General features: G+C 33.1%; 14 protein-coding genes and 1 non-coding gene across 31 annotated transcripts; 7 read left to right on the top strand and 8 right to left on the bottom strand.

Annotated features, from left to right (window-relative positions):
• Window positions 1–13399: 13399 nt before the first annotated feature.
• Window positions 13400–18234, bottom strand: LOC133192160 (quinone oxidoreductase-like). Of its 2 annotated transcripts, none has more exons than XM_061328104.1 (9): window positions 18179–18234; window positions 17525–17645; window positions 16889–17041; window positions 15069–15232; window positions 14827–14878; window positions 14512–14661; window positions 14281–14382; window positions 13866–13961; window positions 13400–13672 (listed from the first exon to the last, which is right to left on the bottom strand). In XM_061328104.1, the coding sequence occupies exons 2-9, from the start codon at window positions 17642–17644 to the stop codon at window positions 13505–13507; spliced, it is 1005 nt and encodes a 334-aa protein (XP_061184088.1). In that variant the 5' UTR covers window position 17645; window positions 18179–18234; the 3' UTR covers window positions 13400–13504. The 2 variants fall into 2 exon arrangements, with proteins under 2 accessions (XP_061184088.1, XP_061184089.1); XM_061328105.1 differs by lacking the exon at window positions 18179–18234 and adding an exon at window positions 18102–18167.
• A 3869-nt stretch (window positions 18235–22103) lies between these two features.
• Window positions 22104–36374, top strand: LOC133192159 (uncharacterized). Its single transcript, XM_061328103.1, has 8 exons — window positions 22104–22219; window positions 23572–23706; window positions 28995–29421; window positions 29977–30233; window positions 30374–30648; window positions 32410–32631; window positions 32990–33287; window positions 33375–36374. Exons 1-8 carry the CDS (start codon window positions 22159–22161, stop codon window positions 33698–33700), a joined length of 2001 nt encoding a protein of 666 aa, XP_061184087.1. The 5' UTR covers window positions 22104–22158; the 3' UTR covers window positions 33701–36374.
• Window positions 36375–47104: 10730 nt separating this feature from the next.
• On the top strand, window positions 47105–53486 carry LOC133192950 (uncharacterized). The gene is made up of 6 exons (XM_061328952.1): window positions 47105–47367; window positions 47779–48032; window positions 48199–48473; window positions 48809–49030; window positions 51195–51483; window positions 53167–53486. Exons 1-6 carry the CDS (start codon window positions 47105–47107, stop codon window positions 53484–53486), a joined length of 1623 nt encoding a protein of 540 aa, XP_061184936.1.
• Window positions 53487–57378: 3892 nt separating this feature from the next.
• On the top strand, window positions 57379–64065 carry LOC133192949 (uncharacterized). Its single transcript, XM_061328951.1, has 9 exons — window positions 57379–57394; window positions 58421–58537; window positions 58747–58922; window positions 59310–59667; window positions 60082–60387; window positions 60548–60816; window positions 61525–61752; window positions 63170–63452; window positions 63782–64065. The coding sequence occupies exons 1-9, from the start codon at window positions 57379–57381 to the stop codon at window positions 64063–64065; spliced, it is 2037 nt and encodes a 678-aa protein (XP_061184935.1).
• Window positions 64066–65847: 1782 nt separating this feature from the next.
• Window positions 65848–74810, bottom strand: LOC133192151 (calcium-activated chloride channel regulator 4-like). Its single transcript, XM_061328042.1, has 12 exons — window positions 74625–74810; window positions 73948–74239; window positions 73086–73296; window positions 71614–71873; window positions 70873–71168; window positions 69839–70084; window positions 68987–69211; window positions 68644–68816; window positions 67389–67585; window positions 67044–67208; window positions 66685–66933; window positions 65848–66116 (listed from the first exon to the last, which is right to left on the bottom strand). Exons 1-12 carry the CDS (start codon window positions 74790–74792, stop codon window positions 65863–65865), a joined length of 2736 nt encoding a protein of 911 aa, XP_061184026.1. The 5' UTR covers window positions 74793–74810; the 3' UTR covers window positions 65848–65862.
• Window positions 74811–78845: 4035 nt separating this feature from the next.
• On the bottom strand, window positions 78846–96978 carry LOC133192150 (probable deoxyhypusine synthase). Of its 3 annotated transcripts, none has more exons than XM_061328039.1 (9): window positions 96860–96978; window positions 91555–91751; window positions 90917–91081; window positions 90184–90402; window positions 89767–89853; window positions 89485–89590; window positions 88896–88999; window positions 83645–83770; window positions 78869–79078 (listed from the first exon to the last, which is right to left on the bottom strand). In XM_061328039.1, the coding sequence occupies exons 1-9, from the start codon at window positions 96903–96905 to the stop codon at window positions 78995–78997; spliced, it is 1134 nt and encodes a 377-aa protein (XP_061184023.1). In that variant the 5' UTR covers window positions 96906–96978; the 3' UTR covers window positions 78869–78994. The 3 variants fall into 3 exon arrangements, with proteins under 3 accessions (XP_061184025.1, XP_061184023.1, XP_061184022.1); XM_061328038.1 differs by lacking the exon at window positions 78869–79078 and adding an exon at window positions 82309–83398; XM_061328041.1 differs by lacking the exons at window positions 83645–83770; window positions 88896–88999 and adding an exon at window positions 79332–79513 and having other exon boundaries at window positions 78846–79078.
• LOC133193048 (small nucleolar RNA U54) lies at window positions 90649–90716 on the bottom strand. Its single transcript, XR_009721876.1, has one exon. It is a non-coding gene; the product is annotated as a small nucleolar RNA U54 (small nucleolar RNA).
• A 163-nt stretch (window positions 96979–97141) lies between the features above and the next one.
• Window positions 97142–112085, top strand: LOC133192149 (protein SCAI-like). Its single transcript, XM_061328037.1, has 15 exons — window positions 97142–97339; window positions 100341–100436; window positions 101522–101608; window positions 104625–104723; window positions 105202–105298; window positions 105724–105822; window positions 105953–106105; window positions 106449–106571; window positions 108035–108215; window positions 108348–108444; window positions 108575–108656; window positions 108923–108995; window positions 109904–110077; window positions 110439–110539; window positions 110777–112085. The coding sequence occupies exons 1-15, from the start codon at window positions 97230–97232 to the stop codon at window positions 110933–110935; spliced, it is 1731 nt and encodes a 576-aa protein (XP_061184021.1). The 5' UTR covers window positions 97142–97229; the 3' UTR covers window positions 110936–112085.
• Window positions 112086–113569: 1484 nt separating this feature from the next.
• LOC133192147 (folylpolyglutamate synthase, mitochondrial-like) lies at window positions 113570–134141 on the bottom strand. 3 transcript variants are annotated; one of them, XM_061328034.1, is made up of 14 exons: window positions 133993–134141; window positions 132651–132668; window positions 128079–128210; window positions 127445–127563; window positions 127240–127354; window positions 126793–127035; window positions 126087–126164; window positions 122477–122708; window positions 121897–121994; window positions 118822–118874; window positions 116803–116878; window positions 114899–114962; window positions 114457–114474; window positions 113570–114019 (listed from the first exon to the last, which is right to left on the bottom strand). In XM_061328034.1, exons 1-14 carry the CDS (start codon window positions 134059–134061, stop codon window positions 113589–113591), a joined length of 1746 nt encoding a protein of 581 aa, XP_061184018.1. In that variant the 5' UTR covers window positions 134062–134141; the 3' UTR covers window positions 113570–113588. The 3 variants fall into 3 exon arrangements, with proteins under 3 accessions (XP_061184018.1, XP_061184020.1, XP_061184019.1); XM_061328036.1 differs by lacking the exon at window positions 114457–114474; XM_061328035.1 differs by lacking the exon at window positions 132651–132668 and having other exon boundaries at window positions 133993–134134.
• A 751-nt stretch (window positions 134142–134892) lies between these two features.
• Window positions 134893–146448, top strand: LOC133192146 (dual specificity mitogen-activated protein kinase kinase 7-like). Its single transcript, XM_061328033.1, has 13 exons — window positions 134893–135089; window positions 137239–137350; window positions 137702–137768; window positions 138221–138334; window positions 138809–138928; window positions 139159–139266; window positions 139513–139564; window positions 139888–140015; window positions 140390–140470; window positions 140961–141103; window positions 141349–141394; window positions 143786–143885; window positions 144209–146448. The coding sequence occupies exons 1-12, from the start codon at window positions 134912–134914 to the stop codon at window positions 143879–143881; spliced, it is 1245 nt and encodes a 414-aa protein (XP_061184017.1). The 5' UTR covers window positions 134893–134911; the 3' UTR covers window positions 143882–143885; window positions 144209–146448.
• A 7583-nt stretch (window positions 146449–154031) lies between these two features.
• On the top strand, window positions 154032–161638 carry LOC133192145 (dopamine beta-hydroxylase-like). The gene is made up of 12 exons (XM_061328032.1): window positions 154032–154391; window positions 155179–155325; window positions 155885–156055; window positions 158630–158713; window positions 158883–159062; window positions 159301–159403; window positions 159739–159905; window positions 160289–160471; window positions 160558–160617; window positions 160850–160977; window positions 161284–161422; window positions 161534–161638. The coding sequence occupies exons 1-12, from the start codon at window positions 154116–154118 to the stop codon at window positions 161621–161623; spliced, it is 1728 nt and encodes a 575-aa protein (XP_061184016.1). The 5' UTR covers window positions 154032–154115; the 3' UTR covers window positions 161624–161638.
• A 3487-nt stretch (window positions 161639–165125) lies between these two features.
• On the bottom strand, window positions 165126–201865 carry LOC133192143 (voltage-dependent L-type calcium channel subunit beta-1-like). Of its 8 annotated transcripts, none has more exons than XM_061328029.1 (12): window positions 201607–201865; window positions 199884–199967; window positions 178740–178853; window positions 174386–174511; window positions 173495–173622; window positions 172918–172967; window positions 169813–169934; window positions 169315–169454; window positions 168973–169082; window positions 168604–168755; window positions 168318–168413; window positions 165126–168084 (listed from the first exon to the last, which is right to left on the bottom strand). In XM_061328029.1, the coding sequence occupies exons 1-12, from the start codon at window positions 201616–201618 to the stop codon at window positions 167557–167559; spliced, it is 1662 nt and encodes a 553-aa protein (XP_061184013.1). In that variant the 5' UTR covers window positions 201619–201865; the 3' UTR covers window positions 165126–167556. The 8 variants fall into 8 exon arrangements, with proteins under 8 accessions (XP_061184013.1, XP_061184008.1, XP_061184014.1 ...); XM_061328024.1 differs by having other exon boundaries at window positions 172879–172967; window positions 173504–173622; XM_061328030.1 differs by having other exon boundaries at window positions 173504–173622.
• A 6290-nt stretch (window positions 201866–208155) lies between these two features.
• On the top strand, window positions 208156–217950 carry LOC133192142 (kinesin-like protein KIF9). The gene is made up of 19 exons (XM_061328022.1): window positions 208156–208260; window positions 208547–208735; window positions 208953–209118; window positions 209281–209434; window positions 209888–210080; window positions 210222–210305; window positions 210415–210507; window positions 210690–210902; window positions 211440–211586; window positions 211704–211808; window positions 211918–211973; window positions 212889–212979; window positions 214244–214416; window positions 214760–214927; window positions 215219–215427; window positions 215900–216079; window positions 216203–216318; window positions 216794–216898; window positions 217319–217950. Exons 2-19 carry the CDS (start codon window positions 208559–208561, stop codon window positions 217430–217432), a joined length of 2544 nt encoding a protein of 847 aa, XP_061184006.1. The 5' UTR covers window positions 208156–208260; window positions 208547–208558; the 3' UTR covers window positions 217433–217950.
• Window positions 217951–219670: 1720 nt separating this feature from the next.
• Window positions 219671–231327, bottom strand: LOC133192708 (angio-associated migratory cell protein-like). Of its 2 annotated transcripts, XM_061328708.1 has the most exons (12): window positions 231202–231327; window positions 226088–226207; window positions 225457–225576; window positions 225043–225182; window positions 224533–224677; window positions 224108–224191; window positions 221952–222043; window positions 221763–221786; window positions 221131–221207; window positions 220951–221044; window positions 220026–220180; window positions 219671–219785 (listed from the first exon to the last, which is right to left on the bottom strand). In XM_061328708.1, the coding sequence occupies exons 1-12, from the start codon at window positions 231287–231289 to the stop codon at window positions 219710–219712; spliced, it is 1215 nt and encodes a 404-aa protein (XP_061184692.1). In that variant the 5' UTR covers window positions 231290–231327; the 3' UTR covers window positions 219671–219709. The 2 variants fall into 2 exon arrangements, with proteins under 2 accessions (XP_061184692.1, XP_061184691.1); XM_061328707.1 differs by lacking the exon at window positions 221763–221786 and having other exon boundaries at window positions 221928–222043.
• A 4606-nt stretch (window positions 231328–235933) lies between these two features.
• On the bottom strand, window positions 235934–244093 carry LOC133192707 (BAG family molecular chaperone regulator 1-like). 4 transcript variants are annotated; one of them, XM_061328705.1, is made up of 8 exons: window positions 243980–244093; window positions 242911–243036; window positions 242510–242595; window positions 241140–241253; window positions 240391–240561; window positions 237904–237959; window positions 237287–237338; window positions 235934–237034 (listed from the first exon to the last, which is right to left on the bottom strand). In XM_061328705.1, exons 1-7 carry the CDS (start codon window positions 244029–244031, stop codon window positions 237335–237337), a joined length of 609 nt encoding a protein of 202 aa, XP_061184689.1. In that variant the 5' UTR covers window positions 244032–244093; the 3' UTR covers window positions 235934–237034; window positions 237287–237334. The 4 variants fall into 4 exon arrangements, with proteins under 4 accessions (XP_061184689.1, XP_061184688.1, XP_061184687.1 ...); XM_061328704.1 differs by having other exon boundaries at window positions 235934–237338; XM_061328703.1 differs by lacking the exon at window positions 237287–237338.
• Between the last annotated feature and the right edge of the window lie 418 nt (window positions 244094–244511).

Genomic DNA, 244511 nt, shown 5'->3' with positions numbered 1-244511 from the left:
AGTTTCTTCTTATTTCCTACTAGATGAAAAACTTATCTCTCCTACTACACAGGAAATATACACTGTATATCAAAACAGTTAATGTGAAAATAATGCAAACGTGAGAGCTTCAAAATAAGGTATTGTTTAGTAAAAATATGCATGTAAAATACAACATTCGTTGATGTCAGGCTTTAGCAAAAAAGAATGATACAAAGGTTGAATTGATGCAAAAGAAGTATCGGTGAATCCAGTGCGCATCTAAAAGAGTTGTGAAAAAAATATACTTTTTTTATTTAATAGCACATCATCTAATTTCTAATTAACAGTCAAGTCTGACGTTTCTATCTATTTTTACCGAAGGTGAAACGCTGTAGCGGTATTGTCAAACGACAGTGTGCTTGTCATATTAATTTGGAAACTGCTCGAAAACACCATTTTTCGTACATGCTGTTTCCATAAGGAAGAAATGTCAAAGTTAACGAATACATAGATGGGGATGGGGAGCCGGGCATTGGATATTAACGTCAATAACCGCTGATTCACAAAATTTAGTGTAGCTGTACATGATGGTTTTAGTAAAGACAAAAGAACCATGTGTATTGTTGCATAAATGAAAACAATATCTCAAATTGAAGACAACGTATACGTTGGATCAAACCTATTGTTGTCAAGGTTGTTCTTGCATACTAGGCCTAGTTGACTGGGAAATCAGGATGTCAGTGCTAAATTAAGGATCTCAACGACAGAGTTCAACATTTCATTTATCTACCATCAAATAGAAGGTAGAATAAAATAGAGATTTAGTTATACAACACTTGAAAACTGCTAAGCATAAGTAATGAAAGACAATAAAATATCGAGACATGATAGGGAAAGATATTACAAATGATGAATCATTTATATATTCCGATGCAGTATTCAGGGTTTATGAGGTCAAGTGACATGGACAACATAATATATATACATGTATGAGGATTTTAAAAGTCAGTTATATTAGATAGTCTGAAGAACAAACCTACAAAGTGCAAAAAGACACCAAAATGCTCTCCAAGTAAGAGAAATTCTGTTTGCCAGATTAAAGTACATGAGATCAAAAAACATTTCAACTTTTCGATAACTAAGAATTTTAATAATACAGCACGTGCGGTACTAAGAGAAAAGAAATTATTTTTAAAAAGATGATAATAAATTATTCGGATTAAAATTTAACATACTACAACCATTTTTGAAACTTACTATAACCATTTTTGAATAATACCTTTTCGTTTATTTCATGATTAAATTAAATAACTTCATCTTTCTTCCAGAATTCCAACAAAGAACTTGATATATTGGCATAATTTTTTCGGTATTGCATTAATAAGGAAGTGGCTGAAAAGTTGGCTAACAAATACAGTGTGCTAAAGACCAAATAAGATATGCTGTTGCGTTATTTATCGTCGGTATGGTGAACTTTTTCCAAACACAATATGGTATTATCTATTAGAAACAAAATATTGTCGGAAAGACATGTACATTTGAAAGAAAAAAAGACCTTGTTAGATAAAATGTGTAAATTGTAAGGAAAGGTGTCACCGATTCATTTGCTCCTATCTCCTTAAAAACTATAGGAATGTTTAATGGCCTTCGTTTTTTTTAATTGCTTCATAAGCCTTTCTCAGAAAACATGTGATCTATGTCTATTTTGTTTACGCATGAAAAAATCTTTTTGTCACTTGTAAAGTTGTTTACAAATAAGACTCTTCAGGGAATTTCAAGGCAATCATGCTTGGAAATCTACAGCTAACTTCCTATACAAAAAGGAGTTAACGTTCATATTTCATTGAACAACGTTCTGGAGTGAACGTGCAGAATCTTGACTAAAAACAGTAAAAAATGACTGTTGTCATATTTTTAACCGATTAAATTCCGCACTGGAGAAAATGACACTTAACAATCAGTATGTAAGATTGCACAATTCGATGTATACTTACGAAGTTTCAAAATGAAATGCATAAAGAACTTAAGCTCTTAATGTCTTCAAGGTATGTGTGCAATTCGTATAATATGCTTTAAACATACCGGAGATTTACAATAGTAGAGGCAGGGGAAATCAAAACCTAAGGAAATTTATTTTCTCTCTCTATGCTAAATGCAATTTCTTTGAACGGTGGAATCAAAGTCGATGCAACGTGCAACTCTAAAAAGACACTTGTTACAAGAGAGAGTCACTCAATGGCAAGATGCTTAACCCTTCAACTATGGCTAGCTTGTAATGACTAATTAAGAGTGAAAAATAATTCTCACGTAAACGTGAAACTTTATACAATTCAATCAATAAATCAGTATTAGCATATTTTTGTGAAATCAAATCTATATATTTTATTTATACAGGAAAATCATAAACATGATTACATTTAACTGTTTCAGAGATCATCTAAACACTATTTTCTTCAAAATTCTTCCATAAGCAAAGGCGATTTTAATTCTGCAAATGAAAACATACAAAAGTGACTAAAGGAATGATTGCTCAGCTAGCTGACTGAACAGAAAGAAGCTAAATTGTCAGCTGAATTCAAAACTAAAGGTGTTTGCTGCCTTATAAATTAAATAAATGTTATGCATCACTTTCATTATTCCAGATTCCTTTGTTTTGGTAAATCAACATATTTTAATGAGATAAGTTCACTCAAAATGACCTATCATGTAGTAAAATTTGAATTTACAGGGTTGGGATCAATTTAAAATATATGCAACATAATAACATCTTTTACACTGGTAATTAACAATAAGCTACTTCCATTCATATGTCGACTCGATATATCCCAGTGAACTTGAAATAAAAGATACCAGAGTCTGACACATCTGTTACATATTTGGATATTTTAAAAGAAAAAGACGTTAATGATAACCTAACAACCAAACTTTATGATAAACTGATGACTTTAACTTTTCTATCGTCAAATTCCCTTACTTTTGTATCAATATACCCTTGTCAAATGCATGTGGGGTTTATATCCCCCAGTTGATTCGATACGCAAGAGCATGGTCCACGTACGAACAATTTCTAAATCAAGGCAAGCTATTGACAAACAAGTTGACGAAACAAGCATATCAACAGACTCGTTTAAAGTCATCATTTTGCAAGTTCTATAGTCGATATAATGCCAATGTCAGCAATCTATCATTAAGTCGAATGCTGACTGACCCAAATGTTACGCCATTATTCAAACACTGAATTGTCTACGGATTTTTCCGTTTGCACGGTCGTGACAATGAGCGCATGGCGGTGTAGCCGGTCGACAGGAGATGCTTACTCCTCCATGGCGCCTGGTCCCACCTCTGGTATTTTTTAAAGATCCTGTTTGCTCTGCTTACGATTTGTGTTGATTCAATTGACTTTTGAGCTTGATTACTGTTTGTTATCTCCATATTCCACTGATCACAAATTCTTTATATTTTTTTCTTTTATAGAATTTTTAGATAGAACATAATCTTTCTTTGTAGCAAAAGATGTTAATGTCACTCACAAAACCATATAATTCTTTGCATATTATAAATTCAATCAAACTCTCATGAAAAGAAACATTCTAGGATAACACTGTTGAAAAATGGCTTTGGTTAACACTATTTCACTATCACAGAACTTTGAATATTAGACGTTCTTGTGCACCCTTGTTGTTGATGATGTCTTCATGTACCTGATCTAGTGCATAAACCTTTCCTATGTGTGGTTTTATCCATCCATCCCTCATCCCTGCAGCTACAGCAGCATCAATCTCATCCATTTCACTTTGTTTATGTATATTTGTACATATAGATTTTTGCAGATATCAAATTCTGTGCAATATTTACAATTCTTAAAATTTGGGGGGAGGGTCATTTTTCTTTCTCTCATCGCAAAACAGAAAAATCTTGTATTGATAGTTTAGAAGTGAGAGTTAAACTTGCATAAATGATTTTTAAATGAAATTGAAAGAGAATTTTCTAATGCCATCTTACCTGTGATTCATTATAGAGAAGCATTCCCGTTACAATACATTCCTTCTGCATGGCCAAGCACGGGGTTATCTCGACAGAACCTCTGCTACCTACAACCTATAGACGAACAAAATATACTGGTAGAAAGTTTGTTTATTTTTTGTAAACGAAATAGGTGCCTCTCAAAGTTGTCAATCATCAATTTAAAAAGTTTTTTTTTATTTTTTTCTTGTTTAAGTAAACAATATATATATATATATACATTTTAAAAAATAACTTTTGCAAATAAGCTTAACATAAATAACTGAAATGCATGTAATATATATATGTATAAATTAAATTTAAGAATACAATTGTTACATCTCTTTCAAGATATACATTTGCCAACATTTCTATGATAATATGAGGCCCAGTAGTACCTATGGCTTCCTAAGTAACGGATAAAAAAACTGTGTATCAGAATAATTAAAAAACTTTGCTTATCTTATTTATCAAGTGTAAGAAGAGTACTGGAAAAAAAACATAAATTGCAGAATTTAAAATTAAAAGAATAAGTTCAAGAACTGAATTTTAACTCAAAAATAAAAAAAATGAAGATAGCGAACAGTTATCAAAGTTATAAAAACCTATAAACAATACAGATTTGTGAACACAGTATAAAGCACGGACCCCCGGTAATTCCAGAGGTGGACTCTGGTGTGCAGGAGGCGTAAGCATCCCTATCATGCCCGCAGTGAGCCCTTTACATTGACTGGTAGACGAATATTCCGTCTTTACTTAGTATAAGAACAAAGGCCTAACAATCGGTATGAAATATGTCAGTCAAAATATTTGACCCAATGATAGGTTATACATGTATTTGCAGACAAGGTCATTATAACAACCATAAAAATTACGAAATGCAAACATTAAACGAGGTTGTTGAAATCCCTTTAACTTCAACTCATCTGAAGAATGGTTGTATAAAGTTTAGAAAAGATATACGTTTTGATGTTAATGACTTTTGAAAAATTTGATGATTTTAAATTTTCTAAGAGTAAAGGGGCTTGGTAGAACATTTGCTGGGCCCGACAATGTATCTTTCATTCTAAGGATTTTTAAGAAATTTAGGAATTCAGTATAAGTAGGGTAGAGCGAACTCACCTTCGAGGATTGTTAAAAGTATTTAAGACTGAAATGTGATTTTGATAAATTTCATCCTTAGAAAGTGAACTGTGAATATGAGTTGGATTTCCAGTTGTAGAATTAAATCCAAGTTCTTCTAAAATACAGTATAATAATAAGCCGTACAAATAAAGACAAGCCTTATCTCTTGGAAGCATAACATATTGTTCATATAGTCTTTCTTATCCTTTTATCACCTCCAATTTAGTGAAAACAGAGGGCTAAATGGTTTGCATATTGCCTTTTATCTTTCTTACATGATTCCTTAAATATTTGTAAAACACTTAATTCATTCTGACAAAATGTTCAGGTCTTCCTCTTTATATTTCACCCAGCGTTTGGTATAATCTTCGACAGAATTCATAATAGAAATAAAGTTCTGCTGCCAATTGAAAGATCGGGGCTCCCCTATAATTAAGACCTTCTAAAATGATTGCCTTTAGATCGTCATTTTCAACTAAATGAATATTAGCATCACCAGTAATGACGTATCCAGTAGGTCTATAAAGTTGAAAGAAGAGGAATAGAAGAAGAATTGCAAGAACGCTTAAGAGTATTTTGTTTTATCTAAAACATAGGCACTGTAAGGATTGTAAATAATTGAAAAACTTAGAAGCAACAGTTTGGGAATATCTGTAGGAAATGCAGGGTGTAGACTTGAAATATGCTGGAATACAATATACTGAACTTTTTTGTTGAAGATTTAAAAGAATAAATTAATTGTTCCTACCATAATTTTGTTGCATATTCCTCATCTCTGTGGCAAAAAAAAAAACAGCGTCACATCCGTTTCGTGTGATCAGGTCAAAGCCAGCCTGACTTCCAGCTGTTCCTACAACCCGCAGTCCAGAATGTGCAATCTGCACACAAGCCAAACAGACCTGTTTATATTTTCAGAGATTAAAGTAATGCAGTCTTGGTTATAGAAAATACCAGACAAAAACGCTGAAGCATTTAATTTTAGTAAAATTTGGGTAAATTAATCAGAGAACATACTAAGTCTTGGAAAAGTTTATAATCAAACTAAGAAATCGTAGCGCAATATAACACGTACCGCACCACTAGCTCCGTGTATCAGGACTGTTTCCCCAAGTTTAGCCCCTCCTCTGTCGAAATAAAGAGGATGATCATTCTATCTCAATCTGACTGACAAACTTAAGAATTTCCTAGTTTTCCCTAACAATAAAATGCTATAGTAAACTATAGTTAACTACAGTTTACTATAGTTAACTATAGTGATAACTTTGATACTATATAAAAACTATAGTTAACTATAGTGATAACTTTGACAACTTAGGAATTTACCACAGTGATCATGATGACACTATAAAGAAAATTTTGAAAACTTTTACTATAGTGATCACTATGACTTTGATTTACTAAAGTTATCACTCAAATGTACTTTATATCCTTGTGTATAAGACGAAAACTATATACATCTTGTTTGATGTACTTAATGACATTTATATACTGTGGCTTACCAAAATAAAAAAAGAACAAGAGGCCCATGGGCCACATCGCTCACCTGAGTAACTTTGGCTATGCTGTTCTTTACCAGATTTCCCCCCTTTTAATATATCTATTGTGGCCCCGCCCTACCCCCGGGGGTCATGATTTGAACAATTTAGAATCTACACTACCTCAGGATGCTTCCAAATAAGCTTTATTGGTCCAGTGGTTCTTGAACAGAAGATTTTTAAAGATTTTTCTCATATATTCAAATGTAAAACTTGGATTCCCTATTGTGGCCCCGCCCTACCCCCGGGGGTCATGATTTGAACAATTTAGAATCTACACTACCCCAGGATGCTTCCATATAAGTTTCAGCTTTTCTAGCCCAGTGGTTCTTGAGAAGAAGATTTGTAAAGATTTTTCTTATATATTTCAATGTAAAACTTGGATTCCCTATTGTGGCCCCGCCCTACCCCCGGGGGTCATGATTGAACAATTTAGAATCTACACTACCTCAGGATGCTTCCATATAAGTTTCAGCTTTTCTGGCCCAGTGGTTCTTGAGAAGAAGATTTTTTAATGACCCCACCCTATTTTTGTCTTTTCTTGATTATCTCCCCTTATAAGGGGACTTGGCCCTTTATTTTAACAATTTACACTCCCCTTTACCCAAGAATACTTTGTATCAAGTTTGGTTAAAATTGGCCCAGTGGTTCTTGAGAAGAAGTTGAAAATGTGAAAAGTTTACAGACGGACGGACAGACGGACGGACGGACAGACGGACGGACGACGGACAATGGGTGATCAGAAAAGCTCACTTGAGCTTTCAGCTCAGGTGAGCTAACAATTAAAATGAGAGACAAACATTCTTCATTTTGGAAATGTTTTGCCAGTACCAGTCATTGAAAAACATAAGGTTTCAAAAAAGTATCAAACTAAATTTTAAAATGCACCGTCAGAAGGACCAAATTACAACTGATTACTATTGGCTAACCGAAAAAAAATAACTAAAACCGACAACTTTACCTTGACGTTTTTTTGTGGATCTTTGTTATATTTTAGTTTTCCCCAATCGGAAAAAATATTATATTGTTTACCGTGATTATTTTCAAATTGATTTGCAAAAAAACATTTCATTTCAATAAACTCGACACATTTATATCTGACCTTCATAATATACTTTATTTTATCAAATGATTAACATAGAGTACATAAGACTATAAGACTGAACTGGATTTTCTTTTCTTGAATATATATTAAATAGATCGGAATGGCTACTACATGGCCGACGGTCCTTTTTTGAGAATAAATAAACCAGAAAGGTAAAGAAATAAAGATTTCATGCGCTACAGCGCTTTTTACAAGTGTATTTAGGATGATTCTTCAGATCTACATGCCCATTATTCATCACGTAAAGTGCAATTTGTTTACATATACACGTTCATGTATCTTATCCGTTCTATTCAACATATTTTTTTCATCTATGGTTTCTCGGGGGGGGGGGGGATCTGCTACATATCAATTCCGAGGGAAAACGTGACACAGGTTGAGAGAAATAGTGTGTTATATGAAACCGAACGAGTACAATAATACAAGTATAATACTTCAAAGTAATGCTCCAGTATAATTCTTAATTTGGTATTATAATTTTCTTTTACCGTCCTTCGCTTTGAGGAATAAAATTGTATTTATATCCGTGCCAAAATTAAATTAATCAACCAGCTGTTTTGACATCTTATTTCCTATGATAATATAAGAATATCTTTCAAATCGAGAAAGTAAACATGTGTGTACTAGTATTAAGGTCCGTAAACATACACACAATTTTTAGAAAAATCAGAAAAAGAGTACTTAGATAAAAACATCACTGAATACAGGATAACGATTTTATTAATTAGTCCTTTTATTTCAATTTGATACGGATCGTGTTTTTCCTTTAGAAAATTACATGTAAAGCGGTATTGTAACATACTACATCATGAATTATGAATTATTAATAGTGTTTTCGGTGGTCCTACAAAAGAGGTGTATTGGCTCTAATACCCTAAATGGCAAGATTATTGGCCTTGCATCAAATGAAAAATTATATTCTAGCATATGAATACATTCTAAAGAAGTCAAAATGCCATGACTATTTTATTTCCTTAATTAATAAATACAGTAACGTAAAAATTGTAAAAAATACTAATACCATGTGTTTCAATTTGTCATACTTTATTCATCAACAAAATGGTGTAACAGTTATAAATTTTTATCACCATACAAATCGGACATAAACGGGAATATCTTCGTTGAAAATCTTACGGGCGTATACTCAGGTTGAATTTTAAGTCTAAAAATGTCTTAATTGCAAATAATTACTAAAAATGAGTGTTAAACACTTTGTAAAATGAATGAAATTCTTTTTTCCTGTAATTTAATCGAGGGACTGTAACGAAAGACGTATTCATTGTTATTATATTCTTTAAACAAAGAAAAATATTTATATAAACATAGTGTCTTTTTTTTCAAAATTAAGAGATCCTTGAACTGTAAATATTCTTTTGACGGAAATAAATACATGAATACTTAATAAATGTTGCACAGTCATTAGACTATGAACACTGACTTCCTTGAGTCTTTCATGTCACAAATTTGTGATAAATATAAGTTATTCTAAACATGTATTTTTTATTCCATGTTTCCGTTTCTATCCTTTGTTTTCACTTTTATTTAATGACTGTAGTTTTGACACCAGTAAGCATCACCATATGGAGAGACATCATATAATTTCAGGTGCCTTAGCCACCTGTAATTAAATAATACCTGATCGTTAGAATGTTTTTGCACGGGACTATTAGTTTCAAGTTTTAAAACCTCTGGGCCTCCAAACTCTGTCACTGGTATGGCTCGCATTCTTGTATTTACAACAAGCTGAAATAAGAAAATTATTGTATTAAAAGTAAATATAGCTTAAAAGTGCTGTTGTAATACTTGATTCATTTATTAAGCCTAATGATGAAGTGACTTTAATACATGTACCTCTGTGCACACGTGCCCTTAGGGACCGGAGATTACGTATCGACTAAGTTGGGAGAAATAAGCACCAAATGCATAACTTCATAAATAAGGAAATTAGAGGACGGAAAAATCATCTCATTTGTCATACACTTTTGTTGTTAGATTGCCTCTATCGTCTTTAGTCAGTCAAACATCCAAATATGAAACAGATGTGGCAGGCTCTATGGTGTCTTTTATTTTGAGTTCGATGGGCTATATCGAGTCGATATATGAATGCAATTAATGATTTCTTAAGTTAAGTTTTCATCAGAAAACTATATTTAATGGTTGTAATACATGCATATTTACAAATGCTAAATCATATGCATCTGTCAGTGAATAATTTAATCGTTTATGATAATTGAATAGTTTTGTTGATAAATACTCATTTGTAAACTATAATCCACATTGGTAAGCTGTTAACTCTGTTAAGAGTTGTTAATCATAGTTTCTTTATCATTAAACTTTAACAGATTCCTTAACTATACATTGTAGTTTAAAGTCGTCAACTAATCTTGAAACTGTATTTATCTGACAAACAATGTTTATATACTTGCATATAACTCTTTTTACAGTTAATGACAAATAATTCAAACAAACTTTCTTTAAAAATCATGAATTCAAAAATAACAACTCACTTAAGTTATCTTTATATACGTGAAATGAATAAGCTAAGCCCCACAGAGTTTTAGTTTTCTTTCCAAGGATTACAATAATGTCCTATAAAGAGAAAAAAAGTTATATTGATTTATAAGGACAAAAAGGTAAAATTTTGAACATTAGAGAAAGTTTATAATTCGTAATATTTTAGAAATTTGATACATGTATTTGCGCCATTTTCAACCAAAATAGGTTCAGACTTCAATGCAGACATCCATTTTTATTCGTAGCATCTGTCCTAAAGTATTGGTTACCTTTACAATATAAACTAAGGCGTAGACTATGGTTTAGAGATGTTAATTATAGATTAACGTCGTTAACTAGAGTTAACGCTTTCCTCACTACAGTTTACAATTTTACAATTGATGAACGTAGTTTATCAACAGTAAAACTGCATGCATATCTAGTTCATTTTTGTGCATTTGGCGTATTTAGAATTCAATAAAGATTCAAAGGTCCTCATTAAAAAAATCTTTAAGGACGTGTAAAAAAAATTTTTTTTTTTTGGGGGGGGGGATTTCAGTGCAATCATGCGCGAAAATTAACAGCTAATTTTTTAAACAAAAACTGTTTGTAATTCAGTGAATGTAAATATTCCACAATAAATGTAAACTGCAGAAAGAAATAACATTGTGTCATTTGCAAATGTAGTGTTGTCAAAACAAAATCAGTTTTATTAATTATTCTAGGCACTCTAATTCATATCCAGAAACTCAATACGTTTCGTGAACGCGTAGGAATTTGACCACAGCATTTAAAAATTTATAATTTTTATCCAATTATTTTATATATAAGAATTAGACATTTTGGAGAAAACAACACATGTTTACAATTAGATACTTTTCAAGATTGAATCACTTTCTTCACTTTAACATACCAGGTTTTCAAAATGAACTACCTGTAGTATTTCAAGGCAATTGTGCACTTCGTACAATATGCGTTTAAGGTTTCACTAAAGGCAAAATTTGTTTGTAGAAACAGTTTAAACTATGGCAAAATTGTTTTATTGTTATACCCCTCGCTTGAAAAGCGGGGGTGTAGTGAAGGGGGTGTTCGTTTGTACGTTTGACTTTGGGGTACCGATCTCTTATCCGCAACTCCTCTTATACCACTGAATAAAATTTAATGTGACTTTCATAGATTCTTTGTTACATAGGCCATTGTGTTCCTCTTCTTTTACTTTTTTCAGTGGACATAAATTTCGGGATTCCCATAGCAAAGCATAGACACTGCCATTCTTTCTATAATATTGGAGGTATCCATCTCTTATTTTCAACTCCTTCTATACCACAGAATAAAATTTAATGATGCTTTCACACAATCTTTATTACACAGTGCACCTCCTACTTAACGTTTTGATTGGACAGATATGTTTGCTTTCCAATAGGAAGAACGGTCATTTGTCAATTATATATATATATATATATATATATATATATATATATATATATATATATATATATATATATATATATATATATATATATAATTTAATTTTAGTTGTAACACGTCATTTGATTGGATAAAATATTTCGTTTATATCGTATAACATAAGTTGCCCACGTCACAATGAGTTACGTCAAAAACGTATTACTCTGCTTGACGTTACTTTTAAAATATGCTCAATTTGAAGCCATCATTGGAGGAAAAAATGTCTTATTGTCTACACTTAAATTAAATTATAAGGAATGGAGCTTATTTTAACCTATGTTATACGATATAACATAACTTAGGCAGTTTACCCTTTTTTATAAACCGCTTCGCAGTTTATAAAGCGTAAACTGCCCCAAGTTATGTTATATCGTATAAGTTAAAATAAGCTTCATTCCTTATATATATATATATATATATATATATATATATATATATATATATATATATATATATATATATATATATATATATATATAATTTTTATTCCCCCGGGGGTATAAGCGGGGGTATATAGTGAGGGGGTGTCCGTCCATACGTTCGTCCGTTACACTTGGGATAGAAATCTATTAGCTTTTAACTCCTCTTACACCACTGAATGCAATGTAATGAAATTTTAACAAAATCTTTACTGCATAGTGTCATTGAGCATCTTATATTTTTTTTCTCGATTAGACACATACATGTATTTAATGTTTCCTATAGCAAAACGAGGAAATCCCCTTCTTTTTTTATATACATGTATTATCTTGGGTACACAACTCTTATCCGCAACTCCTATACCACCTACAATGTATTAAAATTTAATGAAACTTTCAAACAATCTTTATTACCTGTACATTGTGCTATAGTGCAACTCCTATTTTTCGTTATTTGGGGTTTCCCATAGCAAAATATAAAACTGCCATTATACTCATATGGGGAGTATCACTTTTAGAGGTCACTGCTCACTTTGCCTATAGTTAGTCCTCAAACAAGAATTGCACTTCAAAAGGATGAGGCTTTAAAAAGAGACACTCAATGTTATGCTAGGTGCTGGCAGAATTAAGTCTTTCTGTGGCTTGAATCCACACCATAGGTCTAAATATGACACTTCACCTTTAGCCGGTAACGTCTCAATTGGAGCTAGTAAAAAAAATCCCACATGGACGTTAAGCTTAATTAATACAATCTAATCAACAAATCAGTATTTATATGTATCTGTGATATAACATCCATGCATTTTATTTATTTTGAGCCTTACGTACAATAAAAATCAGAAATATGAGTATCTGTTGAAAAGAATCATTTAATTTCTTCCTTTTTTTCATTCCACCTCTAAGAAAAGCAATATCTTCTCTGCAAAATACATTACATACGAATTTGTTAAATTGAAGAACTTTAAGCAGAGTGACTGTACTAAAAGATGTAAGAGTTTGTGGTCAGTTCGTCAGCTGTAACAAAGAGTGTTTGCTGTCTTATTAAAAAGTATCGTGCATCACCTGAATTTTTCCACATTTTCAAATGAAAGAGTGGCACAAAAACGTTACATTCATAAATCATGTAAATTTCGAATTTATTGGATGGTGTTAAAAATTTACAAGATAACTTCCAGTTTACTGGTCAAACTATCTGAATGTCTTTTTCCTTAAATAGAATACTTGGGATAGAAAATATCTAACTTTAATTAACATAAGTTAACTTTATAAGAAAACATGTTAAGAGCTACTCATAAAATCATACAATTTCTTTACATGCTTTTATTTCAATCAAACTCTCATACAATGAAGCATTCTAGGATAACAAAGATGAATCAAAGTGGTTTCACACCACCTAACTATGAGGAAACTTTGAATATGAGACGTCCCTGTGCACCTTTGTTGTTTATGACGTCTTCGTGTGCCGTTGGTGCCTGATCTAATGTATAAACCTTTCCTATGTGTGGCTTTATCCATCCATCCCTCATCCCTGCAGCTACAGCAGCATCAATTTCGTCCATTTCACCCTGTTTATTAATTTTTGTTCAAATATTTTTTATAGAAGTCAAACTCTGTGTTACATTTACAATTCTGGAAAATGTCACAAAATTCTGGAAAAACACACTTTTTTGTAAATTTCATTCCATTAACTTAAATGGTATGTAAAACTTCCAAGATAGCTTCACAAATATTTGAAGAGAATTTTCGAATTCGGCTTACCTGTGAAGCGTTAAACAGAAGCATTCCCGTTACAATGCATTCCTTCTGCATGGCCAACCGCGGAGTGATCTCCACAGAGCCTCTGTTACCTACCACCTACACACAAACAAAAACAGAAATCTGAAAGTTTGACATTAAAGCACTTTTTCTTTTAATACTTCACTGTCTTTGGACATTTTCCTGGAGACAGGTACCATATGTTGAAAATGAACTAGATAAACCCAATATATGTACAACTTTATACAATACTATTTTCTTGAAGTCCAAGAAAAAAAAACAAAAACATTTTTTCAGTAGTGTTTACAGCTTCCTTAACCAACAATGTATTCATATTTTGAAAAGTAAATTTTGTAAATAATTTAGATATAAATAATTGGGATACTTGTAACATATTTTAAATAAATTTTAAGAATACCACAATTCGTCCTTTCTTTGCAATCATTGTTAGATCTCTTTCCAGATTTACATTTGCCAACATTTCTATGATGATATGTGGGCCAATACTACTTGTAGCTTCCTTAAAAAAGAGTAAAACGTATTAGAATAAGTTATAAACTTTGCTTTTTTTGTAATGTAATTGGTCATGAAAAGTTCAAGTACTGAAAACAAAAGCAGATTTTAAAGAAATATAAGGAAGAACTTCTACCATGATTTTTGTTGCATATCCTTCGTCTCTGTGACAGAAAACAGCGTCACATCCGTTCCGTGTGATTAAGTCGAGGCCAGCCTGACTTCCAGCTGTTCCTAAGACACGCAGTCCCCTGGAATGTGCAATCTGCACACAAGCTAAACCAACCTGTAATCGGTTTCAAGGATGAAAGGCATGCATAAAGATACCAGACGAAAACGTTGAAACATGCAAATCAACTCAAGAAAATTAATCTGAAGAACCTAAAAAAATTTCCTTAATAAAAACTGCACTTTTACTCAAATTGAGAAGTCATTGCGTCATAACACATACCGCGCCACTAGCTCCATGTATTAGGACTGTTTCTCCGGGTTTAGCTCTTCCTCTGTCGGAATATAAAGGAGGATCATTCTATCAAAATCTGACGAATGAAGAACTTACCGTTTTGAAGCCAGTATTTTATAGTTCTAGCTAATATACATTTTCTATAGCCTTAGATTATGACTTGAATAATTATGATTATACTAAACTGATTAAATATTAACTTCGTTTATAATAACTTGACATAAACTAACACGATCATAAGAGCTCTGTATGCTGTATAGTAGGGAACCCCAATACCAGCTCCCTGCTCATACGTCAGGTTACTATGGAGAAGTTTGGTGTCAGCGGACGCTGCTGTGCAATACTCAGCATAACCACCAGAGGTCGCTGACATAGTGTACACCCTGTCTCCTTTCTGTCAAAATACGCGTCAATTATTTAAATTAGTGCTCGTGCGAGGTGAGAACTTACTGAATTATTCTGAACAAAAAGTAATATACAGGTGTAAAAGTAATTATGATTATTTATTGGAGTGAACTGTAAATTTTATTTCACAAATTTGCTTTTTTAAAAGCCAATTCGAAAAAATCAGAAAACGATCATAGAAATGAAAAAGATGAAGATAGCGAACATTGATCGATCTGAAAAAAAAAATCTTCAAAAGAAGGCAATGTAATGTTTTGTTCAAAAAATGAAAAAAAAAAAAATAAGCAAGATTTCAAAAGGAAATCACTGTAAAGAATCGTTCAGTTCATTATGGAAACACTGTGCATAGGTTCTGCCTTTTTTCCCTGTTGGACGATAATTTTTGAGATTCGGTCTAAAATAGTTTGGTCTCTTAGACGCTAATTTGTCTTTTTCTTGACTTTCTATTCTTCAGATCAGAAGAAGATATCAAATACAGGATCAACAGTTCTTTCCTTGAGAATACATGAACCAGAAAGGTCATAAACCAGCAAGATAAAGAAATGAAGGTATATATAGGATGATAATTCAGATATCCTATCCCATTATTCATCATGTAAAGTGCAATTTGTTTACTAACACAAATACATGTTAAGGTTTTGCCAAAGGTCAACGTGTCCAAAAATTTATTTTTACAATAGCTCCAAAACTATGTGGTTTATAAAGTTCAAACTTTTACAGTTTATAAATATATCACTGATTAACAGATAGAAAGTATCACTTGATAACAAATACTTAAAGAAAGTATTTATCGAGAAAAATTCTTTTCAAAAAATGCATATATTTTTTTTAAAATACACCTAATTAATTCCGTACTTTTAGTGAAAGCCATCATTGCAGAAACAATATATGTTTATCAATGAAAGTTACAGAATTAAGCAGGTGCATTTTTTTAAATATGCAAATTTTTTGAAATTGTTTTTTCTCAAAAAATATATTTTTTTAAATATTTGTTTTTAAGTGATACTTTCTATCTCTTAATCAATGATATATTTATAAACTGTAAAAGTTTTAACTTTATACCTCACACAGTTTTGGAGCTGTTGTAAAAATAAATTTTTGGGCATGTTGACCTTTGGTAAAACCTTAATGTATCTTATCCGTTCTATTTAACATGTTGGGTTTTTTTCCTCCCTCACTTTTTGATAGGTCGATCTTAAATTTTACGGTATGTAACAAATGAAATGTACATCAAAGGTTACGGCAAGCAGTGTGTGATTATTTTAGTACATGTATTCGAAAATTGTTTTACTACAGTGCATTTGGTGTATTATAATAAATTTTCAGTTATTTAAGTCAGGAAAACGTTCACAAAAAAAGATGCTGGCATTATCTTCCAACACTTGATTTTGGTAAAGCACCAAATTTTGAATTTGAAGAATAAAATCGGATTTATTTTTTGCCAAATTTGAATTTATCAACCAGCATTTTTGACATTTACATGTAGTTTCCTATGATAAATACGTTTTTAATTATGATCATTGCAAAGTTTATACATTGTATATTTATACATTATACATGATGCACTGAAATAAAAAGTTTAAATTGTAATAAAAAGATTAGATTTATATGGTATCATACATGAATATTTATAAACCCGCCCTACCTTCAAGTGTCTAACATTGGATCCCACATCCTCCACAACCCCTGCAACATCTTTCCCGGGGGTGTAAGGCAGGGTAGGCTTTGCAGCATATGTCCCTGATCTTATATATGTATCTACTGGATTAATTCCAGCAGCATGGACTTTTATTAGAACCTTGAATATGTGCAAAATGAATTAAAAAATAGAATTAGTTAAACTTCGTGGATTTTACTAATCTGTAGATCTGGTGTTTTTTAAAAATGTTGAAAACATATAATAATCAGTACTGTGTTATTCACTGTTATATACCGGTACTGAACAAAGAGAATCTAAACAACTTTAAAACTGGTTCACAGAATTGATTTACGGGTTAATCACGCATGGACTACAAATAGTTCATGGCGCTGAAAGATGAAACGCAGTCATGATATCGGACTTAGTAAGAAATAAATACTCACCAGTCAGTAAAATTTGCACAAACATTGAAAATTGTGATAAATAATACATGTATTCTAGATAATGAATCTGGGCTCTCTTTTATTCCGTTTCAATTTCTATGGTCTGCTTTCAATTTTATTCCATGACTGAAAATTTATTACCAATACCTCTCTCCTATTGAAAGACAGAACCATAAAATCATGTAAATAAATGTAATACCTGATCGTTGGAAGGTTTTGGCACGGAAACGTTTGTTTCAAGTTTTAAAACCTCTGGGCTTCCAAACTCTGTCACTCGTATTGCTCGCATTATCGCTTTTACAAAAGATCGTGCGGACATGCTGAAATAGGAAAAAATTAAAATATCTTAAAGAGATTGGTCTTGTGATTCTTGTTTCATAATTTTTAAATCCAAAAAATAAAATGACTTTAATATTACTGTTTATGAAAACAAGTTCTCATAATGATCATTCATGAGCGTGCTTGGGTTTTCCCTGTTGAGGCATTTCATGTATTTTTGTTACTTATCCTGTGCCGTAGTTAGATATATACAAACAATATTGTAGTAGAATGTAGATCAAACTATTTTTAAACTTAGATAACATTTTAAAGATGTCCGAACCGCAATTAAAACAAGTAAAGGCGTTAAGAGTCTAATAGGACTGAAAAATCGAGGATAGAGATAAGGTTACCTGCACGCCCTGCCATACACAGTGAATCAAAGCACATAAAAATATTTATATTGCAGCGCTAGGAACATATGCACACAGCGAAATGATGTAGAAATTTTTACCCACCATAAGCTGTTTCCATCCACCTAAACGACTTAGATCGTGATAACACCAAATATATCATAAAATGAATACACTATAACCTGTCTCCGTTTAAATGTTTTGATTCCTCATTTCTTGAAACACATACTTTTGCGTGGCTGACAAAAATTTGCTACACTTAGTATCCACGAACAGAAAAAGGGTGGTTGTTATTATGTAAATATTGCATGTAGTTGAGTGTAACATTGAAAATTTTCACCCCAAGAAAACCATTGTCAACCGAGGGCAGGCGCAGCCTTTGTCTTGAAATGGTCGAGTTTTCTTTTTAAAAGAGGGTGCTACCGCACCCAACGTAACCATCCCCGTTCTGACGGTCTTGCCTTGCAAATGTTGGACATTTTAAAAACATGTGCTGGTCAATTTTAACTGCCTTAGTTGTCATATTTCCTAAAACAGCCTATCAATCTAATATGTTTATACCCCCCAAATTTTTTTTTAGTTATTTCACTTTAAATCGACTATCACCATTGTTACATATACATTAAACAACATTTCTTCACTTTCCAAAACTTAAACTAGAGGTTAGGTGAGCACTGAGCTCACAAAATGATACCTCCGCTCCCATATGAATATATGTACATGACAAAGTCCATTTTTCGCTATGGGAGAGCCCAAATACCCTTCCGACCAAAATATAAAGTAGGAGGTGCACAATGGTACTTTATACATTTAATGCAGATTCTGTGAAAGTTTCATCAGATTTTATTCAGTGGTATTAGAGTTGCGGATTAGAGATTGATACCCACAATGTTATCATGACTATAAAGACATGTTTTGATACCGGAAACCCAAAATATGTGTCCGATCAAAAAATTAAATTTAAAACAAAAAACCGTGATTTTTTAGGATTTTGCAAAGTTTTAAATAGGCCGTAGTCCATTGTTCCCCATTTTAAAAGAGATAGTTTGTGTAATCATATCCGGAGACTTTCGGTGTTCGGCTCTTATCAATACTAGATTAAACGTAACCATTCATTTTGTAAATAATGAAGGAAGTGTCTATCGGCACGACGGTCGTGCCGATTATTTTCGTTATTCGCACGACGGTCGTGCGTATTACAGTTCTTATCCGCACGACACAAGAGAGATAACTCTATAGTACATTATATACACTTTTCACCAAAAATTTAATACAAAGTAAAAGAGATGCACAGTAGAACTAATTATAACATTCGGTTAAGTAAAATTTGCTTACGGTGAATTTTCTTCGTGAATCGTCGTGACAAAGTATAATAAGAATTAATTTTTTATTCGTCCTTTATATCATCTCTTGAGTATGTAACGTACTTCAGACGTTGATTGGAAATTTAAAAAAAATATAGCTATCTATTTTCAATAATTTTCTTTCGTTTTTATGGTGTTTATATTCTCTTTCCATAATTTTCCATTTTTCTGGATGGTTTTAATAATTTAATAATCTCTCTCTCTCTCCCTCTCTCCTTCAATACAACCTTCAACCTTCCAGTATACTGTAGACGTATTTTTATTTATCAAGGGGATTAATTAATAACGCTATATGTGAAGATTTATCACAACGTACAAATTTAAAAATCTTTAAGAGTGCAAAGGCAATCAAAAATTCAAATAATTTTATATCCGCGAATTGAACAGAGTTTGCGATTCCATGGAATTGTGACCCCGTAAAAAAATAACGTTCACATTACTTCACATAGCTATTATAAAATGATTAAAATATTCTGTCGTATTTCCCCTATTTATTTTATTTTAAAATAAATTTTATGTTAAACAGTAAATCAATCAATTTCAAATATATTCATAGAGGATTTTTTTAAGATTTATGCATTATTATATACTTTGATAGTGAACATATATAGTTTCATCTAAACGTTTTCTCATTTAAGTACGTTGATCAAACTTGTTTGGAGTTTTTCAAATATACAGGAACATTTAAATTCATTCAAAAATTCTTTAAAATTAACATGATACGATATAATCCATGTCCATAAAAGAAAAGATTGATTTTAATTTCAGAGTAGTAAATATAAATATTTAAAAAAAGCATGGGATAGATTCACATCTAGTCTACTTTATTGCAATACTGAGACCGTGATCTTGATTCCGATATAATAATTCACGATCCGCACATGTGTATCATAGGACGCAGACTACCAATTATTTTGCCATAATGTACTCCTTTATAACAAAAAAATTAATTTAAAGAATTTCACTGCCTCAACTCACCTGGAAAATCAGGAAAATTCGTAGTGTACAAGCCATGCTGTGACACTTCAAATAGCCCCTACACTGCACGTATTTCAAATTCCCTTAAAATTTGAGAAGCAGATTAAAAAAGTCTTTTTTCATACCCTTCCTAAAAAGCAAAGATTCCAAGACTGTAATTTTAAAAAAAAATTCCAGACATTTTTTTTCTATCTAAAATCAACCCACTCCACCCCATACACATTCCAGAGGATTTTAAAGGAAGAAAACCCGGCACCACTTGCACAGAATGGGGCAAATTAACCATCAGTGTCGGACTGTCCGGAAGCTTTTTTTTTCTAATATATAAAACTGAAATTTGAGTGTCGTATTTCGAAAAAAGGCCGTTGTTTTCTTTTTGAAAAATCGTAATCTGAATTATGCCGCGGCAAACATTCTAGCACTTGAATGAACTAGGAATTTCTGAAGAGTTAGGGATAAGTTCACTTTTTGTGTCCGTCTAATGTTAAATTCGCTTTGAGTTTCTGCACACAATAGCAAAACACCGAGTAAAAATTTATTTATATAAATAAAGTATATGCAAATATAAATAATATAAAGTTATGTAATGTTTTTGTTTTTAATATATAAATATTTTATTGTTATAGATAAAAGATGAATTGAATTTTTGCTGTGTGAAAGGCCCTAACCATGGAGCCTGATTAGTGCCCTAATCTTGGAGCCTAATTAGCGTCCTAATTATGGCGCCTAACAGATGTTCTAAATGTATAAGGTGTCTTGACACCTAACATTGGTGCAGCGGCCCTATACTTGGAGCCTAATGCCCTAACGGGTGCCCTAATCATGGAGCCTAATGCCCTAACAGGTGCCCTAACTATGGAGCTTATTGCCCTAATGGGTGCCCTAATGACGTTAGGTGTCAGACAGAGTATATATTTAAGGATCGAGAGAGAGAGAGAGAGAGTCTCAGAGAGTGAGTGAACACGCAGATAGCTTGTACTTGATATGTAAACTGCGTTTGGATATTATTATACTCGTTGAATCAAAACTCTGCTGTTGTTGTTTTGTTATTAGATCTATAGTTCCTAACTTAAACACAGGATCCACAATATTTTGTGACACAGGGACGTTGTGAATATAGTCACTTCTTAAGGACTGGTTCTTAGAGCTACTGTCCGGAACCCCCCCCCCCCCCCGAAAAAAAAAAGTCACAGTTATAAACAAAAAATTACAAATAAAGTATATGCAAATATAAATAGTATAAAGTTATAAACAAAAAAAATTATAAAATTGTTTCAAAGTTTGTCGTGCGAATAGCCTCCGTAATCGGCACGACCGTCGTGCGGATAACAACAGTAATCGGCACGACCGTCGTGCGGATAACACCGGTAATTAGCACGACCGTCGTGCGGATAGCCTCGGCCAATAATGAAACGAAAGTAGTCTTAGTAGACTTTTTAAAATGACAGGGAAAGTAGGTAAGTTAAAAAAAGAAACAAATATAATTATTATATCTTTCTGAGTTCTTTATAACTTTGAACTTCCGACATTTAACCATTGTTTTAAAGTGTACAACAAATTACGTTTGTAAATGATACTGCGAAAGTTGGGATCGACGAAACACCTATTGTTATACAGCCATTTTAAATGTTGGTAGTGATTTAATTCTGTTCAGATGAGTTAACTTTTATATCTGTTATGAGTTGTTATGTTTAGGTTTTAGAGGAAGAAAAAAATGAAGACAAAATAAATCTCTCATTTTTTTTATTTGACATTTAACAGGGTTACTATATGTAAAGAACACAAAAACGTTTCAACCGCTATCAAATGAGATAAAATCTATGATTGAGGAAAAGAAAAGAGTGGTTGATGCGGGCATTGAAGAGGACAAAATAAAACCAGGTAATAATGTTGCTGTGCAGTTTAAACTTAATAGGACTGGGATCATTGAGGTGAAAACATGGTCAAGAAGGTAGAATTCTTGAATTATTGCTTTACAGAGAGGATAATACTTTTCATTGGGCCTATATTTTCACTGTAAAATCACATCAGATTTAGATACTATACCCTTTTTTTTAAATTCTATGTAAGACATGTACCTGTGTACCAGCCTCATATAGTGCACAGGCCTCTGAATTTCTATCAATAAGCCGTTACATGATTGATTAGAGTAATATATATATACCCCCTCTATATATAAATATAGAGGGGTATATATATATTACTCTAATCAATCATGTAAGGGCTTATTGATAGAAATTCAGAGGCCTGTGTATAGTGAGACTTCTCCCTTGGAAAGCTGGCTATAGTGAGTTTTCCCCAGTGAAGCCTCAAGGGAAGAGTGGCTATCCTCCAATTAACCAACAATATTGCACATGGCTTCTCCCCTACATTCTTAGTTTGGATTTTATTCAGTGGCATGTCTTTGATATATACATTTGCATCAAATCCTACACTGGATTCTATTTTCCCTTGGGGAGGGGCTACTCTGACAGTTATTAATTATATGGAGTCAGTGAGAGTGTAATTTCCCCAGTGCCAATTTCCTCACCATTAAAGTATTATTCATTTAATATCCAAAAGCACAGTTTCTGTTTATATGAGAATTAAAACTAGTCTATGGAATAACAATGTCTAAGACTCCTCTACTGGGTTGATATTGTAGAGGGAAAACAAATTAAATTTTTAAAGGTGGCCTAATATCTATTGAAAAATTTATGACATATACAGGCACCACTGTGCAGCGCCACGAGAGGTGTTGACTTGAGACATTGAATTTTATCACTGATTGCAATTTCTTTTGAGAGTCAATTTTGAGTTTAAACTCTATGATTTAATTTGAAAGATATTTTGAAAGATATTTTTAGAATTTATATTTAAGATGAACAATTTATGAGTCGAAAACACTCAATTTTCCATTAAAATAACTAGTTGACTTTCATATAAACTTTAGCCGAAGTATTGTTGCTGTGGATTATAATGGCCCTGAGAGCTAAAATTTAGTGTTTATAAGGTTGGGGGAAATCGTACTCTTGGGGGGGGGGGGGAAAAAAGGAAAGGGAAGTGTGGCTCTAGTGTGAAATTTCTGCTGGGGGAGAATCCTGTTTTAGAGTACAGATATACTGGGGAGGGGGGAGGGGAAAGCTGCATGACTATGGGGGAATTCCTTCTATACAACACCAATACATGTACATGATACTGTATATAGCATTGTCATTTGAAAATTATTTTTAAATTACAATATAATTTTTCAGGAAATCTCACTTCAATTGCAAAGCACATTGGTAAAAATCTGAAGTCAGTAACCTCACTGATTGTAATCACAGACAATGTTTTCTGGGAGACATTTTGGAAAGAGCAATCAAATAAAATCCACAACAAACTGGAAGGTAAAATATCTTACAATATTTCTGATGTATACATGAGTCACATGGAACATGGTTAGATTTCATTCAATCAAGCATTAAATTGGGAGAATATGGTATGTTTTACAACTTACAATTGATGCAGCTGCAATGAGTTGTGCATACTAGAGGTGATGCTGTTTTTAGGGTTTACATTTTTAAAAATATTTTGTGCATAAATTATTGTTCTAGTCACAACTTGAAATGTATAAATGTTAGATTTGATTGATTGATTGTGTTTTGTTTTATGTCCCGTTCGAGAATTTTTCCCTCATATAGAGACGTCACCATATACCGATGAAGGGCTTCAAATTTAGACCTTTACTTGGCACTAAGGGCCATTGAGCAGTGAGGGTTCTTTATCGTGCCAATGCCTACCGTGACACGTAGCCTTGGTTTTTAAGGTCTCATCCGAAAGACCCACAACTTTAGCTCCAATGTGCAATTGGTGAAGGAACAGTTGCTACCTATTTTTTATCGACTTAGGTCAGTCTCGGCTGTGATTCGAACACACAACCTTTCGATTATGGAGCAAGTGCTCTACCAACTGAGCTACTGTGAGGGTGTTATAAATGTTAGAAGCTTATACACGTATATACTCAAGACAAATGTTGTGACTGGAGGGTATGTCATGACCTTAACCCAGATTAATTTGGACAAGGTCAAGTCACAGGTTGTTTAAATGTATCTTCACCATAAGTTTCAAAGTACAAATAATGTTGGTGACCAGAGAGTGTAACAACCCTACACTATGGTCAGTTGGACAAGGACAAGGTCACTGAGTTTGAAGTATAAAATTCTTTGTTTCATAATTTGTAAGGGAATAATATAAAGAGGATCATACTTGGCCTGAGGGTTCATTATGAACATAGGATGCGTCACAACCTTAAATAAAGGTCATTAAGACTAGGTCAAGGTCACAGGTTCAGAAGTGACAAAATTTGAAGGACTTGGAAATGCAAGGAGAGCATATTTGGTCATAGACTCATAGTCGACATGAAGATTGGTTATGACCAAGAGGTCTGTCATGATTCATGGCTGTTTGCATAAACTCAAGGTCACATGGCTGAGACGTTCTTGGGACAATGATACCATATATTTAGCAGTGTGCTAACTTATTTTAGTGGTTTTAAGTAGCCCGCAAAAATTATCACTAAATTTGCACCGTTGTGTATAAGTACTGAATAGGAGAACATAATTAACTTCGATCAGTCTGCTGTTAAACAATACACTTTCATCTGATGTTGATTTTAACTCAAACTCTCGTCTAAATCAGTATTCAAACGTAAATTCAACATACTTAAACTCATCTAGAAGGTGAACTTCCTTTCTTTTACAACCTTATGTAACTGAGTGTCTGCCAAAAAAGTTTCTCCAAAATTATTGGCATACCTTTGAGCAAGCAAAATGCCAAATTTTACACCCACTAAAGAAACCCACTGTATGGTATATAAATGCTAGGATTGTGAAAGGTCATAGTTTATATTCAACACAAAGGATGCTCAAGACCAGAATTGTTATAACCTTGAAATGATTACATTTCAGCAAGATGCAAGACACAGTTGCATAGCTTTTTTAGGTCACTTAAGTCACTCAGGTGACCTATTGCTATCCCTTTTTGTCCGTTGTCGTGGGTTGTGCATCTTGCGTAGTGTGTTACCATTTGAACATTTTCAGCTTCTTCTCTGGAACTGCTGAACCAATACTTGATATTGCGATTACTTTATTTAATGGAACTCTTTCTCGGTGAAGGTAGGAAATGTCTGTTAACTGGGGGCAATGTGCTGTTCCATACAACGTGATATCTAGCCTGGTTCCCTGGCTCATCCTTGCCAAGGCAGTATCGCGGAGTATACGAGGCATAACAGGGACAGAGAACCAGGCTATGCGAGATAAGCATTGTGGATTTTTAAAGGACAGATATGAAAGAATCTTGCAGAACATTCCCTGTACCACACTTATAAATTTTAAGAGAACCTAGTCCTCATGTGTTAATTTTTTTTGATACTTTTTCAGTAAGCCAACTCTTCTAATTAAATTCAACCATTTCTTTCTGATTATCGCTACTTTTGGAAGCTGATAAAAAAAAATTTAAACATTCCAAATTAGACAACCTACTATTAGAAGTTCATCCCTTTGCAATACATAGTACTTTCGGCATACTAATTGTTCAAATCATTTGATTGTCACTAACGCAAGTAATTCATGCCCCTGAATAACTGTGAGGTAATTGCGATACAAAGTATTTCAACATTTTTGGCATATAGCATGTATGAGTGAAGGAGGACAAAAATTCTGAATTTCATGGTCTCTGCCCCCCTGGTGCCTGAGGGGTGGGGCTAAAACCACCAAAATTAATGCAATCCTTAAAAATCTTCTTTACTCCCCGACAACAAGCAGTCAAACTGTTGGCATTCATGATTGTAATAAGCACTGAATCCTCTACCAAAATTGTGAAATTCATGGCCCCAGGGTCAGGGGTTCTGGTTCTAGGGTGGGGCTATGTAGATTATATAGTGAAAATGCTTTATTTCTTTGAAAATCTTCTTCTCTGCTCCTGTGTATTAAACAAACTAACTAAGTACATAGTTATGATGAGCAAGGGTGCCTCTTCTAAAATTTTGAAATTTCTGGCCCCAGGATGAGGGGGTTCTGCGAAGGGGGGGGGGGGTGGCTGGCTCTATTGATTATATTTTGTTTGTTTGTTTTAATGTCTCACCCAAGAATTTTTCACTTATATGGAGACTCCACCACTTGCCAGTGGAGGGCTGCAAATTTATACCAATACTTGGCACTCAGGGCCATTGAGCATTGAGGGATCTTTTTTGTGCCAACACCTTCTGCAAGTTGGCACCTGGGTTTATATGGTCTCATCCCAAGGACCGATCTCCACTTCCTGCAGTGGATTTGAACCCACGACGTAAGGATAAGCTCCTTACTCTGCGACTCATGAGCAGATGCTCTAACCACTGCGCCATGTGGGTGACCTATTGATTATATAATGAAAGTGCATTAATTCTTTGAAAATCTTCTCTGCTCCTATCTATCAAACAAACAAACCAAGTATATAGTTATGATGAGTAAGGATGCCTCTTCCAAAATTGTGAATTTCATGGCCCCTGGGTCAGGGGTCCTGTTGTTGGAAGGGTGCTCTATTGAAAATATAGTGAAAATGCATTAATTCTTTGAAAATCTTCTTCTCTGCTCCTATGTATTATGTAAACAAACTAAAGGCATGGTTATGATAACAAGGATGCCTCTTCAAAAATTGTGAAATTCCTGCACATGGTCGGGGGTTCTGGTGAAAGGGGGGGGCTCTTTTGATTATATAGTGAAAATGCATAATTTCTTTGAAAATATTCTTTTAAGCTCCTGGTTATAAAACAAATAAACTAAGTGTATAGTTATGATGAGCAAGGGGTTTCTTCCAGAAATGCGAGGGTTTTTTTTATTTATGTAATTGCAAAACATATACACCTCTCTCTCCCACTCTCATACCTGTTGGACAGATACATACACATACATATATATGTATATATATACATACACATGCAAATAAACATAAATACCTGATTTACAATACATATTCATTCATAATATTAAGAGTTACTATTAGACACATTAAAAAGACATTTCCACTTGGACCATCTATTTTTATAAAATGTATTTTCTGACATTTTTTCCTCTAAAGTATAGTAATTGTTTAAATATTTTGAAATTTCATTAAAGACAATATTATTGTTTTTTCTTGATTGTTGAAATAAGTATTTCTTCACCAACAGGATTATCAAATTTATTACCATGTGATCTTTTTCCAGATAACCAAAAATAACAGTTTTCACATCAAATTCAATTCTTTTACCAGACTTTTGAAAAATCCAATCTGACAATTCTAGCCATTAAATCATAGAAACCTGTGGACAGTAGAAAAATATATGCTTAATTGATTCTGGTTCTAATTTACATATTGAACAAAGTGTTCAATTTTTAATTTTAGACAAATATAAGTACTTATTAGTACCTAATATTCTATGAATAATTCTATAATTAAACCACATAAGTCCCGAGTCTTTCGTTATCAATTTAAAGTTTGCATAAACATGTTTCCAGTTGAAATTTGACTCTTAACTTTAGATCAGTAGCCCATTTGTTTTCACAAATTGGTTTGTGCTGTATTTTTGACATTAAATAATCATAAATATTTCTGGATCCTTTTTTGTTCTTACAAAGTATTTTTATAAATTCAGGTTGATATGGTTTGACAGTAGTATTATATGACAATTGCTTGATATTTGGCCATGCACTCAAAATACTTTGCTTCAGACCCTCATGTGTGGTAAATGGTAATTTTACTAAATAATATTTTGTGATACTTTCATAGCTAATAAAATTACCTTCTATATTGAATAAGTCATGTACTATGTGGAACCCTTTATCAAACATTTGCTTACAAAATACATATTTATTTTGAATCTTTATTTTATTATTATACCACAGTGGTTCACACAATGAATTTAAATTAAAACTTTCTAATAATTCTTTAAAAGAAATGTGAGTTTCATTGCCCCTGAATCAGATGTTCTGGTGTAAGGGTGGGATCTATTGATACCTGTAATATAGTGAAAATGTGTTAATTTTTTTATTCTTTGAAAATCTCCAACTAACTGCATATAAATATGATGTGAGAGGTTATAGTTTACATGGTGATAGTGATAAATGGGGGCAAGAGGAACTTATACTTTATGAGCTGTTACTGTTACTAGACTAATTATTTTGTGGATCATCCTATTTTTCTTGCTTTTGGATAATAAAGTTTCATCTATCAATTTATTTCATACTTCTATGGATCCTCTAAATTGTTGTATTATATGCAGGTGACTGTAAAGGCCCTTGAGCCTCTTGTTTCAAAATGGCAGACTTATTTTTAAGTGTTTTTAAGATCATTCTTTCTTAAATTGTCTTTTCAGGGGTGTTTTTAAGATTATTCTTTCCTAAGTTGTCTTTTAAAGAGACTGGGGGGTTGTGGCCATTTTTAGACTATATTGATCTCCTTTAGAGGAAGAGCTCCATATGAAGATATAGAAAATGATCAATTTTTAAAACTAAAATTTTTGAAAATTTTCTTTGCCAAATGATAGTTGACAGCTTAAGATATCATATCTAAAAAATTAAGTTAAATCTGGTGGTTAATTTGTGGTTAATTTGTTGACCCCCCAGCCTCCTTAAAGGATGTTTTTCATATATGACATATCTAATTTTGTTTTCATATTCAGAGCTGTTGGATGATGATGAAGAAGATGATGGAATTGAGTTCACTTTGGTTGTGGTTTGTAACATAAACCAGCACCTTCTGACTTCTTTTCCTTCTTTCACCTCAAAAGCCACTGTGATAAGTGAAGATGAAAAATACCTTGAACATGGATCAAAAACATGTCACATGGTTGTTACAATGGAAAACAACAATCAAGAAAGCATCGAAACCCTAGCCAAACAAATTGTGGACAAATTCAACAATCAAAATTGTTCCAGTAGCTCAAAAGACCAAGTAGATACTGTTACCCCTGTTCAGACTCCAACAGAGAACAAAGAACCACAGTTTCTAAAAGTTGAGGTTTTGGAAAATTTCAATCAAGGGAAAGCTCCAGACCTTTCTACAAAACCAAATGATGAAGATGAAATCTCAAAGGAATCTGGCATTAAGTATGAGTTCCTTTTTCAATTTATATAGAACTTCTAATTAGATGTAGAATATCTCAGGATCTGGCCATTAAATTTATACCTTAAAAGATTGTTGGTCCAAGATATTTTCAAGAAATGTGAAGGATAAATTATAGATAATTACAGTGTTTTTACCTCTTTGTTAGATCTTTTAGCTCTTCCTATTCTTGTTTAAAAAGTCTGTATAGATTCAGACATGGAAGGTTCTGCCACTGCTTCAATGCTGCATAGAATCATACTCTGGGCCATTTTAAAATAATTTTTGTTTGCCCTCTACCGATTCAGGGTTAAAAAAAAAATTGGGTCAGTAGGTAGGTTGGAAAAAAAAATTTCCTAGAAAGTTTCAACATCAATGCTGAATTTTCAAAATATGAAGGGATGAGAAAAATTCGAAATGAAAAGGAAAAAAATATAATTTCCTGGAGATAAATCAGTCAGATAATGAGTCAGACTATTTTTAGCCAGTCGGTCAGGAGAGGGCAAACAAACAATTTTTTAAAGATGGCCTTGCATAATTTTTCATTTTGTATTGCATAGCTTTGTCGCCGGAACAAACACTGATGACAAAGTGGAGGAGGATAACAGTTATCCCCTTAAAAATCCTGGCCTGTGTCTCTACATTGGTTTATTGGAATTTGATGCCGATTCTGAAAAAGCTGAGGTGTCTTTAGAGAACAGGCATTCTTCTTCAAAGGAATTTCAGAAGATGAAGGATAGTTTTGAAAACTTGGGATGTTTTGTGAAAAAGAAACTTAATCCAACTGCTGAACAAGCAATACAATTTTTACAAGAAGGTAATTGCTACTTTTTCTATTTATAATCTAGTTTATAACTAGTCAGATTTATTGATACTTTACTCCAGTCTTTTTCATTATACTATGATTTACATAATTATACATGTGAATATTTCATTTTTTTTTTTGACATGACATAGGAATAAATTGGTGTAAGAAACTGAAGCCCAGCTTCTTTGTACTAATCATCAGTACACACGGACAGGAAGTACCCATGGTTATTAAAGAGGATAACAAAGAGCCCCATGAGCAGCACCCATCTGGGATCACAGTTCAAAAGAAACCTAGGACTGAAATGGTACATCAGTTGTTCTTCCATAATGGAAAGTCTCTTTTAACAAGAGACATTATCAGAATGTTTGACCAACACAATTGTTCGGCTCTTGAAGGCAAACCCTGTCTTTTTTTTATTCAGGTAATATTTTTATTTATTTAATCCTGTTGCTTTGCCATTATGTATACTGTGAAACCTGTCTAATCTGACATGCACTGGGAGACACATTTTGTGTTGGGATTAGCAGGGTGTTGGATTACCCAGTGTAAAGACCATTATTAAAATGGAATTAAAATAAAGGTCGTAATTTACAGTGAAATGAATTTCACAGGTGTCGGATAAGACAGTTTTTACTGCACATGTATTTAATAACCCTCATTCAAGATATATTCCCATGCACTTCTTCAAGCCAAAACTTGCATTCTGTCTAGTGTTAAATACTTAAATCTTAAATCTGTGTAAATTTAAGGATAAATTGTGTTTTGAATGATTTTTGTTTTTCACTTACCTCAGTGAAGTTGGGGGAGATTATATAATACCCTAAATGTCTTCAGCGCCGGCATCCCAAGTTAAAGTATTTGGAGCAAGTACTTTCACACCCTATATTGATAAGAGATGCATAGATGATGCTTCTAGTATGTTTCATTGTACCAGTCAGTTTTCAGAAGGTGAATTTTCGGCCAAAGAATAACCAGCTTAATGTTTTTTGAGCAGGTTTATGTTTTTGGACCAGGCAAAAGTTTTTAGAGCAGGTCTCATTTCCAAACTTGCATGGATGATACATCTGAGAATGCACACTACAAAACTTAATTAAGATGCTGGATCTGACCTTCATTTTCTGAGTGAGCAGGTCTTATTAATCAGGTTAAAGTCTTTGAAGCCATTCTCATTTTCAAATAACTATAACCCCTACATTGACCAAACTTGCATTTGATGATACATCTAAGGATGCACACTATCAGAATTGCTTCAGAAGCTGTATCTGACCTACATTTTTTGGATGGTTCATTTTAAAATAATGTAAGCTTTAAAATAACATTTTAGATAAACTGTAAGCCTCGTGTGACCAAAACTGCATAGATTATACATCTTTTAATACACACTACCAGACTTGCTTCATATGCTGGATTTGACCTGTATTTCCAGATGAGTGACCAGGTTTTAGTTTTTTGAGCAGGTTGATTTCAGTGTTACTTCAAGCCCTATCTGGACCAAACTTGCATGGATGATGTATCCAAGAATGCACACTACCAGACTTGCTTCAGAAGCTGGGTTTGGCTTGAATTTTCTGGAGGAGTGACCAGGTTAATGATTTTGGAGCACGTTCATTCAAGTGTAATTTTAAGCCCTACCTGGACCAATCTTAGATTTATGATGCATCTAGTACACTACTGGACATGTTTCGGATCCTGGATCTGACATTCGTTTTCTGGATGAGTGACCAGGTTAATTTTTTAGCAGGTCCAATTGCAAGTATTTATAAAGCCTTCCTGAACCAAACATGTATGGATTATGCATCAAGGAATATGACTTCCAAACTTGATTTTGATGCTAGGTCTGGTCTGTATTTTCTGGATGAGTGACCATATTAAAGTTTTTCGAGCAAGTCCATTTCCAAGTAACTGCAAGCCCTTCCTGCACAAAATTTGCATAAATGTTGCATCTAGGGATGGATAATACTAGATTATTTGTTAGGTCTGGACTGTGCCTTACTTAAGGATAATATCCATTGAGATGAGCTACATAATCTCTGACTACCTATGTTTTAGAGAAGCATATATAAAATTCTCATTTTTCTGAGCAAGAATTATTATCATTCTCTCATGTATTTAACAACTTTGTGAAGAAAATATATATTTCTTGAACAGTTGTTAAAAGTCCAATAAATATTTTTTTTTTCAGTCATGCAGGAGTCGATTTGGTTTAGATGGACATGAGAACTTTGATCCTGGAGTGATGGTTAATGTTTTGACAGCAGAAAATGATATTAGGGCTGGTCTAAAGAGCCCTGATTCTGTAGATGCCTCAAGCGATACTTCACATCAGGATACAACAGATGCCAAGCGAAGTACAACGAAGCAGACAGAAGAAGATAAAGAGGCCAGATTAAAGCAAATCCAGGAGGCAAGTATAAAATTTAGTGAAATCAACATTGTTCATGGGGACCAATGTTTGTGGATTTTGTGGATCATCCTAACCCTGGAATTTACATCCCTACGAACGATAACTTCCACATAATGTTCACATATCGGTTCATTGAATCTTCTGTAAACAAGAATCACCCATGAAATTACATTACAAGAATTAGTAAAATTTTGAAATACATTAAAATTAAAATACATATTAATGAAAAAGATTATATAATTAATTACTGATTTAATATTCTGGCATTGTTTAATGTTGTGGATGTTCAGTTTCATAATTTGAGTTTTGTTCATGGTTGTGAGGGGATTCAAAACAAGATAAAATCTTTCTTTTACAGTGGAATAAAAAAGCAAAGCTTGCAGTGCTGCACAGACATATTTTGGATTACAACAAATATCTCATGGAACATAGAACCATTTCACTGCTGGAAGCACAGGGAACAGACAATGAGATAGCCATCAAATTATTTGAGACTTTACTTTCAGAAGGCCTCACAATTGATCAGATAAATGAAATAAAGGAGGAATGTAAAGGATTTGAACAAGAGATTCTGGATTTCTTTTTCCCAGAGCCTATAATAAGTGATCCGCCACCTTGTGTCAATGATGCTTTAGTCATGTTTGCCTCTGCTCCAGGTATTTGTTTATACAAGTAATAAACATTCAGCGTGTGGATATTGCTTAATATCTTTTAATAAATAATAATTGATTCTATATTTTCAGGAAAAGAGGCTTACAATAGAGATAAACAAGGAGGGTGGCTGATTACAAACCTGGAGACTCAGCTGAAAGAAACTTTGGAGACAAAACCAGAAAAAATTGATCTACTGGCGGAGCTAACAAAGGTCTCTGGGAGAATAGCTTATAAATATGAGACAGATACAGGCACCAGTGAGAGCAGTGGTCATAAGTCAGTACCCTGTCTGTATCACAAGCTCAGTAGGGATGTCATTATATGGCCAGAGGAGATAAAAAATGCCAAAGAACTTTATGAGGGAGACCCGGATGGAGAATTGAAGGACTTTTTGAAATGGATTAGGAACCAGTAAACAAAGAAGACCCCTAAAAACATCAAAATGCAAATATGAAAATTTGTATGAAATATTAATTTCTGATGAGTAGAATTATTTTTTTTATTTCCCGTTTTTTAACTTTTTTAAAAAGATTTTTTCCCATTTATTGCACATTCAATAATTATATCCCCTGCAAACTCAGTTTGTTGGGTATTATTACATAGAGATCACCTATTCCACCTTGTCTGTCTGTCTTCCATCTGTTTGTGCATATATAAATATAGGTAGCTAGAACTTTGTAATGGACAATCAAAGTTTTACATAGGAATAGAAATAAATCTTTAAAATCGATATCTACTTCTCAAGAACAGGAAAGCCATGATTAGTCCTAATTATATGGAAGCATCCTCAGGTAGTGTAGATTAAAGTGTGTTCAAATCATGACCCCCGTAGGTAGGCTGGTGCTACAATTGGTGATCAAAGTTTTACAAAGGAATATATAGGAAAAGAATGTTGTTGAAGAAGAAAGGCCAAAGCTACTCAGGTAAGCATTGCGGCCCATGGGTATCTTGTTTATGAATAAACACTTCACACAAATATTACTTATGTCTGAAAGGTGTGTCATGACTTTCAACCAGGGTCATTCTGGCAATTTCAAGAACACTGGCAAAAAATATAAAATTTTTGCTGGAAGTTAAAACTTCAAACAATAATTATTCATGAGTTAAAAGTATGTCATAACCTTGACCCAAAGTCATTGTGGTGAGTTCAAAGTCACTGGCAGAAAAAGTGTAAAATTCATATGTCAGGTCTGTAAATTCCTACTGGAGAAACATTGGATGCCTATGTTTCACTAAACGATTACGTATGACTCAAGGATGTGTCATTATTTTTTAATCAAGATCATTTTGGCAAGTTTAAGGTGAATGGGCACTTTTAAAAAAAAAATTGCAGCAGGGGTATTAATTTGTGAGCTTGCTTATAGTAATTCTAATTATTCTTAACAAGTTTTGATAATTTAGTCAATGTAATTCTTGAGAAGAATATTGACTTTTTAATTTTTATGCTTGCAAAATTGAAAACTATTAGTTAGGCCTGTCTGCCTTGTGCCTCTGTCTATTTACTTGTCCACAACTTTATATACAATGTATTAATCTCAAACACCATTTCTGAAGTGAAGAACACGAAAATTTCATACATAGTGTAAATGTACTAGAGGGTGTGTATTACCCCGACTTATGGTTATTTAAAATGTCAAGGTCACAGGAGTTTTAAATGTGAACTAATGACTGTAATTTAGAAATATGTCCTTTAATTCACAGTGGAAAGATATGATCAGGGGGTGTGCAATGACCTTGACATAATGACAATTGTCAAAAGCTATGATCCCGTTTTGAAAGTGTAAAAGTTTTGTCTGGCCCATAATTTTGATAGGGTGGAATGTTAGCAATTTTTACTAGCACGCAGCTAGGTTATTATCAGGGAATGTAAATGGCTCCTTACTTCTCTGAATAAAGTTAAATTTTGCCCCATTATTAATTGACCAAGCCTTGGGGATATTGGAGAGTTACAAACACATCTAGTTTTTATTACTTCTGCCACCCCCCCCCCCCCGAAAAAAAAAATAAACTTCATCTCTTAATATTTTTGCAATTAAATAAGCAATATAGTCACTTGTTTATTTTTTTTCTCATTTATAGTCTGATTCCGTTTTCCTTCATTGAGGATGGGCATTTTACAACCCATTGTCAGTAAATACCTCTAACTTTCAATTAATTGTGTCAGAAAGCAAGTCATTACAGTTTATTCTAACACCAAGGTGTATATAAACACTTTTCTCCAATACTTGTTTAATTCCCAGTCAATCTGAACTGCACCCACTGATTTTTACACATGTTGCCAAATATTTATCTGGAAAGAAAATCAAATACATTGCAATTCACACTTGTTGAATCAGAATTTCTTCTTACTTTTGTATGTACAATTGTTTTAAATAAGTTATATTTAACAATTTCAGTATATGTATCATTTATTAAGCATCATTCACTGACATTCTTTTCTTATTATTGAATACGAGATTACCTAGAACTCTTACAAGACTAGCACTAGTTCTCTTGTCTTTGATTTCAGTCACCGCTGCTAGAAGGTACAAAAGTTTTTTGTTTTTTTTTCCAGAGAATTCATAAGTGTAATTAGCTTCAGGGTACCAGTCTATTACACTGAAGACTTCTGATTCTTAGGTACAAATTTTATACAAATTTTGTAAAGTTGGTGTCAGAGATAAGTTTACTTATCAAATAAGTACTTCAATCAATAAAAGAGTACACGTATAGCTGTCAAACATATACATGGTTGCTTTTCTTGCTCAAGGTGTGATCTCATAATCTGAACTCATTATGCCGTATAGGTACTAGTTATAAAGCTCTTTTTCTGTCAGCATTTGCTGATTGGGTATATATTCCATGTCTTGTTATAATTACATATATTTAAGTGTTCAAGTTTTGATCTCTTTTTCTTTGTTCATGATGCAATTTATATGCCAGTCTAAAATATGTTTTAGTGATATTAATGAATAACAACAGAATGTGTATTTATTAATTGTTAATATCTTATATCACTTTTCATGTTAACTGTTCTCTTTTAATACATCGTTTACTAATACCTACCTGTGATCATTATTTAAATATGCTTATATTTTTTTCAATTTATTCTTGACATTTTATGCTCAATATATACATTAAATGATTATATAATCCTCTGAATTAATTTTAGTTATATGCAGAGTAAATTTCTTGAATTACATTCTGGTGATAATGAATGACTCGTTTGAAGAGCATGATAAAGTACACTTTAGTTAATGAAAACGGTTCACCAAATAAGTATATAAAATGATAAAACCTCATTCATACTAAAATCGGTAGTGTTAGGTAGAGGTTGGATTCAGTGAGTTTTCTATGGAAAATGACATATACATGTATTGGTGCTTATCAAGGTAGACGAGTTATCTAAATATAGTTTTTTCACCGAGTCTTTTTGCAGGATAAATTAAACACCGGATTCGGAACAAAATTAATTCATTACGTGTCTCATATGCATAGAACAAAAAACCTAGAAAATATAAATTAATTATATGCTTATTTGCTGTTAAAAACGATATTTATTAAAAGAAAAAATGCGTGTGCATAAATATTATAACTATATGAACAGAAGCTTACCAGGAATCCAGAATATTTGTGAAAAGTAATATTTTAAATAATACTTTTTTTTCAATATGATTGGTTCAGTCTTCTACCGTAAAGACAAAAAGAGTTGACGTCCAGAATTGATGGATTTAATGCTTATATACTAGGTAAACATTAACTTCTATGAACCTCGACCAGTTTTAGGGTACAACTATAAATCTCAAGTTGATGGTACATGCAAAGAAATTGGAGCACATATTAGATTACCTGGCATCAATTATTTGCCTACTTTTCCGTACGAATGGTCTAAAATAGCACTTCGGTCAATATTGTATCCACTACATATCTAAGACGTACATATGGCAGCACTTACTTGAACATAGCCATGGCTGGTGTTCCTTTTATGAAGCTGGTAAGTTTTTACATGCAAAGGTGTAAAATTACGCCATGCGTCTATTTTATATAATATATGATGTGGTTTGGATACTTTCACTACTTTTCACCCAAGGGTGTCGTAAACTATAGGTGCAAATGAACTTCTTGGCTCAATTAAATTCATGACGTTAAGTGTTCAGTAGTAGATTTGGTCAAAATTATTTCTGTACACTTTATATATGTAACCAGAAAGGAGAAAGTGCAACGGATCAGAACAGGTTCAAACATACATTGCACATTTTGGTGCCGTGACCAGGATTTTGAAAAGAAACTTTGACTTCGCTAGATCCAGTTTTTGATAGCGTAAGAAGAGCTACATAAGCCCTAGAGTTGATAGATTAAGTTCTAGTCAAGGTGCTAGACATAAGTTTATATCAAGAATCAATAAGACTTTTGAGTGAGAATGAGATGACCGAAAGTGCTCTAGATACTAGCATGAGTTCATAGATTTCAGATTTAGAAAAAAAATGCTTCAGGAGAGAAAAATGCGGAGCAGACCAGGATTCGAACCCGGGCACCCTCAATCTCTAGTCAGGTGTTCTACCAACTGAACTATCTGGCCACCAGCTATCGAACCCATCTGACTGTCACATCACTCCCTCCTTAAAGGTTTTCACGCCCAAAACACCAACCCAGGTTCTTTCCTGGTAGGTTTTTTACCTGTCATTCTCAGGGAATGGGTATGGCACCAAATTAAACAGAAGAGAGAAAAATGCGAGACAAGACCGGGATTCGAATTCGGGCCTGGTCCGTCGCAGTTTTCTCCTTCCTTTCCTGTTACATTTTGTGCTGTGACTATGCCCTGGAATTAACAGGTGAAATTCATATAAAGTATCACGAATTTAAGACTTAATCAGGTAGTGGTAAATTTGCTCATTTTCAACACCAGGTCAGACCTGCTCTACGCCCAAACTTTCCTTAACATTTCAAAAGGTCTGAAATCCCCACACCCAAAAAATAAAATTTTCGAGTTAGAATTTTCGAGGCCTCCCTTTCAAAAACGATGCTACGTCCCTACATGGGAATATTAAGTGGTAAAAGTTTTTGAAAATCTGAATAAGAACAACACGGTTAAAGTCATTAAAGTTACTCAGGTGAGTATTGTGGCCCATGATCTTCGTTATTCAAATGTTTTTGAAATTATTTCTTATGTTTGATGTTGTATCTCTATCAAATCTGCAATAGTTGACTTGTATCTAAAGCATGAAAAAATGTTCCGACATTATAGCTCCTTTACTTCCTGTTAAATCTTTCACTTTACAATGTTCAACTCCCATGAGTACTTTCAGTACTTTGATTTTCCCTAGAATCGACCTGCCTCCAAGGATAGATATTAACAAATATGGGCCTTACATTGACAAAATCTAGTGTCTTGCGGCGGTAAAACACAGATATAAACTTTTATTATTGAGAACATTAGTTTTACAAACTTTTGGATTAAATTAAATACTGCATGTTTTAAGAATTATTAATCCTTAGTAGATTGTTCTCTAAGATATATTCTTTGTTGTAGATCAAATCCTTGGGATTTCGGCATTTGGCTTTCATCCAGTCTGATTAAAATCATACATTGACAATCAATATGAAAAAAAAACAGAGGTAATAGAGGTATGATTTTTAATCAGACTGGCTTTTATCTATACTAAATTTGGTAACTTATGTCATGATGTGCCTAAAATATAATTACGTATAGGTAAATAATGAAACGAAAGTAGGCTATACATGTATACACAAAATGACGAGGAAAGTAGGTAAGTTGTAAAGGAAAATACAATTATAATTATGATATGTTAAAAAGTTCTTTATAGTTTTGAACTTCCGTTTATTTTCCGATACTTTAAAACATACGTTTGTTAAATGTATCACTAAGTATTACTAAGCCCCTATTTCCAGAAAACTTGAATGGATTGCAGTCTGTTTTGTTTGCCGTCGTGGTCGTGTAGCAGTCGTATGTATTTTCACTTTCTTCACTGCAATGACTAAACAATACTTCTGATTTAAACCCTTTATGAGTAAAGGGTAACAAAAATGGTGAATTTCGTTTTACCCTACGGTTTGAAGAATACGGTAAAAATCATCAAAACTAATGCAATCAACAAAAATCTTTTCTTTTCTTTTTTTTTTTTACTTCTGATATCAATCAATCGAACTGTTGGCATCATTATAATAAACACGTAGCCCTCAATATTGAAGCCCCTAGCCTGCATGATTCAGGCTCCGTTATTGGTAATATATGTAAATGTTTTTAAAAAGGTATCATTACATAGCTTCTTTTAAAATCCCTTTTTTCTCTAATCATAAAATATTTAAGGGCAAACCATTTAAGGCCATTTAAAGACCATTTAAGAGAAAAATGTAGCTGTCTACAAAAACTGAAATCTTAAAATATTTTTTTTTTCAATATTTTCTATTCCTAATAATATAGGAACCAACTCCACGAATAGGATAGTGAATATACAGTCTTCATTAATTTATAAAATTTATGTACATGAGTTAAGAGTTCTAGTTTCCGGTGGGGTTGACTCAGAAACCCATGATACTCAGGTGTCCGTCAAGGCCCCTGGGCCCCTTGTTAACGTTCACAGTCGTTTCATGTATTGTGAACTTCGGTACTTTAAGACACAGGCACCTGAAGAATGGACGTTGAAATCCCCTACCAACCCTCTAAAAAATTTATTAGAACGGATATTTATAAAAAATACATGAATTCTAAGCCTATCATACCTATATCCCAATATTTCCATTTTTGTGAAGTTTTAGAGATTGGCCCTTTACGGTATGTAGTATTTTTGAACATGTATACCGTAAAGGGTCAATCTCTAAAACTGAACAAAAATGGAAAATGACATCAGATATCGGAATATAAGCATGACAGGCTAGGAATTCATGTATTTTTGTTAAGTAATCGCGTCTAATAATTATTTTTTTATTTTTGCGGAAGGTTGGGGGAAGGGGAGTTACAATGTACACCATCCATTCGTCAGGTGCTTTGTGGTTTAAGGATGTCCGATCCTCAGCCAGGAAGGAGAACTCTTAAATTTATTATTTTATTTAAAAAGTCTCAAAATGAAGCTTAAAACTGAGATCTTTTCGTGCAACAATTTTCAATTTATGCATCTCAATATGATTCAAGCTTCTCTACAAGTCTTACAAAAGGTCTTTTAAAGAAGTTGACATTTGTACCCCATAAAAGAAAAAAAAAATCATTTTTAGAGAAATCGAATTTCCTTTAATTTAGCTTTCGATACCAATGCTTATTAGCATGATATGAAATTAGACGTTATCTGTGATGTCTAGCAATGAAAACACAAGCATTGTATACTATGAATTATATAACGACTGAAGTAAATAGAAGAACTAAAATATTGTATAAGCATAAAAAAGATGCAATTTTCTCCAAATGCCTGGATACCTATATTTTTTTATTCTAAAATATATTTGTTGATCAATTTTCAAATAGAAAATGCATAGCTGGTGTTTTTATTCGCATTTCCTGAAAATATATTTAAGATTTGATAATTTCCCCCATATAATATGATTAACTTTAATGATGAACTTTGAAGAAATACCATGGGTAAATTCACGTTACTCTGTGAAATCAGAGGAATTTTTGTGAGCATTTTCAATTACTTGAAAGCTGATTTTCAGATCCTGAGAATCGGACTACCTTAACACTATTGATATCAGTTTTCAATATCTGATATGTTTAAATAAAGATTTTGAATTTTAATTTTGACATTTTTAGGGTTACTTTATGTAAAAAACACAGAAACGTTACAACCGCTATCACAGGAAATAAAATCGTTAATTGGGGAAAAGCAAAAAGTGATTGATGTTGGCATTGAAGAAGACCAGATTAAAAAAGGTAATTATCTGGATGTGAGCAGATTTAAACAAATGGTAAAATATGGACCACGGATGGGGGTAAAACATGATTAAGGCAACAGATTCTTGATTTATAAATGCTTAAATTCCTTCACTGCAAAAAAAAATACCAGTAAAAAATAAAACTTCATTATAGGACGTTTCGAACGATGCCGTAAGCTTAACCTAATCGAAGAAAACGGTATTTGCACCGACCAAACTCAATGAATTTAACCCGACTTCCCTTTGCTATGGATAGCTTGGCATGGCATGTCAACGCCTACAGAAAGTCCAAATTATTGCTAAATTTATTTCAAATTTTCAAAAAAAATATTCCTATAGATACTTATTAATTTATCTTTGTGCCATACATGTAGCAGTCCTCAGCTATATATTTAATGTTGATTTTTGTCAGAATGAATAAAGATTAGAGTGACAAGGGTATTTAAAATAATAATGAAAAATAAGCAAGATGTGTTTGTGAAACACTGATGCTCCCGTATGGCAACTTATAGCGAAGGTTAAACTTTCTCAAATGCAAATCAAATATGCTGGTACCCCAAGTAAGGTCTTGTACCGAGAAATATACCTGTGAAATATGATAGCTCTAGCAGCAACCATTGAAAAGATATGTAAAAGTTTAAAAGTTTTTCAAAAGTAAGTCAAACATCAAGGTCAAGGTCAAATGGTTAAAATTAATGGTGCCCAAGGAAAGGACTACTCACAAGAAATACACATGTGAAATATGAAAACCCTAGCACCAACCGTTTAAAAGATATGGCCAAGATTAAAGTTTTTCAAAAGTAGGTCAAACTCCAAAGTCACGGTCAAAGGGTCAAAGTTGTTGGTATCCAAAGTAAGGTCTTGTCACAAGGATTGCATATGTGAAGTATGAAAGCCCTAGAACCAACTGTTCAAAAGAAATGGCCAAGGTTAAAGTTTTCCAAAAGTAGGTCAAACTCCAAGGTCAATAGGCTATAATTGTTGGTATCTAAAGGAGGGGCTTGTAATATGGATTACACAAGTGAAGAATGAAAGCCCTAGCACCAACTGTTCAAAAGATATGGCCAATGTTAAAATTTCCGAAAGTAAGTCAAACTCCAAGGTCAAAGGGTCAAAGTTGTTGGTATCCAAAGGAAGGTCTTGTCACAAGGATTGCACATGTGAAGAATGAAAGCCCTAGAACCAACTGTTCAAAATAAATGGCCAATGTAAAAGTTTTTCAAAAGTAGGTCAAACTCCAAGATCAAGGTCAAAGGGTCAAAGTTGTTGGTATTCAAAGGAAAGACTTGTCACATGGATTACAAATGTGAAGTATGAAAGCCCTAGCATCAACCGTTCAAAAGTTATGACCAAGGTTAAAGTTGGGTAAAATTTTGTAAAACTTGATCAAACTCCAAGGTCAAATATGATGGTACCCAAAGAAAGGTCTTGTCACATGGAATACACATGTGAAATATGAAAACGCCATAGCTCCAACCAATCAAAAGTTATGAGCAATGTTAAAGTTTTTGCTGACAAACAGACAGACAGACGGACGGATAGGGCAAAAACTATATACCCCCGAATCTTCGATACGGGGACATAATGGTTAGTATCTTTATGAAAAGAGCATACATTATTTAAACGGAAACACAACAGAACAGTAGAACTAATAAAATCACAGAAAACCACAGAGCAAAATTAAAGAATGTGATCCGTTCTGCGCAGAAGCAATGTATAATTCCAACATTACAAATAAAAACACAATTTATATACGATAACATTCTTTTTAAAGAAATGATAAAGAAATTACATGATAAATATAATTGACAATAATACTTCAGAAGTATAGACTCTAATTAATTCAAGAAAAAGAATTTGTCATTCGAAGAAGGACCTGTTTGTGTATATTTGTGTAAAAAAGCCGAAGAGGGAATAGGCGTAGGCATATGAAATTTATATTACTTCCAGGAAAATTTAAAATCGTTTTATGTTAAATTTGATAACTAAGACGTAATACACGTAAACCGATATTCAAAAACTGAAAATTTGTTTTGGAGAGCAATTTTGACTCCAACCTTACTTAATTGATAATATATCTTGAATAGATAGTATGCAATGATCAGATAAATTAAAATTTACAATATAATATTGCAGAAAAACTCACTTCAGTTGCGAAGTCCATTGGAAAGGAGCTTAAGCATGTAACTTCTCTGATTGTCATCACAGACAATGTTTTCTGGGACACATTGTGGAATGAGCCATCAAATAAAATCCAAAACAAACTGGAAGGTAAAATTTCTTAGTATATTTATGACGTGTACATTTATGAGGGTCATTCAAAAAGTTCGTAGACTTTTGTCATAACATTTTCTATTTACTGTCATATTGTAACCAAATTTGGTAGATATACTTTGACAAAAAATCCATGTAATTTGAATTAAAACATTCAACTATATCATGATAAATATTAAAATTATTTAAAATTTAAATATGCGAAAACAGGATTATAGAGCACGGTCAAAATTGAGAAATTCTGTAACAATACACTTAATTATGTCTATAGTTATATCTCTAACAAATGGCTCTTAAACGAAATAAAATTGAAAGTTCAAATACACCTTTGTTTTATAATTTTAAGTACCAAATTGTAATGTAATACAATGATTCATAATAGAGAGAAATCAGTTTAAGAACACAGAAAGTCTTCTTTGAAAAGAGCGAAAAAGAAGGTGACGTTAAAGAACGTCAAGGAGCAGCGAGTAGCCATTTAATCTTATTTCACACTCAGGAAATTAAACCTCTAAAACAAACTCTGAAAATGATGGAGGAACCAAGAAATATATCAGAAGGGATTCGTGTATTAGTATATTAATGGTAAAGACAGTGTTTGAGTGGTAGAGATTTTTTGAATCGGACGATGCACAGTCTGTGAGGAAACAGACTTATATTTAAAATCTGGTCAAACGATTAGGTAACATTTTGGAAAGTGATATATGTCGCTTCATTGTTGTGGAACTTATAAAAGCGGAGTTATGCGGTAAATAATTTAAAAAAAACACTGAGAAACTAACTTATGCTACTCAAACAATTATAAGCAAACCATGTCTCAAATATTATGGAGACCTTTTTCATGAGTTAATAAGGCGCTACAAACCTGCGAGAAATAAAGAGGGAAAGTATAATTGTGAGCAACTTTCACGACGTTGTTTTTGACGTTCCAATGTAGTTAAGAGTGCTCCGTGGTGACAAAACATGTTGAATTTAAAATTAAGTAACATCAGTTCCATTTAATCAATTGGAATGAAACTTCACACAAGGACAAAGTAAATGCTTCTGCACTTTACAATGTGCTGATCATAAATCTTGTAAAAATAATACTAGTATTATGAAGAGCTATGTTTTCTTCTTCTTTTTTATTTCTTTCTTTCTTTTTTTTTTTTTTTTTTTTTTTTTTTTTTTTTTTTTTTTTTTTTTTGAATGACCATCGTATATATGAGTCAAAATAAATATGTTCAGATTCCTTTTTTTCATTAAGCATAAAAGGAATATGTTTTACAAAAAAAAATGATTGGTTCAGCTGCGATGAATTGTGCATACTAAGTAAATGAAGTAAATGAGGTGATCAATATACAAAAAAATGCCGTTCTAAGATGTATTATGTGCATATATATTGTTTACCATAATCTTATTGACTTTTGAAAAAAAATATAATTTACTTTTTTCTTTCTTACACAATGCATTAAATTGTGAGCATGATTCCTTTGGTTTCTAGGTTTATAGAGTGCGAACAGTAACGATTCGTTAACTATAATTTTCATTTGTAAAACTATATTTAACGGTTGTAAACTGTAATTCATGAATGATAATTTAAGTTTATCCTTATGTAAAATAAAATAGATTTTCATTTGTAAACTATAATTTACAATCGTTAATTATAGTTAAGAGTTTCTTTCATTTTAATTTCACAAATCAAGAAACTATATTATCAGATAAACACAGTTTTACATTCGTTTATTATAGATTTCGGTCATAAACTGTAGTTAATATATTTGTTATTTATGCACATAATCTGTATTTAACAGACGTAAACTATAATTAACGATAGTAGACTATAGTTTTGAGACATAAACTAAGATTCACATTTCAATGATAGTTTATCGTTCATAAACTATTTTTCACTCGTAAACTATAATATTTAAAAGTTGTTACATATAGTTTATGAATCGAAACAACTGTTAACTCCTAACCATAGTTTTCAATTCAAAATCTCACAAGAGGCAACAAAAAATGTGTATCATTAACGTATAAAAAGAAAATCAAATTCTGCATAACAAAAGTAGATTTAATTACTGGAGTAATTCCTCTACTTGATAATCTTAAATAATTATCTTTAGTTTAGAATTGTTAACCATAACTATGTGTTGCAATCTCAAATGATTTTTTTCAGTGTTAAGTATAGTTTACACTGTGAAATATAGATTAAGGCTTTAACTATGGTTTGGACTAAGAGAGTTTTTAGTGGTTTTTAAAAAGTTTATATGATTTTAAAATATGATGAGTAAGTGTCAAATTCGTGTCTGCGTGATATATATATATATATATATATATATATATATATATATATATATATATATATATATATATATATATATATATATATATATATATATATATGGCAGAGTTTTCGAAAATATGTTACACTTTGCCCTCTGATAAGTTGTACAGCTGGGATATTCTTTCCATTAAGGTCAGACGACTCTTCCTCGAAAATATATATTTTTTTTCCCAAGAATTTGTCATTGAAATAAAGCTACTTAAGGTACTCCGATCCTCAGGTTCTGAAAATCAGCTTTTAAGTAATTGAAAATGCTCATAAAAATGTCTCTGACTTCACATAGTAACGTGAAATTACCCATGGAATTTCTTCAAAGTTCATCATTATGGTTAATCATATTATACAGGGAAAATTATCAAATCTCAAATATATTTTCAGGAAATGCGAATAAAAATACCAGCTATGCATTTTCTATTTGAAAATTGATTAACAAATATAATTTAGGATAAAAAGATATAGGTATCCAGGCATTTGGTGAAAATTGCATCTTTTTTTATGCTTATACAGTAGTTTAGTTCTTCTTTTTACTTAAATTGTTATATAATACATAATATAAAAAAGCTTGTGCTATCATTGCTAGACATCACATATCACACATAATTTTATATCATGCTAATAAACTGTGGTATCTAATGCTAGACAAAAGAAAATTCGATTTCTCTGAAAATGAATTCATTTTTTTTTTTTTTTTTTTTTTTTTTTTTTTTTTTTTGTTTCATGGGGTACAAATGTCAACTTTTTACAAGATCGTTTCTAAGACTTCAAAGAATCTTGAAACATATTAAGATGCATAAAATAAAAATTGTTGCACGAAAAGATCTCAATTTCAAACTTCATTTTGAGACTTTTTAAATTAATAATAAATTTAAGAGTTATACTTCCTAGCTGAGGATCGGATATCCCTAAACGAGTTTCTTCACCAAAAATTGGGGTTGTTACCAGGCATTTTGGCAAGATACCAGAGGGTTATATTTCTTATATAATCCTTATGGGTAATCTTTTGAATTGCCAATGTCAATGTTTTGGTGTAATTATTTTTTTTTAAAAAACATATTGAAAACAATTTAGAAATCATAAGAGAATGACAATTATGAATATTTTTTGATATAATATAAATGTATACAAAACTTATTTTTAAGGTACATGTCGTCTGACCTTAAGGCGATTTTAGTTTTATTATTTTATGCAGAACTGTTGGGTGATGATGATGAAGATGATGGAATTGAGTTCCTTTTGCTCGTTGGTTGTAATATAAATCGGCACCTACTTCTGACCTGTTTTCCTTCTTCTTTCGCCTCAACAGCCACTGTTTATACTGAAGATTTAAAATACCTTGAACTTGGACCAAAAACATGTCACATGGTTGTATCTATGGACAACAACACTCAGGAGAGTATCAAAAGATTAGCCAAAGAAACTGTGGACAATTTCAACAATCAGTATTGTTGTAGTGCCTCTAAAGATGAAGTAGATACTGTTACCCCTGTACAGACTCCAATACAGAGTATAAAACCAAAGTTTCCAAAAGTTGAATATGTGGAAAATTTAAATCAAGAGAAAGCTTCAGATTTGTCTACAAAACCAGGTGAAGAAGGAGAAAATTCTGAGGATTTTGACATTGAGTATGGAATCCTTATTGCTTAGAACTATTTCAACTGTTGATCATTAACTTTAAAACTTAAAAAAGGACTTTTAATGTCAAAGCATTCTTTTACAAAATAGATGGGCAAATGAAAGATAAATAATTTTTCCCTATATAGTAATTTTTAAGCTCTTCTTATATATTTGGTAATAAAAGTTGAATTTTCTTTGTGTGATATATATATATATATATATATATATATATATATATATATATATATATATATATATATATATATATATATATATATATATATATATATATGTATGTATGTATGTATGTATGTATGTATTCCTATAAATCCCATAGATATCTTTGCAGTTTCAACAATTGATAGAATTATGCATGGTTCCATACTGTTCGTATATTTTGTCATCTCTATTTTGCAAAGAATAAATGCTGTCACATCCGACTCTGATGACAAAGTCGAAGAGGCTAATACTTATCCCCTTAAAAGACCAGGACTCTGTCTCTATATTGGTGTATTTGAATATGAAACTAAGGAAGCTGGGGTATCATTAGAGAAAAGGCGTTTTTCAGTGAACGAATTTAAAATGATGAGAAACTGTTTTGAAGAGCTAGGATGTTTCGTAAAAAGGAAACTAAATCCAACTGCTCAAGAAGCAGAACAATTTTTACAAGAAGGTTAGAGTTACAAATTTCATTTATGTTTTATGCCTTATATGTTTTTTAACAAGTATAAATTCTGCCTTAAAATGATTTTCTCGAGCACAGACAGAAAAATTCAGATTAAACTTCTTATATTAGTATAGTCTTTTGTGAATTTTTCCTTTTCTCCGAAATACTGTAGGAGTTAAATGGTGTAAGAAGCTGAAGCCAAGCTACGTTGTACTGATTATCAGTACACATGGACAGGAAGTACCCATGGTTATTCAAGAGGATAACAAAGAGCCCCCTGAGCAGCACCCATCTAGGATCACAGGTCAAAAGAAACCTAAGACCGAAATGGTACATCAGTTGTTCTTCCATGATGGAAAGTCTCTTTTAACAAGAGACATTATCAGAATGTTCGACCAGCACAAATGTTCGGCTCTTAAAGGCAAACCCTGCTTTTTCTTCATTCAGGTATTAGGTTCTCCTTGTCTTATTGCAGTGCTCTGTTATTACATGCACATGCATGTTTAACTTTATTCAAGATTTACTTTTCTTCAAACCCAGATTTACTTCTCCTTGGAGTTAAATCTTAAATGGTTGTGTAAATTCTAGGGTAGATTTTTTTTTTTTTCACAAAGATCCTAAGATATTTAGAGTTTGGTGATGATTTAGAAATATTTGTAATATAGAGAATATTTTAGGAGGCATTTTCTGAAGAAATATCCTTGATATTTTTTTTTTGCAAGAATTTAACGAGTTTGTAAAGAAAATATATATGTGTGTGTGAAGCTGGTGTATTTTTTCAGTCATGCAGAAGCCGATTTGGTTTAGATGGACATAAGAACTTTGATCCCGGAGTGATGGTCAATGTGTTGACAGTAGAAAGAGATATAAGGGCTGGTATAGAGAGCCCTGATACTGTAGACGCCTCAAGAGGTACCTCACATGAGGATACATCAGACGCCAAGAAAAGTACAACAAAGCTGACAAAGGAAGATAAAGAGGCCAGATTAAAGCAAATCCAGGAGGCAAGTAGTATAAAAGTAAACTACTACATAGTTAATAAATGATTGTTGTACTGGTACCTAGGCATTATTAGTAACAATTAAGGACTCTCTATACATTGATGGAAAATGTTTTTTGGACTTTGAGAAAATTATATAATGTAAAGGATGATGTTTTGAAATAAACTAATTCATTTTTAATATAGGGAGCGTGTCTTTTTTATCCAGGAAAAATTTTCAAAGATAATGAAGTAATTGTAAATAAAATTCGCTTTTACGTACTCAAATGGAGAAAATACAAGCAAATAAAGTTTTCGACTACTCTATCTTGATCTAATAAAATGTTTAGAATACTTGAATTTATTTTAAATAATGTCATACAGTGCAGATTACAATTTATTCTCTTTCTATATCAAATGATCAAAAGGTCAATCTAACTACACAAAAGGACCCTGAAATTAGGGTGGAGTGTAGAGAGGGTCCTTAAGAAACACACAAGAAATAAATCTGTTATTATTTTTCAGTCTTCAAAACAAAAATACAAATTTTAAAATATGTGTACATATTATATTGTACATATATTGTAAATATATCAGTTTTGAAATATACATGTAGCCTGCAGGCATGGGGTAATCGCAATCGAGTAATCGTAATCGATTGTAATGATTACTTTTTTCAAGTAATCGACAGTAATCTGTAATCGAAGAGATTTTCGATTACTTGTAATCGTAATTTAATTGATTACAGATAAAATGTTCAATGAAAACGGATGTTATTTTGAAGAATTATTTCCAGTCATTCACAAATAAATATCAAATACAAACCACCTAGTGATATGTTTTGATTTCCTAACTTTTATTATCATAAGTTTAATAATGTTCTCAATAAAATTTGCATTATAGGCCTACTGGTTTAGCATTAAAGAAATTAGAAGTGTATTTCAACCATTTATTAATAAAATATACAGATTTTTGGTGTGCATTTTACATTTGACCCACTGTCCTCTTACTGCATGTCCTTTTTCATATTTCAAAATGAATATTTGAAAAACATAATATTAGAAAATTATAAATAGCAAAAACAGATTTAAAGTGCTGTATTAAATATAAATAATTTGGTAAATAAACTACATTGTACTTGTAAGAAAGAAGATGGAAGTACTTATTATTTTCATTTCTGAAAATGTTTAAACAACTTCAAACTTTTAAAATTTGCAAAATCATTCTCATATTTTCATTCAGAATTGTAAGGGTTTTTTTGTCAGTGAGAGGTTATAAGAGTGTATTTTTAAGAGAAGGAGTAAGTGTCACCGTGTTTGCTTATCATGGCTAATTAATTGACTGAGACATCCCTGACTTACAGATGAGGTGTAAACTGTGAACTACCTAGTGTTTAACTTTTATAATTGATAGTTCCATTGAAGACAAACACTATTATTAAAACAATTAATAGTTCTCAAAACACTTATTTCAAATGAAATTGTGCTATTACCTTTACTTAAAGGCACATTTAAATTACATGTTTATTACTAAAAGTTCTTATTTACTTATTTTTTTGAAAGAAGACACAGGAATGTTTTATGTGTACTGCCTACATGCAGGCAGTCCAAATACTTCTAATTCACAAGAAAATATTAAATGATTTCTGCAATTAAATTCCATAAATATGGAGGTTCAGATCCAAGGTTGAAAGGAATAATTAATTCCTTGGCATATTTTATTGTAGGAACCATGTCTCCACTTTCCATGGTAGAGAATCCCTCATTTGGGCATTTACTGAGAATGCAAGGTCTAAAATATGAAATTAAACCAGAATAAAACTTTAAAAGACTGCAGGAACACATTCGATCTTCAGCTCGTGTTTATCATCAACTTACTATTTAACATTTAAATATTACATTAATATTTGAGGGGATAAAAACTTGGAAGTAATCGATTATTAATCGATTACGCCTTCCAAAGTAATGGATTACAATCGATTACAGGACAAAAATGAGTGTAATCGATTAATAATCGATTACACAAAATTCCTCTAAGTAATCGATTATTAATCGATTACATTTTTCAGTAATGGTGCCCATGCCTGGTACCCTGCAATTGTTTTTTATAGTTATGACAGTTTTGTATTCTGTGTTTTATTCACAGTTGATTATAAGCCAATTATAAACAAGTTAAAATTTCTTTTACAGTGGATTGAAGGGGAAAATCTTCTCACAAAAATTTTAGATTACAAAACATATCTTGTGAAGAATCCAACCATCTCAACACAGGAAGCACCGAGAAGAGACGACAAGATAGCCACCAATTTATCTGAGACTTTACTTGCTGAAGGCCTAAAATTTGATCAAGTGAAAGAACTTGGGGAAAAATGTAAAGGATTTGAACAAGAGATTATGGATTTCTTTTTCCCAGAGCCTATAATAAGTGATCCGCCCCCTTGTGTCAATAATGCTTTAGTCATGTTTGCCTCTGCTCCAGGTAGGATATTACATATGTTCATGGTTCTCCACGAATTGTTACTGTGTACAATAGCCACAATATTATCAACAGTGAAATATTTAGCGCCACAGTAAATGTTTTTGTGCCACAGTAAAAATAGTTCTCTTCGCCACTTGTGCAGTAAAATATACCGTGCCTCATTAAGACCAAGGGTTTGCTTGGAGGACAGGGATAGTTATTCATAACAAGAGGCCCAAGGGCCTTAACGGTCACTTGAGTATAATGTATCACTGTTGCGGATCTATAGATTGAATAAAACAAAATAAGCTGACAAATGCAGCTATGTTGCCCAAAAGCAACAGAAATAGGATGATTTAAGGGATCTGCAAATTAATTAATATAGTGCTCAGGAACAAATCTATTTAGTTGCCTGTACTTGCCCCCATTTTCACTATCCCCATGTGGATTAAACAAAACAATAGTTCTTGAGCATTTTATTAAACGCATCTCATTTCCTCTCACACTGGCCTCTCTTTAGTCTTCAAAGAACATTGGAAAATTGGACAAAAATACCCATTTTTATACATTAAATGTTCTTCGAGAGTTCAACCCGGGCTGGGGTTGAACTCTCGACCAACGGAACCTGTCTCCTAGCAGTACAGGGACTGCGCGCTAGACCGCTCGGCTACCGAGGCAAGTCAAAAATCTTGCTTTCGATGCCGATGGAATTCTCGCTGCGCTGCCCTACACTACACGGTCATTGAGAATGGACGTGAGATACAGTTATTTGGACATTAGTTTTATTAGAGGATCGTTACCAATACACGCTGTAATGAAATTAATTTTTATTTATAAAGCACATTTTACAACAACTCTTAAACTAACATAACTGCCCTAAGTGAAGAATTATTAATATAGAAAGCACAAAGAAATTCACTTTTTATAAGGATACCCACTTCCGCCCCAGCCCGGGGTTGAACTCTCGACCAACAGAACCTGTCTCCTAGCAGTACAGGGACAGCGCGCTAGACCGCTCGGCTATCTAGGCAAGTCAAAAAACTTGCTTTGCTTTCGATGCCGATGGAATTCTCGCAGCGCTACCCCACACTACACGGTCATTGAGAATGGAAGTTATGGAGTATATATATATATATATATATATATATATATATATATATATATATATATATATATATATATATATATATATATATATATAAGAAAATAGAATTAAATTCTTCTCAAAAACAGCAGGACCATGTATATATATATAAGAAAATAGAATTAAATTCTTCTCAAAAACAGCAGGACCATGATTAGTCAAATTAATATGCCAACATCCTCATGTAATGCAGATTCAAAATTCTTCAAATTATATGGCTCCTGTGTATGGAGTGGGGCCACAGTAGGAATGTAGATTTGGCACTGGGATATTTAGGAAAAAATCTTTTAAGAATCTCAAGATCAGATTATGTTTTATGTTAGAGTAGATTCAAGTTTGTTCAAATTATGTCCCTAAGGGGTATGGTGGAGCCACAATTTAGAGTCAAAAATTTCTTAAGAAAATAAAGGGGAAATAATCTATCAAAATTTTAAGAAAAGCATGGCCATGGTAACTCATGCGGGTTTTTTATCCGTTAGACTGATATATTTAAAGAATATCAAAATTTTGTTATGTTATAGAAATAGTTTATATGCTGCAGCAATTGACTCTGTTTTCAGGGAAGGAAGCTTATAACAGAGCAAGTCAAGGAGGGTGGCTGATCACAAATCTAGAGACTCAGCTGAAAGAAACTTTGAGTACGGATCCAGAAAAAATTGATTTACTGGCGGAGCTAACCAAGGTCTCTTGGAGAATAGCTTATAAATACGAAACAGATACAAACACAATTGAAAGCAGTGGTCACAAGTCAGTACCCTGTCTGTATCACAAGCTCAGCAGGGATGTCATTATATGGCCAGAGGAGATAAAAAATGCCAAAAAATTTTGCAAGGAAGATGAAAAATTAAAGGACTTTTTAAAATGGATTGAGAACACTTAAACAATGAAGAACCCTCAAAACCTTAAAACGCAAATATAAAAAATTATGTGAAATATTAATTAAATTGATTTTTTTCCTTTTAAATGCCCCTTTCTTTTTATTTATTATATTTGTATTTTCTCCATTTCCTTTTGAGCATTCAGTATTTTTTTTTTTAAATCATTATTTCGTTAATTAAGTTTCTGAGAAAAAATAATTTCTATTACATATTTTTTTTCTTTTTTTATCCTTGCAAAATTGAAGACTGGGTACGTATAATTTTGGTGGGTTTATATGTTTCTATCTAATTGCTTTCTGTAAATTTAGTTGCAATCATCACTTCTGAAGGAAAAATACATCGCACAAATATACCTAATGGCCAGAGAATGTGCATTACCCTAACTCAAGGTTATTTGAGAAAGATCAAGGTCACAAGGGTTTAAAATAAGTTATTCCACGACTCTTTAATTGAGAAATATTAGTTCATATTGTATATGATCAGGGGTTTTGTAATGACCTTAATATAAGGACATCTGGAGAAGTTAAGATCCCATGTTCTAATAGTGTAATACGTTATTTCGTACGGTTGGAATGTTGACAAATTTAACTTGGCAAAAAGTAGGTTATTATCAGAGGGTGCAATATGGCCCAGATCAAGGTCATTGAACAAAATCAAGTTTGACCCCAATATATGTTGATCAAGCCTGGATATCATTGATATGTTACAAATACATAAAGCTTATTTCCCATTAATCAAACATTGCCAGCCCTATATATTTTTGTAATTACAGTATGCAAAAAGTTTTTCAAATCATTTTTTTTCTTCATATTCTATCTTTATTCCCCTCTTTTCATCTTGAGTGATTGTACTTACCGGCATCTTTTTCCATTTTTGTTTAATTTCTATCTTAATTATTTTTAATGTTACTCTTTTTTTCTTTAATGATTGAATTCAACGATATATGGAACTCTTACAAGACAAGCACTGGCTCTCTGACCATGATCTCAGTAACAACTGTTAAAGGGGCATAGACACAGATTTGGAGTTAATATTTTCTCAAATTTCTGTATACTATCATGACATATGTTGCTATTATATAGCATTTCACACGGAAATATAATTTTTAAAAAAAACTTATTTTATCTGGAAATTATTGTAAGTACGAATTTCAGGACGCATTTGATTGACACATTCTTGCACTTTCACAAAGTAAAATTTATCCTTGATACTTAAGATTTGTTGTGTATTAATGAAAAATATTAAAACTATAATTTAGAGTAGAAATGTGAGGAAGCAAAAACCAACTCACCAGTATGGTCAGTCCGTGCTCAGTGATGTGTGCAGAGTTTAACGAATTAAACACAACCGGCCGCGGTGGAACGTAAACTGATTTGTAAACAGGGCACGGGCTTTGTTATTGTTTATGTTTCACCGGGTGTGTTCATTTTATTAGACTCTGCACACATCACTGAACACGAACTGACAATAAAATTTCTACTTTTCTCAAGTATTAAAGATAAAGTTTACTTTGTGAAAGTGAAAGGCTGTGTCAAGCAAACGCGTTCCGAAATTAGTAGTTTCAATAATTTCCAGATAAAATACGTTTTTTAAATTATATTTCCGTGTGAAATGCTATAGCAACATATAAGTCATGATATTATACAGAAAATTCGAGAAAATATTAACTTCAAATCTGTTTCTATGTCGCTTTAAAAAGATACTTTTTTAAGATAACTGCTGATTGTAACTACTTTCAGTTGTATCAGTTTATTACAAGAGTTTTCTAATTGTTATACACGGGTTAAGTTTTTTTAGGATGTAAATCTTATACGGTACCAAATTGATGCACCAGGTTCTCAGTTTTAAGGCCAGTCAATGTTCAGTGCTTTATATTTTTTCCATGTATATTTTTATGTACTGGTATCAGGGAAAAATTAACTTATTAGTATATCAAATAAAAGAGGTGTTAAGGCAACAGAAGTGTGTAACTGGCAAATACATTACCGGTTTCCTTGTTCAAAGTCTGATCTCATAAATGAACCTCATAATGTCACATATGTACCAGATGAATTTTTTCCTGTTAACATTTGCTGGTTCTATATTTACCTAACAGATAAATCAATGTCATGTTGTTATTATTTAATTTTTCAAGTTTTGATCTCATTTTCTTTGCTCATGATACATTCACCAGGTATATGTCTGTGATATGTCTTCGTAACTGATATTGTTGAATGACATTGAGAAGTGTAAATTAAATGTTAGATTTATCACCCTCAGGTTAATTACACTCTTTTAACATTTATCTATATTTCAATGTGATCATCATTTGACATATGATTGTATTATTTTGATATATACATGTATATATGAAAAAAGCTCAATATAAACATTACATTATTATATAAATCTTTTGAATTAGTGTAAGTTATATATAGTTCTGGGTTTACATTCTGCTTTGCATGAACAATATGATAACGTCCTTGGAACACCGACATAGGGAAAGATACTTTAATTAGTGATCGAAAACATGGTTGAAAAATTGGATCATTAAGTACATGTAGTAGAAAAAGTTCACGCAGACTAAACTCACTGGTAATGTTAGGTATAATTTGGATTTAGTGGATTTCTATGGAATTTGAATAACGTATCTATCAAGTAGGATATATCATAACATTTCTTAGAAGCTAAAATTTTCTCAACGTATCTTATAGAATTGTGTAAAGATACCTTAATGAATGGGTAAAAACATGGTTTTAAAATACTCAGTACATGTGTAGTGGAAAAAGGTTGGTATCCGAATATCATTTTAGAAACTGAAATTTTCTCAGATGTGTGTTGGATTGGAAAAGGGAACAAAGTTTTACGATCATTTACGATTTTATTGTTTAAATCAAACTATAGTTAAGTTCTCTGAATCTCGACCAGCTTAATGCATATGCGAGGCAATTCGAAAATATCTTGGCTTACCTGGTAACAACTAAAAGTTTTATTCCCTAGTATTCATGTAAGTACCATCATCTAGCTGTACTTTAAAAAAAATAGTTCCCAAGTTGATGAAACAAGTATATCAACAGTCTCGTTTAAAGTCATCATTTCGCAAGTTCTATAGTCCCTGAGTCCTCGCACAGGTATCCCTGTAGATGTACAGTTGTGCCCTAAATAGTAAGCTGGTGTTCTTCAGATGTAGTTGTCATGCAAAGGATTGGTAGAACATCTCATTTGTGTATTCTTTTGCTATAAGATGGTGGGGTTTGCATCTTTCTTCATGCAGTTTAGGAAATTGGCCCTTTTACTGCAATCAAGTGGACAAAGTATGTACAGGACATTATATATATATATATATATATATATATATATATATATATATATATATATATATATATATATATATATATATATATATATATATATATATATATAATTTTGTAAAATTTACAGAGTGTTCGAGGTTGTGCTTGAAAACACCCAGGAAAACTGGACAATCTTTTATAATAGGATAAGGATTTGTATAAAATGTCTTTATCTTTGTGAATCTTTCTCAATTATCATTTGAAAAAAGAAAAGAATTCAAAAAAATTGCAAGATGGGTCTTTTATTCATCATCTCCGTTTGCCACAATGTTAAACGCTGTATTCACTACTTTTCACTCCATGTCGTTCCTGCTTCAACAATCAGGCTTATTCATTTTCCCACAGATGTCAAGAGTTTAGTAGACGTATCATTGCCCAAGTTATTTCTGTACACTCAATTTGTATCTTTTCCCGGAAATTATAAAATTTTCAATGTGATTTTGTTTATTAAAAATTGATTTATTTAAAATATGTGTGAAAGGGTTTATGCACTCCCTAGCTATAGATCCACAATTAACTTCCTGAAAGAAACGAATAGAAAATTGTTTTGCCTACAGACAAAATGACAGATAAAATAGGTAAGTATGTGTTTTAAATAACATATTTTTCTTTTTTAGGCAACGAAAATGATACTGTAGACTGAGGAAAAGAATTTTCTATAAAATGTGTAAATAATTTGCCAGGTATTGAAAGTATCAACCATTTCAAGAATTCGTAAGCCGTGTCGTTTCATATCACATTCTCATTGTTAAATATGTTGTAACCTCATTTTCAATGAAACGCCGATAAAAATGTTAGTGCAATGTATGTACTAATCATATTAACATTAATAAGTCAAGGAGAAGAAAAATGCTTCCTAATAAGTTTCACCAAGTGTGTCCATTTTAGTGCTTTGTCTGGTGAAAGCAAATATATCGAAATGCTAGTTGTTTTCTCAATGGAAATTATTACCATGCAAGATATGCTTTCACTCAATACGCTTCCTTTCGCCCAGACAGATTTTCAGATTCTTGTATTGTAACCTCATAAAACATACCTCTATATTCCCGATTTGAAAGACTTTCTTTGAGATTGGAAGTTGAATTTTCTTCCGCCACAAGAATTTATAATAAGTAGGAATTTAGGATGGCAATTTACCGTGTATGATTTCGGGCGATAATCCGTTGCTCATCCTTCTATCATTCATTATTTACATACTGAATTGTCTACGGATTTTTCCGTTTGCCCGATCATGACAAGGAGCACACGGCGGGCATGACCGGTCAACAGGGGATGCTTACTCTTCCATGGCACCTGATCTGATCATCTGATGCTTTCAGAGGTCTGTGTTTGCTCTGCTCACGATTAGTATTGTTTCAATGGACTTTTGAGCCTGCAGATTACTGTTCGTTATCTCCATATTTCAGCTATATATATATATATATATATATATATATATATATATATATATATATATATATATATATATATATATTAGCACGTATCTTAATGCATTAGGTTCTCTATACCAAAAAAGACATTCTCTAAATATCATTAACAATCATAACTAATATAATAGCTGGCATTATGTGTAATAAATATTTTAACATGTCTCTTCCATGCAGGTTTACTTTATGTGAGGAATAAAAACACGGTCCAATGTTTAGTAGAGGACATCACCAGTAAACTCGGAAAGCAGCATGTGGTTGACGCAGGCATCGAGGAAGCATTCATACTGAACAGTAAAATTAGCTTTGTCAGGGTTTTTTTATGACGCCAAAGATTAAAAAAGTTCTTTTTATATTACTGTATCGTTGCTCTTTCTAAACTTTTCCAGTAACATTTTCATTTTCTGATGGACTTCTTGAATAAATGCATTCTTAATAAAGATTAAGGTAGGACTTAAAAAAACGAGCATCACTTGGATGAAAATTAAATGCCTGTCTTTCAGAGAAACTAACTTCCATTGGAATGAGATTTGGTGAAAGTCTCAAGAGATGCAAGTCTCTCATAGTCATTACAGATAACGCCTATTGGGACAGCTTATGGAATGAGGGTTCAAAGAAAATCCACAATAAACTAGACGGTATAGCAAAGCGTTTCCACCATAGGGAATGTTTCAATGTGGCATGATTTCTTTATATTTCTGTCAAAAAATCGTGACCCATGCAGAGTCTTAAGGTTAGAAACGGCGGATAGGGTGGATTCAAAGCATGTTATACCAAGTGTATAACCGCCTTGACTCTGAGTCACATCACAAAATTCAGTCAGAGGACTGGGAAAACACTAAGTTTTATGTTTCAACCAATGAGCAATGTTTTAAATTTCATAACCTGTAAAAGTTGTTTTATAAAGTACTCTGTTTTGAGGGAATTCTTTCTATTATCATACAAAACAAATCGTTAAAGGAGGTGCTTCTGCTTAATCCGGACATATTTATTATATCAACGCAAGCTTAGGAGACATAAATGTATTAAATTTTAATGTTCGGGGTTTTTTGTTTTCACTTTAGAGCTGCTTGAGGATGAAGAAGATGACATAGTAAGATTTCAAATCGAGAGCATCCTGTTCGTTGGTTGTAATATAAGCCAGGAATTACAGCAGGAATTCTTTCCAAAACCTATTCGCAATGAACCGTACTTCATCAGTGATGAGCACCTTACGGAATATCCGCCTAGAAAAACTCACAAACACAAAGCATCTCAAATGATTCTTTCTTTAAATGAAAATGCACCAGATACTTTTGAAAGATTAGCAGGACAAATTTTTGACGAGATCGCAAAACACGGATTTCCTAACACGAACTTTACACAAGATTTTTTGACGTATCCCCCTCCTGCAACAAACAATCTAAAGCAGTCAATGTCTACGAGTAAGTCGCAATATTGTAGATCACTATATTTTCTAGACACCTTATTTTTCGCGAGAAAAATATCTGGTATTTATTAGCGAGACAGAACTTTTGCGAGTAGTTGTGATTACTGTATATACTAGTAATCCTTAACAATATAAATATATGCGAGAATAAAATTTTTGCGAGGGGACAGATTCGCGTTATTAGCCGAATATAAAGTTTTCGCGAATAAAAAGTGATTTACAGTATTATACATGTATCTGCTAAGCAAGTAGAAAAGTTCATTATTATTCATTTTAAACTATCTCTTTAGTAACGTGTAATTCAAATTTTAACTTTTTTGAGCATATATATAAAGCAGAAAGATTTTATATTTCTGCTGGATCATGAAATATAAAGGCTTCATCGTATAAACTTTTGTAATTGAGAAAGGGAAGTTATATTACCCCAGAAATATAATTCCTCGTAATAATGTCCGTTGTACATATATCATTTCCTCCACAGATAAAGATGATGGAGCTGAAGAAGGCAACTATTATCCTTTTGAGAGTCCTGGACTGTGTCTTTACATAGGTGTACTAGAGTTTGATCAAGAGAACTCTGAAATATCTTTAGAGAATAGACATTCCGCATGTATGGAATACGAAAAGATTAAAAGAACTTTTGAACGTCTTGGGTGTATTTTTGAAAAGAAAACAAATCCAACAGACCAAGAGGCACTAGAATTTTTAAAAGAAGGTAAGACGAAAATTGTGTTTATTCATGTGACAGTTTTCATTCTCTTATGACTTCTGTTGTCAAATGAATCTCTGTAGTAAGGCGTAAAATTAACACTCCCAATAGATGTTTACTCTAGTTTGCATGATAATATATACCATCTTTGTGAAATACTCTGTAGGAATAGAAAGGTGTAATAAAATGAAACCCAGCTATTTTGTACTGGTTATCAGTACTCACGGACAAGAGGTACCTATGGTGATAAAAGAGGACAAGCAAACTGAAGAACATCCATTTGGAAACGTACAAAAAGAATATTCTCAGACTGAAATGGTGCATCAGCTTTTCTTCTATAATGGAAAGTCTCTTTTAACCAGGGACATTATCAAAATGTTTGATCACCAGAGTTGTCCAACTCTTAAAAGCAAACCCTGCTTTTTCTTTATTCAGGTAATAAAGTGCTCTCTTAATTTTACATGTACTTTTAAGTCAAGAAAGCTACTTTAACTTTAGGAGTTTTTTAATTGTGCTATTTTAAGCAAATTTAGGAAAAGAGTTTGCTATATATATTTTGCATGTTATGTTCGTGGATTGATTGATTGATTGTATATTGTATTACGTCCCATTCGAAAATTTTTCACTCAGAGACGTCAAACATAATTATACCGGTGAAGGGCTTCAAATTTTGACCTTTACTAGGCAATCAGGGCCATTGAGCAGATAGGGTTCTTTATCGTACCAACGACTACAGTGACACGGGGCTTCGGTTATTAAGGTTTCATCCAAAGGACCCGCAACTCTCACTTCAAAGTGCCGAGCGCTTGGCGAAGGAACAAGTGCTACCTATTTTTTATTGACTTAAGTCAGTCGCGGCTGTGATTCGAACACACGACTTTCCGATCACGGAGCGAGCGCTCTACCGACTGAGCTACCGTGACGGTCTATGTTCGTGGAAGTGTCATGAAGGTTTTTTTAAAGAATCAGTTTCTGATGTTAAATGTTCAATTATTTTTTACTACTCTGGTTCTCAGGTCTGCTATAAATTTCTCTAAAATGATAAGTTTCCCTGATACAAAATTCTCTAAACCATAACGGAAAATATTTAAAAATGATTCTAAATTTAGTGCAATGAAAGTATTCACATTATTTGTATTTTAGGCTTGCAGAAGCCGCTTTGGATTAGATGGTCATAAAAATTTTGATCCTGGAGTTTTTGTGAATGTGTTTACCCCAGTGGGGGAAATTGTAGACATTCAGGAGCTCGAGGGCCCCGACTGTAACGATGCCTCTGGGGAACCCCGACAGCTGGATAAATCAGACGCCAAGCGAAGTAAAATGAATCAGACTGAAGAGGAACAAAAAACCAGATTAAAACAAATTCATGAGGTATTACTAAGTAAATATAAAGTGCTACATACTTATTTAAAATAAAAGCCTATCTGCAGGGGAGTTGAAATTGCTTTCATTTCAAAGTTAATAATTCGTTATTTGTATTAAAAGAAATATGACTGTTATAAGTGTGAATTCGCTATATCCGAGTTCAGCATTAACACATTACTGTATCCAACTTGTAGTCACGAGTCATACAGAACAAGATCTTAGACATTTATGTATAGTTTCCCCAAGTGTCATCTGCCAAACTTGCAATAAGCTGCAAGATAATACAAGGGAAAGTTATGACTCTGGAATTTGATTATCAAACCATACAAATATCATTTTTTGCTCTTAAATTCAGAGGTAACAATTTTAAGGAGGTTGGATCCTACCATCAAAAGTAATGAGAATTTTTTATCAAGTATATTTTTAGAATTTATACACATAGCTTTATTAAAAATCAAAACAAAAAATGGGGGTCAATGCGCTTCTTTTGGCGCTACAGAGCATTTAGTTTGACCTTTTTGCACTGTAAATACGTCTTACATATAAATCAATTTTTAAAGTTTTTCCTTCAATATTTTTTGTTCAAATAAATTATGGTGAACAAACACAGTCTTATTTCATCTTAAATAGACACATTAAAATTTGTAACAACGAAGAAATTTTCGAATTACTCCACATGTTCAATTATTTGACCTTTTTGCACTCAAACATTCTCATTTTTCTGGCATTAAAATTTAACAAGCAAAAAAATCATTTGAAAGTAATGACATTTTACTGAATTTAAGAAGAATGGTTAAAAGTATCGTATATATTCAGAAAAGAAAATTAAAAGTGGGGGTCTGTGATGTTAATTTTTAGATATTACTAAAATAGTGCTAATTTTAAGCTTAAATTAGGGCTATTTTTTTCTTCATTTCCACAATATATTTGCTATATTTATCAAATATGATGATAGAATCCATGACAGTTTATTTAATAGATAATTTAGTACCAGTATAAAACAGTCCACTGCACAAAATAACTATGTGTGCAGCCTGCATGTAAAAATAGGAATCCAAACTTAACATACTTTAAATACTTCGAAAGAGAAAAAATGATCATTTTCTTCTAAAAAACCTTCCGCCACAAAATATAGTTCCTCACTCAATGCTTTTGGTATGGAATTTAATCATGGAGTTTTAACTGAATATAGTTAAATTGGCATTGTAGAATCCAAATTTATTGTGAGAATTAAAACATTATGCAGAATTTTTGAAATATAGGTTAAGATAAAAATCTGCTCAAAAGCTCAGGAGCGAACCTCGTTAAACTAGTCATTTTCATGTTATGTTTTCTTCAGAGATTTCATAATGTGAGCATTTATTTTGAATACTTATGAAATTATGAGCAAGCTTAATAATGAATTTTTGATTTCCGTTTGCAGTGGAAAATTGCAGTACTACATAGACATATCTTGGATTACAGAACATATCTGTCAAACGACCTCACAGTTTCAGCACAGGAAGCACAGAAGACAGATGAAACAGCCACTAAATTAAATGAGACTTTACGTGCAGAGGGTTTCACAGAAGATCAGGTGAAAGAACTAGGGAATAAATGTCAAGGGTTTGAACAAGAGATTCTGGATTTCTTTTTCCCAGAGCCTATAATAAGTGATCCACCACCTTGTGTCAATGACGCTTTAGTCATGTTTGCCTCTGCTCCAGGTAAAATATCAGAATATGCTAAAGAATTCAAAGTCTCCATTCATGTATTAAAAAAAGATCATTATCTTACAGTTCAAAATTTCAATGTTGTTCAGGTAGTTCCAAAATTATATTCTACTGTTAAAGGAAAATCAAAAGTCCACTTTGCAATGTTCTTACTGTGGTAAAATAAAAATGATTGCAACATATGATTTGAAAGGAGGGGGGTAAAAGCTTACAGATTGCTCAAGGATTCATTTAAATGAAAAAAAGCTAGAGGTCAAGGAATTCTTAGAACTTTGAAGTAAAAGAAGAGTTAGAGCAATAAAAGTAAATTACTTCGTCTTTAGGAAAGGAGGCTTACAACAGAGATAAACAAGGAGGATGGCTGATCACAAACCTGGTAGCTCAGCTCAACGAAACGCTGGACACAGAGTCTGAGAAGATAGATCTGCTGGCGGAGCTGACAAAGGTCTCTGGGAGAATAGCTTATAGATATGAGACAGATACAGACACCGTTGAAAGCAGTGGTCACAAGTCAGTGCCCTGTCTGTATCACAAGCTCAGCAGGGATGTTATTATATGGCCGAACAAGATTAAAAATGCAAGAGAACTATGCGATTTAGAGATGTAAAATGGAGGGAATTTCTGCAATGAAAAACAATTTGAAACTGATTTTAATGATTGTATTGATCATTGATGCCATATAAGCAAATCTTACCAAGCATTTGTTTCATATGGATAAAGTATTTTTAGAAATAGTAAAAGGTGCAACTCATCGCCCTAACAACCCCCCCCCCCCCGATCTTTAAAGATCTCTGTGTAAGAGCACAGTAACCATAGATTGCAATACATGGTTACCAAAACTCCCAGTAGCTAGAATACAAAATAAATGAAAAAGTAACTTAGTCTTTTAGACAGATTCAATAATTTCAAAATACATGAATGGAGTAACAAAAACCATTTATGTTTATCGTCAAAGTTCAAACATGCAAGATAAGCTATTTTTGTATAAAGATACAAATGTACATAAACGGGAAACTAAACAAAGATCAGAGCAAAACATTGAAAAGTATATAATGATGGGTCATAACAAACACAGTTTGTCAAAGGGACAAACAAACAATGGCACATTTTCAGTTCATCCTCCTAAATCATAACTTTACACGAATTTTTTAAAATATTTCATATCATTTTGAGACGTTTTATTTCTTTCATATCTGGACATGTTCCAGTAGAAGATCGAAAGAAAACTAACACACCTACCGCCCTTTCTCTCCCTTTAGTAATTATTGTTCGTTTGAATTTAATTGCGCAGGCATGAAAAACTTGTCCATAGTTCCAGCTTGACAACACACGATGTGATATGCAAAAAAATTGGATATCACCGTAATAAATAGATTGCAGTGAGACTCTTTAATATTATTTATGCATAATTAATTTTAAAATTTGGAAATTAAAAAAAACAATAGACGCAAGCAAGCGCAGAATAAAAATTATGACATGCCAAAACCGATAGTCCTTTATCTACACATAACTTTATATGCTGACGAAATGCAAATTCGGTTTCCCTTCTCCATTTGGTGCAATCAATCAATCAATCAATATATATATATATATATATATATATATATATATATATATATATATATATATATATATATAGGTTTATTTTTCAAAAATAAATTGAATACTCTCGTATTTTGTTTGATGTAGTTATTATCCTTCACTCGTGTTATCAAAAGTAACCCATAACCAAATTATATATTTTATTCAAAAAAGATTCAGCAAATGTTATCATGTTAATTAGACACACGGCTCATTTAAGTCAAAATGAGTCTTATTAGTACATTTTGTCCAAAGCCAGGGAGATATCTAAAATATATGGTAAAAGACCTGCGTAACAGAAATTTTGAAATGGCAAATTATAGCACAGTATAGAAAATATGTTTATACTAGTATCCCTCAAAATGTATTCAAAAATACATTTTTAAATGCTACTGTAACATGTATCTTAACTTATTAGCTAGTATTGTTGACTGAAGTTGATTTAATATCGAACCGCGGTACTTAAAATATTTATAGTTGAACAACAATTGCTTGATATAAAACTCATACCGTCTGATTTTAAGACATTCATTTATTCCATGAATCTGATGAGTTTAAAACAATCGTGTTATTCATCTTAAAAAAATGTAGAATCACTGAAATTCATAAGAATTGATGAAAGAATGGGTGAAATCAAGATTCATATCACAGTGCAATATATGGCATCGGAGTGATGAAGACTCTTGCACTTTGAAAGCATTTCTTTTCATCTTTCGTACTTTCCTTCAATAATTCATTTTATACAAGAGTTCTGCTATCTGTATACAAGAAAAACTGTCTTTTTTTTCTTGAGTTCTTATTCTTTTTCCCTTCAAACAGTCACTCACAACTCGAAGAACGTTGTTACCATATTTGAGAAGTCTCCCACATTGATGCTTTTATCAACCGATCTTAACATAATGGCCACCCATTTCATGGTCCGCGGAAACTGTACAGCTACATGTTCAATTTGACCAGCCTCTCTTGGTCTGTCCAAACTCCCCATTAAAACATCCACCTTCTTCACTAACTCCGCATCCTCAGGGGAGTGAAGAAGTGCTGTACCATTGGTATGGTATCGAATTTCATAGAAAGATGCTAAAAAATACAATTTTCTAATGTTCCTCAATTGACTGTACAATTTTTGACGATATTTAGAGTCACATAGTCAATAATCATAATGTTTTTAAATTCTGAACATGTGACTTGCTGCAATATGGTACAATATGCGTTTTAAAAAATAAAAGACTTTCTGTAAATTCATCGATACATCATGGAATGCATTACAAGAGAATGTTCATATAATATACAAAGAGTTCATTAATACCTAAAATAAGATGACTCCAAGTGACACAGTTAAAAAGAAAACAAAAATTTGCTGGATCCCCAGACTTCTGTGTAGAGTGAGATTTACTTTGGGGGGTTGAAATCTCGACTATATTTGTTCTGCTCATGCCCAAACCATGTTTAATTTTTTTCAAAGACAAATTGGGGTTCACCAATCTGACATTCAGCGTTCAAATTCAATATAAGATCCGGGATTTTAAACTATCTCAATTTTCATTACAAAATATTACATTTAGAAAATATACATTTTGAAAGCAAAGTATTATTGATTCTCTTTTGGGAGTTTCAGATAATGTTTCTTTCATTAAATGAAACAAACCTCGTCCAGTATCCAGATCCTCGCCCGTTGACGTCCAAGACAAGTATACTACTCTATTTTTCCTATCCACTTTATCGACTGTTAAGTCAATGATTCTGGCAGGTGGATACTGGTCCGTCTGAGGTTTTAGATCCCACCGGTGATCTATATCAAACTGTCCCGATGACGTTGACCTTTTCAGACCATGATTGAGTTTTACTTTTTCAGTCTGATGTTCTAGTCTTGGCGCATGAAACATATCAAGGTCATCTGCAAGGAATGTATTATATCAAACGAGTCAATGATTGCCAAATACATGTTTTGGTAATTTTTCCCGTTTTTCTTGCTCATGCATTAACTGACGACTTCCAGATGTTTACCTGGTGAGATTCCTTCTTCTCCTGGGATTTGAATTTCGTAGGTTTTGTGGATCTCTGATTGTTTATAAGCATCCTCTATTACAACCTCCACGTAATGGCTTCCATGAGAGTCCATTTCCGTGAAAAAGTTGGAATAAATGCCATCCTCTTTCATAATATCAACACCTGGAAAAAGTATCAAAAATCTATGCTCAACGTATTTGATAGTATACATCATCAAAATCTCTACCATAATGATTGAAATTTTAACAATGTTCGAATTGAATAGCTACCAAACAATGATACGTGCACATTGCTGTCCGAACTCATGATAAAGTGATAACACCAAAGAAAAAAAATTATTACCACCACCGGTATCTCTTAGAGGAATAACAACCACTTTTCTGTTGTTTTGGAACACATGTGCCGTGACGTTCGCATTCACTACTGGGTGACCCCCGTACATGACCTCAGCATACACGCCAATACGCGGTGGTGAATACTCGTGAAACACTTTTACCCAAGCGTTTGTTCGAATAGGAACCTCATCCTCCCGCACACGGGGTCTAAATATGACCATCGTATGTACAGATTCTTTATCTGGCGAGTTGTTGGAAATTGCAAACGACCATTTCCCATGCTTTAACAGTAAATTTTATTGGATGAAAACCAAAGAAAAATTAATCGTTTGAGATCACGATATAAACTTATATTAAAAGAATATCCAAAAAAAGAAAATGTACCTCATTGTCAAAAATGGGGATGGCCAGTCGGATGTATTTCAGTTTCGTGTCGATTGATTGTAATCCACATTCTGATCCATTAGGAGCTAGAACATGGAGAGAAGGTGCTGAGGAATTGTAATGTATCCGTATCACTAATTCTCCTTGGAGGGTTTCGTCCAGTATAAAGTTTCCATAGTGTGTTTTTTCTCTGTCAATTTCTAGATTCTCATTCGAAATCTATTATTATATAACATAACTGATTTAGCAGAAATATTCATTAACCCATTGTGTTATCTTTACGCAAGATTACGCCTTCTAGAGACAACCACTGTTGTAAAATCTACTGAATGATTATATAATTACTAATTATATAATCATTCAGTAGATTTTACAACATTATTAATTAGTAAAATAGCATTATTGCAGACATTAATTAGCATTCATACGTGAAGTATTTGTATTAATTTAACTTAATTAAATGAGATTGCACTCATTCAAAGCAAAACTCATATGGTTTGTGGATAACATCGCCAGGACTATCTTTACTAATGGATAACACGGAGCTTGATTAATGATACTGTATGCAAATGCGCGACCATCCTATGCTTCATCTTTTCATTTGGGGATATTATAGCAATAGTTGTTTAATACAGTTATGCCTTTGTATCAAACCTGTACTATCTGGTCTTTTTCATCATGTAACTTCTCCAATAGACGATGTATAGCATGGAAAATGGATCGATGACCTTTCGATTCAACAATACCACCTGCAAAGTTTGATGAAAAAAAAATAATACCATTCCTCATAAATCGAAAAATGATACGCTGTAATTTCAAAACATGTTACAAGAATTTTTCGTCATTTTCAAGCCTTTGTCTTGCCTTGTTGTGTTGCTACTTCTTCCAAATGTTTTATTCCATCATCACCACAGTGAATGATATGAGGAGTAATATCAAGATCAGCTAAATTCTGCAGGTCTCTTTCTTCGACATTTGATTGGTTGTCACAAGTGATCCAAATCAGATGCTGCTCCATCCCGGAAGTGGTTAAATTACTTTTCCTTAGTAACTAAGGGAGGGAAGATATTTTATAAAAGGTACAAAATATAGATAAATTGGATAAATTACTATTCCTTAGTATGCAAAGGATGAAAGATATTTTGTTGAAGTTGTCAAAGATAAGTTCGTTTTTATCAGCGAATTACCTTATGCCAAATATTGAATTTTCTTTACGTTTACCTGCACACCTCTTTGTATCCGAGATCGTGTCTTTGAAAATGAAGGAGAGAAATGATCAATGTTTTGTAGAACAGACTTGATAACAGAGGATCTCCTGCTCCTTAGTCTTCTTGGTTTCACACTGTTGGCATCATTATGGATAATGGCTACTCTAGTGTCTGTGTTGAATCCCTCACGAAGAAAATGGTCGACTGCTTGGTGAAGTCTCATTCTTTTGTGAATCTCCTTTTAGTAAATAAAATATCCGTTATATAGTATATTCATTTATTTTTACCTCAGTAATACTATTCATGTTTCATTATATAAGCTTTTGGGCCTTAACGGTCAGGACAGCTGAAGAGCAATCAAGGGACTTTCAATCTTTTCCAACCTATACCCAATGTGGAAAGACTGATGCTATATGGTGGCAGTGTGGTACTCAGAATTGTTCAATATTCATATTTCACGATTTTTGTATCTTGACATATTTTCAGATCTAGCATGTCCAGGACACATTACTTTAGTTAGATGATAAGAATTTTGAGAAATAGGAATAATTAATGTTAAATCTTGGGATAATGGCTCTGAAAATTACACACATAGAGGGGTTCATTAATATTATAAATTAGCGTAAAATGTTGAAACTTATCGTGTATTATTCTGTGTCAATTTGTTTCAAAGATTTACGTTTTAGCATTATTTACATATATTCCGCTTGCCTACTTTGGACTTAGTTATTGCTTTGGTAACCTCTTTGGTGCCCAAACTGACTTTACACAAAAAATTCCCTTCCCACAAAGACATCAAAATTAATACTTTGTTAAAGTTATAAAGGCAGGCAAAAATGATCGACAACCTTAACGAATTTCTTACCTGTGGAGAATCCAGTACCACAGCTAACCGTCTCCGCCGTCGATGAGGTGCCCTAAAGATGATGAACTGTGGGGTCAGCTGCGAGTCTGACAGAGTTGTTGGGGAATTGGCGCTCTTGAAGTCCGGTGTGTTACTGATGACGTCCCACGTACTGCGGTGGCTGCAAAGTCGGTTGTGGCGATTAGGTGGCTCCACATTGTGGCTGAAATGCCCTGGTGTATGGTCGTCATCGCAAAAATCTTGTATCTGGAAATACCATGATGTTTAGGCTTCGTCTAGATTATTGTGATTTTAACTTATATGAAGACCTTCTTTATTAGCCAATATGTTTAAATGTAATTTCTTCAGTTACATCGTAATCTGCAATAAAATATGTACAAACAATTTAAATGTGTATTTACTAGATGTTTACACTGATGTTATATGCAACTCAAAATTCTTGCCATATCACGTGACAGTCAAACCCGGTAAGTCTGGAATATATGACCATAACGCCAGAGATGACAAGAGAATACTAACCATCACCATTAATTAGTACATTACCTACAGATCTGTAGCTCAATAGTCCAGAAATATTTGGGATGGATGACCAGCAATGGTCGACGATCCCATTTTTTCCGTTCTTGAACTTCTGCAGATTCACTAATACAGGTATAATCGCACTGTATACCAGGAATTATAAAGACGAACTCTACATATCATCATACACTAAATAAACTATACATGCAATGCCAAAAGAATAACGACGTACTAGTATACGTTGTAAATGAAGACAAACCCTATAGAGTCCATGAACCATATACCATAGTCAAATACATCTACATCAATTATTAGTTATACAAGTATCATATGAAAATTATCAGGAACCTGATAAACAAATACGTGTAAATGTAAACTGTACATGTAGCAAACTTCACCGGATTATCCGACGGATATTTTATTCTGAATCTGTAAATGGACATGCTGTATGCTCAGGACTAAAACATTACTGTTTTCTACTTTTTTGATACACTATTGCCTTGTCCACCGTTTACCTCTTGGATATACGAGTAGTCCATCATGGACGCAGTGCCTTTGTTGTGAGAGGGGTACGGATAATAAGAACAGCCCTCCGGGAATTCCCCTGTCACAGGGTCTACAGTGTCATAAGAACAAATTTGGATTCCACTGGAGGTCCTCTTCACGATTCTTCCGATCAATCCAGTGGTACATCGTACGGGATCAGCCCTCCCAAAGGTGGTGGAGAAGTAAAACTGGTTCTCCCCCGGGTTAGGATACTCTTCAAACACCCCATACCTATACTTGGCGAATTCATGGACCAAAAACTTCTCTGAAAGAAAAAAAAAAAAAAAGAAAAAATTCATATTGCAGGTGTTACTCGTTTTCCTAGGCTCGGTTGTTCGATTTGGAAAGGGGGGCAAGAAATAGTATTGTACAGGCTGAGGCAAAAAACTATCATTTCATAAATAAATGCAAAGCAGAAATGAGGATGCAGTAAAGGACTCTTATTCAGATAGAAAAAATAATGCCATGTACATCCTCAAAACATCCAAACGGAGATCTTTCTATTTTGTTAACATTAAAATATATAACATTTCTTTTAATTTATCCCTTTCTTAAAAAAAACTGTTTTTGTAAAATTATCGGTACGTGATCGTCACTTTACTACTTTAATTAATCATTTGATGGCATAACAGATCCTCTCACTAAATGAAAATTAATGTAAATATGACGATATTCGTCATTAGTGATCTACTACAATATACTCAATGTACCTGGTTTGTGTTGGACAAGTGGGTGACCATTATTCAATAAAACATCCGTTCTGAGCTGGATATGAATTCCTGGGTGTCCACACCCTGCATAGCTTCTGGTACGGCGATAACTTCTTTTTGTTACTGCGGAGGGATTTGATAATATTATGTCAGCTTCCTGCAGGTTGACACTGGTAGAATCTCGGTCCGCCAGACTACTGGACCAGGTGCTGGGAATTAATATGAACACCTTACGGAAGAACGCACGGTGTCTTGTAGCGGTATACAAAACCTTCGAGGCATCTGAGATTATTTTCTGAAAAAAATGTTAAATGTTCTACATGGAGCTCAGTTGATATCAACGATCGATAAAGTTAAATAATTTTCTGTTTATAGTAAGATAATTTTATTCTTAACTTTCAGTATAAAATAAAATACTCATTTTGTTTCAACATATTTTTTCAGTGTTGTTCGTTTTCTAGAATATTTTGTACTAATATTCTGGACTGAAGAATTTAGTTTTTACAATAAAGAAATAACATGTTATATCAATTTGAAATCGTGTCATCAGAATTAACATTAATACATACCTTCAAATTGGTGAGCACTTGTGAACTTTCTTTGACACTATCATGTAAAGCAACCACAACTAATTCGTATCCATTGTTTCTTATCCTTATATGTGTTGCTGATGTGTGTGAAACGATAGTGCAACAAATGCACAGAAAACGCAAAAAATCCATATTATACTTAACCTTAGCACTCTCTGACTTTGTTGTTTATGACATGTTTGGTTCCGGGACTCTAGATTTCTGATCTTCATAGCAACTCGGGCATCTGCATTCCATTGTTTGTGAAAATTCCGTATACAACGCAGTTACCTCTGTGCACTACTTTTCACCGGCTTTATTTTAATTTTTTTCACTAAATAAATTATACAGTATTTCTTTCTCAAATAAAATTAGTCTTTTACGTTATATTATTGGATTAGGCGTCACAGGAAAGTTTTATACAGATATTTAGCATAATCGCCTTTGTCCCTCAGTTTTTTAATAGCACCGAAGATGAAACATGACAGTTGTGATGTGCTGGTAAAACTTTTATAAAAATATCGATAAAAGCGGGGATGTTAAACCATAAAACTTTGAAATATTTCACATAACTCTCAAATACACTTCTTGTTGAAAAAAAAAAATTCTGAAAATTTATAAAGCTTACGAAATCAGGAAACAAGCATTCTATCATGTTGAATGCAAAATTTATCACCAAGTTGTAAATTTTGCATTTACATGATAGTTCATCCATTTTCAGCTAACTATACATGTATTGTGCAATAAATTTAGTGCAGATGTAACTTTTTTTTAAAAAAGATTTCTTTTAAATCATATACTGTTATTTTAAGGACTTATGTTGTGATTACCTCTCTGATATACTGGTGGTCCATCATTGACGCCGTTCCACTTGCTCTGTAGGGATAAGGCATATAATGGCATCCTGGAGGGAATTCCCCAGTTTCCGGATCAATGGAAGTGAAAAGACAGTATCCCTTCGAACTTTTAATGATACCACGAAGTCCAACAGTGCATCGAACCGGATCTAGTCTTCCATACGCTGTCGAAAAGTAAAATTCGTTTTCTCCGGGATTTGGATATTCTTCGAACACACCATATCGAAGTGTGGCAAACTCGTGGATTATGTATTTCTCTGGAAAATACAAGCAAAGTGGGAAAGTGATACTTCAAGAATGCCAATCATAAGCAATTGTCATTGTTTCACATATACAAAATTGCTTAGTTTCTGTATTTTGCCAATAGTCGTGCATGATGAACACACCAGGGAAGAAGGTACATGTACAAAAGGGAATTATCTTACGAGTTGATAAGAAATTATAAAGCAAACCGAGATGTCCAATGACCTCATTGATGTACGTACAACTATACATGTATTTTATACACTGAAATACATGTATATAACTGTGAAGTCACTAAAATTCGTTGGGGTTTAATTTTCGCTGTTTTCGAGGTATGAAAAAACCTACGAATCCATGTCTACCATGCACGAAATGTAAAATGTCAAATGCCTAACTAATAAACAATTCTTCATCCACGAAATCAAATCCCCACGAACCCATAGCCCCCCCCCCCCCCCCCAAAAAAAAAACAAAAAAAAAAACGTGATTTTACATTACATATATGAAAATGATTAGAAATTTCAAATTCAGAGACATCTCGCCATTTTTCTCTGAATTTATTATCATTAATTTGGTTATCACTTCTACAGAGAAAAATTGAATGTAATTCCCCTTGCCCCACGCAGGAAAAGATTTGGATACGCTTTTATTAAAGCATGTGTTACCAGGGGAAGACTGTGCAAGTGGATGATTGCTATTCAGAACATCTGTTGTCAGTTGGGTATGGAACGCCTGATGGCCACAACCCACATAAGATCTCGTATGAGAAAAACTTCTTCTTGTGGCACCTCTGGGCGCTGAGAATATTATATCTGCCCCTGTTAATGTAACCGAGGTGGACGGCTTGTACTCTGGACGGCTTGCCCACGAACTGGGCAGAATAAAGAAAATTTTCTTGAAGTATGCTCTCTTTCTTGTTGCAGTATACAGTACTTTGGATGCCTTTGTAAAAATTGTCTGAAAGAGAAATCCTTCCATTATGCAAGAAGCAATTACGTTAGTCAAAAAGTCTAAATTGTTTTTGCATAAAGGTATATTGCAAAGGTATAGTGAATGAAAGGTGCCTACAGGTTTCTCAAATTCTTTAATGACACTACTAAAGCTTTGTCAAATTAGGTGTATTATTTCGGCAAACACAACGCAAAACATTTTCTAAACTGTCTTTTTCAACGAAAATGAAGAAAACCAAATGATAAAAGTAGTCTTGAAATTTAGAAAGTATACCTTGACATCACTGATCAAACATAAGCATGGTTATTGTTTAAGAATCAGACACTTCTTTAAATCTACATAATTATCATTACAAGCATCAACCCAAAAGTTAAAAAACAATGTTATATACCTTGAGTTTTTGTAAGGTAGCGGGATTGTCTGGAACGCTGTCATGAACCCCCACCACCAGCAGCTCATATCCATTGTTAGAAATCCTCAAATGACTCTGACTTTCCAACGAAAAAACATAGGTCATCGTATAGAGAAATGCTGCAAGCTTTAACCAACCCATACCCATACAGAATTATTAGTAAAATGATAAAGAAATATAGTTGCCAAAAGACAATAATTACGTAAAAAACAGGTTAAAATACTTCTTGTTCCTAGCCACGTTGGTACGTTCCCAGATTTCAATACCTGAACTGTTGTACTTAATGACCACATATTTTGAAAATAGCTACAATGGAAATGGTTACATATTTTACATACATTATTAGCTATCGGGTTTTTTTCTAACATTCCCTGCACAAAGAATCATAAATTGAGAATATTCCCCGACATCATAACAACAATTAGTTAGAAAGATTGCTGTACGGTCTCAGATTACTCTATGCCCACAGTATTAAGGGGACGACCACTTGATTCTGAAGGGGGGTGGCAAATTGTGTCGTCATGTTATTTTTTTACGCTTTCATAGGACAGAATATTTTTCCCAAAATGACCAGCCATATAATTTTTTTTCTCACTATAAAAAGGAAACTGCCAAAATAACTCCATTTCGGGGAGGGGGCTGGTGACTGCCAAAAATCTTAGCGGCGGATGCAAAAAAAACTCTTTCGGGGAAGGGGTAGCATTAATGTTAGATTATGTATCTTCTTACAGTGCATGGGGGACAGATTATTCATGTCTAGCACTCTTTAACTAAAAATAAGGGCAAATTTAGAGATAAATTTAAAAAAAAAAAAAAAATTAGAAGTGTCGTAACGCCACGAATGCCCCCGCAGCCAGTCAAAATTTCAAATTGTAAATTGCACATTTGTAGCCGAGACAATGATAAGAAATTGTGAATTTTTAAATCTTTTCCAAGTTCAAGGGGGATAACTGTCAAAAATCATCGGACCAGGACCAAATTCGAACTTGACCTGAATTTTCTGGTAAAATAGCGCATATGCAACTAAATTCCAACCTTATTCAGTTAAGAGAGCGGAAACTGAAAATTTCTTCTTTTTTTTTCTAAGTTTCAGAGGGATAACTCTGTCAAAAATCACCAGACCACGACCGAATTCGATCTTGACCTGTAATTTCTAGTAAAATTCCTACATATGCAATTTCAACCTTATACATACATCCCTACAAAGTAAGAGAGCAGAAACTGAAAATTTAATTCTTATTTTTTCTAAGTTCAAGAGGGATAACTCTGTCCAAAATCATCAGACCAAAACCAAATTCAAAGTTGACCCGTATCTTCTAGTAAAATACCTGCATATGCAGATTTCAACCTTATACATACATCCCTACAAAGTTTGAGAGCGGAAACTGAAAATTTCTTATTTTTCCAAGTTCAAGAGGGATAACCGTTAAAAAAATCAGACCACGACCAAATTCGAACTTGACCTGTATTTTCTACTAAAATACCTGCATATTTAATTTCAACCTTTTTCATACATCCCTACTCGCCCTACAAAAGTTAGAGAGCGGAAACTGAAAATTTCTTCTTTTTTCCGTAAGTTCAAGAGGGATTACTCTTATCTATGAAAAATCATCAGACTACAATCAAATTCGAATATGAACTGTATTTTCTAGTGAAATATTTTTAACCTTATACTTACATGTATCCCTACAAAAGTTGGAGAGCGGAAACTGAAAATTTCTTCTTTTTTTAAAAGTTCAAGAGGGATAACTCTGTGAAAAATCATCGGACCACCACCAAAGTACTTAACCTGTATTTTCTAGTAAAATACTTGCAAATGCAATTTCAACCGTATACATACATCCCTACAAAGTTTGAGAGCGAAACTGAAAATTTCTTATTTTTCCAAGTTCAAGAGGGATAACCGTTAAAAAAATCAGACCACGACCAAATTCGAACTTGACCTGTATTTTCTAGTAAAATACCAGCATATTTAATTTCAACCTTTTTCATTCATCCCTACTCGCCCTACAAAAGTTAGAGAGCGGAAACTGAAAATTTCTTCTTTTTTTTCTAAGTTCAAGAGGGATAACTCTGTCAAAAATCACCAAACCACAATCAAATTCGAACTTGAACTGTATTTTCTAGTGAAATACCTGCATATGCAATTTTAACCTTATACTTACATTCCTACAAAAGTTAGAGAGAGGAAACTGAAAATTTATCATTTTTTTTTCTAAGATTAATAGGGATATCTCTGTCAAAAATCATCGGACCCAACCAAATTCAAACTTGGCCTGTATTTTCTAGTAAAATACCTGCATATGCAAATTTCAACGTTATACATTCCTACAAAAGTTAAAGAGTGGAAACTGAAATTTTCTTATTTTTTCTAAGTTCAAGAGGGATAACTCTGCCAAAAATCATCAGACAACAACCAAATTCGAACTTGACCTGCGTTTTCGGAATTCCTATGACGTATCCATATGTCATATATGAGTTGAATGTGTACAACTGTTGCCGAGATAATGAACAGAAAGTCAATGATGACAGAATGACGGAACAGGGTAACACTATATGCCCCCGGCCATTTTATGGCAGGGGCATAAAAAGAGAGCTATTTTCATGCTCAAATTACTGGGAATTTTAGTTTTAAGTCAGTTTAAAACATGGATATGGACTTACCTTCGTAAATCTGACAATAATATGTATAAACTCATAAAAATATTTTAAGTACAGGAAGGCCTCTTGACTCTGGTCAAATGGCTTTCACTGCAAACTACATTAGAAATTTAGAACACATTTTGAATGAATGCATTTTCAAACTTGCTAAAGTAGAAATATTTAAAAAAGAAATAGGAATTGACATGAACAGTTAAGGCTTTTTTAAGGATTTCCCATTAAATTCAACATTTATTTTAGGGTTTTAGCGAAACTAAAAAAAAATTTTTTTTTTGAATTTTAGGGCCACTGGCCAGCCTGCATGGATGAATAGCTGCCAATGCTGTGGGCACTGAGCTTCTCAATCTAGACAACTCATTCAAGTGAGAAAGAAGTGGACTTTACCCTCTTAAACATTTTAAATACCTCCTGGTATTGAAATGCATTTTATCCTGAAAAATTTAATAATTACTTTTTTAAAATGTGCACATAACTCCAACATATCTGTTATTTACACGTCTGACTAAGTACATGCATATGTAAAACTCAACATTTTAAAATTTGATTTTTTTTTCAACAAGTACAAATAAAATATAAAAATATCACATTGCACAATTCAAAATTCATAAATATACATGTAACAAAACAAATTTGCATTTTGGTAACATAAAGATCAAAAGCAAATGAAGTTACAAGTACTTAAACAAAGTCATGTAAGACATGCAAATTTGCATAGTAAAACAAGGCAAGCAAATCATCTTCTTGTACAGGTACATACGAGTACATGTATTTATTAGCAAAGTCACAACACATATGCTCCTTGCATTTAAAACAAAATCTTCATATATGATTAAAGGAATTATACATTCTTTAGATTGGGATCACCAAAAATTTCTGTTCCCTGTTGATCTTCAATTAGGACAGAATGAAGTTAGTTCTGCTAGCTTTATAATAGAATATCTCCATTCATAGTATGTGACAGTAATTTTCTGAATTTTTTTCACCATTGCTGAAAGACCAATCCGGGATTTCAACGATCACTCTTTAAATTCAAATTAAACAAGCATTCTGAGAGTATTGCATTAGCAATACTAGTCCCCTACCGGCAAGTGTAATCTGGTTCCCTTTAAGAATTGAAAATGCCATAATTCCGTCAAAAATCAATGAAGCGTGACGAAATGCAAACTTGATCTATAACTAATCAAGGTAAAGTAACATACCAAAAATCAGCTCAATATCTGAAAGCGTTTAGAAGAAAATTGCGGAAAACCCTTAAAAATTGAAAAGGCCGTAATTCCGTCAAAAATCAATGAAGCGGAACGAAATGAAAACTTAATCTGTAACTCATCAAGATACACTCACATACCAAAAATCAGCTCAATATCTGCAAGTGTTTAGGAAAAAAGTGCGGAAAACCAAGTGGGACAGACAGACAGAGGGACAGACAGACAGATGGACGGACAGACTCAGAGGAAACCTATAGTCCCCTCCGGTTTCACCGGTAGGGGACTAATAAAAAACATACAAATACTATAAATTTCCAGGCTTTAATTCATTTATCACTTTTACTCAATACTATCACAAGGTTACTGAAAAAAAGTCTCAATACAGAGCCATGAGGATGATCTGCAGATTTGTCCCAGATAGTCAAAAACTTCCTCTCATTGTACGACACAGCTTGGAATGTTGACAAAGAGTACTTTTATTTCTTATTCTTTCTGTGATGTGATCTTTCTCCTGGCAAAAGTTTCTGCCACCAACAGAGGGAAAATCAATGTAGCCTCACCATAAACCTGGTTACAAAATAGAATACAGTATTAGTAAGGTGTTCATTTGTCTTAATTAAATGAAAATTTATCATTCAAAATTATTAAATGATATTACATTTGACACAGGCATATTAAGTTGCAAAAAATATTCCAACTATTTGTAAGTACATGCAGTCTAAATGAACCTTTTTTTTACAATCTGCTTTTTCCCTCCACAAAATATAATTATGAATGATAGATTCTGAAAAGATAAAGCTCAATAAAGGATTACACTGACTTTTGCAGGTTTGGCCATTTTCTTGATTTTTCCCCTGGACACCTCTTCATGAGGATCACTGATTGGCATTACATAATTGACATAATTGGCATTACAGATGTGATGCTTGATGACTCCGCCTCCCAGTATAATCATTCCTGTGTTGACAGCATACACGGCCTGACTGTTTACCCGTCGGATGTCTGGAGAAAAGTGGAAAAGAATGCACAAATAAGGGCTTTGAACATATCATTTTTTTTATTGTATTCATTGACTGACAAGAAATTCTTTGCATATCTTTGATCAGATAATTCACAATTGTGATCAAATTTAGTGACACAAGAAAAGTGTGAATATAAAGAGAAGTGTTGTAAATTGTAGTGACACAATCCCAGAAAAAAATAAATCAGCATTTGGGGAATCTTTAAACCGATTTCTGTTACACAAAAGCTCAGTATAGCGTATAGAATTAAACATAATTGATTCTTTTACAGTTGTGTCATCATGGCTTTTGTGTAAATTGGTATCAATGAAATGTTTCTCGTTCTTATACAAAACAGAGAATAGAGATTTTCATGAGAAAATGTGTGACTTAAAAATTGAAAGAAAATCAGTAAAATTGCTGCACACACTTAACAGAAGTCATGTTCTAAACTTCTTGTACCTTCAACAATGTCCAACACCAGTCCTGGGTTTTTAAAGGAATGGAAGTGAATCATGTCTCCAATAGATCTGTCATTTAGAGTTGGACAGGATAATGGAGTGTTGTTCTGAAATATTAAAACATTCCCTATATAAAATTATAATAGACCATTAGATGTAAATAATTCCCTAGAAATTTCTGTGAATGGACTAATCCCCGTTTTATCATGCATTAGTCAGGTGAACTTATCGCAAGTTAATTCCTGGTTATGTGTAATCCTTTAGATATAGGTATGTATGGGTATTATAAAACAGTTCAAACGTATATCATTGAGGGAGTTAACAAGATTCCAGTTCCCCTCTACCCAGAACTAATTCCCAAGGCTCACCTCAGGAAATAGTCCTGCCCTTTGGGAACTGGAATCCTGCTAACTCCCTAAATGATATACTTTAAATGTATATTATACCGTCATATAAAAAAAGGCAACTTAAAACCACAAGATAGAGGATTGAATTAAATCTGCTTATAATTATATTTTTTGCAGAATTTCAATTTGTGAAAAGAATAATGTACGTCTGTTTCACATATCATGAAGCCACAAGGTCTACCTTATAAGCCCAGTAATTGACAGAGTCTGGGTTGTCAATCTCCTTTCCTAGTCTAGCTATCATCTTGCTGGGGGTCCAGACTGGGGTCCATACAACATTCTTGAAAAATTTAACATGGAAGCATTTTATACAACTCTTTCTTATGGACTTTTGACAAATCAAATCAATGAATTTACTTGCACAAAAGCTCAGTATAGCATATAAAAGTAAACATGGTCTGAGTAAATTCTTATACTTTGGTGTCATCATGACTTTTGTGCAAATTTAAACACACCTACTCAGGATCAATCTGTAAATGACAACAGATCCCAATGAATGAAGACATAAAACAGAATAAAATCATTGACATGTTGAATTGGCAACTGAAATACTAGCTGCCTACCTTATTTTCTATTCCCCTAACATCATGTTAATTGAATTCACCACCAATATATTAGCAGCCTGCCTCATCTTTCTACTCCTGCAAGATTTTGTTGAGTGAATTGACCACTGAAATACAAGCTGCATATCTAATCTTTCTTTTCCTGCAACATTTTGTTGAGTGAATTGACCTGAAATACTAATGCTGCCTACCTCATTTTTCTGTTCCTCCAACATTTTGTCCAGAATAGGCATCAGCCAGTCCTCAAATAGACAGTAGTTCTCATTGGGTACCAGTAGGTTCCTGATCCTGTTTATTCCATGCTCACAAAAGTAACTTCCTTCTTAAATCCCTGAAGTAGGAAGGAGACAGACGGGGTTTGAAGGTTATTTTTTTTGTTTACTTATATAGAAATTTAATAACTGAAAATCTGAAATTCAGGAGGGGGCATTCCAGCTGGCTCCTCCTGATTCCCCCTCTAAATCCACTCACGCATCCTACTCCATGGGCCAAAATTTGGGTAAATTCATATATGCACAAAAAAGGAATCTCATATGATTTATCATAACACTACTCTTATCTCCTCTTGGAAGAGGGCATAATCTTTCAATTGAACAAACTTTAATCCCCTTTACCCAAGGATGCTTTATGTGTAGATTTGTTGAAATTGTTGTTCTTGAAAATTTTACACATTTTGTCCTTTATATTCCCATGTAAAAGTCTAATTCGGCCCCTACTATGGCCTGCCCTATTTTCGAGGGCCACAATTTGAACAAACTTGAATCTGCACCAAGTGAGGATGCTTGCATATTAATACCACATATCATAGCCCTGTTGTTCTTCAGAAGAATGTTTTCAAACATTTTGTCCTATATTTTCTCAAGTAAAACTTTGATTCACTACTGTTTCCCCACCCTACCCCCTGGGGCCATGATTTGAACAAACTTGAATATGAACTCCCTGAGGATGCTTGCATATTAATATCACTTAACATTGTCCTGCTGTTCTTGAAAAGATTTTTAAACATTTTGTCCTATATATTCTCATGTAAAACTTTGATCCCAAACATGATACTAACACAGTATGTCAAAGGTCAAGGTCAGGTGGACTATATGCTGGTATTTTTCAAAATGTGTTACAACAATATTGTACATGCTAACTAGCAGAGAGTTACCTCTTAAAAATGTCAAAAATATATTGTATATTGCCACCATGAACTATTTTGAAAAATAGGTCTAAAGTCAAGTTCAAAGGTCATGAGGTCAGAAGCCATAACCATGTTATTTTACAAAAGCTACAGTGTCAAGCAATACATGTGTAAAATACCAAAGAAATATAATGAAAGAAATACATATATAGGTAATACATAAAGAAATAAAGTCAACATTTAAAAACTGAAAACTTTAATAGGATTCTTGTAACAAAATCTTAAATGAGTACACGTATGTACTGATTAAAAAAAAATAAAAATATCACACTGCAAGGTTAAAAAGTCATAAATATAACAAAAATAATTCTGCATTTTCATAACATCAAGATCATACACAAATGACTACATGTATATGAAACAACAGGCCCAAGGGCCTTAATGGTCACCAGAGCATAATACAATCCTGTTAAGGATCCACAAAATGGCAAATTAATTATAAAGCAACATTTTTATAGATATGTTGCTCAAACACAAGAGAAATAGGGCAATCAAGGGACCATGAAAGTCACAATTTTTGTTTCCCTTTATCCATACCTGCTACATACCAAAATTGGTTGAAATTGGTTTCAGAGAAGAAGCTGAAAATGTTCAAAAGTTTACGACCAATGGACAATGACGGACAAAAACAGATAGTAATAGATAACATAAATGACTCTGGTGACCAAAAATTTAATACAAAACATAGCATAATATGGGTGGTAAATCATCTTTTTGTACAGGTATATGGCTATTAGCACTGTCATAACACTCTTACTCCTTGCTTCTATAGGGAAGATGTTCCAATGGTCCATGGAACTTTTCATCAAAAGAAGCCATGTTATTTTATAGTAAGCATGACTTAAGATTGAGACCAAGATAATCCAAAAGTTCTCGATTCCGTCTCCCATGGGACCAAATGTAGTTATCACTGTGGGTTAATAGAAGCAGATCTTCAGTCATTGTTGAAGTATGTGAAAGTACTCTCAGTTTTTTTTTTTGACATTTCCCTAAAAATGAGAAGAGACAATGTGGATTTCATTGATCCCTCTTTAAATTCAGTATTATAAGCCATACATGCTTCCATGATTCCTTTGATTCACCACTTTTACTCAATACTATCACCAAGTTCAGAAAAACTGTCTGAACACAGCCATGTTGACAAGTGAAACGAATTCTCAGATGTACTACTTTTTGGTCTTATTCTTTCTGTGATGTGATCTCCTTTTCTCTCCTGGCAAAAGTTTCTGCCACCAACAGAGGGAAAATCAATGTAGCCTCGCCATAAACCTGGTTACAAATAGAATATAGTATAAGTAAGGTGTTCATTTGACTATGTGAAATGAAAATGAAAATTCCAAACTAAGGATACTACATCTGACACAGGCATGTTGTGTTGCAAAAAATACATGTACTCAAACTTAGCATTTGTAAATAGTGTGAAAAGAAATATTTTTTGGTGAAATACTTTTTTTTTCTCCACATATATGAATGATTGATTCTGATAGACAAAGCTAAATAAACAATTAAACTGACTTTTACAGGTTTGGCTGTTTTCTTGATTTTCCCCCAGGACACGGCTTCATCAGGACTTGCTCCAGCATCGCTTCCATCAAACTCTGCAGCAGTGTTTACAAACACACTAAAATCTGCACCATTTCGCTGGGAAAAAAAACAAAAACAAACTAGAAATATGTCCATAGGACATGAATGACCCACCGAGGGTATATTAGTAATGCAACATGAAAATTTGTATTAGTGTATGAAATTTGATGAGAATATCTTGAATAGTTTCTTTAAAACTGATATCTAAAAAGTTGGATATAGATGATAAATTCTCACCAAATTATGTATAAGTGCATAAGCTTACATATATACATTTTAATTAATGGTTTCTTTAAAACTAAGCAAAATGCAAATTTAAGAAAAGTGAGGTCAAGGTCACAGGAAAGTTCAAGGTCAAACATTTTTGATGCAGTTGAATAGTTCTCACAAATACGTATCAGCATATTTAGTTTGATAAAAATATTTTGAATGGTTTACTTTAAAAAAAAGTTTGACACTAATTTAAGAAAAGTGAGGTCAAGGTCAAAGGAAAGGTCAAGGTCAAAAAATGTTGATGCAGTTGAATAGCTCTCATCAGTATGTATCAGCATATGGAGTTTGATAAAAATATCTTGAATAGTTTCTTTATAAATGAGCTAAACACTAATTTAAAAATGAGGTCAAGGTCAAAGGAAAGGTCAAGGTCAAAAATGTTGATGCAGTTGAATAGCTCTCATCAGTATGTATCAACAAATGAAGTTTGATAAAAATCTTTAAAACTGAGCTAAACACTAATTTAAGAAAAGTGAGGTCAAAGGAAAGGTCAAGGTCAAAAATGTTGATGCAGTTCAATAGCTCTCTTCAGTATGTATCAACATATGAAGTTTGATTACACTATCTTGAATGGTATCTTTAAAACTGAGCTAAACACTAATTTAGGAAAAGTGAGGTCAAGGTCAAAGGAAAGGTCAAGGTCAAAAAAAAGTTGATGCAGTTGCATAGCTCTCATCAATATCTATCAGTATATGAAGTTTGATGAAAATATCTTGGATAGTTTCTTTGAAACTGAGCTTTGAACGGAGCTAAACGCAAAGCGCAATGGAAGGATGGAAGGACGGAAGACAGACATGACAAACATTATATGCCCCGGCCATATTCATGGCAGGGCATAAAGAAATCAGCAATGAAGTTCTAATATATCAATAAAATTATATCTATAAAATTTTTCAAGTACTATGAAATCAGTAATTTTCAAGGGGGGGGGGGGGGGGGGAGGAATTCTTGTTTTTTCATGGTATGAAGAGACCCACTACTAATTCATATCATCCAAGAATTGCAAAATGTCATAAAACTAGAAATATGTCCATAGGACATGAATGCCCCGCCAAGGGAATATTAGTAATGCAACATTTTAACACAAATTGAGAAAAGTGAGGTCAAGGTCAAAGGAAAGGTCAAGGTCAAAAAATATTGCTGCAGTTGAATAGCTTACATCAGTATGTATCAGCATATGACGTTTGATTCAGAAACTAATTTAAGAAAAGTGAGGTCAAGATCAAAGGAAAGGTCAAGATCAAAAAATGTTGATGTAGTTGAAAAGGTTACATCAGTATGTATTAGCATATGAAGTTTGATGAAAATATTATGAATGGTTTCTTTAAAACTGAGCTAATCACTAATTTAAGAAAAGTGAGGTCAAGGTCAAAGGAAAGGTCAAGGTCAAAAAATATTGATGCAGTTGAATAGCTCTCATCAGTATGTATCAGCATATGAAGTTTGACACTAATTTAAGAAAAGTGAGGTCAAGGTCAAAGGAAAGGTCAAGGTCAAAAAATGTTGATGCAGTTGAAAAGGTTACATCAGTATGTATGAGCATATGAAGTTTGATGAAAATATTATGAATGGTTTCTTAAAAACTAAGCTAAACACTAATTTAAGAAAAGTGAGGTCAAGGTCAAAGGAAAGGTCAAGGTCAAAAAATATTGATGCAGTTGAATAGCTTTCACCAGTATGTATCAGCATATGAAGTTTGACACTAATTTAAGAAAAGTGAGGTCAAGGTCAAAGGAAAGGTCAAGGTCAAAAAAAGTTGATGCAGTTGAATAGCTCTCATCAGTATGTATCAGCATATGAAGTTTGATAACACTATCTTGAATGGTATCTTTAAAACTGAGCTAAAAACTTATTTCAGAAAAGTGAGGTCAAGGTCAAAGGAAAGGTCAAGGTAAAAAATATTGATGCAGTTGAATAGCTCCCATCAGTATGTATCAGCATATGAAGTTTGTTAAAAATATCTTGAATGGTTTCATTAAAACAGACCTAAACATTAATTTAAGAAAAGTGAGGTCAAGGTCAAAATAAAGGTCAAGGTCAAAAAAATGTTGATGCAATTGAATAGCTTACATCAGTATGTATCAACATATGAAGTTTGATTACATTATCTTGAATGGTATCTTTAAAACTGAGCTAAACACTAATTTAAGAAAAGTGAGGTCAAGGTCAAAGGAAAGGTCAAGGTAAAAAAAATGTTGATGCAGTTGCATAGCCCTCATCAATATCTATCAGCATATGAAGTTTGATAAAACTAGAAAACTGACCAGTCAGCAAGGGCCCCGCCGAGGGGTAGAAATATAAGGGTGCAGCTTACAGAATGAGAATTTTAATTGATTACAAAAATTTAAAAATATACGAAGAAGAATATGCAATAACAACTGTATTTATTAAATTTCAAGATAATTCATAAATATCCAACAACCCGTAAGGAGTATCCCTGTATTTACATAAGGCAGTAAAAAACATCATATCTATAATAACTCAATTAAATGTATATTTAAACAAGAATAAAGCATGTGTTTTATAAAATGCCAGCCTTCAGTGAATGCAAATATCACCCAGGCTTGACCTTAACTTCAAAACAAACATCAGTTGCAGACAAATGTTAATTCATCTTAAGAACTCTCTATACACTGCACACTAAAGAGTTCCAATTCCGTGGAATTTTTATGCAGTTAGAGTAATCTGCCCTTAGATCTAAAATGGAATAAATTGAAATCTAAATTTATCATTCAATTTGTAATCAATTCAAACATTCTAAACATTTCATTTGGTCTAGTTGAATTAATGGAACACCTTATTTGCATGTATTTTTGCCATTTAAGTAAGCAACAGTGATTTCAGTTCACCAACAATTCATTGTCTTTGAGTATTTATCCTGGGGATAAATGGCAGGTACCCTATGCTGAAAATTAAATAGATAAACTTCTTATTTATATCTTTATATGATACAATTTTTCTCAGAGCCCAGAAACATTTTTCATTGGTGTATAGAGGGTCCTTAAAGTGACAAAGATAAGCCTGGAAAATGTTCTGCCCTAGACAAGATAATTAATCCCAGGGGGTTAATTGTACTGCTCTCACATTCTTTTCTTCCAAGTTTACAATAAGAACTTTTTCAGTAATGATTAGAATGAGTTTATTATTGGACTACCTGTTAAAATAGTATTCTTGAATTTACATATGGCAGCCAAAAAAAAAAAAAAAAAAAAAAAAAGAATAAATAATAATAAATAAAATAAGTAAATTAAAACAAAAACAAAAAAAAAACTAGAAATATGTCCATAGGACATGAATGCCCCGCCGAGTGTATATTAGTAACACAACATTTTAACACAAATTGAGAAAAGTGAGGTCAAGGTCAAAGGAAAGGTCAAGGTGAAAAAATATTGATGCAGTTGAATAGCTTACATCAGTATGTATCAGCATATAAAGTTTGACACTAATTTAAGAAAAGTGAGGTCAAGGTGAAAGGAAAGGTCAAGGACAAAAATTGTTGATGCAGTTGAAAATGTTACATCAGTATGTATTAGCATATGAAGTTTGATAAAAATATTAGGAATGGTTTCTTTAAAACTGAGCTAAAAAATAATTTAAGAAAAGTGAGGTCAAGGTCAAAGGAAAGGTCAAGGTCAAAAAATATTGATGCAGTTGAATAGCTTTCATCAGTATATGCAGTTTGACACTAATTTAAGAAAAGTGAGGTCAAGGTCAAAGAAAAAGGTCAAGGTCAAAAAATGATGCTGCAGTTGAATAGCTCTCATCAGTATGTATCAGCATATGAAGTTTGATAACACTATCTTGAATGGTAAAACTGAGCTAAACACTTATTTAAGAAAAGTGAGGTCAAGGTCAAAGGAAAGGTCAAGGTCAAAAATATTGATGCAGTTGAATAGCTCTCATCAGTATGCATCAGCATATGAAGTTTGACACTAATTTAAGAAAAGTGAGGTCAAGGTCAAAAGAAAGGTCAAGGTCAAAAATGTTGATGCAGTTGAATAGCTTACATCAGTATGTATCAACATATGAAGTTTGATTACACTATCTTGAATGGTATCTTTAAAACTGAGCTAAATACTAATTTAGGAAAAGTGAGGTCAAGGTCAAAAGAAAGGTCAAGGTCAAAAAATGTTGATGCAGTTGAATAGTTTACATCAGTATGTATCAACATATGAAGTTTGATTACACTATCTTGAATGATATCTTTAAAACTGAGCTAAACACTTATTTAAGAAAAGTGAGATCAAGGTCAAAGGAAAGGTCAAGGTCAAAAAATGTTGATGCAGTTGCATAGCTCTCATCAATATCTATCAGCATATGAAGTTTGATAAAAATATCTTGGATAGTTTCTTTGAAACTGAGCTTTGAACAGAGCTAAACGCAAAGTGTGACGGAAGGACAGACGGAAGGACAGAAGGACGGAAGGACGGAAGACGGACATGACAAACACTATATGCCCCGGCCATATTCATGGCGGGGCATAAATATCTTGGATAGTTTCTTTGAAACTGAGGTTTGAACAGAGCTAAACGCAAAGTGTGACGGAAGGACAGACGGAAGGACGGAAGAACGGAAGGACAGAAGGACGGAAGACGGACATGACAAACACTATATGCCCCGGCCATATTCATGGCGGGGCATAAAAATAGCAACATATCACTTCTTCAACCACAAAAACAAATCCCCTTGAATCTTAACTTTTTCATCAAACCACAAAAATATGATCTCACAAAATATGTGATTTTTATGTGCCCCCCCCCCCCAAACACACCAATGCAAATAGCCTTATTTTACTAAAAATTCAGAAGAAACATTACCAAAACTGACAATGTGGTTAAAACCTTTTTTAAGAAATAAAGTAAAAAGTGATCAGGGAAGGTATCGAGATTGGCTGCACAGTTAACCTTACCATAAGGTTGGCATTACAGATGTGATGCTTGATGACTCCACCCCCCAGTATAATCATTCCTGTGTTGACAGCATACACAGCCTGACTGTTTACCCGTCGAATGTCTGAAAAAAAGGGCAACAAATGGTACATATAAGGGCTTTGAACATCGATTTTTTATTGTGCTCCTTAGCTGACAAGAAATTCGCAAACCCTTAATCAGGTAATTCACAACTCCAAATTAGTTACATGCATAAGAGAAGTCTGAATCAAAGAACTTCTGTTAAATATCAAGCATTGTTTCACATTCCCTGTAATAATAAATCCGCAAAATCTAAACACGTTTGAGAAATCTTCAGCTCAATTTCTATTACACAAAAGCTCAGTATAGCGTATAGAGTTAAACATAATTGATTCTTTTACGTTTGTGTCATCATGGCTTTTGTGTAAACTGGTACAAATGAAATTTTTCTTGGTCTTATACAAAAACAGAGAACCTAGACATTCATGAGAACAAATGTGTGACTTAAAAATTGAGAGAAATAAATACCAGTAAATTGTTCAATATTGCACACATTTTACACCAGTCATCTTTTACGACTTCATGTACCTTCAACAATGTCCAGCATCAGTCCTGGGTTTTTAAAAGAATGGAAGTAAATCATGTCTCCAATAGATCCATCTGTTAGAGCTGGACAAAATACGGGAATGTTGTTCTGAAACATTAGAACAAATAATAAATCTGTTATATACTGTCATAAATAAAGCTGGCATCTTAAAACCACAAGATAGAGGACTGAATTAAATCAGATTATATATTTTTTGGAGAATTTCAATTGGTGAAAAGAATATTGTACATCTGTTTCACAGATCATAAAGCCACAAGGTGTACCTTATAAGCCCAGTAATACACAGAGTCTGGGTTGTCGATCTCCTTTCCTAATCTAGCTATCATCTTGCTGGGCGTCCACACCACATTCTGAAATTGTTAGATGGAAGCAATTCATACACCTCTTTCTTAGGGAATTTGGACTTTGACAAGTTACATCACTTTCTAACACAAAAGCTCAGTAGCATATAAAAGTAAACATGGTCTGAGTCAATTCTTTTACTTTGGTGTCATCATGACCTTTGTGCAAATTTGAAAACATCTATCCAGGGTCAATCTGTCAGCAACAAAATATGCCAAGGATGAACATGCAGAAAAGGGCAAAACTAAAACATTGACTGAACTGGCCACTGAAATATTAACTGCCTGTCTCATTTTTCAATTGATTGAACTGACCACTGAAATACTAATGTTGCCTACCTCGTTTTTCTGCTCCTCCAACATTTTGTCAAGAATAGGCATCAGCCAGTCCTCAAATAGACAGTAGTTCTCATTGGGTACCAGTAGGTTCCCGATCCTGTTTATCCCACGCTCGCGAAGGTCACTTCCTTTTAAGGAAAAGTCCCCGAGATAGGTAGGAGCCAGACATTTGATAAAGTCCTCCTCAATTCCACCAGCTGTGGACACTATACAGTCAATCTATTCCAAAAACATCAAATGGAAATTTATCAAATCTATCTATTTTTTAACTAGAATTTTTTTTCAATATGAATCCTTTCATATGCACAGAAATGTCAGCCAATTTACTTTTCTCTATATTGTTTAATAATTATTTTAAAAAGCCATGAATTCAACAAACAGTGAATGATTTGTATTACTGTAATTTCTATATACAACGCAGACAAACCATTAATTTCCCTGAATTCAAACACACAAATATAGACACAAAAGCTCAGTATAGCGTATAAAGTTATACATCATGTTTTCATACAAAGTATCTGTCATCACTGCTTTTGCATCTGTAATTACATCAGAAACCCTGTTTTGTTTTTTGTTTTTTTAAACAAAGTATGCTGCATTCAGTCTGATTATTAAAGCCAAGTTAAAATCTCTGTTGAGGATGTCTGACCCTTAGTTAGGAACAATAACTCTCGAAATTATTATTCATTTGAATAAGTTTTAAATGAAGTTGAAATTTGAGGATGTTACAAACCATATTATGTTGTGCTAGGTATCTGAAGGTTTCTCTGACACCAGATGAGATCAGGTTAGATGTGTAGCCCAGGAAGATGGTACAGTTAGACTTCTCTCTGTTGCATGGGTTCAAGTTCACCTCATCCAACTTTTCTTTTGGTAATGGGGTCAGCTTGCAGTCAATCTGAAACAGTGTTAGTGAGGAACTTAAGCTTAGGCCATCTACAGACACAGAGTTAGTGAGGAACTTAGGCCTTACATAAACAATCTGAGAGAGAGAAACTTAAACATGGGCTGTCTACAGACAATGTGGAATTAAGTGATCATGAATAACAAAAGCGTTTTCAAAGTGTATATATTACCAGTAACCGCTTATTAACTATACAAACATATATGCACTTAGCATTGTGCATCACAAACACACATACACACACATTTTGAAAGATTAAATACAGGAACATTTAAAAAAGCTACCTCAAGAGATCATATAATATTTAGGTTGATTAGTTTCATTTTCTACATATGAGCAGAGTTCGCAGAAGTACTTAAACTTTTAATACTAAAAAGTGTTTAAAGGACAGACAGATGGGCCCTGTGAATACTTCATGTATACTAGAACCCTAATAAATAAATATTCATTGACAGCTCTGTTCCTACCATTTTATTTATCTGCTCTACTGCCTTGCCAAAGTTGGTAGCCTGGAATCCTGACCTGGTGTAGGACTGTAATAACTTGTGGTAGTTGACCCCATCATTGAAGTCATACCCCTTCACCGTACCCACTTCTTCTGGAATTTTCTCACTCTTGACAAGCACTGCATCAGTGGCCAACTTTGGAGGTTGTTCATCCATTACTATAATTAGAACACTTTATTGAAAATTTCTTCATTTATACCAGAATTCTGAGATGGTTAAATGTAATCAATTTCTATACATAAATGTATATATATATGTATGTATGTGTATTAACTTCAAAAATAGATTATATCACAGTGAAGTTGGCTGGGCTTTAATAGTCTTGATCAATACCATATTTCAATTACACCAATGCAGTCAGTTGCATAAAAGTTTAATCAGTCGTAATTAGATTCATAATTCATAAAAGTTTCCTATTTCAACAATTTTATGTACTTGCGCTTTCTATCGACATTCTAATCAATTCTGGTATTTAAACTCTAAATAATATTCACATTGTCGGGGATGATCTTGTAACTAAATAATAAGTTATTCTGTTATGAGTGATGGCAGCTGTACTTTCTACATACATTATCACTCACCGATGCCCACCCCTGGGATCCAAAATCAATATCTTAACTTCTTGTGTGTCATAAACAATTAGATATTCTATCCTGTATAGAAAATAATCCTAACAAACCCCAACACATCAATTTTCCATGTACCTTTTTGATATGATAAAAAAAAATACTACTATGTAGATTCAACATATTCTGGATGTACGAAAACTCGGTATTCAGAAGCTACTGAATTTTGATAGAGACCAAAACCTAATTTTATCTAGTGTGTTGTGACCAAACAAATGAAGTAGTTGTTTCAAAATAATGACACTGCAACAGAGGAGAGATCATCGTTCTAAAGTTGGTAAGTTTGTTTATTATAAATAGACCTGCTTCAGGAAGAGCTTCCTTTGTTCCTAACATTACTCCCCCCTTTTTTTAAGTATACAACCTAACATGAATTGTCCGTTTTAAATGTAATATTGGTGCCTGTCTTTGATTAATACAATCTTTTATAACTTGAATTGTTAAGATACAACTGATACCCCAGCCACCACTGGAGGCACAATTAAAACATATGGTACAAAAGCATCCATAGATCTATACAAGGGTGTGCAATTACAAGAACATTCAAAACTACAACTTTGTGCAGGTTGGGCTTGTAAGTTACTTGTGATTGGCTAGAAATGACCCAAACTTGTATGTTAACCAGATAGAGTGAATCAAGAATAAAATGTATGTCAAATGCAGCCACTGAATCTCATCTGACGAAACATCCCAGGGCTCTTGATTGTCTATAACTGAGGCCATTCAAAGGCCCCATTCCCAAGCCAAGAAAGGTACCTTTTTCTAATTGAATGTGTTAATTTTCCCAATAGTCATCCCCCCCCCCCCTCCACTTTCCAAAAATAATGAATGCATATATCTGGATATATATACTTTTATTGAGTAACTAAACTTGCTATGCATTTTCTGTATTGCAAAACTGAAATTTAGTTCAATATACACTACTAGTGATGGGAAATTGGAAAAAAATCAGAATCAATCATCAGTAATAATCAGCTGGGCATTACTGATTTATAAATCAATTATTATAATATTTTTAACTTAAATGAAATAAATGTGAAAAAGTAATATTCAAAAATATTTTTTTTAATAAAGTGGAAAATAATATTTGTTAACTTTAAAACAAAAATTCTATAATATATTGAATGGGAATTTATTTATATTTAAATCCCATTAAATATGTTGAAAGGGAATATTAATGATATTGATATTCGTGCCATCTTGCATTAAATGCATTTATTTCTTGGAATTACAAGTTTTACAGGTATTTATCCAGAAATTGGACTTGTATTCCTGATTATAGTTACGTTTACAGATCATCTACTAAAGGGCTTCCTGTGTATAGTAAAACCTCGTAATATTGTCCGTTTTCTGATATTAGTCTGACCCTATATATTCAATCATGGTGGTAAAAGCATCAACATGGCATGGATACCTTCGATATTATAAACATTCATCACTACTTTAAAACTCTTTGCACTTGGATTTGGTAATAAAATTAAAGTATAGATAGTTTTCAATTGACACGATTTTAACAAGAGTTATTTCCCGTTGGTCGCCATATTGGAGGTATACAAGCCGAATTCCTTCATTATTCAACCAATTTAAACTTGTCATACTGGGCAATTGGGTGAAGATAACAATTTTTCTTATGAATTTATGTTGACACAAGCTTCCTTTAATTCATAATTTTAGTATTTTAAAGATTTTTGCCCACATATGCCTGCCATACAAGTTTAAAATTGGTTGCTCAAAGAGGAAAATTCGCTCGTTGGACCTCCAAAATGGCAGTTAACAGGAAATAACTTGCTAAATTCACGCCAATCGAAAACTATCTATTACAATATTAATTTTTGTCAGCGATGTCAGCGTCATTTATTTTGTAATCGATTAGTAGCATCGAAAAGCTCCTAACGACCGACAATCAATTGTCAGTGATAATCGGCCCATCACTTTACACTACAAACCCAAAATATAATGAATTGTCATGAATGTATAATGATTTTCCCAAAAGTCATTGTGGTTGAGTCAGTATGTTGAATGTTGGATCCAATGTTATTATATGATGCATTACAGATTCCATCTAACTTCATTGAAGAATAGTGCTGACTGCGATGAACTTATAAACTAAAAAATCATGTGTGCTTGCATTTTGCATGGCACACCGCATGGTGCAGCACACTAGCTGTTGCATTGCACCATTTCTCAGCAGTATGTGCATATGGCGCATGGCCCAGCCCCTTCCCAGGCCCTCACCAATGCGTGTAGTTTGCTGTGGGGTGATTAATATACAATTTTTTTTCTGGAACAGAATCACATTTCAGTTTTATTTCACATGTAGTATGTATTTTCAGTTTTTATAAAACACTGCTAACCAAGATTATTTGTGCTGCATTCAAAACAGATACAATATCAAACATAAACATGACCTAGATCAAACATGTCACGATAAAACAAATTCCATTGATGAATATGAAAGCAAATGACGTTTGAGATTTTTCTTATAGAAATATTTTAACAATCGGCTATGGTTATCAGATACTCCAACTGGAATGGTTTGTTGATTGTGTCAAATGCACTAAAGAAAATTGTTGCAATCGTATTTCATCTCAGATTTTGTGTCATATAATTTGGTCCTTTCTTAGATACAACAAAACGTAATGGACATATTCATCAGATCAAAGTTTATAGAAAAAGAGAAAACCTGTTGAAATTGATGACTATATATATGCAAAAAAAAAAAATCAATTCAAGAAAAAAATGAAGGAATATCTACTAATTAAAAGTTGTTATTTTTAGTGGATATATACCATAAAGTCACGTGTATTGGACACACTTTTTTTCGTCAGAGAGTTATTCAAAAGTAGGGGTGTGTGTATTACATAGGAACTAAATTTAACCCCCTTTTTTCAAGATTCATCTTTTTTTCCTCAGGACTGACTTCACCGATATCACATTGTATGTTTATTGTGTATAACTTCCCCATTTTTGAATGATTGTCACATATGACATAAATCCCTGGTAAATAATTCACCAAACACTTATAAAAATAAATACATTTATTTAGTTGATAAAGTTTCTAATGAAATTTTTTTTTAGGTCTATATATTCAAAAACTTATTTTATCTTCTTCTAATTTGGATATCATCACTGCTAAATTTAACTCCAATCGACCATAATCAACAACTGATCAAGGTCATGTTTGTTTTACAATTTCCGGTAAGTTGGTTTCGAATCTTCTGCCATTTAAAACAACACATTCATTAACAATAAAGTTTATTAAACGATAAACGTTTGATAACCTGATATCAATTATTACGTATGTGTGACACTGATTGCAGGTATATGGGAGGCATTCTAACCGTGGCAAGGGCTTGTCCCGAGACACAGATTATTCTAACTTCGTTAGAATAAAAAACTGTCTCTCGGACAGGCCCTTGAGCTCACCACAGTTAGAATGCCTCCCATATACCCGCAATGTAGCAGAAAATTGCAGAATCGCTCTGAAACGATTTTGGAGAAAATAAATGAAGTTGCAGTGAAAAAACTATCAAATTATTTATAACAAATTTTTTGAGATTGTGGATACCTTTCACCCAAAAATTTAATCCAAATAATGGAAGAATTCAACACTTCTTTCTCAATGTTTTTTTACTCGCTTCAAATTTACATGCCATATTGACATTCCGAACTCTCTAGACTTTTCATAGTAAATGCACTGAGAGTTATAGATAGAATGTTCTATCGTTAAAATGATAAATGTCCTACGGACCCGGATTAACGATAGAATGCGTTCCGTGTATTGTCAACGTAGCAAAGAAAATACGGGAGATAACTCTAACTCAGTGCATTTACGTTGAAAAATCCCGAGAGTTCCGAATGTCAACATGGTGTGTAAATTTGAAACGAGTAAAAAAAGTTTGTGAAAAAGTTGAATTCTTCCATTATATGGATTAAATTTTTAAATGAAAGGTATTTAAAGTCTCAAAAAGGTTTGTTATGATTAATTTGACTGTTATTTTCAATGCAACTTCATTAATTTTCTCCAAAATCGTTTCGGAGCGATTCTGCAATTTTCTGCTACATTACGGGTATATGGGAGGCATTCTAACTGTGGTGAGGGCCTGTCCAGAGACATAGTTAGATTATTCTAACTATGAGAGTTAATGCCCCGTGTTTGCTTTGCTCCATTGCCAATACACGGAATGCATTCTATCGTTAAACTGGGTCCGTAGGACATTTGTCATTTTAATGATAGAACATTCTATCTAATTCTCACTACACTGTTAGTGAAGGGAAGGAAAATCTCAAGATTCGCCACACTTCTGATATTCTTTCACACAGTGACAAAATACCACTTTGATATTATTTTACACTATGACAAAATATCACTTTTATGCATTATTCAAATAAAATTACTGTATTTCACTGCAGAAATAGTGAAAATGCTGTACAAGAGCTTCTATTTCACTGATTCAATTGACTTTGTCGAACAAGTCTTTTGAATAATTGACAATGAAAAATATTCATGCAGAATGATAACGTTAGAAAGTAAAACAATGAGTGAAAAACTTTGATGGGAATAGCCACGACCTCAATTAATTTTAACGCACATGACCTAATATTTTGTCAGATTAGAAGAAAAATACATGACAAATTACCAGCATGAATATGACTTGGGTTTTTTTCCTCGGTCTCTGAGTTCATCAGGGTTCTTTCTTCTGTGCAATAAATTTGTTGAAGCTTTTAGAAAAAGAATTACAACTGCTAATGGTGCAATCCATTTCTTACCATGCGTTTTCACTCAAGCGCACAAATGACCTGGATTCTATACTCTCGAAATCAACTCGACTTTCACTTCAGTTTTTAGTTAGCTCTAAAACAATCAGTCAAAAAGTTAGAAATTATTTTATTATATTCATTCTTGTTTAATCGAATGTTCAGTTCTTGTATTACATTGTGTTGTTCTTTTTCGTAAATCTTTTACTTTCTTTTTGGATTGGAGAGTGCTGGCGATGCTACCACAACAAAATGTCGACAAGTGATGTTAGCCTTCCAGTTTTGGATGAAAACGAAAAGAAAATTGTGAATGAATTCTGTCATCTACTGGAAAAATCAAAGCAATTGTTCAATGGTTTAAGGTTTGTACATTTGCAACTAGTTATCTGGAAATTTAATACAAATAAATTATGATAATGATCCTCAGTTAGATTTCCCATACTGAACTCGAATTCCCTCTGTCTTTTTGGCTTCTTCAATAGTGCATTAAAAATTAAAATTATCAAATTCTGTGCGTTGTATTTGCTACTTAATATTTTTGTAACAAATAATAATGTACTATTCATATTTATTCTTTGTTTATACTTAAGGATAATACTTAATTTCAGATAGTTTTACTTATTAATTAGATTAGAGGCACTCCCAATTTTGACTTGATTGGTAATATCAACTTGTTACCTGGGTTGCGTTCAAGATCGTAGCAGCTAGCCTATCTGCTACGTTAGATATCTAGGTCGTATTGAACACACTGTATGAATAATGCTTGTTATGGCTAGGCCAGCATATCATTCAAGATCGTAGTGGCTACATTAAGCTATGTAGCTGTTACGATCTCAAACAGAGCCCTGACTGAACTTTAACCATGTCAACTCCAACCCTTAAAGTCTACAGCCTGAATTCCAGTCATTACAAGCTAGCTAGCCATGACTTCAGCTTCAAATTGACTCCCTTGTATAAAACATGATGTTAACTTGTAACTTTAATATTTCAATACATTAGTGTGTTCTCTAAGAACCTGCTACTGGCAAAATTGACCACCTCAGTTGATAAAAAGCCACTTAGAAATCATATATTTAAAAAATTATTGTTTCTAGATACACAGAGATTTTGTTTGTAAACTTCAACCTCTAGCCTGTTACAATTGATCTCCAAACCTTTACTTTGAAATAAAGAGAAACAATGTACATTTTTATTCATTTGCACATTAAATTGAAATAAAATCATAAACTGACACAAAGCATTTATCACTAATGGTGAAAGATGATGCTACCTACTCAATTTTATAATGTTGTTGAAAAAATTCTTTTATATATATACATGTGAAGTTTTATTTTCATCTGGAACATTTGAAGATGAATCAAATTTGAAAATGATTATATAACCATGTATTCCAAATTATTGTTTCCATGAATGAGAACCTTAAAAGTATCACAATCCAGATCATTTTTCATTGTCCATTGTGGGTCACCAGTACTCAAGTTTTTGATACAAGATTTTATACAAGAATTCTGACACTATTTCTTTTCATTATTTTAACATTTTTAAGTTTAATTTCAATTAATTTTGTTGTTAGACATAGAATTTTTAGAACATTAGAAATTTCTAATTTTTTTTCCAGAAAAAGACATATCTCCCTATTTATAACCCAGAGTCAGCTTGTTATCAGAGTAATGGCTATGACTGGACCATTGGCCAGTAGGTTAATGACATTTTGGGTTTGAATAGATGCAGATAGGATCAGTTTGAGTTAGGTTACCAGCTGACTAGAAATCATACCTTAATGTTGTAACATTTTTAGTAAAGAATGTCAGCAATACATATAAAATTCCCCATTTGTTAAACATTTTTCAACCCTATATAGCATGACACTTACTAGCTACTAAATATTATTCAACATTTCAAAGACATTTTTTTTTTCAAAGAACAGCTTTTTAAAACATTCTGCACAAAAAATTCATTCCACTAAATTCTCTTACCAGTAGGCATAATCAAACATGACGGGAAGTTGTATTCTTTCATATTTTTTAAGTCATGAGACAGAGTTTATGGTATAACCTGCATACTTGAAATTGGTTTAATCTTTTTTACTTGCAATTTATATAGTAATTAAAATCACTGTCCTTGTCAGTTAAACATTTTAAACTTGATTGCCATGCAGCAATAAATTCTGATTTGTTCTTTTTTTTTTTTTCAAATAAAATTCACAGTAAAATATTTTTCAATATTAGTAGGGTCCTTTATAGGGATGTGCGATTTTACCAGTAAATCGTGATTTTTAATTGCGTGTTACGTATCATGATATGGAGACTAAAATACCGGTATTTAGGTAAAGTTATAAATTCCAGAAATCATTCATTTATTTGTTCAATCTTTCAAATTACAATTACAGGAAGTGTAAAAAAAAAAAATAATGAAAACGGTAAAAGAACAGCATTCTAGCATCCAAAATTGCTTGATATTATGTAACTCAAAAATGAAAAAAAAAAAGTGAAGTTATGTTTTTCCAGCATATTTTTCGGAAAAATTATGAATATTCATTTAAAATCATTGCAAAAAAAATTCTTGTAAAAATATAATGATATAATCATGATATTTTAGGGGGAAATCATAATATATCGCGATATGAAATTTTTGGCGATACCCATCCCTAGTCCTTTAGTTCATTTTTGGATTTTTTGTACACCTGAAATAGGAAAGTTTAATTATCATGATCAGGATACGCCATACGCCGAGTATAAGTGGTCTTTTATTCTGTAAGTGAACAATTAACTACATTATAGTATTTAATTTCATATTAAGAATTAAGATTATAACAAAATCATCTGTTTGAGAGCGTAATTTTATTTAACTGAAAGAAAACAGAATAACAAACCCGATTATTGAATGAACAAGCTACTGAGGGAAATAATGTTCAGCTCCTGGTGGAAATGAAGTGCTCAAGTTATTGTTACATTTACAAACTATGTTTGTTTTGATCGGAAATACCGGTATTCACTTGCTAAATTGGACAGGTATATTGATAGTTTTACTTGCCTGTACTGAGAATTTACTTGCCCTGGGCAATGGGACAATCATTAATATTGATCCCTGTCAAGATGACCTTTGTAATCTTTTATTACTGTAAATCACATTTTATTCATGAGCATTTTATTTCGGGTAATTATACGCGACTGTCTGCTCATGAAAATTTCATTCTCGGGTATTTATAAATAAGTATTATTAAGGATTCTAAAGAGCAGTGACCTAAATTTATAAAAAATTTGTCTTGCTTAACGATATCAAACAGCAATCTCCAAAAATGAAGTGTCGATAAAATTAAGCTATCTAAAGTACATATTTAACATATGATTGTTTCTTCTGCAGGGACCTTCCTCAGTATGGACACAAACAGTGGCAGTCATATTTTGGCAGAACTTTTGATGTTTACACAAAGCTCTGGAAATTTCAACAGCAACATAGGTAACCACTACTTTGATATCAGCCAAAACTTTAGAGTCATTTATATTCATCAATGTAAGGTCAAGATCAATACTTTCTGTCATATTATTGCAAGGTCAACTCATATGTCAAGGTTGACCATACATTTCCAGCACATTGTTTTTTCATTGAAAGGATGCTTTACTGAATAAAAATATGAAAATAAAGTAATGTGCCCATAGACAAAAATATATTACATGTACTCCTACATGTAGGCCAAGGGTCATACCTAATTAAAATCTTCCCTAGAAGAAGAGATTGCTTTAATGCTTGAGCCACCATTTTTGCTGTCTTTTGGAAAAAGAAGTGAGGCTTCAATATTGAATTGGGAAAAGATATGACAGGTTGTTAAAGAGCAAGGGCCACTTAGGGCCTTTTGTGGCCCTGTGAGTTTCTGAAAAATCGAAACTCCTCAGTTTTGGTTGACAATTCAGTATTTATCACTTGGACCCTTGGTGACCGTGTCTCTATTGAACATGACATAATTTTCTCTCTAGTCAATGCATTTTGAGGTCATGAAATGTGTCATTTTTACCATATCCTGTAAAATCCTTTAAAAATGGCCTTAATTTGAAGTATTTTTCAAAATTTCATATGGAGCACAACTTCTGATCCAAAATATGCAATTACATAATGAAAGATCTGTTTCTGAAGATCATAAAACATGCTTTAATTTTTTGGATCGAGGGCTGTGCTCATAATTTAATTCTTTGCTGAAGGTAGTCAAATACGTCTGTTTTCTGCAAAATTCAAGAACATTGCATTTTCACAAAGCCTGTTTTACGATACCTGGATTCTCAAAAAGAAATTTTGTTATAGGACAAGGGAGCAGTAAGTCTCTACTTAATTTTGACATATGAAATGGGACAGAGAGTGATAGTCAATTAATTGATATAAGGACAGGGCCATTTTATGCATGAAGTGAACCTAGCTCTTTAGGGTGTATTTAATACATTTTTTTTTTCAACCAAAAAAACAACCAGAAAAAGTATATCCTTCTAGATAAAAAAAAATTTAGTGTTTGTTTTGACATAATGATTGTAATGGTTTTTACAATGTAATTGCAGACAAATTTTGGATACCAAATATGGCTTGAAGAGGTGGCAGATAGGAGAAGTAGCATCCAAAATTGGTCAACTGTACTACCATTACTAGTAAGTCAAAGTGTCAGAATGTTAAATGTTGTGTGACACAGTGGCACATTTACACCGAGGCACCTGCGGGTGCTCTCAGGAGAGCCTCATAACATTTGTGAGGAACTCTATGACAACATATTGACTTTCCTACTTTATGAATATCATGATGAAGTGGTACATATATTTTTATCTATTGTTATCCAGCAGTGAAAAACAGAATTTTCACTCAAATCTATCGATCTGAGAGGGGTACAACAAAAACCTGTTCAGATATCTAGAAATTTTGCAACCTTTTACAAAATATCAAGGGAATTTATTGAGTGCTTGTGTGAGCTCCTATATTTGTGTTGATTAAGGGTATTTACTCTAATACATGTGCTGTGAATCAATAATCAGTAGCTCAGTGATAGTCAATGCTGCAATGAATTCTGATATATTACTACATTGTATGATTAAATGCCATGCTTGCTTTTAGAGATGTAATGATAAATTAATGAGTGCAAGTCTACAATTTTGAAATCAGCATTATTTTTACATTTCCATCATCAATTAGACTTATGATGAGGAAACAATTATTTTTTTTTTTCAGTTTTATGCTGTACATGACAATTTGGCATTGCATGAGCCAGAAAAAATTTTATGATACATATTAGATGCATGTACACACAAATATTTCAATGCACATATATGTTCTACAAATTGACCAGAACCAAATTGTCAAGCTATAATCACTTAATATTAAATGAAACTAAATGTACAGAGGTACTGTGTGCAAAATATGACTTAAATTTAAGTATTTTATTAAGTGTAGGTTGTATTTGTGTTAAGTATCTGCAGTTTACACTTGATACACCCTTGGGAAAAAGACCCCATTAGATTAGGTCTTGGGACAGTTTGTAACACCTGTCAGTAGTGTTTAATTACCGGCCTTCTATTACAATAAAGGTCATTGTGTTTATCAATATGTGTGTATTTTAAATTAGTACAGAGAGACAATAATAATAATAGATTCTGAAATTTTGCACAGAATATTGTGTGATTGGGGATTGTGTCATGACCTTGAAGGGGGCTGGGGAATTTTGCACACGCAGAATATTGTGTTATTAGGGATTGTGTCATGTCCTTGATTGGGGGGGGGGGGGGGGGCTGTATAATGAGTGTAAGGTAAAGACTAAAATCTCACTGAAATCTACTTTTGTGGTTTTAATCCTTTTAAATTTAAAAAAAAAATGATTAAGCTTTTTTTACGCCCCGTAATTGAAGATTCAGGGGGCTCTGGGCATATAGTTTTTGCCCTGTCTGTCTGTTTGTCCGCAAAAACTTTAACCTTGCCCATAACTTTTTATTGGTTGGAGCTATGGCTTTCATATTTCACATGCATATTTCTGTGAAAGACCTTTCTTTGGATATCATTATATTTGACCTGTTAACCTTTGAGTTTGAACCACTTCTGCAAAACTTTACCAAACTTTAACCTTGGCCATAACTTTTGAACAGTTTGTGCTATGGCTCTCATATTTCATATGTGTATTTCTTGTGAGAAGACCTTTCCTTGGGAACCAAAAGTTTTTTTTTCTCTTGACCTTGGAGTTTGACCTACTTTTGAAAAACTTTAACCTTGTCCATAACTTTTTGAATGGTTGATGCTAGGGCTTTCATAGTTCACATGTCTACTCCTTGTGTCATATGACCTTCCCTTCAGCACCATTAATTTTGACCTTTGACCTTGACCTTGGAGTTTGACATACTTTTGAAAAAACTTTAACCTTGGCCATAACTTCTGAATGGTTGGTGCTAGGGCTTTCATATTTCATAGGTATATTTCTTGAGACAAGACCTTTCTTTACATTTCTTTACATTTGAAAAACTTATACTTTCGCTATTAGCTCCATACAGGGGCATCAGTGTTTCACAAACACATCTTGTTTCTTTAATTTTATGAAATAGAAAGCATATTGCCAATATCTCATTTCTCTAGTCTTTAGGTAATTTACAATTTGATGTACGTGCACTCTATTATAAATGACAATCTGTTTAGCAAGTGTATATGTCCTATAGTAAAATGCATCTCTGAAAGTCCCAAACCGCTTGCATGTGGAAGCTTTCCAATAAATTTTTGTCTGATAGATGCTGCCCATCTACATGTCAATGTACCTGCAGGTTGCTTTTAACAGATCCCTTTCATAATATTTGTGAGGAAATTGGATGATTTATTGACTTATTTTGTGTATATAATAAGCTTTATCATTTTTCTCTGAGTTGAAATCAAAGAATACATTTGAATTATTTATGTTGAATAAAAGTATAAATCAATATTGTTCATGCACAACTCTGACATGCAGACTATAATGGGAATATATGTAAACAACAGGCTTTCTGTGTTAAGTTCAAAGAGTTTTTAACCGAATAACATTTAAATCATGATACAGAGAGTACACTTAAGAGGGTAATTGGTGTGTCGGTATACAGGTACATTAAGTGGAATTGTTATGTTACAGTGTTATAATGAATAGAAGTTTTTCAAACTATAAATTACAACCCAACACAAAGATCATTAAGAATTCTAGCTAAAATCATTTTTTTTTTCACAGAGAGAGAGAGAGATTGCACACTCTCACACCTCTACATTAACACTAAATTGCAAGAATTTTAGATATCTAGACCATTACAAAACACAATATGTAGAATAAACAGTTTCAATTATCTAATTTTTTAATATGAACAGCATCAGTTATACAGAGAGTTGAAAACAGTAATCCATGGTATATTTCCCAATTTGTAATATGAACAGCATCAGTTATATAGACTGCAGAAAATTGTAATTTGAATGTAGCAAATACCTAGATTATTTTGAAATGCAATTTGTAGTATAAAAAAGTTTGATAATCACTGGAAAAAAATGTTTTTGTTAGTTAACATTTAAGTCTGTTACAGTTTGTAATAATATCCCACATGTTAACCATAGTGAAATATCATTGCAATGAAGATTTTTGAAGAAATTCCATCCATTCAGTAGCATTTGATATGTTTGTAGTTTGAGAACCAGTGAAACTAATTACCTGAATGAATCCTTCAACTTCTACTCAGCTATTCGTCAGAGAGGGTACTATTCCAGGGCCAGCAAAGAGGAAAGGTACTGTATCCTAATTAAGGAATGAATTTTTAAAATAGCTACACAGTTTATGCGGTATAAACTGGGAGGGGGCAGTTTCATTTATAAACCACAAAGTAGTTTATAAAAATTGTAAACTGTTCAATTTTCATTCATTTATTATAAGAAATTAAGATGATTACCCTTATAAATTGACTTCAAACTGTACACAATTTAAATGTAATATAAAGCATATTTGATGCAAGTCATTATGACATAGGCAACAAAGTTTATATGATATAAAGTAAATTTTTTATTCAATCAAATGGGGCGTTACAGTAAGAAGTGAATTATTTAAAAATCCATAATTATCATTTTAATGAATAACGTATTCCAGTTTTAAAAAATCTTTGACTTTGGATTGAAAGAAGGGGGATAATCTGTCAGATGGGGAAATGAACTGAAATTGGGAGCAAGATTAAGAGTTTAATTTATGCAGACAGGTGTTATTTTATTACAGGCCAGATCTGATGGTCAAGAAGCTCCGTTTTTATGCCAGATTCATTTTAGTTTGTTTATTGCTGAAGAAGATGAAGCTTGTGAAGGACCTAGAGAGAGTAAGTCAGCTAGATCGTTAACAGTTGGTGTGTTAAAAGTTCATTAGAAGGACTTTTAGTAGCTATAGGTGTCTTGTAAATTTGTCAGAGGATTGTAAACAGGTGTAAGGTGAGTTATAATGGGCATAGCCACATTGTAAATTCTAGCAAGACTCTAAAATTAGGAATTTTAATTATATTAAAGGAGATATAAGCTTAGGAGCTTGAACTTAAACAGATCTGTGATAAGTTTACTACAAAGACTAAATAGGTGTAACTTCAAAGGGCTGTAAACAGTAGAATAGTCTCCCTAGAAAGAGTTTTATGAATGTATTATAAGTAAAATTGTCCTTTTGCAAATGAATAAATGCATAAAGGTAAAATCTAAAATATGTTATCTCTGCCTCATAACCTGGTATATTGTCTGTCTTTGGTTGTGTTTGTAGGACCTTGGCAAGCAGATAGATGACTACACTTCCACCTACCAACCAGAGGACCAGAATGAATGGAAAACTGTTCTCTCAGAAATAAGAGAATTCGAAGATGTATGTTCATTGCCAGAAATCTGATTATAATATTTTTGACATGGTTTACTTATGTAATAAAATAGTTATGTCTCTTGAAACTAGATATTCTGATCCTGAATGTTGTAATTTTACTTAAATTATCTTGAAGGCTGACTGCACAGTGAGAGTTTTGGACCATGATGGTACCCCCATTGTTCTGTCTCATAGGCTGACCCCCTTAAATACTCCTCCTCTGGAAAAGGGCACCCCAGCTATTCTCAGACTCCAGGAAATCTTGATAGTAGGGAATTCTTCAGAACAGGTAATATATAGGATTCATATTGAGTGTGGTGAACATTTCAATCTCTGAGAGTTCAGGTTAGTATACTACATATGTAGTAAATACTTCAATATGTTGATAACAATATGCACATATTTGCATGACCCTGTCCTCTTGCAAGAATATGTACTATGTGTACCTTAAAGTATACAGCTGTTATCTGGAGAAAAAAACACACAAAATGTAAAACGGAAATGATTTATTCATTAATTTAAGCTATTTCTACCCCAGACATCTCATGGCTCTTTTTGGAATTATTGACCAGACATTGATTTGGGCATTCATTCGGTGATTCTTTGTCAAAATGGGTGTTTTATTTTTGCAGCTGAAATACAGTGAATTGACCTTGGACATGTTTAGAATGTTACAAACATTGGAGAGGGAACCCCAGGAAGATTTATCCAATCAAATTTATGATGCCTCCCCAGCTCCTGGGAGACCACCATATGTAAGTAATATATAAGTAATATATGTACATTACACTGAAATCCCAGGAAGACAACAGTCATATTGATTAAAGTTAGTAAGTCTTTACACTTAAGAATGAATCAGTCCTGTGTGAATAAATTAGTTAAATCTACAATCCTTTGATACCAGCCCAAGGAATATATATTATATGTACTTGTATCAGTAATTCCAGCAATTTTAAAAGCCTTGAATATTTGTACAGTGTAGGTAATTCAGTCATACCTCACACCTTGAATATTTGTACAGTGTAGGTAATTCAGTCACACCTCACACATTTGCTCATTGATGGAAAGCAAGCACAGAAATAAGTCCTAAACAAGAAAAAGTTCTCTAAACCTTCCACTCAGTCTAAAATTTGGAGTAAATACAGTAAACTTTTAATCAATTTAAACTTTTCTGTATATATGTAATACGTGCTTGCACAGTGTACATATATCTGCACTGGAGCTTCTATAGTGCTTGTTAAAAACAGTATATGCAAGACACTGTGCTATTACACAGTATACTATGCCATCATGCAGCATACTGTGAGCCATTATACAACACATTATGCCATTTCTGCTAGTGCATTGTGTAATCAGTACTGTATACCATTATACAGCTTATACTATGCCATCATGCAGCATACTTTGAGCTAGCTATTATTCAGCATTCCTTGCAAAAAAAAAAAACCTAATTCCGACTCAGAATTCCAAATTGTAAGAAATATAAAATCTCATTCCAGTTGTTGCCATCTTATATGAAAAAAGAGGTAAATTAATTTGATATACATGTGATAGCTTTTTGTATGTTAACCAAATTCAGGATGATGTTGTAATGTTAACTTAATGCACTAACAATTTTGCTCAGTTCTTTGAGAATTTAATTTTTTCATGTCAAGCTTTAGTAACTTTTGCTTCTGTGAAATAATTTTGTGGGGTTTTATTTTGGTTTTAAGATACATAATGTAATTCATTTAAATTCGGTACAATTTTATTGGTAGGTTACTGGAAATTTATGAATCAAATCTTTCAAATGAATCTGTTTTTCAGATATTGGAAAAGAAATATGTTCTCTGAACTGAAATGTGGAATATATTTTTAAAAAGATGAGATTAGTTAAAAAAAAAAAAATTCAAAAATGCGATAAAATCCAGTTGCATTGTCAAAATAATGTTTAGGCTTTGCTCCTCTCATTGAGTAAATTCAGGTTAATGACATTAGTGAGGTGATGCAGGTACATTTTGAAAAGTGTTATTCCAATACACAACTTTTGGATGTTGTTTGTCCTTATATAAACTTAGTGTGGGCCTGCAATTATTAGATGAATAACATATGAATGTTATTGTAGTTTTATATTTACAATTTTTACCTGGAAAATCCTGAAAAAATTGGGAATCTGTTATGTGATATTCTTTTTTCCAAAAATTATTTGTAGTATGATGACTCTGTTGCTTTGATACAGGAAAATGGTGAGAGAAACAATCGACGTGAAAATCCTCACAAGTACCTCCTGTATAAACCAACGTACAGCCAGCTGAACACATTCCTAGCCTCAGGGTTCAAAGAACTTCCACCTACCGGTATAATACTCCTGTATATCTCTGCAGATGGCAGCCCCACTAACATGAAACATGGAGATGACCGTAAGTGTTAAAAATAGGATAACCTCTTATTTTTGTTGCAACTCCATCATAGCCATAATGTGAGTTATAAGAAAGTGCTTTTGTTGGTTTCTATGCGAGTCTGCTGAAATTGGTTGTTTTGAATTTTTAAAGCTGCCTATGACCTAGGGGGTGTGGTCACTAATTCTAGGAGGGAAGGAGAGGAGATCATACGAACCAAAAAACTGGGACATCTCAAAGAAGTTCACTGGTAAGTCGTTCAGTGACTATAGGATTAGCAAGTAGAATTACGTTTTACCAAAAATCATATCATATATAAATACTATTGCCAAACCAAATCATATACAAATACTATTGCTAGACCATTGCTGTTATTGTAGCTTACATCCTGGAGATCTATATCCATACACAAGAAAGCCTTTATTTGTAATTGTCGACAGTGACAACAGTTCCTCATTCCAGGTGAGCAACTTTTTGTTGTCTTATTATGATGCATGTGGAATTACACACAGTTGTAAATGTGAGATTATGAAGTATATGATACAATCATGGATTAGGGTCATTGACAGGTAAATACAACATGCATCAGCATATTCAAAAAATAAGTCAAAAATACCAAGTGCATATAGAAAATTTTTAAAGTATAATTATATGGCAAGGTGTTACATTGTTAAACACTTAACATGTAGTTATTGATATTAACTCAAGAGTTGCTTCCTTTGTTCCAGAATATTCCAAACTTGTTTGGGCAGCCTGTAGTATGTTTACTGTCTCCAGAAAGAGCACCACCAACCATGCAAGGTCAGTATTCAACACTCAGCCCTCCCCCCCCCCCCCCCCATCCCTCTCACTAATAAAGTATCTTTCACTTTTTTTTTAATTCAAAAATATTTATTTCTGTAAAGAAGCAGAAAAAGCACTCAGTATATATGTATATATATATATATATATATATATATATATATATATATATATATATATATATATATATATATATATATATATATATATACACAGTAAAAATCGGTTATAATGAAGTCCCAGGGACCTGTGAATTTACAGTCAAACCTCCAAACTTCCAAGATATCCGAGGATTCGAGATATTGAGGGTAAAATACTTTAAAAATAAGGGTTTGGACACCCAAATCACTTTTGACATATCCATGGTATTCGAGATATCAGTGTTTAAGATACCGAAATTCAACTGTACTTCACTATACTCGTATAACGAATTCATAAAGGTATATATAGTGAATATACATGTTCTCCTTCAAGTATTACTACCAATATATATTAGGGAAGCATTTAAGGCAAAACAAACCTTGAAGAATTAAGGTTTCATTATGAACTGAATTTATATGTAAATACTTAACGAGAAAAGAAAGTCAGTTCAATATTTCAAATTTTGAGATCTTTGAAAATTTGTTATAAAAGATGTTAATTTCACTATTTTCAATCTCTACGAGACTCAAAATACATCCGTAAACTCTTTATATTAGAATTCATTATACCTGTAAAATTTTACGAAGAATTGTACAGAATCTCGCTGAGGATGCTGAAAAACTTAGCTATATCTGTGAATTAGCTATATCCATGTTTGTACTAAACAAGTTTTACTGTACATAGAAACGAAATTTAACAAAGAATTACTGTGAAAATATGTTAAACATGAATTGGTTGTACATTTACATGCATTTTCCTCCTTACAGACAAGCACAGGAGAGGAAACCTCTTCACAATGTTTCTACATGACCCTTTGATGGCATTCTGCTATGTTTGTAATATCTATGAAGTTCCTGTTGACCTTTGGGACAAGTGCACTGGGGTCATCGACAAGTTCATGGCTGAAACATCCAAACTCTTTTCCAGGTCTAAAAAACTAGGTGTGTACTGCAAAAATTAATACTTATATGCAGTTATAGTACTTTCATTCATATTTATCATCTGGAATATATAAGGTCATGATGAATCATTTGAAGAAAAGACTGCACTTTGGAACTTTTCCAAATAAAGTCAAATTTGTTAATTTGAAAGTGATGGGGCTGAGAAAAAAATTCTACTGGTAGATATCCAAGAATTCAAGAGATTATGATTAAGATATTATATTGAAAAAGTAGTTGAGACTTTCAACTCACTTTAACATGCTTATAGTATTTGAGATATTGAAGTTTAACAAACCAACTGCTCAACTGTACTTTGCATAGAAATGTTTTGATTTTAAGTATTTACCCTTTATCTTTGTAGATAACATGTATATCCAATTCTTCGGTGATGACTTTCTGAGGTTGCTGATGTTACGATTCGTCTTCTGCTACATTGTGCTGATACTTCATAGAGGGTTCAAGGTAAACTATTTTATTTGTAAGAACTGATAGTATACGTTTCTTTTCATTAAAGCCTCTATGGGGCCAAATGATCCTGAATGGCTAAAGGTTTTTAAATCATTATGATCTTTTCAATCTGAAGAAAAGCTATAATGTATCAAAGTCTATAGATGACATGTTACTTTACATTTTGTCTAGTAAAAATGGACAATCATTTTGTTAATTAGAAGTGAGTTGATTTGTCTTTAATTACACCAGGGACCAAATTTCTACCCAACCTGTTCACCACTGCTACCAACCGATGAAATCCTGGAGCATCCCACCTTATATAAAGTAGTTCTTGACTTAGCCACGGTAGTGGACAATAGAACTTTGTTTGCTGAACCTGGGGAAGGAGATCTGCATGGAGCAACGTAACCTTGAAATAGATTCTTAGGAATTTAATAATTTGCTCAGAGAGATTTTTTTTCTTCAAAATTTGTGTATTGTTTTTTTTTTTTTTTTTACTCTGCATACTTTTAGTCGTGTTTATCTTTGAAGAGTGAATAATAAGAACACAAAGAAAACAAATTTTACTAGTATCTAAAAAAGTTGTGTGCATGACAAAGCATAATACATGTATGTAAAAAAAAAATCTATATATACACTATATGTATTTGATGACTACTAAATTATTACATGTACTCCATCTACAATTTGATGAATACAATATTATCAGGCTTTTTATGTGCAAGTATATTAATCTTTAATGTAATATTTATTTTAATTAAAACCAAATAATTTTTTGACAATCTAGAGCGATAAGGATGACATTTTTTTTTTTTTGCATTGTGATAATCATGTGATTATAATTCACTAGTCTCCAGCTTATGATGTGTGTGTTAAGTGTATGCTATTAGTAATTTGAATCAAATATACCTGTACACATCCGAATATACTTGTAATTATAGGCCATTGCATTTTCTGTAGAAAAATTTAACTTTGCACAGACAACTTTATAGATGTGGCATTAAATGTTGACCAACTTTTGTCACATGTATTTTGAGAATTAAATACATGTACATCACAAACACAACCATGTACAAAATATCTCTTAATTATAAATGGAAAGCACATTTTATTAATGTGTACTACGCAATTATATATTTCTGTGTCTTCTGTATCAATTTAAGATAAACCACTTATAGTTTAAATACAAACCGTACAGGAAGATACAGACTTTCAGAGGAGCTTTTGTTTTGGGCCATTATGATATCAATATATAAAAACTTCTGTTTTAATAGATATAGATCAAACAATATAAAAAGAGAACAATAAGAAATCCAATGTGACAAAGATACAAAATTAGAAATCCATAATCTACTTAATAAACAAGCTTCATACATATTTATGGACCTCCCCCAAAGTTGTTTTAATAGATTATGTTTTGTTGTAATATTATTTTTTTTATATGGAATTCGGTGGAATTATTTGAAAAGTAGGAAATGCCTATTTTACATTATACATGTATATTTTCGTCTGGTCTGAAGTTTCTGTACTACATTTTGTGTTGGTGCTTTATGTTACTATGTATGTTCATTTTTGAAGTATATTTATTTTGTATTTTAAATTTTTAAATTTTTTTTTTTTTTTACACTTTCTAATTCCTTGCCAATTACGAGAGACACAATAGCTATTGAAAAACTTTTACTTCTGACAAGTCAGTGTTATAGACTGTCCTTTGAAGCCTGTTGAAGTCAAGTCCTGGTTAAAATGTGCAGAATCTTTGAATTACAATGTTTAGAAATGTGTTTTATTTATTTTTAAGAATGAAATGCATTTCTTCAATTAATTTAAATTTCTGCTGTGTAAAAAGTTACCATCTTATAAATTTTTGTGTGTAGCTTGTTCAGAATTTATTTATGGTTTTAAAGTAGTCTTTAGTGAAGGAGGTATTAATTGGTACCAAAACCTAAAATATACATGATTAGGTAAAAATTAGCATTTTTACCATAAAATCAAGAAAGAAAAAGAACTTTCTAGGATTACCAGTAAACTCCCATTTTCAGTATACCAAGCTAATGCTATTAACCACTGTTATGCCACCTTAGATTTTCTTATGATCAGGCATGATATGATGGCTGATTTCTTGCCATCATGATACACTGTACAACCAACCTTCACTGAGATTATACTTAAATTTTCATCCAATTTCATTTTCTGCCCATTTAAATTGTATATGCATTGCAGGGGGTAAATGTATATTTCACATTCCAACACCACATGTTGTATATTTCTGCACAGTACAGCATAACCTGGTATTCTTGTATGGTATTTGAGCAAACACTTTAAGGAAAATATTTTTTTCAAAACTAAAATGACATTAGAAAATAATTTACACGGATTTGAGGTATTTTATGACAATTTTTTTCTGACTGAAAGAACTTTCATCCATGAACTTACAAAAAATATCATGACTTTTCCTTTGTCTCTGCAAATTTTCTGTTGTTTGTTATGGAATATATTTATTATTTTTGTTGTTTTGATATTTTCTTGATAATAAATGAAATACACACTACAGTTGTCTGCATTTTCAAAAAAATGTGTTTTCCCTTAAATTTGATAAAGATTTGTTTGTGCCTTTAAAACTGAAGTAAATATATGTCAAATACATTCCAAAATATTTTTAAAGATTCAAAAATATCTTGTGCCATCAACATTCTAAAGGAATTTCGAGGCAGGAACCATCCATAGGATAAATTATTCATATTATGAATTATGTGATGTGCTTTCAGATGTGCATTTTGCAACTGATTTGAGAAAATATGCAGTTGTCTCTGCCCCTCTATTAACAGTAAAAACAACACAGTAATGTTCCTAGAATGTGGGCATCCAGGGAATACCCCCGTTTGATTATGCCTCTATGTTGCTTCCCAAAGTGATTTGTTACACTAATGCTGAATTCTGAGTTACTTGGTTAAAATAAATCCAGGATAAGTCAAATCAGCCAGGCTCGTTAGTATTTTACAAAGCAGATCTTGTTCCTATAATAAATCAACAAAAAGAAATATCTGAATATAAAAATCGATTTTTATTCTGGTCCAATAAGCCCTATAACACCCCCCACCAAGTGCAGACTGCCGGTCACCAAAATCTGTATATGGTCTGCATCCTTCACTTTGGAGGGGAATTCTGTGAAAGACTGAGATGAAATATTTGGTTCTTTTCCCTGAGTTGCCCAATTTAATGCTGAAGAAATACAAGGGAAATCTTTGGTAATAACACAGTCTTCAATATCACAGACAGTCTGAGAGTTATCTCCCTTGTCTTCAATGTTGTGAGTGTCCAATTTTGAGAACCTTGGTCTTTTCGCATCACGTGTGTTGTCTCTCTCTCTCTGTGTTGTTTCTTTTTCATGCTTTTGTTGTTGTAGTCTTTTAACTGCCAGTCTTTCAAACAACAGCATGTTAGCAAGAACACGGTTTAGCTGACTTTCCTTTGTAACGGTAAAATTCGTTGCATCTATGAAGCGAGAAAAAAAAAGAAATTTCAACAGTTTTATAAGCATTTCTCTTCTGTAGATGAAACTTACTGTACAAAGTGGATTAACAATAAATACAGGAAACCAGACAGTGCATGCTAGGGAGGAGTCTAAACAGGAGGTACTGTAGATTCCTAAATATATGCGAGGAGTAAATTATCGCGTAATTATGCGAGAAGCACCACTCGTGAAATAAAATTACTTGCTTTTATCTTTATAGTGCTTTAATGTATGTTAAATCTCTAGATAAATCACCCATTCACGAATTGTTGTTCTCGCGATTTGATGCCCTTGGGCCATCTCGCGATATTAAGTACTCGCGTAAAATAAGGAATCTACAGTAAACGTGCTAATAATACATCAAAGTTAAAGATATTTCTGTGTATAGTTAAATGCCATGCATCAATCATCAGCTTACCTGTTTTAGTGGAGCGTGCTACAGAAAGCAAAATACACCAACTCAGAAAGCAGTAAAGATTAAAAGCAAAACAAAACAAAAAATTATGGTTAAGCAAAAATAAAGAATCAAGCTACAATAAATAATAATAAGTTACAATGATGTATAAATAAAACAAAAAAAAGATCAAATGTGCATATCTGGCCAATACATACATGTACTTGAAACTTTACAATCCATTCAAAGATTGAACAAATACAAGACTGAATAATAGGCATGTCAACTTACTGCAACATGCGTGAATTCTGAATGTGACATTAAAATTGAACCAACATCCTTCATTATGCTGCTAGCTTAATATGTATTAGTGTGTTAGTTGATACATTAGTTAAAAAAGTTCAAACAAACAATTGTTAGAACCAATTACTAGTAAATAACTCTATTCAATCTCAACTGAACTTACCAACAGTATTTAAAGTAGAGAAGGCAATATTTGGACAGAATACTGCTGCATCAAAACCACAATTCTGTAAAAGCCAAAAAAAACCTATCATTTAACAGAAGAAATGGTAACAACATCACATTTTATTTGTACATGCAGATACACGTAATGAACAGGTAGTTTTGTCTATAAACTTCAAACTCATGTATGAATTATCAGTGAGATTGGATAACATTTGTTGATAAAAGTACAATTCAGTTGAACTTTAATATCTGGAACATCAATATCTTGAATACTACGGATATGTCGAAGTGAAATGGCAGTCTCAACTTCTCATTTTCTATGTATTTTAACCCTGATATCTTGAATCTTTGTATATCTCAAAGTTTTTAGCTCACCTGAGCCGAAGGCTCAAGTGAGCTTTTCTGATCACATTTTGTCCGTCGTCCATCCGTCCGTCTGTCTGTCTGTCCGTCCGTCTGTAAACTTTTCACATTTTTGACTTCTTCTCAAGAACCACTGGGCCAATTTTGACCAAACTTGGTACAAAGCATCCTTGGGTAAAGGGGAATTTAAATTGTTAAAATGAAGGGCCAAGTCCCCTCACAAGGGGAGATAATCAAGAGAAGACAAAAATAGGGTGGGGTCATTAAAAAATCTTCTTCTCAAGAACCACAGGGCCAGAAGAGCTGAAACTTATGTGGAAGCATTCTGGGGTAGTGTAAATTCTAAATTGTTCAAATCATGACCCCCGGGGGTAGGGCGGGGCCACAATAGGAAATACAATGTTTACATTGAAATATATAGGAAAAATCTTTAAAAATCTTCTTCTCAAGAACCACTGGGCCAGAAAAGCTGAAACTTATGTGGAAGCATCCTGGGGTAGTGTAGATTCTAAATTATAAAAATCATGACCCCCGGGGGTAGGGCGGGGCCACAATAGGGAATCAAAGTTTTACATTGAAATATATAGGAAAAATCTTTAAAAATCTTCTTCTCAAGAACCACTGGGCCAGAAAAGCTGAAACTTATGTGGAAGCATCCTGGGGTAGTGTAGATTCTAAATTGTAAAAATCATGACCCCCGGGGGTAGGGCGGGGCCAGAGTAGGAAATACAAGTTTTACATTGAAATATATAGGAAAAATTTTTAAAAATCTTCTTCTCAAGAACCACTGGGCCAGAAAAGCTGAAACTTATGTGGAAGCATCCTGGGGTAGTGTAGATTCTAAATTGTTCAAATCATGACCCCCGGGGGTAGGGCGGGGCCACAGTAGGAAATACAAGTTTTACATTGAAATATATAGGAAAAATTTTTAAAAAACTTTTTCTCAAGAACCACTGGGCCAGAAAAGCTGAAACTTATGTGGAAGCATCCTGGGGTAGTGTAGATTCTAAATTGTTCAAATCATGACCCCCGGGGGTAGGGCGGGGCCACAATAGGAAATACAAGTTTTACATTGAAATATATAGGAAAAATCTTTAAAAATCTTCTTCTCAAGAACCACTGGGCCAGAAAAGCTGAAACTTATGTGGAAGCATCCTCAAGTAGTGTACACTCTAAATTGTTCAAATCATGACCCAGGGGATAGGGCGGGGCCACAATAGGGGGAATCCCAAGTTTTACATTGAAATATATAGGAAAAATCTTTAAAAATCTTCCCAAGAACCACTGGACCAGAAAAACTGAAACTTATGTGGAAGCATCCTGGGGTAGTGTAGATTCTAAATTGTTCAAATCATGGCCCCTGGGGGGAGGGTGGGGCCACAATAGGTATTACAAGGGGGGAGTCTGGTAATGAACAGTATGGCCAAAGTTACTCAGGTGAGCGATGTGGCCCATGGGCCTCTTGTTTCTTAGTCCCATCAAGTTCAAGATACAATGTAATGAAATTTGTCTAGTTAAAAAAATTATGTCTCTACTTACCACCAACGGTTCAATAAGTACACTAGCTTCCCTATCGCCTGTCGAGTTAAATACAAGGACCTGGATTACATGGCCTCTGAAAAATTAAACGAGAGAACAATTTTTCACAGTTTTATGATTAAAGACAATACTCAGGGTTAGAAACTCCCTAAAATTACAACTCGCAAATAATTGCGAGTACCAAGAAAGTGAACTCGCAATTTTATAAGACTACTCGCAATTTTCATATAAAGTTAAATTATATATAAATTAAATACATGCTGTACATGTAACTTAAGGAAAAAGTAACTACTGTACAATACACAAAATACAACTACAGTGTGACTTTTAGTTAAATTACTGATTTAAATCAAAAGCATTGTGTTCTGTCATACTATGCAATTTTGTTACAGTTTCAATGCAAAAAAATTAACTCGCAAGTTTTTGCGAGTTACCTAATTTTTAACTCGCAATTTGGGAATTCTAACTCGCGTTTTGCGAGTTGTATATAGTGAATTTCGAACCCTGATACTGATGGTACATGTAGTTTGCTATTCTGTACAAGTTGGGATGTTTCAAATAATTAAGGGTTCATTAACCTTCTAATAAGAGAGATAACCCTCACTGGAATACATGACTATTATTCCTTTATAAAATTGTCAAGTTTCTGTCAAAGGATGATGTCCCAAAACTACTTTCTGCGGCCCCTTTTTCTCTGACGAATTATATTTATTCTAGAACGATTTTGATAGTTTTCAAACAAAAGTGAGTAAATATGACATCTTTTGTTCCAACACATTTTAATTATGAGGATTACTGCATTATATATGATTTTTTAGACCCCATGAGAGCAAAATTCGGCCTGGTTTGTGACAATAGGATCTTTTATGAAAAGAGAATAGGCGGGTCTTAGTACAATAGAGGGGTATGCATATCCGAGGAATCTACCTTATATGGCTATTGTTATCATATTGCCCATAGTCGCTTACTGAGAACAATTGTCCAATCCGATGACTGAACGACAAAACATGCTGGTTTACTACATGTTTACATTTTATCACAGACACATGGCTTAGGTCAATTAACACATTATCTCTACTACATATAAAACTTTTAATGGTCAGCAAAGACTTTGTAGACATAATTATACGTATGGATCCTCAGTGTTTTGGGTCAAGAAATTCACAATGAAACGTACGTGTATTCACTGATTTTCGGGAATTGCCCAACGGCTCTTTACAAAACTATGAAATTTTACAGTGTATATTTATCAAAAAAAAAATTGTAATTATGAGCAGGGAAAGTGTAGATTCGTGTCTATAATCTGCAACTCAAATGAATAAAAAAAAAATTCAAGATAAATTATGCCTTTTTCCAAGCATTAAATTTCCTTAGAATTTTTGTAGTACTTACTCGTAATGCAACTCATTAAGCTGATTGATCAGTTAGAAAGTCACGCCAGTGCCTCGATTAGCATATGAATTTATTCTTGCATCAGAAAAAATTGTTTCGTCGATCTGTTCATAATGGGGAAGACCAGCCAGATTTTACAACGTTTTAAACACAACATTTGAGCGCAGTTAGGTACAATTTTCTCCTTTCACATATAGGTAGATCTCAATAAAATACAGCAACCATCCAAAGGAGAAAAATGTACCTACTTGCACTCGTATATTTTAAGGGCTTCAAAGAGTGGGGTGGGGCCAAAATTCAACGGGAATTGGATGTAAACAAGGTACCCCTACTCAAAATAAAGATAAATATCTTCCAAACTATGTTTCTATTTTCGGTTAAAGTAGTATTCCCTGACAGTACACATATCAGTAATTAAGTCGATGCAAAAATTAGAGTAAAATTTAGATATTTTATTTTTTGTCAATTTACCAGGGGCCATATGGCACATCATCCCTTTGCCCCACAAGGTATGCTGAAATTTTGAAAAATTAGATTGTACACTGTATTTAGGTTCAAGCAAAATTTTATAAGAGGGAGCAGAGAGATGATGAATCTTGAGAGACATAAATAAAAATGACACAGTACCTCAATTTTTCAGATTCCTCCGCTGAAGCACATCTGAACCATTGTATACATTGCTGTAACAAGATACATGTATATATGCAATGCATGACACTGTAAATTCATAATCACTTTTCGGAGTAAAATACTAGATCAGAGTATCTAGAGAATCAGAGACATAAATAGGAGAGATTCACAACTGTTCAATTCTCATAATATCTCGTGGGCCTTATTACAGTCAAACCTTGTTATCTCAAACTCAATGGGGCCAAGAGAAAAATTTGAGATATCCGAGGATTCAAGATATCAAGAGTAAAATATTTAAGAAATATGTGGTTAGGATTTCCCAACCACTTTGACATATCCATTCGAGATATCCATGTTCGAGATACTGAAGTTCAAGTGTATTTACTTTTTTTTAAAATTTCACTCCGTTTAAATCCCATAAATCTTGAAGAATTCTTTAAGAATTATTTTTTTATTTATATTAACAAATTTTTCAGAATGTAACATTTCATAGAGTTTCTTTAATAAAATTAGAAAGGGGAGGGGACCTGAAAAAAAAAAAAGCAACAGGTTAGACCATGTTGTTCTTTTTAAAAGATTTTTTCTTTGATTCTCTCTTGTCATCATACCCTAAATCTAAGGGGTCAAAAAAGGAATTTCCTATATATTCCTATGTAAAACCTTGATCCCTTATTGGGGCCCCACCCTACCTTGGCCTTGGGGGGGGGGGGGGGGGGCATGTTTTGAACAAGTTTAAATCTGCACTACCTGTGGATGCTTGTATATTCATTAGGGCTGAAACAATTTACCGAAATATCGATATTGTTCAATGTTACTGCTTGTTCAATTTTCGGTTCGATACGTTTTTTTTATAATCGAGTTTGGTTACTCCTTGAAATAGATCGGGTTCGACCTCATTTTAATAGTTTGACACACAAGAGGGAGAAAATTGTGACGGAGAAAGTTTCAGAACAGGCTGCCACTGCTAGTATTGACACGAACAAAGTGCTCTTTTAATCTATAGAAGCACAAGTACTTCTCTTTATTGTATCATCACCTCTTACTTGCCTTTGGAAATCTGAATACATATTGTGATACGTGTCATTGAGGGGGCCTTAATATTCATATCACTAATCATGGTCCTGCTGTACTTAAGATTTTTGAAGAAATATCCAATATATTCCCATGCAAAACTTCGATCCCCTATTGGGGTCCAACCCTATCCTGGGGCCATGATTTGAACAAATTTAAATCTGCACTACCTGGGTTGCTTGCATTTTCATATCACTAATCATGGTCCTGCTGTTCTTGAGAAGATTTTTGAAGAAATTTTCTATACACTATAAACGAACTTTTCTTCCCACATGGTCATAATTCAACGGGATCACATATTCTGTTCAATCCGCATGTAGAAATTAAGTAGATATTGTATGTCTTAAAGGAACTTTAAAAATGCTGTGACAAATTTCTGCTGAAAATTTGTGACCATGTGCATAGCTTAAATTACTCCCACAAGGAAAAAGGGACCTCTAGTCCTCTACAGTATTCTAATGAAAAACTTTGATCCCCTAATGTGGCCCCTCCCTACCCCTAGGAGTTAAAATTTGAAGAAGCTTGAATCTACACTTTGTCAGGAAGATTTCTTATAGGCTTCATCTCTTTTGAAAAATGGTTCTAGAGAAGATTTTTATGACACCTACCCCGTTTTTACCTTTTCTTCATTATCTCCCTTTAAAGAGATCCTAGCGCTTTATTTGAATAAACTTGAATCCCTTTCACCCAAGGATTTTGTTGAAATTGGACCAGTGGTTCTGGAGAAGACGAAAAGTGAAAAGTTTACTACTGCCAACAGATTTTGATCAGACCTTCGGCTATTCCAAGACCATCACATATTGTAGCAAATGAATTAACGGCAGAATTGAGAATCTCTGTTATTTCTGCTCAGATGAAATAGCTTGCAGAGCTTAATAATGGGATTAAACATTTTAAATAATGACATTAAAAAAAACATACATAAATCTCCCTGATCATTTGATCTTAAACTTTTAAAGTGTTTACATTGTTTACAGTCAAACCTGTATTAAGCAGTCACCTGCGGGAACCATTAAAAGTGACCTTTATAGACAGGTGACCTCTGAAAAGAGGTTCATCTTTTTCAAGAAAAATTCTTTTCCACTTTATTTTAGTTCTGTGTTTTACAATACTATATCATAGAATATTAAAGAAATATGTGTATTGGACATCAATGGTCTCACTTTGATTTTTTTTTTATTTTAAATAGTCTCAAGATTATTAAGTTCAAGTTAAATTTGATGACTGCAACAAAAAATACATAAATCGTTGCGTAATAAACAGACATGTCATATACGCTCATTTAATCAAAGCAGTGCACAATACAAATTGATATCAAATTCACAGATGTTGTGAGTAATGAAGCATGACTAATCCTCACAGTGAAAAACACGAGATATAAAACAGGACACATTGTGTACACAAAACAGTTAATGAGGTGTCTATGAATAATACGTCTCCTAGGTGTTAAAAACTGTCTGCCATGTGTTTACACAAATACACCTACCGGAGTTGGACAGATGTGTATCCATTAATAGATAAATAAAGATGCGTTGTTTTTTAACATCACTCAAAATTTTTTAAACCAGATTCCTGTTTTGATAAGTTTAAGATTTTATAAGTTCGTTTTCCTGATAACCATTTCGGTCATTAGAATCCTTGTTTGTGTTTTGTTAAAAAAAAATAAATTATCCAACATTTTAAATGGTTTTAATTAGGCCAATTATTTTTTCCATGATCTTGCCAAACTAGACCAATATTATCAACATTAGTGATAAAATTGGGAGTCACCCGACTCTAGATTTTGTCATGTGACTGGACAAAATGGCCGCTTAATACAGGGTAAAACTGCGATTTTACATGAAATTTGATGACCACTAACTGCATTACGCAGGTGACCGCTTAATAGAGTTACATTATATAGGAAAATTCATTGGGAGGAAATAAAATGACTGCAAAGGACAGGTGACCGCTTGATAAAGGTGACCGCTAAGACAAGTTTGACCGTATATTAATTTATACCTGAACACTTTCTAATGTATGAGCTCCATCCAGGTAATATGTGATTCCTGGTTTCTTTATTGTCTGGTTCCTGCCATCCCATCTACAGTGCTTAAGTCCTACAATATATGGCATAAAACTCAAAACTTATGCTTTCATGAATTCTGAATATTTTTCATTTACTTTTTCTGTTATTAACATGTATTATTACACCTCTTCTCTCGTTTCACTCTATACATGTACCGGTATATATAATAGTAAATCTTTAAAGAATTTGCCGATTCATACTACTTTTTTTATGAAATTTGTGGTCAGGAACCATTTAGATGTAGAATCTTGCTAACATCCTACACAACATACCAGCATAAACATACACATTCTTTTTTCCACTGGATCATAATTCCACGGAATCACAATATCTGTTCAATCCACAGGTAGAAAATTACAAGGATTTCTTAGAGTGCCATTGTATGTCTTAAATGCACTTCAAGTACACTGTGATATATTTCCACAGAAAATTTGTGTGACCACATACATAGTGTAAATTAACCTCTTGCAGAAAAAAGTATGTTTACAGTATTCTTAATAGACCAAACCAAACCTTCAGTCACTGATGAAGGAAGCCTCATGTCTTCTGTGTTCCACTCCGTCGTCTTGCCGTTTTGATCATCCTCCATGTTTTTTTGCTGTTTCCTTCTGTTGTCTATCCACAATTTACACAGTTGAATGGCTAGTGCTGCATTTTGTCTTTGCATGTGTCCTGCAATCCCGAGACTGAGGGGTTGTCCAACTGACTCGAACAGGGATAAAGACGGGGCAACACTTAATGGACACTGTACCAATGGGAAGATAGGAGCTTTTTTGAACAAAATGACTCAAAGATTTACTCATGAACATGTTGAAAATGAAGTGTAATTTAACAGACTGGTAAAGACTTCAGGCCCTGGGGCCATAAAACTTAGACGAGCTCACTTTTGATCTCAGTCTTTCTTTTCCACTATTAATTCCTTTGGTAAAAGTGAGACTGAGATCAAAAGTGAGCTGGTCTAAGTTTTATGGCCCTGGGGCCAGATCAATAATGTTTACTCCTTTATGTACTGGATATCAGTCACATGATATTGTTTTCAAACAAGTTGTGGCATCACAATGTTTTTTTGTGTGAAACTGATGAAGTCAAATTTAGCCTATATATATATATAATTTCATATATAAAAATTCATATATTAAAACAGTGCAAAACATGTGCTAGCTATATGTTGTAAAACATGTGATAAAAAGAATTTCCAATGGTATATGGTTGGATATGATTTAGTCCAACTCGTTGTGCGTTTTCTATCCCCTCACCAAGGCTCAGGGATAGAAAACACACAGTCAACTTGTTTAACAAGAGGCCCAAGGGCCTTAACGGTCACCTGAGTATAATACAACAATTTAGAAGTTAAATACACTGATAGACGAAGCTTTGTTGCCCTAAAGCAAGAGAAGTAAGGAAGATCAGGATCAACAAAATAATTAGTCTAGTATTCAGTATCAACTCATAAATTAAGTTCTAATCTGTCCCCCACTTAACACTATGCAAACTATTAACAAACTATTAGTGCTTCTGTACTATTTATAAACCCATATTAAGACCTCTAGCATTGACCTCTCTTATGGTCTTTGAAGAACTTTTAATAAGATAAGTTATTTTTGTCTCATTTTTATTTATCTATTACTTACAGGTCTACCTGTTTATTAAAACTAAGAGAGTACTTTTTTAATTATACGATAAACATTCTTGCATAATTATCTTATTCTATTAACCTTTCAAATACATTATTTACAGTGATTAATTATCAAAGGTGAATGGAAAAGGGGAATAACTTCTCTCAGTAGAATACAAATTAATAGAGCCCTGCCCAGGACCAGAATGCTTAGACCAATGGTCCAGATGTTTAAAAATCTGGTAGAAATATGCTTACTCATATCATTTAAACTTTTACTCAGTTTGCTTCCAATATGCCCAGAAGCAGAGAAGAATTTCACAGGTACAATGCATTTTCACTACAGATTAAACAAAGCCTTACCCTAACACCAGAACCCAAGACCAAGGGTCAAGAAATTTACAAATTTGGAAGAGTTACCCTCATCATCATAACTATGGACTTCAAAGAATTAACACTTTTCCACTATATTATCAAAAGCCCCCCCCCCCCCTTCATTATGCCAGAACCCCTGACCCTAGGACCACAAGATTTAAAAATTCTGTTCGAAGCTCCCATTTTCATCATAGCTAAGCAATGTATTTATCAGCTCAACACTAAGGAGCAGACAGGATTAATTAATGATTAACAGAATTAATGCTTTTTCACTATGTAATCAATAGAGCCCCCCCCCCCCCCCCCTCCTCAAGAACCCCAAAAACTGAGGCCATATATTTAAAATTTTTGGAAGAGGCATCCTTGTCTATCATAATCATGCACTTAGTTTGTTTATATAATCTCCAGTAGCAGAGAAGAAGATTTTCAAAATATCAATGCATTTTTACTACATAATCTATAGAGCCCCGCCCTAACACCAGAACCCCTGACCCTGGGGCCATGAAATTCACGATTTTTGAAAAGGCATCCTTATGCATCATAACCATGCACTTAGTTTGTTTAAATAATCTCCAGTAGCAGAGAAGAAGATTTTCAGAGAATCAATGCATTTTCACTATATAATCAATAGAGCCCCGCCCTAACACCAGAACCCCTAACCCTGGGGCCAAGAAATTCACAATTTTTGAAAAGGCATCCTTATGCATCATAACCATGTACTTAGTTTGTTTAAATAATACCCAGGAGCAGAAAAGAAGATTTTCAAAGAATTAAAGCATTTTCACTATATAATCAATAGAGCCCCGCCCTAACACCAGAACCCCTGTCCCAGGGGCAATGACTTTCACAATTCTGGAAGAGGCCCACCTCCTCATCATAACTATGTACTTAGTTTATCACCTTAATGCCCAGGAGCAGAGGAGAAGATTTTCAAAGAATTAATGCATTTTCACCATATAGTTGATAGAGCCCCACCCTAACACCAGAACCCCTGACCCTGGGGCCATGAAATTCACAATTCTGGAAGAGGTACTCTTGATCATCATAACTATGTACTTAGTTACTTTATTTAATATCCAGAAGCAGAGAAGATTTTCAAAGAATTAATGCTTTTTCACTATATAATCTATAGAGCCCCGCCCTAACACCAGAACCCCTGACCCTGGGGCCATGAAATTCACAATTTTTGAAAAGGCACTTTTGCTCATCATAACTATGTACTAAGTTACTTTATTTAATACCCAGGAGCAAAGAAGAAGATTTTCAAAGAATTAATGCTTTTTCACTATATAATCTATAGAGCCCCGCCCTAACACCAGAACCCCTGACCCTGGGGCCATGAATTTCACAATTTTGGAAGAGGCACTCCTGCTCATCATAACTATGTACTTAGTTCCTTTATTTCATACCCAGGAGCAGAGAAGAAGATTTTCAAAGAAATAATGCATTTTTACTATATAAATCAATAGAGCCCCGCCCTAACACCAGGACCCCTGACCCTGGGGCCATGAATTTCACAATTTTGGAAGAGGCACTCTTGCTCATCATAACTATGTACTTAGTAACTTTATTTAATACCCAGGAGCAGAGAAGAAGATTTTCAAAGAAATAATGCACTTTCACTATATGATCTATATAGCCCAACCCTGGGGCCAGAACCCCTGACCCTGGGGCCATGAATTTCAAAATTTTGGTAGAGGGCTTCATGCTTATTACAATGATGCCAACAGTTTGTTTGCTTGATGTCCAGGAGTAAAGAAGATTTTTAAAGATTGCATTATTTTTGGTGGTTTTAGCCCCATCCCTCAGGCCCCAGGGGGGGCAGGGACCATGAAATTCACAATTTTTGTTCCCCTTCATCCATAGATGCTACATACCAAATTTGGTTGAAATTGGTTGAGCGGTTCAAGAGAAGAAGCTAAAAATGTTCAAAAGTTTACGACCGACGAACGACAAACGATGTACGACGATGGACAAAAATGGATAGCAATAGGTCACCTGAGTTTACTCAGGTGACCTAATAAAAGTCACATCCAACCAAAAAAACATAGCAGATCCCAAATTTATCTTCAGATCTGTACCAGTTTTGTATACAGTTTTCTTTTTTTTTGGTTAGGAAATGTATAATTGTACCCCAATTTCTTTGGCCCGCTCTTTTATGACATTTAAAGCAATATCAGGCTGTGGTGAGGTCACTGCTGGTACACTTGGCTGAAAAATGAATGGCACACATATTATAACGCAGTAAACACATCTCAAAATATTCTTTATATGGTATTCAATGTAAAGTTAGATTAAAAATTCTGACTACAGATACAGTAAAACTCATTTAGTACGAACACAGATATAACGAATTTACGGATATAGTGAAGTTTTCTGCAATCCCCGGAGAATTTCTTAACAATTCCTTGTAAAATATTACGGACATAACGAACTCGGATATGATGAATTTACGGTTATAGCAAACTGATTCTGTCTCCCCTAGAAGTTAAAAATAACGAAATTTACATCTGTTATAGTGAATTTTTTTAAGAATTTAGTTTTTAAAATTTTGAACTGACATTTACTTTGTAAGTATATATATTTAGAACACTATTCATCCGAAAATTTTTGAACTCCAGGGTAAATTTTATATTTTATACTTCCCTTAATACATTTGGTAGTCATACTTCAAGGAAAGGAAAAAAAAATCTATATTGCAAAGTCGCTATGTATACTTTAATGAATTTGTTATACAGATATAACAAATTACGGATATAGCAAAGTAAATTCTCAGGTCCCCAGAACTTCACTATAACCGAGTTTTACTGTTACAAATGAATCACAGTTTTTAAAGTACCTTAAATATCCCAGCTTTGTGCCAGGCAATTTTATCAACAGTATCGCCAAGTATAGAGGTATGATCTAGACCAAGGGATGCAACTCCACAGGCAACTGGTTTCCGTATTAAGTTTGTGCTATCATACTGCCCTCCAATCCCAACCTCCATAATTGCCACATCTACTTCCTCTTTCAGGAACACGTATAGGGACATCACGGTCAGAAAAGAGAAGTATGTTGGCATGGATCCATCAAAAGACTCCTGATTTTGGAACAAAAAAAAGATCATTTTCAACATTTACTGTATTTTTTAAAAATAAATTAGATTTGAGGTTCCCTTGTTTGAAGTCTAAAAAACTTTGATTAGAATTTATTGAGAAAATGTTCTTTAGCAAAGACTTGGTATATTTGTGGGATTAAATTTAAAGAAGTTCCAGATTTTGAATAAACTTGAATGCAACTGGACCTTTGTTTTCTCCAACCTCCCAAACACATCCCAAAAGTAATCCGTAAATTTGTCCCTTGTGATTGGAATTCCATTGATCCTGAAACGCTCTCGAACTTCAACTAGATGTGGTGAACTGCAGTAAAAAATAAGAGTATGTTTGAGACAGTGTTTATAAATATTTGTACGACTTTCAATTCATCGTGCTTCTGCTGTGGAAGCTAACCTGAAGAATCCTGTTTTGTATCCCTGATGTCTCAGTATGCTCTCACAAAAGGCACATGTAGATCCTTTTCCTTTCGTCCCACTTACATGGATTATGGAGAGTTTATCCACATCATCTAACTAAAAGAAAAACAACCATAATTTCCTGGTTCACACTTGGACCACTATGACAATACTAGAGGTCACTCAGAGTGCATTAGCCTTTAGATTCTGTGTGCATGCTTAAGTAGGCACATTTATTTTCGCACAATTAAATTTTAGTGCAAACATTGGTAGGGGACTACATGGACTATTTGGCACAATAGTGAATTAAGAGTTAAGAGTCTCCAAATGAACTTTATTTAAAATTTGATGGAGACACTTTCTAAATTTTCAACTGATATCTCTTCATTTTTTTTTTTAAACAATTTTTGCAAAATAACTTTATTCATTCTAATTTCCACTGACTAGGCTTTATTGCCATTCAGACTTTATTATCAAATTTAAATATGTTTAAAATCTGATTATATAATTTCCATAACATTGTTCTCCTTGTAAGTTATTGAACTTCCAACTCATTGTTCTTACACATTCAGCAGAATGTGTTTATTACAACCAATTAAAACTTGATCATATTCTGGACACTATAAACTTACTGTGATGCCGACTCGTTCCGCAAACTTGATCATGTTGGGGATGTTGAGCTCGGCCTTTTTGCCTCCTTGCTGGCGTATTTTCTCCAGAGTCTGTGCATTGCTCTGAAGTGTGTTTAATGCTGTAACTGCCTCCTACAAAAAAGTGAATGCAATTAAACTAAATGTAAATCCAATTCATTATTTTCTAATTTAAGTTAATTCAGTAAAGATATGATGTAATTAAGATAATGATGGACTATTTATATACATGTACTATCAAAATGAGATAACTTATTGAAAGATCTTGAAATATTACAAGAAGAATTAATTATGTACTTTTATTTTTCTCATAAGACTATGATGAAGTAAAGATATATGGTTTAATCATATATGCCTTTCATAAACCTACATAAATGAATGAAAAAAGTTGTACGTCATTCAAATTGTAGGACACAGTTCAGAATTTTAACCTATATGTATATATATAAAGTTCATTAAAACCCAGTTCAAAAGGAAAAAAAACACTGAGAAGTATATATATGTACATGCACCTCCATTCCAATACTGAATCCTAACAAACTGATAAATAAAACTCAAGATAGCTAGAGCTCTATGCTTCACACTTTGCATGCAGGTATATTTAAGCATAATTTTTTTCTTTTACAACACTCTCCGTGAAGTGAAGGAAAATCTTGAGTTTTGCCACACCTCTGATACTCTTTCACACAAAATATCACTTTGATATTCTTTTGCACTGTTACAAAATATCACTTTTATTCAATAAAGAAATTACAGTATTTCACTGTTGAGGATATTATAAATTATATTAATTTTTGGAAATCCCCCTCCTCCCATTATTAAATTCACTTAATAAAACTTGAAAAAAAAAACAAGCTACTATAATTATTTGAGATACCGAGTACTGCTTTTGGTGCATCTACTATGCCATATATTGTTTATGTGAAACCTGAATGGATGTCCCTTCTCTAGGTTAAAATATGTTACTAAAAATTAACAAATATTCCTGATTGCATAAACTCTTTATGAATTTTTAATTTTCAATCACACAAGATATGTGCAATTTAATGTGTTCTTATTTAAACTAATTTATTTTTACCTATTAGTGATCCCCCCCCCCCCCCCAATTTTTTTTTTCACTTTTCTGAAGTCTCTTTAGAATGCTTAGCCTGACATAAACCTATCCCCTTTTTCCATTTTATAATACTGAATGGCAATCTTTCCTCGTAATAAAATCAGGGTTGTCAATCAGTCTGACTAAAGCCAGCCCCTACTATTTCACTTCCTTGTAGTGAAATAGTAGGGGCTGGATGGCTTTATTCAGACAGGGTCCTGGTTAACTGGTTGAATTAAATTTTAAAGTTAATATGAAGGATTTTTTAAGATATGACTTAAATAAAATCATCCTGAAATAGCAACATTTCAGGTTTCCAGTAGTATATTACTGAAAACTTGAATAGTCAATATACGGTTCTTGGGACTTGTTGCAAAATCAGTATAATTGAAAAACAAAAGGCCCATGGACCATAACACTCACCTAAGTAACTTTGGCCCTGCCCAGATTTTCCCCTTGTAAAACTTATTGTGGCCCCACACTACCCCCAGGGGACCATGATTTTAACAATGTAGAATCTACACTATCCCAGGATTCTTTCACATAAGTTTCAACTTTTCTGGTCCAGTGGTTCTTGACAAGAAGATTTTTAAAGATTTTTCTGATATATTTCAATGTAAAACTTAGATTCCCAATTGTGGCCCCATCCTACCCCAGGGGGCTATGATTTGAACAATTTAGAATCTACACTACCCCAGGATGCTTCCATATAAGTTTCAGCTTTTCTGGCCCAGTGGTTCTTGAGGAGATTTTTACAGATTTTTCCTATAGATTTCAATCTAAAACTTGGATTCCCAGTTGTGGCCCCACCCTAACCCTGGGGTCATAATTTGAATAATTTAAAATCTACACTATCTCTTTATGCTTCCACACAAGTTTTAGCTTTTCTGGCCCAGTGGTTCTTGAGGAGAAGATTTTCAAAGATTTTTTCCTACATATTTCAATGTAAAACTTGGACTGGATTCCCAATTGTGTCCCCCCAGGGAGGGCATGATTTGAACAATTTAGAATCTACACTACCCCAGGATGATTCTACATAAGTTTCAGCTATTTTGGCCTAGTGTTTCTTGAGAAGATTTTTTAATGACCCCACCCCATTTTTGTCTTTTCTTGTTTATCTCCCCTTGGAAGGGGGCTTTGCCCTTCATTTCAACAATTTATATCCCCCTTCACCCAAGGATGCTTTGCACCAACTTCGTTTAAATTGGCCCAGTGGTTCTTGAGAAGAAGATGAAAATGTGAAAAGTTGACAGATGGACGAACTACGGACAATGGGTGATCAGAAAAGATCACTTGCGCTTTCAGCTCCGGTGAGCTAATAAAATATAGGTATTCTGAATTTGGGACATAAAACATTCAACTTCAGACACTGAGACAATTCTCATCATACATTATGCAATATCGTGCAGCGGATGCAAAAATTAACACACGACTATATTAGCCCATTTAGATAAGCTATGTAAAAGCAAATATTGACTTCCATTTACACATAAAATAGAAATAAAGTGACTATCTGGTCAGGAAAAACTACCTTAGAATTTAGAATATTGCAACCATGAGCTTAAATGACATATGACAATGCATAAAGTTGCCTTCTAATTTTTGTTAGTAATTCTACTTCACTATAACAAGGACACTGTAACATATAAACATGCACTGAGACACAGGTAAATGATCTACTTTCTACAGCACTATATAATTATTGCACATAAAACATACAATGTATATACAGTCACTGTGGTGCCTTGTTAATCCTGATAACTTCATCCCTAGCTCAAAATTAGGTTAATTACTCAATCTCTGCTATCAATCTTTGTTTTTTTTTCATAAATTAATGTTCATATATATGTCAAGGCTATTAATATACATCTCAAGGCTATTTAATGCTGACTACACGTTAAACAAACATCTTTTGGTATCATAAAGTAAGGTACTTCAATGAGTGATATTAAAGAATTAACTACCGGTATTACTGTGAAATCGTTAATTTTCATGCGGGTTTAATTTTCGCTGTTTTTGTGGTATGGAGAGATCCACAAATTTATGTCCTCCACGAAATGTAAAATTTCAAATGCCTAACAACTCACCTACAAAATCAATTTAACTACGATATCAAAATACCACATATCAATATTTTTACCTCAAAATTCAAAAACTTGACCCCACGGAAATATGTGATATTTTACAGTATACAAGGGTTGATCCAAACATAATGTCACAACTGATTCAGATATAAAATCTTTAATACCGATAATCTAAAGTTATCAATAAAATTTGACCTACTAAAAATCCTTTCTATTTTTTCCCTGAAATTTCATTCGATCATATAAAACTTTTTTTAAATATTAAGATAAACACAACATAAGGTTCTGTCTATCGCATCACAGCAGGAATGTTACGGAGGTTTTTATGACGTTACTTTTCGGCACTTCTTTTTTAGTTCATCCACATATCTTTTTAACCTCTCATGTGTTTCTTTTTATTTTTATAAAGTATTGCATATATCTAAATAAAAAAAGCATGGACCCTGGAACCTTCTGAGGTGGGATCAGGGGCCTAGGAGGAGTGGACATCCCCTGTCAACCAGTTGCACCTACCATGAGTCCTATGTATTGATCGAATAGATAGAGTACTCCCGGCGATTTTTTCTACTGAAACGGTTCCGGTATCAATTCAGTAGGGAAATAATAGCATCGAAATGGAACAAAGGGGAATTTTCTGTCAACTAATGAAATTTATTTTGTGTTTATTCTAACCTCAAGCTTTAAAGGCCATCATTAGAAGAAATGCAACAGTAATAAAACTTTAAAACAAAAATATGAAGGTGAACGATCAGTAACCTTTGCATCCAGTAATAAAACTTTTAAACAAAAATATGAAGGTGAATGATCAGTAACCTTTGCATCAATGTGGAATAGGATTGTTCAACCAAAAGTATGTGTTAAAATTTAGTTTCCAAAAAATATCACTCAGAAGGTGAAGTGTCTGGATTCCCATGGTGCCACTGAATATTAGTACAAAGAAAACTTGCGCAGAGTCAGTCATAATGACTTGCAAGACAAAGTTAGCTTACTGATTTACTCGACAAGCAACATAAAGTTACAAGATTTAAAAGTTCAACACCTGAGAAATCAATAGTAGATAAACAATCAATAGCTTTCTATTTCACATTCTGCTAGCATCATTTTGCTGATGTTAACCAAAATTTTATGGATGAGATAAGCTATCGACCAATCACTAGATATACATCTATACTTTTTTAAACACTTTGGTGGTTTTCAAAGATTATATATATGAAGACCATATAAAATGTGTATTTCAGGAATCTGTCTGAAATAATGCCTGAATCAAATTTGTCAAAGTAAAAAAAAAAATGTCAATTAGAGGAACCTAAGGTTAGAGGCTATAGAATGTGGAATACTGGAGTGCAAACAATTCACCAACAGGCATGGAATACATACCTGGGCCCTTCTCCACACCTGTGGGTGATTTTTAAAAAAAAAAATCCATTCATTTCTTAATAATATATACTGGTAAGTTCTGAACACTAAGAAAGTGATTTCTTTAAAAAAGAACAATAGAAATTAGCTTGATGATATGGCAGGGCTTTTAAAAAGATTAGAAACAGGTGGTACTGAAACGAAAATAAGAGGTACTGCTTAAGGCAATTTAAATTAAATATTTTATCAAATTCTTCTCCTGACCAATGAATATTTTGGCTGGTCTGATCATGATTTCAACCGAGTAAAAATACCGGGTACCAGCACATTTTGAAAGGCCTGATATGGTGAGGTAAACAGTATTATATATATATGTCTGTTTGCCTAATCTCCCAACCCTTGGGGTAAAATTGTATTCAGCTAAGGACACAGAACCAATTTCTTGACATATATATATATATATATATATATATATATATAATTATATATATATATATATATATATATATATATATATATAATTATATATATATATATATATATATATATATATATATATATATATATATATAATGACCAATTTCTTGCCTGAATACAAGCAAGGTTAGCTAAATTGCTTGAAACCACAGGGGCTTGCTCCCAACAGCAATAAATATTTGTTAAAAAATCATATACAAAATACTTAAAAACAACACAAGGGAGGACATCATTTTGGACACCTTCCTGGCTACAACCTCTGTTTTAGTTATATTTTCCAATATAAAGAAAAAATTTTCAAAAACTAGAAAGTAAATTCGAAGATTTACATTCCAGTATGGAATTAGAATGTGGTGTTTTTCAAATTTATAATCAGCAGTTATTTTAACTAGTATAAAACTCTGAGGTTTCCCAATGTATTTTCTCTTTCTGTCCTCGACAAATGTCCTAAAGAATGCGTTTGGATTATTATTCGTCTGAAATGTGCAAATAAAGGCTCCAAGGGGATGATTCAAGCATTATGTCTTATTATCAATTATAATGAAAATAGAGGTGAAGAGTGGAAGGGTCCAAAATGGCATCCTCTCTTCTTCTGTTTTTGTATTAAAAAATAAATATTTATTACACACCGGGAGCAAGCCCTTGTGCTTGAAACTGTATGTTTGATCCCAATTGCAAATGCTAAACCTACATATATGCTTTGGATCAAAACACGTTATCTTTATTTATTTTTACTATTTTCACTGTTATTAAGAAAACCTTTTGTCACTCTACAAAATATATTTATGTAATTGTAAAAAGTAAAAAAAAAAAAAAAACCATAATCTGCACGGAGATTTTCAATTAAAATATTACGGCAAACAATAACATTGCATAATTTACAAACCTCATATTTCTTGCTGTTTTCGACTGTTGAGGCTAAAGAACTAAGTGATCGCAAAACTTTTGTTGACATGTTCACAATTCTAACATGATCACGCGTTCATGCCATGAGCAAGTGAAAGAATGATTAACGGCAACTCCTTTATATAACCTCCTGGTCATGCAGAGCTAGGCCGCAAAATTAATCTGGAGCTTAATATCATTTCAATCCTGACAGTCTTCGAGATTTAGTTTACTTTTATTCTAAAACATTTAAACTGAAACAAATTTTGCAATAAAATGCAAAAATGATGTTAATTTAACTACATTTTAATCAATCGTGGAAATGTTGGACTACTTTCGTTTTTAATTTTATGTCTTTCGAGCTCGATTCATTTTACTTATTGAAAAACATGAAGTATGTGACTAATTTATTTATGTAATATTAAAAATCAAATTTTAAAACATGCTTTGATTGTTTAGCCATATATTTAAGCTATATTTTGTAAAGTGAGTTCTTTTATTCCTTTGAAACTCGCTTCTTCCTCATTGTCAACTCACTCCCACCTCCGCCTTCATTTTCTCTGTGAACCCTCTTTTTCCTTTCCTGTCCGACAACTTCCCTCTGTTCTATTATATATCTTCCCTTTTAACATCCCTGAACCGTCTCTATCATCCCAAACCCTGCCTCCTTTCAACAGAAAATTAAGAATTTGAACAATAAGATAAAATTTACCAAATGATCATAGAGGTACTTGTAATTTTCATAGTCTTTTATTCTTTTTTGTATATCTTCTATCCGGAAAATTCTATACGATATGCACTGGTGCGAGGAAGAACTGAATTTGTAATTTGCAGCCTTTTCACCATTTTGTAAATCCCGCCAATTAATACTTCCGATTCAAGCATTTCAGTGACGCGGATTCTGTGTCATGTGATTAAAAATGTCTACTCCGTCGTCGTTGAACCAAAGGATTAACGATTTGGAAAGACGATTAAAGGTTGAAAATAAATCAAGAGACAATGACAGACAGAGACACTTAGCCCCAAATAATGAATTGGTATTTCCTAGGCCATTCAAGCTTGATTCAGGACATGCAAGTCCCCGCAAACCAAGAGCCTGTGAGTTTGTTATTGTCGCTTGTCATCATCCACGGTTGTTTTCAGTACCTTTGTGTCGCTAGTCTGTGTTGTTAGGTAACTTGTCAAAAAAATAACTCTAAAATTATTTATATGTGCGAAATATAACTGTTGTACATGATTTGCTACGAAAAGGAGAAGGATGTGACAAATTCAAATTTGATATCCAAATGTCATAATGAATTTAGAAGCATTTGAACAATTAATAGTAATGGTCTGGTAAATATAAAACAGTAGGTTAGCTAAAATGAGTTCAGTCTTTTTTTTCCTTGCTCTTTCAGATATATTTAGAGCTTCTAGAGTTCTGTTCAAGTCTGTTGCTAAATTTTTTTTTGTTTCCTCTCATATTGTACAGATTGAAAAATATATCCCTTGTAAAATACGAAAGGTATGATGTAAACATATGATAAATGCTAATGACCAGAAAATAACTGTTTTTGATGCACTTGATAAACGTTTTCGAAGGAAACAGAATGTATAATTTCCCATCTTAGGAATGAAGATGTCCTGCTTTCCTTAAAGAAACATAAGAAATCATTCTTAAAGAAATTTATGGTCATCATGCAGTCTTATCACTTATCAGTACAATGTCACTTGTTATGAAAATTTTCATTATTCAAAAAGGGGAAGGGGCCTAGAACCTTCTTAATTTCATTGCCGGTTTCTTCATACAAGTGATGACTGACAAAGACTTTTGTCATCCTTCCCTCATACATGTATATTATTTTAGTGAACTTCTTACGAGCTCTTATTTGTTTCAAGTTAATGCAGAGTCTCTTTGGAATTATCTAATATTTAGTCACAATTGAGCATGCAGTTAAAGTGCATGTGATGTTTGAATTGTGTATCCCCAACTTAAAAGAGCATGAGTAGGAAAAGGTTATGATTTCTTCGATATACTTGTTATTTAAATTCAGTTTTTTGTTTCTTTTGGTTTTTAATTCTTTTTTTTTTTGTTTGTTTGTTTGTTTGTTTGGATTTTTTCAGCATATGCATATACAAAATGTGTTTTTTGTTTTTGAACAGTTAAATAATAATGCATGATATTTGATTATAAACTGTGTGTTTTGTTTTCATTATTATAAGATCCAGTGCATTTTTTGGTTTAGATGAAGGTGGCCCACAATGTGTCTATCAAAGAGGCACTTCAGAGAGTCAAGGGCATGAAAGAGGGAGTGCCAACACCAATATGTGTATATATCTTCTGATATATTAAATCATTATAATCATTTTAACACTATAACATTCACTTATTAATGCTTTATAACATTGCATCACCACAAATGTACATGTAATCAAATATACACTAACCATATTGTAATCAATTGTCACTCATAGTATGATTTCTAATAGTGAATAAAATGTAAGCATCTTGGGTTGCTAGGGTAAATAATGTGCATAAGTTTGAAATATTGACTAGATATATATTCTACAAAAAGCATTAGAAGCACTAACATTTACTAATAGTGTATCTTGCTATGCTTTCATATTTTTTAATTATGTAGATCCTTGGGTGTGTGAAAATATAAGATGAGGTCACATTTTTGAAAAGGATTAAATGAAAGAAATACTCCAGAAGCAAGTGGTTTACATGTTTATAAGATTATAATGTCTTGAATAATGTATTGTTGTAATAGGAGAAATATCAATGTTTTTTTTTTTTTATTGTCTATTAGGCTACTCCTACATTTAAAGTTTACTTTATAGAATATCCATTAATAAAATCCATCAAAAAATTATAGTAAATAATACATAGATCTTTTCTCCTGTGTGTTATACTAGTGCAGAATAACCAGGTATATAGCTTAATTTTTAAAAAAAATGTGAAATCCATATCAAATATTTTATTTTTCATCTGCTTTTTGTATATTAAGATATATACTATATGTATCAGGGGATTATCATATGTATTGTATACTTGTATAAATTAAATTTGCATCTTGATTTTTTTTTTTTTAATTAACTAGTAATATCTTGTATAAATTAAATTTGCATCTTGATTTTTTTTTTAATTAACTAGTAATATCTTCTAAAGGACAAATCACTGAAAAAATTACTGGGAAACAAAGCATATGCAAAAATACCAGCCTAAAAATTACAACATGCTTGTACTATTTTATTTCTGTTTCAGTTGGAGGAGATTTCCCAGCAACATCAAGGTCAAGTTCAGCACCCTCATCTGGCCGTCGCAGACCAGGAGGGATAAGCCTGGAATCTGGTGGCAGGTCACGACAACCAGACAGGTAAGGAATACTCTGACCTGGCATTGTTCCTTTCCATCATTGAAACAGATATGTGAACTAAATTTGTTTTCTGCTAATCTTGACATTTGTGCACAAAAGAATACAGTATTCAGATAAATTGATTATGTATGGTCAGTTCTTATTATCCCCTTGCAAAGAAGTTGGAGGGGATATAGTAACGCTCTTGTGAGTGTGTGTGGGTGAGTGAGTGTATAACAGAAGTTATACAAGTAATAATTTATATTATAGTCGATGTGCTCTTTTTTGAGGGTTACTCTGCTTTGTGTTGCCCTTGTTTCAGTATAAGTATGCCTAATGAATTGTTGGTTGAATGTTAATTATTAATTGCAGTGCTGAAATAGAACAGAAGTATAAAGAGATAATGAAGATGACTGGAATACTAACTCTTAATAATCAGGTGAGTGCTAATTTGTGTTGCAGGCCTAATAACCCTTGCATCCAGGTCCAGTAAAAAGGACCCTGTCCTATTTGAAAATTAACTCCCCCCCCCCTCCCCTCCCCCCCCCCCCAAAAAAAAATCCCAAATGATAGATAGATGGAATTTTTCAGTGGTTTTACATTTTAAAAAAACTTGAATTTTGAGATTTTAATAATTAATAAAGAAGTGAATAGGCAAGAAGCCTTCAATCTAACTCTTTATTCAACATAAAAACTTAATACAAGACCCCAATATTTCCAAATTTTGCCATTTTTTCAATTTTAAAATTCCCAATTGAAAGGGTACAGGGTCCTGTACCAAAAAAGGTTAATTAAGTCCTGTGTTATACCAAATTTAAACATTAGGATTATTTATTTCTTTATCTAATCTTTTTTTTTATGATGATGGAATGGTATTTCTCTTTTCTGTAGAAACACAACACAGATATTAATGAGATGGAGTCCCTGGGTGAACTAGGGCATGGCACATGTGGACAGGTCATTAAAATGAGACACAAACCGACCAATCATCTCATGGCAGTTAAGGTATCGGTAAAATCAGTCTTGCTGAATATGTCAAGAAAAAAATGCAACTGAAATTTTTATCATGATGGCCATGCAGCTCTGTAGCCTTTCGGCTTCAAAGTGTAAATATTGCAAATTTATCAATAGTTTGGACATTCAATAGGTGGTGACATGCTTATATTTACGTCACATCAAATGGTGACATAGACTGTATATTTCACACCAGAACATGCATTAGCAAGCGATAATCGGGTAATTTTCACAGAGTTTAATTTGTGCAAATATTTCCTATGATCAAATGGTTAATTTACGTCATCTCGTTGGTTGTCACAACACCTCAAAGTCCAAACTACTGAAGGAAAGGTTCTAAATTGTGGAAACAAGTACACATTTTTGAAGCCCTTCTTTCTTTTTTATCAATGAAAAAAAACATTAAGTAATTCTTTAGATTTTTTATTTTAAATTATTTCCTCTATACATTTTTTTTTTGCACAGCAAATGAGAAGATCTGGAAATAAAGAAGAAAACAAGAGAATAATAATGGATCTAGATGTTGTTTTAAAATGCCATGATTATCCCTACATTGTACAGTGTATAGGAACATTCATCACACCAGTAAGTTTTTTTTTTAGCATGGGTGTAAGGAAGAAAAATTTTTTTTAAAAAATTCATAAATGTCAATGCAGTATTTGATGTAGAACATCAGAAATATACTTAAGATATACTTAAAAATGTTTTTTTTTTATATACATTCAAATAAATTCTCAGGCATTGAGAGCAGAACTTTTAATTCATGGGAAGGTGAAATTTTTTTGTCCCTATGGAAAATGTCAATTTGTTTGCAGAGTGAGGTGTGGATTTGCATGGAATTAATGTCTACCTGTCTCGATAAATTATTGAAAAGAACTAAAATGCCCATTCCGGAAAAGATTCTGGGAAAGATGGCGGTTGCAGTAAGTTTATCACAAGTCAATATTTCTTATTATTTGTATGGCTAATATTTTCTATTCATGTCATTAGGAATTTGAAGCCATTTGAAGACGTTCATACTAATAAATGTCTTCTTTTTTTCAATTGAGACCACAAATGTTTTTTATGTAGATCCCTAATCAATCCAAAATATTCATTACAAAGACTGACTGCATTCTTTAAGGTTAAGCACAGATGATTTTATATTAAATGAATTGATATTTTTACAGATTGTGAAGGCACTTGACTACCTAAAGGAAAAGCATGGAGTCATTCATAGAGGTAAGTAGTGTCCCTGATCTTGATCTGCATGCAAGATTTCAAGTTTGTGAAATTTTTTTCTTTGTATTGAATGATTCAAACTGAATATCTAGTGACCATCAGTAGATGGTGCAGGGTTGTCCCTAAGAATTAAAATAGCAGGGGACATTTAAAAAGTAGAAGGGGGTCGGGGGTTTCCCCATTAACGGTGTGATGATGGAGAATACCAGAGTAACCTGGGGATTACGTCATTATAGGCGGGGAAATTTCCCCCCCCCCCTCCCCCAGGTCTTAGGGACAACCCTGCGGTGTAATACTAGTATTTGTTCTCTATTTCATATCAGATGTGAAACCCTCCAATATACTGCTGGATCAGAATGGGATAGTTAAACTGTGCGACTTTGGCATCAGCGGGCGACTGGTGGACTCCAAGGCCAAGACCAGAAGTGCTGGCTGTGCTGCTTACATGGCAGTAAGTGAGACTTAAAACATTTTAAATGGTTCTTATGGTAATAAGATGAAAAAAATAGTAGAAATTTTAAATCATATTATTGTGAGTGTACTGTCTTTTGTAATGGGGAATTTACCCAGTACATGTATCCGAAACAGCCAGTTCTTCTTTCTTTATTCTCCTTTGATAGCAAAGTTTTCCAGATCCACTACACTTCTCTTAAAACATTGGCCTTTTATGCGATTTAAAAGTTAAGATTATTGATAAAACTGATTGGTTGAGCACTGTCAGTTGAGTCCAGTCACATCTCTCAAAAAAATGCAAAAATTTTGATATTACACTGAACAATTTCTTGTATTTTTAAGAGATGTAGCAAGTTTGTCCTCATTTTGTAGCCTGAGAGAATAGATCCACCGGACCCCCAGCGACCTGATTATGATATCAGAGCTGATGTTTGGAGTCTAGGAATCACACTGGTAAATCAAAGACTTTGGTTCACTAATTAATCTATCAAAGAACATATGATTCACAAATTGAATTATCAAAGAACATTTTTAACAGCTCTTTAACTTATTAAGGGCAAGAATTTTAGTGTGTTGAAAGCAGGCCTGAGTGCTGTATAGTGCATTTGGATTTTTCTATGAGGAGTACCTTTTCATATACATGTATTTTACACAAATAATTTTAAAATGTTCTTAAAGTTCTTAAGCTCAATGTTAAGATAATAAAACAGCAATACCAATACCTGTGGTCACTTCAATTTTGTACATGTTTTAAACATTCAATAAGATCAACCATATTTACATAGTAACATATATGGAGATCACTTCCTTTCTATTTTACAACTTTACATGTAAACTTTCCTGTAAATTTCCTTTCTTTACAAATTTACACATTAACTTCTTAACGTCTTTCCAGGTTAACATTCCTAAAGAACTGTAGTCTTTACATCTCTTGCTCTTGCAGGTTGAGCTTGCTACTGGAGAGTTCCCTTATAAGGACTGTAAGACAGATTTTGAGGTCCTAACCAAAGTTCTACAGGATGACCCTCCATTATTGACTCCTGGTCCAACATATTCCCATGAGTTGTGTTCATTTATTAGAGATTGGTAGGTTCATAAAAGACTTCTCGAGTGTATTTTTAGTTCATTCAGCATAATGTCCATATTTAGTAACATGTGAAAAACAGATTGAAGAATTTTTTAAATTACAAAAAACATTTTAAATGTTCAGAAGTTACAGATTGTTCTGAATTAAGGCTCTTTTCACAGTTTGCGCAACATTAAGTCATACATGTATGTATCACATTTTTTTCCCTTTTTGGTCACTATAGATTACCTTGTTTTCTTTGCAGTCTAACAAAAGATTACAAAAAACGTCCAAAGTATAGGAAGCTTCTTGTAAGTCCTTTGTATCATACGTAATGTGTATTTATTCATACTTCACATCTTTATTTTTTCAGTTTAACCAAACATTATGGGCTGTATTTTTAGGTCACCTGAGTCGAAGGCTCAAGTGAGCTTTTCTGATCGAAATTTGTCCGTTGTCTGTCGTTGTTGTCGTCGTCGTTGTCATCATAAACTTTTCACATTTTCATCTTCTTCTCAAGAACCACTGGGCCAATTTCAACCAAACTTGCCACAATGTATCCTTAGGTAAAGGGGATTCAAGTTTATTCAAATAAAGGGCCACGCCTTCTTCCAAGGGGAGATAATTATGAATTCGTGAAAAATTAATGGCATCATTTAAAAATCTTCTTCTCAAGAACCACTGTGCTTGAAAATATGAAACTTATGTGGAAGCATCCTCAGGAAGTGTAGATTCATGTTTGTTCAAATCATGACCCCCAGGGGTAGGATGGGGCCACAATGGGCAATCAAAGTTTTACATAGGAATATATAGGAAAAATCTTTAAAAATCTTCTTCTCAAGAACAGCAAAGCCATGATTGGTCATATTTATATGGAAGCATCCTCAGGTAGTGTAGATTCAAGTTTGTTTAAATCATGACCCCCAGGGGTAGGGTGGGGCCACAATGGGCGATCAAAGTTTTACATAGGAATATATAGGAAAAATCTTTAAAAATCTTCTTCTCAAGAACAGCAAAGTCGTGATTGGTCATATTTATATGGAAGCATCCTCAGGTAGTGTAGATTCAAGTTTGTTTAAATCATGACCCCCAGGGGTAGGGTGGGGCCACAATGGGCGATCAAAGTTTTACATAGGAATATATAGGAAAAATCTTTAAAAATCTTCTTCTCAAGAACAGCAAAGTCGTGATTGGTCATATTTATATGGAAGCATCCTCAGGCAGTGTAGATTAAATTTTGTTCAAATCATGACCCCCAGGGGTAGGGTGGGGCCACAATGGGCTATCAAAGTTTTACATAGGAATATATAGGAAAAATCTTTAAAAATCTTCTTCCCAAGAACAGCAAAGCCATGATTGGTCATATTTATATGGAAGCATCCTCAGGTAGTGTAGATTCAAGTTTGTCCAAATCATGACCCCCAGGGGTAGGGTCGGGCCACAGTGGGCGATCAAAGTTTTACATAGGAATACATAGGAAAAAATCTTTAAAAATCTTCTCAAGAACAGCAAAGCCATAATTAGTCATATTTAAATGGAAGCATCCTCGGGTAATGTAGATTCAAATTTTGTTCAAATCATGACCCCCCGGGAGAAAAGAGGAGCCATAACAGAGGATCATAGTTATACAAAGCAATACAAATGATATATCAATAAAAATTGTCTAGAAGTTCTTAAGAACAGCAAAACCATTATTTGTCATATTAATTCAAAAGCATCCCTATGAAGTATAAATTCAAAATAAGTTCAAATCAACCCCCCCCCCCCCCCCCGAACCACTTTTATATCAAAACTTTTCAAGACTGAACTGATTTCTGCTTTTTCCTAGCCATAGAGCTCAGGTGAGCGATGTGACCCCTGGGCCTCTTGTTAATGTTTAGGTGTAATTTTTTAATTTATTTTCTATATTCAATTTGAACTATTAATTAGAATTCAACTGAATATTTATATATTTGGGCTTTTTCCCCCCTTTAAGACCCTGCATCAAGATGTGGGTGCCCTTTATTAAATACTGTGTCTATCTGTAAGTCAGCACTTTTATGTGATGCAGTAACTTGGGTAATTTTCAACATACAAATTTCATAATTACTACGTACATGTAATTGGAGGAATAAGAGGAAGCCAACTTAAGTTTTTAGTGGGACTCGAACAAAGGTCAAGGTCAAAAGTTTATATTTATGTAATTGCTCTTATATTTATGTGATACAAGGACTCTAGAACTTATGTGTAGGTATTAACCTTAAAAGTACATTTTCACTATATACAAGTAGGTGGTCAGTGATTAGATGAAAACATTTGTCATTCAGTTGAAGGACAATGTTAACATTGTTTATTTTCCTACAAGCACACTCGAATGCAACAATAAATGGAGTATAGATATATGTCAACATGCAGACTTGTATTCCATACACAATTTAAAGAGACACATGTAGATTTTATCTATTGAAAGGTTATGGACAAAAATGGATTTCCAAACTATTACATGTAACTGAAAGGTCAAGGACAAAGAGTCCAAGATTATTACTACTAACACACCCTGTGGAGCCCTGTATGGCTCTGTCAATTTTATACTTTAAATAGGTTTATACATTGTACAGAATTTTATTATTAAAAGGGATTAGGAGACAAAGTAAAGTTTTAGGTAATTTTAGGTAATTTTTTACGAATGTAGGTGTTGCTTTAAAAGTTTGATGTTTCTACAGGAACACCCCTTCATTAAGAAATATGAAGTGGAGAATGTGAATGTGGCAAAGTGGTTCAGTGACATGTCAGAGATAATGGCCTGCTATAGTTCATGATGAGGTGAGATAGTATTTAGCAGAAAACTCATTTTGTAAGGGTTTTAAATAAGGAGCACATAACTGTTAAAAATGCATTTAGTGGATTTTAAACAAAGGCTTTTTTTCTTTTTGTGTGCATGTAAAAATTAAAAAAATCTTATGTTCATAAAAAGAATGATTAGGATGTAATGTGTTAGATCTTCATAAGAACCTAAGATAATTGTATATCAGTATATTTAAATTGAATTTTTGAATTTCCAATAGCTGTAAATAGTTCAGTACATGTATTATGTGTACATCTCAATATTTTGAATTTTCTGATTTTATTCTTTTTTCCTTTTTCAGTTCATCGAAGTAGATATGATTTCATATAACATTCACCTGATATGCTGGTCATGAAGGAGAATACCAAACCTTGAACATCAATGACCCGGTTTCTATTGATGTCAGTCATTCATCGCCATGACAACAAGCAGTGCAAGCTCCTGATGAATTTTTGAAGATGATAAAGCCGTGTGTTTCGCTTCCGTTGCCATGGGTAACCAATCTTCATTAGACATGTCACTGAGATGTGTCTCTATTTCCTCATCTACTTATGTATGAGATGAATTTACCAAAATAATTTGTGAACTGTGTTAACTGTGAGGTACCTTTGACAGGTCTTTTGGCCTTTCTATCTCTAGCTTGTATGAGTGCATTTTTCTGTGTTTCCCTTGCCAGTTGATTATTTTGACTTGACCACATTATATTTTTGAAAGTTATTGTATATTGTAAGTGTGGTACAAGTATGTAATACAATATTTTTTATGACTGGAGTTTTTCTTTTGAATTTTTGCTGAATTACTGGAATTCAATTGCGATTTTTAGTCTGCCAAAGAAAAAAGAATTGTCATACGTGCATTAATTTCTGTAATTAATTATCAATGTGTCTTTTTAATTTCTGTCATTAATAATCAATTAGTTGCCAATTGAACCAAGTTAAAATAATTTTTCCATACCAGTACATTTAGGTTTTAGGTCTTGCAAATTTTCTTTTTACTGGGAGTTTACCAAAGTATTTGGAAGGGAAACCTAACTTTCACTTGCTTACAGCAGAATCATTCCATTTTCTGTCATGGTCTATTGTTAAATGACACACAGGATGTGGGTGTCTCTTTTTATAGTGGTTTACTGAATCTCACTGACTTTTTTTCCTCACACACACACACAAAAGAAATTGAGTGCTTTTTGTAATATTTATTATGTACAGTAATTCTTATTATTGCACTTTTGTTGCAGTGTGTTTATACTATCTAAGATAGTTGTAAATTTTTATTCAAACAGATGCCTGTCATTTTTAACAATGTTGTTAAACACAAGGACTGCTCTCAGTTTAAAATTAGGAATGTCAAAATGTTTACAAACAAGTCATTTATTAACAGATTTTTTAAAAAAGATATTGGTTTATAAAGTGTTAGCTATACCAACCCAGGTTATACAATATAATTTGGGTAGGTATTAAATTTATTCCTTAAAAAAATTTGAATATGAAGGGGGAAAAAATTTAAAATCCAGTGTTCCTGTCTCAAGTAAATTACAAAGGAACTGACAATGTAGGATCTGTTCAACTCTTTATCTTATTACTTTTGTGAGAAGTTTTCCATTTTTAGAGATCGAGATAAAAATTACAAATTGATTACACAGCTAAGAATTTCCCAACCAATTTCGAAATTTCCAACCTTCCTTCAATACTGTAAAGGTAGAAAAACCATTTGTGAATGTTAATTAATTCTATGAAATAATCAAATAAGTTTTGGAATTCCATAGTTAATGATGTAATTAATTAATGGAATATTCATTAAACACCTAGTTTGATACATTTTCTAGTCATTTGAAACTTAAGAATAAATCTTACTGATTTCTGATTTGTCACTTTGAGGGTTGCAACCCAATTAAAAAGACTGAAAGAACAACCTGTGCAAGCACAATCACTGTGATTTTTTAGGCCAAGTAAATTTTCTCTGTATTCTATTTTTAGCAAACAAATTGAATAGAGAGTCAATTTCATGATATACTTCTTGGATAATACCATTTTTTTATGTTTCTGCAAGTTTTCTATCAATGAAATTTTACTGTGTTTCTATTTTAATAAATTATTTAGTTTTACTGTAATCTTACTCTGAAATTCACATTTTTAATCTATCTTATGTTTTTTTTTTCATAACAAAATGTATTTTATGTGGCCTTTTTGACATAGTCTTTGACATACTCTTGAATGATTCATAAACTTGGTAGTTTTTTAACTGTTGAGGTTTGCATCCTAAAAGCAGTGCCAGTTTTCTGCAAAGAAAATTTTTTTATTTTTACTCTGTACCAGTTCATAAGCAAAACACACAAATGTAAAATAATCTTAAAGCATCCATCCTAAAAGATATCTCACCTACATGTTAAAATAGGATCATTTTACCTTATATTATGTAACACATGATGTTGATTGTGATGTATTTTTTGAGCAGTGACTATCTCCATGAGGGGCAGTGTGATTGTGTTGTTATTGTGTTCAGATGCTGCCAACAGCTGAGAGAATAAAAATATAACAAACTGTATTTGAGTGAAATTTTCTTATCACTGTATCCATATTGCTGCAATTATAAAGCAGGTGTGGTTTTCTTATGAAGTTTAGTTGAATAGGTCTTTATGTACAGTAAAACATGTTGAAAGCTAAGTTCCAAAAGTGAACAATTTTTGATAATTTTTAATACCAGTTTGTTTTAAAACCACAGGGAATAAAAATTGCTGTAGGCATACATTCATTACAAGTATGTTCACTACAGCCATGTTTTACTGTACATCTCATTATTTTCTCGTATTTGAATATTCATTATTGATAGAGCTTTTATTGCAACTCTTCACTGGGCTGATTCTAACCTATAATACATGTTCTAGAATGTTATATCTATGATGCAGAAGAGTAGCTTGATATGTGTCCTTTAGTCATAGGCAGTGAGATATTGATATCAAGTGCAAATTGTGTCCTCACTATCACTTTGCTACCCGTGCTTGGAATTAGAGTTGAACTTCAGTATCTCAAACATGGATATCTCGAATACCATGGATATGTCAAAATGATGGGAAGTCCTAACCACATATTTTTTAAGTATTTTACCCTTGATATCTGGAACCCTCGGATATCTCGAAGTTTTTTCTTGGTCCCTTCAAGTTCGAGATAAGGAGGTTTGACTGTAATTTAAAATTTAATGTATTGGTACCAGGCATATCATAAGGGTTGGGTTGGTGGAGATTTTCAGTTTCTTTTTGTAAAGAGAATAGCTTCTAATACTAAACTAGGTCACATGCTGCAGAAATATGATATTTCCTTTTAGATCATTTTAGGATTACCAAACTTTAAACAAGAAGGTGCATTCTACTGTGTAATTTTTCAAACTTACTCTATTTAAATTGCATCTAGAAAAGATTCAACTAGGTTGTACTTTATGAAATGACATTGAGTTTTTGACCAGTAACGAAAGGTTAAAACAAATGAGATTTTTACGGTGTAACAATGCCTTTTCAAAAAGCAAAATTTATATAAACACAATGTATTTGATTTTTGTTTAAAATGCTTTGCTAAATTTGAGCAAACCTACAGCTAACGTTGACATGGACATTTTAAATTTTCCCGAGTTAGTACGCTTCTTTCTCTGATCACTAAGTATTTTTTTCAAACCCATTTACAGAAATATTCAATGATGTGTTCCTTTTATGTATCCACTGACGGCGAAATCATGCATACCGTGGGTACAGTGGAACCTCGGTAATCCAGACGAGGAACAGAACTTAACATTTTTAAATCTACCAATTATAACAAAAATCCGTAATCCGGATGCCTCCCGATTTTACAAGACCCCCGACAACCTTATTATAAAAATTAATGAATATTTACACTTGCAAATGTTTTCTCTTATTGTAACACTTTTTGAGTAATTCGTATACATGTATGTAATCGACGTAATTTCACAGTGACGTCGTGAGTGGTCGACGTTTTCATTCCCTTGAGATTTGAAAAAATACTGAAATCATTTCAAGAGTTTAAAAATTATAATGCGCAAATATTTGTTATAAATCAGTCACAAATGTAATATAAGTACTTGTATCATTTTAAACAAATGCGGGTTGGTACGTGATCAAATCTACCATTCGGCTTTATGGGATCTGATCACGTGACTAACCCGTATTGATAACCCGATAAATGTTTAAAATGATACCTTATATCTTTAACATATTTTTTGATTTTTTTTCCATCAAAGTAACAAATCCCTCTTAAACCTTTACTTTGTGACACAAACATTGGTGTGATTGACTTCACATTTTTTTTTTTTTGGAAACATACAACATTAAACACTGTTGATTCGATGACACTATTTAAATCAAACTGCTAACGTTAGCATTGTCCCTTATAGATTACACTGTTGGCATGGTAAACAAATGAGTTTGTCTCTACATAAATTATTTAAGACTCCTCATTATTCCAAAAGTCTCCGGATTTAATCCCGGATCGCTTCCTCTCTTCCAGATGGTCGGACCTGTTATTCCTTTCCCTATTAAGAGGCTATTCCTGTCGTCTAACAAACACTCATTGTGGTCAACAATGTCTATTTATCTTTGATGCGATGGCTGCTCGCTTCTCGAGTGCTAGCACGCACATGTCGAATAATTTTATTAATTGCTCTTGAGCTTCAATTTAAAATCGTCTTAGGAACATAATTTTGGCATTTTATGGACGGGAAATTGGACAATTTAATGAAATACCAGCAAGTCACTTTATCTGTGGTCGTTTGACACAAACGTGGGTAAATATATATTTACTTCGAGGAAAATAAAGTTGATCAGTTCATCCTATCCCCTAGCTGTGCTGAGGTGTGGCAACAAATAAAAGGTCTCTAACTTTCTTTAACATAGGGAGTTAGGGACATTCTGGGGGGAAAAAAATCTTTAAAATAAATGTTTATTAAATGTAGCATGGACAGTGTGCGCCAAATTACATGCATAATCCTCAAGTAGTATAGATAGTTCAAAGTTAAGTTCATGTCATTCCTTTCTCCGGCCAAAGTTTTTTTCACATATTGAGTAGCTTTAAAATCATCTTTGTCGCAATATTTTTAAAGCATTTTCAGTTTTCAAGTAGTGGATTTATTAAAACCTGTAGGGTTATAGTCCTTGCGCAGAGCTAAGTTGGGAGCGCAATAGCGATTGAATTTTGATACAGTGATATATATACAAACTTCCACAAAAATAAGAACATAATGTAAGCTTGTATGTTTGTAATCGGCGAGGGAGAAAAATGCGACGGATCAGACCACCATTCGAACCCGCGCCCCCTGCACTAGTCAGGTACTCTACCAATTGAACTACACCCTTATATTTACGTCTTAGGGTTGACACGAACGAGAATCGAACCCCGGCCAAGAAGCGAACGCCCTACCACTAGGCTATCGTGACCGGTGCAATGTACTGTGTATTTACTTTATGAATGGGATATATTATCATCAGGTGAGCACCGTAGCCCATGTATTTACTCTATGGGCTTTATTATTATCAGGTGAGCAATAAAGCCCATGGAACTCTTGTATTTAGTTACATTTTGGGCAATGATTCTACAGCAAAACAATTTTTTTCCTCTATCTGTTCACGCTTGCAGGAAATCCCTTTATGTCTAGCAATATATTGGACAAACAGCCAATTTATATCGTTGTGCAGTCAACAGTTTGTGTAAACACTCTTTTAAATCAAACTCCCCCGATTTCAATTTCCTGATAATTAATTTGTATTTTTTACAAAAACCTTGCAGATAAAACATCATTGTTGATCATCGACACCGTTACTGGAAGTAGAAACAAGAAATAATGTGGGATTATCTTGCACAAACATGGAATATCGTTCAATATTATTGACATACACTTATCATAAAAGGATTATCTGTGAAATGTGATTTCGATTTGAATACTGCTCGAAGATGAAATTTGAGTTAATGGAGAAAAAAAACACTAGTAGTTCACTTGGATAGCATATGGGAAAAATAATTGCGTGTAACTGTTATGGCGTGGTTCAAATTAGAGAATGGTGATCCCCCGATTTCGGGGTGTTATTGGTTGAGGTATAATGATCTATGGCTTATGTAACTTTTTGTCTGTTCATTCTTTATCAGGCTAAAAGCAATTTTATACTTTTGAAGTAATATGTTCTGGTACAAAAAGTTAAGGCAAAGATTAAAGTTTTTGAAAGTCAAACTTCGAGGTCTAGCCCATGAGGTCAAAAATCGTAGTACAATTGGAAAGGTATTGCCCAGGCTCTGTACATGTGAAAATCTGGTGCAAAATTTATTTTTTGAAAAGTAGGTCAAACGTAAAGTTCCAGACCATGAAGTCCAGTCATATATCAAAGTTCATTTGGAAAGGTCTTGAAACAGGTACGACATGTAAAAAAAAATCTCTGTTTCTTCATGAGCAAAAGCTACGGCCAAAGTTTGAAAGTAGGTCAAACTTCAAGGTCAATGTCAAACATCATAGTGGTTCTCTGAAAGGTCTTGTCACAGGTAATGAAATATGAAAGCCCTATCTTCTTTCATTTACAGATTATTACCAAAATTAAATGTTTTGAAAAGTAAGTCAAACTTTAAGGTTATGGGGTCAAAAATCATGGCTAATTCTGAAAAAGTCTTCTCAAACGTAATGCACATGTGAAATATGAAAGCCATATAAGTTATGTCCATGTTTAAAGCTTCGTGACGGACAGACGAATGAGATTTAATGTCCCCGCACTTTTGTAAAGCAGAAGACAATTAGATCTATTCTTGCTTTTAATTAAAAATTAGATGATAAAGAATAAAACATAAATTATGCCCAGGTGGATACACTGATAATCTCAACAAAGACTTGTTGGCTAATGTTTAATCTGAAATTTAGTATAATTTGGTTCTTTCACGTTCTTGATATTCCCACAAGCAACAAGTCTTTAAAGAATGTTGTAGTACAAATATACTAGATTCATATTTAAAGTGAGATGGTCCATAACTTTGCGAAAATTTCGATTGAGAAAAAACATTAGACAAATAAGTGTATTTTTCATTCGTGACCAAAATTTCTATGACTAAAAATAGCAAATTTTAAAACCCCGAACGGTGTCACTCCCTTGGCAAAATGAAAAATTCATTCATTAGAATGCAACTTGGCAACTTACTGAGCATGGAAAGCAATCCGTGAGCATGCGGACAATGACGTTTACAGAAATTCATTCAGGTATGAGTAAGATTAAAACAGGTTACACATAATGTAAAGTGTGATCATCTAGCTACAGTAATAAGATGAAAGGTCTAATTTTAATTGGATTGTTCATTTGTCGAAACGTTGATATTCAAGTCTGTAGATGATATTACTTAACGTATTCTAAATCATTATAAAAAGCATCTTTAGCAGTCTTGAAATTGACTTAAAGTTACATTGTGAGTCAATATCATGTGTTTCTTTTAAGATAATTGCATCATAAAGCTAAAGATTTATGAGAAATATGAATAAGGCAAAGTTTTGAGATCTCATCTGCAAGGTTAAAGCAAGAAAAGACTGCAAAATGTAAGTGCCGGAAAAAGAAAAGTTGTATCTATGGCATGGTTGTTATCGTCAATGTCAACAATGTCAAGGTCATGTGTCTTATTTTTAGCGTGAAACTTGTAAACAACATTGAATTGGAGCAATCAAAAGTGAGCAATAAGTTCTGTTCATCTTTTTTGAAGATTATATCAAAATCCTCGGTCATCCAACATTTATATATATGGAATTGACACCACGGTAACTTCTTCAACTTTTCTGCGCATGCGTACCTTAAAGAGTAAGAAGTGAAGCTATATTTTCGTGTTGGGGCAAACTAAAATTATTTTTACTTATATTTTTCTCCATAAAAGTAGATTTCTTAGGTTCTGAAACCTGTAATTTTCTGAAACCTAATACTTTCAAGATTTTGAATAAAATTTGCATGTGTCTACTTTTGTCAATTTTCCCGTTTTTCCGTCACGGTGTCTCTTTAAAAAAATAATAACCGTGCTAGAAAAGATGTAGAACGAGGATAGCATCGAAAGAAAATCCAATACACATTTGACGTATAGCAATACCAAAAGGAATGTTAGACAATGCATGTAATAAAATATCACATCACAAAGGTCATTATGAAAAACGAAATACCCGTCAATTGATAAGCGTTAACACTATGATTAATGGCTAAGTACTGAATACAATAATCCACATTGTACTTTACTTTGTGGGGGACAAAAAGCCACTTCCATTCTTAATTTATACCGAGGGTGTGCAGAAGCGCTCCATTAAGCTTGCATGCCATTAAACCGATTGAGTTGTCAAATTCCGTTAATTTTTTTGAGTTTTATATGAAAATATAACATTAATTTTTTCTAAAACAATATCATTCAGTAATCTCTTTAATCTGTTGTTTTTAAAAGTATTTCAGTGTAGTTGGGAAAATGTTGCAGTGTAGCCGAATCGAATCTTTTTGTATGTATATCGAACGATTTATATGTATATTGAAAAGTATACGATGCAGTTACAGCGATAAAGAATTTCAATGAAAATTAAATCTATCTTTCTGTTTATTTAATTATTTATTTATTTTGGTTCATTATGCCAATGAATCAGAGTTTTCCTTAAGGAAATTAAAAAATGCAACGTCTTGAAGTGATTCAACGGAAACAAAAATGTGATATATTGCACACCCCATCTTATATAACACAAGATACCAATAATATTGAAGGGTGGAGAGGGGGCATAGAGTGTGTGTCCCTCTTTTGTCGCCAATATATAAATTAAATGCAAGCAGTGGACGAGAGGATTGCAAAAATTCTTAAGAACAGTTGAACATTTACCTAGACTTCATTTGTATACAACAAAAAACATTTACAGTCAAGTATGAACCAGTGAAAAATATAATTATCTAGTTTTATACGCTGGAAACGAATAATATACAGTGTGTGTTCTCGGTTGATACCCACAAGGCACATTACGTACCCTCTTTACAAACGAATTTATTCACCTCTGAATAGAGGAACAAAATAGATAAACAGTTTGTTTCGACACCAACGCAAAATATTACAGATCATGTATTCTAAAAGCTTTATGCAGTGTTATAATCAACTCAATGATAATATTGGTTTTTAACCCCACCCCCACCCCCCACCTCCGAATTTTGCAATAGAAAACAAAGTTACTGTACGTGTATATAAATTAACATCCTCTCAAGCCGCGGTCCGGAGTCCGCACATAGCTCTCTCAGAATGGGAGATGATCGTACATTTTGGCCATTGTTTGCGACAATATTAACGAATTCAAAATTTAGCGCAATTGACTTGATGTGGAGTTGTTGGCGTAACCATGTATTAGCGCTACAGATGTCCGCACTGTGTATTGTAATCAACGATATTCATGAATTAGCGCATGCATATTTGCCCCAAATTAATTGTACATACAGTAATTTAATATATAATTTTGCCAGTAAAAAACTAAACAATAAACAAAAAGCTAAATCACGGTAATTACGTCTTATGACTTTGTTGTTTTTTGTTTGTTTGTGTGTGTGTGTGTGTGTGTGTGTGTGTGTATAAACTCACTGAGTACGGGAAAAAAATTCTCAAACAAAGCCGTGGACATTTTCCTAAAAAATATAAAGTACATGTTCATTTAAGGTACTGAAATCGTAAAAGGTGTGCCAATCTTTAGAATACAAAAGCAAATTTTCCTTTTATTTTTTTTTTCATATTTCATTTAATGGCAACGGAATGAAAAATTCAAATACCAGTATCCCCCTGAAAATGATACAAAATTGAAACAATAAAAGTGCCAGCTATGTCATAATACCCTATTCATGTTCGTGTTTGATTTCAGTTCAAGTGTTCTGAATAAAACAAAAACAAAAACCATTTGATATATGATACAGAAATGCCATCATATCTCGCATTATAAAGCCGAACAAAAATCGAAAATGGTACAAAATAGCTAAATGTGTTCTTTTTAATTGATGTAAATTGAAAATTTAATCCAATATTATGTTCACCATTACACGAAGAAGCTTGCAAAGCAATGGTACAAGTGATAATTCCAATATGGGAACAGCATTATCTTAAATTCTAATATCGGATTAACTATTGGATCGATAACTAATTTTTACGTGTCATTCAGTATAAATTCCAGAAACCTTTCCGATTTCCGCAGTTTTCTCAATGGATACCGTCTATTTTGCCGCGTTAATACCACTTGTCTTTTCAATCCATCCTGCATCCTCTCTCCGCGATTTTAGGTACAAAGTTGATCTTGACGCTGAAAGAAACTTGGTTTTAAGATGGGGAATAGACTATGATTCGCAAACAATTTATTTTGAGTTGAGCGGTTCGATTTTAAGGCACAACTGGTTGGCGTTCGGATTTTCGAACTATGGCGATGTGATAGATGCGGATTTGACCATCTTTGAAGTCCACTCTAACAAAGTACACATGAAGGTAAGGTTGAAAAACATGCACATAGATATCGGGTGTAAATAGCAAAGTGTTGTTCATATAAACATAATGAATAGATCTATATATAAAACAAATATCACGAAAATTCAATAAAAGCCCTTTCTATTTCTAAAATATCTTTGTCATACATTTGAACTTTAAAGTCGCGTTTTGGGTGCATCTGTAATTAAAAATCAGCTACCCACTGAACCTGAAAATAAATAAATATTTGTGTATATACCTATAATTAAATATTCAGTTGCAAGTTTTATTTTTTAGGATTTTCAGAATGTTATAACGTGATAAATAAATTCTATATATATTTATAAGGTTGATTGCAAAAAGGATGAAATTTGAACTTCATAGGAAGTCTACAATGGCTTCATATTTTAGAGATCATTCCATGTGTGCATCATTTACAATCAAAATAATTCTTCTTATTTATTTATTTATCTACTATTTATTTAATTTATTTATTTTATTTTATTTTATATTTTGGTTTGTAGCATGTCTTTAATCCACTTGTAAAATATTTCATGAAGCAGGTCGTGATATTAAAATCGATTTTTTTTTTTCAAAAAGTAAAATAAAAAAAGTTACTTCTACAGGTCATCAAATTGCAAAGTCGTGTTTCCTTTTTTCTACCTTTCTCAACATTTCAGGCGAAGTACAGAGGGTTAGTTTAATTCAGATACCTTGTTATACAGATTATACCCCTAATTTAGAAAACTTAACGCTGCTGCTGTTTTACACTTTCACGGATCATTGTTATTTATTACCGTTTAAACAGGATTGTTGGACAGATAGAAATGCAATTTTACGGATGGATTATCGGCAAAACTACGAGTTAACCACTGGAGAATGGAAAAACAACAAATTATTTCTCAGATTTCAGAGAAAGTTTGAAACATGCGACCCCAATGACTACACTCTTGATGTGAGTAAATTATGGTGTCTTTCTGTTTTAAAGTTTCTTTCCAATTTCTACTGAAAAACAAGATATAAACCCATTTGTCAAATCAGATTTTATAGATTTTGAAGAGTACTATCAAGCAATGGACAAGCGAGTTAATAAAACATTGTCTGATATAAAAAGATAGACATCTGAAAAGTTAAGGCAAAAAAGTTTTTGTTGTCCGAATCAATAATTAATACACAAAAAACGCACATTGTACATGGAATGTTAAGTTATTAGTAGCCTATTTGAAATGTTTCTTTTTATGAATAAAAAAAAGAATTGTATGCAGAATTTAGATGAAATAGAAATAATTCCTCATCGTCGGAATAAGTGGAGAATATAGCCCTCAGTCTCGAGATTATGTTGGCAAATAAAAACAGAAGAGTAATACGTACCATTTACTTAAAACCAAAAGTCTCTGACGAGACTGTAGCTCTATCTCGAGGGAGAAGGGTTGCTAATTTTATTCACTAGATTATTAGTATTCTTAGTTCGAAAAATTGACATTCCAATATGACCTTGGAGATACTTTTATCAGACAGGCACCACTCATATTATTTTCGGTGTGGGGAATGGTATTCCGAGGTTTGGATATAGGCTTCCATCTTCTGTGAAGTTTGGTCTACAAAGAGTCCAGCTCCTGAAACCAGATTTACCGGATCCGAATATCCCCCCGGATACCTGGTCATTCGACATCGTTAACCCAAAGGTGAGTTTTGGTTTATGTCGTGCATGTTTTCAAACTACATGTACATGAACATACATATTTGAGCAAATGTAGTAGAATCAGACGTAATTCAAAATAACCCATCGTCGGATACCCACGGGTGATCTCGTCTTTTACTCATCACCCGTGGGCAAACTCGCCGAAAAATCGTCGTATGTAATTAACATGCGCGAGTTATTTGATTGGCTGCACTACAAAGGCAAATCAACAAATTAAAGTTTACGTTAGGTATATGTTTGGCAAAGACAAAAACTTTTCCGTAGTTAACACACGGATTGCAAATATAAATCCAATCACCGGTGCATTTCGCAGTTTGAGAAAGGTACTTCCATATAATTTCTTACTGGCATTTGTCAGATGTAAGTGACCTGTACGATTTGTCTTTAATCGTTTTGATACAAAATTTGGACCTTTAGATTTTTGTTTGTTTTTTAACGTCCCTCTCGAGAATTTTTCACTCATATGGAGACGCCACCACTTGCCGGTAGAGAGCTGCAAGTTTTGACCTATATACTAGGCACTCAGGGCCATTGAGTAGTGAGGGACCTTTTTCGTGCCAGCATGTACTGCGACACAGGGCCTCGATTAATAGGTCTCATCCGAAGGACCGGTCTCCACGTCCCACATTGGGTTTCGAACCCGCGACGTAAGGATTAACTCCTTGCTCTGCGACTCTAAAGCAGACGCTCTACCACTGCGCCACGCGGGCGATTGCACCTTTAGATACTAAGCATAAATTGCAAACTAATGAACGTATTTTCAAAATTGAAAATTTCCAATATTCTGATCGGTTGTCTTTAATCAACAAACTAGCATTTCTGCGAGTTTGCACACGGGTGATGAGTAAAAAACTAAGCAAATAACCATACAGTCCTTCAGAAAGGTAACATTCATAAGTAAAACTAAGTGGAACATATACTGTGCATTGGAAGCATGCGTGATCTAAATTGCTATCGGAAAGAAAGAAATTTTGCTTGTTAAAAAAGTGATAGAATTTAGATATGGACTTGATAAAACTAGAATATTTAAGGAGGAAGTGTCTAAGTAATACATGTAGTATCAAGTGAATTAAAAAAAAAGTTCAGATTTCAAATTGCAGGGTATTGTATAGACCTGATATCAGTAAGTATGCAGTCGGGGAATAAAAAATCAAGATAAACGTACTCCGTAAGACCGATTACTAAGATATAATCCAGTAAGTATTTAACAGAACCTGGACAAAGCAAAGATAATCTACAAGGAGGGTAAGTATTAGAAACTCTAGATATTCCGTAGACAGTAAAAATATTCGTTTTAGTTGGAGAAAAAGGGAAACAATAGGTGCATGTATTACAATGAAAAGGCTGAAGATAACGAACAGTGATCAATCTAAAAAAAAAATATACAAACAATACAAATCTGTGAACAGGGCACATACTCGGAAATTCCAGAGATGGGATCATGTGCCTAGGAGGAGTAAGCATCCCTTGTACCGGTCACACTCGCCTTGAACCCTATGTATTGATCAGGTACACGGAACATTCCATAGTCAAATTCAGTATAACAACAAAGGCCTAACAAAAGTTCTATTTGCTAACAAAGCCATTATAACGACCATAGAACTTACGAAATGTTGACTTTAAACGATGTTGTTGAAATCCCTGTAACATAAACTTATCTGTCAGTAGCCTGCCTCGGATTAAAAAATTGATCGTACTCAGAGCATGCTCTTGAGTATCGAATAGATTGGGAGATGTTAACACCATATGCAGGTGATAACGGAATATTACTACATACATAAGGAAAATGTGACGATGGAAAAGCTGAAGTCATCTCGTTTGTCACACAATTTAATTGTTAGCTGGCCCTTTTCATCTATAGTTGGTAAAACATTCAAATATACAACAAATGTGGCAGACTCTGCGGTATCTTTATTTCGAGTTCACTGAGATATAACGAGTCGACATAATTATGAAGAATCAAACAACAAGATATCAAATAAATATTTGAAACAGAAAACAATTAATTTTTAAACTTTGCGTTTACCATTATTAATATCAAGTCTGTCATTAAATATATGTATAAGAATCAGGAAATTCACGCCGTCCTTGCCATCAGGTTTTTGTCAAACCAGAGTTTGAACAAAACGTCTACCAGGTGAAATAAATAAGTGAAAAGCATTGGCTATAATACAATGTCTAATATTTTAAACAGTCTCAATTTTAAAAAAAAAAAGTTTTTGAGAAAGTTTCACGAACTGTAGAATTTAAATCACAGATGTTTAAATTTTGAATTTAGAAGAGTATGCACTTCAAAGCATAAAATAGAGAGCGAAAATATTTTTTAACCTATATGTTGATAGCTGGCGTTGATTTCATTATCAAATTTGTGAATGAGACTGAAGAGTACAAAAATGGTAACTTATTGGTAAAAAGAACAATTTATTAATTCATCTCGCATTTGTTTGCCCTTTACTGGCCTTTAGAATTTGACATTTAAATTGCTTGGGGAATACTGTATTTGTTTGGGTTTTTTTAACAATTGAGAACTCATTATATATTTAAATTTACTCACCAGATCACCATTCCAGATCGGGAAACAACCTACTGGTGGTACGTAACCAAACTTCCGGAACTCTATAGAAAGCACCATATCATAAAGGTATGATATGAGAGAGAGAGAGAGAGAGAGAGATGGGGGTTGGTGCTATTGGTACATTTAAAAAAATATTTTTCTAAGTTACCAAGATAAATGCATGCGTATGGTACAACCATTTAAGATACAGTATAAGTACCAAAAATTTCTTTTAACAATCTTCTATTTTACACAGTATGAAGGCATCATTACAGAGGGAAACGCAGAATTTGTTCACCATATCGAAGTTTTTCACTGTCAAGTGGTTCCCCATGTGACGCTGACGTTATACAATGGGCCGGGCATGGCTGAGGGCAAACCCCCAGAACTAACTGCATGTCGAGAAGTTATTGGAGCCTGGGCAATGGGGGCATCGGTAGGTACACATATGGGTTTTTTTTCTTGACAGTTCAGCAAGCTGAAAATATATCTTGTATTTTTTTTCTGTTGATAAATATTTTGGAAAAAAATAATTAAAGCTTCAAGATCTATATATCTAAAACAAAAACACACCTATATTTGAAAGAGAGAAATAAAACAATATTCATGCCGGTCAATTCCAGCTTGTAACTTGGATATTATGGGTATTTTGAATATGTATTGGACTTTAATAGGCCATGTATCTGCCCAATGAGGCAGGGACAGCTATTGGTGGCACACACATGTCACAGTACGTCTTATTGGAGGTACACCTGAATAATCCAAGTCTGAAAAGGGGTAAGAACAAGTTCTATTGTGTTAAACTAATAGTTAATAATGAACCATGGTTGATCCGAAAAGTTTTGTGTTCATTCCATGTTTACAAGTTTCAATTAAAACCATCACAGAACTATGAAATGATTTTTAGACACCCCCACCCGAAAAAAATCTTTTCACAAGTGCAAGTCTTATAGGCGCCGTGTTGCAGACATTTTCTTCGTTTATATTAACTGAAACTTTTGGAAGTAAAACTGTATATTTTAAAAAATATCACAAATTTAAAGTAATTCAATTTTACTTTTAAAACAGAAACTCAAATTGTGTACTTATTGTAAAATACGTCTATTTGATAGGGGTTATAGATTCTTCTGGAATAAGGTTTCATGTCACAAAACATCTGAGGCGGTACGACTCCGGGATCATGGAGTTGGGCCTAGAGTACACCGATAAAATGGCGATCCCTCCTGGTCAGGAGATGTTTGAGCTGCCGGGATATTGCACAAAAGACTGCACTGACATAGTATGTAAAGATGTACAATGATCCCAAGTAATTTGAGAGTTACTGTTCGTTAACTCCATATATCATTACAGTAAAAACGTTTATAGAGAAGACAAATAAAACGAAAACCTACAAACAAGAGTTCAAAATAATTAATGAAAAAGATAAAGCATGTTGGTTGTCCTGAAAGCAGCGGTTTGCTTCTTGTTTAAATACTTTCAAATCCCCATGGTTGGGCATATACTTCAAATACGTTGGAATCAGGGACAGTTTGGGTTGACATTTTTAAAAGGGAGTTAAGTATTGGTCTTAGAGGTACTTTATTGCTCTCAGATTTTAGGATATTTCCTAAATATTTGAGTGAAATTTTAAAAATTCTTATTATTTTTGTTTTCTTCTTGAAGGCTTTGCCACACAATGGAATCCGCGTGTACGCCTCTCAGCTTCATACTCACTTGACCGGAAGGAAGGTCTACACAAAACACATCAGGAACGGAATCGAACTTCCGGAACTGAACAGAGATAACCATTACAGCCCACATTTCCAAGAAATCCGCGCGCTTCCTCGCCACGTTCACGTGCTTCCGGTATATTATGCATCATTGTCCTTTATACGATTTGAAAATTGTTCAAAATTTGAGTTTGAATAAATATGGAGTTTTATTTGTTTCAGGGTGATGCTTTGATAACTTCTTGTATTGACAGCACCTTGAACAGATCTGCGATCACGTTGGTAACTACTATGAAATATAAAATGCTAATTCGACTTTTACTTAAGTTTGATGTTACAACCTCTGTTAATCACAATCTATAATTGAAATATTTAAAAACTGAAACATGTAGTTTTCGAAGTTAAAATAGTTCTAGGTATACATATGTGAATTCATCTTTACAGCATTTCTAAATTATCGATGTAGAAAATACCATATACATTAGAAATAAAGATGAATCACTCTTTATTTTAGGGCGGATTTTCTATACAAGAAGAGATGTGTGTGAATTACATTCACTACTATCCACGTTGTAACCTTGAAGTTTGCAAAAGCTCAATATCAGACTGGGCTCTCGATCAGTTCTTCGAGATGGCGAAAGCGTAAGGGAGTCAACTCTTAGAATACGAAGTTTCAAAGCTGATCTACATATTTTTGTCGTTATATTTTTTATATACACTGTACATATTTGTAAAATACCTTAGTTTCCGCAAATAATCATACACAGTTATTTATTTATTCTCCAGAACACGTCGAGCATCATGCACACCAAGCATAGTTGTCAGATGATTAAACTTTTACAAATGTGAAGAAAACATGTTAAGAAATGACATTCACAATAAAAATTTATGTACACATTGATTCATTGTATAAATATATAATGTAGGGTATTATATTTTCATTTTCAGTAGAAATGACATAGAAGATGTTGGTTTGAGGTATCAGTCTGTGGATTGGAATCCTGCAAAAGTGACGTCATTACAGTTACTGTATAAAAATGCACCAATATCCATGCAATGCAACAAGTCAGATGGAAGCCGATTTCCAGTGAGTGAACATTAATTAGAATTGCAAGTCGAACAACTGTTTGAAAAGCATTGGTATTGATACGTTTTGCACATTATATTCTGGGTTGTAATTTTCCTCATGTTTCTTTAGGGTGAATGGAGCAGCGAAGCCATTCCGAGAATAATTCTCCCAAACAGAGAACGATCGAGTTGTTCCAAAGATATATCATGGTTCACGTAGTTAAATTAAGTTGATAATAAATTATTTGAATTTAAATGTTTTTGTAGTTTTTCTTGAAATAAAACTGCTCAAAAATATTATCAATTGCAAAAACATGTTTCTTTTTCGAATTAGGTGAGCCATCTTATGTTCCATGCTATTATTTTCGTTCATTGGTTGTCCTCACAGCTCTTTGGCTAAAACAACATATTCATGAGAACAGAATATTAGGTATTACACAAAAGATTTGAAAAACTGTTGTCTGATTAATTTGGTTACGCGGAACTAATAACTGCACTTTACAATCCTAAAAATATTGCTACCGTACATGTATGTTTAGCCAGAAAAGGCAAGCGTTGCTGTAAAACATAAACGTGAGATTTTTGCCATTTTATAGAGATTTTACATGAAGTATATGTTAATGTTAAATAAAATATCAAAGAAAATTTTGTCATAATTGAGATTTAATTTTGTCGCACAACAGGCATTTGGCTCGCCTTGTTCGCTCATCTTCTTTTTACTGAAAACATGATTATGAGTCCGATTCCATTCAAGGTTCCTCACTTTTCTGTTCACTGTCTCATAAAATTTTACTTTACCGGTTTATAATTTCGAAAATTGAAATCTAATTTATAGTTAAAATGCAGCAATTTCAGAATACCTGCTATGCAAAATTAGATAGAAATGGTCTTGTAGCTTGACAATTTTATATAAAGGGATGATGGTCATTTATTCCAGTGAGAGTTTCGTGTGTCTCTCATATAAAAATAGTTTGTAGTCTTAAAATTTGATTTATCAAAGTCTGCAATTTCTTTTGCTTCGAAAGATCATGACCCATTAGAGCTCGATTTAGGCAGCAACAAAGGTTGTATTATTAATGGGAATATACAAGAATTTTTTTTTTTAATCTTGGGATCTGAGAACGTGGCCAAAAGTTTTTTTTATTTTTATAAGTGCAACCAACTCCATGTATACGCAATACAGTCATGAACATTTGGATTAAGATGGTCAACAATAAAGTTTTACTTATAATCGAAAATTCTTTAGAAGATTTATCTTATAAAAAAGACATAGCCCCGGTAAGTCAAATCAGGAAGTTTTCCCATCCATGGTAGATTTATAAAAGAACAAGTTGTTCGATTCATCCCGCCCCCCCCCCCCTCCTCCTCCACCTTTCACATCCCCAAAGGGCCTAGGATGACGGCGACAACAATGTGAAATTAAAGGATTATATATATGATTATAAATGAAATATCTTGAGCTTCTCAAGAGAGAAAGCAGGGCTACTAAATATTTTAGCCAGGAGATTCATTACAATACATTGTAGTCCAGAATCAAATTTGGTCCTAGCTGCAGATCTAGGGCTCACTGGTGAAAAATTCTGGTTGTCCATCCCATTTTTTTTTCCAGACCAGCGAGCTACAGATCTGCAGCTTAACATGGTTTCAAGAGCCTAGATGGGACAATAGTAGGGGTTGAGGACAGACGATACGTTACTCAATGATTTATAATTTTTTCCAAGATTTTGTCATTGAGGTACTGCTACTTTAATATGTTTACTCACAAAAAAATGAGGTACCTTACCAGGCATTTGTGCAATATACCAGAGGATGGTGTTTCCTATATAATCCTTTTGGAAATAACTTAATTTGTCAATATCAAATTTAAAGACAATTAGAAACTAGTTAAAAAATTATAAGGTAATTATAATTTTGAATATTTTTCATAATTTACGAAGATATACAAAACAGATATTTGAGGAACGTATCGACTGACTTTAAGTCCTATACAGAATTAGAAAAAGGCTACAATTAGAAATTATGTCATCAAGCCTCAAATAATATACTATACATATTAAATTTAAGCTGTCGAAACCAATTATCATTTGCAAGACTGAAAGTTTCAATGCTAAAACTAAATAATACTTGAATTATGTTATGAGTGGATGAGTATCGATACATCATAGCGGGAGTTAGATGGAATCAAAATCTTATCAAGGCATAAACCACAATCTTGCCAGCTCAAAAGAAGATGTACTTCAACCCCCCTCCCCTATTAATTATAGTGAGACTCCCCCCCCCCAGAAGACTGGCTTAACATGGATAGAGGGAGTTCCAAGGGGGGGGGGGGAGAATGGCTATATAGTGACTCCCCCAACAAACAATAGTGAGGCTTTCCCCTTGTGTGTTTTGGATTTTATAAATATCGTTGATCTATGTGTTTGCATAGGATACGCTTACGCTCATTTTGTCAAAATCATTTGCTATTGTGGTAGAACATATTATTTTAAATAATGTGATTGAACAACAGAAAGAATTAATTCAAAAATGTTTGAAAACTGGATTTCCATCATAATGAAATGTAACTAAGATGTATCACGTCTTTCTTTGACAAGTTTAGTTAACACAATTTTGTAAAACTAGACGTTAAGATCCGGGAAAAATATCATATTTGCATGTATTTTAAACACTGAATAACTTATGTAAGCTATATTTTATGAAAAGTTATACATATGAATTAATTAATACTTAATTATTGTTCCCTTTCTAAGGCAAGTTCCAGAAAAGAATGTTTCTTTAAACTGGAAGAAAGAAAGTGTAGATGAACAATTTTCATAAACACTAATTTGGAGGGGGAAGCCTCGCTATAAAGGGGAGGGGATGCTATAAAGCAAGTCTTCCCCCGGAAGAACGTCTGCAAAGTGAAAAAAAATTGAGTCTCCCGGGTGAAATCTCACTACGGGGGAAGTCTCACTATACAACACCCCTGCGAATGTATTTTCTTTTTTTTTCAGTGATTAGCAAATCATAATGCCCGAGAATTCCCAGTAAGCCTGGCGAGACTACAAGGAGACTTCTACGAGACTGCCAATGGGTCATCAGTTTAATTATTCACAGTAATTCATTATTTCCTAGAGGTTTAAAAATGTTTTGAGTCGGGCCATTTTAGCCAGTAGATGGGATCGGGAGATAGCAGCCAGTTAATATTGCCTGTAAACCGTCATGTTATGTTTCACTGAAAAATAAATAGGGTGGTTAAAACAAAATTAGTGTTTACATGTCGAATGTCGGCATAAGCAATAAAAAACTTTTTCAATCTAATTTTTTTATATACAAAGAGAGTGTTCCCAGTCTATGTGCACATTTTCGAAGAAAACTCAATAAAATTTAATCTCATAATACTTGGTTATGCTCAACTTCAGTAACCGAAACAAGATGCCCAAAAGACAAAAGGCTCACTTCTCCTGACAAAAATAAATTCCCCTCAAGACTGAAACTTACACTACATGGGGATCACTACATGGGGATGTTTGTACATTAATTTGTCTAATTAAACCCTAATGCTCTTGAAAAAGATTTAAATCATTTTAACAGGTACTGACAAGTAAAACTTGATCCCCATTTTGTGGCCCCATCCTAGCAAAAAGGACAAATTTGATCCTTTTACTGAGGAAAGCTAAAAATGACAGCACCTTCATATGCAACCAAAAAAAAAAAAGAAAAAAAAAGAAAGAACTCAAAACTTCTGAGATAAAAATCCGTTTTATTTACAAATCCAACAAACTTGGAAATATTTAATAAAATTGACATACCGAATAATAATGTACATAATTTTAAAGGGTAGTGCAACAATTCCCATACCATTAACAAAACGGAGATACAAATGCATTATAGTAAGTGTGGAATATCCTCAACAAAATTTTACTTCATGTAGAATAAGTTAAACACATACATGTAGCTCATCATGCAAAACATTCATACACAGTATTCTGAGAAGAGACATGCTTATGCAATAAATGTATTTAAGTCTCTGTATTCCATGCACAGATTGCAAAGCATTTGTACCATTTAATCCAATACTTATCAATACCGCACTTGACTAAAAAATGAGCAAACTTCACAAATAAAATTTTAAAAATCTCATGAATATTTGGTTACAAAGTCATTCATTTTCATACTGAGAAAAATATTGAATTAACATTATACTAGTTCTTATTACGTGAACTGTAAATGATTTACCACAAGCATGGGAAAAATTAAATTATTGCAACTTTGATAAATCATTCATGTGGGAAACTATTAGATGTTGTAATCAAATGGCTAAAATAGTTCTTGAAAGACTATTCTATTTTACACACGCTGTAATCTATAAAATGTAAAACTAAATGATCACAAAAAAAAAAGTTATCCTCAAACTATTTCAGTTTTATACATATATTTTTGCCATTATCATAAACTACAAATCATTTGGTATGAATACTTTAGCTGACAACTTCTTATCACAAAGATGATCAAGTTTTAATATTTTATTGATTAAAACAAAGAGCATGTATACAATATTGTTTACAAAATCCTGATTCATACACCAGTTTTCTTCTTAATATATTTCTATATTTATCTGTCCAATATAAACTTAAAAATGCAATGCATTATTGTGCATCAGTACAGTTTAATAACACAGGTGTCTACTATAAGTGGTACACACTCTGGTTTTGTAAAGCCAGTTAATGAATATCTACTGATTAATTCATCGGTATATAAAAAAGCACTTGTCTATATTTTGTTATACATGTATATGCAGTAAAAAAAAAATTCAATAGTTTGCAGAACTGGTCTTGCAAACACCAACATCAGATAAAATAAAGTAATTGTGGAACATGAAGCATGTTTGTCCACCATAAAATACTTCCAATACATATTACCAGTAAACAAAATGAGATTCTTCTATATGAGTTGAAGGGGAAATAACCCCTACATTTAATTGAGTGTGCGTAGAGTACAATCCTACAATGACAGGGTAACAAATAAAGAGGGCATATATATAAACTAAAAAATAAATTCAATAAAAAATAGGAAAAAAACTACTATGGCCAGCCATAGATTTAGAATGTAAGCAAGGAAAATACATATGTACCAATTTTAAAAAAATCAAAAACAATAATACAACTGAGAATTTTAACAGTCATAAATTGCACTAACAATGTTATTATACACATTTTCCCCCCAATTTGACTGAAAAATCTGGTATTTATTGCACTTTCACAGAAAACTGAACACCAAACCAAAGAATTTCACCTGGGAGACATTATATATCATTTAAATAACCATGTTAACGAACATAATTTTGCCTGCAAAATCTTGAGGGATGGTCAACTGAACATGGACAGGAACTATGAGGATCGGTAATGATCTTTAAATCAATGAAAGGTGGTCAAATTTAAAACTATAATGTTATGCTTGATGATTTATTTAAAGAATTACATGAGGCTTTGTGAAGAATTAAAACGCAACCTTATACAACCTTTCACTTTCTTCTTTAATGCAAGTACAGTAAAAACTGTCTAATTCGACACCTGTGCAATCTGTTTCACTGTGAATTCCGACCCTGTGTTTGAATCCCATATTACTGTTTTCTTTGTTCTGTACACTGTGTAATCCACCACTCTATCTACTCCGACACAACATTTGTCTCCCAGTGCATATCGTATAAGACAGGCTTCACTGTACTTTCCACTCTCCAAATTTTATCTTAAAATTAACACGTGATGTTGGGAAGAACGTGTTAAACTACAAAGATGCTATAATCATAAATCATGTGATTTTCAGTTCTGTAAAATATGAAAAACTGATATAAAGTTCTATCTATGGCTATATCTGCAAGAACTATTCATATGAATTTAGAAAACCTAGATTCTACTTGTATCTTCTTTTGTAACAAAGGAAGGCATTCACACCACATTTAAACATTGGATGACAAATATATGTCCAGAAAAGATCTGCAACTCTCCACGGTAGATAGTGATCTATCTACATCTTAACAGGGGAAGGTCATCAATGGCACATGACCTTGTAACAAAATAGGGGTCAAAAACACTTTGAATTTTTGTGATCACTGCACTATTTGCAAAATCCCTGGAAGTTTGTTTATTTTATTCCCATGAAGATTGCTGTAATCTATATATCTATAGACTGCTGTTTCATAGGGTATTTTGAATTCCTTGTTGGTGAACCATACGGTTCTCTTGTATCAAAATGTTCATGCTCCTTCCTGTTTGAGTACCGGTCATCACGTCGTGGATCATGCATTTCACCACTATTGTCTCTACGATTGAATTCTCGTGGTGACATCCGATTGTAATCACTACGCTCAAAGTGTCCCGATCTCAAGTCTCGATCATGAAGTTTTTCATGGGAAGGACTTGGGTCTCTATCACTACCACGTATATGGTGTTCATGATCAGCATGTCTCCGAGGTTCACGAAATGAACTATGAACACTGTGACCATGTCCATGGTGCCCATGCCCATGATGTCCAGGGGGCACAGTATTATGCCTGCTAATGGGATTGGGAGAAGGCATCAGTTTTGTCTGCTGTGATGTGTCAACTGGATGAGTTGCTTTCCAGTAAGCCTCTAAGAACTCTGACAAATGTTCACAGGCATCTTCTAATTGATTTTCATCTAGAATTACATCAAACATATCCTGCAAGGGAAAATAAAAGCTTCATATAATGGAATAATAATCATAACATACATAACTTTTTATAGCAACTTTTTTTTCTGATTTTATATCATGTTCATTATATTATTCAACATTACATCTATGAATGACATAACTTAAAATTGTCCCACCCCACTAAAAAAAAAGAAAAAAAAAACTTTTTTCAATATGCAAAATAGATTTTTCAATGAAATGAATACCACTATTCTACTTACAGGACTACATTGGTTCAGTTTGTCAGCAGCTACTAACTGTACATTCATGTTACGACTCTGGGATTTTCCTCTAGATTTGATTAGTCGCTGTAATACCTGTGAAAGAGATAAAAACAGAGATTTTAATGAACCATTTGTCAACAGATATAGTGCATCACATATAATATGAAAATATCAGTTATCTAGATCCTTTGACGGTATAAGAAAAAGGAAAGTTAAAGCTGTGTATAGTAAGGTAAAATTATGTATATATTTTAAAACTTGTAAATGCTATTCTGCAACTTACCTTTGGTGAAGCAATTTTGACATAAACAATAATTGGAGCTAACGATGTTTTTGCTAATTGTGAAGGGTGGTTAATTGTGTCACAGTCTAGAACTACCAACTGCATAGACCTAGCCAAGTCGAAAATTCTCTCTATTTCATTTTGAACTTCTCCTGCAAATCAATAAATGAATTTTCTTCAACATACAATTTCTATTCAAGAAATAAAGTAGAGAAGCATTAACACAATGACATAATCTATTACCTTTTCTTGAAAAAAAAGGGGGGGGGGGGCACTGATTTAACAAAATTCTGAAGATTTATGGTGGAGAAAGTGTATTACATGTACTTTATATAAATTCTTTTCTTCAACTTTGCTGAGGATACTAACCTATTCCACATGAACGACTTTGTTTGTCCAACAGAACTCTTTTACTGGGATTGTTAATTATTGATCGTTTAGCTAATGAGATGTCTGCTGTGACTCTTGTAATGATTATCCTGCAACAGATAAATTCAATGCTATAAAATGACAGATCTTTTACATGAACATCACATTTTTTTCTCTCTCCATTTCAGTGTCTCAAGATACAATAAAAGACTTCTATAACAGGCACAAAATTCGTTAAATTAATTTAAAACTGTCAGCTTTGTGTTTCAACTGAACACACTCGCTGCACAGGAACTCAATTTTTTCTTGTAAGCAATTTTTACTTGATAATGCCCTACTTACCTCCCTTCAAACTTATGTTTGAGGAAATCAAACAGAGCCTTTTGCATCATGTCTGTAACTTCATAACCCTTCAGTGAAGGACCAATCAGAACGACTGGTCGCATGGAAGGCACTACTTCATAAGGTGGCACTGACTCTGACTGAAATTCAACGTAAAGTCAATATCATTAAGAAAATCTCTACGTCATAATTGGCTTACTCAGTTGTCATTATCGAGCATCTCTAGATGAAAAATCATAGTAAACATTTTGAATTAAGTAACATTTTATGTATCCTAAACTACTGTAAATCACTTTTCATTCATGAGAACTTTGTTTTCATGAAATTACACAAGACCGTCTGCTCATGAAAATTTAATTCGTACGTATATTTTTATTAAGAAAGATTATATTCAACAATAACCAGAATTAGTGGGAAAATTTTTACTCTCCCTTATAAATACCACATGACTTTCATGTGAAAAATAAGGTGTCGCAAAAATTTGGTGATCTACAGTACCTTTTTGAAGAATGGTTTTTTCTTCTCTTTGGTTGGAGGGATGATGCCGCCCGCTTTGTAGGCTTTTGTGCTATCACTGTCCTCACCCATAGTGCTGTCTGCCCCATTCTCCTCCGTCATTCCTGATAAATGGGTACAAAACATATAAATTCTCCTTTTAATAATATACCTAAGCTAATTAACATTTACAAAAGACAAATCTTGAATATTTGAAGGTTAAGGTTTTGTGCTGTGTTATTCTTTCAAGAGACAGAGTCAAGAAATTAAATGCATTTTATTTCAAAGCTTTTAGGAACACATGCTGAAGTATTTTTTATTTCAGACCTTTGACATCAGCAAGATTCAATTTATAGCTCTAACATTTGTATATAATTTTCTTATAACAGGTTGAGTTTTGACATGACCCCCTCCCCCTTTTCTTCTGCTATTCCTTCACAGGTCTACATATGTTCAATACATTATTGTAATTTCTCTATCACTTTTGCATAAGTAATAAACAAAGTATTCAAATATTCCTTATCCCATACCATGATGTATTTGATACAAAACAAGAGGCCCATGGGCCACATCGCTCACCTGAGTAACTTTGGCCATGCTGTTCATTACCAGACTTTCCCCCTTGTAATACCTATTGTGGCTCCGCCCTACCCCGGGGGCCATGATTTGAACAATTTAGAATCTACACTACCCCAGGATGCTTCCACATAAGTTTCAGTTTTTCTGGTCCAGTGGTTCTTGAGAAGATTTTTAAAGATTTTTCCTATATATTTCAATGTTTCCCTATTGTGGCCCCGCCCTACCTCCGGGGTCATGATTTGAACAATTTAGAATCTACACTATCCCAGGATGCTTCCACATAAGTTTCAGCTTTTCTGGCTCAGTGGTGCTTGAGAAGAAGATTTTTAAAGATTTTTCCTATATATTTCAATGTAAAACTTGTATTCCCTATTGTGGCCCCGCCCTACCCCCGGGGGTCATGATTTGAACAATTTAGAATCTACACTACCCCAGGATGCTTCCTCATAAGTTTCAGCTTTTCTGGCTCAGTGGTTCTTGAGAAGATTTTTAAAGATTCTTCCTATATATTTCAATGTAAAACTTGTATTCCCTATTGTGGCCCTGCCCTACCCCCGGGGGTCATGATTTGAACAATTTAAAATCTACACTATCCCAGGATGCTTCCACATAAGTTTCAGCTTTTCTGGCACAGTGGTTCTTGAGAAGAAGATTTTTAAAGATTTTTCCTATATATATTTCAATGCAAAACTTGTATTCCCTATTGTGGCCTTGCCCTACCCCCGGGGGTCATGATTTGAACAATTTAGAATCTACAATACCCCAGGATGCTTCCACATAAGTTTCAGCTTTTCTGGCACAGTGGTTCTTGAGAAGAAGATTTTTAAAGATTTTTCCTATATATTTCAATGTAAAACTTGTATTCCCTATTGTGGCCCCGCCCTACCACCGGGGGTCATGATTTTAACAATTTAGAATCTACACTATCCCAGGATGCTTCCACATAAGTTTCAGCTTTTCTGGCTCAGTGGTTCTTGAGAAGAAGATTTTTAAAGATTTTTCCTATATATTTCAATGTAAAACTTGGATTCCCTATTGTGGCCCCGCCCTACCCCCGGGGGTCATGATTTTAACAATTTAGAATCTACACTATCCCAGGATGCTTCCACATAAGTTTCAGCTTTTCTGGCCCAGTGGTTCTTGAGAAGAAGATTTTTTAAATGACCCCACCCTATTTTTGTCTTTTCTTGATTATCTCTCCTTGTAAGGAGACTTGGCCCTTCATTTTTACAATTTAAACTCCCCTTCACCCAAGGGTACTTTGTACCAAGTTTGGTTAAAATTGGCCCAGTGGTTCTTGAGAAGAAGTTGAAAATGTGAAAAGTTTACAGACGGACGGACAGACAGACGGACGGACGACGGACAACGGGTGATCAGAAAAGCTCACTTGAGCTTTCAGCTCAGGTGAGCTAACAAGCTCATAGAAAAGGCAAATTCCATTATTAAAATTGATGTTGACAAGAAGCTATGATGACTAAAATGATATAAGAGTTTTGTATATAACAGTTAAGACATATGATTAGTTAAATGTACAATTGATGTTACAGAACACGAGGCATAAAAATGCATTACTGTCGTTGAAGTTTGCTTTACAAATCACTTTTCATGCTAGCATCCCACTACTTTGTACATCACCTCTGTATGATCATATATGTTCTTATCTAAGGAATGTAGCTTCAAGTTTGAAAATTCACTACTAGGTTGGTATTTCATGTTTACATATATAGTTGCACTTTAAAATAAAACATGCCAGGAGTCTAGCTACATCAGTATAAGTACAACTGTGTACAAACACCTAGAATCCATTTCAAATGTAAATTTATTGTTAAGATAGGCACATGCCGCTACTTTTTGTCTAGAGCTACACATTAACTATTGGTATTCAAACAATTAGCATCCATATCATGTAAAAGCCTACCCATGTCATGTGAAAAGATTCAACCCTCTACCACTTTGTGTGATTTGTAAATTATAACATCAAATAGATTTTTTTTCCAACTTAAAAAAAAAACAACACACAATCTTTTGATGCCTCTTTCAAGCCAAGGGAAAATCTTTTATTATATGTATCACAATGCATATATACCACTATGAACCAATACCTACACTTTCCCTATAAAGCACTCAAATAATTCATTCACCAACCCTTTTAATTTCCATTTTTTTATGAAGCTATCTTGTCAGTTACTGGGATAAATGTGTAATATAGAACTAGTATTTTAAGTCTATGACTGGCCTTGGTGGGAAGAGGTGACATTAATGAACTCATGCTGGTGTTAGCTTGGTTCATACTAAAGACTGGGATATTAGAAAATACATTTACAATGTGTCAATTTTCTGTGCCTTATTCCAAGCATTTGATGGTTCTCTGACATATGCATATACATATACTGACTTGTATCATGGACATACAGTTTATATATGCTTATTACTGAGTAGGGTTTATGTGCCCATAACCCTGCATGGATGGGGTGGGTAAGTGCTGATTACCTGGCGTGGGTGGGGTGGATTCTCGGGAGGAGTTCATACCTGTTCCCTGCCCCAGCATACCTTCCATGGTAGTACTGGAATCATTTCGTCTGAAAAAGAAAACTGGTGTCACTTTGGTCTTGCCAACATGAAATATAATCAATAAAATTAAACAGTGCATGCAAACACACAGCAAACATGGTCCATGGGAAAAAATTAGGAATTATATCAGTAAAAGTAGGAAATTATTAAGAATCACATAATTCACAATCATAATTAGACTACAGTGCTAGGTTTAATGGGAGGATTTGCAAGTAGAACTAGAAGTCATCTAAGAAAATTTTATGGATATAAAACATTTTCTAATTAACAACAAAAGGGTTAATTATTTCCAATATTAGTGCTATGAGAAGAGAAGCAGTTGAAATCTACATCAAACATGTTTCTCTTCTCTGGAACAATACCAAGTGTTCAGGGAGAATTTTTTTTTTGCAAACAACTTGTGCTCAAGTGTTGGTTAAGTGGTGATTAAAAGAGGAACTAATCATCTAATTTTGGTAATCACTACCAGGGATTGAAAAAGGGAGCACCAATTGAGCCATGAGCTGTTTTTCATTGAGATTTTTTTTTCATTTACCTTACATACATTTTACTTTTGGGACCGGATAGGGACTTGAGATTTTCCAGTTTCGCTGGACTAGGAATAAAACAGTCGTCACACCCATCCTTGACCAAGCGTCCAATCCACCAATCATTATTGAATTTCTAAAAATAAATTATAAGCATGTCACTCAGTTTAATTGACATTTTAATCCCCCCCCCCTTTATATATTTTTTTAATGAAAGCTAAGATTATCAATCAGAATACTTCTCCACAACAAAGAAAATTATTGGATTATCAAAACCTAGCTAGAAGACAAAAATGTTGAAGGTGAGACCTATTAGACTTCACGAGTTTATTCTGCTACTTCTGTTTCAGAATGCCATACATGTACTGCTAAGTATACATGGCCAGGAGACAGGTATTTTTTATCATTTATAACCAATATACTGATGAGTGGCTGTATGAAGAAGAGTGAGATATATGGTCAGGGCATAAATTAAACAATGGAACATATGGAAAGAGTCTGCTTCCAGCAGTAAATCACTGGCAAAGGCCCAGAATACACAAATGATAGTCAACTGAAGCCAAGTTATTAATAGACATTCCTGACTTTCCAATTAACCTGAGTGCTACCATTCACATCACCTTGGAAACAGTAAAACAAAACAGATCTTGTCACATCAAGCCTTGAGATCATAGACTGAAAACAGACTTTAGGTCAAAAGTTTGATTTTGAATATCTCAAGTTTTTAACATTATGTGCTTAAAATTTAACAGGTTTGCCTAATATTTAAATTCAAACATATGATGAAAAGTTTGTTTCATTATCGAAATTATTTCAAAAGTTATATGATTTGAAATTTGGCTAAAATCTGTTCTAAATTTATGGCCTGATTTCAGCAAAAATCATAGTAATTTACATACTTCTTTGATGTGCAGGAAGCTTTTCACATCAAATGAGACACAGTGACCTGGGGCTGGACAGTCTCCTCCATCCACGGCTCCATTGAAGGCTACATTTGTTCGCACTGCAAAAGCCACAGGCTTGCTCTGTAAAACAAAATACAACCTCAATTTTTTTTCATTAATTAAGGTAACATATAAAAAAATCAATTTTTTTTAATATAGTCAATATTATGATGTATATTGTGATATTCAGTCACTTTTTCAACAGCTCCGGGATCAAGTACATGTAATATAAGAAGCCATAGAAGATTTCATTTTTTTTAAGGTTATTGTGAAAATGGCAGTATAAAATTGAAAATATTGCACATTTAATATATGTCCAATGTGTAACACTGGTTTACATTAACCTTGATACGCCAGCACAAATTCCTAAGTTATCTAGCATATGGGGTAAACCCCCTATCCTGCTGAGTGCAATACATGGAGTACAGATGTTAATGTGAAACAATAATGGCTACACCATGTATATTAAATCAATGTCTGATTGCCTAATGCCTGATAGTTGATCATGTAGAGCATGTGTTATGTTAAGTGGTAATATGCAGCTCTCTGAAGGTTTCCAGTGCATATGCCTTCTGTACTCTAACATCTACATGGAACATATGCATTACATATTTTATGATCAATTCTAACTCTCGCATTTAGCATTATCTATTTTCAAACATTTCCTCTCCTTAAATCAAATTTTTGTCAGCATACAGTTTATTTCAGTCTACAACAGTTCGTGGCATTACCTAAAATAGAGGTAAAACAAAATAAAAGGTGAGGTGCCACTTTTTTAGTCACGAATATATTCATAATGAATCAACTTTATGAATAAAAAGCAAACATGATATACTGACACATGACCCTCTCCCCCACAATCAGACGGACAGCTTTCACAATATTACCATGAATTTAATATTCTAGATCCAAATATAAAAATTTCATTTTCAAGCTCTTGTAGGAGTTGAAAAAAACCCAAGCAAATTTAATTTAGTCTTAATATCTCAATGCCCAAACAATGTTAATGTGGCCATATTTAGAATCTACCTAAACAAATATGTGCACACAGAATCAATAAGGTGTCCCTAGTGGACCTGTATCTGCATTTATTGAATATTGCGTGTTTACGATGACAAGTGGGGGAGGAAATCTCCTGTTATTGTCTTGACTGTGACAGAATCAATACAGAGACTGATGCATTCACCTTTCTGTAATAAATCAACTCCTGTTGTCACATACAAAATTAGTGCAGGCTTATTTTACTGCTGATTTTCCAATTTTATATCGAATATTGTGTTGTTTGTTCTTGGTAATAATGAAAAAAAAAACATTCTAACTTACATATCCTTCACTTATATTAAACTACCGCACTTGGTCATGTTTTGTAAAAATTAATCATAAAATACTCCTGTTCTTCAAAATTAACATACTTCCTCTGTTTCAGTTTTGGGTGTCCACAAAAATGGTTTAAGTTGCTTGACCCTGAATGAAAAATGTGTATAGGTACAGAAAACCTGATATTGGTCCAGTACATATATATATAATCTTCCTCCTTATGGTTTAAATTTCTCAAATAAGATGTAGTCATCAATGTTTTTTTTTTTTTAGCTACAGTCAAACCTTGTCATCTCGAAATTGATGGGACCGAAAAAAAAACAACAAAAAACAAAAAAACTGAGATATCAAGTGTAAGATACTTAATGTATAACATGTATAAGTGGCTGGGACTTCCAACTCACTTCGACATATGCATGTATCCCAGATATTGATGTTAAAGATACCGAAGTTCCAGTTCCACTGTACTTTATACAACAAGAATGAATCTAAAAGGGCAATTAATAGGTGTCCCAAGCATTGTCAAACCTAAAAATTTGGTTTTGACTTTTGTGCCCAATAATGACAGACTTGTCACAGCCTTTTCCTTTCACAGAAACAAGCAAAGACTGCAAGATCAAGAGGCAGCCTTCTAAGGTGTCAGGGCTCTACATTAATGATGTCTGCTTGCCCAATACCACTGAAATTTTTGTTAGACAAGTGAATATTCAATTGTTGGGCATTTGTCCAATTGGAGAGGTAATTTTTCTGCACAGAATTTCTTTTTTTTAAACTGAAAATGAAAAAAATAAAACCTGTTGTCAACTAAATGTATCTGAAGTTCATGCAGTTGCATGAATAATTAACTGATCCTGATCGTATAATGAATTTCGATCTTGATCATCAAACTGAATCAAGATAAAAGTTTATTATGGAGGCATTACTTTCGATTTTGAACTTCGATTAGTTGCATGGATCTGACAAAGTTTGCATTTTCAGTATTGGGTAGTAAAGCTGTACACATAACAAATGAAGACAAGGGTAATAAATAGAGAAGAAAAAGGCAAATTAATGTTTGATGTTGCACTATTTCATTTTATAATTTTTCTATTATTTCAATTTAACATAAACTACTTATGTACCGGACAGGAAGAAACAACTGTGTTTCGATTGTAATTTGCTATGTGTCAGAATAATCACAAAGCAGGCTCAGTGAATATAATGTACTAGACTCTATTTCAATTTACAATACTTTTCAAGTTGTCAAACAGTTCTTTATTGAAACAATTTTGGACAAGTAAGAAAAAACGTTAATGTAGAACTCTGAGTGTCCACAACGTAAACTGATTATACCTTATATACTGCATTTAACTTTGTTTAAAGTAAGCCATCCACATTTTATTTTACCTCAATGGATTATTTTTACTTGCTTGATTGTTCTGATGATGACTGTCCTTGGTCAAAATCAGTCATTACAAAATAAATCTACTTTTGTATTCTCTGTATGATCTGTAGGTGATCTATTATGTGTGTCTCTATATATATAAGTTAACAACTTAAGACCCAGACCCTACTGAATACCACACATGAGAATCTTCCACAAATTTAACCTTGTTAAGGTGTTGGTCTTTGCTTTGTAATTTAAAAGTTCTATGCATCACAGCATATTTCCTACAATTTTACTAGGACTAAGAATCAAATTAACAAAGAACGGGACTGAAATGTTAAATGGAACTCCTATATGTTATCCACATAAAAAGGAACTAAGAATAAATATTGTATATTCCCTACAATTAATTTTGCTCTGATGGGATATAACCACATCAAGTTTCATACATAATAAAATGCATTTCCTTAATTGTCTGATGTCTGGGCATCAGACAGTATCAATATTTGTTTGATATTTGTTGTGATAACTCATCTTGGAAACTTCATACACTGGGGAGTGGGTGGTGCTTAACACCAAAACAAGACCAGAGCATTGGATGTTTAAACAAAATTAATCTTGCTATCATTATCATCACATTATCCACTACATGTTAGGTAACATTTTAGCCATTCTTGACATGGCAATGTATTTTAGGCCAGCAGAACAGCAGGAATGAAGCTGGTCAGGTCAACACTTGTGAAATATCCTTATCAGATAACTAATTGATGTTTATTTTCAATGCATACTAAGCCTCTCTGTCTTCAGAATTTGCCTCTTATTGGTTCTACATATATTAATACCTGAATTTGCAGACATGTATAATTCAATGTACAAAAAAGAAATACCGAAGTGAAACTTTGGTTAAAGTTCTCTCATCATGCTTATCAAATTGCCAAAATGTCAGCTTATTTGTAAACAAGTTCACTTTTTTCAAAACTATGATAATGATCCAAACTTTTTATCCATTTATGTTTGGATCTTTTTTTTTATGTTATGTTTTTATTTTAAAAGCACCAAATATATCCTTGCTTTAAAAAAAATGTATAGAATATACAAAAGTCAGAGTTTCATTTTCATGTTGATGACATTGGGTCGAACTCTTTGCAAAGGAATTAATTTCTGGACTCGGATTTATGTCGATTACACTGGATTCTTTAGCATGATAATTGATTTGCTCACGTCAGACAAGCTTTTTAAGAAAGCTAATAGTTGTGATACTCTAAGAATGAAGGGAAACAGGCTGGTAATCTAAGCCCGTGCAATCTCTCCCCTTCCTCCTCAGATCAAAGTTCCAAATAAACATAAGCTATTCAAAAATACAGGAATTATCAATGAGATGGAATTCAGCGGAGTAAGAGGATGCACTAACATGGCCCCCCTGCCACGATCTATATCAACTGACAACAGGTGCTTTGTAATATACAAAATGGCAACATCTAACACATTCAAGTGCAAACCCATCAATTTTTTTTATTAACTGAGCCTTTTTTTTTTTACTTATGTGTGAAAGATGTTTTGAAAGAACATTTATCTTTTGTGATCTAATATTAGTGCCTCTCAAACACTGCTAATTTATCATTATACCTTTGCTTTTTGCAACTGTTCTAAGGCAAGTCTTTTAGTCTCTGCTTGCAGTGCACTTCGTTCCTCATTTTCGGAAGCATCTGGTGTTGTTTGGCTGATCGAGTCTGCAGATTCCTGGAAAAGAAGTAAAGTTACTCAGTCATTTATTGGATTTAAAAGACAACAGTACAAACAACCAGAAGCATTTCAAATTGTCATCAACACCGAATAAAAACATGGTTATAATGAAATAGTAATTAAATCCAAAACAGTGCATTCCAACAGTACTCTATGGCATTAATGTATATTCAATGCCCTCCAAATTGCACATGCACATTAAATTGTCCTCACCATGCACTTACCAAGGAAATGGAGGATGAACTAAGTAAGAGATTGTATTGTTCCTGTGACTGGCTTCCTACAGCCACCATGATCTCAAAATACTGTCTTGTTAGACCTCACCAACTGATCTTATAAACCAATAACCACTTCATTTGCACAAACTAAGTCTGTGTTTCCAATCATATTTTTTGATATATGACCGATGCCTGGTTTAGACTTCCGAGATGACACACTTTCTAGGAAGCGAGTTAATCTGAAACCTTAGTTCAAATCAATATCCATGCATACTCGATAACTAAGGTCCTGGAGTAAGAGTCAGTAGGATAGAGATATCACCAAGTCTCTAATGATCTCCTGAAGAACTACCATTAAATAAACTCTCCAGTTCCTAAGCAATTAAATAATTTGGGCCACAGAGTTGTTTTGTCAAAGCTAGAAATGTCTAAACTAAATTATGACCTATCATCCTGCTCCAGCTGAATTTTGTATTTGGAAAAAAAAAGATATCTGTCACATGACCAGGCATCAATATGGCTTCTGATAGAAAAACAACAAATGTCTGTACTGAAACAAGGGAAGCTTTGCAGCAATACCGCATGCACTACTGCATTATGGCCTGAAAAATCAATATGTCTGTGACTGCCCTACTCTCTTAGTGATCAATACCTACTAAAAGGAGCAATTACTCATACCTATGTACTGACAAAGAGATTCACCCTAATTTCATCGAAGGATAAGCAATTATGTCAAAAGAAACTAACAGAAGGCAGAAGATCCCAAGCACATAGCTTACTAAGGCAATAAAGATAGACTACAAGGTTTGATTTCAGTTTGATTAACTCCTATGAATATTTTATAAATCTGCTCCTTGTGTAATAGCTTGGAATCAATAATTCACAAATGTGTGTCACTGCTACTACCATATGAAACAAAACACTTCCCAACTGATAATGCTAAATTTCCCTACACCATAAATTATACGATGTCATAATGCCAAAAATGCAAACTGCCAGTTTTCCATTCAATGGCAAAAGCTTCTATTTAATGGCCATTGCAATTCAAATTCAGACAAAAAAGAAAAAAATGCATTGTGATATTCTGAAGATAAAAAAAAACATTCATAAATAATTTTCAGTCTGATCTTGATGGATGGAGTGCATCCCATCTTAATGATATGCCAATCAATTCTGAGAGCTTCTGCATTTCATTCAAGGAGTGCAAACTCTCCTGTCTGCAGTCTTATACATGACTGCAGGATAGGCTGTCAGCCAGGAGCCTGTGAAAGGCAACGATTTCTTTCATGCTTCTGAATGAGATGCTGATGAGATATGGAGACATAAACAATCTTTCTTATAAAGCAGACTGGCAGTCATGTCTTAATCCAGCCTTTTCTGGAAAGCAATAAACAATCCTCCTTCAGTGGAAAAACAAAACATCACGTCACAAAAATAATCTACAGCGTATGGTTCCGTTTGCTCATCATGTCAACAACAAATTCAACAATATCATCTATGCCATAAATAGCTATACTTTGTTAAATCAATACAAAATTCTGTTTCTGTGAGAAAAAGATTTTTTTTTATTGCTTTTGGGAAAATGTGTTAATCAATCTGGTTACCATGCATATTGTGAAAGTTCAACATAAAATTATAAATGTGACCACTAATTCAGTAATTCAAAATTTTTTTCGCAGCATAACGTAGGGTTGGAGTGTTTCAATCAACACATAAGATCTTCAGAGGGTTTTTTTTATATATAAAGTTATATTACTTGTGTGAATAATCTGGGACATTTTCTAAAATGGATTTTTGTCTAATGTCATGTAACATTTCACACTGTGCACTAATCTTGGAGCATTCTCAAGAAAATGCACAAAAATACATCAAATAACTGCTTATATGAATTGAACAATGCATATCAGCAATCTCAGGATTGTAATACCTTAGGCATTAATTTATTTCATTCACAACATCTTTAACCTTATCCTTGCACTTGACCTACACCTCTGACCTTTTCTTCTGCCCACCTCTTCAGCAACATTAATAAATTAAAATTTGGTACTGTTTAAACACTGTCAAAACCTATCACTTCTTCCACCTTGATCTTTGACCTTTTCATCAAAATTTCTTTTTCCTCTGACTACTTAGTAACGTGGCAAGTATGAGACAGAAACTTAAGCTCTGTTAATAACACATATACAAGTTGACATTATACTATCTCCTGGGTAGTTTGAAAAGAAATTATCCTGTCAAAAGTACTTCATCATAATGATAATAATGATTCTGCATCTGGAAAAAATGTTTGACTTTTTACTGAAGCCGTTCCCTAGATTACAGAATATGCTCTCATTTACAAAATGCAATACCATTGATGTAATAAGAATAAACATTATACAATGGCTAACAATGTATAATCTGCAAAATACAACCAATCCATAAAAACTTCTCTGATAATCTTTAAGTAAATTTCCAGTGAAAATATTACCATCAAGGAATCTACATCACTATTGTGTTTCCTGATTCGACCCATCAGGAAAAGTTCTTCATTGGATACCAGCTTCCTATTGCACAATCATTCTTTATCCAGCTTAGGGTATCCACAACCATTGATCATGTGTAGATATATTATCAGTTCAAACCCTTCATCACCAGGGTCACTAACATTCCATCAAAATATGAGTATAAAATCCAAATTGCCAATTGTTGACATGCAGGACATGCCTACCACTGCCTTGAGCTTATCTACAATCATCTATTTCAACTTGCATTCATCATTAATCCAAACAAGATGATTTCAAAATTCAGTAAAAACAAAGTAATAATGAACAGAAATAATGGATGCTCCAAAATGGCTTCTGAATCTATGCTTAAATGCAAATTTCAATACAATATGGAGGCCTGTGTTCAGCAGCAATGGAAAAATCAATAAATACTATATTTCATGGACAAAAATTCTACAAATGTACCTCCAAGTATGGAGAGTTCCAATAAACTTGAATGTTTGTGTGATAATTTATGGGGAATGCTTCATACTGAAGTAGAAAACTTTCAATCCCAATGTAAACAAAACCTCAATCTCATAAAACATGAAAGTGATAAGCCTTGTTTAAAGGGTTTAAAAACTCAAAGCATGACAAGAAAAGAACAGGGCTTAAAACCTATTTGTATTGTAAAGTTTCATCATTCAGAACAACTAATTTGCTTCATATATGACTATAAAAATGTTAAAGCTGAACATGACTCATAAATAGGCATACGCCATATTAAACTTTCTATCGCCAATATCAGCACTGGGGTATATCCTTCGCATTCGTTACACCTGACTGCTTCATTGTCATGGGTAATGGCGTGGAATGGATGACATGTGTTCATGCTGATTATCTTGCATTACCTTTGTTTACATTTTATTGCAGTTTACGTGTATTTGTGTTTGTATACTGCACTGACCTGTGTAATTCAAGATTCCTCCGACTCTAACCCCTGCTTTTATATTTTGACAATAAAAGCAGGGGTTAGAGTCAGAGGAATCTAGGATTATGACCTGTGCAACTGTTTAAAGTTTGTTTGGTATCTTTCTCTCTTGTCGTGGAAGAAGTGCAGTTATTTTTTGTCGCTACAGAGTGTTTTACAATAGCTATGTAGCATACATCCATCTACACAGGTGACAACTGATTACACTGAACAGTGACTAAGTGAACAGCTTATATAGTCAATACAATGTATATCAGTTATCTTTCCATTTATAACTTTATCCATATATATATATAGATTGAATTCGTAACAATTGATCAACTGTCAAGCCATTGAAAAATTCATATTTATCTTTTAACCCAGAAAACTAAATGTGTGTACAGTTACCAACTAAGTGTTAGAGGGCATCATTTGACCTTTTTATCAATAGTTTTCTATAAACGTTCAATGCACAAATTCCATATAAATTTTTGTCTGACTTAAGCTGTTTATTTTTTCTGATTAACTAGGGCTGTATCAATATATCGATATTTAAGAATGTATCATATTGAAAAAATAACTTCCAATACGTATCGGACAGGAAGATTTTCTCATAATTCTGTGAAAAAGTTGGGAATTTCAATCACCAAAGGTTATATTTTCACCGTTTTGAATTAAAATTGATCAATAATGATATAATCATTAAGGAGATAGCACATCTTAGATAAATATTACAAAATACATAGACAACTTTATTTTTACATGTTGTTTTACAGTCATTAAAAGTTTGAATTTGATGTGTAATCTGTAGAGATAATGAGACAAGACCTTCAAAATGGATTATAAAACAATTAGTTTTTATAAAATTCATGCATTTAATGATTTAGAAGACTCTTTTGATAGACTTGTTCAAGAATCCAATATATCGGATATCACATTATAAAATATTGTATTGTATCGTATCGAATTTTTTTGCTCAATACACAGCCCTAGAATTAACATTATTGCACACATTAAACAAAATAGAAAATTTCTATTCTAAACAAAATGGTGTCACGTACATGAAAGACTTTAAAGTTAACAGTGTAAAATATATGCCCATGAATAATCCATAACTCCTAATCATGCAAAATGCAGTTATGTAATTTGGATGGACTCTAATGGTGTTACCATTGTTGTTTATAAAGCAAGGAACAAATCCATAATTTAAAGTTTTTAAAACTTGTCTTTAAACAATAACATCAACTTGTTATGAAAATGATATGAAAATTAATTGCACTAATTAACAGTTTTATTTAGTTGGCAGGAAATCGAAAATGTCAAATAATTTACTACACCAAACCATACAAGATTATCAAGCCATTTTTTTTAATATAACTGACAATCAACTATTCACTATCAAGTAAAAAGAATTCAATCCACTTAAAACAATGCACATTCAAACAACTAAAGGAAAGGAAATGGGCACAGGCATCAGCCAATAACTTTTGCATGCCAAGTATGTCAAATGGAAAACATCAATACATGTATTAATCTTTCACAACTATTCTTTTCATAACTACTTCCTGGATAATGTTTTGCCCATGTATAGTTTGTTTCCTGACCATCTCTCAGAGTTGTCTTTCTTTAATTACAAATAGGAAATTTTATCAGAACCTAAGTCACTGTTTTATGTATGTGCAGGAAATTTTTTTTATCTCCCTCCACTCAAAAAAGTGCACAACTATATAGAGTACACCATAAAGAAATTTTAAAAAGTTTAAAAATAAGTAAGCAAGTCAGTAAAAAGTTATATTTCATGCAGCGTCCCACAAGTCATCATATCATTTCTCTTCAGGCAAAATAATTTACTAAAGAATATATGTAGCAATCATGCACGGTGTGTGTGTACAAGCACAGACTTACAAAGCTTCTCTCAGTTTTGGTGAAGGTATTTTTCTTTGGCCTGTGTTTGTCTTGCGCCATTTGTCTACTCTATATCCTCAGTTCATCCACTCGAGAAAACTTCAATCAGAATAACAGATATATCAGAGAATATACTCCATACACACATAACACCATAAATTGGTGGATTTATTTTCACAAAGCTACAATTAAAGCAAATTCCTCTTTTATGTACTATACTCCAATTATCCACACCTATTTATAAAGCCTTCCGGATATATATGTTTACATTCCTCCGGTTTTATAATTTTTTTTTATTTTTCACTCTGAATGAATCAGATAAACAGCAGCATCATCCTGTTTTAAGCTGGGAACACTTGTCCTATTTTTCTTTTTTACCACTTTATGGGATTTCACCAGCTCAATATTTTGGCTGAATGTGTAGATAATATTATCACTGCTGATACTGAGGTGGCACCCATCCAGATACACAAAGTTTGTAAGGCACCAATCCTTGCCTGAGAATGCAGCGGCAGTGTGTTACAGGGATGATCCTAAATTGTTTTATCTACCACTAGGGGTCATCTCAAAGGTAGCCTACCTCCCCTGAGCCTCCGTTAATGAATACACCATGACACTAAACATATGTTATTCATATTAACATTTATCCATCAATATTTTATGTTGGAAAACTTAATATGGAGATTGGGGCTTCATTCTTGACATTTTTTATCTATTGAACACATACCATCACGTTATAAATATTGATTTCTATATCATGTTTTGAAAGTTGTTACACATTTTTGTACAATACATACTTTATGTACAATTCATAATCATGCAACTCTTTCTCTCTTGTATGTATAATATTGTATTACATGTATATGACCTTATATGACTATGCAAAATGTACTTTCTTGTTGCCCCTTGAAGGCCCTTAATTGGTAAATAAACAAACTGAAAATTGAAATTAAAAATTAAAATTCTCAAAGTTTATACATTATATTTATTTTCCACACTGTCTAAAAACTTTTGAAACATTTTTTTTTTGAGTTGCACATAATATATATATATATATATTAATACATTATTAAACCAAGATTCCTCCGACTCTAAACCTGACTTTTGTGACTTGTGCACAATGTCACAATATAAAAGTGGGGGTTAGAGTCAATATACAAGATGCATTCAAATGAGGGCTTTACATTTTCATCTTACTTGTCCATTCAGATATAGTGAGGAAAAGGAACTTGTCAACAGAAAATTTGCACTTCCATGAAATTATTTTTTCTAAAACAAGTCAGTTATTAAGAATTAAGGTAAATTAACAAAACTTTCTGTATAAACTTATCAAAAGGCTTTGGAGGGAGTATATCTTTTATATTTTACCTTGAAGTTGGTGAGATTAATATACTAGAATAAAAAGAGAGTGTTTTTAATTCTTGGGTTATGTTAATAAGCAAGCTTAGGATAATCATCAAATCTCGTCTGCTACGTTTCTTTTCCAAAATAAATTCCTGCTTCTTAAATTTGAAAACATTACAGCCAAACTTCTAGTCCATGTCAAAAATTTTACCATTTGTACAGGGAATGCCTAACCTTTATCTTGTGACAGACAGACACACAAGGGTAAAACCGTATACCCCCCTCTCCTTCAGAGTGGGGGTATAAAAAGGAAGTAAACATTTAACTACCTGTACATGGCAGATGCATTAGGACTAGCATGTATTAAAGAACCATTGTTTATACTTGATGTACATATTGTGTGGCATTTTTATTTTTACAATAAAAAGAAAAAAATGAATCCTTTTAAATCCAAAAAATAGAGAAACTACCCCAACAAAATCAAATACATTGACAGTAGACAGAAACAATATGCAAGTACGTGACCTAGACCTTGGACCCTTTAACCTCAGAATTAATTGGGGTTATGTTTTGTTATTACATGGATATACAATATTGAAATGAATCTGGAAATCATTTTACACCAAATATATGCAGTTGTTAACTTGACCTTTTGACCTCAAAATCAGTTGGGGTCTTTCTTCAGTTAAAAAGAGTCATAACTGTGTCTTTCATTGCAAAAACTCAAAGAGAACTAAATTATCACCTGGAAACCATTTTAAGTAAGTAATATATGAATTTGTGACCTTGACCTTTTGACCTCAAAATCAAAAGGTGTCTTCTTTAAGTCATAGGGAGTTATATGACATTTTACTGCAAAAGCTAGAGTACTTCAAAGATATCATCTGGAAAATAAAGTACATGTATACCATTTCATATGAAAATTTGTGACCTTGACCTTGGACCTTAAAATCAATAGAGACCTTCTTCAAGATATAGAGAGTTATGATATAAAATTTCATTGCAAAAGCTTAGGAACTTTTGTCAACTAGAAACAGACAGAAAGATAAACAGACAGACAGACCCAAATTAATATTCCTGCTTTTAGCAAAAGCAAGAGACAACTAAGCAAAACCTTGATAAAATTAGGACTATTAACGGAAACACTTTGCGCTCATATGTGTTAAATGCCGCAGAACTTTTGTTTAAAACCTTTTCTTCCTTCTTATTATGCAAATACACTGAAATAAGTTCAATACACCATAAAGAGAAACAAATGATCATAGGAGCTTCTACCTCAAAAGCTTGCTGAATTTTTTCACTTGCAACCTGTTAATTCCATCTAATGAAGTCACTCAGGACCTTTGTAGACTCCAACTTGTAAATATTGTATAGCAATTAGTCATACAAGTAATTGACTCTTATTGTTAGCTAAAATGCACAGGAGAATATATATGCTTATTCTGGTCACAGAAAGTCAATACTAACCTGAAGTTAGCTAGTTAAGAATGCACCTTATACATAGACATACTTCATGACAAGACTTATACGTATTGACCACACCACGGGATGTTTATTATATATACATGTATTCTATATTATCTATACACAAAACCCTTGATCTAAAAGACAGGTAATCAGATATTGAAAAGTTCACCTCCATACATGTTGTCTGCAAGTCTAAATCAAAGTACTGAAAGTACTGATGGGAGTTGATTTTAAGGACGATTTCAAATAAAATTTATGTTTGTAACCTTGTTTACAATTTTTGAAATTATGTACAACATTAATGCTTCTTAATTTGGTATGCTATAATCAAATGACTAAGAAAATGTCACTATTCTACAGAGGCAAAAAAAAAATAAGGCTTGTTTTGATTTGACCATTTTTTGAATGATATGCAAATACGTGTAAGATTTCTTCATTGCTCAAAATTTTTCAGTAATTTAATAAAGGTATTTTCCTTACCAAAAATTTGATTAAATGTGCCATAGTGACTTTTTTCGTCAGAATGTGATTCAAGTTGTTGATTCCAGTTGATATACATGTATATATATATATATATATATATATATATATATATATATATATATATATATATATATATATATATATATATATATATTCTTTGAATAAATAATTTTTAAGTGTACGTTTGAATTTACTTATAGAGAAATGGTGTACGTTTTGCTAATTTGCATAGGCGTCATATTGTTTTCAATATGGCAGATTTTTGTTCAATGCATTATAAAAGGAAAAACAAAATATAGATTAAAAAATATCATCAATTCGGAATGATTTTTTCCTCATTTGATTCTATCTTTTCTTGTGTCCTGTATCGGAATGCAATCTTTCGTTTACCATTTACAAAATGACGAAAGTTCCTTTCGAGTTTGAAAATCCAAAGCGAAGTTTCATTACAATGATATTCATGTAGAAAAAAATGTGGTGAAAGAGTTTACAAGGTCTTTATCAAGCAAATATATAAATATTTGCCATTTTCTGTTTTCTTCCTCATCTTGCGTGAAGTTGTGAAACTTGCAATTTCAGTTTCTAAGATACATGCAATGAGGTGCTTTTTTTTTTAAACTGAAAATCACTAAGACAGCTGAATTCAGAAAAGGTGGACAACGCTCCCAGTGGGAATTTTTTTTTACCTGAGAAAATATTGAACTTCATTACTGTCGAATATGATGAGGGATATGATCAAATTATATAATTATTTATGTTTCATATAAAAAAAATTTATAATTTATTTTTTTTCTGAAAAAATATCACATAATCAACACTCCCAGTGGGGAAATGCAGTTGTTACTGACCTGAGTATATATTGAACTTCATTATTGTCATACGATGAGGGATATGATCAAATAATTATTTATGTTTCATATAAAAAGATTGATAATTTAATTTTTTTTTAAATATCACAAAAATAATGAATATTCATTAGCAACGGTCACGTTGTCATTAATTCATGAATAAGGTGTACAACATTTAACCAAGTGATGTACTTTGACCAAAGTTAAATCACGACAATTACTATTTATATTGGTGATGAGAAAATTAATGGAGCAACATGTATACCAGAAATAGAGATTCTTCTCAAATTTATGCCCTCTTTGCAGATTTGTATTGTTTTTATAGATTTTTTTGAGATCAATCACTGTCTGTTATCTTCACCTTTTTCATAGTGACTTGGATTCACAATATACATCTTGTAAAGGTGGAAAAGACTTATCAGATTTTCAAGTCTATACCAATAGCTTATCTTTGATCCTACAATGTCGAAGTGTAGGGGAAATCTACCAAATTCAGATAGAACAGCAAATTTAGTTGCATATTTATGTACACCAACTGAAGTAATAATTTGCAAAATTTCAGTTCATCACAGAATAATTTGGACTACATCCTGTTTATTGTACCGCCGGAGTTGCTTTTTTTTTTTTTTAGTAAATGGGTTAAAATAACCCCAAATTTCATATGCATATAATAATTAAAATAGGGTTAATTGAATGATAAAAAAGTGAACAGTGGTTTTAATACCTAAATGTATTGAAACTATGAATCTTTTCTTTCTCTTTTTTAATTCATTAATTTATTTATTTATTTATTTTTTAATAAAGTTAATATACTTTGAGCGAAAGATAAGAGCATGAGAAATGTTACACTTAGGTATTTGTATTTAGACACACTATGTGACATAACAATGTATTTACATATAAATAAATTTCGTTTGTTTATAAATTAAACCTTATTGCATAGCATAATTCATTGTTAAATGTGTCATTTTTATTAATTTTTTTTTTAAATTTTTCTCTATAATATAAATAAGATTGCAGTGAGATTAAATATTTCATTACAGATATATTAAACCACAAAGCAACATATCTGGTCTTTACGAATCACACGGTTTTGTTTTAGAACAAAATGGGCTATTTCAACACCCCCACTCCATTCCAAAAATACACAAAGTACCCCAAATTAGCAAAATTCTGGATCCACTCCGAATTCTGTTCTATCAATAGTGAACTAATTGTTGAGACAATTACATGCACAGCATTCCTATAAAAATAAAAGTATTAAACAAGCCATCTCAATTACACATCTAATAAAAATTTATCCTGTGTATACTATCAAAAATTATCATTCCAGACACAAAAATAAAAGGCTGCTAAATTAAGTTTGTCCAGTAGGTCACTTCTGCTGCAGTTTGGAGATCTAATCTGGGGCTTTAGAACTTTACACATGTTAGAGATACTGAAGGCACATAATGCCCTCTGTGATAATCATCTTGCTCGCATATGTACATAAACATTATAGAGTTTACATCATTTGTCTGTATCAATCTAATTTTGTGTTCTCTGTATATACTGACATGCATTTAAACGTATGTCTGATTATTAATCCCTTTATTATGGGATTCACATTGTCGAAGCATGATACTGTAGTTACATGTTTATGCGTTGTCATAATCACGGGGATATCTTCAGCCTTTCCCTAAAAACTGATGAAAATGACGTATCTAAGCTATTTTAGGAGCGAGTTTCCTGTCTTAAAATTAGAATATATGTACTATTTTCTTATTCGCAATATCTGTAAAGCAATTTTCTTACATAAATATTTAGGTTTGCCGTTTACTGAGATTATACATTGCATTTTTAAATCTTTACACCCTGCTCAATTTGTAGGTTAAAACTTTAATTTCAACCTTTCTCCCAATTTTACAACATACTGCATTTAATCGAGGACACCCCCTTAGTGGCTGTTTGTCAGTTGTATGTATTGATGCGCCTCTGGCGCGCTGACTATGAGGAGTTGATAAAATCAACTCCCAAAAATGAATGTTTGATAAGATCATGAGCCAATTGTTTCAGCTACAGTTCTCTCAAAAATATAGCATCTGAAACAAGACTTCACTAGTATGCATCCCTAAATGCATCATCTAGAACTTTTTTTAATTTAATTTTTTTTTAATGCATGTAGGCCTTGCTTATTATTCCCTCAAAATGAAATTGGCAATTCACACTTGTCGACCTGTTTGAAGTCAGCTGACCTTTGAAAACCACCCTCCCGATTAATGCAGCTATTTTTTTTTTTTGAAAAATAATGCTTCTTTATAACAATCGACCACCTGGATCTGAAACATGAATTTCAGGATTACTGAGACAAAATAACATTAGAAAAATTTGATACCCCCCAGAATAGAAAGGATACTAAATCCTCCGTATTATTGGTATCTGGATAAACAAGGCTCCTCTGTATAAAATTATGACATTCGTGGCTAAGGACCTAGTAAGGTATTGGTTGACTGAGAACGAATACAAAACAACATTTTTGACACTTTAGGTTTTGTTTCCAACAAATATAAACACTCATTATAATGTTTACATTCAATTCAACACAGCTTTAAAACATGCAATTAATTGGTCAATAAAAATATGAACAAATGTATGGATGTTCAAGAGGGAAAACCTGAATAAACCTCCTGGAACTTCCTTTTTTGGGTGAACTCACTCTGAGGTACACCTCGAGAAAGAGGGTCTGGACTAATCAGAAAGCATCAACATTCCTGATCATTTAATAACAGACATATTATCAAGGCACCATCATCATTGAGTCTGATGAAATTCGACAATGTCTTTGCTTCTCAATGTCTGCTCCCTCTGCCTCAATACACTTTTCTTGACGAGATACCCTTTTTTATCTTAAATACTGACTGAAACTTATCTTGAAGTAAAAATTTCAAGAACAGCTGATTTCAAATCACAATATTGAAAATTTATTTATACAAAAAATTTTCACTTGAATCTTGCAGTTTTATCCACTTGTTGAAGTTACTAGTACTTTTCGACGTGACTGAATTTAGAAAGCCGGACCCCCAACCGGCAATAAATATATATCTCTCCTCACTTTGAATCATTTTTGTTATTTAAAAACGGGTAATTTGGACTTTCTTGTCACTGTCTGGACTGTATAAACATTTCTATGCAAGTTTCCAATGTGAAACTCATAATTTGTGGCAAAAAACTAACACACATCCATCTTCCGATATCATTTTTAACCATTAATTTTTTTTAAATTAGCACTCTCGAACTACTGATGAGATCTCACAGAACTGACAAAATTGAAGTGAATTTTGCAACAAGTACAGAAAAACTGTGTCACATCACATTAGTGAATTTATGTGAATACTGGAGGACAAATGCTCATATCAAAACATTTGTCTCCCCTTAGACTTATGGTAGACATACGTCTTATTTAATAGTCATACCACTGCTTATAAAAACACTGACAATTTATTCAGTAAGCATCTCCTGTCGACCTGTCATACCCGCCGTGTGCCCCTTGTCATGATCGAGCAACAAAAAAAGCATTACATCGGGTTAAAAACATCATGTGGCCTAGCATTAGAACTCAGTTTCTGCCAAAAACTAAAATATTTAATGAAGAAAACCAAAAAGTGAAGTCTTTCAAGATCTCTTGGACATTAGGACGTCCCTCACTATTACTAGATGAGGATCGAAAATATTTTGTTGCATAACTGCTTGTTTGGTCTCTTGTCAAGTGTAAATTCCAAATTGACTCCATAAAAAAAAAAGAGGAAGATTTGGAATGCCAAAACTTTTATGGTTTCTTATTGCTGAATCAAAAAAATCAAACAAAACATGAACATGAAAATGTGATATTTCAAGTAACATAAGTTTATATACATGTAACAGGTGCTACTTCCCCATTTAACTACCTTTTTCTAAAAATGATGTAAGTGAAGAGAGAGATACTATACATACTGTATGAAACTGAAAGTACATTTCAAATTTCTTTTTGATATTTTTGTTTGGCCAACCTGAAACTCAATCAAGCAACCTGAGACCAGTACTTAGGTTGCCCGATTAACAAATTTTAATCTAACGAGTGTCAAACACTGAAAATCCAATGATGTACAGGTAAACTTCGGTATCTCGACATCGGATATGTCAACAACCTGGGATATGTGGACGTCCGTCCGCGGTCCCGGCAGTATTTACTATATAAATGATTTGCAAAAACTCTGATATGTCGACCTCGGTAATCTCGACAACCCTGGTTATCTCGACGTATATTCACAGTCCCAAGAGCAAAATTTACCTGGTATATGTCGACATCGGCAATTTTCTGCTCCACTGAACCTAACTGTTTGTCAGATAGGGTCGCTCGTCACGCACAGACGGCTCCAAGTATCTCGACATCGTCAAAAATTCACACCTTTCACACCCATGTTTTGACTGCACGCTGCTTAATTAATTCTATAGACTGTGTTTGTAGGTGAATCCAAAGCCCCATCGGCATCTTTGAGACGTTAATTGCTTAATGTTCAGCTTGGGTAATATCACTGATAAATCTACACGATTCTGCTTAAATTTACAGGTGTTTATTTATGTCGAAACCTAACATAACTTTTAAAATTGAAAAAGATATTAACTAAATTACAAAGAATAATAAACATATTGAATGAATTCAAACTAAAGAATTAAACGATGTTCTAATAATATTTTGTAGTTAAAATGCATTCAACAGGAAATAATCCAATTAACGACACGATTAACCGAATCATCCGTAATTCATGCATCTGTAATATCACTACGTTAGTTTAGATACACAAATCTCTTTAAAAATTAATATTTATGCACATTCTTCCTGAATGAAATAAGAAAAAAAAAATTACGCATTTAATATGTTTTCGTATCTCGGATGTCGACTTTATCATGTTTATACGGTTCGGTTCCAAGTTTACAGAGCGCATTTCGTATCCTGTTCCGACAAAAAAGCAAGTAACACGCGAATGCTGGATGGAAAAATTTAGAACGATTTCGATAAAGAGAAAAAACAGGTTTTATATAAAAGAGTTTTAAAAATAACTTCTTAGATTTTTATTAAAAATAGAGGGATTGCTGAAATAAGTTGACCTACAGTCTATATTGAAGTCATGTACGTATAATAAGCTTATACACATGTATGTGTTTGGTTATGCAGTGAAATCTTGGATGTCAACTCTGATATCTCGACACCTCGGATATCTCGACATTTTCTGATGGTCCCGTCGATGTCGAGATAACGAAGTTTACCTGTACCTTGATTTTAATTCTATAGCGCCAGTCCACAACTTTTTGATAACCCCTCATTGATATATAAATATTGAATAAATTATGGTTTAAATTAATAAAATCCCTGTAGAAAACCAAGCCACTATGGAAAAAAATATTTTAAATTTATAACTTTCTTCAAAACTGGGACTGGGATACATCAAATCAGTCCTATCTGTCTAGTAGTTCAAGTCATATTGCTTCATCTGTACAGTATTTCACTCCCACATTTTAAAATCTTATTTTTTTTTTTTTTTTACAGATGTTGTGATCAAAACTGACAGCTGCAAAATTTAAAAAAATCTTTTTGTAAATAAAGCAATAATGATCAAAACCTGTTTCTTAGAAAAATAAATTATTCAAGTAACATGCTTTTTACTGCAGTAAAATGTTGGAAAGGTGGTAGAAGATGGCCTTCATCACAGCTGGTCATCATTATCGGACCCCATGTATTTTACACTTAACTTCTCCCCCTTAATTGCTGTATGTAATGAGAACAACAGTGCCTGATTATGACTGATGGTACACATTATTTTCATGTGCAGTATCAATTATGCATGACTAGGGAGAGCTGTTGTAACAATGATTTTATCAATTAGATTCATCTGTTGCCTCTGTATCATTGGCATATCCCAATTCTGACTCACATGGGGCAATGTCTGCATGTAAAGCCTGGGTTTTTCAAACGTGTAGGCTATGCACATGCCTACCATTCAAAAAGGAAAGTTTTAGAAATCCATACATGTAAAATGCAATTGTTGGAAAGATCTACCACAGACTTTGTCCATGTTTTTTGACAAAACAATGAAGATATTAACCATGTTTACAGAGCCTGGTATTTTGTTTTCTGGTTGCCAAAACTTTGATTACAAGCCATTTTTTTGTCATATTTATGCATTAAGGCCTAACAAAATTAATAACTTGGTTCTCAGGCCAGTTTTCTCAAAAATAAATGTGGGAGGGAGGGTTTTTTCCTTCTTACACCTCATAAACAAGAGGCCTATGAGCCACATCACTCACCTGAATAACTTTGGCCATGCTGTTCTTTACCAGATTCCCCCCCCCCCCCCTTGTAATACCTATTGTGGCCCTGCCCTACCCCGAGTGTCATGATTTGAACAATTTAGAATTTACACTACTAAAGGATGCTTCCACATAAGTTTCAGCTTTTCTGGCCCAGTGGTTCTTGAGGAGAAGATTTTTAAAGTTTTTTCTTATATATTTCAATGTAAAACTTGGATTCCCTATTGTGGCCCCACCCTAACCCGGGGGTCATGATTTTAACAATTTAGAATCTACACTACCCGAAGATGCTTCCACATAAGTTTCAGCTTTTCTGACCCAGTGATTCTTGAGAAGAAGATTTTTAAAGATTTTTCTTATATATTTCAATGTAAAACTTGGACTCCCTATTGTGACCCCGCCCTACCTCTGGGGGTCACGATTTTAAAAATTTAGAATCTACACTACCCGAAGATGCTTCCACATAAGTTTCAGCTTTTTTGGCCAAGTGGTTCTTGAGAAGAAGATTTTTTAATGTCCCCACCCCATTTTTGTCTTTTCTTGATTATCTCCCCTTGTAAGGGGACTTGGCCCTTTATTTTTAACAATTTAAACTCCCCTTCACCAAAGGATACTTTGTACCAAGTTTAGTTAAAATTGGCCCAGTGGTTCTTGAGAAGAAGTTGAAAATGTGAAAAGTTCACAGAGAGACGGACGATTGACAATGGGTGATCAGAAAAGCTCACTTGAGCTTTCAGCTCAGGTAAGCTAAAAAGATGTGGGATTTTTTGATTTTTTTTTTTTTTCAAAACTAGCAACTTTTAATCAACAGTGCTTCAACACTGAGAGTAGGAAATCAAAATCATTTATTTCCTGCTTCTTTCTCTTTTCTCTTGCATTTTCTACATTTGGAATTCTGATGATACGTGAAATGAAACGACAGCATCCTTACAACCAGACATGTTAAACTTACAGAATCCGACACTTGTAGTGAAACGTCTGGTCAATTGCTTACATATCACAACTAATTTAAGAGTGTTTCAGCACTATAAATAGTGCTATGATTTCATTTAACATTGTCAAATTTATGAGTCTTTGGTAGGGGTGAAACGATACACCTCCTTCACGGTTCGATACGTATTGTATAATTTTGTCTCGGTTCGGTTATTTTCGATACGATACATTTTGATAGAAGGAAACAAATTCTACGTTGTTTTATGCTTTCTTTTTCTAAATTTAGTCACATATTTTACGAATTTTATTTGCAAATTGACTAGAAGAAATTGATTAAAATTATTTGACTGTCAAAAATTATTTTACAAGCTATCAGTCATCAAAAATTTACGTTTTCTATACTTATTTATTCTGAGTAACGTGTTATACCTTATGCCAAACCCGACTGAATAACGATCCCGACCGAAAAATGAACCGAACCGAAAATTAGAGATTTTGCACTGTGTATCAAACCGAGAAAAAATGCCGCGGTGCATCGATACCGCGGTGAACCGTTTCACTCCTAGTCTTTGGTTTACCCACACTAAATGAAATCAGCAATTTCTTGATGAATCTATCTGGAAACGTCCAAGTTTCTAGGTTGAGGGAGCCATTTTTGACAGCGTTATTGAGTTCTAGCATGGAGCAACCTTGAGAAACCATGTGCCATGGAAGTATTACAGTCATTCCCTTATAAATTTACACTGAAATCAAAGCCATCATGACCAAACTTAAACTTGACGCCTTAACCTGTTAACTCGATGGCCAAATTTGCGATTTTTAACTAGACCAATAGCCTGGATCAACTTGTTGTTTGTCGAATGGTTTACTGATGGAAGCATCTAAAATGTGGTCAAAATGCGGTCGGTGATTTTGTTTTGTTTTGTTTTTTTTTTTTGCAAGTGCATGAGAGAAATTGTATTTTATTCATTTGAGGATAAAAATGGGAAATGCTCATTGTTATATGAGATGTGGGCTTGCCTGAGAACCAAGTTATTATTTTTTTATGGCCTAACCAAGACATAATTATAGGTATTGAACCTCAAATCTTGCAATCCATCAATACAATTTCAGTGCACAAATGCACAAAATTATGATTATGCTGCATCTACCTTTTTTAAGGGAGAGGACTGAAATAGGCTATACCAGTTCCCCAATCCCACTCACTTTTGTGAATAAAATATATATTTTATTTTAAATAAATAAATCAAACCTTTTAAGTGTCATATTATGATCTTTATAAATAACTGGAAAAAAGATTTATCCTACATTTTGAATGAGCAATGAAAACAAAGTTTGTTTTTTTTCCTTTTCATTTCATCAGTGAGATTAAGGTACTATCATAATATTATTTCCTTTGGGCAAATGAACCTCAACTTTGACTTGCCAACCTGCAAAACTTGCTAGGTCAAAATTTAAACATAGGTAATCAGAGATTACAGAGCTCACCTCAACGAATGTTGTCTTTAAGTAAGGCAAAGTCCCACACTAAACAAATAATCTAGGAGTGTGCATCCCTAGATGCAACATTTACGCAATTTTGGTCTGATAGGGCTTGCAGTTACTTGGGAATAGATTTATCTGAAAACTTAAAACTAGTCACTCATCCAGAAAATGCAAGTCAAATCCAGCGTCCGAAGCAAGTTTTGAGATTGTTCGTCCCTTGATGTATCAACCATGCAAGTTTGGTTCAGATAAGCCTTATAGTTACTTGGAAATGAGATCTGCTTCAAAAACTTTAATCTGGTTACTCATCCGGAAAATGTAGGTCAGATCCAGCATCCGAAGCAAGTCAAGTAGTGTGAATCCTTAGATGTATCATCCATGCAAGTTTGGTCAATATAGGGCTTTTAGTTACTTGGAAATGGGATCTGCTACAAAAACCTTAACCTGGTCACTCATCTGGAAAATATAGGTCAGATCCAGTATCCGAAGCAAGTCCAGTAGTGTGCATCCTTAAATGTATCATCCATGCAAGTTTGGTCAATATAGGGCTTTTAGTTCCTTGGAAATGAGATCTGCTCCAAAAACCTTAACCTGGTCACTCATCCGGAAAATGTAGGTCAGATCCAGCATCCGAAGCAAGTCCAGTAGTGTGCATCCTTAGATGTATCATCCATGCAAGTTTAGTCAATATAGGGCATATAGTTACTTGGAAATGAGATCTGCTCCAAAAACTTTAACCTAGTCACTCATCCGGAAAATGTAGGTCAGATCCAGCATCCGAAGCAAGTCAAGTAGTGTACATCCTTAGATGTATCATCCATGCAAGTTTGGTTAATATAAGGTTTATAGATACTTGGAAATGACATCTACTCCAAAAACCTTAACCTGGTCACTCCTCCGGAAAATGTAGGTCAGATCCAGCATCCGAAGCAAGTTCAGTAGTGTGCTTCCTTAGATGTATCATCCATGCAAGTTTGGTCAATATAGGGCTTATAATTACTTGGAAATGAGACCTGCTCCAAAAACTTTAACCTGCTCCAAAAACTTTAACCTGCTCCAAAAACATTAACCTGGTCATTCTTTAGCTGAAATTGCAGCATCTGAAACCTTGACTGGTACAATGAAAAACACTAGAAGCATCCTCCATGCATCTCTGACTAATATAGGCCATAGAAGTACTTCAAAAGAAAACTGCTCCAAAAACTTTAACCTGGGACGCCGACGCCGAGGGTATTACATAAGCTCCCCCAACTTCGTTGAGATGAGCTAAAAAGCTGTTTTTACAAAGGATGATTCACATTGGCATTGAAAAATCCCATTTCCTTTTTTTTTATTCTAGTTGTTCAAAACTTGGTATGGTCCCTTGTTTCAATGTCAATTTCTCTCTCTCCCCCACCCCTCCCCCAATAAACAGAGATAATTAAGATGACTGCAAAGCCCTACTATTGCAGTGCATATTGTTCCATCCTAATTGCTCCATGGCAAAGCCCTACATGGTTGCTGTACATACGATAAATCATATTTCAATTATGTTCTGTTCTACTCTGTAAGCAAGAAAGTAGAGATGTAAACAATATATTCTTTAAAAAATTGTCAGAGTATACCTTTTATAGCTAGTGTGAAAGAGGTTATGATTACTGAAAGCTTATTCTGTAAGACTTATCCAGTAGGGTTTTCAAATGAAAAAAAAAATATCTAAAATGTTGAGATTGGAATTTTAAAATTTCTTTTTTTTATTCTTAAAAAAAATAATTAAGATAATTTGCAGCTTTTTATCAGAAATAGTCACTTGCCTGATCAAACAAGTATATAAATTAGGGATGACAATTTGTAACCGGTTTACCGGTTACTAGGTCGGAACAATGGTAATCTTTTAGAAAAACTGTAATCGGTTAGTCAGAAAAAATCAAAATTTGTGGAAATTTGAACGCAATATTAATTAAAGAGTCAAATAAAAATTTCTGAAATGTTAACATTTTCATCTATCTACTGATTTAAGTCGATTTGGAGATAATTTAAAGGCTCTCCAGATTGACATCGCAGGGTAATGGTCAGTTTTTCTGATTTGTTAATTGCTGTTTTAACACCATGTTGTTACCCAGTTTGGCTTTATCAGTAAGGCTGGAGAAGGTAATAAAAAAGTCAAAAAGGCTCAAGTAGTTAAACAAAAGATTTGCAAAAGGTTCAAACAACTTGCAGAAATTGGCTCTGCAGAGACACGTCCACCAACAAACGCAAAATGGTGAAATTGGTAAAATGTTCAAACAACACTATCTAATTTTTTACTTTCATTTCTTAAACATCAAATTAAGATGTAAGCAAAACCAGAATTCATTTCACCCCTCTAACATGTCTAAATTCTCTTTTATTATTGAGATACCAAAATTCAACTGTACACTTTTAAACATGTACTCAGTCTAACTCTGATAAAATCTAATGTGTTTGTTGCAAAATTATAACTAAAAAAAATAATAAATTATTGCCAAGAGAACTAAAACAGAGATAACCAAAGATTACATAGCTCACTTTAACAAAGTCTTACACTAAACAAATATTGTTTAAAGCAATATAAAGTACTAATATACCTGTTTGACTATTCTTGATGTATCAGAAGAGGGCCTTGTCCCATCAGACAACTTAGATTTACTTCTTCTTTTGGAAATAACTTTCTGTGAATGAAATACAAATACAAGATGTTCATCTTATTCTAAATGACTAATGACTATCAAAGGAAAATTCTGCAAAATAACATTCAACAATTTTCACCATGTTGATCAAAATTGTTTAAAGCTATATTTGGCGTATCTGAGCTAAAAAATAAAATACAAGTGTGACGCCACCGGAATTTACGGTGCCAGTCTCATTTATGCAGCGCTGAATACATCCGGTTTGTCAGTGAGTAGACATGGTAGACATTTTTTCCCGTGCGTCTGGGACGCAGTCCATCAACGTTTCCCCCCAAAACGTCTGGGACACTCCAATACTGGTTTTCATGGTGCAAAGGTGCAACGATGTATGTTTTTTCTTATATGTGAAATGTATGTTTTTGTAAAATTATTTTCTGATCATTATTTTCGAGAAAAACTTAATTAGGATTTTGGTGAAGTGTGTAAGATATTTGTATGAGAGTGAATACTGCTAAATTTTCTAAATTATTTAACTAAGTATTATTTATTGTTATTTCAGTTGTTACAGTCATATTTACTGCTACATAATAAAGAAGTAAAGCTGCAGGGCGTTTTTACTCCGATGACTACGAAACAATCCTGTGGCAGATCAATGAGATTGAGTGAAGATAAACATGATATATGTTATTTACGTTCAAATTAAAATTTTCACTGATTTTGAACTTGAATATATAACCTCATGTTTCCATAGTTAAATTGGTTTTAAACTGTGTCTGCTAATTAAATGTGGAGTCTGTAAATAAATTGGTTATTGTTTTAAATTTCTAATCTTTGAAATATGATTTATTTAAATTGTGTAATTTACAGGAAAGTCGTGTCTTTATATAAATTTAAGTAACAAAACAAATAGAATTTTTTTTTTTTAATTTTAGTTAGTCTGAACTTACAAAAAAAATATGCCATACATGACTTTAACACACAATGTTGCAGTTTAGTACTAAACTACTAAACAATGAAATCTCAATGGTCAGTCCAATTAAAATTAGCTGTGTTCTGAATCAAACGGTATTGTTGTTTACTCTGGCACTGGAAGAGTTACCTCCCCCAGTAAACATAATTTGCATACTTTTTTCCCTGTTTGTACCTTTCAACTCATTTATGTGCCTTGTGCAATTAGAACTTGTGAGAAAAATATCAAATATTGAGACCAACACCCTTTCGTACATTTGTGGTGGATAACGAAACAACCACAAGTCTGAATATTGACTATGTTGACCACAATAGGGGATTTTTGTGTACGAGTTGACTTTTTGTATACGAGTTGGTTTGTGTACGACTCGGTTTGTGTACGAAGTGACTGGACACCCAATAGGGTGTATGAGTCTTGGTTTATTAACAAGTGATTTGTCACTCAGAGATCTGTCATTAGTTATCGCAGTGAACTAAACAAATGTACAGTAACTGATTTAGTGCGTTGAACTTTCCAAATGTGCTACAGCACCAAGAATTTCATGATATAAATAAAATCTATCTTTCTAGATAGTACACACTGATATATACAGCAATGGATGCAACGTACACTTGTCAACATTTTGCTTGGAGTATACATACACACATTTAAGACAATTCGTCGAAGCAGCATTTCTTTTCTTTACCTTAATTACTGTGTTTGACATTTTACCTGTGAAAGCATGCTGTTTAATACTGAAAGGGGCAATGGTTTTCTTCATGCCACTGCCTTAAGCCTTCGTCCCAAAAATCAGCCATTGGATTCACTCCTTGTTTAGAAATATATGTTGGAATAAAATTGTAAGGTTACTACGTACAAGTCCGCAATCACTGGTTGCTTTTTTCCATCGAAAAACGACGCACAATACGAAAATACACAAATATCAGCTTCTGTCGAGACGGTATCCGCAAATGGGAACCGAACGGAATTGTGGGTCAGTTACGTCATATCAACATTGACGATGGTTTGCGAAATTTGGAATCCCATTATTATTTAAAACATTTATTCTCTTTTCCCCACTAGAGAAATTTGAACAAATATACAGTTTAAAATTTTATGCATATATGCTTTCAAATCCGATATGTTTTGTCAATATTTTTTTTTTTGGAAAAGTAGCTGGATTAAACCCTGAATAGTACACCGAATTTGATTGGATAGTCTTCCGATTTCCGCAGCAGAGATTGGGGGGGGGGGGCAGAACTTGAAAATGGATTTTCTAGTTAATATCATGGACCAAAAGCATTGCTTCAGGTCTGTGTTAATATAAACCTAATAACAATATCGATGACAGTGAACTAATTTATGTAAATTATTCAGTTATTTCTGAAATATTTAAGAATGATTAAAATTCATTTGTTTACCCAGGGACCTATATACTTAGTATATAGGTCCCTGGTTTACCCAGAAAAAAAAAATAAAAATTAGTATACAGTTCCCTGGTGCCATGTTATAAATTAGTTTAAATAAATAGCACTACTCCGCAAATGGACTGGATTTTTCTCTCTTCTTTGAAATTATTATTATAATAAAATTAATGATAATTTTGTTGATACAATTTTACAAAAATAAAAAAAGTGCAATGTAATTGACTGGTACCCCCTTTTTTTAATTTGCAATCATTGAGAGTTTATTTCTTTTACTTGTCTTTCAGTATGAATATTTACACATCGTTCTTTGAAAACTGTGCAGTCTGTTAGTATTGGTAAGATAAGAGTTGTGTTCTTTCAGGTACACTATATTGATACTAGTATAATTGACGTACATCTATTGATGTATTTTTAATAAAAACGAAGGAAAATGTAAACTCTTCATTCCCAATGTAATATGTGAGACCACAACTGGATTTTTCTATGATGCATTTGTTAACTTGGATATATTTGTTTTATATAGTTCATACTGAACAGATTGTAAAGATGCTATTTATACAATATAATACTATGTAGTATATAAATTTGTTTGATATAAAATTGTCCTAAAAACCATTATATTATCTACAGAATTTTTCAAAATCTAGAAAAATATCCACGCATTTGATAAAATTATCTAATCAATAAGTAAAATTTACATAATTTTCTTTTTTTTTCCACTTTGGGTAAATATGCAATGTTTATTATAAATAAATGAAAATTTATAATTAATCAAATTCACACGCATGAAGCTTTGAACTAGAGGATCACAGATTGATATTCCATGGGATAATTCTACCTGTTTTTTCTTCTTTTTTTTAAGGGTGGATGGGGGTGGGATAGGGTGATTTCAAATAGGCAGTACTACACATAAATAATATCAATAATTTCCTTTTCACTTGGTCTGTTTGCACATTAGACATGAAACAACTTTAATACTGGAGAAGATGGTCCTTTAAGTGAATTACATTCACTTAAAGAGCCATCTTTAAAAAAAAAAATGTTTGCTTGCCTTCTCCCGACCGACTGATTTAAAATGGCCGGATTCAAAAACTTTTTTTTTGACCTCCAGGAAAAGATATTTTTTCTCTTCTATGGAATTCCATATACGTCAGCCAACTGCTTACTACCAACTGCTCACTGCTTACTGCCAACTGCTCACGGCTTACTGCCAACTGCCACACATATTTGAATAAATTTTCATGATTGATATTTATGTGAATTTTCATAAAACCAGGCGCGGATCCAGGATTTTTTTTACAGGAGGGGTCCACCCGAGTAAAAAAAATCCAACCCAGAAATTAAAAACAAAAACGTAAACTCCTTTCCTAAACGTAAAAAACCTATTTCGGCGGGGGGGGGGGGGGGGGGTTGACATCTTATGCTTCATATCTATAACTTTTCATATCAACTTAACACGGATCCACGTTTTCTAGGGGGGGGGGTCCAAGGTCACCGTGGCTTTTAGTTGGTTTAGTATATACATTAAATAACTCTACAAATTCCAGAGGGTGGTCTGGACACCCATCCACCCCCTCCCACCGACCCCCCTCTAGATCCGTGTATGTAAAATATAACTTATTTGGGAAAATAAAGAGATATAGATCTTTAATTTGAGAAAATATTTCACTATAGAAATTAAAGGAAAATGGAAATTTATTTTCAAAACATCTTCCCCCGAGAAACAAGAGATCCTTTTTTTTCAGTTTTTAATCATTCCAAAGGTTTTGTTGTCTCAAGGGGATGGGGGGGGGGGGGGCACGTGTTTCTGAAGATTAAAAACAGGAAAATAGTCATTTTATTACCAATTTCAAATGAGATAACAAATAAAAAATGTACTTTATCACTTTATCAATCTCATATGTTAAATTTTACATAAGTAAAAACATACGGTGAGATTTAACAGTCATTTATCCATTTTCATTTTCATGAGTATTTGAAAATGGTAATGTTTTCAGCCTGATTTCAATTGATAAAATTTTCTACCCCCTTATGAAAGGAATTGTAAATAAAAGTAATTAATTTTTTGTCACTGGTTTTTAAAATTAGTACAAATGAACTTTTCTTTGCTTTCAAACAAGTTTTTATGTCCAAATTGCCGTTTATATTGAATTAAATGGATGGAAAATTTAGGCGGGAATCGAGAGTTAGTGTGCGTAGTTCTTACAATAATAACAAAATTTGGCGGATTTTAAAATATCGAATAATATCTTTCGGATGTTCTTTTTACCCTAGGAAAAGTACCTATGTGTGGGAATTTTTATATGTGTCTTATGTAAATCGTTTTAATGGGTAATGTTCGATCTGTTAGATCTGTAAAAAACATTCGTGGTGGTGGTGGTTGGGGGGGGGGGGGGGGCGTAACCACTAAATTTCCAACATATACTATATACAGTAGTTCTCCCTTACGGAAGCGTATTAGTGCCAAGTACTGTTTTTTTTTTTTTTAAAGTTGGTAATTCCAACTTTAAAATTGGAAATTCCAACTTTAAAGTTAAAAATTCCAACTTTGAAGTTGGCTTTTCCAACTTTAAAGTTGGTAATTCCAACTTTTATCTTGGCTTTTCCAACTTTAAAGTTGGCTTTTCCAACTTAAAAAAACATTACGTGGCACTAATACGCTCCCGTAAGGGAGAACTACTGTATATAGTATATATAGTAAATGTTACTCAAGATCCTTTTAAAAGTTTGTTCTTTTGTCGTATGTGACCCCCTCCCCCCCCCCCCCTTACACGCATTAAAAAAGCTATCAAATTATTTGCCTGCAACGAAATGCAGAAATTATAATGGTTTGTTTTTTTAAGGAGGAAACACTCCTTCTTCCGATTTACTCCTTCCTCGCCTTTACAGTTTAAAAATTCCTAAATCCGCCAAATTTTGTTATTGTTGTAAGAACTACGCACACTAACTCTCGATTCTTGCCTACATTTTCCATCCATTTAATTCAATATAAATGGCAATTTGGACATAAAAACTTGTTTGAATGCAAAGAAAAATGTTCATTAGTATTAAGTACTAATTTTAAAAACCAGTGACAAAAAGTTAATTACTCTTATTTACAATTCCTTTCATAAGGGGGTAGAAAATTTTATCAATTGAAATCAGGCTGAAAACATCACTATTTTCAAATACTCATGAAAATGAAAATGGATAAATGACTGTTAAATCTCACCGTATATATGTTTTAACTTATGTAAAATTTAACATAAGAGATTGATAAAGTGATAAAGTACATTTTTTTATTTGTGATCGCATTTGAAATTGGTAATAAAATGACTATTTTCCTGTTTTTAATCTTCAGAAACACGTGCCCCTCCCCCCCCCCCACCCCATCCCCTTGAGACAACAAAACCTTTGGAATGAATAAAAACTGAAAAAAAGGATCTGTTGTTTCGCGGAAGAAGATGTTTTGAAAATAAATTTCCATTTTCCGTTAATATCTATAGTGAAATATTTTTTTCAAATTAAAGATTTATATCTTACGAAAGCCCATTGAGCTCATTTTCGTAGATAAAAAAAATATTTTTCGCGTTATATCGCGAATAAACGCGTAACTTTCGCGTTATAACGCGAAACTTTCGCGAATAAACGCGAAACTTTCGCGTTATAACGCTAAACTTTCCCTGTAAAACAGAGACATTTGCATAAGTCTACAGTTTGTTTTACTTTTTAATGATCTAGTTTATTCATTACAGCGAAAAACAAAATCTTATTTTGAATCTGGATTATCACGAGCTAAAATTTTATGTTTTCTCGCCAATTAATGTGTCTTTCCTCTTTCTAAATCTTTTTTGCCGTCACATTTTGTCTTTCTCAATGCTGTTCAATACAAGTGTTGAAGCGTATAGTAGAGGAGCGAAAATACAAGTCTAACTTTAATTAGATTGAACACTCTATATAGAATTTGAAATAAAAGATCTCAGAAAATTGACAACAATGAGGTAAATTTGTATTTCACGGAACAATTGTGTCACATCACATGAGTAACCTAATGTGAAAATTGGATGACAAATATTCGTATCAAATATTTCATCTCCGATAGACTCACTGAAGAAATACAGCATTGTATTTTAAGGTTGCACCATTTGGTCATACCATTTCTTACGAAAACATTGACAATTTATTCAAAGAAAGCAACGAGTGGAGATCTTCCTGAGAAAAAAAATTAGTCTACAGAATTTCTTGGATTCAACAAGTGAAAAACAAGAAAATCTTTAAAGAAATATTCATATAATTAATTAGTAGGGTTTTGAGATTAAATGCAAAATCAACATTAATCTATCCATTTCTCGTATCAATTCTCTTTTACATCTTCTGAAGAAATGTCATTTATAAATTCATAGAAGTCCCCCTCTGCGTTCATGTTTTTTATCTGTCAGTCAAGATCACAGGTTCCTGAGTAACATGACTATATACGTATAATTTCGTGTTATAACGCGAAAGTTTCGCGTTTATTCGCGAAAGTTACGCGTTTATTCGCGAAAGTTACGCGTTATAACGCGAAAGTTACGCGTTTATTCGCGAAAGTTACGCGTTATAACGCGAAAGTTACGCGTTTATTCGCGAAAGTTTCGCGTTATAAAGCGAAAAAAATATTTTGTTACCTACGAAAATGAGCTCAATGGGCTTTCGTAATATCTCTTTATTTTCCCATATAAGTTATTCTTTACATGCATGGATCTAGAGGGGGGGGGGGGTCGTTGGGAGGGGGGGTCCGGACCACCCCCTGGAATTTGTAGAGTTATTTAATGTATAGACCTATATTAAACCATCTAAAAGTGACCTTGGACCCCCCCCCCCCCTAGAAAACGCAGATCCGTGTTAAGTTGATATGAAAACTCATAGATATGAAGCATAAGAAGTGACCCCCCCCCCCCCCCCCCCGCCGAAATAGGTTTTTCACGTTTAGGAAAGGAGTTTACGTTTTTGTTTTTGTTTTTTGTTTTTTTGTCAAGAAATTTCTGGGTTGGATTTTTTTTTACTGGGGTGGGTCCCTCCTGTAAAAAAAATCCTGGATCAGCGCCTGGTTTTATGAAAATTCACATAAATATCAATATAAATATAAAAATTTATTCAAATATGTGTGGCAGTTGGCAGTAAGCAGTGAGCAGTTGGCAGTAAGCAGTTAGCAGTTGGCAGTAAGCAGTTGGCTGTCGTATATGGAATTCCATACTCTTCAGTTTTATTCTTGAATTTTCTCATCCCCTTCAACAAGCATGTTGAAATTTTCCGGAAAAATGTCCCCCTACCTAACGACCCAATATTTTTTTTCCTGAGTCGGGAGAGGGCAAACAAACATTATTTTAAAGATGGAAAATTGTAGATATTTTATTTCTAAGCTAGTGACCACAGGGCAATATGAAAACACAGAAAACACTGTATGTAACTATCATAGTGTTACTGTTTATAAATACCTTCTAATATGTCAGCTTTAGATTGACAATGGCTCTGTCAACTGGAGTAGAATAGAGTTTCATCTTGCATGAAGGAAACTTTGGTAGCTATGGAGAGGGTGGGATGGGAGGTGGTAAATAAAAATGGAATACAGTACACTAGGAGCGCTACTCCCTTTTCTAGACATAAGTAGACGGCAAACTCTTCTGGAGATTTTTTTTGTTATATTAATATTTTAATCATATTAATATTTTATATTTATTAATATCTACCATATCTACCATATATTTAATGAGAAATTTCACACGTATGCGTTTAATTTGATGCATTATTTGCTTGCATTCAGAGATCAAGCAGAAGGATCACATTATTATAGTCGGGCACGAATTTACATAAATCATAACCATTTGCGCATGCGCAATTGTCTTAACAACAGTCAACAGTGGGGTTTTGCTGGGAAAGAAATGCTTTCAAGAAATAATTAATTTATTTGTACTAATCTGATGTAATTTGGGAAACACTTTTGGTAAGACGTATTTTGACTTTTTAACGATGATTAAATTAAATTTGCGTCATCTTAAAACAAGACATATGATTGATATAAAGAAGAAAATCGATCATAAATTGCCTAGACTGCAATGAAAAAAGCGTAAGTCAACGAAAATGGTTAGCAGAAGGAAAATTCCGTTGTTTAAAGTTCTTCCTCAATATACATACAGGAGTTTCTGTTATTATATATTATAAGTGTGATGTTGTTTGATTCAGTATGTTTTTAACATTGTAATGAAAATGAAAATATGTTTTATTTTTAGACTCTTTTAAAAATGTACAGCCGTGGTAATACCACAGGACTCAGCTCTATGAGTTATGGTTCCAATTTGTCTGGTGGCTCTCAGACAAGAAAACCTGGGCAGAAAAATAAGAGAGTCCAAGTGTGGGCCAGAGTACGACCAACAGCAGAATTTGCTTATGATAATTTGGAGCTATTGCCAGATGGAAAAGTAAGAGATATCAATTAGGTTTAAAGGATAGTGCATACTTATTGTAAACCTCAATTTTTAATATATTAACAGTAATCAGAAAATAAAGATATGTGCTCAGTTTTTGTTATTGTCAGCAGAGAATGGTTTTCTTTTTGCTCTTTAAAAAAGAAACAAAAAAATTTTTGTTGTCAGATTATTATGGATATTCTTTTTAACTTTAAAATATATATTTCAGAGTGTTAATGTTCATCAAAGAAAAGATACTAGAAGAGGGGTTGTAAACAATCAAATTCTGGACTGGTCATTTCGGTTAGATGGAATTTTTCACAATGCATCCCAAGATCAAGTATTCGACACAGTAGGCTCAGATATTGTAACTGCAGCCCTGGATGGCTATAATGGTAAGCTATCACCCTATTGTGTCCTTGATCTATGGTTATAAATAGGGAATAAGTAGACTCAGTGCATTTTTGTGTAAACTTGACACCATATGCAAATCTCAATGGTCATTCTGGATTTGATAAATGTATGTCTTGAATTATATTTTATTTACATTCTTGCAGGAACCATGATGGCCTATGGTCAGACTGGAGCTGGGAAAACTTATACGATAACAGGTGCCACTGAGAGTTACAAGCAAAGAGGCCTAGTGCCAAGGGCATTGTCTCAGTTGTTCAAGGAAATAGAGGAAAGACCAGAATATGCAATTACTGTAAGGTAAGTTAATGATTCAAAAAAGTATTATTGCTCTGTTGTCCTTATTCTGCATATTTTTAATTGCAATGAAAAGAAAGATGTGTGATTTTACTTCTTTTAGTATTCTTTAGGTAGTAAGAAAAAAAAGTAAAAACAGTCTTTTGTATAGAAAACACATGGCTATGAAAGTAGATTTTTTATAACATGAATTTCAAATGATTAAAAATATTGAACTAAAATTTTGAATGTATGTACAGTTGAATTTCGGTATCTTGAACACTGATATCTCAAATACCATGGATATGTCGAAATGATTTGGAAGTCCCAACCCTTTATTCTTTAAGTATTTTACCCTGGATATCTCGAATACTCGGATATCTTTAAGTTTTTCCTTAGTCCTATTGAGTTCCAGGTAACAAGGTTTGACTATATATACTTTACAGTTGTTTCAATCATTTCAATCAAAATTTGCAGAGTGTCCTACTTGGAGATTTACAATGAGACAATGTCAGACTTGCTGTCGACATTGCCTGAGACATGGCAAAACAGAGAAGATGGTCAGGACCAGAACATGGTGGTTGTTGAGAATCAAGATGGAGTATATGTCAAGGGTCTCTCTTGTCATCTGGCTCAGTCTGAGGAGGAGGCCCTTAACTTGCTGTTTGAGGTCAGGGACAGAGTTTTGATTTTTTCATGATTCCTGTTTATTTGTAGTAACTTCTTTTAAGATAAGTGTCATAAATATACTACATTGTAATTGCAAATATACTACATTGTAATTGCAAATTCATTCTTGTGTTGTTTTCAGGGAGAGACAAATCGTGCAATTGCAGCTCACTCACTAAACAAGCAGTCCTCTAGATCTCACTGCATTTTTACTGTATATCTAGAGGTACGTTCACCATATTGGTTTTCAAATAGAAAACAATAAAGCAGAAAGACTACTTTTTAGCATCTGACAGCTGGATTGTTTATTATATGTGAATTATGTTTTTTTGCAGACAAGATCCAGAGTACAGTCCAATGCTAGATACACCATTTCTAAATTGAACTTTGTGGATCTGGCAGGGTCTGAGCGTCTAGGGAAAACAAAGGTAGCAAAGATTTATCATCAAATTAAGATAATTTATTTATCAATTTAAGAAATGATATTGTTAGGAAAAGAAAAAAAAATACAATTAAATGAATTGAAATATACATGTAGTTGATATATATCAATAATCAATTGCAGGAAAAGATTCCTATAAACTACACAATATTTTCATTTGATTTACAGTCAGAGGGTAAGACACAGCAAGAGGCAATGTACATCAACAAGTCCCTGACATTTCTGGAACAAGTGATTGTGGCGTTAGCAGACAGGAGGAGGGAACACATCCCTTTCAGACAGTCTAAACTGACCCACTGTCTAAAGGACTCCATTGGAGGGAACTGTAATACTCTGCTGGTGGCTAACGTCTGGGGAGAGGAGGCTCAACTGGAGGAGACTGTAAGTGTTAATACATGAAAACCATAGTGGGGATGTCAAAAAACTATAATAATGAGAAAGATGCTAAGCTTAAAAATAGAATTAGTTTATATACTGTAGATTCTAAAATATACACAGGGAATTAATTATTGTTTAATTTCATAAGAATCACCACTCGCAAAATAAAATTGCTTGCTTTTATTTTTATGGTGCACTGAAATGCATGTTAAATCTTTAGATTAGATGTCTACTTGCGAATTATTCTTTTCGTGATTTGACTTAAAATAAGGAATCTTCAGTATAAAATGAATAAAACTTGTAAAAAATCTAACTTTAGAGACAAATAGATTGTAAAATTTAAAACGAAATTGTTCTTGAAATGGTGTTTATGGTGTTATTATGACAATATGAAGAAATTATATGCAGAAAACCAAATAAAAGTAGAAAATTAATCAGATAATAAAATATAGGTAGAATACTCATTAGGAGGGTAGTTTAACATATTTAAATTTACAAGTATGTATTTTTTTGTTGTTGACCATTATCAATTTATCGTAGGTATCCACTCTGCGGTTTGCCACAAGAATGATGTGTGTGGCCAGTGAACCAGCCAAAAATGAACTTTATGACCCTGTTGTTTTAGTTAAAAAGTTAGAGAGGGAAATTCAACATTTAAAGAATGAGCTTGCTATGCACGATACATTGGTATGTATTATTACCATTCCTTTATTTTTTTGGAAAAATTGAAAACAGTTTATAATTTCCAACAATGATTGTAAAATTGGTTCCTTATTAAATATAGATACTGTATCAATCTTTCAGACAAATCGGAGCATGGTTTCTTATGATCCACTTTCTGAACAAAAAAGATATGAAATCCGACAGCAAGTTCGAAAATTTATAGAGGGATCTATAGATGAAATTGATGTAAGTATAAAAATCATTAAAATATACAAGGAAAATGGCACATTTAAAGATATTCCTGCTTTTACAACTGAGTGATATATTTGTAAATTTGTGATGAAACCTATTTCAGATTGTAAATATTAGGCAGATTCAAGGAACATTTGAGGCATTTAAAGAAGTTTGCATGTAAGTAATGGCTTCATATGATTGTAGAATTTATTTGTTTTTATTTCATCGTCATATCAAATACTGTAAAATGGATATTTTTGGGGACAAAATTTTGTGATTTCTATGTAAAAAAAGCTTTTGCATGGGGTTGGGGTTGGGGGTGGGGGTATTTTGGGGATATGAAGAATTTACAAGATTTGTTAATTAAAGTGTATTATTGTAACTCTTTTGAAACTATTTACCAGTATGTGGTGATAAATTTTGCAAATCTTAAGCTGTTCTTCACAAAATTTGCAAAAATGAACCACACACAATAATTTCCATATTTAGCTCTATTGGTCAGAGACCAGAAGAGCTTATGCGACAGTAAGGTGTCAGCATCCGTCCCTCTGTCTGTCTGTCCATCTGTCTGTCTGTAAACAATTTTTCATAATGCTACTTCTTCTACAGTTTTAGTCTGATTTCAATATAACTTGGCACACAAGTAGACTACACTAGGATACATCATTCTTTTTATCGGTTTTTGATTTCGATGAACGGCGTTGCCATGGTTACTAAAAATAGAAATTTCTGTGAAATACTTTCAAAATTCTACTCTTCCTACAGTATTGGTCAGATTTCAATATAGCTTGGCACAGAAGTAGACTACACTTTGATACATAATTGTGTATATCGGTTTTTGATTTCGATGAACATGTTGTCAGGGTTACTAAAAACAGAAAGTCCAACTGCTACTTAAATTTTCTCTTCCTTTTGTTATAAGTAAAAACCAGTAGAGCTACAGTCTCAACAGAGACTTCTGGTTTTTTATTCATTTAAAATCTGATGACATTTTTTTCTTATTTTGCCTAAAATACACAAAACATACAAGTTATTATAAATATAATTAAATCAAAAAATTGTCAATGATTTTTTTTTTTTATTTCACTACAGTCAAATGGAGGCTGATGTTGAACACAGGCTAAGGGAAAAGTATACTCTAATTGACAAATCCGACCCTGCTGCCATTGCTGCAGCACAACAGGTAAAATTCATTGTTTATCATTGCATTCACACTGTTCACATTTTTGACGTGTTTCAAGCATTCTCTTGTAGGGGCATTTGCATAAAAGACAATGTTTTGTTTTATCATGATTTCTGTGAGTTTTTTTTTTATCATTGTGTTATTTTCGTTTTATTCAATGATAGTATTTTTTAGAAATGGTGTAAGATAATCTCATTTGTTTTTAAATAGAATGAATATGAGGTAAAAACCACTTTAGTAATTTTTTCTTACATTTGTATCGATTTTATTTTTGAATTCTTACTTTTATCTATTTTCTCCTATTCACATGCTATCTGTAATAATCATTGTCAAGAGCACAAAAAATATTCAGTAGATGTTCAATGTTACAGACGATAACTGCAAATAATATCACTCCACTGCTTACATATCACAGTAATTTAATTAAGAAATGTTCAGTGATAATTTTTACGAAATGCATGAAATTATATCAATATCAATATCGTGCATAAATGAATCACGTTTAACTTAATTTAACAAAAAATTACAACAAAATTCACTAATTAAATTAGCATTTTATTTATAAAATGAAGTTTATTTTATTAATCATAAAAGTAACTGAATTAAGTATTAATTGGGATAAAAAAAAAAATAAATATATGAGAATTTAACAAATTGATTGAGTTGAATACCTTTATAAGCACACTTTCTAAAACTTTTTTTTGATCACAATATTATGCAGATTTTTTTCCTTTCATTTAGAATATATTTTCATATCAGTCGGCATATATTTTAGTGAAATATACTTAATATAGTCATAAAAATTTCTTGTAAAAAAAGTTTTTTTTTAAGCTTTTATAGTTTCTTTCTATAAGAATTATCATTCAGTCAATATAACATATAACTTGTGGTTACAAAAGTATTTTACCTAGCTTTGGGATTCAAAGTAGAAGGTTTTGTAGAAGCATGTGTATGTCTATATATATTGTGAAATCACTAATTTTCTTGGGACTTTAAATTTTGTTGTTTTCTTGGTAAGAAAAGGCCCAGGAATTCATATCCTCAAAAAAACTCTACACTTCTTCCATGAAATCAAACCTTCACAAATGAATATTTTTTGCCTCAAACCGCAAAAATTTGAGCCCACGAAAATGTGTGATTTTACAGTGTATGTGAACATACAAATATACCAGTGCATAACTAAACCTATAGTTCCAAATTATACTGTAAGATTTACAAAAAGAAAAAAATATTATAATCTGAATTCGTCCTTTTATTTGCACAGGCTGGTGTGAACATCACAGATGAAGGAGTCTTGGTCGGTGATACAGATGGTCAAGGATTTGGAGTCGGTGTAGCCCCCAAATCTGCCAAAGCTGACCCCTCAGCTGTTGTCCAACTCAAAAAGAAGGAAAAAGAAAAGGAAAAGGGCGGTAAAAAAGGGAGGGATGCCAAGAGGTAATTTGAATTATTGTGTGATATATTCATTGTAACTGTGATAATTACTGATGACAGATGTCTTTATTATGATTGTGGATTGCTTATCAAATGGACCACATAAAAAAAGTTTGGTTTTTTTTTTTCTTGTAAAATGGACTTAACCTTTCATATCTGAAATGCACATGATTTTGAAATCCTCTTTACCAAAATAGAAATTTACAAACCTAAATTAACTTCCTTTTCTTCATTAAATTGTAATTGCAGTTAATGAGAAAACCACTGAAGACATTCATGAAAATAATTACCTTTGTGGATTAAATATAATTACTGGAAAATCTGAACTTTTTAATTTCTGCTTCAGTCCTGTTGGTGGTAAGAGTGTCAGTAGTCCTTCACATAGTGCTAAGGGAGAGAGAGAGGTGAAGTCACCACACCCATCAGTGGAGAAAGACCGACCCGATCACGAGGATGCCCCCACCCCTGTCAGCTCAACAGGTCCTCCAAGGGCTGACAAGCTCACCCGACCAAGGTATGATATATCAGTGATCTAAATGGACTTGAAAGTTTTCGAAATCTTAAATGTACAGTGAAAACTGTTTAGTTCAAATGAGCACTGGGACACAAATTTTGTGTCAGAAGAGACAGGGTGTTGGATTGCATGATAAAAGAAGGTAGGGAATCGAAATAAAGGTCGGAATCACAGTGAAATGGATTGCACAGGTGTAGCATTAGACAGTTTTTAACTGTATATGTTAAAGAATTGTATTTTGAACATGTTGACATAAATTTCAGACATCCTATTTTTCTTTCAACTTTGTAGTACCCCACCTAGTCGCACAGCTAAGTTTGAAGAGTTCAAGCAGGAGAGAGGGGTAGAAATCAACAAAATCCTTGTAGAAAATAAAGAAATTCTAGCAAGCAAGAAGAAAGCATATGCAGATTTAGCTAAACAAATAAATAACACAAAGGTGGATATTGATGCATCAAGAGAAAAATTGGATAGACTGAAAGAAGAAAGAGAGGCAAATGGTAAGAGTTACATGATAAACAGTCCCTAACATTAAACTGATGTCTCATTGACTGATTTTTTTAATAGTGTGTTTTATGACATGTTAAACATGTACATACAAGACAGGAGTTTGATTGAACAAGAATAAAAACTTGAAAAAATACATGTACACCTTTATTGTAAACCGGGGCCCTCCTTTGCCTTTTCTCTCAAAATTTTGCATTTAGAATATATCCAAGAAAATTTTGGTTTGTGAATTCCTTATTATTCACAAATGTATACAAACTACAAACTGAGAAGTTATTCTTTATTCTCTGTAGCAAACAATAATTTTGTTATCTTTGTGAAAATTAGTCACACACAATGGCAAATCAGATATATAAATACACCATTAAGCAGACACTCAATCTCTATAGCTACAATAGAACCCAAGAACACTTTATATGCTAGCCATCTTTCATTTCCTAAGTCTTTTTTTTCACCATTTTATAGGACCTCAATACAATGAGGATGGAGATGTCATTATCAGTGAGGAAGAGTTCCTCGAGATCAAGAGGTTAAAAGACCTCAAACAACAGTACAGAAGTGGTTATGATGAACTGAAGAACCTGAAAGCAGAAGTCCAGTATTGTCAGAAATTGGTTGACCAGTGTCGACAAAGACTCATTAATGGTCTGTTGCCTTCTCTTGTTTCAGTAGAATTATCTCCCCTTGAATATCAAAATGTTCATAAGGTGCATTTTTCAAAGTGATTTATAGATTGAATTAAGTGTGCTCTTTTTTCTGTGCTCACAGAATTTGACACCTGGTATGCAGAGAGCTTCCTTAATCAGACTGATGATATATCCAGCTCAGCAGCTGGTCATGGGATGAGACCAGGAGTGATCCTCCCCTTCAATCCAAACCAAGTGGTTAGTTATATATTTTTTGAAAAATTCAGAAAGGATAATATTGTATAGGGGTTTAAAAGTTTGCCGATTTATAATTTCACTTATTTTTCCGGATAAACCTATGTCTAGTGTTTGCTAATTCATTGAAGTATTCAGTTTGTCATCCGCATCGATCTGTACAAGACATTCAAACATATTGAACTTTGCTTGAATTCGTAGCTTAAATAATGCTCTCATATTTGATATTAAATCATTAATTTTTCTTTGATTCTTGAGCAGTAATTTTATAATACATGTACAGTAAAACACACTTGCAGTGAAGTGCTAGGGACAAATAATTTTGATTCATTATAAATGATATTCTGTATATCCATTTAGTTAATATGTTTTAAAAATCACAAGGAAAAAAATCACTTCACTGTAAGCATGAATTCATTATTAGGGTGTTTTCTATAACCATGTTTTACTGTAAATTTTTAATTTGTCAATATTTTAGCCTGAAGATGAACAGGAGAAATTTGATCGCCTACAGATGGAGTTACTGATGAACAACCCTGACTCTGCTGCATACTATAATGCACAAATGAGGACACAGAGACGGGTAAATACAGATTTCTACGTAAACCAAATTTTATTTGCATGCAAGAAATTCTCGCAAGTTTTGCGACCTTTTTTTACTTGCAAATATTTTTAGCCATGAACCAATTATTCACTTGTGTAAATATGTATCATGTTGAAAATGGATTAAAAACTGATGAATCGTTAATAAAAGATGTTGGATTACAGTTGATGATTGGATTGTACAGTAAAACTTGTCTAAACCAGCTTTCAGTGGTTTTATAAAGTTTCGTCAGATAAGACAATTAACATTCAAATTAAAGAATGATTTAGAGGTGTGAAGTAATCCCCTTTATTACACGTGAAAGCTCATTTCAATAACACCCACTCTGTATATGTTAAAAAGGAAATCTGATTCCAAGTCTTTCTTATGTATATTAAATTTTCTGTTTATTTTTTTTAGAAAACATATGAACATGCCATGTCGCAACCTCAGCCGTCACTGCGCCCCTCCCCAGGGATCCCGAAAATGACCGTCAGAAACAAACCTCCAACCATGCTACAAATGTCCAATTAGACAGTATTATATTTTAATTGCAACTTGATCACTTCTGTTGTTGGGAGATTGGATAGTTAACTATTTCCTATTCTCATGACAGTGTATTTACAGAATTTTTACATAGATATCATTTTTGATGACACAAAGCTAGTATGTACTTAAATTCTTTCCACAAATACTGAATCTTTATTGTATACAGAAGTCTATGTACTTATGAATCTATAAATACCATTCAGGTATTTTGTTATTTTTTTATTCATTGTACATCAAAATTTCAATGTTGATATATATACATATAAACTTTTGTATTATAACTATTTATTCATATATTTTCTGATGAACACTGTTGTTACACAGATCTAGAGAGAATGGCTGTGCAAAATTATGTGATTGGATAAATGATTTCTTGCAGTTCTGTTCAGGATTGACATTTCTGTGATAAGGTTTTGTGTGGTATGCTTCCGTCCTCTTGTTGTTTAAATCTTTGGAAGTATAATGTAAAATGTTAAAAATAAAGATCAGGATTTAAAATTTTATTTATTTTTCTGCTGATTATTAATTATGGCACATGTACCATTGTAAAATAATGTCTCAAATGTATTTGGTATCAGATAACTTTTTGATGAAAACAGTTAATAAGATGCAAGTTGAACTAACAGGAAAGATAAAACTGGAACTATGGCAACAATTAAAATTGAAAGGGTACCCACTCATATACAGTTAAACTTTGGTATCATTTACACCGGTATCTTGAATACCAGGATATGTTGCAATTATTTGGAAGTCCAAACCATTTACTGGGCCAGGAAAGATGAAACTCATGTGGAATCATCCTCAGGTAGTGTAGATTCAATTTTTTCAAAATCATGATCCCAGGGGGTAGGGTGGGGCCACAATGGACGATCAAAGTTTTACATAGGATATATAGGAAAAAATCTTTAAAAATCTTCCTCTCAAGAACAGCAAAGCCATGATTGGTCATATTAATATGGAAGCATCCTCAGGTAGTGTAGATTCAACTTTTTTCAAATCATGACCCCCCCCCCCCATTCGGGGGGGGGGGGGTATGGTAGGGAGGGGCCACAATGGGGGATCAAATTTTTAACAATATATAGGAAAAAATCTTTAAAAATCTTCGGCTCAAGAACAGCAAAGCCATTTGTTATATTGATATGGAAGCATCCTCAGGTAGTCTAAAATTCAAGCCCCCCCCCCCCCCCCCCCCCATTTAAACTTTCCAATTCTAAACTGATTTGTGCTTTTTCCTAGCCAATGTGCTAAGGTGAGCGATGTGGCCTCTAGTTTCTTGGTCCTATTGAGTTTGAGATAATGAGGTTTGACAGTATTTCACACAGGTGAATTATTAGGCTTATACATGTATTAAATTAGTTTCTATAATCTTAGATCAGGTTTGGTATCTTTGGAAATAAGAATCTTTTGCATCCAAGAGTGATTCTTTCTTTGTAAAACATTTTTTCTTTGACTGTGAAAATAATTTAACTATAACTTAACACCTGCTCCACTTTCATTGAGGACCATTGTGCCAATTTTGGTACATATGTTGTACTGTGGAATTATCATTGTTCGCGGGGGATCAATGTTTGTAGATTTCGTGGGTGGCCCTAAAATATGCAAATTACCCATAAAATTACATCCCCACAAACCAGGAAAACTTTGGTTACCCCCACGAACAATAATGACTTCACAGTATGTTAAACTAGAAATATTCAGAGAGGAGGGATTTTATCTATTACACAGATAAGCTTAAAGCTTCATCTATGTAAATCAAGTCCATGAATCATTACTCAAGAATTTACACATATTAATGTTCATATATTTATTTGAAGCTAGAAAATCACAAAATTACCGGTGAGTCCCTAGAAATCCATATTCAACAACAAATTTTTTACTCCTGACAATTGCAGCTTCTAATATAATTTGGATCTTTGAGTAAATTTAAGAATAAAACTTATGAATGCTCCCAACTTCTTTGCAGCAAAAGAGGTAGGAAAATATCATTCCATTAAAATGTGTTACTCAAAAATCTTTATTCTATGAACATCTAGCAATTGTATGCTCTTAACTGTGAGGCTAGCATTCTTGACCAGATGGCATCATAATAGACAAACAAGATTTTTTTTTTTTAAGAAACACATCTCAAGACGGTATTTAGAAATCACCAAAATTTTGAAAAAAGACAGTAACTGCATCTTCAAAAATTTTATATGAACTAACTGAAATCACAAGAAATTGACATCTTTTAAAAATGAATTTTAATAAAAGCAAATTTGTACATTAACTATCTGGCTTGTGCAATGAGAAAACTCTTGCTGTGTTGTCCTCTGAAACTGACACCAAAGTTTTTCCATCTCTGAAATAAAATTTCAAACAAATTATCTGCAGTTTCATGTAGTTATTTCTCTTGTTTACATGTACATGTAGGATAACATTTCCCCAAAAATTTTTAAAGGAAAAGAAAATTACATAGCAGGTGTCTGGAGAAGCTCTTAATTAATGTACTTATGCACATCCATTAAATTTAATACACTTAAACTGAAGTAATTTTTCACCAAAAAATTAAAAAATATACACTATAAAAGAACTATCATACTTTGACACATCAAAGTCAAGTAGGGCGTCCTGATGTCCCACCCACTCCGAGGAGCACTTCCCATTTCTAGCGTCCCACAGTCGGATAACCCCGTCAAGACAGGCTGTGTAGACCAGGGGAGAGGATGTGTCCCATTTAACTTTTACCACACCTCCCTGAAACAATCAAAATAAACAAAATTCCACGCAAATTACAGTCAACTGTAATAGTGTTTTGAATATATACCAGTACAGTCTATAATATACATACATGTAATAGCAGAAATATTCACTCTGTCATCCTTGAAATTTTTAAAGATTAAAAATCTAAACTCTGCTACACATTATTTAGCACAATAATATATCATGTATTTTACTTTGAAAGAGCACATTCAACTTCCTCTCTTTGGATGGTATCATAAAGAGTATTGGACCAATTAAGAATACAAGAGTATGTACAAATTCGTCTTGGTGTACCGGTACTTACAATGTGTTCATAGGTATTACAATTTGTTTTGGTGTTCTTACAATGTATTCACAGGTATTATGCTTTGTCTGAGTGGACATACAATGTGTTCACAAGTATTACAATATTGGACTGAGTGGACATACAATGTGTTCACAAGTATTACAATCTGTCCAAGTGACTTACAATGTGTTCATAGATATTACGATTTGTCTAAGTGGACTTATGATGTGTTTACAGGTATAACGATTTGTCTGAGAGGACTTACAATGTGTTCACAGTCTGCGTTCACAGGTAATACAATTTGAGTGGACTTACAATGTGTTCACAGGTATTATGATTTGTTAAGTAGACTTACAATGTGTTCACAGGTATTATGATTTGTTTAAGTGGACTTACAATGTGTTCACAGGTATTATGATTTGTTTAAGTGGACTTACAATGTGTTCACAGGTATTATGATTTGTTCAAGTGGACTTACAATGTGTTCACAGGTATTACGATTTGTCTGAGTTGGAATGTCCCAGATAATCAGCTTCCCTGTCAGAGTGCCTGTGGCTGCTAGGGAAGATTGCCTAAAGATGAAAACATCTTATCAAATAATTACTGTGCAAATAAAACCATGGAAAAATTATAATATAACCACAATATCTGAACTTACGAGTCTGAGAATGCACAGCTTTCCACTGAATTCTCTTTTTCTGTATTCTCCTCTGCACAATTAAATGTGGTCACTACCTACAATGAAGTATGAACACAAAATTATTTAAGTTAAAATTTGAAACCATAGGTCTATGGGCCACAATGCTCACCTGAATCACCATTCTCTTCCTGATAAATGAATCATATAGAATTTATTTTCAGTATACTAAGGCTTAATATCAACTTCACAAATTGTGTTCTTCTTGTTCTTGAAAATACATGTATCAACATATTTCAATTGTGGTCCGAACCTAGTCACTGAGATTTTAAATACAGATGCACTGTATTTAGCACACTTATTACACACATTATTCTATTGTTCTCTTAATTGTACACTTTCTTTGCCTGTGGTGCTGTTGATGACCCTAAGTTTACATTTACTTTGCCTTTGGTGCTGCAGATGACCCTGAGTTTTACACTTATCTTGCCCATGGTGCTGTGGATAACCCCAAATTTTACACTTACTTTGCCTGTGGTGCTGTGTGGATGACCCCATGTTTTACACTTACTTTGCCTGTGGTGCTGTGGATGACCCCAAGTTTACATTTACTTTGCCTGTGGTGCTGTGGAGACCCAGTGTTTTACACGTACTTTGCCCATGGTGCTGTGGATGACCTAAATTTTAACACTTATTTGCCCGTGGTACTGTTGATGACCCTGAATTTTACACTTACTCGCCCGTGGTACTGTTGATGACCCCAAATTTTACACTTACTTGCCTGTCTTACTGTTGATGACCCTGAGTTTTACACTTACTTTGCCCGTGGTGCTGTGGATCACCTTCGCTGTGGCATCTGTGGATCCTGTCAGTATCAAGTTATTATCTTGGTGACAGTCTACACAGACGACAGATGATGTGTGAATGTCTTTGCCTGAAGTAAAAATAAAATATGCAGTAATACAAAGGTAAATTAAGCATCTCAACATTAAAATTCTACATTAAATATCAGAGTGTGTTTCACATTTAGGTGAATAATATCAATTATGAAATTTTCAACAGTGAAATACTGTAATTTATTTATTGAATAAAAGTGACATTCTAAAACAGTGTGAAAGGATACCAAAATGGTATTCTCAGTGTGAGAATATCAGAAGTACGGCAAAACATGAGATTTTCCTTCCCATCACGAAGAGTGTTTTAAAAAAAAAACTCCCTGACCTGTTATAAGATAGACAGAGTAAATGAACCATCCTGACAGAGACTAAAACTGCCAAAGTTTCTCCAATTATGTTGTTAAAAATCCATGTTTACAACATTTTTCAACCTAGCCATCGCTTAGCTATGACGTCTCAACCGCTCAACTATGACGTCAAAGCCTATGACACCATGTTACAAAAAGACAGAGTCAAAGGGAAAATCAAATAAAATGTAATAAATAGAAAATTCAATGTTTTGTAGTTTTATTGTTCTATTGGTAAAATGAAAATGTCCTAGGACCCAGTTTAACCATAATTGTGGTTAGGAGCTGTCCAGAGACACAGAACTGTTACTGATAATTTTAGCTTGTCTATGTTGTAGCACTACCAACAAGAGGTCCAGGGGCCACATCGCTCACCTGAGCAATGTGGCTAGGAAAAAAGAAAAATCAGTTTAGTGTTGAAAAGCTTAAATGCATAAGTGGTCCCAACCTACCCCTAAAAGGGAGTGGGGGTATGATTTGAACAAAATTAAATCTACACTTACTAAGAATGCTTACATAATTTTTTGACTGTGACATTCTTCTATACAAATTGAACTTTCATTGTGGCCCCACCCTCCCCCTGGGGGTCATGATTTGAACAAACTTGAATCTTCACCACCTGAGGATGCTTCCACATAAATATGACCAATCATAGCTTTGCTGTTCTTGAGAAGAAGATTTTTGAAGATTTTTCCTATATACACCTAGGTTAAACTTTGATCGTCCATTGTGGCCCCACCCTACCCCCAGGGGTCATGATTTGAACAAACTTGAATCTACACCACCTGAGGATGCTTTCACATAAATATGACCAATCATAGCTTTGCTGTTCTTGAGAAGAAGATTTTTGAAGATTTTTCCTATATACACCTAGGTTAAACTTTGATCGTCCATTGTGGCCCCACCCTACCCCCAGGGGTCATGATTTGAACAAACTTGAATCTACACCACCTGAGGATGCTTTCACATAAATATGACCAATCATAGCTTTGCTGCTCTTGAGAAGAAGATTTTTGAAGATTTTTCCTATATACACCTAGGTTAAACTTTGATCGTCCATTGTGGCCCCACTCTACCCCCAGGGGTCATGATTTGAACAAACTTGAACCAACACCACCTGAAGATGCTTCCACATAAATATTACCAATCATTGCTTTGCTGTTCTTCAGAAAAAGATTTGTGAAGATTTTTCCTATATACACCTATGTTATACTTTGATCGTCCATTGTGGCCCCACCCTACCCCTGGGGGTCATGATTTGAACAAACTTGAATTTACACTACCTGACAATAATTCCACATGAGTTTCATCTTTTCTGGCCCATTGGTTCTTGAGGAGAAGATTTTTCAATAATGCCATTAATTTTTTGCTATTTCTTAATTATCTCCCCTTGGAGGAGGGCGTGGCCCTTTATTTGAACAACTTGAATCCCCTTCACCCAAGGATACTTTGTGCCAAGTTTGATTGCAATTGGCCCAGTAGTTCTGGAGAAGAAGATGAAAATGTGAAAAGTTTACGACAACGCCAATGACAACGCCGACAGACAATGGACAAATTTTGAACAGAAAAGCTCACCTGAGCCTTCGGCACAGGTTAGCTAAAAATGCAGGTAGATTCAACATCAAAGAACATTTCAATTCACATTGTTGTTTCATGAAATCTACATGAAATATAATTTTTAACAAGGAATAGTGATCAACTCATCATAATGCATACATTATCAAATTTTCCCCCTCCCCTATCATATTTACAAACCATTCACGTGATGTAAACATGTTGCTGTTTTCATGTCCCAGACTTTAACTGTCCCATCTTCATATCCAACACAAAGCCTCTTTCCTAAAAGAAAATGGGTAAATGTACAGAAGTGACATTTATTGTTGTATGATTTTTACTGACATAAACATATTTGCTTGTCTTGATGGACAGCAGAAAAATTGAAATGTATTGAAAGAATTTCTTGAAATACAGTTAATATATATTTGCGTTTCAGTATAAATAATTAGCTTTTGGAGAAGATTTGTTCAAAATGATAAAATTGGATAATTAACTATGTCTTTTAAAAGACTTATTAAAACCTGTTTCAGTCAATTTCTGTTGTCTTGCTCATTTACAGCATGAATCAAACATTAAACTTACTAAACTAGCCAAAAAATGTAACCAAACTATCCCATACTGACCATCTGGCAGAAGACATCCACTTCCTGATGAAGATCCATGTCCCTGAAATGTTTTACAGTCACCACTGGGAATCTTCCACATCCAAGTGTCTCCATCCTGTGTGCCCACAATGAGGACATGGGCAATTTGGTGCCACTGCATCCACTGAAATTAGAATGCAATTATTACAGAAGTTCTACAGGTAAAATGTTAATCACACAGGCTTGATAATGCAATTTTACACATTCTTAATATTCCAATATCAGATAAAATTTTGTTGTTACTTAAAATTTTAAAATATATTTTTTCAGCATTCATTATGTTGATTTTGTAGAAATAAACCCCACCAGCTTCTGTTCAACTTAGTAATTTAGACTACACGTAATATCTGCATTTACATCACTGAGTATGATTTCTAAAGTCTAATCATCTAATAAAGTGCTTGTTAAGGATTCTGGGTTTGATATTTCACAAGATCAGTAACATTATTTATTTATCAAATACTGGCAATGCAAAAATTGTTTCCTTACCTCAATATCTGAGCACTCAAATGACCAGACTTCTTTTCCAGTCTCCACTTTCCACACTTTGACAAGTCCACTTAAATCCGCTGACGCTGCGTATACACCATCATGACTGAATCCAACACATGTCACAGAATCTTTGTGACCTTCAAAGGATATAAAAAAACATTTCAATATTCAGGTAATTAAAAGATGAAGGGTAACTTTTAGTGATCAGATAAAAAAAAAAACAATCGTTTAGTACAGTCAAACTTCATTGTTAGAGTTCAATCAAATAAATTTGAAATATCTGAAGATTCAAAAAAGAAGAAAGTTTATTTAAAAAACTCACTTTGAAACATCCCTGGTTTTAGACATATCAGTGTTCCAGACACTAAAAACCAATTGTATAAATATGTATCTACATTATATATATCTCACCATCACACTGGAATTTGGTTTCTCCTGAAGAAGCAGACCAAACATAAGCCGTGTCATCCTGACCTCCTGTTATTACAAGGTCACTGGTCTTACTGTCAATCCGTGCAGTAAAAACGGAATCTGACGAAAAAAATTAATGGAATATCATTCACAGATCCTGAATCTAAAATTACATACATTACTTATTTGCATGATTTCAGAATTAGAATAAGAATGAAATAATTTCATATTAGTTTTTATGTACATTAAGCAAAAGATGAAAGAGAATTTCAATAAATCATTTGAATTATCATAAATGAATAAGCAGACATTATAAAATATCTATAAATGCTCAAATTTCAAAATTTTGAAACACAGGAATTACCAATCACATACATGTATATATAGTACATATATATCATTCTGTAGCTGCAATAATGTAGCCCTCTCCATTTGGGAGGGGGGGGGGGCTCTCCAGAAAATATCAGATTAAAAAAATCGGGGAAGGCTAAGTTATTGCAGATATGGTTACCTTGTTTAGCACGATGCCAAAATATGTATTCTTCAGTGAAATTTATTAAGACTTGAGCCCCCCTCCCCCCAAAAAAAGAACTGAAAAAATATCAAAATTAAAAGAAAAGCTTAAAATAACCTGCATGCTTCTTATAAACAAAGGTAGCATCATCCCTATAGGTAGCTTCATCATCAAACTCATCCGAGTCATACTGGACTTCATTCTCCAAGTCCATTTCATTTATATCAGCTGACAAATCTGTTGGAAGAAAATTCACATTTTGTTCATAAATCATCACCTCATCTGAGGAACAATGTCTGAAACTCCTAGATAGCAATGTAGGACAATACTTAAGTGCTGGACAGGTCAAAAATGCTTCTGTATATTTCACCTGCTGTTTTTTTTTCTTGGACTCCACATAACTGAGAGTTTTTTTTTTTTTTTGATACATTTATGCTCAATGAATATTTCAAGGTATTAAAGATTTAAGAAAATGAAAAATATAAGAAATATAGGATTAGGACTATTTTACCAGACTCTGATTATCAGATAATTTCTTCAAATTATCCCCACACTACTTTTATTTGTAACTTAATTTCCTTGTCAAATTTCAGTTATGCAGAACTTTATCATATCATTTGTTACTTTAAATTGATAGGTTAAGATACAAACTATATTTTGTCTACCTATCCTGTATTAGTTCCTGTTTTCTATCAGATGTAAATGATGTTTGGAATGATGCTTTGATCAAAGATACCATTTTTGCAATTGTACTGATTTTCCAATGAGGCTGAATAAATAAACAGTCATATTCGAAGTTTAAGGTAATAATGAAACTAGAAATATGTCTATAGGACATGAATGCCCAGCGGAGTGTATATTAGTAATGCAACATGAAAATTTGTATTAGTGTATGAAGTTTGATGAGAATATCTTGAATAGTTTCTTTAAAATTGAAATTGAAATCTAAATAATTGGACATAGATGATAAATTCTCACCAAATTATGCATAAGTGCATAAGCTTACACAAAAATATCTTAAATGGTTTCTTTAAAACTAAGCAAAGTTCAAATTAAAGAAAAGTGAGGTCAAGGTCACAGGAAAAAGCATGGTCAAAAGTTTTTGATGCAGTTGAATAGCTCTCACTAATATGTATCAGCATATTAAGTTTGATAAAAATATCTTGAATGGTTTATCAAAAACTGAGCTAAACACTAATTTTAAAAAAAGTGAGGTCAATGTCAAAGGAAATGTCAAGGTCAAAAAATGTTGATGCAGTTGAAAAGCTTACATCAGTATGTATTAGCATATGAAGTTTGATGAAAATGTCATGAATGGTTTCTTTAAAACTGAGCTAAACACAAATTTAAGAAAAGTGAGGTCAAGGTTAAAGGAAAGGTCAAGGTAAAAAATGTTGATGTAGTTGAAAGCTAACATCAGTATGTATCAGCATATGAAGTTGATTACACTATCTTGAATGGTTTCTTTAAAACTAAGCTAAACACTTATTAAAGAAAAGTGAGGTCAAGGTCAAAGGAAAGGTCAAAGTCAAAAAATGTTGATAAAGTTGAATAGCTCTTATCAATATCTATCAGCATCTGAAGTTTGATAAAAATATCTTGAATAGTTTCTTTGAAACTGAGCTTTGAACTGAGCTAAACGCAAAGCACGTCAGAAGGACAGACAAAAGGACAGAAGGATGGAAGGACAGAAGGATGGAAGACAGACAGAACAAACTCTATATGTCCTGGCCATATTCAGGGGGGGGGGGGGGGGCATAAAAATTGCTTTGATGAATTTTTTAGTGACATGGGTGTCCAAATATGTTGCATTGGAAGATGGAAGGTCTGATGCACTTTATTTACATTGTGAATTTACTGTGACATCATGTTACATACATACAGATTGTATATATATATATATGAGGGTTGTCCGTAAAGTTCGTGGACAAGCTAAAATTTAAATAAAAGTTGCGTCATAGATATTTATCATTAGTATATTTATAATCCTTTACTATGTGTGAATTACAAAATGAAAATTTTTATTCAATTTTAAGTGTATAATTACAATTATGACTTCATTATTAGACTTGGGATGGTGACCCGGAGCACAACAAAGTTTTTATTAAAAAGTTAGTTATCACTTTATACATTTCATTTGTATTTTGTAAAATTCTGCGGAAATTTGGATGGCTTTTACATTATAAGGTTGACAAAAGTTATAACGTCAAACCTGTAAAATTTGAAAGTTCAAAGTTTCGAAATGGCAGAGAAATCGAGGTCAGAGAAGACAGGATCTTCATTGTTCGAAAAAGGGACATTTTCGGAAAAGGTGGAGCAGAGAGTAGTGATATAATTTTGTGTAGACATCGGAAAAACACCAACAGAGACTCATAAATTCTTTACACAGTCGGAAAATCATGGTAAAGTAATCTATTCTTTAGTGTTTAAGTGGCACAGAAGATTTTCGGATGGAAGAGACAGTTTACTGGATGACATGAGTGAAGGAGGACCATCTTTCCTAGATTGTAATGCTGTAAAAAATGAAGTTCGTAACGTGTCTTTGTCGTATTTCCGTACATACAGTCGTTTTACGCGGACAGAGGTTTATGATTTGCAGGATCTGAGACAGGAACTGTTAAATATTATTTCACGTATGAAATTAAACCAGAACAGTTTGTGCACATTTTTGATGACTGGTTGAAGCGACATAAGAAATGTGTTGAGTTTAACGGTGACTACGTTGAGAAAACTTAAATGTATTTAGCTTTTGACGTCGAGTAACGTCAAGGATTTTCATCTTAGTGCTCCGGGTATGGGTGTGTATTTTTTTTGTATCTGATAAAATATAACTATTTGTGCTTTGTTTGTGATTAAAACTTGCATATTAATAAACTGAAACATGAATTTAATGAAAATAATAGTTTCATATAGTTTATCAATGTTTGTCAGTAATTACCAATGATGTCCACGAACTTTATGGACAACCCTCGTATACATCATTTGTAAGGAAAGCTTTGCTCTGATAGGCCCATTAGATATTTCATGGACTTGAGTATTCTAATCTGATTACATCCAGTGATTGACAACTAGAAAGAGAATTAAGGGAAGCTGGTTTTAATAAGACACGAGTTGTTGTAAGTTTTTCTTTTGATACTAATCATGTATACTTATTTATGTACCAGGTATGTAACAAGATATAGGAATGTTCACCACTCACCACAGGGGTTTTCAGTGCCCTGTGTGGGGCTGAATTGAGGCCTCATTTCCAATTGCAAAAACTCTCCCCTTTTCCTCCAAAATTGAACCATGTGTTTTCAAATGGACAAAAACTTAGATAAGAATATGTGTAAAACAAGCAGATCAGGGTCAGAAATGAATAAGATTGGCTAAAACTTTAAAAAGTTCATGATGATATAATTTTTTTCTCTGATTGATAGTTAAGTAAAAGATCAATTTACTCATCATTTAGTGATCATTTCTTGAAAACTGACATGCAATATATTTCCCAATTAGTGATAAAATGTTGTTAAATTCCAAATTCTCTGGGCCTAGTCTCCATTCCCAAACTGGAGTGGAAAATTTCTAAATTTCTTTAAATATTAGTTAACTGTAAATGTACCTATATTAGCTGCATTCATATGCTAGCACCTTTCATGCTGCTTCTTGTCTGCTAATTTAGATGCTAAGATATAATTAGAAATAATGTATGTCATATTAAAGACTCAAATTCGCTAATTTATGCCTGCAGTAATCATTGTTCTAAATTTTGAATGTGTGTGAAATTACAAGAAGGACCAAACAGAGCATTGAATTTCCCATGAGTCTACATATTGGAAGAACTGTCATCAGATCAAAAATGGATTGATAAAACAAGGTTTTTCATTTTACTTAATGTATGGTACATGTTGATTGAATATTAAAACCAAAATTTATTTTTATCTAATACTGCTTGGTTGGCATTGAGAGTAGTCCAGAAATTGTAAAACAAGTCTATCAAAATTGATGCCAGAGAATTTCATTTTGTTTTCGCTTCCCACTTCTCAGTCTGTCTGTTTGTTTTTCAAATGAACAGGTTGGGCACACACCACCAAATGGTCATTTAACCCCCGTTTGGTGGTCAATCGCCCATATCGGAGTCTGTTTTACTGACCAAATGGTGGTCTTTTTTATTCAAATCCAATTTTTATTAAAAACGCAAAGGCGCACTGGCATAGGCATCTGGGAATTTTAGTTAACATATTCTTCGCACAATTAATACAGTTTGGTCTATTTTCCATGTGTAATATCTGTGGAACTTCGTAAAAACGATACATATTGCTGTCCGTGATGGCCGAACTTCTCGCTTAATCAATCCAAAAAAATATTCTTTTGTGTCTATTGGATAAATTTCTATTTAGACCTGTTGTTTAACTCTTTAAAAGTTAAAACTTTGAATAAAAGATTTACAAAGTGACAGTTGAAATTATTCTTGTTTTTATTCCAAGAACATCGTTTTGAAGCAATAATTATATCATGATCTCATTGTATATCCTATTTTTATGAAGAATAAAGCCAACACGTACAAAATAAAACAAAATAAAAGCAAATTCTTCTCTTTCCTTTTATCTCCTAATTGAAAATTAACACTAATGTGCCTCCGTAGTTAAATCAGACTTTCGACCAGGTTCGAAAAAGATCAGCATAAATATCAAATTTGAATTATTTAATTAAGATTATGGTAAATTAAAAAAATACTGTAGCAACATTTGACAAATAAAACACCAAGTCGTAAAATATTGAATAAAATTAATAATAAATGTTGATATTTACTATATACTGTATATATAATAGGGCGAACGAGATATATGCGAACAAGATATAGGGCAAACAAGAATAATGTACAGACCCTGCACGAACGGACTCATGCGAACAGGTATATAGGGCGAATGAACCTGATACTGTGCCCAACCTGATGAAGGTAAATATTTTGTGATGTGACTAGCTCCTGGACCCCTGGGCTTGAGAATGAGAGGGCTAGAATTTGTTAATGATTCATTGATAAACAAAGCTAAGTGCGTTCGCCCTGATGGTATTACATTCTAATTAGTTGACTTACTACAGCCTAAGTATCTCTAATGTTTTGTCAATGTATACGTTTTTTTTTAAATTTTGTTTGACAGCTGATGGCACAAGCTGATCTGTCGAACAATAATTGTCAAATAAGCTGCGGATCGAACAAAGCTTCATATTATAGGAGTAAAAAAACAAACCCCCTCCTTCGTCGTCATCATCTTCATCTGGAACAGGTTCATTCTCATCAATTTCAATCACTTCTACCTCTTCTTGCTCAGGATCCATCGCGTGCAATGTTATCAAATCAAATCAAAATAGAGCTTGCGTAAATTACTTTCGAAACTATAAGTTTCAAACACTTAAATGACACAGACACTACTCTTTAAATAGGAGATAAATTTTGTCCTAAATTCCATCTACATCATAAAAACGTTTTCTTTGCACCTAAAACTACGGAGTGTTTCAAGCGCCGAATTTACCGAGAGGGGTCAACAAATATTCATTTTCGGAGGATTTAGCTCGAAATAGTTTTTAGTCATGGATAGAAAAAGAAATCGTGGAGGAGACATGAACTCAATTTTCAAAACCAAAAAAGTAATGGGTTCAATGTAAGTACAAAGCTTGAAAAGAGGATGAATCATAAAGCTCTAGCTACTTACGTAAGGGAGAGAGAGGAAATTCGAACTGGATGTCCAAATTATTTAGGTCTATGATGCAATCATCTATCTACATTTCATTTTGCTATAGGTTAACATTTTTAATGGTTATTGTAATTGTGGCCATTGGTTTAGTTAGGCAATAAGATGTTGTTTTAATTTTTTTTCAGGAATAGCATTATAGCAATGCAATTCAGATTGAGATGAACACTGTCAGCTGCACTACTGCACGTTGACTTTTAGATGTTCTAATAATTTATTTATTCTAGGTATTTTCGTTCTTTTACAGGTTATTAGTTGGATTGATTTCTTTCCCCATATTCTTTGTTGTAAAAGAATGGCTTGTGGAACAGAAGAGAAAACACAATGAAGAGAGAAAGAAAATAATTACAGAGTTAAGGAGGAAACAAGAGGAAGCATTTGAAGAGATGGAAAGAGCAGAAAAATTAAAGGAAAGTCAGACGTCAAGCTGACAAACCCACAATTTAAGGATTTCTTTGAAATCGTATCTAATGTATGAAGTTTACAATCTGGCAAGGACTGTTTTTTTTAAGTGTGTGCATTTCTTTGTTGATGGCTGGACCCGCAAAACAACAGAAATGTACCAGTAAAAAGTTGAGGAACAATATTTGTGTTATGCCTGGGAAACACTTGTCTACTGTTGCAGACAAATGTATATGAACTCTTTGTATATATGTATTGAGAACTATTTGTATATATCCTAGATAAAATTCAGTATGCTGTGAAAACACTTTTTATTTTTTAGTTGTTTATTTCGTATTTGTGTTTAAAATATATCAGTAAAATGCTCATTAATATCAATTATTATGGTGATTTTTCATTAGCTATTTTTTTTCTAACTTAAGGCTCCTTGAACCCGTTTGTTGGCAAAAGATGGAGGGGTGTGTGTGTTAATTATCAACCAGTTTCTCATCCTCACTACGTCAGGGGTCCTGAGTCAACATGTTGCTGTTGGACCCTTGCCAAATTTCATTCGATATCTTTGGGCTTGCTTCTCTCATTGAGAAGCACCAATCAAATTGAAGTAGACAAATAATACAAAGAGAAAGGAATAAGTTGACACTTAAAATGCACATGTTACGTATTGTTTATTACCAAAAGCTAATGTGATTGGTTGAGAGATAAGGAAAACAATCAAGATTTGTAATTTTCCTGAAAGACTTTGCTGCAGTCAGCCCACAAGATATCGAATGAAATTTGTCAGGGGTCCAGCAGCAACATGTTGACTCAGGACCCCCGACATTGTGAGGATGCCAGCTAGCTTCTGAACTTATATATTTTTTTTTTCATGGAAAGCAACTACCATGGAAAATCATGGCCTCTGACCAACATCTCTGCCCCAGAAATCTAGCCAAGCCAATGAACTAGCAAAACTGCATTATATCACAGTGGCCTTCTTTTTATTTGTATCTCAAAGACTTCATTGCAGAGTTACCAGTCATAACAAATTTCTTCTGCTGCTCATAGCAAACTAGTTATAGCAGACCAAAAAAAAAATAGAATGAAATAAAACTAACCTTCCTTATGCCAAACTCTTAGTTAAATGATAACTGCACATGCCCCATACTAGCAAAATAATGAACAATTGTAAGAAGCGTGCAAAGTGAATTTATGAAACAAATACAATCACAATGTCCATATTTCTATAAATGTGATATAGAAGGAAATAAAGAACAAATACTACTTGAAAATTATGGCTAGACTAAGAATTGAACCGAGGATCCTTGCATTACTAGTCGGATGTTCTAACCACTGATTCAGAGCAATCCAGTCCATATGTTTTCCAAACTATCACTGTGGATTTGCTTGGTTGTATACAATTTTACTTGCATTTGGAAAAATGCAACAAAGAAATAATTTAATTCTGAGTCAGGACACATTTTCTGATCATAAAAAATCAGCGTCTGTTGTTTTGCATTAACGAAAGTATGGACTAGACATGCATGTGACACATCCAATCCCAATGACCTTGTTTCTGCAGAGACTGTAACAAATAACCAAACGGTCAGATCATCCTTGCCTCACAGATAAGCTTGTAAAATTTTACATTTCAAATTTATTATCCATATGGTTGTAACCAAGATCCTATTTCAGAAGAGGCATGGATCTGGGGGCTGCTTTGAGGCCCCCAGTGGTTCTGGGATGAAGCCCTGATGGGGGCCCAGTCCCTAATTTGTTTCAGTGTTTTAGGATCAAATTCTCCACTTAACCATAAAAAAAATCTCATGTTTTAAACATTACATGCTTAACAGGTAATGTAAAATGACGAACTGAATTTTTAATCAACATGTTGTGCATATATGTATAAACTTAGTTTCAAGTCTTACAATCAACCAATAAAACCCATATCTTTTCTCTCCAGCAGTTGCCTCAACTGCCTCATTGGTAGTTAAAAACATGATCAAGACACAGATTTTCCACTTTTTTTATGAATTTGTTTAAATGACCCTGGTTCAGTGTCTTGTAACACTTATCAGAAGCTACATGTATCTTTTAGGTCAAGTTGGAGTGTCTTACATTTCTCCTTGGCATACATCTACCTTCTCGGTCCCTTTGATCTTGTTCAAAAGATCTTGAGTCAGAGGGTAAAGCCAATCCCAACTGCAATCATCTAGTAAAAGCTTAACATTGCAATACATCTCAATCCAAAGTTACTTACTGAACATAAATTTTACATTCCTAATCCCTATGACCTTGACCCTTTAACCTTTGCCACTATAATATTATATTATTATAAGTTTTAATGTACCCCCTAGTACTCACGACTGTTTCATTCACTGTTTTCATTAGGCTACTCACCAGGTGGCAGCCAGTACTAGGGGATGTGGAAAAACTAATTTGACAGAGAAATATAAACCTAGTTCAGTTGTTGACATTGCTACATTTGAAATGTGAACTTTCCCCAAAAAGTATTTTATCAACAAAGCATTCCCAATTCAGAAAAAAACATAGGTAATCAGAGATTACAGAGCTCACCTCAACGAATGTTGTCTTTAAGTAAGGCAAAGTCCCACACTAAACTAATAATCTAGGAGTGTGCATCCCTAGATCCAACATTTATGCAATTTTGGTCTGATAGGGCTTGCAGTCACTTGGGAATAGACTTATATGAAAACTTAAAACTAGTCACTCATCCAGAAAATGTAAGTCAAATCCAGCATCCGAAGCAAGTTTTTGAGATTGTTCGTCCCTTGATGCATCATCCATGCAAGTTTGGTTCAGATAGGCCTTATAGTTACTTGGAAATGAGATCTGCTCTAAAAACTTTAACCTGGTCACTCATCCGGAAAATGTAAGTCAAATCCAGCATCCGAAGCAAGTCCAGTAGTGTGCATCCTTAGATGTATCATCCATGCAAGTTTAGTCAATATAGGGCTTATAGTTACTTGGAAATGACATCTGCTCCAAAAACTTTAACCTGGTCACTCATCCATAAAATATAGGTCAGATTCAGCATCCGAAGCAAGTCCAGTAGTGTGCACCCTTAGATGTATCATCCATGCAAGTTTGGTCAATATAGGGCTTATAGTTGCTTGGAAATGAGATCTGCTCCAAAAACCTTAACCTGGTCACTCATCCGGAAAATGTAGGACAGATCCAGCATCCGAAGCAAGTCCAGTAGTGTGCAACCTTAGATATATCATCCATGCAAGTTTGGTCAATATAGGGCTTATAGTTACTTGGAAATGAGATCTGCTCCAAAAACCTTAACCTGGTCACTCATCCGGAAAATATAGGTCAGATCCAGCATCCGAAGCAAGTCCAGTAGTGTGCATCCTTAGATGTATCATCCATGCAAGTTTGGTCAATATAGGGCTTATAGTTACTTGGAAATGAGATCTGCTCCAAAAACCTTAACCTGGTCACTCATCCGGAAAATATAGGTCAGATCCAGCATCCGAAGCAAGTTCAGTAGTGTGCATCCTTAGATGTATCATCCATGCAAGTTTGGTCAATATAGGGCTTATAGTTACTTGGAGATGAGACCTGCTCCAAAAACTTTAACCTGCTCCAAAAACATTAACCTGGTCATTCTTTAGCTGAAATTGCAGCATCTGAAACCTTGACTGGTACAATAAAACACACTAGAAGCATCATCCATGCATCTCTGACTAATATAGGCCATAGAAGTACTTGAAAAGAAAACTGCTCCAAAAACCTTAACCTGGGATGCTGACGCCGAGGGTATTACATAAGCTCCCCCAACTTCGTTGAGGTGAGCTAAAAAAACTAAGACACCAGATTTGACAGATTCACACTTGCATTTACTTTATTAATCACGTTTAATAAAAACAATAAAATATAACAACAAATCAATTTGATTTACAAGTTTCTTATTCTTGTAATCTACTCTTGAGAATGATAGCTTTTAAATGTCACATCAAACATCACTTCACTCAAAATTATTGAAGACTGTTTTGTTTAATTAAAACTATGAGAGGAATTGATTGGGATTTCCTTATGAATTTGATGACAAGGATATTAATGTTGAAAATGACTATGCACATTATGCAGAAAGGATAAAAGCACTTGGTGATGCAATTATTTTTATGATACATGAACTAGGAAGCGTTCATCGTCATACTCCATCACACCTTTCAGAGTTAATATGGTGTTGTTCTACTTGTCTTTTCTTTGGCACAAGTCTTGCTTGACCATGTTCAAGCCTTTGCTACTTGAAAAACTCTGTTACCCGGGTATTTTCAAAATAAAAATTTGTATGAACCAAGATTTCCCTATGGTAAATTGTTTCCCTTATAATAGAAGTAAAGTGACCATCTGTTTGCCAAATATATTTTTTCTGTAATTATTTCAATAATTTGAAAGAAACAGAGATCAAATAAAAAAAAAAAGAAATTCAAGCAAATTTAGTATACCATACAAAGACAAAATTTGAGATAAAACATCGTTGAAGATGACAATTTTTTTTTTTTTTTTGTAAATAGAGAGTTGCCTCTCTTGGCAGAGTGTCCATTCCTACCTAGATGCAATTCACACAAAAGGCTACCTGATTTTTTTAGTTGCTGATGACTCAATACAGCATAACAAATGCCACTTTAAAGTTAGACAAAGAACATTTTGTACTCCTATTTTGACAACTAAAAATAATACATACTTACTTAATTACATACCAATTTTTCAAACAGATGACTTAAAATAGAAATCACTGTCTCTGTATCAAGCTATAATTTATGTTCAATGAACATCACGGTCAAGACACCTGGGCAGTGGTCCAAATTTAAACCTTATTCCTGAGTTAAAAATTAATTTTTCGGTCTTTTTACTACTTCTTTAAAAAAAGCACTAAAATCTAACACTCTTGGGTCATCATCATCTGTCTTTATCACCATTACTGCAACATAAAAGACAGATTTCAAATTATCAGTGAATTATAAATGGTTGAAATTCATAATTTACATGAATTTTCACTTGCAAATTGGACATTTCATTTTTTTTTATGGTATATACAGTGTCTGTAATTGCTCTTCATAATAATTTTATTTGAAAGAGCAAAGTGTTACAATACTGGTATGAAGATGGAGGAAAAATTTTGTGAAACTTTTTCATGAATAGAAAAAGCATATGCCTTACATGAAACATTTACCTAGCTAGTGATGATAATGCCTATGAAATTGATTACTGTATGTTGATTTCATCTGCAAGCAATTAAAATAATAAATGTGATGATTTCAGTATTTGATAGAAGTCAGTGCAAACAAAAGTTGAGGATGGATTAAATGAATTTCTGATCATAAATACCAAACCAACAAACAAGTGTCCTGGTTCATGCATTAGTAAAAAAAAAAGCCAAACTTGCACTTGTTAGTAAGAAGAAAGACGAATATCTTTTTTTTAACAGATGACCATATTATACCATATATTTCAATAATCCAAAGCTTTGTTACAGATTTTAATGAAACTTCCAATAAATACTAGTACTGTTATGTTTAGAACAAAATTAGAAATTATTAAACATGCAAACATAAATGGAAACAAGTAAACTGTCATTCAGAGTACAGAAATATACAGTGATAATTTTTGTGTATCATAAATATTGTACAAAAAAGCAAACAATAATAAAAATATAAACAATCACTATAAAAAAGTTTCAAAAAATCATCCCAGTTGTGATTACTTTAGGTGTCAGTGAGAGAGAAAGAGATACATAAGTGCTGTGTGCATTGAGGTTGTATAGATCAGAATTGGAGGTTTAAGGCCAACCTTGTCAGCATATCTTCTATTCCCTTTGTTAGACCATCACATCTGTCAAGGAGGGTCTACAATTACAGATGATGTTTTATAAAATATTTAACTAAATATTTTTTTTTAAAAAAAACCTATGGTCACAATTCTTACAAGAGCAATATTTCTCTTCATCATCTGCCTTGGCTCCAAGGACATAGCCTTCTGCAACTTAAATATACACCTGCATACATAGATAGCCAGAAGACCTTGGTTTCTATGTAAATCTTTGTCCCTCTATTGTGGCTCCATCCTAGCTCCAGATAAAGAAGGGCAATGATTATTGAAAAAAATAATCTGTGTTACTCTTTATCTAAGGAAGTATTTCCCAGTATTTTAAAAATAAATATGAGTTTTGTCTTTTCTAACTCAGCAATTTTTGTGATGAATATTTTTATCAAATGACCTCACCATTATTTTACCATTCCTCTAAGCAAACTTACGGGTAAATCCTTCTAAATACATGTATATGATCAAAACTTAATACTGGTACGTATCAGGGATGGGGTAATCGTAATCGAGTAATCGTAATCGATTGTAATGATTACTTTTTTCCTAGTAATCGACAGTAATCTGTAATCGAAGAGATTTTCGATTACTTGTAATCGTAATTTAATCGATTACAGCTAAAATTTTCAATGTAATTATAATTACTTTTTCGATTACTTTCGATTATTTTATACTATAAATGGATGTTATTTTGGAGAATTACTTTCAGTCAGTCACCCATAAATATCAAATATAAACCACCTAGTGTAATGTTTGGATTTCCTAATTAAGTTTATTATCATAAGTTTAATAATGTTCTCAATAAATTTCGCATTATAGACTTACTGGTCTAGTATTAAATAATTCAGAAGTGTATTTCAACCATTTATTAATAAAATATACAGGTTTTTCGTGTGCATTTTACATTTGACCCACTGTCCTCTTGCTGCATGTCCTTTTTCATATTTCAGATGTTTAAAAACTTTGTCTTGTAATAGAAAATTATAAATAGCAAAAACAGATTTAAGTGCTGTATTAAATATAAATAATTTGGTAAATAAGCAACATTGTACTCGGAAAAAAAAAGAAGATGGAAATACTTATTCATTTCTGAAAATGTTTAAACAACTTCAAACTTGTATTTTAGTAATTTTAAAAATTTGCAAAATCATACTCATGTTTTCATTCAAAACTGTAAGGTTGCTTTTATATTAGTGAGAGGTTATAAGTGTCTGTAAGAGAGGGAGTGTGTCACTGTGTTTGCTTATCTTAATTGGCTAATTAATTGACTGAGACATCCCTGATTTGCAGATAATGAGGTGTAAACTGTGAACTTTTATTCCATTGACGACAAACAATATTATTAAAACAATTAATAGCTCTCAAAACACTTAATTCAATACAGAATGAAATTGTGCTATTTGTTTCATTACTTAAAGACACATTTAATTTACATGTTTATTACTAAAAGTTCTAATTTACTCTCTTTTTTTGAAAAAGACAAGCACAGGAATGTTTAATGTGTACTGTCAACATACGGGCAGCCCAAATACTTCTAACGAAGTAATTCACAATAAAATATTAAATAATTTTTGCAACAAGTCAATAAATATGGAGGTTCAGATCTAAGATTGAAAGGAATAATTAATTCCATGGCATATTTTATTGTAGGAATCATGTCTCCACTTTCTATGGTAGAGAATCCCTCATTTGGGCATTTAGTGAGAATATTAGCCAGAATAAAACCTTAAAAGAATCTGCACTGAAACTGCAGGAACACATTCAAACTTCAGTGGATATAACATCAACATTCACCATTTAAATATTTCTTTGATATTTGAAGCGATAAAAACTTCAAAGTAATCGATTATTAATCGATTACATCTTCCAAAGTAATCGATTACAATCGATTACAGGACAAAAATGAGTGTAATCGATTAATAATCGATTACACAAAATTCCTCTAAGTAATCGATTACATTTTTCAGTAATCGTGCCCATCCCTGGTACGTATACATTTTTTTCTTTTCAAACTGGATTCATGATTACCCATATCAGTTTAGAGGAATATTGCCCAAAAATGTGACTGTGCTATTATATAGTAACAAGTATGCATGTATTTATCATTTTTACCAAGTATTCAATGATAATCCCAGTTAGGAGGTTACATGAACATGTATACACTGCATGTATGAAAAATCCTTCAAAATATTCCTATCTCTTTAATTTTCTCCATTATGAATTTTGATGAAATTAATTTTCTGCACAATGGACAAACAGAAGTCAAACTTTGATTAAAAAAAATTCACTAAAGCTTTTTGCTTAAGCGAACCTTGAAAACATTGATGAGAAAAACTACTTGCAAATAGCAATTTATAGATAAAATCCTTATGTGTATCTATAAGTCAGACTCCTTTATCATTGTCATAAGTGAATAATCCAAAAGCATGGTTCATATCCCTCAATACATGTACATACCTGAATTCTGTCCACAAGACTCTTACGTTTTGCCCTCCCTCCAGTATTGTGTTCATCTAGATTTAAGCTGTCTAGTGCCTCCAGCATTTTCATGTATTGTTCTATCACATGGGCAACTCTCTTCTTACTTTGTTGTAAAGCTGGGGCCTTTAGAGATTCATCCATAAATCCCTGAAAATCAAAAAGGAATAATCAGTTTTGAATAGAGTATTTCTAAAGAATAAAATCAATTTACTTTAAAAAAAAAATTAATAAAATACTTGTCTAAACAGGACACTCAACCTAGGTATAAATTTACCTGGGAGGCTGGGACAGTACTTATCAAGAAAATATTTGCCCCCCCCCCCTTTTATTTTAACCCCTTTAACCTTGTCATAAGTGGCACTGTGGATTAATTTAAAATGTCACAAATTCAAGAGAAACACAGTAATATCTTCAAAAAAAAATGTGGATGGACAAATTTAAGGGGTGAAATTGTTTCCAAGTGTAAAAGAGCAAAATAAATCTGTATGCAGTATTTATATTAAGCATTTAGTACAATCATTTTCTTGAATGTTTTTATTTATAGGCAGATTTGTTGTATATAAGAACTCCAAAATATCTGGTCACTGTTATACATAAACCTCATTATCCAAGAGACATTTATAGTTTTTTATGAATATCAAAACTGAAGCTAATGGACAACAGGACTTTAAGGGAGGAAAACATAAAACAACATTCTTCCATTCTGGGTGAGATTTTCCCCCTACCCTGTGTATTCCGTCCAGCTCATATGTGACCTCACTTAATTTTTCTTCCTCTTTCTTTAGAGACTGCTCTATGTTATGTAATCTCCCCATCTCCTTGTCATCCATAGGATCAGGCTAAAATCAGTATGTCAAAAACTGTGGTTAACAATGCCATGACTTGTGTTGACAATAAATATATGCACTATGTTAATATTTTCTACTCTCATAAAATTTGTTAATATTCATATCTCTTAACGAGGTTCGCTCCTGAGCTTTTGAGCAGATTTTTATCTTAACCTATATTTCAAAAATTCTCCATAATGTTTTAATTAATTCTTACAATAAATTTGGATTCTACAATGCCAATTTAACTATATTCAGTTAAAACTCCATGATTAAATTCCATACCAAAAGCATTATGTGAGGAACTATATTTTGTGGCGGAAGGCTTTTTAGAAGAAAATGATCATTTTTTCTCTTTCGAAGTATCTAAAGTATGTTAAGTTTGGATTCCTATTTTTACATGCAGTCTGCACACATAGTTATTTTTTTGCAGTGGACTGTTTTACACTGGTCCTAAATTATTTATTAAATAAACTGTCATAAATTCTATCATCATATTTGATAAATATAGCAAATATATTGTGAAAATGAAGAAAAAAAATAGCCCTAATTTAAGCTTAAAATTAGCACTATTTTAGTAATATCTAAAAATTAACATCACAGACCCCCACTTTTAATTTTCTTTTCTGAATATATACGATACTTTTAACCATTCTTCTTAAATTCAGTAAAATGTCATTACTTTCAAATGATTTTTTTGCTTGTTAAATTTTTAATGCCAGAAAAATGAAAATGTTTGAGTGCAAAAAGGTGAAATAATTGAACATGCGGAGTAATTTGAAAATTTTTCGTTGTCACAAATTTCAGTGTGTCTATTTAAGATAAAATAAGACTGTTTTTGTTCCCATAATTTATCTGATCAAAAAATATTGAAGGAAAAACTTAAAAATTGATTTATGTGTATGATGTATTTTCAGTGCAAAAAGGTCAAACTAAATGCTCTGTAGCACCAAAAGAAGCGCATTGACCCCCATTTTTTGTTTTCATTTTTAATAAAGCTATGTGTATGAATTCTAAAAATATACTTGATAAAAAATTCTCATTACTTTTGATGACAGGATCCAACCTCCTTAAATGGTATATTCTTCTGAACTTGAAATACAGAAGATCTATTTAATGGTAACCTGATTATCAAATGGGAGGTTCTAAACTCCTTAATATTTGCTTTTATGAAACAATTTATCACAGAAAGGAATCTATGAATTATTGTACAAGGAAAACTTCAAAAATTGATGGTTCAAAACATACATGAAAGAATGATTCATTACCCGTTTTCCAAGAAGCATGACTTTTGCATTGTCACTTAATCCGACAGAGCTCAGATATGCCTCTGGGTCTTTGTTTAAAGTTTTGCCTGGAACAAAGAATATATGTTCTTATAAACAAAAACAGCAACAATGTTTTATTTTAAGTAAGAAGTATTTGGGCTGAAATAAATACTATACATGTATGCAAAAAATTTCATATGTACTATTAACTAAATAAAATTACTCAAAATTACACTATAATTATTTAATAAGTTTCATCTTAACAATTTTACACATGTATCTGTCCAGGGTTAATTCTTAGACAAAATACATGTATTTAATATCTCCAGTATCAATGAATCAAAGAAATTTTTTTTTTGATTCTTTAAATTTTGAAACTAAGAATTACTGAACCCTTCGACCTTTATATAGAATCTTTTGATTGGCTGGTGGAATTTCTGTAACTTCATAGATTTTTTTCACCAGGTCTTTGACTGTCAGTACATTCCCTTGGTCAGCTTGTAACTTAATGTCATAAACTTTGGTACCTGAATGTGTAAAAATAAAATAAAACATCATGCCACTATCATTGGTGAGAACTTGAAGAGCATTTAAGAAATAAGATATCATTTTTTAAGCTTTATTGGGATCCGATATGACATGAACTTGGTCAAGTGATCAAATCCTATAACCCCCGAAGGGCTTTACAGTAGATTTGATCATGTACCAACTTAATGTGATATCCAAATCAAACTCTAAAAATTATATTTTATTTCTTGTACCCTATATTTTATTTCTTGTACCCTACTGCGTGCATAAACCATACCCTCCGGGTAACATTACATAGCAACTGTTGACAATGCATGACGACAGGTAACAGTACAAAAATTGTTAACTGTGCAGAATTTCTACGCACACAATTTACTGTGAGTTTTTTCTTTTAAGTGCATTCTGAATACACTCAGTATAACAAAAAAGCATATTACATGTTTATTAAGGGTAACATGTGATATTGTTATCTCTTGGAAACCATTGCTGACCTCGGCTTTGCCTCGGTCAGCAATGGTTTTTAGGGGATGACAATTTCACATGTTACCCTAAAATACATGTAATATATTTATAATGTCAGCTTTAAAGGAATGAGGAGGACTAGCCCATCCTCATTGAAAAGACTCTTACATATCATAACTTCAAAAATATAATTATCCTTCTGTAATATCAGCAATATTTAAAAGAATTATAAGCAGGTATAGACAGATAGGGCATCAGAATCAACTGACCATTTTGAAGAGTGGCTATTTTAGTTTCATTCTTAACGTTATGCCAACTTTTGACTATTGAAAGTTAAAAAAAAATGCCGAAAAGTCTATCACTTTTCAACATTGTTCTTGAAAATAGGCCTACCGTATAACTATCAGCTATGGGTTTACCGAGAAAATTCGGAATGTGTAAACTGTTGACATACAAAACAAAGCTTCCAAAAACATATACCGTGTTTAACATGGAGTTTCATACTCTTGGCTGCTGGTTTCGCGAATGCCATCAATCAGCAACTTTTAAAGCGATCCTTTTCTGTAGATATTGTTGTGTGTTCGATTTGTTGTCATTCAGTTTGTTGTTGTTTTAAGTAAAGCAGAAATAGTTAGTACAGATATATTTTCCCCGGATGCAGGTGCGCTAACGATGTCTTCTCGATAGCAAGCCGATATTTTATTTCGGTAAAGAGTATTGCTTGTAAATAACACTTAACAATTTAGATTTTTCAAAAGAAAAAAGTTTTATACTTTTGATATTCTCAAAAACTCCAAGAAAGCTGTGATATATTATTTTTTTTCTAATTTAGAAACGTTAGTTGACTGTTCCACTTGAAATACATGAAAGCCCCATTCAATAGTACGTTTGTATTGTATTATGAAAAGAAGTGTACTTTGTTTATTCAGTATGAGCTAATTGTTAAATATGACGAAAGAAGTAATACTTTTTTTTTTTTAAATATCGTATACAGAACTGTATTTTTTTAAGC

Source organism: Saccostrea echinata, unplaced genomic scaffold, assembly GCF_033153115.1.
Source record: "Saccostrea echinata isolate AGI-Se365-2 ecotype Australia unplaced genomic scaffold, CSIRO_AGI_Sech_v1 ptg000025l, whole genome shotgun sequence".
Taxonomy (NCBI): domain Eukaryota; kingdom Metazoa; phylum Mollusca; class Bivalvia; order Ostreida; family Ostreidae; genus Saccostrea; species Saccostrea echinata.
The sequence above is the reverse complement of the archived record's forward strand: the minus strand, read 5'-3'. Positions and strand labels throughout refer to the sequence as shown.

Coding starts and splice junctions, on each gene's coding strand:
- LOC133192160 (XM_061328104.1), bottom strand. CDS start 17,644: ATGTCCGCACGATCTTTTGTAAAAGCGATAATGCGAGCAATACGAGTG. Junction 14,879..15,068: donor TACAGAGCTCTTATGATCGT/GTTAGTTTATGT, acceptor ATATTCCGACAG/AGGAAGAGCTAAACCCGGAG. Junction 13,673..13,865: donor TTCTGTTTAACGCTTCACAG/GTAAGCCGAATT, acceptor ATTAATAAACAG/GGTGAAATGGACGAAATTGA.
- LOC133192159 (XM_061328103.1), top strand. CDS start 22,159: ATGATTGAGGAAAAGAAAAGAGTGGTTGATGCGGGCATTGAAGAGGAC. Junction 30,234..30,373: donor AATACAATTTTTACAAGAAG/GTAATTGCTACT, acceptor GACATGACATAG/GAATAAATTGGTGTAAGAAA. Junction 30,649..32,409: donor CCTGTCTTTTTTTTATTCAG/GTAATATTTTTA, acceptor TTTTTTTTTCAG/TCATGCAGGAGTCGATTTGG.
- LOC133192950 (XM_061328952.1), top strand. CDS start 47,105: ATGGTTGTATCTATGGACAACAACACTCAGGAGAGTATCAAAAGATTA. Junction 48,033..48,198: donor AGAACAATTTTTACAAGAAG/GTTAGAGTTACA, acceptor GAAATACTGTAG/GAGTTAAATGGTGTAAGAAG. Junction 51,484..53,166: donor CATGTTTGCCTCTGCTCCAG/GTAGGATATTAC, acceptor CTCTGTTTTCAG/GGAAGGAAGCTTATAACAGA.
- LOC133192949 (XM_061328951.1), top strand. Junction 59,668..60,081: donor AAAGCAGTCAATGTCTACGA/GTAAGTCGCAAT, acceptor TAATTGAGAAAG/GGAAGTTATATTACCCCAGA. Junction 60,388..60,547: donor ACTAGAATTTTTAAAAGAAG/GTAAGACGAAAA, acceptor AATACTCTGTAG/GAATAGAAAGGTGTAATAAA.
- LOC133192151 (XM_061328042.1), bottom strand. CDS start 74,792: ATGGGTATGGGTTGGTTAAAGCTTGCAGCATTTCTCTATACGATGACC. Junction 70,085..70,872: donor ACTACTCGTATATCCAAGAG/GTAAACGGTGGA, acceptor TGGTATTTCCAG/ATACAAGATTTTTGCGATGA. Junction 67,209..67,388: donor TCTAAGAGATACCGGTGGTG/GTAATAATTTTT, acceptor TACTTTTTCCAG/GTGTTGATATTATGAAAGAG.
- LOC133192150 (XM_061328038.1), bottom strand. CDS start 96,905: ATGAACTCAGAGACCGAGGAAAAAAACCCAAGTCATATTCATGCTG. Junction 89,591..89,766: donor TGTATTACTGGGCTTATAAG/GTACACCTTGTG, acceptor CTAATGTTTCAG/AACAACATTCCCGTATTTTG. Junction 83,399..83,644: donor AAACAGCCAAACCTGTAAAA/GTCAGTTTAATT, acceptor ATTTGTAACCAG/GTTTATGGCGAGGCTACATT.
- LOC133192149 (XM_061328037.1), top strand. CDS start 97,230: ATGTCGACAAGTGATGTTAGCCTTCCAGTTTTGGATGAAAACGAAAAG. Junction 101,609..104,624: donor CAACTGTACTACCATTACTA/GTAAGTCAAAGT, acceptor ATATGTTTGTAG/TTTGAGAACCAGTGAAACTA. Junction 108,657..108,922: donor ACAACAGTTCCTCATTCCAG/GTGAGCAACTTT, acceptor CCTTTGTTCCAG/AATATTCCAAACTTGTTTGG.
- LOC133192147 (XM_061328034.1), bottom strand. CDS start 134,061: ATGTCAACAAAAGTTTTGCGATCACTTAGTTCTTTAGCCTCAACAGTC. Junction 121,995..122,476: donor TCCTTCATCAGTGACTGAAG/GTTTGGTTTGGT, acceptor CATATATTGTAG/GACTTAAGCACTGTAGATGG. Junction 114,963..116,802: donor TACTTATTGAACCGTTGGTG/GTAAGTAGAGAC, acceptor TGGCTTTTACAG/AATTGTGGTTTTGATGCAGC.
- LOC133192146 (XM_061328033.1), top strand. CDS start 134,912: ATGTCTACTCCGTCGTCGTTGAACCAAAGGATTAACGATTTGGAAAGA. Junction 138,929..139,158: donor TAGGAACATTCATCACACCA/GTAAGTTTTTTT, acceptor ATTTGTTTGCAG/AGTGAGGTGTGGATTTGCAT. Junction 140,471..140,960: donor GGAGTCTAGGAATCACACTG/GTAAATCAAAGA, acceptor TTGCTCTTGCAG/GTTGAGCTTGCTACTGGAGA.
- LOC133192145 (XM_061328032.1), top strand. CDS start 154,116: ATGGATACCGTCTATTTTGCCGCGTTAATACCACTTGTCTTTTCAATC. Junction 156,056..158,629: donor TCGACATCGTTAACCCAAAG/GTGAGTTTTGGT, acceptor TTTACTCACCAG/ATCACCATTCCAGATCGGGA. Junction 161,423..161,533: donor CAGATGGAAGCCGATTTCCA/GTGAGTGAACAT, acceptor ATGTTTCTTTAG/GGTGAATGGAGCAGCGAAGC.
- LOC133192143 (XM_061328023.1), bottom strand. Junction 178,854..199,883: donor CATCAAGAATAGTCAAACAG/GTATATTAGTAC, acceptor CTTCTTTTCCAG/GAATCTGCAGACTCGATCAG. Junction 168,085..168,317: donor AACTGAACCAATGTAGTCCT/GTAAGTAGAATA, acceptor TTTCCCTTGCAG/GATATGTTTGATGTAATTCT.
- LOC133192142 (XM_061328022.1), top strand. CDS start 208,559: ATGTACAGCCGTGGTAATACCACAGGACTCAGCTCTATGAGTTATGGT. Junction 214,928..215,218: donor GACAAGCTCACCCGACCAAG/GTATGATATATC, acceptor TCAACTTTGTAG/TACCCCACCTAGTCGCACAG. Junction 216,319..216,793: donor CCTTCAATCCAAACCAAGTG/GTTAGTTATATA, acceptor TCAATATTTTAG/CCTGAAGATGAACAGGAGAA.
- LOC133192708 (XM_061328707.1), bottom strand. CDS start 231,289: ATGGATCCTGAGCAAGAAGAGGTAGAAGTGATTGAAATTGATGAGAAT. Junction 224,678..225,042: donor TTGAGTGCTCAGATATTGAG/GTAAGGAAACAA, acceptor TTCTAATTTCAG/TGGATGCAGTGGCACCAAAT. Junction 221,045..221,130: donor AGCTGTGCATTCTCAGACTC/GTAAGTTCAGAT, acceptor TTTCATCTTTAG/GCAATCTTCCCTAGCAGCCA.
- LOC133192707 (XM_061328702.1), bottom strand. CDS start 244,031: ATGGCATTCGCGAAACCAGCAGCCAAGAGTATGAAACTCCATGTTAAA. Junction 243,037..243,979: donor GAAACTCCATGTTAAACACG/GTATATGTTTTT, acceptor TTACACATTCAG/GTACCAAAGTTTATGACATT. Junction 237,960..240,390: donor GTCTTGTGGACAGAATTCAG/GTATGTACATGT, acceptor CTGTAATTGTAG/ACCCTCCTTGACAGATGTGA.